General features: G+C 39.9%; 4 protein-coding genes across 10 annotated transcripts; 2 read left to right on the top strand and 2 right to left on the bottom strand.

Annotated features, from left to right (window-relative positions):
• Positions 1–12450: 12450 nt before the first annotated feature.
• Txndc16 (thioredoxin domain containing 16) lies at positions 12451–108143 on the bottom strand. Of its 6 annotated transcripts, none has more exons than XM_041634071.1 (23): positions 108036–108143; positions 106822–106872; positions 104768–104911; positions 102874–102973; positions 101414–101651; positions 100333–100415; positions 96169–96242; positions 95390–95464; positions 77429–77550; positions 62789–62879; positions 59015–59165; positions 54061–54227; positions 53293–53353; positions 49303–49426; positions 38706–38849; positions 38108–38167; positions 29222–29390; positions 28782–28918; positions 27838–27922; positions 25973–26111; positions 23474–23634; positions 22093–22283; positions 12451–14605 (listed from the first exon to the last, which is right to left on the bottom strand). In XM_041634071.1, the coding sequence occupies exons 5-23, from the start codon at positions 101574–101576 to the stop codon at positions 14340–14342; spliced, it is 2463 nt and encodes an 820-aa protein (XP_041490005.1). In that variant the 5' UTR covers positions 101577–101651; positions 102874–102973; positions 104768–104911; positions 106822–106872; positions 108036–108143; the 3' UTR covers positions 12451–14339. The 6 variants fall into 6 exon arrangements, with proteins under 6 accessions (XP_041490005.1, XP_041490002.1, XP_041490006.1 ...); XM_041634068.1 differs by lacking the exon at positions 108036–108143 and adding an exon at positions 107181–107231; XM_041634072.1 differs by lacking the exon at positions 108036–108143 and adding an exon at positions 107038–107169 and having other exon boundaries at positions 102874–102968; positions 104805–104911.
• On the top strand, positions 107611–170350 carry Gpr137c (G protein-coupled receptor 137C). 2 transcript variants are annotated; one of them, XM_041634074.1, is made up of 7 exons: positions 107611–108284; positions 131587–131630; positions 133992–134220; positions 164058–164207; positions 165919–166044; positions 166684–166802; positions 167604–170350. In XM_041634074.1, exons 1-7 carry the CDS (start codon positions 107859–107861, stop codon positions 167779–167781), a joined length of 1272 nt encoding a protein of 423 aa, XP_041490008.1. In that variant the 5' UTR covers positions 107611–107858; the 3' UTR covers positions 167782–170350. The 2 variants fall into 2 exon arrangements, with proteins under 2 accessions (XP_041490008.1, XP_041490009.1); XM_041634075.1 differs by lacking the exons at positions 131587–131630; positions 133992–134220 and having other exon boundaries at positions 107613–108284.
• Positions 170351–173461: 3111 nt separating this feature from the next.
• Positions 173462–223646, bottom strand: Ero1a (endoplasmic reticulum oxidoreductase 1 alpha). The gene is made up of 16 exons (XM_041633938.1): positions 223435–223646; positions 203862–203981; positions 202675–202758; positions 200902–200940; positions 199977–200050; positions 199823–199896; positions 197474–197594; positions 194716–194762; positions 191965–191976; positions 187833–187859; positions 187619–187711; positions 180914–181160; positions 180203–180272; positions 175724–175810; positions 175516–175649; positions 173462–173685 (listed from the first exon to the last, which is right to left on the bottom strand). The coding sequence occupies exons 1-16, from the start codon at positions 223546–223548 to the stop codon at positions 173625–173627; spliced, it is 1404 nt and encodes a 467-aa protein (XP_041489872.1). The 5' UTR covers positions 223549–223646; the 3' UTR covers positions 173462–173624.
• LOC121434948 (60S ribosomal protein L35a) lies at positions 217165–217573 on the top strand. The gene has a single exon (XM_041633939.1). The coding sequence runs from the start codon at positions 217206–217208 to the stop codon at positions 217536–217538; it is 333 nt and encodes a 110-aa protein (XP_041489873.1). The 5' UTR covers positions 217165–217205; the 3' UTR covers positions 217539–217573.
• Positions 223647–235072: the final 11426 nt, after the last annotated feature.

A 235072-nucleotide genomic window follows, 5' to 3' on the forward strand; every position in this document is an offset into this window, starting at 1 on the left:
CAAGGACCTCACATCGCTTCATGAATGTGATAAAGGTTCCTTAAAAGAAAATGAATAAGTCCATTAAAGAAATCTACAAAAATGTAAACAGTGGGAGGAAATGAAGAAAACAGTTCAAGATATGAAAGTGGAAATAGAATCAATAGAGAAATCCGGAACTGAGGAAAGTTTGGGTATGAAAATTTAGGAACTCAAAAAGGAATTTCTGAGGCAAGTCTTACCAATAGAATACAAGAGATGGGAGAGAGAGTCTTGGGCATTAAAGACAAGGTAGAAGAAAGGGATACCTAGGTAAAAGAAAATGTTATTTAAAAAAAAAACCTAGCACAAAACATACAGGAAATCTGGGACATTAGGAAAAAACAGGTCAAAGGCACAGGAAATATTTTCAACAAAATTATACAAGAAAATTCCCCTAGCCTAAAGAAAGGTGCATACCAAGGTACAAGAAACATACAGAGAACCAAATAGATGAAGTCATAAATAAAATCTCCTTCAGCACATAATAACCAAAATACTAAATGTATATAAGAATTAAAAATCTTAAAGGTGCAAGGGAAAAAGAAGTAACATATAAAGGCAGACCTATAAGAATAATAACCTGACTTCCCAATGGAGACTGAAAGACAGAAGGGGCCACAAAGACGTTCTACAAACTTGAAGAGACCACAGATACCAGTCTAGACTACTATACACAGCAAAACATTCAATCACAATAGATGGAGAAAGAAAGACATTCCATAATAAAATCAAATTTAAGTAGTACTTACCTACAAATACAGAAGGCTGAAGAGGTTAACCTCACTAAAGAAAACACAAGGAATAAATAATATCAGACCAGCAAATCAAAGAAGGAGAAAAAACATACAATGAGAACAAATAACAGGGCTGGAGTGATGGCTCAGTGGTTAAAAGTACTGACTGTTCTTCCAAAGGACCTGAGTTCAATTCCCAGCACCTACATGGCAGCTCACAAGTGTCTGTAACTCCAAGATCTGACACCCTCATACAGACATACATGCAGGCAAAACACCAGTGCACAAAAAACAAAATTAATTTTTTAAAAAAGGAACAAAATGACAGAAATCAAGAAACACTGTTCAATGATAACTCTCAACACCAATGGTCTCAACTCCCCAGTGAAAAGATACAGACTAACAGAGCAACTGCAAAAATAGGATCCATCCTTGTGCAGCTTCCAAGGAACACACCTTAACTAACATCAAGGATAAACTTCACGTCAGGGTAAAAGGATGGAAAAAGATAGTTCAAGCAAACATACTCAAGAAACAAGCCAGTGTAGCCATTTAATATCTCAGAAAATCAACTTCAAAGCAAAACTAATCAGCAGAGATAGGGAAGGACACTATACTCATCAAAGAAAAAATCTACCAAGAGGACATTGCAATTCTTAACATCTCTGTACCGAACACAGGGGCACCCAAGTTAATAAAAGAAACACCACTACAGCTTAAATCATATAGTGATATTACATATGGATAATAAGAGAATAATAGTGAGAGATCCCACTCTCCCCAACAGACAAGTCATCCAGACAAAAACCAAACAGAAATATTGGTGCTAATTGATGTCATAAACTGAATGGACCTAACAGATATTTATAGGACATTTCAACCAAACACACATAAATACCTTCTTCTCATTACCTTTGGAACTTTCTCCATAATCGATCTAATGCTTGCACAGAAAGCAAGGCTCAAGAGATACAAGAAAAATGAAATAACACCATGCATCCTGTCTGACCACCACACATTAAAACTGGATATCAACAACAGAAAGCTTACAAGCTTAGGGAAACTGAAAACTCTCTACTGAATGAAAAATGTGACAAGACAGAAATGAGGAAGGAACTTTAAAACTTTGTAGAACTTATTAAAAATGAAAACACAACATACTCAAACTTATGGAACACAATGAGGGAGGTTCTAAGAGGTAAGTTCATGGCACTAAGTACTTACATAAAAAACTGAAGAGATCGCACACTAGTAACTTAACAGCACACCTGAGAGCTCTAAAACAAAGAGAAGAAATCATACCCAAAAGGAGTAGATTGCAAGAAACAACAAAACTCAAGCTTGAAATCAATAAAATAGAAACAAACAAGCAAACAAAAAATACAAAGAATCAATGTAATGAAGAGTTGTTTCTTTGAGAAAATAAGAGTTACAAACCTTCAGCCAAATTAACTAAAAATCAGAGAAGATCAAAATTAACAAAATTGGAAATGAAAAGTGGGATATCACAGGAAACACCAAGGAAATTGAATCTTAAGGATATACTTTATAAACCTGTACTCTACCAAAAAGGAAAACCCTTAAAGAAATGGATAACTCTCTCAATACATACCACCTGCGAGAATTGGATCAAGACCAGATAAGCAATTTAAACAGGCCTATAACCCCTAGTGAAATAGAAGCAGTCATTTAAAGTCCCCCAACAACAACAACAAAAAAGCTCAGGGCCAGTGATTTTAGCTCAGGATTCTACCAAACTTTCAAAGTAGAGTTAATGCCAATATTCAAGTTATTCCACAAAATAGAAGCAGAAGGAACACTGCCCAATTCTTTTGAAGAGGACACAGTCATCCTAATACTTAAACCACATAAATTAACCACCAAAAACAATTATAAACCAATTTCCATTATGAATACAGATGGAAAAATTCTCAATAAAATACTAGCAAACCAAATCAAATCCAAGAATACATCAAAAAGATCATCTGCCATGATCTAGTTGGCTTCATCCAGAGATGTGGGAATGGTTCAATATATGAAAATCAATAGCTGTAGTTATGTATACAATATTCTGTCTGTGTGTATGTCTGCAGGCCAGAAGAGGGTACCAGACCTCATTACAGATGGTTGTGAGCCACCATGTGGTTGCCAGGAATTGAACTCAGGACCTCTGGAAGAGCAGGCAATGCTCTTAACCTCTGAGCCATCTCTCCAGCACCAACATGATCATATTATTAAATGCAGAAAGGGCCTTTGATAAAATCCAACACTCCTTGAGCATAAAATTCTGGAGAGATTAGGGATACAAGTGACATGCCTCAACATAATAAAGGCAATTTATAGCAAATCAACATCAACTTAAATGGCGAGAAACTCAAAGCAATTTCACTAAAATCAGTACCAAGACAAAGCTGTCCAATTTCTCCATACCTGTGTACTAGAAGTCTTAGACAGAGCAATAAGAAGGCAAGGGGGAGATCAAGAAGACACAAACAGAATAGGAAGAAGTCAAAGTATCTTTAATTGAAAATGATATGATAGTTTATATAACTGAGCCTAAAAATTCCACAGGAAGCTCTTTCAGCTGATAAAAACTTTCAGCCAAATTAGTGGAATGCAAAATTAATATACAAAAATTAGTAGCCCTCCTATCTACAAATGACAGTCTCACAAAGAAATCAGGGATTTTTGATACCAGAAATACACACTAGAAAAAAATACAACATCTTCAACAAATGATGTTGGTCAAGTGGTGTTGGTCAAATTGGATGGCTAAATATAGAAGAATGCAAAAAGATCCACATTTATCATGATGCAAAAAATAATTCCAAATGGATCAAAGACCTCAACACAAGACCAGATGAATCTGATGGAAGAATGTGAAACAGCCTTGAACTCACTGACATAGGAAAAGACTTTCTTAACAGAACACCATTAGCACAGGTGCTAAGAGCAACAATTAATAACTGGGACCTTGAGACACTGAAAAGCTTCTGCAGTACAAAGAACACCGCCATTTGGACAAAGTGGCAGCCTATAGAAGGGGAAAATATTTTTTTTTAACCAATTACACCTCTGATAAAGGCCTAATAACCAAACTATACAAAGAACTCAAAACCCTGGCTATCAAGAAAATAAATAACACAATTTAAAAATGGGGTATAGATCTAAACAGAACTCTCAAAAGAGAAAACTAAAATGGCTGAGAAGCACTTAAAGAAATATTCAACGTCAGGAAAATGCAAATCAAAACTATCTGAGATTCCATCTTACACCTGTCAGAATGGTCAAGATCAATAAAACAAATGAAAGCTCAAGCTGACAAGGATATGGAGTAAGAGGAAAACTTATCCATTGTTGGTGGGACCACAGACACTGTGGAAACCAGTGTGGCCTGTTCCTCAGGTAGATGGGAATTGATCTACTTCAAGATCCAGCTGTACCACTCTTGGGCATATACCCAAAGGACTCTACATCCTACTACAGGGGCACTTGCTCAACCATGTTCATTGCTGCTCTATTTTTAATAACCAGAAATCAGAAACAACCTGGATGTCCATCAATGGATGGGTAAACAAAGAAAATGTGGCACATTTACACAATGGAATATTACTCTACTGTTTAAAAAAATAAAATCATGAAATTTGCATGTAAATGGATAGAACTAGATGGGGTCCTAGAACTGAGAGAAGAAGTGAACAAGCCTCTATCCCTATCTCAGAAGCTATCTTCAAATGGTAAGCACTTGCAAATCAAAAATCAGTTTATTCCGAGGGAGTCTCACTGGGGAAATAAACTACTCTTAAGTGTAGGCCACATGCCAATGGTAGTTGACCAGCAGAAAGAAAACTCAGTTGCATCGTTGGAGGTTGTGTTGGGGCTTTAAAATTTTTTTATTTTTACTTTTGTCTATTTATTTACTATATATATTATCTTAGATTTCGAATATATATTATGGTTCCTAGTTCTGGGTTTTCATGGGATTCTTGAGTGTGTGAATGAGTGGGTCTCTGCCTGGGTCTATATCTGTTTCCTGGCCCCTTCCCTTCTGTGTGTTTTGTCCTTCCTACTCTAATGTGTTTTTGTTTCATCTTATTATATTTTATTATTATCACATATGTCTGCTTGTGGATCTAGAAAGGAGAGACTCGGGGGAGGATAAGAAGAAGGGGAAACCGTAATCAAAATATATTGTTTGAAAAAGAACTCTATTTTCAATTTTTTAAAAAAGGAAGAGAAAATGTCCCCAGATGAGCCCACAGGTCAACAGGACGGAGGTAATTCCTCAATTGAGAATCCCTCTTCCTGTGTTTCAAATTAACAAAAACTAACCAATGCAATCACTTGTCAACTTCGGCACACAAACACAGCACTTCATTCTTTTAACAAAATAAAATATAATAAGATAAAACAAAAACCATTACATTCTATTTGGACAAGGAAAGCCAAGAGAAGGAAACAAGCCCCAAGCGAAGTCACAAGAATCAGAGACTCACTCATTCATACATTCAAAAGTCCCACAGTTACTAAATTGGAAACCATAATGTATGCACAGAGGACCTGGTGAAGACCTGTGCAGACCCTGTGCTTGCTGCTTCGGTCTCCGTGAGTTCATATGAGCATTGCTCAGTTGATCTAGAGGGCCATGTTCTTCTGGGGTCCTCCATTCCTCTGGCTCTTACACTCTTTCTGCCTCTTCTTTGGTGGGGTTCCCTGAGCTATGAGAAACATCACTTTAAAATACAACCAACCTTTCCTTCCTTGTTTGCCCCCTAGATCTCATTTTATTATCATCACTTATAAAATACAGTCCAATTTTAAAATTCCCGCAGCCTTTAAAACATTCCAAGGAGTTAAAAGTCCCAGGTCTCTTTAAAAACCTAGTCTCAGGTGGGTGATGGTGGCACATGCCTTTAATCCCAGCACTCAGGAGGGAGAGGCAGGAAGATCTCTGTGAGTTCGAGGCCAGCCTGGTCTACAGGAGCTAGTTCCAGAAGAGGCTCCAAAACTACAGAGAAACTGTGTCTCAAAAAACAAAAGAAAAAACAAAACAGATAAATAAATAAAAACCCAAAGTCTCTTAACTATAACCCCTTTGAAATAAAAAGAAGTTATATACTTTCATAATCCAAGAGGGGAGAATCTGGGCACAGTTACAATCAGGTCAAAGCAGAACTCAGCTAGTTATCTTGATGATTCTTCCATCTGAATTCAAATCTGTTCTCTAACTAGTCTGCTGTGCTGGCTAGATCTCCCAGGTGGCTCTAGACATTCAGGTTTCCCAATTCTGTTTACAAAACATAAAACACTTCCTTTTAAATCACATGTTTATTATATATACATATATAATAAATGTCCAAACAACTCCCTCTCCTAAGAATGTATCTTCAGGAAGAAGAATAACCCTAGCCTCTTATGGAACTGAATGAGGATTTGGTCACGCCTGCTCACCTATGTTCATACCATGGCATGTAGGAGTGGAATGGTTTTAGAGTCCTACGTGGTAGCTTTGGTTATGGGTGTTATGAATTTGCAGTGAGTCCCAAGAGCAGAGGAGGCCGGGCAGCAGGTCCCGAGAGCAGCCAGCCCTGAGCAGGGCCCAGGCGCACTACACAGCAGGTTTTGCTGCGGGTCCCCAGCAGCTTGCTGCAGGGTCCAGGTGGAGGCAGGTCCACAAACCAAGGTGGCTAGTCCCTAGCCATGCAGCAGTGGGCTGGTCCCAGCGAGCCCGGCAAGCAGTGGTGTGATCAGGCGGTGGGTGGGAGGCACATGGACAGGCATATCATACAGAATAGAATTGGATATTTATTAGTTGAGTTATGGAGGTGAAGGAAAAAGGGGAGAAGGGGGTGACAGAGAGAGGGGGAAAGAGAAGGGGACAGAGCAAGAGCCAAGATGGCAAGGGAGGGAGGGAGGGATGGAGGGAGGGGGAGAGGGAGAGAGAGAGAGAGAGAGAGAGAGAGAAGCTGTGGGGGAGTGGGCATGGCTTGTTTCTTGTAAAGAGACAGAACAATCATAACAATAGGTTTAAGCACATCAGTTACTTCAGTACAACAAAGCAGACCTCAGGGAATCCATGGCACCAAGAATAGGGTAGTTTGTTACACTGTATTTCTAAAAATGAATTAAGCTCAAATGTGAGGAAAATTAATTCTCCAAAGGTAGCCTTCATAGCTTTACATGATATCCACAAAGGAAACAGAAAACCCAGGATTTGTGGAGTGCCAGAGGAAATGAGGACTGTATTTGATTAAAAGGCTAACGTGAAGTTTTGCCTATTTGAAATCAAGAGGGTTTTCTGGGATATTTTACTGGATCTGGATTCTGCAATCTCCCTATGTTTTTAATGACTCTTAAAGTCTATGTGAGGACTTGATCGAAGGTTCTTCAAACTAAATCTTGGGCAGGATTTTATTAACATATCTTAATAGTTTTTAAAGGTTTACTTTAACAAAATGTGAGGTGTTAGAACCTAAATCAACTCTAAAATGAGATGATGTATGAACTATCTGCTTAGTCAATAATTTAGTAGCAGGTCATATTAGTATTATTTTCAGGTATCACAGACCAGCATTACTTTTTCTCAAAGAAACATCATGGACAGGAAAGACTTTTCTATATGATCCCACTTTGTAGATATGAGAAGAGTCGAGTTTATTTCTGCTTTAGTTTCCTTTCTGTTGTTGTGATCAAACAAACAAAAACCACTCAGAATAAAAGTAATCTAAGGACAAAGGGATTTGTTTGGCTTACACTCCACTCCGGTGACAGCCCACTGAGAACTCAGGCAGAAGCAGAAAGCACAAAGGAACACTGTTGCTAGCTCACTTGCAAGCTGTTGTTTATCTGCCCTTCTCAGAAAGCCTAGGACCACCTCCCTAGGGAATGGCAGCCCTCCTACCCAACTAACAACAATGACAACTTGTCCCAGGCATCCCCATCCCTCAACTGAGCTTTCCTTCTCAGATAACTCTAGGCTGTGTCGACCTAACAGTTAAAGCCAACTAGGACAACCTACGAGCCTTGGCAGTTAAGAAGCAATGGATGCCCAGATTTCATCCCAATCTTCACCTTACACAGCTAGAGCAACACTGTCCCTTTCAGCATTGCTTTGTATTGTTTCCTTGATCAGTCACATTGTGGTCAGAAAGCATACCATAGACTACATTAATCTTTCAACAAAATTTGAGATTTATTTATAAGTAAGTCTATAAGCCAGTATAGGTCAACTTTTAAAAATGTTCTTAAGGTCTCAAAAGGAGAGTCTATTCTACAGTCCTTAGTAATTTCCTTTGTATTTTTTCCCTATTAGCTGTATTAATTAGGTACCTAAAAATAGAATGATAATGAAATTGTTTAGCTCTACTAAGTTCTACTTCGTATACTTAATATATATTTACAATGTTACTAGGTAATTAAAATTTTACAGCTATCTTGGGCCTGGAGGGATGCCTTTGAGATAGAGAAATTTGTTGTTCTTGCAGCAGACCTGGATTTGTTTCCCAACATCCACATGGCAGAGTACAACCATCTGTAACTCCAGTTCTGAGGGATATGGTGGCCTCTTCTGGCTTGAGGGCACCAGGCATGCATGCAGTGCACAAACATATATGCAAGAAAAACAAACATGCAGATTTAAAAAAGAAGCTTACAACTATCTTAATTTACTAGTGAGCTGACATTATCATTATAAAGTAACTCTGCTTAATATTTCTCATTTAATGTCTATCTAGTATTAAGATTTTTCATATATAGAAATCTTATATTGTATATATTTTCCTATTCTTTTACTTTTTAAATTTTTACATTTATTTTTATGTGTATTGGAGTTTGGCCCACATGTAAATAAATGTATGTACCACATGTGTGGCTGGTGCCTACAGAAGCCAGAAGAGGGTGCTGGCCGGGACTAGAGCTAAAGACAGCTGTAAACTGCTATCAGTTTACAATCAACAGTGTTCTCTAGAAGAGGAGACAATGCTCTTACCTGCTGAGCCATCTCTCCAGCTCCTCCTACCTCTGGGTTTTACTTTTAGCCTTTCTGTATATTTCCAAATATATAATCTGTCCTGGCCATTTATGGTTTTGTGTCAACTTGACACAAGCTACAGTCATTTGGGAAGAGGTACTATCAACTGGGAAAATAAAACAAAACTCCAAAAGATCTATCTGGAGGCGAGTCTGCAGTACATTTTCTTAATTAGTGATTGAGACAGGAGGACCCAACCCATCGTGGGTGAAACCATCCCTGGAGAGGATGTATAAGAAAGCAGTGAGCAAGCTGTGGGGAATGAGCCAATGAGCCTTGTTCCTCATGGTCTTTACTTCAGTTCTGCCTGGAATTCTTGCCCTAACTTCCCTTCATGATGGACGACCACTGTAGACAGAAACAAACTCTTTCCTATCCAAATGGCTTTTAGTCACAGCGCTTTATCACAGCAATAGAAACCTAATTAAGACACCAGTTTATACTAAATGCAGAAAACTCTAAGCATTCATTGTAAAGTCAGGAATACAAGGGTGCTCACTCCCTCTGCTCTTACTCAGCATCATGCTCAATGTCCTAGCTAGACAAGAGAATCAAAACAGGTACAAATAGGAAATGGGTACATTTTTCCTTATTAGTAAACAATATGATCATCTACTAAAACAAACAATAACAACAAAATCCTCAAGACACAACCAGGAAAGGTAGACAACTTTAGCAAAGGAGCAGGATACAAAATCAACACAAAACCCAGCAGACTTTCTATATATCAACCACAGACATGCGAGGGGGAAAGGTCCCATTTACAATAGATTCAAAAAATAAAATAAAATACTAAGGAATAAACCTAACCGAGGAGGTAAAAGGCCTCTGGGATGAAAACTTTAAAACATCAGAGAAAGAAACTGAAGAAACTCCAAGAATAACAGCCTCCCCTGCTCATAGGTTGACAGGTTGATAGACAATATTTATACTGACAATAAACAGTCTATAGATTCAATGTGTTCCACATCAAAATTCCAATGACATTCTTCACAAAACTGAAGGGGGATCTTAAAATTCATATGGCAATACAAAGAACTTCAAATAGCCAAAGCAATCTTGTGCCGAGTAACTTCAGTATCAGTGATTACTGATTTGTTTCTGCTATTAGCTCTTGATTCTTAATTCACAGTAAGCCCGATTCCCCCCACCCCCTTGTGTTACTGCTTAATTCTGCCTATGCACGCTTCATTGCTTTAAAAAGCTGTTTTAGGACTACTTTGAGACCTACTATAAAGGTACCCTTTTCATAAAAACAACGTGCATTTACTTGTGCAAGATACTTGCTTCAGGATCTATTGGAACTACTTTAGACTGAATTTAATCACTGGAGGGTTTGTCTGGATCTTAGGGTATGTCAATTTTGTTTGTAAATCTCAACGGTGGCTATAATGTCAAGTTCTCAGAGATGCCACTGCCGATGCCCAATGCTGCTGACATCCTTGTGTTTTTTTGTTTTGTTTTTGTTGTTGTTTTGGGGTTTTTTGGTTTGGTTTTTTTGTTTGTTTGTTTTTTTTTTTTTTTTTTTTGGTTTTTTTTGAGACAGGGTTTCTCTGTTAAACAGTCCTGGCTGTCCTGGAACTCACTTTGTAGGCCAGGTTGGTCTCTAACTCAAAAAGATCCACCTGCCTCTGCCTCCCGAGTACTGGGATTAAAGGTGTGTGCCACCACCACCTGGTTTTCCCTTCCTTTCTTATTCAACATGCAAAAATCTTCCCACGGAATCACTGAGATTGCAGATGAGGAAAGCAGCCTTTCCTTCTTCTCCCTCTCCCTCATCCCCTCTGCACTGTCCCATTCCTCGTTTCCTCTAGGAATTACAGGGACACCTTGAAGGCTAAGCTCTCCTCTCTTCTAACTTTAATGATACTGTCCCGAGATGTTCCAACTTTCCACTCAGGGTTTCGCCTCCGTGGCTGTAGGAAGGAACACAGAGACTCTGTCTTACATGTACTTCCCAGTCAGATGGAGCCAGTCTCTGCCCAGGGGTCTCAGGACCTCTACTGCAAGGTCCCACAGAGATGGGGACTCTGGAGGCACCAGTGGCTCCGGGACTCCAAACTTCCCCCAGAATAACATTTCTCTTTCCTTATCTTCAGATCATCAGATTCAATGTGGCTAGAGAAAGCTGATGCCATGTTTTCATTTTCATATTTTTTATGGTTTTCACTTTGTAAGTTTGCTCAAATAACCACAAGCTTGACAACTTAAAGGGAAAACTGTCATGGATTTTGTTATTTTTCAGCCAGTTATCCCTACCTAAACTGTCCTCCATGTAACAGCTACAAAGTTTGAAGCTCTTCAGTTTAATGGCACATTCAAGCGTTTTCATGTTAGTTTAGCTTTTGTGTTTTTGTTAAAACAATGAGAACAAGGCCTGGAGAGATGGCCTAGAGGTTAAGAGCACTGACTGCTCTTCTAGAGGTACTGAGTTCAAGTCCCAGCAACCACATGGTGGCTTATAACCATTTGTAATGAGATCTGGCGCCCTCTTCTGTCGTGCAGGCATACATGCAGGCAAAACACTGAACATATAATAAATCAATTTTTTTTTGATGAGAACAAAATGACTCACTGAATATAACAAGTGAAATTTGATCATATAATAAATACTTTCAGGAAAAGGCACTGTCAGAGATATAGTTATTTCTCTGGGTTTTACCTTCACTTAGATTTTGGCCAGAAAATTTTGGTCTCTTATCAGCTGCTCGATTCTTTAAAGAAACTTTTTTTGCTTAAAAAAAAAAATATCTACCATTTAAAATTGTTTTCAGTATCACCAGGACATAGTTGCTGTCCTATTACTGGCAAGCATTTAACTGGGGGTCTGCTTACAGTTTCAAAGGCTTAGTCCATGAGCATCGTGATGGGAAGCAGACAGCCATGGCATTGGAGCAGCAGCTGGGGGCTTTACATCCAGATTCACAGGCAGCATGCAAAAAGACAGAGATAAAGACAGACATAGACAGACACAGACAGAGAAACTGAGAGGCAGACTGGGCATGGTGTGGACTTTTAAAACCTCAAAGCCCACCCCCAGTGATACATTTCCTCCAGCAAGGGCACACCTAATCTTTCCCAAACAATCTAACAACTGATGACTAAGCAGTCAAGAACATAATCCAATCAGGGCCATCCTCATTTAAGGCCTGTCCTCGGCGCTCCTGAGCTTAGGAATGAAAAACCTGTTGAGCTACTAGGATGCATGAGCTCCCCACACACAGTTCCCAGAACTGCACCTGCCTTCTCAAGACCTGTTTTATTTTATATTAGATTCTGTGAGTACCCAGTACTCCTGTTTGCTTACATCAGTCAAAGCTGAGATTCTGATGCTTGGAACCCTAGAAACTAGGCCAATAAAAGATAAGAGGTCCAAGAGAAAAAGGAGAGAACACAGGGAGCACATGAAGACAGTCTGAGATTGCTAAATCACAAAGGGGAGTGTACTGACGGCTGTCAAAGTACAGCTACATGGTGAACGAGCATGTTTTTGTGTGTCCAGTTAACAAGCATCTCAATGATCAGGTTGATATTAAGAGTTCACCCACATACCTCCTTCATCAGAAATAAATCAATGAGAATGAATGGCAGGAGCAGGGCACACCAGGCTCCTGGGAAAGTCAAGCAAAGATGATGAAAGCAGCAAACCAAGTATGTTACAGTCAAACACTGTACAGGTTTATTGAAACTTAACTGTGAAATTCAAGTTATGAAACTCATTTGTACTGTGTAAGTGATACATTTAGAAAATGTAACAAACAAGATAACCCACGAAGAGAAATACAACCGGTCACTGATTCCTGTTTTCAACAAACACCTCAGAGAATGTGCAGTGTAACAGCGAGCCAGATCCACAACAAACACATCAGCCCAATGGTGTGTGGTTTCAGATGAACAATGAACTGTTGTATAATCCTGTACTCTCATCATAAAGGCAAGTCTTATAGCCCAGAGAAGACCAGATGCTCTGTCCCAGGCTAAGAACTAAGAAGGGTAGATTTCAGGCATGACTCAGACAAGGCAGTCTCTTTTCTTGATAGAAGATGGTGGCAGAATATTTAATTTGTTTAATCTGAACCTTAGCAATCTAATTTAGAGAGATAAGAGGTCATTTAAGACTACCTTATAATGCAAGTGTGTGTATATATGTAGATAGATAGATAGATAGATAGATAGATAGATAGATAGATACAGAAATATACAGGAAGTTGCAAGAGATTTAAAGTGCATGCATATGTTCACAAAGAGATGCACACAGAGAATAAAGTGCATTTTTATGGATAAATACAGAGATTCACACACAATTTTACATATATCCTACATCCTTTTGTGGAAACTTTTTTTAAAAATTTTTCTAGACAGGGTTTCTTTGTAGCTTTTGGAGCCTATTCTGGAACTTGCTCTTGTAGACCAGGCTGGCCTAGAACTCACAGAAATCCACCTGCCTCTGCCTCCCGAGTGCTGGGATTAAAGGCGTGCGCCACCACCGCCCAGCTTTTGTGGAATTTTATTGCTTCTAGAAAGTATAAAAATTGGGGCTGGAGAAATGGTTCAGCAGGTAAAAGCACTGGCTGTTCTTGAAGAGGAACTCAGTTTGGTTCCCAGTATCAACATGGCAACTCACAACTATCCATAACTCCAGTCCCCAGGGATCCAATGCCCTCTTCTGACCTCTGTGGGCAACAGGCATGCATGTAGGGCATTTATGTGCATGCAGGCCAACCACTCGTACTCATAAAATACAAATAAATAAACCTTTAAGAAATTAATTTTTAATAATCAGCATTAAGACAGCCACTAATTTTTAATATACCATAGTAACTGGGCAGATTAAGAAGATATTGGGATCCACTGTGCTACATGATACAGGATTATGAAGCCTTGGCACTCCTGGCACTATGGGAAAGACAATTCTTTGATGGGGGAAGCTATCCAGTGCAAAGTGCTGAAGAGCACCCCAACCTCCCTAAGTTATGATACTAAAACTGTCTCTTCACATTGACAAATATCCCTATGAGCAGAACTGAAAAGCAATGGTTTTAGCATGACTACAAGAAAATAAATACAACTGCTAGCTATGATTTCACTGTAGAGTCAATGGTGATTCAGTAGAGCTACATCCCAGTTCTGATTTAAATACACGTCACGGCTAGAACTAGGAGAACGACCCTGGTGTTTGTCTGCTAGGAGTTGCCCAGTACAACAGTCATGTACCAGCTGGGACAAGTAAGCACTCGAAACATAGCTCTCTATAGTGAGCAATGGCATTAAGTACAAAACGCACTGCATCTTGAAGAATTCATGTGAAAAAAGTAAATCTCTCAACATTCTTATATAAAGCTATCTGAGTTTACTTACCGGATGAAATACATTTTAAATCCATTTTACCTGCTCATTTTATGGTTTTAAAGTGTAGCTACTAAGAAACTTTATGTATGTTATTTGTAGCACAACCCACTGAATGGCGCTTGTCTAGACTTGACATGGGTTAGTATTATTCTTAACAGAATGAACCTTGAGTTTCTTGAGCCACAGAGAGGGGTCAGGAGGTCCGATTATAACTCCTTGTGGTGCCGCGAAGACTCCTCTGCTTCCCTCGGCCAGTTACTCTTGTTCCAGTGCTTTATTCTGAGCACTTCAGCTGGTCCTCTTCTGGTTGTCGACGGAGCTCCCTGGGGCTGCTCAGCACTCTCCTGCACCCCCTTTTCTTTCATACACTCCAGAACTTTCTTTGTGGGAGGCTGAGACATAGGAGCATCCATCATACTTAGAAAATCAAAAGCTGGAAGAGGAGGTTTCCATTCCTGAGCAGATAAAGTTGCTGGAAGGAAGAAACAACCAGAGTGTCAACGATTAACAGAGATGAAATCACTGTATAAATATAGCTACAAAGTGCTTTATTTTGAAATGCATATTTGTAGGAAGCCCTCATTAGCATCACTCATCAAATCCACGTGGGAAGTGCAGTGTCAACTCCAGGGATTCGACTAAATAGCTAGCGTTGGACACAATGTCAGCATGCTAGAACATTCCAAAATTCCTGAAACAAAGTCAAATTGTAAAAGTCTGACTGAATTGAATAGACAAGAATGAGGCTCAATATGACGAATTTCAGATGCCATGCAGTTAGTGCATGTCTTACTTTGTTTTGCTGCTGCTGTTGTTTTTTTTTTTTTTTTTGACAGAATAGTTGAGTTTGAATCATTTACAAAAAAAAAGTTTATTTGGGCTCATGGTTCTAGAGTCTGGGAAGTTCCATCAGGGACAGCATCTGGAGAGGACATTATAAAGCTTTAATTTAACTGTGGAAGCAGAAAAGGGAGGGTCCAATTCCTAGAGGAGCTAATCTAATGAAAGGCATTAACTATTCATGAAGGTTCCCCCTTACAATCCAACGCCACTTACTAGGACCCACCTTCCAATATGGCCAAATGTTGACCAAATTTCAATCTATGTGTCAATGTAGACAAAGCACAGCAAGAGAAGTGTACTATGATTAAAACTAGTTATAGTTTAAGAGCCAGGCATGTTAGTGCACACCTTTAACCCCAGCACTCAGGGGGGCAGAGGCAGGCGGATCTCTGGGAGCTGTAGACCAACTTGGTCTACAGAGTGAGTTCCAAGACAGCCAGGGTTTCACAGAGAAACCCTATCTCCAAAAATCACCCCCCCCCCAGAAAAAAGCTTTAAGAAAAAAAACAATTTATAAAATTGAGCAGAAGAAAGCAGTCACTTATAAAGCAGTCACTCAGGAGTGGGGAGATGACTCAATGGTTAAGTTCACTTACTGCTCTTGTAGATGGCCTGGGTTCCAGTTCCCAGTGCCCACACTGGGTGATTCACAGCTGCTAGTAGCTCCAGTTCTGGGGAACCCAACCCCTCTTCTGGTTTCTGAGGACTGTTGCACACACATAGTGCACATACATACTCAGATGTGTACCTGTGTACACACTTACACATAGTTGTAACAGGACCCCAGACTTAGGGCCCCAAGACCTCAGCACAACTGACTCTATGACGGAAATAAGGCTGTAAAACTCAGTATGTAGACAGCACCACCTGCCAAAACTAAAACAAAGGACTAATCCATCCAAGTCCATAGTTCTGGAAAGTCTCTAAATGTAATAACCTTGCTTTTTGACTTCTGTAGTTCCACTTCGGGCTAATTGTTCTTGTTAACTGAAGTATGTCAACCCAGAACATGGTTTGTGTCCTTAAAAGCTCACCCTGAGAAAGGCTCAGTGCTGCACTGGGATCCTACCCAGTGTAGTCACTAGTCAGCTAATAAAGACTTTCTACTAGTTTAAATCCACGTCTGGGCAGTCTTCTCTGGTGAATATTCCACAAGAAAGTAATAAATAAGAAATCATACATACATACAATCCATCATATCCGTTTAGAACACTAACATCTTAAAATTGTAGATTAAACCCTTAAAATTACAAACATCACCCACTCCAGTCTTGTCCTAAAAAGCATCCTGTCTTAATGTTACTTATTTTGTGAGACAGAGATCTCACAGTACAGCTTTGGCTGCCCTGGAACTTGATATGTAGAACACTCTGGCTCACTCTGGTTCCTGCCTCTGCTTCCCAAGTGCTGGGATTAAAGGTGTACACCACCACATCTGACCTTTTAGTCTATTTTTAAACAGTTTACATTCTGGCTAGTTTTATGTCAGGCTGACACAAGCTAAAGTCACCTGAGAGGAGGGAACCTCAATTAAGAGAATGCCTCCATAAGATTGGGCTTTAGGCAAGCCCATGGAGCATATTCTTAATTAGTGGCTAGCCCTCCATGGCCTCAGTGGCAGCCCTACCTCTGGGTTTCTACCCTGCCAACTTCCTTTAATGACAGATTATAATGTGGAAGTGTAATAGAAACCCTTTCTTCCCTAAGCTGTGTTTGGCCATGGTGTTTATCACAGCAAAAGAAACCCTAACAAGATTGCGTGGGGGGGGGGGGGGGGGGGGGGCGTGGAGGCCAGAAGTAAGCCATGGTGTCCACTGTGTCTTCCTCCATCACTCCCATCTTATTTACTGCACCCAGAGCTCACTGACTGAGCAGGTTCCACAGAGCTGATCTGCTCTTTTAGACCAAACTCAGGCTGTTGGCTTCCACAGCAAGCACTTCACCAAGTGAACCATCTCGCTGGCTCTGAAAAGTAACTATTTCTATGACTAATTCCAGAGAAAAAAACCTTCGAATATATTTAACATTGTTGCTCATACTAGTAATGCCTTAATCTTGAAGCATTTTCTGTTTTTAAGTTAACATCCTTTCCATACACTTTATGAAAACAAGTCCATTTTTTTAAAGTTAATTATAGATAGTAATAATTTTAAAGTGCCATGGAGTCAACTGAACTATAAATACACAGCGATTAGTTAATTTCCCTTAGGTGACTGCCATGCAGTGAATCTTCATACTGTTTTCAAATACTGGTCATACTGTGTCGAGAATGACAGACTTTGGAGAACTTAGCCCTAAAAGGGATGTCTTTATCAACTTCCTCCCCTTGATGCTCACTAACCTATGCAGAAGGAGTCAGACTGTAAGAGCCAGAGGGGAGGGATGAATCAAGGAAATAGCATCTTCCAGACACAACAGGCCTGATACACAGGTGAGGTCAGAGACTGGGACAGCACGCAGAGGCCCACGCGAGTCTAAACCAGGCAAAACCCCAGCAGAGAGAGGGGTGTGGACACAAAGGTTCATCCCTAGTCCAGAAGCTATCTGCAATAGAATCCTCCTGGGGGAGCGAAGATCAGAGTTCTACCCACCACGCTCCACAGCAGGCCCAGGCCCAGGAGTAGCTGTCCAAAACAAAGGGGACTCCACGGTCTTCCGTTGTTGTTATTTGTTTAGTGAGTGGTTGTTTTGGTATTTTTTGTTTGACTGGTTATTTTGGTTTTGTTCTTTTTAGTCTGTTTTGATTTTCATTTTGTTGTTATTGTTTTTTGTTGGTTGGATGAATGGGTTTGTCTTTTACTTTTTAGGAGAGAAAATTAATATGAAGTTAGGTGGGTAGGGAGTTAAAAGAATCTGGGAAAAGTTGAAGGAAAAGTATGATCAAAATACATTGTATGAAATATTTTAAATAATAAAATGCTGATCCTTAGACGGGGAAAACTGATTAAAGTTGATAACTTATGAGCTACATTAGCTAACCAAAAAGTTTACTAAAAATTTAGTTGGCCTAATTAAAATATTTTTGAGAAAGAAACTAAGTAAGCACGTGAAGAAAGCTTTTAGAAATAAGTTGTGGTAGGAGAATTTATATGATGTTACATGCAAAAATAATAAATGCTCTAAAAATACAAACTTGCACATCTCCTACAAATCAAGCAATCACCTTCATAAGGTTCAGAGTACAAATGAAGAACAGTTTATTAGAGCTGGAAAACTCAAACAAAAATCTGCACTGCTCATATGCTGTGCGTCTACATCTGCTGACAGACAATTTCTCCTACTCAACTATACCAATCTCGGCACATCACGGGGACATTAAATTATGTTACTTGTGGAATTCAGGCTTCAAACAGGTACTGACAAATTACTAGATTACAAAGTGACCAATGGATGAAATTCTTATCTGGATGAAATGAACAGGCAAGGGTAAGAGTGACTATGTGCAGTGGCAATATCACTTAAATGTTTATTGAAGTGTCTTTGAGGAAAGTCTAGTTTAAGGGGAAGAAACATGCAATTTTTAAAAGCTAACCCCCGGAGCTTGACATTTCAATGCTGCTAATTATTGCTCAGGGAAATATAGAAAGGTCTTAATGTTTTCAATTGAAAACAAATCTGTTCTCTGATCATATGGCTGATACATTATTCATGAAGTTATTAAGGACATAAAGAACAGTAGTAAACACTTCTTGACCCTTTATTATATGCCAGACATTATTTGCTCAATCCTTAAAGTAACAAAAGCATAATAATCTTCCCATACCAGGGCAAAGAAAGACTGAGGGACTGGACAAACTTACATACCAACTCTCAGTAAAAAATGGCCAGTGGCCACAATCTCACCTGTGGTGCAGGTCACTCTGGGAATATTCACTGTATTCCCAGAATGTTACTACAACCAGCCCAGCTTCTGAGCCTCTCTCAAAGCATGGTTAGCAAAGGCCTGTCTAACAAAGAGTGTCCAGTCTGGCTAGCACAGAGGGACACAACACACAGGGGTGTGCCATTACGTCTTATATGCTGCAGGAGTAACTTAACAGAAACACAGAGACACAGAAATGATGGAGACCCTCACTAGGTGAGGTGGTAAAGACATTAAAAACTGTACAGAAAGGATGCCAGACTCTCAGAAAACTCTCAAAAGGACTGATTCTTTCAGAGAAAACTGACAACAGTTGCGGTAAAAGCTCTCAGGATGTCCTTGCCAGGAAGACCTGAACACAGATAATACCTTCAAGTTTATACATTACAAAGTTTCTAAAAATAGCCTTACTTGACTGTTAATTAACTTTGTGATGTATCAGAGTAGGAACTGTGCATCTCTCCAAGTAGCAAAGGAAAAAAACAACAGAAAGCATGGAAACTGGGTCATGAGCTCAAGGCTGTGTTTTGAACATCCATCCTTCCTAAAGCAGAACTATCTGAGATGCACCCATCTCTACTTGAAGAGTCCATAGGGCTTGCACCTGAGAGCAAAGCGGCAGCACTCACGTGACCCTGTAAGGAGGCGATGCAGACAGGACAAGCATCTGCAGAGTGCAGGGGCTACAGATAAAAGGGTGCACCCTCCTATGTAAGAAAGGACCAGGAGCCTCCTTCCACATTATGACTGATGCTAAATAGGCAAATTTCTCTGTTTCTAAGAAAATATTACAGTCAGTGAACTACCTTAGAAATCAAACAAAAGTATCAACAAGTTATCATCCTATAGGGATAGAGGATAGCCAAAACAATTTAGAAAATAAAGAATGAAGTCAGAGGAATTAATGTCTCAAAAAAAAAAAAAAAAAACAAAACCCTACTCCAAATCAACAGTAATGGTGTGGTGTGACCAGACAGGGCCATGTAAATGAACAGTGTGGTAGAATGTAGACAGGGACATGTAAATTATTTCACAGTAGAATTATTCATAAGAGCCAAAAATTGAAGGCGATCTATCACATGATGAACAGTACACACAATGTAGTGTCTTCACATGGTGAAATATTACCTGCCCATAAACAGCAATGACTGCTTATCCATTCTACAGCATGGTTATTCTTTGAAATCTGCACCCCAAGAGATGGTCAGACATAAACACCCACATATGATATTATTCATTAATACTACAGGTTAAATATTAAAGCTAGAATAGTTTGTGGATGCTAAAATGTCGAGATATCTATATTCTTATGTTCACTATAGTATTATTCATTAATTGCCATGATTTGAATATGACCTGTGTCTGTCAAAAAACAAATGAAGAAGAGTGCACAAAATGAAATGCTATTCGTTCTTTAAGTAGAAGGAAATCATGTAACTTGTGACAATGTGGATGACCTTAAGGGCATGACACTCAGCAAATTACTCTGGGTATAGAAAGACAAATACATGACCTCACTTAAAAGAAGAAATGTAAAATAACCAAACTCACAGATGTAAAGAAATCCCAAGTTATGGAGGGAGGGAAACTACAAATGGGGAGATGCTGGCCAAAGAGCACAAAACTTGTTAGACAGAGAAAGCTTTCTGGAACTCTGCTGTAGAGCAGGGACTGCAGTCAACAGTACATTACACAAACATGAAAATTCCTAACAGTAGACTTTTCTCTTTTCTGCATGTATATATGCATGCACTGTGCAAGACTGTGTGTTTACATGTGTGTGTGTCTGTCTGTGTATGCAGGTACATGTGCAAATGTGTGTACACATGGAGACCACAGGTTGACCTGAATCTTTGCCCACCTTAAATTTTGAGGCAGAGTCTCCTGCGTGAGCGCAGAGCTGGCAGTTAGCCTAGTTAGCCAGTTTGCTGTAGGGATCCCCCGCCTCTGCCTCCTGTGTGCAGGTGTTTCAGGCAGGCCCAGCGTTTATGAAAGTGTTGTGGGTCCAGACACCTGTCCTCAAGCCTGTTTTACCTGGTAAGCCATCTCTCCAGTCCAAACAGTAGATTTTAAATGATCTCATCACAAAAAAAATAATAATTGTGTAAGGTAACAAATGTTAATTGGCTTGATTTAATCATTCTCCAGTACATGTATATATTAAAATATCATGCACATCATAAATATAGAGATTTCCATTTGTCAGTTTTTAAAATTGTCCCTGGGGCTGGGTAGAGTGCTCAATGGTCAGAGTCTCTTTGGACTAACATCAAAGTTGGACAGACCTGGTGGATGCCTATAATCCCAACACTTAGAAGGCACAGAAAGGGAATCCTAAGACAAGCTGGCTAGACTAGTCAGAATAGTAAGCTTTGGGATCAGGGAGAGATCCTATCTCAATTAATGAGGTGCAGACAGTTGAGGAAGACATCTAATGTCATCTTACCTTAAATTATCCCATCTATCTTTTGCAAAAGACATCTTTTTATCTTTCTCTATTTCTGTATACCTTACTTTTACTCTTACTGTGGCTGGATGTATAGCTGACCACTAACGCCCTCCTTGATCTCTCTTGCTCCTCTCCTTTTTTTTCCTCCCAGATTTCTACTTCTATTTACCCTCTCTGCCTACCAGCCCCGCCTGTTCTTTCTCCTGCCTCACTAGTGGCCGTTCAGCTCTTTATTAGGCCATCAGGTGTTATAGACAGGCAAAGAATCACAGCTTCACAGAGTTAAATGAAGCATAAACAAAAGCAACACACCTGAAAATAATATTCTACAGCAACTCACTTCCTATAAAACTAGGTATTTTCTTACAGTTATAGAAAAACAACAAATTTCATGCATAAGAAAAGACTGTATGCAGACTGTCCTGTGACACCTGCAATTTAAAGACTATGAAGGTGGCACGATGGATTTGACTTTGGCAGGTCAGCGCTCCCAATGTGACAATTTTTTAAAGTAGATTTATTACGAGATTCACATGTCTGAAGACACTGGCAATGTACACAAGCAACATGGACTTAACAAAGCAGTATCCTAAAGAAAGAGGCCTTAGTAGGTGAGGCAGAGGTCTCCATTCGGGACCCAGGGACTCAGACTGTTCACAGTCTGTTCAGTATGGTGTGCAACCAATACATTAATACTTATACAGCAATATAAACATTACAGCCTTACTCATTCTCATCTTTATTAGCTATGATTAACATTAAAAAAATACAGAATTAAGTGTACTGAAGAAAACAGAAAACTTACTGATAGGATTTTCTAGGCCCGCTCCCAATTTTCTAAGCCACAATCTCAGGTTTTGTTCCGTTATAGACTGAGGTGAAGGAAATGCATACACTTGGCCTCCTGAATGCAGATTCACCAAAAGCAGCTGAGGAAGTGGGGGAAGAGAACCAAAATATGCCTTCAAGATTCCCCCCCCCACTGGAGTATTCTTTCTGCAAGAAGGGAGGATTGAATATGTCAATTACTCCTTCTGTGACAAAGAGATAATAATAATCATTTATAGAACAGTAAACTTCAATTATTAGCCTGTCCGTAAGCTTATGAAAAGACTTCTCCAAGACCAAGAAGTCTACTATTAAATTAGTAATCAAATTCCTTTAAAAATTTTTGTGACATGGAGCAGTCTATCATGGGAGGAAAAAAAGACAGCCAGTGACTTTCCATGAAACTCAAGAACCCAAAGCCTTATCAACACAGGCTTGAGACAATCAATAGGTTCCCCTTAGAAGTTTAGCTAAGTACTTCATTGTGTGTCAGCCCCAAACTAACCTGTTACATAACTATAACAGGATGCTCCCTTTTACAAAGACTTCTTTCCCTTAAAAATGTGCCTTTCCTCGAGAATGGGGGGGGGGAGGTTAATTGCATATTAAAGAGCTAAGAGAATAGCTATGTTCCTATAAGGAACTACACATTAAACATGTCCAGCTTCCTAATGCAGGAGGTTTCACAAGACACAAAACACTTTAGGTATCTACAATGGTAGTTACCTAGGCAAACTTGCCTCAAGAGTGAGATGCTAACAAGACTTCACAACAAAAATGTGCATTGCCACATTTTTGCTGCTTTTCAAGCAAGTTTTTTTTAAAAAAGAAAGCATATCTCAAGGGTTATGTGTGCACATGTGAACTGTATTCACAGACATTTAATAAAACACCAGTCATTCTAGAAAACATGCCAAAAAAATACCACTTAAAGATACACTGAGTGAAACCCTTCTCTAATGCTCTGGGGTGACTTTAAGCAAACTGAAGTTTGTAAATATCACAAAGCTTACTTTCTTATTTGCCATTGTTTTCAATGGACATCAACTACTTTTAAAATCAGAAAATTATTGCCTACAACTATTTTAGAATAACAGTCAAGTCTAAACAAGGTCATCTTGAAACTTACCTGAGAGAGTTAGTTATGAAAATATCGTGATAATAAATTTGGTCCCATGTTAACTACAAAGGTTATGGGATTTCATTTCCTAATGAAAATGTAATAATTGTATTTCCTTTGTGTAGCTCAGAGTGGCCTTGAACTCACGAGTGCTGTGATTACAGGTATGCACCACACCACAGGCTTCCCCCACCCTTTACCTCATAAGTCAAAACAAAAGCATTCAACACATACTTACAAATTTAGCCAGCAAGGGGTAAACGAATCCAACTGCTTCTGTCTCATCAGTGCCAGAACTATGTTCCTATACTGAGGGTTTATGCTGCCATCACTGAACAAGATAAGCAATGGTCTCTGAAGTCTTAAATATGCGGGAAGATTTTCCACAATGATTTCTGGCTGTTAAAGAAGAAGCATCTGAAATACCTCAAACAAAAATCATGGGCATGATACAACAAAAAGTATAAACAATACTCAAATCATTCATGTGATTTCAGCTCATAAAATGTAATTCAAACATCTTCATTCAGAGATTTGACCACAGTAAGTAAATCTTAAGCACTTCAAATTCAACCCTACCTCATGGTAATGAATTATAGTCAAAATAAAATTACTAACAGACCTTAAGAACATATTAGCTTTAAGAACATATTAAGCAGTGGTGCACGCCTTTAATCCCAGCACTCAGGAGGCAGAGGCAGGTGGATCTCTGTGAGTTCAAGGCCAGCCTGCTCTGCAAAGTGAGTTCCAGGACAGCAAGGGCTACACAGAGAAACCCTGTCTAAAGAACCAAAAAGAGGACACATTAGCTGATGACTCTATAATAATTCATGCTGAACTCTGAATCCAGATTAGCTAATACACACTTAATAAGCAAAACTCTTTCATACTCCCCTCTAGTAAAGTTTTCTGGTTAAAATATAAGCTAAAGTGGACTTCTTGATGCCTGTCTATATAAGGATGTAAGGTCTCTCAGTCCCAGCATCAGGTCTGCCTGCATGCCACCATGCTCTCCACCATGATGATAGTGGACCGAAACCCTGAAACTTGATTTGCAGCCTAGATCCTACAATCCCCAGGATGGAACTCATTGCCTCCAATGCAACAGCAGCCAGGTATATGAAGCAAAGGCCACTACCTTGCGTGATCCAGGGGCTTATTAAACACAAAAGTATACTTTGAAGGGCTAAATTATAAAAAATCACTATTATGCCAAAATTAAACAATCAGAATTTACAAAGAAAAAACATAAGCTAAATATTGAAATTATAACCTTTTCCCCACTATCCATGATTAGCTTACTTTTTCCAAACAGGAATATTTTGGAAGATTAAAATAATTAAGGTTGTCCTAAAACAAACCCCAAAGCCAATCTGACCTCTTCTGAGTTTAAAGAGACAGAGAGGAATTTAGTAAGGAGAAAGTAACCTAATCTTCTACCATTTTTAGTACTGTTTTAGGAGAGCATCCTAACGTGAATCCAGCGCAGTAGCACTGAGCCCCCTGGAGGCACCTGTGAGAGAGAAACATCATCTCCCATCAGATGGAAATGTTCCCAGAGGCTCGGTGGGACAGGAAGCTTAACCCCAAAGAGGCATACTGCCTACCAGCTTCCTCCTTCACTGGGTCACCAGAAACTCTCATTAACAACCTGACATTTTAGATGATGCCAATGACCTTTGTCAAACATCAAGCTGACATATGACCTTCCCTATTTAGTTCTCAAATTACCTTCCCTCTGCCAATCATTTCTCTTCCACTCTTTCTCTTCATATTTAAAATCATCATCCTACATTTTCCTATACCACAAGCTAAACACTAGGTCTGTTTTTCAAATCCCCTAGGCCGGTTTTCTGTGCTAACTACTCTCTATCTTTTACACGTGACACATTCCCCTCCTAAACGCTGACAGATCTCACTGAGCCCCAGAAACATGAGATGAGGATGATGACTTCCACTCAACTCATTTACTAAAAACTAAGAATCTTGACACATGATGCTAGGTGCTTCTTAAGGAACTTTCCTGCCGACACAGAGTTTATACATTAGAAGAGAAAGGTATGGAAACTGCTGTGATCCTAGAGTGCTTTTCAGGTTAGACTGTAAGGAAGCCTACCTGTCAAAAAGACACGGTGGGGGAACTGAGAGATAGTAAAGAACAGGCAGAGAGCTGCTAAGGCTACATGCGGGGCATCAGGGAGCTGAAGGACATCAAGTGTAGGGAAGGCAAGCGGCAAGTGTAACCATGGGAGCACACAGGAGCACCTCAGTAGTCTTCTGGCATTTTAAAGCTGTACAGATTGTAACAGTAGCTGATACTTGCTGAACATCTGCCAGACGCCCTCTACAAAGTGGCATTCCTCTGCCATTCAGTGGAACCCTTAGAGAGTCTGCACCTCACACATAAGAAACTGGGAGCAGCAAAAGCACCCCAGAGCCAATAAAACTCAGAGGAATTTGCAACCAGAAAGTATGCATCTCTAGACCATCTGCATTAGGACAAGGTTCACACTACATTGGATACTTCGGCCCCAGAAAGCCATGTAAACTTTTAGCAGCAAACACGAAAAGCTGTGTACATAATCAATGAACAGCAAAATCAAACCAAACAGTATTCACCCACAGAACATGACACCCCAGTGCCTCCAAAAGCTGAAAACGTGTATGCTAATATATTACTATTTATCAATGTGGATTTTACTTCAAAGAACTTTCTTATTCTAAACGATATACTCACAAATGCTTCCAGTGGTGCATTTGCTAGGATCTGAGCCATGTCTTGCATTGAGGTGCTGGCTAATGGGACACTCTCTATTCTGCCTTCTCTGGGTCTGGCCAGCAGCATGGCTGGGAGAGGTGCACCATATTTATTTGACCTATGGAGAAATATACTATGAAAATTCACAACCAAAACATATCAAGTCACCAAAAACATGAAGAACCAGCCCAGCACAGGGAAGCCTCACTGCTAGCTAGTGAGATGGTATAAGCTACAGTGTTCGCTGTGAGAACAGAGGAAAAGGGATCACGAGTTTGAAGCCAGCCCAGACTATACAATGAGACGCTGTCTCAAACAACTAAAGTTTAAAACTTTAAAAAACCCTAGTGCTAAGTAGAATTTAATCTGTTTCCAGACAAATTGATATGTGAGGTTATCTGAGAAAATTCAGGAGTCTTAACAATCTCTTTTAAAAGGAAATGACAATAATCTAAAGCTCTCTTCTCTACAACTCACCCTCAAGAAAATGTGTGAGTAGAACCTGGAACATGGTGCGTGGCTCTCCACCTTCTGGACTGCTCGTCACAGGCCTGAGGAAGCAGGGCACCAATGGCAAGGCTACAGTCTGCCAGGTACTACAGTCAGTGCCTTATCTATCTTCATTTAATAGTCTGAGCATTTCTAGAAGTAGTCTCTGCCACCTGTCTTAGATCTGAATGGGGTTCAGAGAGCAAAGACCAGCAGGCAATGAACTCCTGAGGTGCTCTAGACAGTGTGTGAAGAACCCACTTTTGCTACTAAATCTGGTAAAATCCAAATCCTCTAAATCAAGAGAAAATTGTGTTGTGTGTCATTGCCAGTAAGTGTGTATGAGAACAAAGTATAGACACTACTATACCATAAAGGTTGGCGAAGACCCTACTACAGATCACCCAGAGGGGACACCAAGTTGATGAGCTAGCTGGCTATAAACCACACACTCTGAAAACGGCATTGTCCCAGTTCTTTATATCTTGGATGCAAATTAACAACAGAAAATACTAGGTGGCTATAGTTTATCAGATAGATAGGTCTCCTATTTCCTGGTTCAGTAATACTTTCTATAGAAAATTACTAATTTCACAAAATGATCTAAGGTTTCCTTATTGAGAAGTGTTCAAAATGAAACATTTGCGCTCCAACATCAGAATTAGCAACACTGTAGCCAGAAAAATCAAAAGCACAAACTACTAATGTCTAATAAGTTCACTTGTACCAAAAAATGAATTGTCCACATGAATATGATGTGTGTTAACACAAGTGTCCACATGTGCAATATAGGCCTCCATTCTATAGCAATATACCAATAAAGCATCTTGGTAACCCACAGCAATCCCATCCACTGGTTGAACAACTGAAGTTTTAATATAATTTTATATATTCTTTGGTGGCAAATAAAAACAATCATCAAAAAGTAAAATTCTCAACACTATAAAGATTCCAAAGACAACTTAAAGCACAAATATCAGGACACAAAAGTGAAAACTTTTATAGGAGCAAAAATAAGTATAATCACTTCTGTGGATGCTTCAAAATAAGTATGTGTCCAAGATAACTCTTACAAGCACTTCAAAGGGGTTTTTAGAGAACTTAACAGCATGCACTTCCCAGACACCTTCCTGGAAGAAAATTAAAAATTTAGAATACTGGGGTACAGACAGAAGCAGAGGGGGCATGAAGATGGGAGACCAGGCTAAGTGTAAATGAAATTCCAGACACCTGTCACCTTGCACATTGGCTGAAAATTAACTTAAGAGTCTTCTTAATCCCCATATGAACTGTGAAGTGGCACATTCTATTGCATCATTTCATCTGCCCCAGAAGTAGAAGAGCAATAAACTTACAGTATCCAAACGTCATCCTCAGAATAAACTCCTGTGACGACAGAGCCTCTCAGCTGCTTTCCCACTTCCCTGAAATGTTCTTTTGCTGCACAGACACAGTCAAGATAAGCTCATGAAACTAACATTATGTGTGCTAGGCAGCTAACACAGGCTTTACAGATGGCAGAACTTCATTACCATTAAATTACCAAGATTAATACTGAAGTGCAGATATGTAACAGCTAAAACAAATCTGTTTTGTGACACTGTTACTAAAGAGATATCTATTGATATGATAGAACCATAGTTTTCTAAAAAAAGAAAAAAACTCTCTAAATGTCATTTTTAAGGTTTATAGCACTCAGAGGCTAGAGAAATGGCTCAGCAGTTAAAAGCACTGATTACTCTCCCAAAGAACCTGGTTTCAATTCCCAGCACCCACATGGCTGGCATCTCACACTTGACACAATTCGAATTCCAGGACTTTTTTTTTTTTAAATATTTTTATGCTCTATTTAACTTTATTTTATATGCATTGGTGTGAAGGTGTCAGATCCCCTGCAACTGGATCTTCAGACAGTTTTGGGCTGCCATGTGGGTGCTGGGAATTGAACCTGGGTCCTCTGAAAGAGCAGTCAGTGTTCTTAACCACTGAGCCATCTCTCCAGCTCCCCGAATTCCAGGACTTTTGACACCCTCACACAAACACACACTCAGGCAAAACACCAATGCATATAAAATAAAAATACATTTTAAAAACGTATAGCACTCTAATCATATAGAATGTCCAAGTAAATAGTTGGTATTTTTAATGTACTGCTCAAGCACGGAAAATGGACACAGCTGTCTTTTTACATATAATCTGGAGAGAGAGATGGACCTTAAAATTGCAAACACACACTCACGTACACATGTATTTACCACACGTGAAGCAAACATGAAATAAAATAAAAAAGGGAACTTACCTGATATCATGGCTGGACTAAAGAGCCCCAGTACTGACACACTTGTAAAACTGAACAGGTCTTTATATAACTCCCCATGTAAGTATTTTTCTGCTTCTTGAATGGATGCTATATTCACTGGGCAGGAAATCCTGTTTCTGGATAAATATATAACTATATTCAAAATTAATTTTTAAAGTTTTTTGCAGTTTGTAAAAAACATAGAACATAACAAATAGTACATTACACAGACGACTGGACAAAATTATTCTTTTTTTTTTTTTTTTAAATCTGTCCTTTTAGATGAAAGTGATAGACCATGCAGGCAGTTTCACTGTCAGTATCTACCCGGGGATCTCAGTCTAGTATCCTCCTGAACCTATTAGAAGCGTATCAGCAAAGAGTGGAGTTGAGCTGCAGACCTCAAACCTAGACCTCTTCGAGTGAAGCTGAATACTCACATCTGAATGAACTTCAGGAGATCTTTAGTTCCCAACATGCCCGCATAAGACACTGGGCTCTCGCCTTCTTTATACAACTTTACCGCAGGAAATGCAGTGACATTTTGCTTCGTACATACATCAGACCAATCTGCACAGTTTATCCTAGTGAGAAGGATGGTGGATGTGCCTGGATTAAAGAAAAACGCACATTTTAGAAACACCAATGCAGAATGCTCACCGCTTAGTTTCCCTATCTTCTAATCCCACTCATTTCAAGCACCCAGCATGAAATACTCCAGGACTCTCTTCCCCTGAGCTCTCTAAGACCTTCCCCTGCTGGCTTTTTCCTATCTCTACAGCTCCTCCCCTTTGGACCTGTCAGTAGGCTTCTCTATTCCTGGGGTTGGGACCTTCTTGAGCCTGAGTCTAAACTGCTTTTCCTCTTGATTCTACACTCTCTTTTTCAACAATCCCAGGAATGACCAACAATCCAATACAGCCTACACTTGTACCTCTGGTCTCAACTTCTCCTTGAAGTTTCAAACCCAGCTAACTTTAGTGGTGTCTCTGTCACGCTGTGAATAAACACATCCTGAAACTCTAAAGTAGGAAACTAAGTAGCTTCCATTCTGTGTAGTGATGAAGGGGCCACTTTTGTGCAACCAAGAAAACAAAAACGAAGTAATTTATTTTATACCTCCTTGTTCCTAAGTGTCCCACGCCTACCCAGTCAGTATCTTGTCAATTTTAACTGCTCCAATTTTACATGCTTTTAATTATTTTCTATTTATATTTATTGGCAGCATTATTCTTTTTTTCTGGATAACAATAGGCTTCTAATTAATTCCCCAAATTCAGTATCTCTAAAATATTCCTAGAGATACCATTTTCAAACTCAAATCTATTCTGGGGACCAGCAAACTCCTCCTCACCCATCCCCCATTCCTGTTTTGCTACCAGTCCACCCCCACCAAGCTTTGTAGCGTAGGTATGTGACAACATGCTACTATGTCATGGTCGCCATGCCTGGCGCCTCATTTGCACCAGCCCCCTCTGCTACATGCAATGACATTACTCAACTCCTCATCAAGTTTTGTAGCTCAGTATTTGCATTTCTGATTACTGTCTGTCCCTGTGAATGAAGAGAACTCTTTGGCAGAAGGGACTGTGCCTGTACTCTTTACCGTCAAGGCTTCAGTCTGGGGCTTCAGCTACCAGCCCCATCTAAAGCCTACAGTCTCCTTTCGGCCTAGGAAAATGCATAAGACATAAAGCATAATTCTTACTTGTTCAACAATGAAATATGTACAGTTCTGTGGAATATACAGATCATTGGGTGGAAATAGACTTTAAAAAATCAACTAACAGAAGCAACACATAATTAAGCTAAAAAAAAGAAATAAATTCATTCTAATAAAAAAGAGCCAATAAATTAAATTAAGAAATCTGTATCAATTTAGGGCACCCATGTATAACAAAACTCTATGACTCAAATTATGAAATGTACTGTTTTGTATTTTATAATAAAAGGTTTTAAAATTTTATTTATTTGTGTGTGTGGTGTTTTGCCTGGAATGCCTGTGCACAGTGTGGGTGCCTGGTGCCCATGGAGGCCAAAAAGGGCATCAGATCTCTTGAATTGGAGTTACAGACAGGTGTGAGCTGCCGTGTGGGTGCTGGGAATCAAACCTGTGTCTTCTGGAAGAGCAGACATCACGGCTATAAAAAGTTTTGAATAATGGAGACCACCTTTATGCTTTAAAAGATTCTAGCTCCCAGAAGTAATAACATCGCTACAGATTTTATGTTGCCTCTGCTTAATAAAACGTAAGGCGTAAGATTCACCACTATAGTCCCGGTACTTCGCGAGCACACATCCCATAAAAATGTGGGGATGTAGACTGTTATTCTTTACAGGTATATTAAAAATGGTTAAACCAAAGTACAATACTACTCAAACATTAAATGAATTAATAAACAAAGGTACAAGCTCTTCCTTCTAAAAGCAGACCTGCTAGCCGTTTGTCTGCAGTTCTCTACCCCCGAATCTTGCTGTGCAGTGAAGCCTGCTCATCCACAGTGTCCTAAGTGCCTCCTAAGTGTGGAGCCCAGTGAGTACTACTGCATCCTTCTTTTCCAGGGCGACTGTTCTCAGCATCAGTCTCTCCTAAACTCTTCTCTCAAAACCCAAAGCTGATTTTTCTTTTAAATAAAAAGGAGCACTGATATGTGTTATTTAAAGTTATAGGATTCCTGATACCAAAGGAATTAGTTCAAAGAAAGTGGATATTTCAGTCAACAGTCTAATATGCCTAGGGTACTAGATCCATAAATTTCACTAATACATTAGCTTCAAATAGAATTTCTAATCTGAAAGGGGGATATACATAGTGACTATGTAGGTACAAAAAAATAAAAGAAAAAGAAAATCTGACATTTGCTGCCACCTTGTGGATGAGGAAAAAATACTCATAATCTTGGACTTAAAAAAGGGGCTTTTTCTCAAGAGGCCAACATCAAAGACAAAATATAGAATTAATGTCCAAAGTACTACAACATCTTTATAACTTAAAAATTTACGGTACAAGTTGAGTTATGTTGGTAATGCAGATGCTTGAAATTAGGATGGTCAAATATGTGGTTACATACTGATTCACGGGCTGTAGTCAATGGTCTGCCTGGACGGTTGGGGACTTGGAAGGAGTATGATTGAAAATTGGTAAGAAAGACATTTGGGGAAAAGGTATAAGGATAGAGCTCACCAAATTGGCAAAGGATGCAAAGACAGTTTGGTGCCCCATATAAATGCCCATCAAAAGGTGAGGTGTTCAATAATCAAGTTGACAGGACGACCTATACTCTGGAGAGGCAGCCTCTTTCTCTGGCTATCCCAGTGGACCCATAGTTGTAATCACGAAGCTTATGCATGAGCTCAACAACATGGACTTCTACTCCCCAAAGCTGACCTGGCTACAGCTGCTGCTGAATGCTAGATCTACCAATAGTAAAGAGCACTGAGGCCACATATATATGGCAGCATCCCCCAGGTGACTAGGTAGCAACCTGGTGGCAGAATGACTACACTAGACCATTATGGAAAGAGTAGCATATTACTCTTAACCAAACATATTTTGGCTATAGATTTGCCCTTCCTGTATGTAACACTTCTCACGGATAGAAGGCCTTATTCACCATCATGATATTCCATCCATGGACTGACAGAAGGCCTTATCCACCAGCATGATAGTCCATCTATGGACTGATAGAAAGCCTTATCCACCATTATCATGATAATCCATCAATGCACTGATAGAAGGCTTTATCCATCATCATGCTAGTCCATCCGTGGACTGACAGAAGCCCTTATCCACCATCATGATATTCTATCCATAGACTGACAGAAGCTATTATCCACTATCATAATAGTCTATCCGTGGACTGACAGAAGCCCTTATCCACCATCATGATAGTCCATCCGTGGACTGATAGAAGGCCTTATCCACCATCATGATAGTCCATCTGTGGACTGACAGAAGCTATTATCCACCATCATAATAGTCTATCTGTAGACTGATAGAAGCCCTTATCCACCATCATGATAGTCCACGCAGCACTACTTTGAACCAGGGAACTCACTTTGCAGTAAAAAGAAGTACAGCAGTGAGCTCATACACACACAGAATTCTCTGGTCTCACCATGTCTCCCATCATTCTGAAGTAACTTGACATAATGTGCCTTTTAAAGGCACAGTTATGGTGTCTACTAGGTGGCACTAGCCTGGAGGGCTGCAGCAGAGTTCTCCAGAAAGTTGTAGGTAGCCAATATACTGCACTATTTATCTTACAGCCAGTGTTCAGGTGTCCAGGAATCACAGGGAGGAGTGAGAATGGAGCCACTCACCATCACTTCTAGCAGCCCACTAGAAACGCTTTGCTCCCTGTTCCTGTGACTTTGCTCTCCTGGCCTAGAAGTTCTGGATCCAGATAGAGAGCTGCTTCTGTCAGGAGGCATAACTAACATTCCATAGATACAGAAGTTAAGACTTCCCTGTGGCCCCTCAGGACCCTCATTACCTTGAGTCAGCAGACTAAGAAAGAAATTACTGTATTATGAGAAGTGATTGACCTAGACTATCTCAAGGAAATTAGACTGCTTTTCCACAATGGAGATAAGGAAGAGTATATCTGGAGTACACCAGGTCCTGGGTATCTCTTGGTGTCATCATATCCTGTGATTAAGATCAATGAGAAGCTACAGCCCAATCCAGACAGGATGAGAAATGGCCCAGAGGTTTCAGGAATAAAGGTGTGTTTCACACCTCTAGGTAAAGAACAAAGATCTGAGGCGGTACTTGCTTAGGTGGAGGAAATACAGAATGAATAGGAGAAAGAAGTTACAAACACCCGCTAAGGCCATGTGACCAGTTACAGAAACAAGGACTGTTATGAACGCTGGTCATATTTTGTTAAGAATATGCTTGTGCATATATACACACACATTAAGCAAATATCTGTGCTTTCTTTCCTCTATTTCTGCATCATGCATTATAATGGTGATTAAGGTAGTACCAGTAATTACATGCTACAAATCTACAGTAAGTATCAAAGTTAAGGGACACTAAAAGACTAGGCATTCCTTCAGGGATCTTTTTTTTTTTAACCTACTTTCAGGGGAAACAGTGTATTGGTGGTTGTAAGTGGATAGTCACATTACAACAGACAGAATTATGACTTGTTACTGTTTTCACCTGGAAATTCAACATGATGTATGGAGATATGATTGAGTGTTGGGTTGAAAGGACTTGTGACAGTTATTCTTGGTTGTCAACTGATCTGGAATTAACTGAGAGGTAAGCTACTGGGCACACCTGAAAAGGGTTTCCTTGATCAGGTTACATAAAAACAACCTAAATCTAAGTAACACCTTACTTGGCAGCCAGACAAAGGATGTCCTGAGCAGAAGCCTTTGCTTTTTTGCTTCACTGCCTTCCTCTCTCCCTGGTGAGTAGATCACCCTGTGGGAAGATCACCTACTCAGTTGCTGCTGCCTTTATTGCGGATGTGTTCTTTTGCTGAGGTCAGAGCTATCTTCTCTAAGCTTCCAACAGAGACTGAAGACAGGCGGCTGTGCAGGAATCCTTCAGACTTTCAGCACCACTGGAACTGCAGAGGCCTCCAGCTTTGTGCACTGGGTAGCTACTGGACTCTACTGGTTCTCTTTCTCTAGAGATCCCTGATACAACTTAAAAATCTGAGGTGTAAAATGCTCCAAAGTCTGAAAGTTGTTGGTGTTCACATAACACCACAAGCAGAAAATTCTAGACCATAATCAGAAAAATACTGGCTACAATTACCTTGACACTATGTTTACAGGATGTATAAAAATTTCATGTTTAGATTTTGGCCTCATCCAGAAGATATCTCATTATATAAATTATATAAATAAAATTAAAATAAATTACATTATTAAATTTAATTTACTGCCAAATGAAATTATTAAATTTATTTACAAATTAAATAAATCCAAAATACTTCTGTTCCTCAGTTTTTCAGGTCTGGAATATTTAACCTGTATAGAGGTCAACACAGATGCAAAACGCTATTGTCATTGATACTATTGTGCTGGTTGGCTTGATCTACTAGACACAAAGCTAGGCATATCTAAGCGGTATCATAATTGAGAAAATACCTTCCTAACTGGCCTGTAGGCAAGTCTCTTAATTACTGATTTCTATAGGAGGGCACAGTCCACTGTGGGTTGTATCAACCTGGGCAGATAATGCTGGGTTGTATATAAAAGCAGGCCGAGAAAACCAAGCAGAGCAAGCCAAGAAGCAGCATTTTTCCATAGTCTCTAATCCAGTCCTACCTCCAAGTTCCTACCTGAGTAAGGAGAAATAAACCCTCTTGCCCCTAAGTTGCTTTTGGTCATGATGTTTTATCACAGCAATAGAAAGCAAGAAAACTAATTCCCTGCAACCCACCAACCACAAGGGCCAGGGAATCTTCATCCTATGATCTCTGTTCTAGATCCAATCAATCCCCCTGCCTCATCTCTAGCTCTGTGGCAGATCATCCACTACAGCCTTCACTTCCTTTCTGACCTATCTCTAGAGGAGCACACAGATAGATCTTCTACAGCCATCCTCACTACCCCATCCTTTTTCTCGGCCAACAATACCCCCAGAATTCCTCGGGAACCCCTCTCCCCCATGCTGACTAGGTAAGCAATTTTCAGGTCTTCACTCTCCCTTCTCTCCTCCAAATCTAATCCCCTACTCTGATCCCTAGCTTGTTAGACTACTTGCTGTGGCCTCTCCTCACTCTGCTACCAATTCCAGGACACTAAGCATACACTGGTGGAACACCCTGCGTTCCCACTCTCCACCCTCCCAACCCCACACCCCACCCCGGTCAAGATCATCTCCATGCCTAAGTGTCAGCTCTCAATACCGAAAAACCACATTCTATCTGGAACACCCAGTAGCCACACCTGGCAGGATCTCAGAAGCATATTCTACCAGGCAACTGTAGGCATCCCCTACAGTCATCAACATTCTCCTAAGAACCAGAAAGGGCAACAAAAATCGAGGAACAGAAAATCATCCCAACAAAGATAAGACCTAATATCAGGTCTTATATATATTTTATAGAATTATAAATATTCCAAACCCAGATGCCTTGGCATCAGCAAAAAAACCCACAATAATAGTCAAGACAAATGTCACCAGTAGAGTCCAACAACTCTACCACAGCAGGCCCTGAAAAAGCACTATAGTTGAAACAGAAGACAAGGAACTCAATCTAGCCTTTATGAATATGTTACAAGTCCTTAAAGAGGAAATTAATAAATCCATTGAAGAAATCTATGAAAACACAAATAAACAGTGGAAGGAAACAAAGAACAAGATTTGCAAGTGGAAAATGAATCAATAAAGAAAACACAAACTGAAGAAAAATCCAGAAATAAAGTATAGAAATTTGAAAAGGGGCCTTAGAGGTAAAGCCTCACCAACAGACTACAAGAGAAGGAAGAGAGTCTCAAGCACTGGACACACTAGAGAAGAAAAGACACCTTGGTCAAAGAAAAGAGTAATTTTTAAAAAAAAAAAAAACCCAGCTACAAAACATCCAGGAAATCTGAGACACTATGAAAAGGCCAAATCTATAAATAACAGGAACAGAGGAAGAATAAGCAGCACAGGTGAAAGGAACAGAACAATTGAGAGCTCTAGAACAAAAAGAAGAAATCACACCCAAAAGGAGTAGACAGCAAGAAATAATTAAACTCAGGACTGAAGTCAATAAAATAGAAACAACAACAACAAAATTACAAAGAATCAATAAAGAATTGTTTCTTTGAGAAAATAAAATTGAAAATCCCTTAGTCAAGTTAACTAAAAGGCAGGAAGAGAAGATACAAATTAAGAAAATTAGAGACAAAAAAAAAAAGAGGCCATAACAACAACGAGGAAATCCTGAGAATCAAAAGGACATACTTTAAAAACCTATACTCCATCAAATTTGAAAAATCTAAAAGAAATGGGTAACTTTTTCAATACATAACACTTAACAAAATAAAATCAAGACTAGATAAGGAATTTAAAGAGACCTATACCCCTACTGAAATAGAAGTAGTCATTAAAAGTCTCAACCAAAAAAAAAAAAAAGTAAGTAAGTAAGTGCAGGACCAGGCAATATTAGCACTGAATTCTGTGAGTTTTGAAGGAGAGTTAATGCCAATATTCCTCGAGTTATAACACAAAATAGAAACAGAAGGAACACTCTCCAATTCTTTTGGAGGAGCTACAGTCATTCTAATACCTTACCTACAAAAATTCTCAATAAAGTATTTGCAAACCAAGTCCAAGAACACATCAAAAAGACTATCCACCATGATTAAGTAAGCTTCATCCCAGAGATGAAGGGATGGGTCAGCTATGTAAATTTCTAAATTAAGCCACCATATAAACATCGCATTAGATACAGAAAAGGCCTTTGACAAAATTCAACACCCCTTCATGATAAAAGTCCTGGGGAGATTAGGAACATAGGGATATACCTCAACATAATGAAGGCAACTTACAGCTAGCCTATCAACTTAAATTAAAAAAAAAAAAACCTCAAAGTGTTTCCACTAAAATCAGGAACAAGACAAAGTTGTCCATTTTTTTCATACCTATGCAATGCAATTAAATCTTAGCTAGAGCAGTAAGACAACTAAAGGAGATCAAAGGGATGGATACAAACAGGAAGGGGAAAAGCAAGATAACTTTATTTTAGACAATATCATAGTATATATACGTGATCCTAGAAACTCTACCAGGAAGCTGCTATAGCTGATAAACACGTTCAGCAAAGTAGAAGAAAACAAAATTAACTCACAAAACATCAGTAGGCTTCCTATATACAAATGACAAAGGGACTCAGAAACAAATCAGGAAAACAACATCCTTTACAATAGCCTCAAATAATATAAAATATCTTCAGGGAACTCTAGCCAAGCAAATGAAAGACTTGTGTGATTAAAATCTTTGAAACATTGAAGAAAGAAATCAAAGAAGAAATCAGAGATAGAAAGATCTCCCACGCTCATGGGTTTACAGCTAAAAATGATCACAATACCAGAAGCAATCTACAGATTCCAACACAGTTCTTTACAGACCTTGAAATGACAATTTTCAACTGAACAGTGAAAACAAAAATCCCAGGACAGTTCAGCACCCCTGAATGACGGAAGAATTGGTGGAGGTGCCACCACTGTCCCTCCTGATTCACTCTTCAAGTCAGGGCCACAATCTTAAGTCTTATGTGTGGTTTGCTTGGGTTTGTATCTTTAAGACAGTTTTATAAAAAGTTTCACATTCAGACCAAAAAATAAGCATGCATATCACAGGATAATACCTTTCAATTTAATTGCCACATCAATGTAGGACTGCAGAAATGCCATGGACACTGCATGCCCTACAATAAAATAAGAACATTCAACACACATTAGGACATGCTTATCTAGGGAGCACCCATCCTTACATCACACACATAAACACGTGTAGAGATTTAGGAAAATTATCAAAACTAGCATTTCCAAGTAACAAATAATCATACTACAGAATACTCAATATTATTCAATCTCTTATACAGATTTCAAATGAAACTCATTTTCATGTATACAGTGAAATAGCTAGTTCTTAAAGATAAGACATTTTCTATACTACTAAAAAATGTTGATATTTTAAAATAGTTACATTCAATCATTCTAGCTGTCAAAAGTAACTAGATGAATTTCTAGCTTAATCATTAACCTTCATTTTGTAAATTATATATCTAGAAAAAGAGATCAGTTTTATTCCTCAGAATCAAAAGTAAATGCTTCAATGTGTGCACTCTACCTGAGACATGAAAACTATGCCATTTTACAATGTATAATATATAGAAAGCAAACGTAAAACCCATCTACTAAGGGTCCTCATATGTAATATGCCCTTTCAAAGAGCATACTTACAAGTAGCATAGAAGAGCACTAAGCTGTCCGAAGTCATGACTGTCGAGTTAAATGTTTCCTGTGTTAACTCCACTGTCAGCTCCAAAGGTAACCGTCTCTTCCTATCTCTGTAAACAGTCTCCGCCACTTCATCATCTTGAATAGCTAAAATGATTTAAAGAGAGGTTAATTTACATATATATTACATAATTAAATATTCAAAATGCCAAGAGTTCTTGTGGGAAAAGTGTGCTTTATACAAATTTCTGAATCCATGTTGTCTAAACAGTATAATGATGTTTAGGAAAGTTCTCGGTTGCCTAGTTATAGCTTAATGACTCTGGGATGCTTTGACCCAGGAATCACAAAACTGGTCAATTCCTGGAGCATTCATTTAATTTATTCTACAAACAATGGGAATATGACAATTTTGTTTCTAATCGCTATTAATTTGGAATTCTAAAGGAGTCTACTGCATTTTCCTTTTTACTTATTTGTAGCCTACAGCGTGCCAAGCATGGTGATAAAGTAGGATAAATGGCTCAAAGACCTACCCTGGACCACACGGCACTTCTACCAATGGACGTGCAGAATAATTAACTCATTGATGAATAAAGATATAATCACAAATTCTGACTAGTTTATAGGTAAAAGTCTACCAGATAAGGAATAAGAAGAGTGCTTTACAAGTGAGCAATGACACGAAGGCTGTGAGATACCGAAGTGTGTAGGGATAAGTCCCGCCCCTAAGGGGGCGTGTTTGCCTCGGGCTAATGTTTGCCTATAAATTTGGCGAGTGGGCTCCCAGCTGTCACTTCTGCTTTCCTGGTCTCTGCAGGAACGGTGGTTCTGTAAGTCTATTTCTCCATTAAAGCTGTATATATATTTTTACAATCTGTCTGCATTCGCTTACGTCACATTTTGGCATCCAACGTGGGCTATTTTGCCCCCGACTCAAGCGGGAAGCCCGCTAGCTAACACAGCACCCTCCCGGGTGCTGTTTTTTAGTTCGTGACTCGGGCTCCAGTGCCAAGTCCGAGACACACTCAGCCACACAGGCCCATTCTGCCTGCCTTGGTTAAGTTTGCAGCAGAACCCCACTGCCTGAATTAGCAGAAGCTCAACTACCTGTGGTTTTGCAAAAAAAGCCACCACAGTGGCAGATTTGGTCTGATACAAAGTGACTTGGCCCGGCAGTGGTGGCGCACTCCTTTGATACCAGCACTTGGGAGGCAAAGGCAGGCAGATCTCTGTGAGTTTGAGGCCAGCCAGGCGGTGGTAGCGCATGCCTTTAATCCCAGCACTTAGGAAGCAGAGGCAGGCGGATCTCTGTGAGTTCGAGACCAGCCTGGTCTACAAGAGCTAGTTCCAGGACAGGCTCCAAAAACACAGAGACCACCACTGGCAAGAACAGATCATTGCAGGTAAAAAAATTTTCTTTTATAAATAAAATGTCTGAACACATTAGTATTCAAGAATTTAACAGTTTTTTTTTAATTGTACCATGTGGGAGATTTTACAAGAGGTGTCTATCACCCCACATCTATGGATCCTTCTGGGATTCGTAGTTTTCATTGACACTAAATGGTTTGATAATAGAAATATGATAAAGTCTTTACGAGACGAATCCAGGATTCTTAAGGCAGAGACTGAATGCTTAAAAACAATTGAGAATGACAACAATCTTCTCAAGAATCAGTTTGAAGTTCTCCAGGCTGATGTTATGGAGAAATTCATTACTATGGAAGAGGGAACAGCTGATCTGGATGGTAAGCTTCAGTTCCTTTCTGTAGGAAATGAAACATTAACTGAGAGAATCAAAACTGCTGAATGTGACAATCGGATTTTGTCTAAAGCTTATGACAGATTGACGGAAAGATTGTCAATACAAGAAGGCACGGTTTATGCCATAAAAATTATGTCCAAAGATGAGATGTTATCTCTAATGGACAAACTTCATACTTTAGAATCCTCAGTGAAGGCTTTGGAACATAATTCTGGACAGGAGATTCAGACATTGCAGAAGGCAATGGTGAATAGAATTGAAAAGATTGAGGAAGTTCTAAATTCTGATGAAGAAGAGCAAAGGGTAGAAAGGCAAATTTTAACTACATCTGTGGGTAAATCTCTCCGGGACAATTTCCACAAATCTCTACCTACAGCTCTACCTGCCTTTCCAGTAATAACAACAGAGAAGGTGATTGGTTCCAGAAACCCTAGGGTCATCAAGGAGGATACATGGGAGCCTGTCCGTATGAATGATCTCAAGGAAATAAAACAGGCTGTCATGACTTTTGGGATGCAAGCCTCTTTTGTTAAAGAGATGATAAGATCTTGGGCCATGACAAGCAGAGCAACCCCCTCGGACTGGCTCCAGCTGAGCTCTGCGGTACTTGAGAGTGGACCGCAATTGAAATGGAAATGCTTATTCAGGCAAGAGGCTAGACTCTTAGAACAGCAGGAAAAAGCGAAGGGAATTGACATTTCCCTAGATCAAATTCTAGGTGAAGGGCTCTTTTCCGACCCTCAGGAACAAGCTAATTTGGATGAAAACACACTCTCCATGTGTACTACAGCAGCCTTAAGGGCTTGGGACAGGGTACAAGACCCAGGACAGAGAATGGAATCATTTGTCAGAGTTAAACAGGGTCAGAGAGAACCCTTTAGTGACTTTTTACAAAGATTAACTAAGGCTGTACAAATAGGGATATCTGACCCAGAAGCAAGACGTATAATGATTGAGTCTTTGGCTTATGAAAATTCAAATGTGGAATGCAAAAGGATTTTGGGCCCTTTAAAGCTCAGATCAGCGCCCTTGGAAGAACGGGTCTTGCATACACACAATGTTGATACATTTGATTATGGCACTGAAGCATGGGTAGAAGAAGCAATTTCCAATGGTAAAAGGAGACACCAGAATACCAAATGATTTAATTGTGGCAAAATGGGTCATATGAAAAGGAATTGTAGAAAACGGATTTTCAGAAATAATAATAATAATAATAATGCATCTTTCAGAAATAATAATAATAATGCATCTTCTAGAAATAACAGAAATAGGAGGACTCAGCCTTCAGGTTTATGTAGAAGATGTGGAAAAGGCAGACATTGGACAAATGAATGCAGGTCTACAAGAGATAGACAAGACAACCTGATACAGTCAGTAAACGTGAGAGGGGGGGCCTCACAGGCCGCCATGGCAAACATGGTTCAGTCATTTCCAGTTTCTGCAGAGAATGTGCCTCATCAGGACAATTAGGAAGCCCCATGCCTACTGTTACAAGCAATAATGATCAGAAAGATAAGTTACGTGTGTTTTGGCAAACTTCTATAAATGATCGAAGACCTAAACTGAGAGTGTGTGTAAATGGCATTTTTATTACTGGCCTGCTGGACACAGGTGCTGATGTAAGTATCATTACCCCAGAATCTTGGCATCCTGCTGGCCTCTTCAGAATGTAAATGTTCAGCTCCTGGGAATTGGAACCCTATCTCGAGTAAGGCAGAGCACAAGATGGGTTGAATGTATAGGGCCAGAGGGACAAATAGGAAAATTAAGGCCATATGTAGCCAATATCGCAATGAATTTATGGGGTCGTGACCTATTACAACAATGGAATACCAAAATTAACATTCCTGCTACTTCTAGAGCCTATATTTCTGAGAATAATATTAAAAGATATTACAAATGGAGAAAACCGGCCATTCGGGCTGTACAAGAACAAGCAATTGATGTCCCTTCAGAGATACCAACAGCCTTGCCTCTAAAATCGTTGACTGAGAAGAATCTACCAGCCATTGGAATTCTCCTGTATTTGTGGTTAAGAAAAAATCAGGTAAATGGAGAATGGTGACAGATCTCAGGGCTATCAACAAGGTTATTCAACCTATGGGCCCTCTGCAATCTGGAATTCCTTTGCCTTCTTTATTACCAAAAGGATGGCCTCTCATAGTTATTGATTTAAAGGATTGTTTTTTCACTATACCTTTGCAAAAAGAAGATAGAGAAAAATTTGCCTTCACAGTGCCTACTTATAACAATTCTCAACCTTCGAGGAGGTACCACTGGACCGTTCTCCCTCAAGGTATGTTAAATAGCCCCTCCCTGTGCCAAAATTTTGTGAACCAACTATTGCAAATAATACGCAAGAAATTTCCCAAATCTATAGTATACCATTACATGGACGACATTTTGTTATCCGATTCAAACATGGATACCTTGAACAGACTGTTTGAAGAAATAAAGATACTTTTACCTAAATGGGGATTACAAATCGCTCCTGAAAAGATTCAGAAGGGAGATTCTGTTAATTATTTAGGTTATAAAATAGGTTTGCAAAAAATTAAGACACCAAAAGCACAAATTAGGAGAGATCGCCTACGGACTCTTAATGACTTTCAAAGACTGTTAGGAGACATTTCCAGTCTACGACCAGCTATTGGAATAACACCTGATCTAATAATTCATTTGAACAAAACCTTGGATGGTGATAAAGATTTAAACAGTCCCAGACAATTAACAGCTGAAGCAGAAAAGGAACTGACAATGATTGAGGAAAAATTACAACAGGCACATGTGGACAGAGTGAATCCAGAGCTTGATTGTATTCTCGTCATATTACAGTCAAAAATTTCTCCTACAGGAATTTTAATGCAGAGAGATGATATTATTCTAGAATGGATCTTTTTACCACATAAACCAAGTAAGAAACTGAAACCTTATGTGGAAAAAGTCTCTGAGTTAATTATAAAAGGCAAGCTGAGACTTCGTCAACTAGCAGGCATAAACCCAGCAGAAATTATAGTGCCTTTCACTGCTGATGAACTAAAGAAATTATGGGAAGATAATGAACCATGACAAAGAGCTTGTGCTAATTTTTTGGGAGACATTAATAACAACTATTCAAAAAGTAAGAGGCTTAACTTCATAAAGAGAACTTCTTGGATTCTTCCTTGAATCGTCCATGATGCTCCAATAACTGGAGCCCGTACATTCTATACTGATGCCAATAAATCAGGGAAGGCAGGTTACAAATCAGAAGACTTGGGTAAGGTGGAACAAAGTCCGTATAATTCTGTCCAGAAGGCGGAATTATATGCCATTCTTATGGTGCTAAGGGATTTTAAAGAACCTATTAATATAGTTACAGATTCACAATACACAGAAAGAGTTATTTTACATATTGAAACTGCTGAATTTATACCTGATGATACAGAACTAATCTCATTGTTTATCCAGGTTCAAGATTTGATCAGGAACAGGCTTTGCCCTATGTACATAACACACATCCGATCCCATACGGGTTTGCCAGGTCCTCTAGCACAAGGTAATGCAGAAATTGATCAATTATTGATTGGTAGTGTGCTACAAGCCTCTGAATTTCATAAAAAACATCATGTTAATAGCAAAGGTTTGAAGAAAGAGTTTTCAATTACATGGCAACAAGCTAAGGAGATTGTAAAGAAATGCCCTACTTGCTCTTTCTATAACCAAACACCACTGCCTGCAGGGACTAATCCAAAGGGCACCCAAAGGAATGAAATCTGGCAGATGGATGTGTTCCACTTTGCAGAACTTGGCAAATTAAAATATGTTCATCACACCATTGACACTTATTCAGGCTTTCAGTGGGCAACTGCTTTAAGTTCAGAAAAAGCTGATTCAGTAATCACTCATTTATTAGAAGTCATGGCTATCATGGATATACCTACACAAATAAAGACAGATAATGGTCCCGCTTATGTCTCTAGGAAAATGAAACGGTTTTTTGTTTATTACAATATCAAGCATGTTACAGGTATACCATACAATCCTACAGGTCAAGCAGTCATAGAAAGATCAAATCGAACTATAAAGGATATGTTGAACAAACAGAAAGGGGTGGAAAACACCCCCAGAAATAGGTTACATAATGCTTTGTTAACCTTGAATTTTCTCAACGCTAATGAGAAGGGAACAACGGCTGCAGAAAGACATTGGATAATGGAAAAGTCTACTGAACTAAATCAACCAGTTTATTTCAAGGATGTGCTGACCTCACAATGGAAGCCAGGAGATGTGCTACGTTGGGGAAGGGGTTTTGCTCTTATCTCCACAGGTGAGGAAAAATTGTGGATACCATCAAAATTAATAAAGGTTCGGTTTGAAGAAGAGAAGTCACTTAAAAAAGATAAATAACAATTCTTTCATAAGGATGGCGAGCATACTGATGGTAAGAAATACAGATAGGTTGGAGGCAGGGTTCTTTTCTTATCTCCACAGGAAAATACTCATCTTCAAAGAAATTGAGGGACCCTGAATATTTAATTACTGATGGATGGACACATTTTGTAAGTATTAATTTATATATATATATATATATGTGTCTCTTATTAAACATTTCTTTATAAATATATAGAGCTGGTTTTGAAATTGGACTCTGGCTCAGTCCCTCTCCAATTCCAAGCCTGTTAGTAAGAAAAAAACCCAGAGTTTCTGGAGTTTCTGTTTCATGTCAAGAGCCATGATATGGGACAGAAAGAAATATGAGTTTAGAAAACATCTTTGCTTTTTTTCATATCTATCATACTTTTCATTGAATATATCTATCATGCCTTTCATTGAATATATATATATATGTATGTCTATATATGTCTATATGACTAATGTTTAAGTTTTTCACAATGAACAATGAGTTTTTCCTGAAGTGACATTTGAAGTTTCCAGGAAGAACATGGGGCCCCAGAACAACAACTCTACCTGGTTGATAGTCATATCATGATACTGATAGCGCTACTACAAGACCTGTTTTGGATACCAGCTGCACAAGACGATCCCAACTTGGTTAGCTGAAATGGTGCACATCTTGTACAACATTCTGGCCAGACCTCCACAAAATACTCAGAGACTATTTGCAATTTTAAAAGACATTGATCTTGAAATTTAACCATCATTTTACTTTCACAGGATCCCCCAGAGAGAACGTCGCCCCCATGACAGCTGGAAGTAATTCTAGAGGACGACGTCCCCTCTCCCAGTAAAATTTACCCCTGGGTTTAGGGACATCATTTAGGGGTTGGGAGGTTGGGGGAGGAATTTTATAAGCTCAGGGTTCATTTTGAAAAAAAACAAAAGAGGGAATGATGGGATAGATTTATAATTGTGAGTTACTGCTTTTAGACAAATATATTGGTATCGATTCTGGTATATTGATACAAAGTTAAATTATATTGACTATTGTATGCATGCATGTTTCTATCTCTGTTTAAAACATTTTTTATGTATTGACATATATTGTATTGATAAATATATATTGTATATATTTGCCATATTGCAGTGTACATTTCTACCTCTGATTAAGATACTTATATAATGTTTGTGTATTGATATATATTTACCATATTGCAATGTATATTTGTACAGTGTTTATATTTGGAGGTCATTATCCTCATTTGTTACACAGTTGTTTATTGTCTTAGTCTTTAAGTTAGATAGATATTGAGAATTACATAGATAAATAGTCATCTAAGTTTGTCATTTATAATCAGACTAATCAGGTTCTCTAGATATATAGAGATTATACTCAGTTTAGATAGATAATCTTCAAACTCTTCAAAGAGCTGTAGAAAATGGCCTTTAATCTAACTCAGAGTTTCGTGATAGTGAGACACAATTGCTCCTGGCAACACTGCTCTATTCCCGAGAGAATGTTGAGCACCAAAGACACTCCACCTGGAGCCTTTCTTTTTGGCAGTACTGGCCTTTGGGCAAAGAAATGCCCATACCTCAACCACTGACAGAGATACAGAGCGTGCATCAATGGATAAAACAGGACTGTCATATCCTGCCAAGACAGGGTAAGATAGTTTTGAAAAGTTCCTTGCCTTTAATAATGGCATGTCAGTTATGTTAGGCCTTAGCCAAAGTTGGTTGACTCAACATTGCAAACGAGACTTTGGGTGATTGCCCAGGTAGTCAGTTGTCTCTGTCAATTGTTGCACATTTTGGATATATCTCGTTTGTTAAGAAATATTTATTCCTCACGCCTTTAATCCTGGCACTCGGGAGGCAGAGGCAGGCGGATCTCTGTGAGTTTGAGACCAGCCTGGTCTACAAGAGCTAGTTCCACGACAGGCTCCAAAGCCACAGAGAAACCCTGTCTCGAAAAACTAAAAAAAAAAAAAAAAAAAAAAGAAATATTTATTCCCTTCTCAGATCTTTGATGGAGTTGAAGATTATATAATTGTAGTTACTCTCTACATTATTTAGACTCCTTGAGATAGAATGTTTAGCAAAACTTTTGTTCTCAATATTGTTTGTTATATTTATTATTTGTTATTATTGTATATAGTTGTATTTGGTTTAGTTCTGTCTTATTTAGACAAAAAGGGGAGATGTAGGGATAAGTCCCGTCCCTAAGGGAGCGTGTTTGCCTCGGGCTAATGTTTGCCTATAAATTTGGCAAGCGTGCTCCCAGCCTTCGCTTCTGCTTTCCTGGTCTCCGCGGGAACGGTGGTTCTGTAAGTCTATTTCTCCATTAAAGCTGTATATATATTTTTACAATCTGTCTGCATTTGCTTACGTCGTTACAGAAGTGCTTGTCACACTCGGGCACCAAGAGGAGAGGACTAGCGCAATGGAACTGTGAAGGCTGCCCGACAAAATAGACTCCAGACCAAACGGTTTGAACTGTAGGCAGAAAAGTGAGCCAAGAATTTTGTGTTGTAAAACCCTAAAAGCCTAAATGTACACTGATTTCCTTTAAGAGCTGCCTTCCTCCCATGTCACCAAAAAGTTACACTCTCAATAACAAAACTATTAAGAGTTCTTGTGTACCATATGCTACTTATACTTTTTTTTTCCTTTTCTGTGTGCTGTCCATTTTAATTCACACTTTGGCCACTTCGTTTGGGAGGTACTTGTCTCTTAAACTGCACTATGACTATTTCTTTCCTAAAACCCTTTTCTACTTCACTGTCAATGGGATGATTCAAACTAGAGAGGACACTATGTGTGTAGGCACGACGCTATGCAATACCAAAGGCCAATGTAGATTACATACAGTAGGAGGGTAAAATGGAAAAAAGTTCACCTGCCTCTCCCACACCCAAAACAACAACAACAACCTCTAGGGGCAAGACAGCAGATCCTAAGGAAAGCAGCTCCATAGGAGGCAATCTGGAGCAGACAGAAGGAGGCAAGAGGGCACATGACTTCCACAAAGAACTCTTAAAAGAAGCAATTGCCACTGAGGAGAGGAATCCCACTAAACCTAGACAAAAGCAGGTGCCCTAACCCTGACAAGTGGAATAGAGCAGGAAGCAAGAGGTGTTGACTGAGGTTTCTGTCCTGCCCTGTTTCCATAGTCGTTAAGTTCCAAAGAAATCACAAAGAGGTCTACATTAGTTATAAACTGATTGGCCCATCAGCTAAGGCTTCTTATTAACTCTTATAACATATATTAGCCCATTATTCTTATCTGTGTTAGCCACGTGGCTCAGTACCTTATTTGGTGGGATAGTCACATCTTGCTTCTTCTGTGGCTGGGCCAGGACTGTGGGCCAAGCTTTCCTCTTCCCAGAATTCTCCTGTTCTCATTGACCCACCTCTACTTTCTGTCTGGTTGTCCCGCCTATACTTCCTGCCTGGCTACTGACCAATCAGCATTTATTTAAAATATAATTGACAGAATACAGACAATTGTCCCATACCAAAGAGAGCAGAGATCAGGACAAATGATTTAAAGTTAGAAGAAATCTGGGGAGAAAACAGACATTCTACACACCAGAAGAGAACCAGGGCTTAGCTCAATCCAGCAAGCAAGTGATGCCGATCAGAATAGAAACACCTCAAGGGAAGCACCGTGGAGATTCTGTGATGATTAGATATACACAGAGCATTCAAATACTCCATTAGTGGGACACAGAAACAAGACGTGAGCCCTGATTCAGCAGTCTGTAGTTCAGCACAGAAAAATGTAAATAAGCAATTACAGACTAAGATTAAAGTCACAAAAAATAATAGGAATGATAATGATAGCAATAAGTCTTGTGTCAGATGCTTAAGTTCTGGGCCACTGTGACGCTGGCAAGTCACATAATTGTGGAAACAGATTCTTTATAAATCAAAGGTGAGGTTAGTTCTCTCAAAGGACTTGATTGTTAATCAAAGAAAGGCAAGTCAGCCATGAGAAAAAAAGTCAAAAGAGACTGATAAATAAATAGCAAAATATTACTGAAATCTATTACTAATACCGCTGACAACCAGACTTATTTACAACTACAAACACAATGTTAATTACAATCTCATTTCCTAGGACGAACAATAAAAGTGAAGCACACCATGGCTTTGTGTGGAACTGTTAGATGCAGCCAGCCCAGTGGGTGAGAACTGACTGTGGGAAACAAGGGCAAAGATGTGGGAAGCTGGAAGCCTGGTGTAAGCAGTGTAGGTGTGGACTAACATGCAAAAGAACGCCCCTTTCATCTGCTCACTGGTCACCAGTGACTCCAAGTCTCCCTCCCCAGATTCCCTCACAGATCCTGAAGGAGATCACACAGTAAAGCTGCTCATCTACCTGGCATTCCACTGCTGCACTAGGGGAGGGGAGAGCAGGAAGGATGGTCTTGCAGATCTTACCCAGATCTGGGCCCTCCTCATCTCCGTCTTCATCTTCCTGGATTTCTTCAATGTGCATATTATTTTTCACATGAGAAACTATTAAATCAGCATCACTTAACGACAGAAATTCCACAGGCACTTCCTAAAAAATGTTATTTAATTTTTCAAGTTAGCATACAAAGTGGCAGGTGCCATTATGACATTTTCAAATGTGTCAATATATTCTGTGCTTGTCTCTTGCCCCTACTGACCTCTCCAATCTTCCTGCACCCTCTTTGCTGGTCTACTGACTCCTGCTAAACAGTACCCCTGCTGCTTTTGTCATGTGTGGTCGTTCCCTTTTCCCTCCTCCTCTCTCATGGTCTCCTTTCCAGTTTCCTGAATCTTCTCACACACACACACACACACACACACACACACACTCACCTAGGTTCTGCACATGCATATAAACATGCAGTATTTATCCTTCCAAGTCTGTTTTATTTCACTTAACACAATGATTTCTAGTATTCCTATCACTTTCCTGAAACTATCATGATTTCATTCTTTCACTGCTGCAAAAATTCTATTGTGGGGCTGGAGAGATGGCTCAGTGGTTAAGAGCATTGCCTGCTCTTCCAAAGGTCCTGAGTTCAATTCCCAGCAACCCCATGGTGGCTCACAACCATCTGTAATGAGGTCTGGTGCCGTCTTCTGGCCTGCAGGCATACACACAGACAGAATATTGTATACATAATAAATAAATAAATATTTTAAAAAATTCTATTGTGCAGATGGACTATACTGTTTATCTATTCATCTGCTGATGGACATTAGGCTGATCCCATTTTCCATTTATGGTGAATAGTGAGTGAAGGAATAAGAACAATATCCCTGTGGTCTGTTGACCTAAGAATCCTTCAGTTAGATGCCCAAGAGTGATATAGCTGGATCATACGGTAGTTTTATTTTAGATAGTTTTAAAGATTTATCCTTAAATTGTGTGTGTGTGCGCGCACGCGCAGGTATGTGCCACATGAGTGCAGGTGCCATAGTGGCTGAACCAAAGCATCAGAGTCCCTGAAGTTGGAATACAAGTGGCTGTGGGTGCTGAGAACGGAACTTCAGTCCTGTGCAAAAGCAGCAAGCCCTCTTCACGAATGGGCTCTCTTGCCCCTCTATTTCTTCTGTGTAGGACGTATTTACACATGTGTGTGTATGAAGGGTGTGTACACATGCACATGCTCATCTGTGTGAATGACGTTAGTGCTGGGTAGTTTTACGCTAACTTCACATAAACTACAGTGTCATCTAAGAGCAGGGAACTTCAATTGAGAAAATGCCTCCAGAAGATCAAACTTTAAGCAGGCAAGGCTATAGGGCATTTTCCTAATTAGTGATTGATGGAGGAGGACCCAGTGCACTGTGGGTGGTGGCACCCCAAGGCTGATGGTCCTGGGTTCTATAAGAAAGCAGGCTGAGCCTAGCAGTGGTGGTGCACGCCTTTAATCCCAGTACTCCCAAGGCAGAGACCAGAGGATCTCTGTGAGTTTGAGGCCAGCCTGGTCTACAGAGTGAATTTCAGGACAGTTAAGGCAGTTATACAGAGAAATGCTGCCTCAGAAAAACAAAACAACAAAACTACGTGTGTGTGTGTGTGCGCGAGCGTGCGTGTGTATATATATATATATATATATATATATATATATATATATATATATATGAGAATATATATATATATGAGAAAGAGAGAGCGAGCAGGATGAGCAAGCCATGAGGAACAAGCACCCCTCAAGCTTCTGTATCATCTCCTGTTTCCCAGTTCCTAACCTGTTTTGAGTTCCTGTCCTGACTTCCTTCAATGATGAACTGATGTGGAAGTGTAAGCCAAATAAACTCTTTCCTCCCCAAGCTGTTTTTGGTCACAGTGTTTCATAACAGTATTAGCAACGCTAACTGAGACAAGGCCCATGCCTGTGAATGAGGCTGTGGGGTGGCATATCACAGGCATGGAGGTCAGAAGACAACCTTTTGTGTCCTCCCTTTCCACCCTTGTTGGACACTGGGTCTCTGTTGTCCAATCACACTAGCTGTCCTTCAAACTTCTAGGGGTTCTCCTGCCTCCACCTCCCTTCTCATCAGAGGGCCTTTACATCAGTGTCTGTGGTTAGACATTCACTAGTGAGGGAAGCTTTCCATGGGTTCTGAAAATCCATATTCAGGCTATCACATTTGTCCAGCCAGCATTACAGCTGCTGATCCCTTCCCCTGGCCTCTATTAGGCTATTTCTTGAGTTTCTTGAGGACCTTGCCCACTGATTTACACAACAGCTGTGCCAGTGCACACTCCTGCCATCAGTGTGTAGGGCTTCTCTCTCCCAACACCCTTCTAGTGTTTGTTGTCATACATTACCTTACACACTGATTTACACAACAGCTGTGCCAGTGCACACTCCTGCCATCAGTGTGTAGGGCTTCTCTCTCCCAACACCCTTCTAGTGTTTATTGTCATACATTACCTTACACACTCATTTATACAATGGCTAGTCAGTGCACACTCCTGCCGTCAGCGTATGGGCTTCTCTCTCCCAACACCCTTCTAGTGTTTATTGTCATACATTACCTTGATCTCTATATATAAAAAAGCATTTTCATCTTAAATATTTTACTTCCCTGGAACTAAAATAAAACCAAAACTCTAAACTTCAGTTTTAAAATTAAATGAACAAAAAAAAGGAAATAAATGTCACAATTATTACAAAGAGAAAAGCATCCAATGTGTGCTTCAGCTAAAGACAGATGCCCTCCTAAAAAAGGGCAAAAAGAGGAAATGAAATTCTCACTTGCTTTAAATCATGACTAGTGTCTGTGAAAATTCTTATAAAAGAATTACAGGTTCTATATCTCAAGATAAAAGAGGAGGAATATGAATATACAATACTTTTCTTGCAAATAAAACCAATCAAAATTGGTTAATTTTACATTCTACCAAATAATAGAATTAATACTTCTTTTAAGAGACTTCCTCCATAAATTCAACTTTCTATCTAACCATAAACATAAAATTATTCTTTACTCCCAGGTATTTAAGAAAGGCACTTGCTACCAAGCCGGAAGACCTGAGTTCAATTCTGGGAGCCCACACAGTACAAGGAGGACACCAAGTTGTCCTCTGACCTCGGCAGGTGTCACAGCCCCTGAGTGACACACACACGGGTTTGTGGTATAATGTACACTGATGGAGGTGGGTCCTGTATCTATTTGTTGCTTTTATTGGTTAATTAATAAAGAAACTGCTTGGCCTTTGATAGGACAGAAAATTAGGTAGACAGAGTAGACAGAACAGAATGCTGGGAGAAAGAAGCAGATTCAGGCAGTCGCCATAGCTCTCCTCTCCAAGACGGATGCAGGTTAAGATCTTTCCTGGTAAGCAACACCTTGTGGTGCTACACAGATTATTAAATATGGGTTAAAACAAGATGTGAGAATTAGCCAATAAGAGGCTGGAACTAATGGGCCAAACAGTGTTTCAAAAAATACAGTTTCTGTGTAATTATTTTGGGTAAAGCTAGCCATGCAGGAGCCGAGCTGCGGGAAGCGGCCCACAGCTCCACACTAAAGTACACCAGTAACTCTAGCATGCACAGCACACAGAAGGATGAGACAGAGACTCCAAGTTAAGGGTCAGTCTGAATCTCATTTCCTTTGGCAAATTTTGCAATTTTGCTTCCATAAATTTCGCTAGAAGAAGGAATCAGTGATAGTCAAAACAATTTAAAATATTACATAAGATAAAATAACTAAATATAATTTTAGGTAAAGGTCAGATACACTTTTAGAAAAAGTTATATGTGTGTGTGTGAACATGAGAAAAGAGACTGACACATTGGAAAATAAAAACAGCAATTATTCATTTAAAGAATGATAATTTAAATATCTTTTTAATAATAAACATGTATTACTTTAGTCCACATGGATTACTTTAGTTAAAAGAGGTAGCATTATAGACCAGTGTATAAAGTGACTAACCTTCTCTGCTCTTCTGAAGGCCACATTAGCATACTGAGGAATGTTCATGTCCATGGAATCTCTTTTAAAAATCAAAATAAATTTCTTATTAACTAATCTGAAGAAACACCTAAACAGAAGTCCCATAGTCATTCAGTCCCAAAGAAATACACAGAGGCTTATATTAATTATAAACTGTTTGAGCTATTAGCTCAAGCTTATTATTAACTAGCTCTTACAACTTAAATTAACCCATAATTCTTATCTATTTTTAGCCACATGGTTTGGTACCTTTCATCAGTGAGGCATTCTCACCTTGCTTCCTCTGCATCTGGCTGCATCTTACTGACCCTCTTCCTTTCCTCTTCCCAGAATTCTTCTAGTCTGGTCTCCTCACCTATACTTCTTGTCTGGCTACTGGCCAATCAGCATTTTATTAAACTAATATGAGTGACAAATCTTTACAGTATACAAGAGCATAACCCACAGCAGAAACCACCGAGGATGTCAATCTAAAACAGAACTGTATGTTCTGATTCTAAAAACGATTGTGAATAGATGATTACATTTTAGTGAGACTGAGAAATTTCATGTATAAATACCAGCTGGGTTTTCTAGTCTTCTTTTTAATTCTAATCAAGCTAGTAATTAGTGTATAGTCTTCAGCTCAGGAGTAGTCCTGACTATAACAGAATCTGCTAGGTTTAAAGGGATTTTTGTGATTAGTTTGCAGTATTAAAAATAAGGAAAACTACATTGAAGGCATCATTAACACTCAATGTACGATACCTTGACAAGAGCAAAACTCCGGCTTTCCCCAGAAGACGCCACGCCACCCACTCTGCAGTTCTTCGATCAGCTTCGTATGTAGCTTGTCGGCTGATAATAAAAACCAGCGGCAATCCTAGTTGTAGATGAATGGTTGAAACTTGCTGAGGATCTTCAGCTACTTCCATCTCCATTTTAAAAAAAAAGGCAAAACATCCTCACTATATGGCATTAATTCAATATGGTGACAGAACTGACTTTCACAAACTATCCTCTTTCACATGCAACCAAGGCACACTAGTGTGCATGCATACCCCTCCAACATACACACATACACACACACACACACAAAAAAAAAACCACAAAAATGTATTTAAAGATACATTTTAAAAAATTTAAAAATGTAAATGAAACTGTCTACTACCAAATTAGTCCCTAGGAAATGAAGTAAACAAAAGTTTAATTTACCTGTCTTAGATCTCAATATATAAACAGAAATTAAAATAAAATACTATTCAGGAAAAATAACACTATAAGCATATATATCTACTTTTACCATTTTTACCAAATTATTTTACTTTTCCAAAATGTCGTTGGAGTCCAACAGTGGTAGCACATGCCTTTAATCCCAAACTCTAGAGGCAGAGGCAGAGGCAGGTGAATCTCTGTGAGTTCAAAGCCAGCCTGGTCTATAGAGTGAGTTCCAGAGCAGCCAGGGCTACAGAGACTTTGTCTCCAAAACAAACAAACAAACAAAAAGCAAAACGAAATAGGTCTGAGGTAACTTTGTATCTGGTAAAATCTCAATCCATTTGAGATTGAAAACATATGCACATTTACAGTCAATATTTGCAGTTTAAGTTGATTAAAGAACAAAAATCTAGATACAGTGATGGCCAGGTGTGATGGAACATGCCTATAATCATGGAACTTGGGAGTTAAAGGACTGCCCAACACTTAAGAACATCCTGGGCTACTGGGCAAGTCCTATCTCAACCTGATCCACATAGCCAGGTTCCATCTAAAACATACATACACACACCCAATTGTTAGACTGTATGTCTAATTTACGTATCCAAGTTCCATCTACCTTTAAAAAGAGAGAGAAATGAACATATACAAAAAGCACCAACCTGAATCAATTTTCATAGGGTTGGAAGTGAAATACTATCACATTGCAGTGATTAGACATATGCTGTGGTGGGTTTTTTTTTGTTTTTCGAGACAGGGTTTCTCTGTGGTTTTTGGAGCCTGTCCTGGAGCTAGCTCTTGTAGACCAGGCTGGTCTAGAACTCACAGAGATCCGCCTGCCTCTGCCTCCCGAGTGCTGGGATTAAAGGCATGCGCCACCACCGCCCGGCTGCTGTGGTGGTTTGAAAGAAAATGGCCTCCAAAAGGAGTAGCACTATTAGGAGGTGTGGCTTTTCTAGAGTACATGTGGCCTTGTTAAAGGAAGTGTGTCACTATGGAGACAGGCTTTGAGGTCTCCAATACTCAAACTACACACAGTAACTCAGTTCACTTGCTGTTGGCTGCAGATCAAGATGTAAAACTCTGAGCTCCTTCTCCAGCACCATGTCTGTCTGCACACTACCATGTGCTGCTACGACAATAATGAACTAAACCTCTGAAACTGTAAGTTAGCCCCAATTAAGTGTTTTCCTTTTTAAGAGTAGCCATGGTCATGGTGTCTCTTCACAGCAATAGAAACCCCAACTATGACATATACTATCCACACAAAAGTTTGAGTCTTTCTACTTTTGCTTGCTCAAAATATAATGCAAACACACCAAGTTATTCAGCTCTCAAACACCTGAGGCCAGGCTACTATGCAAAACCCAATGTACCATACCTCAAAGGCATGTAGTATGACTGATGTGTAACTAATACAGAAGAACACTGTAGAACAGTGGTTCTCAACCTTCCTAATTCTGTGTTAACAGTTTCTCATGTTGTGGGGATCCCCCATCATTAAGGTTTTTTTTGTTGCTACTTCATAACTATAATTCAGCTACTACTATGAATCACAATGTAAATATCTGATATTTCCTATGGTCATAGACAAACCTTGTGAAAAGATTATTACCTCCAACGGGGTCACAACCCACAAGTTGAAAACCATTGGTATACAGTGACTGTGGAGGCTGGGTGTGCTGGTAGTACACCTCTTTAATCCCAATACTCCAGAAACAGAGACAGGCAGATTTCTGTGTGTTTCAGGCCATCCTGATCTACAGAGTAAGTTCTAGGTAGTCATACTATAGGGCTACATACTGTAAGACCTTATCTCAATTAATTAATTTCTAAAAAATGACCATAGCTGGGGCTACAGAATAAGAACAAACTACAAATGAGTCCTTCAGATCAACTAATTTTGTGTCTCACGGGTTATAGAATCTTTAGTAACCCCAGTGGCTCCCTATCTCTTGCCATGCCACCAAAAAGCATATTCCTGTCACACTCAATTTTGGCCTACAGGCTGTTTCCTATAAAAAGGCTTTGATTTTGTTTTGTTTTATAGCCTCAAGGATATTCATTAAAAACAAAAAACAACCTTGAATACTAATAAGGCCAAATCCTAAATTAGAGGTGACCAAATCAGATCAGATCTCTAACATCTCCTTATCCCAAAAGGTTAAGACATCAGCCCTCGCCCATCCAGGAATCCCCTGAACTCCCTGCTCTTAGCTTGTCCTCCTCCACAGGAAGGCTGCCAGCCTGGTCTTCTTGGCTTTTGAGAACACTTCCAGAAACACTGGGCCAAGCCTGGTTTCCTATTCTAGCTCTAATCCCCACTCCCTTCAGTTCTGCACTCAGCCCTCTCCTGGCTTCACGCTGCCAGGCATTGGGCCTCTAGTCCCTAACCAAGATTCAGAAGCCACACAGTTCCTTAGCAGTCCAGGGGGAGCAAAAGGATTTAAACTAAAAAATGAGATGCCTATGCATCATGTTGTGAGAGTTTTGAAAGAAACACCCCACCACCCCCCCAGCCCAGTGATTTACTATTCCTTTTGCCGAGCAGAGCCAGCTGTACTCCACGGTTCCAGAGAGAATACAACACTACCCTTGACTTTATGTGTGTCATGCTTTCAGGTGCAGCCACACTGAATCTATTCCCAACTCACTATGCAGTCTTCAAAATTGGGGTTTTTTTCCATTTCAAATTTAGTATTGTATAATTCCTGTCATAAAATGAAATAAAATCAGAATCTCCTCCCTGAGTGTCTACCTAAATATAGTTTTTAAAAACAGCAAAAAAATTCATGGAGTAGAAACTAGAAAAAGGGTACAACTCCAAGATAGACAATCAAGAAAAAAAGCAACACTTTTATTGTTTAGCGTTATTCTGCCCCCTATTGGTAGGTAAGCAAAAACCCGGAGTTCTCACTTATTTGCACTTTTACTTTGTGCATGTGTACGGGGTCCCGGGGTTGAACTAAGTCATGAGGCTTGGTGCCTGACACCATCTTGCTGGCCCAAAATTCAGAGAATTCTTAGTACCTGACTGAAGATAAGAAAACATGGCTGGAGAGAAATGGTGAAGAACTCTGGGGGGTTCTTCACCTGTTCCTCAAATGGGACACCAAAACAAATCCTATGGATGCAAGATATATCTGCCATTCTTTGTCAAAGAAAGAGATCTATTACTTACTTTCTTTTAATTTTTTTTTCTTATACCGTACATGTGAAAAGTGAGGTACGATGATCATGAGTTGGATGCCAGCTTGGGCTACACAGCAAGTTTCAAATCTAGCTACACAATGAGACCTGGTCTCAGCAACAACAAAAAAACAAACCAGAAACGTCTTCACAACAAAGATCCAACTGAAGGAAGTTATTTAAATAAAGAGTTTAAGGATTAAGCCAGGGAAAGTGTAGTTGGCTAGCTCTAGTCCATTAAATGTGAAGCCTGGCTTCTGAAAAGGTTGGAATTTTGACTACAGAGTAGACTAGAAATATATATATGTTTGAATGGTGAGAAAAGAAAAATATTAACAAAAATTCGAAAGGCCCAGGAACATACTTGAAAATAAATATATGAAGTTAATTTTCCCATCTTTCAAAGAAAAGGCAAATACCTCCTTCTACCTAAAATGAAAATATCAGCATTTTAAAAACTTACTCTTTATTAGTTTTTATAACTCTACACTTGAGACAGTATTTCCTAAAGAGCACTTTATAACGGTGAAACATTCCTAAGAAGAACAATCCCTTTAGATGCTTCTCAGCTTGTTCTTGTGTTAAATCCACGTAAGATTTAAAGACAGCCCTTCTGACTACACGATGACACTTGTTTGCCCACTGAGCCACCCACACTCCATCTGCATAAGGGGCAGCGATAATAAAAGTGTTATCACTGGATATTCACTGTCTGAGGGACAACATGGGGCAACCTGCATTTCTTAATTTACACTTTGTGTTGCTATCCAGATTATTTGTAAAACATTTTTTAAGATGTATCATGTGAGAACATATACTGAAGGTTTTTCTATATACTCAATACAGGCCTTTAATGTTTCAGAGAAAATGCTGATCACCATCATTAAATGTGGCTGTAGAATTCTTGAAGGCTACTGCTAAGCAAAGCGCGACACAATAGGCCCATGGCTGCAATAGCGACCAACTTTTTAAAGAATGACTAAGCCATTCACAAAGGAGGGCTCGTCTCAAGCGTGACTGCTCTGTTCTCTGGACGCTCACCACGCATCTGCACTCCTTACAACCACCACACAGCATGACCACTGCTATGTTATCTGTAGGGATTTTGATGCAACTAATCGAGACATAAAAATACTATTTTAAAAACAGTTTATAATCTACATTTAGCAAGAAATTACTCTTAAAAGCTGGGAAGTGAAAATGCTGTCTCCAAAGAAAAGAGATCAAAATATATAGCCATGAATATAAACACCTGTGGATCAAAACTTACTAAATTTCATGTGATAAAATATGAATAGTAAAATGAAACACGTACCAACAGAGGTGCTTTCATTGTCTTAACAAATATGTGAATATTCAGTGTGGTCAACGGCTGTTCCATTAGTGTTCTTCTACAGCGCTCAGTCAAGTCCAAGGCCAGCTCACAATGGCAAAAGTAAAGATGTGCACGCCCTATATCCTCAGAGCTGCAATTGAACACCACCAAGAGACACTTAAGGAAATTCAATGCGTGATCCTCTTACAATCCAAAAGGACCTACTAACAAATTTCTTTCCTTAATTCTCATGCATTCAATTACTGTCTTAATAAAAACCTAAGAATTAACTTTAAAAATAAAATCAACTTGGACAAAACAAGAGAGAAAATATTTCAGAAAATTAACCTTAATTAACTGAACTTTTATACATTAACATCTAGATTAGGTTAGAGGTTTCAATGAAAGACTCACAGATGAGATTATCTTTAAATACAGCTGCCTTCCTAGAGCTATGCTAAATGAAGCTTTGTAATATAAATTTTCTAAGTTTAATTTAAAACCAAAACTGTTTTAAATAAACTTTAGCTAAACTATGCCTTAAGATAGAAACCATGTGATAGCTGTGGGAGTCTGTGAATTTGTAGTTCAAAAGTACAAAACTAGCAAATACAATTCATAATTTTAGTTCTGGCATTATTTCAATATGAGGACTTAAACTTACAGTGAAGATTAAGTTTTGCCAAAATTAAAACAGCATTTTTTTTATAACACTGTTTGGCCAACAGCTCAGGCATATTTCTAGCTACCTCTTATATTTTAAATTAACCCATTTCTATTCATCTATGTATTGCATGAGACTTCCTGGTAATGTAAAACAGCATTTTAAAAATCTCCATATATTACTAATGGAGTTCTGTAAAATATTACAATACTTTATTTTTATATGTCAACTGAGTAGTCAACTGATTTTTAATTTAATTACCATGTGACTCCTAATAGAGCCAGTGATAAGTGAAACAACCATAAATAGTTACTTAATAACTCTTGTTAAAGCTCTATGCTACTTCAGAAACAGTGCCTAGAGACTGAAATGAACCTGAACAGCCCCTCTTTGAGGACTAGCTATCACGGTACCAGGAGGCTTTCAAAGGAAGGAGACAACCAACAATCCTACCCAGCTACGATGCCCATGAATTACATCAATAACCCAAAGGGTGACACACATACCTCAGTAATAACCAAGAGCTCTCTAATTGGGCTTAAGACCCACTCAACAAGAAGGACCCCACACCTGGTTCTGGAAACCAAGCTACCTACTCAGTGCTAGAAAAGTCATGGTTATTGGAGGAAAATCTACAACTATTAATTTCCTAAAATAGCATAATCCCTAACAACAATCTATAAACATTTACCTTATAGCCACAGATAAGTGTAGTCTTCATCCTCTATCAAGGAAATTACTCTTTGCAACAGAGAGACCATAACAGAAAACCATAACCAGTACAAATGCAGAATTGTGGGGCTCAGTCCCAATCTACAAAACCTCCTGCACCTAAGGTTCAAGGACCATTGTGGAAGAGGGGGCAGAAAGACTGTAAGAGCCAGGGGGAGCCGAGAGTTTGCTGTGAGACTGTCTCCTGGTAACAGCAGAAGCTGCACACATTAAGTCTCACAACGTGACTGCCCAAAGGAGAGTTGAATAAGGGTGGCATCAATGAGTATGCCAAACTAGATGAAGAAAAGCCCATGAGACCTCGACCCTACACAGAGTATAGCCAACTGAAGAAAGCTGGAGCAGGAGAGGTGGCCCTCCCCAGGGAAGAGCACACCCAATGGGTTGTCCAGTGCCAATGGTTACTCTTGAAAACACACAAACAAGTAACCTTATATGGACTCAACAGATTATATTTAGGAATATATATATATATATATATACACACACACACACACACACACACACACACACACACACACGTACATATATGCACTAACAGTGAAAAAAGAGACCATAAATTTGAAGGAGATGGGAAGAGGTATATGACAGGGTTTAGAGGGAGGACAGGGAAGGGAGAAATGTTGTAATTAAATTAACCTAAAAATTGAACAAAAAAAACCCTCTATGTTCAACAGTAAAGACTAATAAGATTACCTGAAGTCTTTAAGGGCTTAAGCAAAAAGAGATGCATTAGGAGAACAACTAAAACTAACTTTATCAACTATAAGATTGTACAAAGAACAAAGAAATATTTCATTCTGCCTCAAGTTGGGAAGGAGAAGGAAGGGAAAGAGAGGGAAGATCACAGAGCTCACACAGGAGAGAAGGCACGTGAAGGTAGGATAAGAGTACATGTCAAAGGGGAGCAAGCACTGTGTCGCTAAGGCTCTAAGAAAGTGCACAGCTTCCTGAGGGCTAACTCTGGACCTGAAGCACAGTGTTGAGCACGTCGTGCTTAGGGCTGCGCTTTTATCAAGAGCTCCAAAGTAGAAAAAAGCTGAAGAGCTGCTTTAATCAGGGATCCTTAGTTTACTACTCACAGAAAACAGAAAATAAGGAGTTTATTGGAAGTTTAGAAGAGCATGCCACAGAAAACAAGAGAAGTTCAGTAGCAGACTGAAAACACATCGAGAATCCACCACGGAGAACTGACCAGCGGAAACACAAAGACTTTGGCACCAACTCCAACTCTATGAGGACCTGTCTGCTTTTCCTGTAGTCAACCTGACATCTGCGGAAGCAGAAGAGCAAAGACCTATGAGGTCCTGAGAGGCCCACAGGAGGGCACATGAGAAACCCTGGCACGACCACAAGAGGTCATTGGTGCGGGAGAATTGTCTTCTGTCAATCATGTTATAAATAAACGCTGATTGGCCAGGCAGGAAATATAGGCGGGAAAACCAGACAGGAAGTAGAAATGATGTAATGAGAACAGAAGAATTCTGGGAAGGAGGAAGTTGATTCCTTCCACTCCTGCCCAGATCACTGAAGCACTAGGATGTGAGCTGCCAGCTGAAAAAGATACTGAGCCACATGGCTAACATAGATCAGAAAAATGGGTTAATCAAGATGTGAGAGTTAGCCAGTGAGAGGCGAGAGCTAATGGGCCAATCAGCTTTATAACTTATAAAGATCTATGTGTGATTTTCTTTGGGGCTAAACAGCTGGGGGTACTGGGCAGGACAGAAAACACAAACAAGCAAGCCTGGCCCCCCTCCATGTTACAGGTCATAGCATTTTGCCTTGCTTTGGATCAATTTTCTTGGAGAGAATTTTGAAGCTACACTTGGTTGTTAAATTTCATTGGCTACCTCTTGTGATTTTAAGTACTAAAAGGAGAAACTTTACCTGAGATTGGCACTCCCCTATAAAAAGCACTGAAAAGTGAGCTTCTATCTAGAACTATAAGTTATGAATTAGACAAAAAATTAAAACATCCTGTTCAAAAGCTGCCTTAAGTACATTAGGATTATTATGATGAAGTGACTTAGAGAACCGTCAAAAGACTCTGGAGCCTAAATCTGAGCCTGTTATTTACCATCGTGTGACCATTACATATCTATTCCTAAAATACTTCCCGTTGCCACTGTGACACTCTAGTACATAGTTACCCATTGTCTTTACTCACCCCAAATTACCACTGTCTCTACGTAATGTCACAGAGTGGGTTGCAGCAGGGTAATGAAGGCAGCCCAGGCTTCCCTATATGTTTACAAATGTGTGTCATTCCTTCAGAGAACCCCAAGCCACATCAGTGATAGAAATGCTGACTAAGCAACATGAAATGTGTCAACAGCAGAAAATCAAACCTTTGACCTTGGCTTCTCATTACATACCCAATATCTTCTAAAAGAGCAACTTCTGTGGTTAAGGCAAACTGATACGAGGTCCCATACACAAAAGCGGCTTCCATGACGGCTCTGTGCTCTGAAGAGGAGATAGGGAGATGTCAGTTTCTGACACCAAGTAAACTTTTATTTTGAACATTAGCCTAACCTTTTATTACCTATTAAATTTAAGGGAAAATACAGAGGAAAGATGGTTCAGTAGATAAGAAAGCTTGCTGCTCTGCCAGAGGACCTGAGTCCATACCCCAGTATACCCACGTGGGGTCGCTTTTAACTGCAGCTCTGAGGGAAACACTTTCTTCTAGCCTTCTCAGGCACCCATGTATGTGGCATACCCTCAAGACATAAACACATAAATAAAAATAAATCTTAAAGAAATTTAAAGTATATTTTATTCTAGTTTATAAAGGTACTGAGACCACAGAAAATGAATTATCCTTGAATATCTTTGTAACATACAAATGTGTGACTGTTTCTTTTTATTAGTGGAAAGTATGCATGAATTCACAAGTTTCATGTTATATTTTATATGTTTATAGATACATTATTATTTATTAAGAGACAATTCAGGAAGGCATATTAAGAAAAGAAAAACCATTCCCCTATTTTCTATCCCATCTCCAATACTCAAGGTAGGATACTTCTAATTCATTTTTTCTTTTGGTGTTTATCTAGAAGTCTGTAAATGTCCTTCTTATTTCCTGATACTTGCTATCAACTTGTACATGCAGACATACAAGTGTCGATGGCAGATAAAGTTACTATTACAAATGGTCTATTTGTGAATGCCCCACTGTGGAAGATAAAAACTACATCTCATTTCTGAAATCCAGCTCTAGAAATGTCTATTCTTCACACTCCCTTTGCCCTTCTGGTATAGATTTCATTTTTATTACATCTTATTCAGTGTTCCCCTTAGCTACAGATGAGCCATAGAGAGCAGAAGGACACACTGATTCTCCTTTGCATGGACACATTGTTTCTACTGCAGCTGTAACTATTCCTTCATGTTTGCTTTAGATGTCTCTGTTTTTAAACCCTTCCACAACAGTTCTTCCCTGTCAAGTCTTCCAATGTATCGGTAAGTTATCTAGCCCATCATCTAGGGCATGCTGCCCATTCTAACATAATCTGGTACACAGCTGCCATTCTGAGGCCCCTATTTTTTGTCTTGTATTGGGTACTTTGTCCTGTTAATCCTGCGTTCTTGTTTATTATTACTACCTCTCTCCCTTCTCTAGCACCATCCTACAAGATACATGAAATACACAATTGCCATAACCCTGTACCTCTTTTTTTTTATGTGCACTCTTTTGCCTGCATGTATGTCTGTGTAAGGGTGTTAGATCCCCTCAGTAGGACGGTACAGACAGTTGTGAGCTGTCATGTGGGTGCTGGGAATTGAACCAGGGTCCTCTGGAAGAACAGCCAGTGCTCTCAACCGCTGAGCCATCTCTCCCACCCCTACCCTGTACTTCTCAAAGTATCTTAATTCTTTTACACTTAACACAATATACAACTGGTTGGTTAGAGACTAGATCCCAGCCATCTCTCTTAAGAGTGGCAATTAAGAAGTTTGATGTTATTCTCATTCTTGGTCCTTGTGCTAACAACTGTTAGCTGGGACCAAGCACCTGACCAAAAGCAGCATAAGAAAGAAGGGTCTGTTTTGGCTCGTGATCAAAGAGGATATAGTCATGGTGGGAAGGGTATAGCAACAGGAGCATGATGTAGCTGACCACACTGCACCTGGAATTGTGTTCAGCTTGCTTTCTCCTTTTCCCTTCAGCCCAGGACCCTGGCCCATGGGATGGAGGTCCCCATGTTTACAGTTGGTCTTTCCTCTCAGTTAGATCTTTCCAGAGAGACCCTCACAGATGCATCCAAAGGTTTGTCTTCCAGGGAATTCTCAATCCACTCACACTGATCATGAAAATTAATCATCATAGTCCTTACATTGCACACACACCCCAGAAAATTTCAGATGATTTTCCACTGCTAATATCCTGGGCATGGCTCTGTAATGACTGCAATCTAGAAGCTCGAGGCCTTTAGCTCAGCAAATGTCTTGAAAGGCATCTTTGATGACTCCCCTTTGTCATTACTGTGTTCTCTTTTGGCATCTTTGCTATTTCCAGACAGTTATCTGCGCCTCCCTACTTAGTCCCTTACCACTCAAACTTGACTTCAGATTACTTCACACACCACCACCACCACCCTTGTTACACCCGCCACTGCAGCCAGAATCAGCCTCCTCATCTCACTCTATCACTCCCATCAGCACAACTGTCTTAATCCTTGGTGATGTTACTGTGCATATGAATGATTCCTTCAAAACCCTCGTCCTCAGCTCTTGGCCTTCTCTACGCCAACACTGCCTTTACTACTCACTTCTATGACACAATCCACAATACAACTTTCTGCAGCTGTTTACTGCATTCTCATCTTTGCTTCACTCCTAATCAAGTTTGGGTTACATGGTCAATATTTACAACTGCTGCCATTCCTAATGAGCTAGTACATAGTTCAAGTTAAGTTCAATATTCTTCCTATTCTGTACCTACACCCATGAAAGTAAACTCTGCAAGGCGAAAAATAAACAAAACCTGTTAGCCAAGAGTCTCGCTTTCAATTAAATATTATTTCTGTCTAGCAATCATCCTGTTTTAAATTTTATTACTTGTTTATTTTGAATGTCTGAGACACAGTTTTGCTACAGAGCCCACTCTGGCCTTATGTGGCAGCCCAGTGCTCTGAGGACAGAGGGTGAGCAGCCATGCTTATGTAAAAACCATTCTTTATTTCCAGACCCCCTAAATGACTACTTCATCTTTATTTTCCTTCTCTCAAACTGAGGTTTCATTTCTACTTCAGTGCACTATTTTATTTCTATTTCGTTGGTAAAACAGACCCAATATTTTAAAGGAGTGGGATTGGAAGAGATGTCTCAGTTGGTAAAGTGCCTGCCATACAAGCATGAGAATCAAAATTTGATCCTTCAAAGCACACTTATCAAACAAGAACAAAATCTAAGCATTGCAGTGAGTGCCTATAATTTCAGCACTGGGAAGGTAGAGAGAGGAGCGCCGCCTTCAGCAGCTCAGGGATCGAGGAGAGACACGGAGTTGGTGGTGGACTAATCACTCAATTAATTTTTCTACCTGAGGGAGTAAAACTTAACTCTTCGGGGCCAGCAGAAAAGGGGAAACACACACACACACACACACACACACACACACCTTTAGCACCAGTCTTCTTTCTATCATCTCTCTCATCTATTTCCTTTTTTACATCTATCAAGATGTATCCCTCTGTCTATTCTTATTTTTTTCCTTTTAGCTTATATACTCCAGCAAAATCTTTCAAACAACATAAAAATTACAATGTGATTACATTCTATTTTTAAGTGAATGAGTATATGAATGGAAGTAAAAAAAACAACATGTTTTACATATCCCTTACATGATTAAACCTTTTATGTATTACAGGTGAAAAACAAATTATACTCAACGGCACACGTACATTCATGTTCAAGCAACTTGTTATAGAGTAACGGCGTGTAAGCAAGGTATTTTTCTCAGCCAGTTTTTTTACTGGCAGGCTATATTGTGTGGTTACAAGGAAAGAATCAATTAGTTTATTATATTATTTTTCTTAAATGGTAATCTTATAAAAAATCTTAAAAGAATCACAAATCTAAACTTTTATATATGAAAAAGAATCAGTCTGTTCTACTGCAAATCCTCAGGGTGCATACCTGCTCATCAATAATTTTTTATACCAGGAAGCTGAGGATAGAAATGGGTACAAGGAATTACTCACCTTTGACCACCAACCAATCCTAGCAGGAAAGGCACATCAGCTAATAACAACAGGACTTTGTTTGTTCTTGTTTCTTGACCTCAACAAATCCCTCACTCAACTATGTGCCTTTCTAAAATTTAAATTGTTCCCCAAGATTTTCTACCTCAAAGCCATTTAAAAAAAACAACAACAACAACAACAAAAAAAAACCCTTAACCTAACCTGAAGTCATTATCTAAAGCTTTGTTTTAGCTGTGATGCACACTGAAAACCATGAACACGTCTCCCAACATTAAGATTAAGAGAACTTGCCGGGCGGTGGTGGCGCACGCCTTTAATCCCAGCACTCGGGAGGCAGAGGCAGGCGGATCTCTGTGAGTTCGAGACCAGCCTGGTCTACAAGAGCTAGTTCCAGGACAGGCTCCAAAACCACAGAGAAACCCTGTCTCGAAAAACCAAAAAAAAAAAAAAAAAAAGATTAAGAGAACTTGCTGGAGAGATGGGTTAAAGGTTAAGAACACTGGCTACTCTTTCAGAGGTACTGAGTTTAATTCCCAGCAACCACATGGTGGCTCACAGTACTCTATAATGAGATCTAGTGCCCTCTTGAGGCATGCAGGCAGAACACTGTATACATAATAAATCTTAAAAAAAAAAAGATTGCATAAGATTAAGAAAACTCGAGCTAGCCTCGCTTCTGAGACACAATTGTTTTTCTTAATCATTAATACTCATAAGTACCAGCCGCATGGCACTTCCTTATTCTCTGTAGCCCTTGGTTTATCAGGGCAAGGGCAACCCCATATCCTGCCATTACCTATATCAATTTCCCACTAAACTGACCTCTCTCACAATCCTTTACTGTATTTATTAAAAATCCTCAATCATCAAAATTCTATTTAAACTGTTATTGTATAAAACCCTTGCTTCAATTAAACAGTACAGCTTAAGAGGAGATCATCTTCATAATAATCCACAGGTAGAAATAGAAATGCCCAGTAGAACAGAATATTTCCGTGAGATAATCACACTACATTAAAGGCAGTGGGGATCCCCCACACCCATGCATGCCATGCCAGATTCCAGAGAAAAATGGCAGTGGCAAACATGTAAATACACAGCAGTAGCAAGAGGCATTCTGGAGCTGAAGCCCTCGGGGCCTTGACTATCCAAGAATCACCCACTAGTGCCTTGCATTTTGGTGAGCCAAACACCTGAAATCAATTGCCAGCTGCTGCTCTTCTGACATGGCCACTGGGAAAAAGAAGATCCCCTGGGCTTCTAACCAGCCCCATCTAGCTCAATCAGTGAACTCCAGATTCAGCTAGAGCAGTGGTTCTCAACCTTCCTAATGCTGTGACCCTTTAATACAGTTCCTCATGTTGTGGTAACCCCACCAGCCATAAAATTGTTTTCATTGCTAATTCATAACAGTAATTTTGCTACAGTAATATTTGATATTTCCAATGGTCTTGGGCAACCAAAACAGATCACAACCCACAGGTTGAGAACCCTGAGCCAGAGGCTTTGTCTCAAACTATAAAGAAGAGAAAAGCAAAGGCACACATCACCCTCTGGCCTCCACGGACAAGCATTCACAAAGGGTGGGGGCAAGGAAGTCCATATGCTCCCCAAACTCTATCTATGAACTTCCCTAGTCTCTTCCTGCTGTCACAGAGGAACTCTCCGTGCTCCCATGACAGAACCATGTCTCCCTTCCACTAGATTCTACCCATCTCTTGCACGCTTAGAGCTCTTGCTGCAGCCCTTCCCTGCAGGATGCAGTCCCTCTTCACAATCAGCACTTTCTTGTTTCTTTCAAGCTTTTTCTCTGCTTCACATATTCTTCCACACAACGCCCAGCTTTCCCCATTCCCTTAGCAAAACTCCTCTACAGCATCTCCAGATCCACTTGTTCTCCTGTGCTCTCACGCTCTACTGCTCTGAGTCTGCAGAAACTGCACTGGTCAAGGTCATCAGAAACCAACGTGTTGTGAGGCATTACAGTCAACTAGCAGTTCTTAATTCACTATATTTAACACAACTATTCCTCTGTTCCTTAAAATCTCATCTCCAGCAGTGCCCCATTCCCCACTACTCATCCCAGTGGTGAAGACTGAGCCCATGCTAGCAAACCTTCTTTCACTGACTCTAGCCCCAACCCCCATCTCCAGAGTATAAGCAGAAATGGTCCCCTTAGAGGAGGGAAGTGGCTACAGCTTGAATGTTTGGAGGTTCCTGGTTTCTGCCAATTATTGGACCCTCAGAAGACATCCCCTGAAGGAATTCAGAAACATGAAAATATCTCTGTACTGTAGAATGGCTCACAGAAAATAATTTTTGGCATTACAGGCACCTGTCCTCTGATGTCACTAAGACAGAAGGATGAGGCATGCATGCCCAGCAGACAGAAACCTTTTACTTCTTTAGTAGCTGGTTCCTCTATTTCAGACGTTAGAACATTAGTAGCTAGCATACCCACTGAGCTGGAAAGGCTTGCTTTGTTCTGATCCAAGATCTAAGAGCTCCTTTTCCATATGTGGGGTGTGTGGCTGATGCAAACATTCCCAGTGCCCAGAGGAGAATCTTGAGAAGCAGTATGCTGTGATGTCTCCCAAGTGTGCCTGGCAAGAATCACCTGATGTTTATTTTCAAAGTCAAGATTCATGGGCGTCCTTCCACACCTGCTGCTTCAGCTTCCAGAAATGGAGACAGAGGTCAGCGGTCTTTCATTCTGTGAACAGAGCCCTCCTTTCAGTTAAATATGGAGGCTGTTCCATGCTATTTACAGCCCTGACTCTTCTCCACCAATGTTATATTCATCACGTTTGTACCAAGAACATGGCTGACAGAAAGCAAGCATCCCCTTCTTGTCAGATTGTCTGTTATCTATGTATGGCTTCTTTGATGACCACTCTGGTGGTAGACAGGATCCCATGCCTACTTAGCTCTTTCCAACACTTTTTGTCCAGGGATGGTGGTGCATGCCCTTAATTCTAGTCTCAGGAGGTAGGAACTGCTGGATCTCTCCGAGTTTGAGGCCAGCAAGGACTACATAGTAAGACTATCTCAAAAACAAAAACAAAGAACAAACAAATGAAAACCCCACAAACCCTTTCTTCCCTCACAGAAATGTGTGATAATGGTGGAAGAGGTGCAGAAGAGATTGTCCAACAGAAGTTTTGGAAGGGAGGTGGGGTCAGTAAAGTATTCGTCATTGCAGATCTAGCTCTCTCTGCACAGCTCACTTATGACCACTTGTCCTGAAAACAGTGCAGACAGATGTTACCCCCTTACACTGCCTACTGTGACTAACGCTGCAAGGGACACGAGAACAGATGCGGCCCCTTTAGACACACACCCAGAATTAAGACTGCTGGATCAAGAAGTGGTCTCCTGTGCCCATGTGTTGTAGAGTACTTCCCACTTTCTCTTCTATCAAGTTCAGTGTGTTCGGACTGATATTGAGGTCTTTAATCCATTTGGAATTGAGTTTTGTGCATGGTGATAGATATGGATCTATTTTCATTCTTCTACAGGTTGACATCCAGTTTTGCCAGCACAATTTGTTGAAGATGCTCTCTTTTTTCCATTGTATACTTTTAGCTCCTTTATCGAAAATCAGGTGTTCATATATTTGTGGGTTAATGTCAGAGTCTTCTATTCGATTCCATTGGTCGACTTCTCTGTTTTTATGCCAATACCAAGCTGTTTTCAATACTGTAGCTCTGTAATAGAGTTTGAAGTCAGGGATGGTAATGCCTCCAGACGCTCTTTTGTTGTATAAGATTGTTTTGGCTATCCTGGGTTTTTTGTTTTTCCATATAAAGTTGATTATTGTCTTCTCCAGATCTGTGAAGAATTTTGATGGGATCTTGATGGGGATTGCATTGAATCTATAGATTGCTTTTGGTAGAATTGCCATTTTTACTATGTTGATCCTCCCAATCCAGGAGCAAGGAAGATCTTTCCATTTTCTGGTGTCCTCTTCAATTTCCTTCTTCAAAGACTTAAAGTTCTTGTCAAATAGATCTTTCACATCCTTGGTCAGAGTTACCCCAAGATATTTTATGCTATTTGTGGCTATCGTGAAAGGTGATACCCCAGCAGCACAGACATTAAGGACCTCATTGAATAAATGGGACCTCCTGAGACTGAGAAGCTTCTGTAAAGCAAAGGACACTGTCGCTAAGACACAAAGGCAACCCACTAACTGGGAGAAGATCTTCACCAACCCCGCAACTGACAAAGGTCTGATCTCCAAAATATATAAAGAACTCAAGAAACTAGACTGTAAAAGGCTAACCAACCCAATTATAAAATGGGGCATTGAGCTGAACAGAGAATTCTCAACAGAAGAACTTCAAATGGCCAAAAGACACTTAAGGTCATGCTCAACTTCCTTAGCGATCAGGGAAATGCAAATCAAGACAACTTTAAGATACCATCTTACACCTGTCAGAATGGCGAAAATCAAAAACACCAATGATAGCCTTTGTTGGAGAGGTTGTGGAGAAAGGGGTACACTCATCCATTGCTGGTGGGAATGCAAACTTGTGCAACCACTTTGGAAAGCAGTGTGGCGGTTTCTCAGGAAATTTGGGATCAACTTACCCCTGGACCCCGCAATACCATTCTTGGGAATATACCCAAGAGAGGCCTTATCGTACAACAAAAGTATATGCTCTACTATGTTCATAGCAGCATTGTTTGTCATAGCCAGAACCTGGAAACAACCTAGATGCCCTTCAATGGAAGAATGGATGAAGAAAGTATGGAATATATACATATTAGAGTATTATTCAGCAGTAAGAAACAAGGACTTCTTGAATTTTGCATACAAATGGATGGAAATAGAAAACACTATCCTGAGTGAGGTAAGCCAGACACAAAAAGAGGAACATGGGATGTACTCACTCATATTTGGTTTCTAGCCATAAACCAAGGACATTGAGCCTATAATTAGTGATCCTAGAGAAGCTAAATAAGGAGAACCCAAAGAAAAACATATAGGCATCCTCCTGAATATTAACCTTCAGCAAGCGATGAAAGGAGACAGAGACAGAGACCCACATTGGAGCACAGGACTGAATTCTCAAGGTCCAAATCAGGAGCAGAAGGAGAGAGAGCACGAGCAAGGAACTCAGGACCATGAGGGGTGCACCCACACACTGAGACAATGGGGATGTTCTACTGGGAACTCACCAAGGCCAGCTGGCCTGGGTCTGGAAAAGCCTGGGATAAAACCGGACTCTCTGAACATAACGGACAATGAGGACTACTGAGAACTCAAGAACAATGGCACTGGGTTTCTGATCCTACTGCACGTACTGGCTTTGTGGGAGCCTAGGCAGTTTGGATGCTCAACTTACTAGACCTGGATGGAGGTGGGGGGTTCCTTGGACTTCCCACAGGACAGGGAACCTGATTGCTTTTTGGGCTGGGGGGGGGACTTAATTAGGGGAGGGGGAGGGAAATGGGAGGCGGTGGCTGGGAAGAGACAGAAATCTTTAATAAATAAATAAATTAAAAAAAAATAAATAAATACTGACAGTATAACTAAAAAAAAAAAAAAGACTGCTGGATCAAATGACAGGGGCGAACTCATTGGAACCAGAGTAGACGCAGCTTACACCATCAGAAGGTGGCCACAGCGCTAGAGAGAGGACCCCTAGATCTTAAAAAGTAAGACTTTCCCATCTGGATGAGCCCCAGGATAGCATCACCACTGGTCAAGGAGTGTGTAGCAAAACAGGTGACGTCCCTAGTCCTTTACCCTAGACTCAGCCAGACACATTCCACATGGCATGGCTAAAGGGTTACCAGATACTCTATGAAAGGAAGCTCCAGGCTAACTTCATACAAGGCAGAGTAGAGGGGGAGTCTTCGGCAAAACACCTCTATTACTGTGTTAATGAAAGTAGTTTCTACTAATGGGCAAACGAAAGTACCAATGTGAGGAAAAAATCTAATAAGATGTCAACTCTCATAATCAGAGTGAAAAGTAAACCATTGGTTTAGATGTGGGCCTCCAATGACCGTTTTCTTCAAAGGTCTTAGAAACAAACCTCTCTATATAAGTTGTTAATATCACATTATACTACCTGCGAAAATATGCTGGTTTACCCAATTACTGCTGAAAATACATAGCAAATCTTTAGAGAGGTGGGGTTTGAGAAAAGTTACGTCTGAGTGACATTCCATCCTCCCTGAATTAAGAAAACCAGCACAACTCGACACTTTCAGCTCAGATGTAAGCATGAAGTCACTGACACGCTTCTCAGTCACCTGAAGGGAAGAAGAAGTGAAGTTAAATTCTTCCTCTGCGCTCTAGAATGAGAGGTCAGATGATGCTGTATCCTGGCGAGGCTCACAGTAGTGGGACTAGAGACCCCCAGAGAAGACTGGGTTTGCCGTGTAACATAGCCACCGCATTTCATAGTGTTGATGACCCTCACCTGGGGTATCTGTGAGGGCAAACAATGGCAAGTCTAGTCCACCTTCAGCCTTAGGGAATAAACTAAACTTAGGAGTCTTCTTGTTCATTCACGGCATCCTATACCTTGAGCTAAGGAGAAAAGTTTGGAGAAAATTAGCTGGCATATCTTTGTTCAAAGAGGAAAACACTTATCTTCACCTTGCTTTTCAGCAAATGTGCACACAGACCACACCTTCTGTCCCTTTCACTGGTCCCTCCTGACTGAGTGTAAATGCTCAAGTGCTCCCGGGCATCACAGCTCTACTCCTCAAACCCATGCTCCGAGTCTGCATCCCAACATAAGCTACTGTAGTGTATTTCACAAGTATAATATCAAAAAGGGCACTTCAGTGCTCCTATTCCAAACTTTCAAGTCTCATAGACCACCTCACAGGCACCTTTGTCTGGAACATAACAGAAAACATACTTACACCTCCAAAACAGTAACCCATGTTCACACTTGCTCCTACATCACTGCTGCCACCCTGTCTAGGTCACCCCATCATCCACGCCACCCTGTCTAGGTCACCCCATCATCCACGCCACCCTGTCTAGGTCACCCCATCATCCATGTCACCCTGTCTAGGTCACCCCATCATCACCTGCACCACCCTGTCTAGGTCACCCCATCATCACCTGCGCCACCCTGTCTAGGTCACCCCATCATCACCTGCACCACCCTGTCTAGGTCACCCCATCATCCATGTCACCCTGTCTAGGTCACCCCATCATCACCTGCACCACCCTGTCTAGGTCACCCCATCATCATCCTCACCACCCTGTCTAGGTCACCCCATCATCATCCTCACCACCCTGTCTAGGTCACCCCATCATCACCTGCACCACCCTGTCTAGGCCACCCCATCATCACCTGCACCACCCTGTCTAGGTCACCCCATCATCACCTGCACCACCCTGTCTAGGTCACCCCATCATCCACGCCACCCTGTCTAGGTCACCCCATCATCCATGTCACCCTGTCTAGGTCACCCCATCATCACCTGCGCCACCCTGTCTAGGTCACCCCATCATCACCTGCACCACCCTGTCTAGGTCACCCCATCATCACCTGCACCACCCTGTCTAGGTCACCCCATCATCCACGCCACCCTGTCTAGGTCACCCCATCATCCATGTCACCCTGTCTAGGTCACCCCATCATCACCTGCGCCACCCTGTCTAGGTCACCCCATCATCCATGTCACCCTGTCTAGGTCACCCCATCATCACCTGCACCACCCTGTCTAGGTCACCCCATCATCATCCTCACCACCCTGTCTAGGTCACCCCATCATCATCCTCACCACCCTGTCTAGGTCACCCCATCATCCATGTCACCCTGTCTAGGTCACCCCATCATCACCTGCGCCACCCTGTCTAGGTCACCCCATCATCACCTGCACCACCCTGTCTAGGTCACCCCATCATCCATGTCACCCTGTCTAGGTCACCCCATCATCACCTGCACCACCCTGTCTAGGTCACCCCATCATCCTCACCACCCTGTCTAGGTCACCCCATCATCATCCTCACCACCCTGTCTAGGTCACCCCATCATCACCTGCGCCACCCTGTCTAGGTCACCCCATCATCACCTGCACCACCCTGTCTAGGTCACCCCATCATCCATGTCACCCTGTCTAGGTCACCCCATCATCACCTGCGCCACCCTGTCTAGGTCACCCCATCATCCATGTCACCCTGTCTAGGTCACCCCATCATCACCTGCACCACCCTGTCTAGGTCACCCCATCATCCATGTCACCCTGTCTAGGTCACCCCATCATCACCTGCACCACCCTGTCTAGGTCACCCCATCATCACCTGCACCACCCTGTCTAGGTCACCCCATCATCATCCTCACCACCCTGTCTAGGTCACCCCATCATCATCCTCACCACCCTGTCTAGGTCACCCCATCATCACCTGCACCACCCTGTCTAGGCCACCCCATCATCACCTGCACCACCCTGTCTAGGCCACCCCATCATCACCTGCACCACCCTGTCTAGGCCACCCCATCATCACCTGCACCACCCTGTCTAGGTCACCCCATCATCACCTGCGCCACCCTGTCTAGGTCACCCCATCATCCAAGCCACCCTGTCTAGGTTACCCCATCATCCACGCCACCCTGTCTAGGTCACCCCATCATCCACGCCACCCTGTCTAGGTCACCCCCATTGTCCACGCCACCCTGTCTAGGTCACCCCATCATCCGCTACCCACACTACTATAGGAATTTCCTATTTTCTCCCTCATTCTACCACCCTTACTTCTTCCAATCTAGTTCAAACGTATTGCCAGGTTGAAGTGATTAAGTATAAATCAAGGAATTAATCCTTGTGTAGCTACAGCTGAAGGAGCCCCATAAGTTATGTTTTGTACTAATTACTAATTAATTAGAAACTGGGGACAGCAAAATAGGCAAATTGTTAGTACTGTTTTAAATTTTAATTTTTTTTTTATTTTGGGGGAACTGTTCACATGATAGTCAAGAGACAATTTCTGGGACTTGGGGCTCTCCTTCCACAAAGAAAGGGAATCCTAAGATTGGAAGAGTGGCCCAGTATCTTTACCCAGTGAGACATCTTGCCAGCCCTGAAGTACTATTTTATAAGCGTAATATATTTTACGACATGCCATGAAGCTATATATTTACAAAAACTAAAATTTCAACATATAGCTTATTTCATAAAAGCATAGAGTTGGGTAGAGAGATGACCCTTTGGAGCCGAGTGTGAGAACCTGAGTTTGGATTCCTCAGAACACACATAAAAGACAGGCAGAACTCAGTGCTCAGGAGGCAGAGACAGGGGATCCTCCAGGGCAAGCTGGCTAGCTAAACTAGCAAAACTGGCAAGCTCTAGGTTCAGCAAGAGACCTTCTCTCAGGAAATAAATTGGAGCGACTGAAGAGAATATTGATATCACCCTTTGGATTCTGTACATGCACCAACATACAAATACAGAAACATACACAATGAACCAATGAAAAAAGTACTTAACATTTGTGGGAGGCACAGCCGTCCTTGTGCTCACAGATAAGCACTAGGGGAACCAGGAATGCCAAACACACAGGGCTGTCTCTTCAAAGGGAGAGATGTAGAACATGTTTCCCACTCACGAGACTGGAAGCAGATATGGTGAATAGCAGCGTGACCTTTATACTGTCTGCATGGCTGAGACCACACCGGATCCTCGCCCAGACCCTTATTGTGAATTTGTCAATCTATAGAACCCATCATTATGGAAGATGTCTCATGTACTTTACAAAGAGTTTCTATGTAGTCAAGTCTTAGGTTTTATTGTATAATGGGCTGAATTAATTATCACCAGGATAATTTCACCAGACTGTGCTGTGCTTAAATATGTCTAAAATAAACTACTTTGGGTCAGATTCTTGCAGTTTGAACCAAGCTTTCTTGTTGCCTCACGTGGATGTTACTCTGCTATACATGGTGGTCAGAGAGACCCCTGCAAACATTACCACGGAGAAGTTACTACTGTTAACATCTAAGAGTTCTGAAAATAAAACTGTAATCTGTTTATAAAGTGCTTATAAAATTCTTTACCAGATAATTTGGTAATAGTGTTTATGTGGTTCTGTCAAAAATGTATTTTTATATTAAGGAAAACTACAAAATATTTTTAAAAAGAAAAGAAAGGCAGAGCCAATAGTATTTATCAAATATTAGAAACTATAATAAGTACCATAAGGACTATAAAGGAAACAAAACTGGCAATAATTAACAGTCTTATAATACTTCCAAATACCCAAATACTCCAGAAAGCATTTATTTATTCAGATTCACTTAATCCTATTCTGCGTTCAGTCCTGTGCACTGAAAAAAAAAATCATTTGAGTCTCACAAATGACACTGAAATAACACTAAAAGGTAGGGACAATTATTTTCTGCCATGTTCTGCATGACTTGATCCTAGAAACCTGACCAATGCAATAAAGGAATAAAGAAAGGACGGATGGACGGACGGACAGAAGGACGGAAGGACAGACAGACACACTCAGGAAGGCTGGGATCAGGTGGGTTGTGTTCACTTTGATGGAGTGCATCTGCTACCAAAGCAACAAGGAGTGGGGGTGGTGGTTTCAGCCTGGCTCAGGAGGGGAGCAGCCTCCGGCTGCAGCAGTCGCAGTCGTAGAAGAGGAAGTTACTGGTGCTGGTGTCCCCTGGGGGAAGGCTTCCTCACTCAGCAGGCATTCACCCCAGGCTTCCTCTGCTCTGAGACTGGAAAACAGAGGTTAAATAACTTGTCCCAGTCCCACTCTCAGCACCTGGTGAGCTGGGAAGCCAGCCTGGACCACTGGGCTCCAAAGCACAGTACCTGGTGTTCCGATGGCTTCCACATATGAGAATATCATATTGGCTTTTCCTTTCAGAGAGTTTTCTATGTTGTGAAGGTCTTCCAGGATGGTAACATATTTTACTTCATTAAAAAGCAGAGCACTGAAAAAAACACAGACACAACTAGTAAAAAAAAAAATTGTCTTGGGCTTAGCTACACATGTACAAACTCTGATTAAAGAACCTAACTTTTTTCTGAGATAGGATCTTTCTTGTAGCTTTGGTGCCTGTCCAGGAACTCACTCTATAGACCAGGCTGGCCTCAAACTCACAGAGATCTGCCTGCTACTGACTCCTGAGTGCTGGGATTAAAAGCATGTGCCACCACCAATCGGCAAGAACCTAACTTTTTAAAGTGTAACTCCTTTGAACGAACTGTGGGTAAGGAGACACTGTCTTCCTACTGGCACTGGAGTAAAACTGGTCTCTGGGCCATTCTCTCCTTGAACATGAACAAGGGCAGCTGTGAGAAAGGGTGTTCATTCCCCATCACGGCCACCTCCGCAGACCTCTAATCTCACAGGTCTCTCAGGCTTGGACACAGATGAACCATCCGTATGTCACAGCCATGGGTTTCTTCCCAGAGTCCCTAAGCCTTTCATGACCCAGCCATTCCCTACCTTTCCGATGTTACCGTGTCCCTGTGCAGGCACACCTCAGAGCCTCCAACTGACTACACATCTCAGAGACGACTTCCCGCTGTAGCTGCGTCAATGAGCCTGCAGCTCTTCCTTCTTACTCTGCTACCCCTTCGTGGCCCCTGCTAGAATTTGCAATTACCTACAACTACACTTTGTTTATTCCATTTTCTTTTAATTCCTCACTCCCACTAACATTATCTCCATAGGCAAGGGCCTTGATACGTATCAGTTTATCTGTAATAAGTATAAAATAGAGTATAGTACAGAGTAGGTGATCAGACATTTATTGAAATAACCAAAGAAAACAGCAGGACATGCTTCATTTTGAGAAACGGAAATTCAAATCACTAGAGAAAGTCAGGCACGACACACATATCTGTAACCCCAGTTGTGGCAAGAGGATCGTGAATGCAAGGTCAGTCTGGGCCACAGAGAAACAGAGAGAAAAAGCAATACTGTAATGTTTACTCAGAAATACATTTCTGAATTAAGGTTCTAGGGACAGGACACAAAGCAGATACTGTCATGTCTAGAACAGTGACCTCCCTACATCACCATAATTGAGTGTGTTTCTTCATTTGTTTTATGAAGACAGGGTCTCACTCTGTAGCTCAGGCTGGTCCAGACCTACTTTAATATGAAGCCCAAGTGGGATTTGAGTTTACAGCAATCCTTCTGCTTCTGCCTCCCAAATACTGGGGTTTAAGCATGAGCCAACATGTCCAGCTTACTAACAAATCCTATATCTTCATCCAAAAGATTCCTTTATTTATGTCTATTTCCATATAAGATGTGCCACGAAGTTTTTCTTTTCATTTAATCTCTACATGCATACCATATTTTTTATTAAGCTAATTAAAGACTTTGGAAAGATTTTCCAGGCCCACTACTTAAGTAAAGGTCCATTTAAATACTTACATTAAGTTATTCAAATATAGCTTTCTCTCACAGAAAAGCATTTTCCCTTAAACAGAAATTCTCCAAACTTTTGGACTTAAATCCCTTTTATAAGCCTATGTTTATATATGTTTGTTTATGTATGTTATCCTATTAATAGTTGCCAAATGGAAAAGCAAAATTTAAAAATATTTAATTTTAGAAAATAAATAAAATTTAATTTTAGAAAATAAATAAATATGCATATTAACATAACTTTTTATTTTAAAAAAATTTACAGAACAAAAGAAAAACTCATAAAACAGTGTCAGAGTTTTACATTTTTGCAAGTCCCTTTAATATGGAACCAAATCTGCCTCTATGTCCAATGTGTTATGGTATTGTATGTCATATGGCCTCTGGGAACTTGCTCATGAGAAAATTCTGCTGAAAAAGGCAAATAATGCCTTATGTCACAAGAATATTTTGACTTCGTAGTCACTCTGAGAATGCTATTCCAAATTATAGTAGCTTAAATACTTAACTATTTACTAAAGATTTATGAGACATAAAAACTTGAGCTATACTCCCAAGTAGGCTCTTGCTGTGTTTTCTGAGCAGTCCTCACTGTGCTCGGTGTTCTGTATGGTTCACTTCTGTCCCCGACTACAGTACTGAGGCGCTGCTGCTCAGACAGGAAGTGGACTGGCTTCAAACGTTTTCCCTGTTCTGCTAGAGCTAGATTCAGACCCAGGTCTTGTGACCATAACGGGTGGACATTCTGATGGTATCACACACCCTTTTGGGAACTGGGGAGGAAGGTCCTGCTAGTTAGTGCAGGCTGAACTCAAACCTGCAGGAACCTGTCTCATCCCAAGTTCTTAGATTACAAGCATGTATCACCACACTCAGCCATCACTGACGACTCTTACAGTTAATGATGAGGCAACCCAAACCGACAACTTTACACTAACACTCCCAAAATGCCCTTGAGATACTTCAAAACCAGCTGAGCATCATCCAGTGTGCTTAAAAGGATCTCATGGGAATCCTTAACTTGGAAATTATATTCAGTGTAAACACAGCCCAAGTTTCTGCGAAAATGCCAATAATATCACAAACTTGCTTTTCCAACCTCCCTGCTACAATGCTTGGCTAAATGACCTGGAATCAGCTACTGGAGGTTCTGGTCCAAGGGCAAGTGATACAAAGAAGCAGAGACAGCACAAAATGACCTTGCCAGGTGGTGGCAGTGATGGTTCAAAGGCAACGATGTTAACAGTGTTGCCCAGCACCCCAGTGCAAATAGATCATCCAGTACAGCAGAGTCCTCCCTGCATTAGTGCCATGATTCTAACTGCAACTCTGGGCTGCACAGCCTTTCAGTCTGCTTCTCCAGCTCTTCAAGTGAAGCTGAGATTTTCTGTATCTACTCCAAACCCTCTGCGCCAGTCAGTCACTCAGACCCTGATTTCAGGGTCTCAACTAAGAACCCTATGCAATGCTCTCACTCTGTCTGGTTTAATTTTCACGGCAAACATCTGAGATGAGAACTATCATTAACCCCATTTTAAAGATAAGGCTATGGGGTTTAGAGAGGTTACTTTGCCTAATGTCTCAAAGCTCATTAAGCAGTCATTATACAGGAGATAATAATAACCAAAACTAATGACATTCATAATCTAATGATCTGTGATGTTTCCCAGTGGCTTCCTGGCTTTATTGTATTCCTTAATAGGCTGATTTCCAGAATATGAGCCATGTCTAGGGAGCTCAAAGATCCATCCCAAAAGCCTGTGTACTCCTTCACTTTGGTTCCAACGAGAAAAACTGCTGACAGAAGTGGGTTAAGGAAAAAGTCTCTTGGGATTTTCCTACTCTGATAACAGGGTGAGACTCTGTCTCCCTTCCCTTGGCACCACTCTTCTTGAGACGTTTCTATCAGAACCACGATGTAGATAAGACAGACGTCCAGCAACTGAGCCGGTGTCAGTAAAACAAAGGAACCAAGAACCTGCTTTTCCTTCTTGTTATAATGTACATCAATGAGTCCTTTTTCAGAAATCAACTTCTGTCAGAATTCAAATTCTGTTTTAAAAAAGTCAGTACAACAGTGTATGCTAACTTAGCATCCAAAACCTCCCACAAGAGAAAGGCGTAGAAGAGGTATGATTAATTTTATGTGTGTGGAGTTTCTTTATTCATGCTTCATTTTGTTTTGATTTTGAGATATGATTTAATAGGTAGCCCAAGATAGCCTGGCCTTTACTACATGTGTAGTCCAGGCTGGCTCAAACTAATTCTTTTTTAGTTTTCCATGTGATGGTGTAGAGACAGCACAGCACAACACTCCCAAGAAATCACTAGTACCTAAACCACGAGGCTGTGACCACCAGACTCACGCAAAGAGACAGATTGAAAGCAGGAAGCTACCTGAGAAACACAAACTAAAGTAGACATGTGCCCAGTCATTCTCGAGTACTGTACAGCCTCCTACCAGCTTACCCCTTAGAAAACAATTACAGGCACATAAAGGAAGATTTCTGTTCCTTCTATAGTCAGAAAGAGTGTGAGCTTTCCAAATTCATCAACCACCAACCCACTATGTACTGACCACCTAACAGAGTTCAGGTCACAGTCTGAAGATCTGACATCAATACCTATTAACAGTGCAGTGACAAATTCATGTCCAAGACAAGCAACCATTTATTCTAAATATCCAATAAAAATTCCAGTGTCAACTTGGTACATTTTAAAGTAATTTTTAATGACATTTTAAATATCATTTAAAAAGTCTACATAATTGGCTATAGTACCCCATAAGTATCTAATTTATAAATAATTAATATGAACTTTACCCTAAACTTATTTTATTCTCAGATTTTATAACTTCATTCTTTCCTAACTGCATTTTTTCTATTTTTTTAAAAAAATAAGTCGTTTATCAACACTTTTGATAGTCTACTGACAAAAGGAGCAGAGTTAAAGAAAAACTGTGGATCACTGTTCTCAATCAAAAACATTCTACATAGCAAATTCAAAAGCTTTGAGAAAAAAAGTAACAGCATGGCTTACACATTTTTCAAGCAAGTAAACACAAATATTTCCCAAAGCAAGCTCATGAACAAATGTTTTGAAAACAACCTAAGTATTATCTACAATTATTTGCCATATTTAGTTACAAATATAAGTAGAACATCTTGACCAAAAATAACTAACAAGTTGGCTGAAATTAATGTAATTTAGCTTTGCACACTACCAGAGGAGAAAGGTAAACACCAACCCAGCTATAAACCTCCTACCTACATTGGTGGCCTGTACTACGTGTACGCTAGAACAGCAGTGGCTCAGAAGGTGGAGTAACCATCACTATCTGGTTGGATTTAAGATCCACTCCGACAGATGAAACCCATGCCTGACACTGGTCAGGTGGTACCTGACAGGTGTGAACCTAGAGGGAAACCATGTATTTTTCTTCTAAAATAACTCCAAACTACATCCTGCTATACCCACACATCAGTATCTTGTCCAGCTATCATCAGAGAAGCGTCCATCTGCAGTAGATGGGGACAAATACAGGGACCCACAACTGTACAATGCACAGAGATTAAGACCTTGGAACACCCAGTCCTAAATAGGAAGTCTTGAAGCAAATCCCTCCCCTCAGGGCTGAGGGAACTCTGGGGAAGAGAAGGTGGAAAAAGCCAGTGGGGATGGAGGACACCCAGGGAACACAATAGGACTGACACATATAAGAACTCACAGAGACAGTGGCCGGATGAAGAGGATCTGCACAGGTTCAAGTCAAATGGGGTCTCTCTACTGAGAGAAGTGGACACAAGCTACCATGCCTAACCAGGACACTATCTCCAACTGACAACTGCTTACAATGGAAAAACTAAGTTTCCTCCAACAATCTCTCACTGGGTTACAAACCACACTTAAAGGCAGGCCCATGTCCAGCAGATGGCGGCCAACTCAAAAAGAACTCAATGGTATTCCGGGAGATATTTTGTCTCACAACGCTTTGTCTGGGCACTTTTATTTTTAACCTTACTGGTTGCCTTAGTGTTCTACTGCTGTAAAGAGACACCATGATCAAAGCAACTCTTATGGCTAAGTATTATTTAATTGGGTCTTGCTTACAGTTTCAGAGGGCTAGTCCATTATCATCACGGTGGGGAGCATGGTGGCCTGCAGGCAGGTGCCCTAGTAATAACTGAGAGCTGTGTCCTGATCCACAGGCAGAGAAAAAGACTGGCCTGGTGTGGGCTTTTGAAAGTGACACACTCCCTCCAACAAGGCCACACCTTCTAATCCCTGGTGACTAAGTATGGAGGCCATTCTTATTCAAACTACCATACTGATCCTTTGTGTATTATGGCTTTGATTTTGTGTTTTTAAGGGTTTTCTGTGTGTGCTTGTGCCTCTCAAGCTTTTTCTTTGTTTTGTCTTGGTTTTTTTCCCCCTTCTTGTGTGTTTGTTTTGTTCTATTCTTATTTGGTCTTTACTTGTTTGTATTCCAAAGAAAGAGAGAAAGAAGTCTGTAGTTGATATGGAAGGAGATGAGGGAGGAGAAACTGATCAGAATAAATTGCATGGAAAAAACCTATTTTTAACTTAAAAAAATTTTGTAAACTTAAAAATGTCAGTAAATTTTGGGTTGCCTATTTTCTGCTTAATAAAATGCTAGAAGAATAATATGACCATACATATATTTCATATACATGACTGTACATATATCTCTTATGAATATATCAGATCCTAATAAGATGCTAGAATAATATGATTATACACATATTTTATACATATATACTTATACATCTTATGAATAAATATATCAAACAGCAAACAAAAGCATTCTTAAAAAAAAACAAGATATAGGCCAGTGGAGGGGAAACTGTCCAACTATGGGCAATGGAATTATGAAGACCATTTGTGTGTTGATATCGTTATGTAACACTCATGAAACAGTAAGAATATCACCGTTCAATCTAACTATAGTTTATTGCTGGCACTAATACATTATACTACTTTATTAACAGGTATAATCTAAATTTTCAAAATAAAAATTAAATATGAGCCGGGCGGTGGTGGCGCACGCCTTTAATCACAGCACTTGGGAGGCAGAGGCAGGTGGATCTCTGTGAGTTCGAGACCAGCCTGGTCTACAAGAGCTAGTTCCAGGACAGGCTCCAAAACCACAGAGAAACCCTGTCTCGAAAAACCAAAAAAAAAAAATAATAATAAAAATAAATATGAATAAAAATAAATTCTTTAGGGTCAAAGCAAAACTATGAAGACACAAAGATCAGTGATCTCTTGGGGTGGGGCACAAATGTATTAGGACAGTGAAAAAGCTGTATGATACTATAATGATTTGATTCAGTTCTTTACATATATGTCCAAACCCACAGAATACATAACATGGAGAAATTCATCACTACAGACTGACATACCGTTAGCAAATGACGTGCTGCTCTGGTAGGGGCAGGGGGCAAGTGAGAGAGATCTCTGTACTTTACTCATCTTTTTGCTATGAAACTAAAACTGATCTTCCAAAGGAAAAATGTCTTTCAAAACAAGCAAAACTACTAGAAAATACTTTGACAAACGGAAGCCATCATATTCTAGGATGGGAGGATTCATTCCTAAGATGTCAACTGTCCTGAAGATAACATAAATTTAACTTCAACAGAACTTAGAGTTAGGAAAGAGGAGAAACTGCACAAGATAATTTCGAATGGCACATAAAAACAAAATAAGCATGCAATCCTGAAAACAAAATCTACAAAGACCTAAGCCTTTCATATATATTACAAACTCTACAAATTAAACCAGTGATACTGACATACAGACAAACCAATGAGACACGGCTCAGAAATAGAGTTCAATACATATAAGAGTTTTGTGTAAACCACAGCACCTCAAATACTGAACAAAAATCCTTATTTCAGTTGTGTGGGGCATCTAGGTAGCCACCTGCATCATACACTCCTCATCCCACTCACCATGGCAGATCAAAGCAGATTTTAATCTTAAACATAAAATATTTAAGATTATATATTTACATGTCTTCATAATATATATAATTTGTAAATATGCTTATAACATATAATTTTAAAATATATCTATTCTTAAATATAAAATAGAAACAACACAAGAAGAAACTCTCCCACATAAACACAATCTACGGCTCTCTAACAAAGGAACAAAGACAATTCAATAAAGTGCAATCTTTTAACAAAAGGTACTAAAAAAAAATGGCCATCTACATACCAAGGTGTGAACCAAAATACACACTAACTCTACACCTTATACATTCTGTATGTAGTGGTACTGCCTGTAGTCCCAGGATAAGCTGACAAAGAGGTAGAGGCAAGAGAATTAGAAGTTCCAGATCATCCTTGGCTACAGAGTCATTTTGAGACCAGCCTGGGCTGCATAACACCCTGTCCCCAAAAAGAAACCAAAAGTTGGTGACCTGCGATTGTTAACTCATTTTAAAATACAATATCAAAAGTATAATCCATTAAAAGTACTGCTAGGTTCAACTTCACTATTAAAAAATTTCTGTGCTCTGAAAATAAAAATATTAAGAAAACAGAGGAAAAGCCACAAACTGAAAGACAGTATCTAACAAAGCATGTATCTAATAAAATGCCTCAATCTAAACATATAGCAACCCAATTTAAAAAGTAGGTAAAATAATATCTGGACAGCACACCAAATAACAGGTAACCAGTCAGCATCTGAAAAGATGTTCACAATGAGATGTTACTACACACAATAAGAACACAGAGAAACTAGAACTCTTTCATTGCAACATTCAGGAAGGCAGTTTGGCTGTTTCTTACAAATTTAACATTACAAACTACAAATCTTCTTACTCTTATGTATTTATAAACAAAGGGAGGAATATATATCTACACCAAAAATTATACATCAGTGTTTATAGCACTTATTCATAATTACCAAAACTTGGAAGGAACTAATAAGCTTAGCAGGTAAATGTGTAAACAGGTGAACACGCACACCAAAGAACACTATTCCATGATAAAAATGAATGTAGTATCAAACCATGAAGTCATGTAATCATTTATATAATGCTTAAGTAAAAGAAGCCAGTATATAAAAGCTACACGCTGTGTGGTTTGCACGTGACATTGTGCAAAGGGAACAGTTACAGGAACAATAAAAGCATCAGCCATGAAGGGGGATAGAATTTTGGAGCAAGGAAACTCTTGTGCACAACACTGCAATGGTGTAAACACGCACAGCATGAGTGCTTGCTGAACACTGGGTAGTCCATGAAAACAGAATGACAAACTGAAAAAGTATATTCTTTTTCATGGCAATTTACAAGGTACAGCCATGATATTTGGTGGAGTTATTCAATATTTAAATATCATTATTGGAAAATGCTACACAATACTGCATTCCACAAGTCTCTATTATGTTCAAAGTGAGAATGAAGGAATTGTCTCTCTGATTTCTACTTCTTGATTTTATTTCTTCTTCCCCTAAATAGCCCCTAGATGACCTGTGTCCATAATGCCCAGCTGTCCTGTCACAGCTGCAATTCTTGCAGCTGCCTGAAACTCTTAAAGGAGAAGCCCATCACTGTAAATGGCTCTTCTTGAGGTGAGCAGGATGAAAAAGAAATCAAACATTAAACTAAGTTTGTAGTTCTGCTGACTGTTACTGAATTAACTGTCTGTCGCTAAGCCCCGTTTTTTTCACATTGTAAGCATTAAGAAGAAAACCACCTTTTTGCTCTACTTCCCTAGATTACACAATGCCACACAGCAGTTTCTACATGTGCTAAAACTGATCAGATTTTGTGTTGAGTCATCAGGACAATAAGCCCAACTCCAAAGTCATGATGGAAATTTAATTAGGGCTGGATACTCCTGGGTTCAATCTCTATACACTAGGAAGGGGACAAGAGAAAAAGGGGAAAGATTTTTATTCACCCACTGTGACATAAAGAAAACTGCCCACTCCACAATGGTCTTGATTCTTTGTAACAATCAACAGTCAGGTGCAATGGTGTAGACACAAGCAATTATTGTGTCCACCAAAATTCTCCCAAGGGGCTCTTCACTGCCTCTTTGATGGCCCAGGGAGGCAGGATAACAGAAAAATGTTAGGAGTGACTCAAAATATCTAAAACTATCAGGGAAACACAGCTTGCTACAATACTGAGGGGACTGAGGGTGAGGGACTAGCCATGCAGCAGGACACATCACTTTCTAGGACCTCCATAGTTGGACAAAACCCCGGGCCCCTCCTGCAACCGCCTTGGCTTCTCTACCCCCAAACGTGCCTATCCTCCTACAACCTAGGTGAAACTCTAAAACACAGCTTGCTACAACACTGAGGGGACCAAGAAGTAAACCAGGAGAGAGACCAAGAGAGCAGGCTTAGAGAGACCTCAGTGGTTCCGTGAGGCTCAGACATTGACAGTACAGAGCAGACTAAGAACAATTCCCAAAGACTCAGACAGCCACTTTAAGTATTGGACCAAGACACTGCTGGCCTCATTTGAAAGAAGAGATGGGCACGCACCAATACAAGAATTCATCCAACAACCTAAAAAGCAACATATTAACACCAGAACGCAGTGGTCACACAACAGGAAAACCTGATCATCCTAACCCCAGAAGCAGCAGAAGAAAATGACTTTAAATGTAACTTTATGAAGATGATGGAGACCTTTAAAGAGGAAATAAAAAACTCCCTTAAAGAAATGGAGGAAAAGACAAACAAAAAAATTGAAAGAAATTAATAAATCCCTGAAACAAACCCAATAAAAAAAAAAAAACAGGTGAAGCAAACAGTTCAAGACGTGAAGACTGAAATAGAGGCAATTAACCGCAAACCGAGGGAATTCTGAATATGGAAAATCTGGGTAAACGAACAGGAACTACAGAGGCAAGGATAACCAAAAGAATACAAAAGATTGAAGAAAGAATCTCAGGTGTTGAAGATACTAGAGAAGAAATAGATTCATTGGTCAAAGAAAACATTAAATCCAACAAATTCTTAACACAAAACATCCAGGAGCCGGGCGGTGGTGGCGCACGCCTTTAATCCCAGCACTCGGGAGGCAGGCAGATCTCTGGGAGTTCGAGGCCAGCCTGGTCTACAAGAGCTAGTTCCAGGACAGGCACCAAAGCTACAGAGAAACCCTGTCTCGAAAAACCAAAAAAAAAAAAAAAAAAAATCCAGGAAATCTGGGCCACCACAAAATGACCAAATAGGGGTAGACTAAGGAGAACTCCAGCTCAAAGGCACAGAAAATATATTCAACAGAATCACAGAAGAAAACTTTCCCAACCTAAAGAAGGTACAAGAAGCTTACAGAACACCAAATAGACTGGATCTAAATAAATAAATAAATAAATAAATAAATAAATAGGTCCCTCGCCATATAATAATCAAAATGCAAAACCAAAACATACAGAATAAAGAAAGAACATTAAGAGCTGCAAAGGAAAACGGTCAAATAACATATAAAGGTAGACCTATCAGAATTATACCCAACTTCTCCATGGAAACCATGAAAGCCAGAAGGTCCTAACAAATGTGCTGCAGACACTAAGAGACCACGGATGTAAGCCCAGACAACTATACCCAGCAAAGCTTCCAATCACCATTGATGGAGAAAACAAGATAGTCCATGACAAAACCGGATGTAAACAATGTGGATCCACAATGCTAACTCTATAGAAAGTACTAAAAGATTTCCTTCCCCAACCCAAGGAAACTAACTGCATCCACAAAAACACAGGCAACAGATAACCCCCACCAGCAAAATCCAAAAAAGGGAAACACACAAACACTACTACCAAAAAATAGCAGAAATTAACAACCACTGGTCATTAATATCTCTAAATATCAATGGACTCAATTCACCTATAAAAAGACACAGGCTGGGGCTGGAGAGATGGCTCAGAGGTTAAGAGCACTGACTGCTCTTCCAGAGGTCCTGAGTTCAATTCCCAGCAACCACATGGTGGCTCACAGCCATCTGTAATGAGATCAGGTGCCCTCTTCTGGTCAGCAAGCATACAGACAGACAGAACACTTTATACATAATTAATAAATAAATCTTAAAAAAAAGACACAGGCTAAGAGAATGGATACGAAAACAGGATCCAGCTTTCTGCTGTATACAACACACCTCAACCTCAAAGACAGACATTACCTCAGAGAAAAGGGTTGGGAAAAGGTTTTCCAATAACATGGACCTAAGAAACAAGCAGGTGTAGCTATCCTAATATCTAACAAAATAGATTTCAAACTAAAATCAATAAAGAAGAGATGGAGAAGGACACTTTATATTCATAACAGGAACAATCCATCAAATGAAGTCTCAATCCTGAGCATCTATGCCCCTAATAAAAGAGCACACACATATGTAAAAGAAACATTACTAAAACTTAAATCACACAGCACACCCCACACACTAATAGCAGGAGACTTCAACACTCCACTCTCACCAATGGACAGGTCAACCAGACAGAAATTTTACAAGAGAAATAGGAGAACTAACAGATGTTATGAATCAAATGGACTTAACAGACATCTATAGAACATTCCACCCAAACACAAAAGAATATACCTTCTTCTCAGTACCTCATGGAACCTTCAGTCAAACTGACCACATACTCGGGAACAAAGCAAACCCCCACAGATATAAAAAAAAAAAAATGGAGCCGGGCGGTAGTGGCGCACGCCTTTAATCCCAGCACTTGGGAGGCAGAGGCAGGCGGATCTCTGGGAGTTCGAGGCTAACCTGGTCTACAAGAGATAGTTCCAGGACAGGAACCAAAAACTATGGAGAAACCCTGTCTCGAAAAATCCAAAAAAAAAAAAAAAAAAGAATGGAGTAACCCCCTGTGTCTTAACAGATCACCATGGTTTAAAGTTATAATTTAACAACACTAATTGCAGAAAGCCTACAAACTCATGGAAATTGAACAATGAACTATTGAGCCATCCCTGGGACAAGGAAGAAATAAAGAAATTAAAGACTTCCTAGAATTCAATGAAAATGAAGGCACAATGTACCCAAACCTGTGGGACACTAGAAAAGCAGTACTAGGAGGAAAGTTCGTAGCACTAAGTGCCCACAAAAAGAAAATGGAGAAAGCTCACATCAGTGATTTAACAGCACACCTGAAAGCTTTAGAACAAAAAGAAGCAGACTCACCCAGGAGGAAATAATTAGAGTGAGGGATGAAATCAACAAAATAGAAACAATACAAAGAACCAATGAGACAAAGAGCTGGTTCTCTGAGAAAATCAACAAGATAGACAAACTAATCAAAAGGCAGAGAGAGAACATCCAAACTAACAAAAATTAGAAATGAAAAGGGGGACATAACAATAGACACTGAGGAAATTCAGAGAATCATTAGGTCATACTACAAAAACCTGTACTCCACAAAATTGGAAAACATAAAAGAAATGGACAATTTTCTATACACATACCATATACCAAAATTAAATCAAGACCAGGTGAACAATTTAAATAAACCTATAAACTGCAAGAATATAGAAGCTGTCATCAAAAACCTCCCAACCAAAAAAATCTCAGATTCTACCAGTGAGGCAGAAGCCATAGCTCTCCTCTCCAGGACAGATGTGATGAAGCTCCAGCCTAAGATGGACGTAGGCTAGAATCTTTCCTGGTAAGCCACCATCTAGTGGTGCTATACAGATTATTGGAAATGGGTTAATCAAGATGTGAGAATTAGCGGATAAGAGGCTAGAACTAACGGGCCAGGCAGTGTTTAAAAGAATACTATTTGTGTGTTGTTATTTCGGGTGTAAAGCTAGCCGTGTGGGAGCCAGGTGGGATGAAAAGCAGGCCTGCTCACCTCATCTCACTACATACCAGAAAGTCCAAGAAGAGCTAATACCTATACTCCTCAAAGTGTTCCACATAAGAGAAACAGAAGGAACATTGCTAAACACTTTTTATGAGGTTGCAGTTACCCTGATACCAAAACCACACAAAAACTTAACCAAGAAAGAGAATTACAGACCAATCTCACTCATGAACATGGATACAAAAATACTCAACAACATGCTGGCAAACCGAATCCAAGAACACATCAAAAAAATCATCCACCATGATGAAGCCAGCTTCATCCTAGAGATTCAGTGTTAGTTCAACATATGAAAATCTACCAATGTAATTCATCATATAAATAAACTGAAAGAAAAAAACATATGTTCATCTCATTAGATGCTAAAAGAGCATTTGACAAAATCCAGCACCCCCCTATGAAAAAGGTCTTGGATAGATCAGGGATACAAGGAACATATCTAAATATAAGAAAGAAATAAACAGCAAGCCAACAGCCAACATCAAATTAAATGGAGAGAAACTCAAAGTGATTCCACTAAAATCAGGAACAATACAAGGCTGTCCACTCTCTCCATATCTTCAACATACTTCTTGAAGTTCTGGCTATAGTAATAAGACAACAAAGGAAATCAAGGGGATTCAAATTGAAAAGGAAGAAGTCAAACTTTTGTTATTTGCAGATGATATAATAGTATATAAAAGTGACCCCAAAAACTCTACCAGGGAACTCCTACAGCTGATAAATACCTTCAGAAATGTGGCAGGATACAAAATAAACTCAAAAAAAATCAGTAGCCTTCCTATATACAAATAATAAAGAAGCTGAGAAAAAAATCAGAGAAACATCACCTTTCACAATAGCCACAAATACATAAAATATCTTGGGGTAACACTAACCAAAGAAGTGAAAGACCTATTCGACAAGAACTTTAAGTCTTTGAAGAAAGAAACTGAAGAAGATACCAGAAAATAGAAAGATCTCCCATGCTCTTGCATAGGTAGAACCAACATAGTAAAAAAAAAAAAAATGGCAATTCTACCAAAAGCAAGCTATAGATTCAATGAAATCCCCACCAAAATTCCAACACAATTCTTCACAGACCTTGTGCTATGGGACAATGGTCTTTATCCTGTTACTTGTAAGTATAGGTGGGGTAACCAGGCAGAAAGTAGAGGTGAGACAACAAGAACAGGAGAATTCTAGGAAGAGGAAAGGCTAAGTTTGCAGCCGCTACCCAGACTCAGAGGAAGCAAAATGAGAAAGCCTCATTGATAAAAGGGACCAAGCCATGTGACTAACACAGACAAAAATTATGGGCTAATGTAAGTTATAAGAGTTAATAAAAAGCCTGAGCCAATAGGCCAACCAGTTTATAATTAATGTAGACCTCTTTGAGTTTCTTTGGGACTGAACGGCTGCAGGACTGGGCAGAATAAAAACCTCTGTCAACAGACCTTGAAAGAACAATAATCAACTTCATATGGAAAAACAAAAAACCCAGGATAGCCAAAATAATACTGAACAATAAAGGAACTTATGAAGGTATCACCATCTCTGAAATCAAACTCTATTACAGAGCTACAGTAATGAAAACAGCTTCGTACTGGCAAAAAAAACAGAGAGATTGACCAATAGAATCAAATCAAAGACCCAGATACTAATCCACAAACCTATGAACATCTGATTTTTGACAAAGAAGCTAAATTTATACAATGGAAAAAGGAAAGTATCTTTAACAAATGTTGCTGGCTTAACTGGATGTCAACATGTAGAAGAATGAAAATAGATCCGTATCTATTGCCATGCACAAAACTCAAGTCCAAGTGGATTAAATACCTTTGTATAAATCCGATCACACTGAACCTGATAGAAGAGAAAGTGGGAAGTAGTCTTCAATGAATGGGTAAAGGAGACTGCTTCCTAAATATAACTCCAGTAGCACAGACCCTGAGAGCAACAATAAATAAATGGGACCTCCTGAAATTGAGAAGCTTCTATAAAGCAAAGAACACAGTCAATAAGACAAAAAGGCAGCCTACTGAATGGGAAAAGATCTTCACCAACCCCACATCAGAAAAAAGACTGATCTCAAAATATATAAAGAACTCAAGAAATTAAACATCAAAATTCTAAATAACCCAATTAAAAATGGGGTACAGAACTAAACAGAGAATTCTCAACAGAAGAATCTCAAATGGCCGAAAGACACGTAAGGAAATGTTCAACATCCTTAGCCATCAGGGAAATGCAAATCAAAACAACTCTGAGAAAGAGATATCTTGATTGGGGAGCCATTATGAAGTTAGCAAGAAACCTGATTCTAGAGTAATCCCAGGAATCCACAAGGATGACCCCAGCTAAGACCCTAAGCAACAGAGGAGAGGGGGCCTGAACTTTGCCTTGCCTTATAGCCAGACTGATGAATATCTTAAATATCACCATAGAACCTTCATCCAGCAATTGATGTAAAGAGAGGCAGAGACTCACATTGGAGCACTGGACTGAGCTCCCAATGTCCAGCTAAAGAGTGGGAGGAGTGAGAATGTGAGCAAAGAGGTCAAGACCATGATGGGTATATCCATGGAAACAGTCTACCTTAGCTAATGGGAACTCACCAACACCAACCGGACTGGGAAGGAACAAGCATAGGCTCAAACTAGTTCCTCTCAATGTGGTTGACAGTTGCATGGCTGGGGCAGACTGAAGGGCCACTGGCAGTGGCACCAGGATCTATCCCTACTGCTTGTACTGGCTTTTTGAGAAACTATTTTCTTTGGATGGATACCTTGCTCATCCTAGACATAATAGGGAAGGCCTTGGGTCTTCCCCAAAGCAATGTGCCTTACTTACCCTCTCTGAGGAGCGGATGGGGTTGGGATGGGAGAGGGTAAGTGGAAACAATGGAAGAAGAGGAGGAAGTGGGAACTTGGATTGGTATATATAATGAAAAAAGATAGTTTGTTTTCGTTTTAAAAAAAATTTAAAGTTTGTTATCAGATAGTTATTGGGCGTGGATCACAGAAACAAGGTACTTTTAAAACCCTAAGGGGCCGGGCGGTAGTGGCGCATGCCTTTAATCCCAGCACTCGGGAGGTAGAGGCAGGCAGATCTCAGGGAGTTCGAGGCCAGCCTGGTCTACAAGAGCTAGTTCCAGGACAGGCACCAAAGCTACAGAGAAACCCTGTCTCAAAAAACCAAAAAAAAAAAAAAAAAAAAAAAAAAGAAACCCTAAGGGAAGCAGCAAAGCTGAGCATCTATCTGCAGCTACCAACCACCTGTGTGTGTGTCCCTTGAGATGCATACACTGACACCTGTGTGTGTCCTGAGGTGCATACACTAACACCTGATTAAAGGTGTGTACTACCACACCCAACAACTCTCTTCCTTTTTTTTTTAACTTTAAGAACTTCAACTTTTAGCCTGCATATATTTTTAACACACTGTAAATCATTTAAAAATTTTCTTTGTCTTTGACGCTCTCTTTACTGTATCTCTCTCTGTTTTTCTGACCACATGAGTCTTTAATTTACCAAGCAATCTCAGTAGGACTAAAGCTGTGGCTTTGTGTTTGTGTGTCCCCTGAGATTCAAACACTGACACCTGTGTGTGTGTCCTGAGATGCATACACTGACACCTGTGTGTGTGTGTCCTGAGGTGCATACACTGACTCCCGTGTGTTTGTGTCCCCTGAGATGCATACACTGACACCCAGGTGTATGTGTGGTTGTGTGTGTATGCATGTGTGTGTCCTGAGATGCATACACTGACACCCAGGTATGTGTGTAGGTATGTGTGTGTGTGTGTGTCCTGAGATGCATACACTGACACCCAGGTTTGTGTGTGTGTGTGTGTGTGTGTGTGTCCTGAGATGCATACACTGACACCCAGGTGTGTGTGTATGTGTGTGTGTGTCCTGAGATGCATACACTAACACCCGGGTGTCCAGGTTTAGGTGTGTGTGTGTGTGTGTGTGTGTGTGTGTCCTGAGATGCATACACTGACACCTACCCCCAATATGTGGGGATTCAGAGGCGGAACTCTGAGGAAAAATTAGATCATGAAAGCAGATCCATTATGGATGATATTAGTAGCCTCGTAAAAGAAACTTGAGATATCCAGGTTCCTCTGCTCTGAGAGGACAAAGGGAGAACACAGACCCTCATCTGACACCAAATCAGCCAGTAATCTGACACTGGACTTGCAGCCTCCAAAACTGTGAAAAATAAAATTCTGTTTTCTATGCCACTTGGTCCACGCATTTTGTTACAGCAGCCCAGACAGACTAAGGCATCTAGTAAATACTCACTGTACTAGCAAACCAAAAGCAACTGTATGACCATCAGGTCCAGTTAAGAAAACCTTTCAAAAAAATCCTGTTTTCTGTCACTGAAGAAACTTTAGATCCTTGAGATAATAAACCAGCGATCTGTTATGCCTATAAAGATGTTAAACTCTAAACTAGCTCCCAGAACTGTGATTCTTGAAAGTGAAATGACCAATAAGGAAGCAGAGGAGTATCCCCCCCCCCCCAGTACTTACAAGAGAACGTGTGCAACAATGGCGTCCACGTCAAATAAGGTGTCAGTGGGGAATTCTCTGAGCAGTATGCTGCCCCTAGGGAAAGTTTGAAGAACATGTTACTGAAGCACCTCCTTACACTCCAATTTGCTTAACTAGCTAACATTAAGTTCTTTGATATCAGAGCCTGTGTCTTGTCTGTGTAGCCCAAACACCTATCAGACTGCTGGTACACAATATTCTCAAATATCTACTGAGGATACACTCAAATAAGCATGTTCATCTTGCAAAGTTTAGGACCTACACTTGGAAAAAAACTGGTAAAGGAACCAATCCAAATCCAAAAGCGACTTCTATTAACATCTCCATCACATGCAGGTTTCCAGATTGGCTTGGGAAGGAAGCAAGCAGTGAGAGAGAGAAAAGTTTGTCTCACATCTCTAGGAGAAGACGACAGAGTCAACAGTAGAAGAACCGATACCTAGACAATTGTAGACGGATCCCTCAGGAGGAAAGGGTTCCCTATATGGAGCTGGCAGAGCCACACAGAACACTCAGCCTGCTCTGTGCTTCTTGCCCGATATTCTGAGTAAAAATTCACATAAGGTTCTGCAGCTTTTGTAGAGAAAGAAATTAAAGCTTGGAAAGGCTAGCGGTAACTCTACTCCTTGGACTTTCTACCGAACTTCCTAAGCCGTCTCTGAAGACCACGTTATTCTAGCCTAGCGATGTGCTATGTGCTCTTAAGTAGTCTAAAACTACTGCTTTGCATGAGTAGGCCACACTCAAAGAGAATTTACCTGAATAAATACGCTTTCATCAATCCCTCTTCTTTCCCACAATACCTTGATGCTTCTTCTTCGACACAGTTAACCTGTAAGAGATTATATTCAAGGTTTAAGGTATGCATCACAGGGTCAGGGTTCATGGTAAAGAAAACAAGGAAAATGAAACATTACCACCTGTCTCCAGCTAACGTCTGCCCCTCACTTTTCCTGACTCAATGCTTTCACTGCTCACTCAAGCGCTCGAGGAAACCACAGAAAGGAACTCAAAGTGATATTTAATTTTCCACAAGTTTACATTTAACTCAATTTTGCAAAGCAATCAAGAGGTAAGGAGGTAAAACAGGAAAAAATGCTTACAATAAGATAAACAACCACACAAGAAAACCAAAAAGCAGAGGCTGAGGGTAGAGTTCGGAGGCAGAGTGAGTACTTAGCAAGAGAACTTAAGCTGGGTCTATGACAGCAACTCTGCACCTGTGCACAGGAGTGTCCAATAAGTTCTGATGGTTTTCTCATCCAAGTCCATCAACCCCTTTACTTTTATTAATAGAACCACACTCTTAAGAAAAAAATAAAGTCTCGTATTAGAATTTTCTTTAGTCTCCACAGCGGGTCAGGATGGTCACAGGGTAAACATGGCATTAGGAGATGTCACTGTGTGAGAATTCATTGACAGTCCTCAAAAGGAGACTGCAAGCTTCTCTCTCAATAAGAAGTCTAGCATACCAGTGGCAATTGCAAGCACGGGTACCTTTACACCATCCACTAAAATTGTGCAACAGAAAGATAAACCAAGTGTCCAGTGTTAAAGGAGCCACACCAAGGCAGACAGCACAAAACCCAGATTTATGTGAGGAAATGTCAGACCAGTCATGAACGTAAGATGGAAGGTGAGAGGGCACAAAATAAGGAGGCAGGAACTTAGGTACAAGCCAAGGACTAGGACAGGGAGGAAAGTCATGAAGACCTAAGAGAAAGGAAAACTAGGAACAGTGACTGTGTGCACGCATCACCACACAGAAGCAAGCCATGAGGAGAGCGCACACATTTCCAGCTAGAGAGATAAACGGCCACTGATGTAACTAACTTAAACAAAGGCTGGAGAGGCAGTTATTTTATTTGAATTTGGTTAAGGATTTTGTTTGATTTGATGGAATGGGGTTTTTGTTCTTGCTAGTTTAATTTATTTATGCAGAATATAAGGAAACCAAAAGAAATGTTTCTCAAAAAAAATTATAAAAGGGGAACTGACAGGAAAGACATAAGAAACAGAAAATGAGAATTAAGTCAGCTATAACCAAAAGAACTTTGGTGGACGTCTCCTTAACTTTGAAGTCCAAAGAATAGGAATGCCTGATGTTATGACAAGAGGTCATGTACTCACTCACTAGTGTGTGAGGGTCTACCATTATGTTAGCCACTGGGGATACAGCAAAGTCCCAAATAAAAAACTTTGTTTTGAACTTACATTTTAAAGTAATAAACACTAAATAATCAATGTATAAAGTTAAGTACCATACACAAAAACAGTAAAGGGACAGAATATACCAGACCATTTGAGATAATCAGGGAAAGCTTCCCTGTAATATAAATAATAAAACCCAGAGACAGATACTGGGGTTCAAGTCAAAGATCAGAAAAGCAAAACAGCCAAGTCAGTAGAAAAGACTTACTTCTACCAAGGCTGGGTGACTGCAGACTGAGCTCTGAACCTCTGTCTCCTCCCATCTATTAAAGGCATGTGACTCCCTAGTACTGGGATTACAGGGATGAGCTACCACTACCTGGATCTCTTTTTGCATTGATCTTGTGTAGCCCAGGGTGGCTTTGAACTCACGAAGATCCTTCTGCCTCTGTCTCCCAAATCCCAGGATTAAAAGTTATGACACCTCTACCTGGCCTCTAGTGGCTTAGATTTACCCTCTGATCTTCAGGCAAGCTTTATTTATTAAAACATAAATAAAATCCCTCTATTTCCCCTTTTTTATCTAAAATAAAAAAGACTATAACTAATATATAAAAACTATACACAATAAGTATAATAACTATATACAATATATACAGGCTAAGTACATCAACAATGTCTAGTCCATTTGCATTTGACAAATTCAGAGAAAATACTCCCCATCCATCCTATTGTGTGAGTCCAAAGTTTTATACCTAATTTACTTTCTATCATAATTTGCTTTCTGTATCTGGTAAACAAGGAAAACTAAAACTATCTACTCTTCAACTCCCTCTAAGATCCAAGAAGGAAATGACATTAACTGAGAAAGCAGGAAGTACGAGCAAGTGACTTACAAAAATTGTGAGAAAAGACAGAGACAGCTAGCTGCAGTTCCTCTGCAGTGTTGGTGCATCCATTTCAGCCTACAGGCCTGGAATCTCTGACAGACTTTTCTATGAAGCAGAATTTTTGAAGTTGACCCACCTCATCTGGGCAAAGGTTTGGCAGTCACTCTCTTTTGTGTCCTGCTTGTCCAATTAGGACATCATACTGTCAGCAGTTGAGACAAGAGCACTTTCTTACCCAGTGGCTTATTTTTGCCACAAAGAAAGCAAACTCCATGTGGAGTTTCTTCGATGCCCATCATCTTTTCTGAAGTAGATTGGTGTTGCCAGAAGCAGACAAGTCTCAATGTCATAAAAAGAAGAACCTATGTTATTAAAACATCTTAAATGTCATACTCGGTATATCTCTGAAGTATTTGAAGATGACCTGTGCATCTAAAATATATCTGTTTGACCTCGAAAACATACCTAATATGACTACAAGTTCTGTTGTAATAGGTGACTAATTACTAACCTGCATTTCCTTATTATCCTAAACAGTTGGTAGTAATAATTTCCAACAACTAAAAATTTTTGTTACATTGTTAAATGAGCTGTATAGGTACAATACCTTGAAAAAGATTAGGCTTAGAATTCTCTTATTTAAACAAAAAGGGGAGGTTCTGTGGGAACTCCTTCAGCCAATAGCCTTTAAGATATCAGCCCACTTGAGTGTGGTCTCTTATATTATAAATGCAGCTATAAAGCTTGCATGCTCTCTCCTGACTGTTTCCCGTTCATGCAGAAGACTGTGAGTCTACCCCTAAATAAATAACCCTTTATTATACTCAAGTCTGAGCTAGTGTGGGATTGCTTTATAGTGTCCCTCTTCAGCTGAAATCTACATTTCTAACTTAGTAGGCTTGCCTTTGAGTATCATGCAATTACTATTTCATTTCTAAAGTTTATTTTTATTTTATGTCCATGAGTGTCTGCATACATGTATGTGTACCACATGTGTGCCTGGAGGGGAATGGTGCTGGCGGAGCCAGAAGAGGGCATCAGATCTCCTGGAACTGGAGCTACAGATGGTTGTGAGATGCCATGAAGGTGTTAGGACCTGAACTGGTTCCAACACAAGAGCAGCTAGTGCTCCTAACCACTAAGCATATCTATCCCACCCCTTCTGAATTTTTGCTTAAATTTTTACCCAGCGTTCATTATAAATCAATGTTGGTAACATCCTAGAATAGACTCAGTAAGTAAACGAAGCTAGCTGACAGAAAGAACTGACACACCTAAAAGACGGAGTCTGTGGTGTGACTGGGTTTTTTAAGGTACACAGACTGACCTAACTTCCTGTAGGACGTCCACTGTAGACACTAAGAGGGACAACAGTGACCTCTGGGAGACAGGCAGTAGATGAACTGAGAAGGAACAGGTAGTAGACACTAACCTGAAAGAGTGACAGTCACTGGGAGACGTCTCTGTAAAGTCTCAGGTAATGAATGAAAGCTAGATGTTACCCAATCCAATACATGTGGAAATTGTCCATAAAACTCCATAGTAAATTTGAATTTTTTTGAAAAAAAATTATATTTTCAAATTCACTTGTTATAATTTACAAAACCTTACCATGGGCTTGAAAATACCCAGACAGAACAGGTTATGAAACACAGTCAAGTTCTCACAGCTAGGGATTAAGCCAGCTTTTTTTCTCTCCATGTACTATTACTCAGTCATCTGAAACTGTGCTTAGGTAAGAAGCAAGAAAAAACAAACTTTTTTTCTCTCAGTTTGGGAAAAGGTAAGAAGCTAATGTGTTTTTAGATATACAGTTATAGGCCATACTGCTGTAAATGTCTGTCACTAATATTCTATTGATATAAATAAATATCTGTCTACCTTTGAGACAGAAATTCCATGATCCTGGAGAGGTCTAACAGCTTCTTTAAGTTCTTCAAGAAACACAGAGTTACTTGGCAAACCTAAAAAAGAAATGTTGAATAAATATTTGTGAATCTCCTCTTTTAAAAGAAATAGTTAAAATTAAAGGTAAAATCTGAACACACAAAAATATTATGTGACTAGACTTCAAAATGACAAGTGAACACATCCAGTCACATATTTCCTACTGTTTCTTCATTCTTCTCATCACAATAAAATTTTGTAAATTACCTTAAAAATTTCTTATTAAAGCATATGATAAAAAATAAATTCAAGCTGGGTGGTGACACCTTTAATCCCAGCACTTGGGAGGCAGAGGCAGGTGGATCTCTGAGAGTTCCAGGACAGCCAGAGCTACACAAAGAAACCTTGTCATGAAAAAAAAAAAGTTTAAGTCTAATGTGGTATTATTCCTCCAAGAATAACACCATATACACAGTTCTTATATACAGATACATATCTCCAAAATGACTTTAACATCCCAAATCACAATTATAATTAAAGAATGCATAGAGACATGAATTCGTTTTGGTAATTCCAATACAGCTGTACTGTCATTAGCATAAAGACCTAAATAAAACCATCACAATTACATACAATAGTCATGCTAATTAACTCAGTATAATTAATGACACAGCCAAAGCAAAATATAGAATATTAAGCTAAAGCATTATTAAAACTACATATCCAAGTTTTATAAAACTGCAAAAATAGCTACATGTAAAGAAAAGAATAAGAAAGCATTCTTCCAGAAATGACTGCATGAAATCCAGACGGCTGGACTGTGTTTGCCATGAAGTAAGCACATGTGTAAGCCATCTCTTCCTCATCCTCATCCTCCACTTAGAAGGCAATCGCTGCTGCATCGTAGCCGGTGAGGAAAGAAACGGCTCGGGTGCTTGGGTTCTTCCAAGCAGGCAGATGACAGGACAGCTTTACAGCACACACTATTACACCTGACAGAAGTCCTCACTGACTGCGGTGACGAGAGTGAAATGCATATCACAAGAGCCCTGAAGGACGTTTAAAAGATACGTACCAACTTGACAAAAATAAGCTAAGGAGGCTTTTCCTGGCTGCAGTGTGCTGAAATACTGCTCAGGACTCAGTTCTGGGAGGGCATCTTCGGCTGACGTGGAAAAACCACACATCACAACCAATGCGACCCCAGCCCTAAATACACCGATCCCAGACGACATCATGAGCAGGAGCTGGATATGTGTGCCAGGAGACGAGCCTGTCTTCTTCAGGGCTCCGCTCTACTGCCTGAAGCGTACCTGGCACAGAGGAGGAGACCCACAAAGTTCTGTTAGATGAATTTGTTAAATGAAGTTAAAGACACCAGATGAAGAGTTAAATCACTACATGACTTGATGTTGCTAGAACTTTATTTCCTTCTAATAAGAAAAAAAACCTGAAGGGGAATGATATATGAGGAGGACACTGTGATAATGCTTCCATTTCATTTTATATTCTCACAGTGCTGGGGATTGTAGAGTTAAAGGAAGTACTGTGCCACTAATCTAGCTCCATTCCCAAGCTTTGAAGCAGGTGTGTGCGTGTGTGTGCGTGTGTGTGTGTGTGTGCATGTGTGTGTGTGTGCGTGTGTGTGTGCGTGTGGGCATGTGTGTGTGTGCATGTGTGTGTGTGTGCATGTGTGTGTGCGTGTGTGTGTGTGTGCGTGTGTGTGCGTGTGTGTGTGTATTGTTGTTGTTGATTTTTGAGTTTGGTTTTTCTGAGACAAGGTTCTAGTTTGTAGCCTGGCTCACCTCAAACTCACAGCACCCCTTGTTGCCTTTCGAGAGTTTGGATTACAGTCATTCAATATCATACTCAGCTTGATTCTTGATAATGGCAAAAGAAATCTAGGATATCTACAAAATGCTTAAGTTGCACAGGTATCTACTGCAGTGTTAAGCTGACAATTTTTAACATTCTTAAATTAATTAAAAATATTACCTAGTTCTGTGTTTTTTTTAATTTTCTGTGTTAGACAATGAACTCAAAGCCTTGAACAAGCTAGGGTAAGCACTCTACCACTGATCTTTAGCCCCAGCCTGAAGTCAGGGTGTCACTTACTGTCCAAGCTGGCCTTGAATTTATAATCTTTCTGCCCCAGCCTCCTAAGTAGCTGGGAGTACAGGCCTATACCACCAAGCCTGACTAGACTCATTTTTAAAATTAAACATTTTGTTTGACCCATTTATAGCTAATGTATAACAAATACTCCAGCAACTGCTAAACACCATTTGGCTGGGAAAAAGACACTCAAACTCTGTTATGGGTTCACTACCTTTTAAATCTCCTGCAAGCGATCTACTCACATTATGCTGGAACATTCTTTTTAAACATACGCCTACCTTAATGCTTAAGACATACTATTTGACTTATTTTACACTGCTTATACACAGAGTTCTTTCTCAACTGACTAGTCCAGCCCTACCTTTTGAACCCAATTTGGTCTACCCATCCTCCCGTCACCTTTCTTGGTATACTTACCACTTTCCTCTCTGGCCTATTGTCAGTTTGGTCTGCTATTCTGAAGTTTTACTTGTTTTTTCTTGAACAACTCCGGGAGTTTTTCTATTGATGATCTATACTGTCAAAATTTGAAAGATAGTTTAGTCAAGCAATTTACTACAGAGCTACATTCCCAGCCTCTAGGAAAATTAAAATAATCTTAAAAACTAACATATTTACAAAGAACAGAAGCACACTCACAGGTATAGGTGAGAATTTTCATCTTTTAATCTGAAATAGGACCTCTGTATTTCAAACACAAGATCATTATTTTAAAATAGGCAATGAAAGCAGCAAAAATTATTTCTATATACTCCTAAGAGTAAGGGCAGAATTTTTCAGCAAAGAATGACTTTATAAGGAAATCATGAAAGCCCTGGCTACATGCTCATTCATTCGAGAGTATCAACAAGACAGCTCCCCCGAGAGAGCAGGTGTTCCTTTAAAAAAAAATGAAGCTAATGATTCATGAATTACTTAATATTTCTGAAATTCATTAGACCCTGTTACTATCACTGTGCAGATTTGCCTTTCAGGTTTTAATTCTGAGTTAAGTGTTTAAAAGCTTAAAGCAAAATGAGAAGTGACAGCTATAAATAAAAATGTCACCTTAATGATACCTAATTAAAAGGTATCGTTGACATTAAAATTGCTTATACATTCTAGCCACTGTAAGCAACCTATTCCAGGGCTACTTTATATTAATGGGAACATTTTAAAAATAGATCACCCGCTATTTTCTTTTTATTCTGGAGGAAACTGCATGTATTTCTGTGGCTAAGGGAATAACTATAGAGCATTCATTCCTATATGAAATAACAATAACCTAATTAAACCACAAAGTATTAGGTTAAATTACAACTGAAAGATCAAGCGTCAATTATTTCCTTGTCTTGAGGCTACAATTCAATTCCTTTAGCATAAATTGGACAGTCGAGTTGGCACGCTGTTTCTCTCTGTGCAATACGGTATGCAGCTCCGAAGGTTTGCAAACTTCAGATGCCTTTTACCTAACTGGACAGATGAGAGTGCATGTGTGACAGTGCTGTGCAATTGATCCGTTAGCGACTAGAGACAGGAACGTATCAGTCATCTCTCAATCTTTCCGCCTTCAATAATATTTGACTATTTAAAAATTACATAAAGCACAAAGTATGTGGGGCCCACTAGGTGCCTGGTCAGGAGCCACGACAGAAGTACAAAGGGTGAAAGGGACAGAAGGCTTACGTACTATATTTCACAGCACCAAAAGCCACAGTGCTGAAAATAGGTGTCGGTGTCAAAACACATAATTATTGATTGATAGCAATTATCTCTAAAGAAAAAAACTGAGGCAGAGATAAATATCAAGGCAACTTTTGAAGTTCACAGAACATTTCTATTTTTTTTTTTTATTTCCTCAGCTTTTTCAGATATGATCTTACTATGTAGCCTAGCCTGGCTTCATTGTGATCCTCTAGCCTCAGGCTCCAGAGTTCCAGAGTGCTGGGATTATAGGCATGAAATGTAATCATACCTGGCTCGCATCACTTCCTTAAGTAAAATCACCTCATTTTTATTTTGATATTCTCCTCTTTCTTCAGATCTTACACTCTTTCACCTTTCTTTTTTCCATGTAAATAAACTTCCATAGCTTCTATTATTAATCTAATCTATCAAACCCAGCTACAAAACAAGGGACAAACCCATCCTTGGAAAATAAAAAGCATTTGTTCAGTCTTGCCCTCCTTACACAAGGATCTTTAAACTAAAGGATAGAGAATGTGGGTGGGAAAGACTATAAGCAATCAAAGAGTAAAAACAAAGATCGGGAAGACGTTTAGTCTCTCTCTCTCTCACACACACATCCCTAGTAACTAGAAAATCTACACACCTCCACAAACTGATGAGAACCATGGGAGAAATGTGACCTGGCTCCTCCGGTGTGGTGGATCCTGAGTTCCTGGGGTAAAGAAGGCTTCACTGAGCTTCCGCATTCCTCCTCTGCTGAGATTGTTTATGACACCATATGATTTCACTGTGGGAGGGGAGGAAAAGAGGAATATCAGGCGACAAAAGTCACCAGAAATGCTCAAAATGATAGCTATCTTGTCCACATGAACACAACACCAAGAACCCCTAGCTAATGTGTCGTGAGCTTCAGGAAGAAATCCTATGACATTTTAAGCCATTAAGATTTAAGGAACTGGGCTGGAGAGATGGCTCAGTGGTTAAGAGCACTGCCTGCTCTTCCAAAGGTCCTGAGTTCAATTCCCAGCAACCACATGGTGGCTCACAACCATCTGTAATGAGGTCTGGTGTCCTCTTCTGGCCTGCAGACATACACACATAATAAATAAATAAATATTAAAAAAAAAAAGATTTAAGGAACTACTTGTTTAGCGTAAACTAGTCTCTGTCCACTGACACACATGCTATAAATTAGCAGTTGCCTTAACATGAACTCTCAAACACTGGCTAGGAGATCAAGCAGAGCTCAAAACTGGTCTGGGCCTCACAAGAGGTTTATCACACACTGCCAATCAAAAACTGAGCCACATCAAGCTGATAAAGCTGTGGCTACAGTAATCTGGAGACGACAGTAACTAATGGATCTACAATGAGTGTGTACCAAGATTCTTGCAGCTAATCAGCTTATCTCAAGCACCGAGAGAAGGGGCTTGAAAACAGGATATGCACACTGAATTGGAGTTCTTGGTTGTATCTGACAAGGTATGCAAGCACCAACAAAAGCAGGCAATCTACAAACATAAACCCTAAGTTAGACCCACGTTGTTCTGTGCTCAAAGAAGCATGCTGATCAAACCACTCAGCCTCAAAAAGAAGTCACATGCTCCAAAGCCAGTTTAGATGTGGCTCAGATAATGATAAGACTCTCACAGTTTTTATCTGTCTCACAGGACGAAGCCAGAGGCAGTGGAGAACTGCACTCTAGGGCACACAGAATGAGAACTGTTTGCTGCTGCTCTGTACTGAATAAGTGCTGCGTGGTCAAGTTCTCTGAAGAAACTGCATCTCTGTAAAGCCCCTGCGGCATGCTTTCGTAGAACACCAGGAAAGACGGAGTATCATAAAACAAGACCCAAAATCGTCTTGCACTACCTCTTGCCCCTTGCAATCACCGCATACTATCCCCCTTTGTGTCTGGCTTAACATCTTTAAGGTCTGGAATATAGACAGCCTCCACCAACCCTAAAACTAATGAGATAAAAAAAAAAGCATCTAAATGCTACAGATTCCCCTGCCTCGTTATAGTTTACCTGATGAGCCACTGAATAAACCCTCTGACTTTTATGGCTTTCTTTTCATTTTATCATTATAGTGCATGCATGTGCATGGTTATATGCAGATGGGTGGTGACGCCATCGGCTGCATGGTAAACTACTGGCCCAGAATGAGGACAATACAGACCTTAAACCACCCAGCAACATGCACTTGGTGCATGGAGGATGGGGAAGCAACACTCTTCTTAAGCAGAGCATGGGAAAGGGGTTATTTAGGAGAGGCTGGGTTTTGGATGCTCCAGTAAATATTCTGCCTGCAAGAACACTCCACTCAATCTGTGATGAGATACTCATTCTGAGAACTGCATCATTCTGACTGATTTGCTACCAAGTAACAACAAAAAAGGTAACAAATTTCATGTAGTGACCTACTATACAGTCGTTTCTCACTTTTTTAAGGTTTATTTTTGTGCCTCTTAGTCTCAAACGAAGATAGCACTATGCGCTCCTACACACAATTCCACCTGGACAATCACCAAACTGTTACTGCTCTCCCCCTTCCCGCCCTAAATTTTATGCCAAGGACATCTTTCCAAACTGCAAGTTTCAAAGAATCGCCTTTCCCTTGCAAAAGGCCTTAACATTATTCACCTCTTCCCAGTACTACCCGTGCTTAAGGATCTTTTCCCAAGAGAATACTTACAGTTTCGGCTCGCACTTTACTTCATTCGATGTCCTCGACTCATGTTCCTTCCTACTCGAGCAGAAAAAGGAAATAAAAATAATGATAATAGATAAAGCAAAACCAGAATCCTTCGGCGCCCCATAAATAGGTGTGCTAGCTCGGAAGTCGGAGCTCCGCAAGCAGCCTGCTGCGGACGTGCATGCAGGCAGACTCTCGAGGCCCGCTGCCACCCACCTGCCGGAGACCAGCGCGCAGCACCTCACGGCAAAGAGCTGAACCGTCTCGGAGGACAGCACTTCCCGCCACCCGGGAGGAGGCGGAGCCACAGGCGGGGCAGCGGCTGGTTCCCAAAGCAGCCCGCAAACGACAACGCCTACCTGAGGGAGCTCGCCGCCCACGGCCGCCTCCGCAAAATCGGTTTTAGGGGCAAAAAAAAAAAAAAAAGAAAAGAAAAAGAAAAGAAAAAAAAGGAACCCGAGGCTCCGCCTTCTCCTCGTGCTCCTTACGTAAGATATCCTCCAACCAATGGAAGGCCGGCGGGGCGGGGCGAGAGCACGCCTAGGTGACAGAATCTGGTATCCTCCCGCGGGCGCGAGCAGGTCTTACATTTGCTGGGCCAATCAGCAGCGTGCTTGGGGAGCGGGGCGGGGAAAAAGAGGGGGAGGACAGCAGAAGCCCAATCAGATGGCGGCATCCTGGAGTGACGGGCTCCGAGGCCCGTGGTCCTCCGAGCGCGGCACCCAGAGGGCGTGTCCACCCGGGCCAATCGCCTGCAGCCCACAGTGCGGAGCGAGCGCCTCAAATGCTCGGCTCGCTCAGCTGATTGTCTCCAGCCGAGAGTTGTTTTCTGCTGCTGCGGAGTCGAGCGGCGGCAGGAGGAGCCGAGCCCCCCGGGGGAAGGGGGAGGCGAACCCGAGGGCAGCGGCGGCCACCGCGCGGGGCTGCGAGTCTTGTCACGGTGCTGCCCGGGGGCCGCAGGCTGGGGCGGGCGGGAGGTCCGGGGGAGTTTGGGCCGCTTCCTTCCCGCGCTCCCTTGCCGCTGCTCGCGTCCCCTCATGAGGGTGTCAGTGTCGGGGCCGGCGCCAGCCGCGGTCCCCACGGCTGGCCGCGAACCCTCGACGCCCGGCGGAGGCGCCGTCGCGGCCTCGGGTGCCGCGGTGCCAGGCTCGGTGCAGCTGGCGCTGAGCGTGCTGCACGCGCTGCTTTATGCAGCGCTCTTCGCCTTTGCCTACCTGCAGCTGTGGCGGCTGCTCCTGTACCGCGAGCGGCGGCTCAGTTACCAGAGCCTCTGCCTCTTCCTCTGTCTCGCGTGGGCAGCGCTCAGGACCACGCTCTTCTCGGCCGCCTTCTCCCTCAGCGGCTCGCTGCCCGTGCTGCGGCCGCCCTCTCGCCTACACTTCTTCCCGCACTGGCTGCTCTACTGCTTCCCCTCCTGCCTCCAGTTCTCCACGCTCTGTCTCCTCAACCTCTACCTGGCAGAGGTAAGGCGGGAGGACCGGCGTGCGGGGGAGCGGGGCCGCCGGGATCCTCTCCCGCCGAGACCGTCGGGGGGGGGGGGGCGGGGGAGGGGCTGGAGGGAGGTGGCCGGAGAGCAGCCTGGGGACACTGAGGCACTCCGGTCTTTTCCCTCTCCCTCAACTTAAGCCGCTGATGGACTCGGTGCCTGAGAGGGTTGGAGAAGTGTGAGAGAGAGTATTGCGTGCCCCGACAACTTAAGACTGTGGGACACCCTTTGTTCAGTGTTCCAGACCTCCACGGTAAGGCGTCGGTAGCGACCACAGAGCGGCATCGTAAGAAGTCACAGCTCCGGTGGCTCTGCTGGGGCTGGACCGGGTTGAGGGAGGTTGGATGCTGAGGTAGCGGCAGCTCTGCCGAAGCTGGACCACTGCCAGCCATTACGTCACCAGGCAGAGCTGTTCCTCCGCTATTGTTGCTGCGTTCCTTTTATTAGAGGCTTATACCCCACCACACACACACACATATCCTTAACTATGACTCTATGCACCTTACACAAATTCTGATCGATTGCTACCCCGGCGGGGTGAACGATCAATAACCAATGCTGCGGGACAGTCGAAGGACCTCCGTAAAGCCCTTAATGTCTGTCCCAGTTGCTGCTTGCTTTGGCGATTCTGCCGGTCTCTTACAGCATAGCCCTTTGGTGGGGAGCGAATTAGAAGAAACAAGCGTAACCTAATGCCTGTTGCAGAAACAAACCACGGAACTGGTTTTTGTTTTGTTTTTGTTTTTCAACAACTTGCTTAATAGCTGGAGTCTAATCACACCCCCTTTCTCTTTTTATGGGGACTTGCTGTTGGATTGCATTGTTCTGCAGCGCTTAAGTATTTGACCCATTTCAAGACAGGTTTGGGGTGTGAGCTTGTCTATCATGTATATCAATGGTATTTAAGCCTTAGTATTTTCAGGCTTAACCCCCAAAATTCTTCCTTTCTCTCAAAATAAAAGCTTAGGAGGGGAGGGAAAAGGTGACATCATACGCTTAATACTGACTAATATAGAACAGTATTGGTCTATGCAGCTAATCCTCTCAAAGGCTTTTGGAGGTGATAACAGTTCCAAGGAAAAGTTTTTTTCAAAGGCACTTTTGAATCAGATTAAGTATTTATATTTTCAACACAAACCAATTCTTTTTCTCCCTTAATAGGGAAACAATGCACCATTTTAAAATCACAATTATAATTTCAGCTATTCACACTGAAAACAATTGTTAAGTAAAAAAACAAACTTTATTTTTATTCTCCATCCTTTGGAAGGCCACACGATACTGCAAGAACCCAAACCTTAAGAAGCAAAAGTAAAATGCATATGCAATTATAAATCAAATAAACATGCTATAAGGTGTCATTATATGATGTTCTTATCCACTTACTCAAACTGTCATAACATTTATAGATGAACTGCTACTGAGTTCTTGACACCACTTCTAATAGAACACTAATAATTTCCCATCACCGAAGCTTTACTTTAGCTACAGACACAGTTCATCTACCTGAAAATGATTAGAAGTTCCTTTGCTGGGAGCATCAGATACCTTGTATGTCTGCCTCCCCCTCCACATACTAGTGACTTAAATTACATATGTGATTCATTGGGCCTTTCCAAGTGGCAGACTACCCTTTCACTTGAGTTGTAACACATGACCATAAAGTACACAAGCTTACACATGCAGCTAGATGAGATTTTAAATATGTATACATCCAAGTTACCAACAGCCTGAGTAAGATACCGTGGATGCCTTAAGGCAATTTCTCAGTCTGTGGGTTGAGACCACATTGGGGTTCAAGCAACCCATCACAGGGGTCACCTAAGACCACCAGAAATCATAGATAAATGCATTATGACTCATAAAAGTAGCAAAATTACAGTTATTAAGTAGCAGTGACAATAAATTTTATGACTGGGGGTCACCACCACATAAGGAATTGTACTAAAGGGTCACAGCATAAGGAAGGTCGAGAACCACTCCTTAAGGGTTCACTTGTATCTTCTACCAGTACCTCTTGCTCAAAGGCAAATAAACTGGCCAAAACATTGCAACAGGAAAAATATCAACTATATTTAAGCATAAAATTCTAAAAAGTATACTTCTAGAACTAAAAAATACAGAATATCTAGGTAGAATTTTCACATTTTTTAATCCCTAATATCACAAGTAATGAAATATTAAAATCTGAAAGTCTTATTAAATGAGTTACTTGTAACCAGGCATGGTGGCTCATATCTTTAATCCCAGCACTCAGGAGGCAGAGACAGGTGGATCTCTGTGAGTTCCAGGCCAACTTGGTCTAAAAGCAAGTTCCCAGACAGCCAGGCAGTTAGACCAAAGAAACCCTATTCAGAAAAACAACAAAGTATCACTTCTTTGTGTGATACACTTTTTGAAGAAAAAAAATTCTTACCCTAGAAAATACAATTTTCAAAATATTGTACTAAAGCTTTTTGTGATATTTGTCTTTTATAATAATACTAACAATTTTAGAACACTCAATACTTGAATAAATTTCATCTTTTTTTGAAAACCTTTAGAATATACATTTTAATCAGAATTTATTCCCCAATTCATTACCAAAAAACCCACCTCATAGGTATTTATACTTAAAAGATTATTTGAAATCAGGTATGGTGGTACATGCCTATAATCCTAGCACTCAGGAGACTGAGGCAAGAAAAATGTCATGACTTTGAGGCCAGCCTATACTGCACAGTTCTAAGACAATAAGGCCTGCGTAGCTGAAGTACTTAAAAGGTGAGTATGTTAGCACACATTTGTAATCCTTGCACCTAGATGGCAGAGGCAAGAGGAGCAGGATCTCTAGTTGCATATTGCAAGACCCTGCCTCAAAAAAAAAAAAGAAAAGAAAAGAAAAGAAAGTAAGAGTGAATTTGTTTTTCTTGTGCTTCTTGAGGTAGGCTATTTATGTACTCCAGGCTGTCCCTGAACTCTCCATTCTCCTGCTTCAGCCTTCCTGATGCTAGGAATTTTAGATATGTATCACCATGTCCAGCTCTAAATCACAATTTTTAAGTAATAACTCTTAAGTAACTGGAAGTATGATTTCCATTGATCCTTCCGAATTAGCAACGTTTCTCTCAGTGCAGAGTTGTTTATTTCAGTGTTTTGTTTTATTTTTCAGATAGGCTTGCTAATTAGCTCAGGCTGGCCTGGAATCTGCTGTGTATCAAGATGGTATCAAACTTAAAATTCTTATGCCTCAGCTTCCGAAGTGATGGAATTATGGGCATGTGCCACCCAACCTTTGAATTCTTCATACTATAGCAAAGTCATAGGGAAAGTTAGTTGCTAAAAGCAAAACTATGATTTGATTTTTATCCCAAAGTATTATATTTACTGTCTCTCATGTTAATTTAAAACATTTGATGTGTCCATTTCTGATTAATTAAAAACATTCCAACTTTTTATTGGAAAGAATCCATAGATCAGGCATGAAGATATGGCCCTTCAGGTAAGAGCACTTGCTGCTCATGCATAATTCTGCTCAGTTTCCTGCACCTACGTGGTAGCTCACAACTATGTAACTTAAGTTCCAGGAGTTCCAACATGCCTACACTCACATGCACAGCCCCACACACAGTTACATAGTTTTAAAATAAAACCACACATCACTATACATACAGAAAAATAATTGCTACTATGAACACATTTTATGGTGAGTCTTCCAAAACACATGTTTTTAAAAGTTAAGAACTGCTTAAACCACTCTTTCATCTGGTCTACACCTGAATGGAATTGAGCTAAAAGTAGTCCTTTCTGAAAAAAATTGGACTTTTAATCTTCTCTTAGATATCCTCCCATAAATAGATTTTTAGAAGGAGAAAACTACAATACCTAAAAGCAGATATTGAACTTTTTCTGGCAAGATCAGCGGAGCGTGACATTTACCAGACTAAATTTTGTACTCCTGTGTTTTCACTAGTGAAGATTTAAGTCTTTAACTAGATTATCTTATGATCCTATCCTCCTTTAGGATATATAAAAAGACAACATAATAACTAACACTATGGCACAGTCAAATAAGTTCATCTGTGAGGCCCATGTTGACATTTTCCCTTCCAGTTTTTGTAATATAAACACTAGTTGCTTAGTATAAAGTGCAACGAATTCTAATGCCAAAAGAGCTAAAGTATTGAATTTTCGATTTTAACTTTTACATTCATGAATGTTATTTATTGCCTCTTCAAGGTAAATGTACTATTCTAAATAGCAATGGCACTTTAAATAAAATGTAACTCAACTTCCGTGTATCCTGCTTTGTTGTATTATTTCCCACAAATGTATTTTATCACCTAAAATGAAAACTCCTAAGGACAAGTTATTTTTATTATATTTTTGTCTCACAGCAACTAGAGCACCTGTGACTATATTACTGAATAATGATATAAAGCCCTATTTTGTTGAATATTTGAGGTAAATTATATATGGGTTGTCTGTAGTCTTAATTTTGTGTTTAAAAATTACACATGTTATGAAAGCATAGATTATCTGGCTTTAATAAAGAAAAGGTTAGTTATGTTTACTACTGGAAAAATATTACTAACAAACCTACTTTAAGATATATTAACTGAAAAGTCTACAGAATAAATGTCTCACATCACAAGTTACTATTCAGTGGAAATGCTTTAGTTCAGTGTTTGAGTTCTATCTGCAAGAAATATAAACTGCTTTTGTCTGAACCTACTCAACTGTCTTTAACCCACTAACTTGATCCTACTTTTTCTATAACTACAAACATATATTCTAGATACATGGTATATCACAGAAGGCAGGATCTGAGTGATTTACATTTACTGGAAGTAATAGTTCCAAAACATTTTACAACAACATTACAGTAAGAACCTAATGATCACCAAAGCAGATTATGTAGGTGCAAGTGCCCATGTAAGCCAGAAGAAAGTATTGTCTCCCCTGAACTCGAGTTTGAGGCCATTGTTAGCTACCTAATGCAGATGCTGAGACCCAACCTGGGTCCTCTGAAAGAGCAACAAGTGCTTAACTGTTGAGCCATCTCCCCAGTCCTATAAAATAAAATCTTTTTAAAAAAAAAAAACTATACTGAGGTCTTAGCAATTACAGTATAGCAAGAAGGAAAACCAAGTTTAGAGAAAAAAAAAGTAAAATTGTTGCGGTCAAACATCCTAATGATGGGCACAGTCACCGCTGAGGTCAGAAATGTGCTCCATGGACTGGATGAAACTCCAACTATGGTTGGTATGTGCTAGGGTGGTGGTGATGGGACACTGGAGGAGAACCATAGCTTGGGATTGAAAGTTGAATAGAATCAAGGGAGAAGGAAATAAGTGTAGGCCACACTAGAAGCTTTTTCTGGGGGCGAAATGTTGTTTTAATAAAGTGTGTGCATGTGTGTGCGTGCACGCGTGAGTGTGTGTGTGTGTGCACTTGTGAACATTGATTCTAACCTTATATATGTGTGCGCGCACACTGCATAATTAAGCATCCTAGCAAGTGCCATGCTTCTTCATAGGTGTAAAGCTCATCTACATTTGAGATAGTTATCTCAGTCCTTTTGTTGAAAATTTACCAACTAGTCTCTCTTTGTTAATTATGGCATAGATTAAATAATTTGGAGTAAGTTTATATGAAAGAACTTAGATGTGACAGTGGTGTGTTTATAAATATTATTTTTATTTGCTGAGGACACAGGTTAAAATCCTCAAATAGTTTTTGAGTTTTCAAAAACTATTAGAAGTATCTGGGCAGTAGTGTCGTACACCTTTAATCCCAACACTTGGGAGGCAGAAGTTTTAAAAGGTGGTTTAAGAAACCATCTACAGATACTGAATGTTCCCGAACTGCTCAAGCAGACTCTTTGTTGTATGTTATGCATGTTCCCGTCTTTATACCCCTTTTAAAACTCAGAATTTGCCCATAGTGGTGACACACACTTTTAATCCCAGCACTCAGGAGGCAAAGGCAGGCAGCTCTCTGGAGTTCAAGACCAACCTGATCTACAGAGTGAGTTCCAGGACAGCCCAGGCTACACAGAGAAACCCTGTCTCTGGAGAAAAAAAAAACAACTAAGAATTCTATTCAGTGATGATGTATGTTATTTTACATTAATAATGCCTCATATGGATTGTTCACTTCCTCAATGAACAGGATTCTGTTTACTCCAAGGATAAAAACTAAAGTGGTAAGTGGGAAACATAACTCCACATTTATTAAAGTTACTTAGGTAAATTATTCAGTTACTCTGTGCCTTCCACCTTGCTTATAAAAATTAGAGCAATAGTAATACCTGCTTATAGGATTATTGTGAGAAGTAGATTAAATATGGATATTTAGAATGGTACATGGCATATAATGTTTGTCATTAGCTATTACTAAATTTTGAAGAATCTGTATTCTCTCACCACAAAGACATTACAGTAGAATTCTGTCACAAAAGTGTTTCTTTGTAAGGGCTGAGAGTGTGACTCTAGTATAGCATTTGCCCTAGCATGTGTGGGGCCCTAGATTAAATGTCCAGCATGGAAAAAAAAAAACAAAACATAGAAAATTAAGTTGTTGTGTAAAACTAGGTTTGAATCTTTATATTAGGCCAGAAAAAGAAAAATCTAAAGTTTAACAAAATTAACATTCACTTTTAAAAGAGCATGATAAATTCAAAGAAAGGAAACAGAAGGAAGTAAATATAAAAAATAATGAAACAAAAAAACAATAAAGAGGTTTAACAAACGTAAAAGCATCTCTGCACTTTTATCCTTTTGGGTTTGTTTTGATATGCATTTGATCATTTTGTTTTGTTTTGGAGACAAGACCTTTCCACATAGTACAGGTTGTCTAAATACTTGAGCCTTTTTCCCCTCTTTCCCAAGTGATAGTATTTACATTCATGGCATAATGTCACAGAAAAAAGAAGATTTATAACTACTTCTGATTCATCTAAACTGCACCTCTGAGCCCTGACTTTCTAAATTTTACACATATTTGACATATTCATCATACCTAAATGTTGACCAAGGTTTCTGTCCCACCCGGTCCCACAGCCTTTCAGTCCCAAAGAAAAACACAGAGGTCTACATTAATCATAAACTGGTTGGCCTATTAGCTCAGGCTTTTTATTAACTCTTATATCCTACATTAACCCATAGTTCTTGTCTGTGTCAGCCACATGGCTTGGTACCTTTTATCAACGAAGCATTCTCACCTTGCTTCCTCTGTGTCTGGATGACGACTGCAGACTGACTCTTTCCTCTTCCCAGAATTTTCCTGTTCTTATCGTTCTGACTCTATTTCCTGCCTAATCACTCCACCTCTACTTCCTGCCTGGCTACTGGCCAATCAGCGTTTTATTAAAACAATACAATAAGTGACAGGGTAAAAGGCCATTGTCCCACAGCACCTAAAGTATCCAGATTCAACACATCTTTGCTTCTCTGTTCCCACCCTACACCTATGTCCTCCAAAACCTATTTCTCCACTTTCATTCTACATTTAATTGGCTCCCACTGCTCTTCAGTTGTGATTGAAAAACTGTAAGTGAACTGCGAGAAGGCTCAGAGGTGAAGAGCACTGACTGCACTTCCAGAGGTTCTGAGTTCAATTCCCAGCACCCACATGGCAGCTGACAGCTGGAACTCCAGTTCCATGGAATCCAACACCCTCATACAGACATAAATGCAGGCAAAACACCAATGCACATAAATAAAAATAAATCATAGTGGGGAATGAGGTGAAGCACTTTTAAAAAAACTATAATACTCGCTACTACCTTTTCATGCATACTTAGCATTCACTCTGTCACCAAACTCTAACCTCTTCAGTCCATCCCCCATCACAATACCTGGTTTAAGCCACTACCACCTGCTGTATAATCCATTCAGCCACTGAACTACTTGGTTTGTATCCTCTGATACACCTACACCCACTTGCAGGTTCAGTCTCTGCACTGCTGGTAGTGTTATCCTTCTCCAACAGAAATCTAATTTTCCAAGTTTTCCCTTTAGAATCTTTTATTGGCTCTAGTCACTCTTTAGGACAAAGACAAATTTATACACACTATAAAGCATTTCATCTTATGGAATATTCCTTGTCCCTCATCACTCCAGCCACGACATAGCCTTTCTTTTAGTCCTTTGTACTTGCTGATTCCCTCTTCTAATAGAGTTTCCCCATGGTTTCTGATAGCTAGGGTCTTCTTCCTTCTTTCAGTCACCCTTCTCACTTCCTGTGTAACACTTCAGAGAAGTTTGCACACTGCTACGCCAGTAGATTCCCCATGTATATGTACATGTATAATTTTATAGTAGATGATGTCAGTCCCTCCCCCTCCCTCTCCTTTTCTTCCCACTGTATTTAGGAAACTCAAATGTTAAGAAAGGCTTCAGTGGTGACGGTGAATCGAAGACTTCAGGTCTTAAGAAGATAGCCACATTAACAGTTCCCATTGTGAGACAATATTAGAAAATAATGTGACTTTAAGGGAAAAGAGAAATTTGTATTTCTTTTTACATGTATTCATTGTGTATGTGTGTACTCAAATGCATACATGCGTGAGCATGCTGCGAAACTTGTAGAAGTCAGAGAACATCTTTCAGTAGTGAGTTCTCTCCTCCACCTCGTTGGTTCCAGGGATAGAATTCAGGTTAACAGGACCATTCTCCAAACCCAGAAATGTGTATTTCTTAAAATAGGAAATATGATAACCCCAGGACTTGGGAAGTGGGTGCACCCAGCAGATCAGGAGTTCAGGGTAAGCCTCAGCTTACTAGTGAGTTTCAGGATAGTTTGGACTACACGACACTGTCTCAAAAATTAAACCTATAAATAGGAAATATACTTGTAATGATGAAGAGAATCAGATATATGAAGAAACTGTCAATAATACTAGATAAGGCAAGCAAAACATTTGTGTGGGTCATTCCCAACACATGTAACTGCTAAATGTTACTCCTTTTTTTTCTTCTGTTTCTGTGTTGCCTTTCTTAAAGTACTAAAACAACCAAATAAAGTCTTTATAATTTTCATGTAACAAACTGTGTTAGTTTTGTTTCCATTACTGTGATAAAATTAAAAATCTGGGACGTAGTGGCACACACCTTTAATCCCAGCACTCAGGAGGCAGAGGCAGGTGAATCTCTTGGAGTTTGAGGCCAGCCTGGTCTACAGAGTGAGTTCCAGGACAGCCAAGGCTACAGAGAAACCTTGTTTTCAGGGTGGGGAGGTAGATTCTGACAAAGACAATTATTAGGTTGAGGAATGGTTTAGTTTAGTTCCCAGTTCCAGGCCATTCCGTCACAGCAAGAAGTCACAACAGTGGGAGTTTGAGGGAGTTGGTTAAATCTTACCAGGAACAGAGAGTAATGAATGTGTGCATGCTTCTAGTGCTCAGCCCACTCTCTTTGTTCAGTTCAAGGCCTAACTGATTCAAGGGTGCCATCCACCTTCAGGGTGGGTCTTTCCATCTCCATCAACCCAGTTAAGATCATGGACCAACCTAATCTAGACAGTTCTTCACTGAGACTTTCTTCCCAGGTGATCCCAGATTGTGCCAAGCTGGCAATGAAAACCAACCATAACACAAAACTTTAATTACATCAAATACTCATCAGTATTTCAGGTGGAACCTGAGCAATACATTCATTTCACCTCAAGTCTGAAGAGTAAAGGAAGTTATCATAGAACACAGGACATACCCTAAACATCTGCCTCCTACTGTACTGTGGGTTATCCACTGTCAGATACTAGTTTAAGAAAATGTACATCTTTGGTCTGCTTTCTTGAATAAGATGTGGTTGACTATTTTAACTCTGTATGTCCTTTTGTTGGTCTTTTATTTGGTTGTTTTAATTTTATTTTTAATTGGTTTGGTTTTCTTATTTGTTTGTTTTGAGATAGGGTCTCTTTGTGAAGCCCTAAGTGTTCTGGAATTCATGTAGACCAGATTAGCCTCAAACTCAACAGAGATCTCCCTACCTCTGCCTTCCAAGTGCTGGGATGAAAGGGATACACCACTGCACCCAGCGATGTTCCTACAATTCAACTGAATTATTGCTGACACTTTGTCAGTATATTAACCGCACTGTACGATGTGTTTTTCCAGACGTCAGTCCCTCAGAGGTAAAAATACTTAAGTAATACTGTCTTTAAGTTTTGCGCTATTTTTTCTGCTACTATGTAGGACTTCCCGATTGCTGATTCAGTCATTTGGACTGCTTTGAGATGATGTAATGTGTTTAACAGAATATGAATTTTTCTCCTTTGCAGCTTCATATTAAATCTTTTTGGTTGGTCAGGTGCTCCCTCACTTTCTTTCATTTTGTGAAGCCTCTTACAGAACAGAAAGTTCAAGACGTATCTAACTGATATTTTTGACAAGTCTGTTCTGAAAGGACATTTAATAGCAGAACTGTTAGAATAACTTAAGCCTGAGTAGATACATATACTTAGCAGCAGCAAGAAGGAAAGGAGAGGTTTTGTGACAACCTACTGGGGGCATTGCAAGTACTCCCTTTGGATGAGAAACAGTCTAGAATCAATTGTGACTAGGGAACCTACTGTGAATGTTGTGGGTTTTTCAGGGTTATAAACTAGAAGTTGTTAGAATCTAGTTGGAACATCAAATATGGAAGGGCAGTGTAGTTAAGGATTGGAGCTCTGCCATGTGTGGGGTGGTGCATGCCTTTAATTCCAGCACTCAGGAGGCAGAAGCAGGAGGATCACTGTGAGTGGCCATCCTATTCTACATAGAAAGACCCTGTCTCAAAACCAAACCAAAAAAACAAATTTTAACAGTATATCCTAATCCTGAGACTCTTGCTAACTGACCTTGAGAAGTTTACCTAACTTCCACGCCTCAGTATTTCCTCCATGTTTAAAATGGAGCTACTTGTGTCTATCTCAGAGCTATAAAGATTAAAGAAAATACTATATTAAAATACTGAAAGCAGTAAAGACCAGAACACAGTGAAGTACAAATGTTACCTATTGGTATTTTAGATAGGGGAAAGAGGGACTGAGGAAGAGAGCACCCCTAAGATTAGAATTTCCTTCAATGAACTTTGGACAGCATCATATTTCCTAATCTATGATAATGTGTGTTGTACCATTGTTTCCTTTCTGTATGATGAATATGGGTTTGTAGATATTGACCCCAATTTTAGATGATGAACTGAGGTAATAGGTTTACAGTGAACCACAGTAGAAAGGAAAAGAGTTGGAAGTCGGGTCTTGTGGCTACACTAATGATTTTTCTATGGTATTAGCAGGTTTTAACTACTGTTAGTGAGTATTGATATTACATCCAACTGTATTGCCTTTAAGAAACCAAAAGGATTAAAAGCTGTTCGAGACCAGCCTGGTCTACAAGAGCTAGTTCCAGGACAGGCTCCAAAACCACAGAGAAACCCTGACTCGAAAAACCAAAAAAAAAAAAAAAAGAAAAAAAAAGAAAGAAAAGAAAAGAAACCAAAAGGAGAGCCAGAAAGATAGCTCACCAGGTAAAGGCACCTGCTACTAAGCCTGGTGACCTGAGTTCAATCCCCAGAGATTACATGATAAAAGGAGACAACTGATTTCCACAAGTTGTCCTCTGATGTCCGCAGCATGTTGAAATGTGTGTCTGTGTGTGTGTGTGTGTCTGTGTGTGTGTATGGCTGTCTGCCTGCCTGCCTATCTGACTATCTCTCTGTACATACACACAAATGCAAAATGTAACAAAAAAAAGTCAAGAAGAAAGATAAGTGAACAGCATTCCCCTTATTCCTCTTTCCAGAAGTCCCTCTTTCTCTGGTGTACGCTGTCCCTTTTCCCTGACCATTTCACTGAAACTGATATTCTTCCGTGTATTTTTCTTGTATTTGCAGTCTACCATCTTCTTGACTTAAAGGCATGAAGGATATTATGAAAAAGTACTACAGTACACTGTGGGAGTTTTTGATACTGGAAAGTTTATTAAAGGACAAAAGAGTTTCAGATTCTATTGAAATCCATCTTCTAAAAAGGCATAAATCTTCACTCTTTGTTCAGAAATAAACTCTGCATATTCCTTAAATATAAGACATTGACATCTTCAGCAAACTTTCCATGGCAACAGTCTGTGGTGACCAATTAAATTGGGTTTTGTTTGTTTTTGGAGAGCTCACAAATTTTCTTCTTGTCCATAAACTTATACTTTATTTCTGAAAATTTTAGCCGTTGCTCTTCGAGGGCATAAAGAGTGTGTGAAGCAGTGTTTACAGATCATTGTACTTTATTAAACAGATTTCTGACTACTTGGGCATATTAGTTCTATAAATCTTTAACAGCTGTTAACCAATTACTTTCACTGTTAACATTAATGAAGCAGTATTTGTCACCCTGAAAACTTGTTAACTGGGGAGTCAACTTTGCTTTTTTCTCCCCTTCTTTCCCTCTGTTCTGTTTTTCTGGAATCTTGGATTTAAATCTTTTACATCCGCCAGTCAGTGGTAGCACATGCCTTTAATCCCAGCACTCAGGAGGCAGAGGCAGGTGAATCTCAGTGGTCTACAGAGTGAGTTCCAGGTCAGGTTCCAAAGCTACAGAGAAACCCTGTCTCAAAAAACTGAGCATAAATCAATGAACAAACAAATATTTTACAGCCTATATTGAGCTATTTCTTATATCTCCTTGTCTATTTTTCCAAATGCTTTCAACACACACACTTTTGGGGAAAGATTTTTCTCCACTTCCAGCCCTTCCCTTGACTTTGTCATTCTTCCAGGGTAACTTAATTTCCATGAGTTCATTTTTTTTGAAGTTCTTTATTAGTAGCATTTTGTGTTTTGTAAATGCATTCTTTTTTATTTACTTTTATGTTTAAAAGAACAAATATTTTGCCTGCAGGTATGTCTGTGTGAGAGTGTCAGATGTTGGAATTGCAGATAGTCATGTGAGTGCTGGGAATTGAACCCCGATCCTCTAGAAGAGCAAGTCAGTTCTCCCAACCACTGAGCCATCTCTACAGCCCCATAAGAGCATTCTAATCTATGTGAATATAATGATCATTTTTGTTTACTTGATTTCTACTTTATTTTCTTTTTCTCTTTGTTTTGATCTCACTCTTTTATTAGAGACTCTGAGGCTCTTGTTACTTTTGGCTTGCTTTTCATAATAAGAAATAGCTGAGCATGCAGGTGAGGCATGTATACTTTGAGCTATGTTTAAGGGAGATCTGGGTGAGCCACTTCTTAGGGGTTTCTGATATAGAGGCATAGAACCTTTCCTCTTGGGTTGATCAGATTCCTCATGGGAGATAATATTGTAATAATTCAGAGTATCAGAAGTTCACTCCAGCATTTTGAGAACACACTAAGGCAAGAAATGTAGAGTAGGGGAGAATACTTAAGTCTTGTGTACACCCTCCCTCACTCTCCCTGGTTTTAGTGTGGTCCCAAACTGTCTTTTGCCAACTTCTTCATAGAACAAATGTATGGGTATCTAAGAAGGGATGTTTCCCCAAGGAACAAGAAGTGAGGGATTTATTAATTCAACTCTCAAACCAGTATTATTTACTATTTAGTATTATTTATTATTTTATTGTAACACTTTAGTTTGATTATATAAAATCATTTTAAACAACTTTAAAGTAAACCAATGTAGAGAAAAGAAACTTTAAGAACACAGTTATTAGGATACTCAATTCCTAAGAGAGATGCATGAAGATATTATTCCCTAGAATCAAGAACATAAGCTACAAAGAAAAATACTTAGAAGACAGAAGTGCTTTAAAAATTAAGTATATGGCCAGGCGGTAGTGGCGCACGCCTTTAATCCCAGCACTCGGGAGGCAGAGGCAGGCGGATCTCTGTGAGTTCGAGGCCAGCCTGGTCTACAAGAGCTAGTTCCAGGACAGGAACCAAAAAAGTTACGGAGAAACCCTGTCTCGAGAATCAAAAAAAAAAAAATTAAGTATATGATTGACATTGAAAAGGAGGAAGTGTTCAATTTGCAGCTGAAGTATCTGAAACCTCATAATCCCTATGTAGTCAACAGCATTGGTAAGTTTGGGAATAATGTACCATTCTGCACAGGAGCATGAGCAGCTGAGATGGAAACTGTAGATAACTGCATCTGTGAGAGTAATCTGCATAGATATGTATGCCTAGCTAGTCACCATGGAGAAGAGATTATATTTATCTTGATTCATTTCAGTATGAATTCTAAATTTTATACAGTTATGTTCTGTGGTAAAGTTTTTATTTCAATTCAAAAAAGAAAATTCTACAGAAAAGTGCTTGTTCTGTAAATATTTATTTCATCACTTATCCACTTCAAAGCAACAAATCCTACATGCCATGTAAATAAATAGTATATGCCTCCAAGGTAAACCTTAGGCCATTCAGTTTGAGGAAACAGACTACCATGAACTAGTTTAAACAAGTTTTTGAATATCCAAAAATTACCCTACCATTCTACAGACTGAAAGGTCCATGGTTCTGGCAGATTCACTGTCTAGTGAGGGCCCACTTTGTAGCATAGATAGTGGTTTCCCACAAAAAAGTGCCTTCACTCTCTGAAGCTTCTTTTATAAGAATACTGTGGCAATTTGAATGTAGTTGCCCCCCATAAGCACACAGAGAATGGCACTATGGGGAAGTGCTGGAGTAGGCTTGGCCTTGTTAGAGGAAGAGTGGCCTATGGAGGCTGGCTTTGAGGTCTTACATATACTCAAGCCACACCAAATTTCTCAGACAACTTCCTTTTCCCTGCAAGTCAACATGTAGAACTCTCAGCTACTTCTCCAGCACTACGTCTGCCTGTGCACCATGTCATACCATGATGATGAACTAAACCTCTGAAAATGTTAGCCAGCTCAATTAAATGTTTTCCTTTATAAGTTTCTACAGTGGTGATGTCTCTTCACAGCAATAGAAACCCTAAGGCAAATACTAAGTACTCACTTATGAGGACTCCATTGGTTCCAAGATCTAAGCATACCCTAAATGGCCTCCTAATAATACCTTCACACTGATGGTTAGTATTGTAACGTAAACATGGGAAGACCAGAGCACCATCTTCAAATTTTGGGTAGTAACAGGAGACTTACATAGGATAAAATTCACATGTAAAATATATTTCTACACTCACCTCGCCTTTGAGAAACAAAATTAGAATTCATAATCTACATTTTAAGATAGAAAAATATTTCAGATTGCTTATTTGTGATTTTTATAAGATTAAAATTAAACACATCATGACATTACTTTAAATCTTCATTAATCCATATCCTACATCAGCGCTTTCTCTCATTGCTACTGAGTACATAAGAACTTCACAGACGCATACGATGTGCTTTGGGCACACCCCTTATGCCTGCTTACCTTTCACTTTCTCCCCATTCCTTTTGTGGGTCTCTCTTCACCAGAAGTCCTCTTCTGCTTTCCTGTCACGCACACACACACACACACACACACACATGCTAAGTAATACTTTCTCAATTAGAGATGGTAATGTGGATGTTGTCAAAGTGGGCTATATGATGAAAACCACTTAACATTCATCAACCTTCATGAATAAACCCTTATATAAATGGCCTATTTTATTTTTCTAATATTTGGCAAGAAATGATCCATCTGACATGAACTAAACTAACATTATTTACTATTCTAATCTTCAAATAATCTGCAAAAACGTGTTTATTATGTTTTATGAGTTAACTATCTTAACAAATTGTATATCATTGGTAAGCTTGTTTCTTGAAAATAACTAACTTTATTGTCACTCAGGATTATATCCTGTTAGATGTAGTTGTAAAGTACTTGGAGTCTATTGATATTAATACCACATTGTCGTTTTTAATATTCCTACAGTAAAGGTATGATTTAAATGCCTGATTAAATAATACATCGAAATACATTCTGAAAGTTCAGGTTGTAACTAACCTTTTAATTCTGCTTTTATCTAGCTCAGATCCATCTTACACCCATTATTCCATGACCTGTAATATGAATCACCCTTCTAAACCAGTTCCCATTTTCCTCTTGATAAGATCTTTTTAATAGCCTGTTCTGAAATGTGGCTATTCCCAGATGCACTTTATGGCATGGCTTTTGTAGAAGGAAGGCAGAAGTCTCCCAACACTCTTTCCTGCACTTATGCCATCATCTCTGAAATCTATGCCATCGGATTAGATCATAATTGGGTATAATGATAGCCTGTACCTCCTTGGGTGAGTCAGCGCTTTTGTCTTGCTTGTCTCCTTTGATAGAGGAGCATTTTCAAAGCCCATGTTGTTAGCCCACCAAAAGCTTCAGTCCCAGAATTTTTCTCTTACCATTTAAGCTATCCATTAACATGACCATACCTTGAGACAGTTCTTTACAACAGAGCTGTTCTTTCTGACTAGTGTTGTTTTTTTTTCTCCAAGACTTTTTCAGTTCATTTATCTGTTTTCCACCCTCACCCTTTTGATCCTTTTACACCTTCTTTCTCATTCCATTTTATTCTTCATCTCTTGATATTTTGGTCTGCCAGACTAGTGCAGACATCAGAAGGAGCTCTTGCTCTAGAACAGTTCCCACAGCTTACAATTCTAAATCAATACATGAGAATGCAGTCTAGTTAAACTTGAACATTCTATAATAACATTCTTTTTTTTCCTGCTAGACTATTTCAATTTCAAAGTCAACAAATCATGCTTGGCTATTCCTGCTGTCAAGTGAATTTCTGCATGTTAATATTTTTTAAACATTTCTATTGATCGTCTCTGTGTTTCAAGTACTTAAATCTAACATTTTCCCCAGAATACACTTTTATATTGAAAATATATATGCTTTTATAGAAAGATAAAATAGAATCCATTTGCCAGTTTTCCTCATCCTTCTTTGTATCAAAATGTCTCAATCTGTAGCATCATTTTTTAATTACATTTACTCATTTGTATGTAGACATATATCTGTGTATGGGTAAGCATGTAACAACACATACGTGGAGGTCAGAGGACAATCTTCAGGAACCTGTTCTCTCCTTTAACTATGCAGGAGAGAACATGCAGGTCCCATGACAAGTAACTTTAACCAGTGCACCATCTCTCCAGCCCCAAATGTTTTTAATAAAGACATGGTTTATAAATTATTTCAGTGTTGCGTAGACTTCTAAGTTTTTCTTCCTTCTTGAATCAGAATTGTTTTTCTTTCTTCAGCTGAAATGCTCTACTACAGTCTTCTTGAGCAAGCTCAAGCTGCTTTCCTCATCCTCATCCACCTCTGCCTCACCCTTTCTATTCAGTTCATTTCTACAAAAGGATTTTAGATCAGAACATGAAGGGTCTTTTTACCCTGCTTAAAATATAAGAGTACCTGTCACTGTTTGTATACTATGGCAAAAGAAACATTAGACTCATAGGTTAGAGAAAAGGGTTATTTATTACTCCAGGCTTTTAAAAAACAGCTACCCGAGCAGGACTTTATATCAGATTTCTAGGCTCCAGTTCATAGGGCTACACTGTGAGGAGCTAAAATTATCTGCACATGCAGCAAGGTGTGCTACAGTGGAATCTGAAGGGAAGAAATAGATAAAGCAACAGGAGAAAATGAATATAAGCAGACTGCCACCAGAAAAAGGCTTTACTCTCCAGAAATGTCCTCAGGCAAAGAAACATCCTCCCTTATCCTACTAGTTAAGAAATGTGTCTTTAAGTTTTAAACTATCTCTACCTTTCAAAGATGTTTACTATACGTATTACTTACTGCTCAGAAGGTCTAAACCATGCACAAAGAGATATTCATAGAAAATTGTCTCCCAACACATTATCTAATTTGTATTAAATTCAGTTATCCATCTATGCTCACTACCTCTGTGATTGTATTTTGTAAACTTCTTGAACTGCTCTGTCATTACCCTGAAAACTCTTCTTTGGAAGATTTTAGTAAAGACATACAAGTCACCCAAGCAAATGCTATTTTCTTAAGTATTTTTCACTTTTCATGGAATTACCAGGGCTATACTTCCCTTTAACTTTAAACTATCCTGCTGTTTTCTATACGTGCTTTGTTTCTCTTCTTGGCTGAGTTCTCTAGTTCTACATTGTGCTTTTTAAATCCTGACTGTTAAATACAAGATACCACAGGTTTACTTCTCATCTTTGTTCTTCGAATATCTATTGCTAGAGCTTCAGTTGTCACTTCTGCAGGTGTCTGTACTTTACATCACATATTCCAAAACTCACTGACTTTGTATCTGTATAAACGTAATAAACTTTAAAAATAAAAGTGGAGCCCATAATCTAATCAATTTCTTTTATTAGTCAGTCTCTCATTCTAATATTTCTTTTCCTGGTAACAGCAGTGGCAAATGGCTCAGCAGGTAAAGGTACCAAGACTGACCACCTGAGTTCAATTCCCAGAACCCGCTTGGTGGAAGGAAACAACTCTACAACTCCTCCAACCTCCACACACATGTCATGGCACATGCATGCCCACACACTCATATACACAAATAAATGAATTAGATTTTAAAAGTTGAATTTTTGTCAGGCAGTGATGGTGCACACCTTAAATCCCAACACTCAAAAGGCAGAGGCAGGCTGATCTCTGTGAGTTTGAGGCCAGCTTGGCCTACAGAGTCAGTTCCAGGGAAGCCAGAACTGTTAGAAAACCTTTTTAACCTGAGAACATCGTTTAGTAGATTCAGTCTTATCAATGGTTTTTAATGAAAAAAATGTATAGCCCATTTCACTCCATTTTCTGTGGTTATGGAAGAATCACCCAAACAAAAATCATATTACAGTTTGTAATGGGTTAAAACCTACTCCCCTAGCATTTTATATAAGGATTCTGATTAGATGACCGCTGTCTTCCAGCTTCAATATCTCCAGTCATTGCATGCTCTTCCATACTCCCCATAATACCAAAGTATAAGCTTTAACCTGAATTTATTAATCATTTTAAAACATATTTTCTGAAAATCTCTGAACTTTTTGCTAGAAAGTGAGGCTACAAATGTAAGTAAATTATGACTTTTCTCAAGCATGTAAATATGACAAATTCCATGGATTTTTGGTTAGTAATGCAATGACATAAAGCAGATCTCTTTCCCTGAGGCACTTAATCAGACATTTTAGAGTGTGGTATGTTGGTAGTCCTTAGAATGAGGTGATATTTGTTACATCATCATGAAAGCATGTTCCAGATAAGGTAAAAATATATACAAAGGCATAAAGATGTATAAAATTGATGCTTTTATTCAGAAGTTGTAAACTTTTCAGAATGATGGATCATAAGATTGAAGGCAGGAAGCTAAAAGAATATTAGATGGGACACAATTTCACGTATTAAATGTAAAAGACCTTTCATATATTAAAATGGGTGCATTTTTTTCCTGGAATGAGATTTACAAAGACAGTGCTCTACTTTAATTCACTCAGACAAGAATCATTTGTAGATACTAAAGCTAGTGAATAAGCTTTGAAGAATAAATAATTGCATAGTTTTTTAATACTTCTCCATATAATACTTATTAGTTACAATGTAGAAAGTAGTTAACAACAGTGGGAAAACCATACAGATATTACCTCAGCTAGTTAATCAAAATTAGCAACATAGGAATTGAACAAAACACCATCATGAGTCACTGATAAAAGGGTACTTACTTCATTATCACTTCAGTGACATTCCAGCTGAAAAGCATAAATCAAGTTGTAAGTAAACAGCAGATAAATCCAAAGTGGAGAAGCATTCAACAAGTGGATATGCTAACGAGGTAGGCAGAAGAGCCACTGGAATGCTAAGTGAAATTATAAAAGACAAAGGTATAATAGATTAAAGGAGATTAAACAAAGCCAGATGGCTAGGAGGTAAAGATGTGTGCCACCAAACCAAGCGACGTGAATTGAGTCCCCAGAATCCACATGGAAGGAGAAAACAGACTCCAGTAGGATATCCCTTGATCATATGTGTATCATAGAACCCACATGGAAGGAGAAAACAGACTCCAGTAGGATATCCCTTGATCATATGTGTATCATAGAACCCACATGCCCACATGTACACGAGATAAATTTAAATAAAAGTGAAAGACTAAACATGAAATGTATTTAATGCATATTTTCTGATTTTTTACCATAAAGACATTATTCAGAAACTAAAAAATATTAATAAGGTCTGAACATTGCATAATAGTGTTATATCTACCTTTAATCCTAGTACTTAGAATGCAGAAGCAGATGGATTTCTGTGTTTCCAGTGAGCCTAGTCTGTATAGAGAGTTCTGGCCAGTCAGGGATACATAGTGACACGTTATCTCAAAAAGTACTGGCTGGAGAGATGGCTTCGTAGGTAAGAGCACTTGTTGCTCTGACAGAGGACCCAGGGGCTGTGCCAACCACCCATATAGAAGCTCACAACCATCTAGAACTCCAGTTCCAAGGGTTTCAGTGCCCACTTCTGATCTCTATAAGCACCAGGCATATACATGGCTCACAGACATACATACAGGAAAAACATGCATACAAAAAAATGAAAAACTAAAAACTACTTAAAATACTATTATTTCAACATTGAATTTTTGACTAATGGAGCTGGAGAGGTAGCTCACCAGTTAACAGCACTTGCTGCTCCTACAGAGGACCCAGGACCATGTGGTGGCTCACAACTGTAACAACTCTGGTTCCAGGGGCTCCAATGCCCTCTTCTAGCCTCTATAGCCCTGCACAGACAGGCATGAAAACAAACACATAAAATAAATCTTTAAACTTAAAATATTTCAATTGTGTGCGGTTATATGTGAATTTAATTTTCAAAGGATATGTTAAATGAGGTAGTTAGCAGTAAACACGCAGCTTACTACTAAATGATATCTTAAAATTTTACATAAAACATAGGTATTCACAGCAGCATTATTCACAAAAGACAAAAATGTAATGACTTGGTCCCGCCCCAACTTAATGTGCCAGACTTTGTTGATTCCCCATGGGAGCCCATACCCATTGGAGGAGTGGATGGAGGGTGGGCTGGGAATGAGGCAGAAGGGAGGTGAGAGGACAGGTAGAAAAAAAATGAAAAAAAAAATGTCGATGCCACCTACCTCTCCAATGAGTAAATGCATATATGTGTATGTGTGTATACACATCTACATAATCTTTTATTATTATTTTTTTTATTTTTTTGGTTTTTCAAGACAGGGTTTCTCTGTGGTTTTGGAGCCTGTCCTGGAACTAGCTCTTGTAGACCAGGCTGGTCTCGAACTCACAGAGATCCGCCTGTCTCTGCCTCCCGAGTGCTGGGATTAAAGGCGTGCGCCACCACTGCCCGGCTACATCTACATAATCTTAAGAAGGAAATTGACACATGAATCTTAAAATCACTTCTGCTAAGTGGAATAAGTCAGGCACAGAGGGTTAATACTGGATGAGTCTAGTTTTATAAACAGAGCTACATTTATAGTTGTGAGAGACTGGAAGAGAAAGAATGGGAAGTTTTTCTAACAGACTGGAAAAATGGAAAGGTTGTGGAGGCTAATGGTGATGGTTGCGTAGCTGTGTGAGTTTACTTAATGCCACTAGAGCAGATATTTTTAATGGTGACATTGTAATTTTCATTTTCTCTATATATTTTTTACCACAATTTCAAAATTAAATTACTTGGACCCAGAACAGGAAAGGTGATGAAAGGGAGGGATTGTCTCCTACTAAAGAAGTGGATGGAGTTAGCTATGGTCTTAGAGAAATCAATTCAAAGGCTCGTGAAATAGCCCACTGTGGTAAGGAGAACAGAAAATGGACAGTCTGAGAAGGATAGAAGTTGTCCAATCTGGTGACTAATGGGGTAGGATTTCAGACTATGCCATACACTGAGCTTTTGGTACACGGTGGCATGTTAGGCAAATGCAGTAGCTATGGCTAGACCTCAACATTCATCTGCTTAGTGCCCACTTATTTACCTTTCATTACGTGGTTCCTTTGAGAAGCCCTGCCTTGCTCTTTATAGTTTTTCCTCATCTCTTTCTCTGTCCTGGGTCATTACTCTCTCTCTAAGTTTTATAACAGCACCTTCACCTTTGTACCATAATATGTCAAAGTAGATATAGATCTCTCATGCAATGAGGTCCTTCAAAATGCAAGCAGTAATTATATTTATGAGTCTATGGCACCTAACATAGGTATCTGAGTTTCCCCATTGTTTTGTGTTCCTTTGTCTTTGTTTTGAGACAATCTAATCATGTAACCCAGGCTAACCTAAAATCCTGCACCATTCTGCCTTTGCCTCTGCCTCCTAAGTGCTGGGGTTACGGGGACATGACACCATATCAACGGAAATGGAGTAGTAATAAGTGCCCAAGAAATATTTGAATGAAATCAGTAACTTCCTGAGTATTTCAAATATTTTTGGCTATAACATTTTGTATTTTGTTTTCCTCTCCAAACCACCAAAATTCGTACCGTATTTCAGTGATCTTGTAACTGGTTCTGTTTTGTGTTCCCTCTGTGCAGACCTACATGTTAATACCGGATTAGTGAAATCCCATGCTTTGGAATATCTTGATAAAAACCTTCAATCCTAGCCAGGTTTAATGGCTGGGATTAATCCCAACACTCAGGAAGCAGAGGCAGGTAGATCTCCATGAGTTCAAGGCCAGCTTTGTCTCTGTAGTGTTCCAGGACAGCCAAAGCTGTCTCAAAAAAAAAAAAATTTAGTTCCTCCCCATTATCTAAAAAATAAGGTTTAAATTCACTGGTAAGGAAATGATCTTTGGATAATAAATGACCATAACCATATTGATACTAAGTAACAAACTCTATTTTAGAACAAAACAAGACTAATAAAAAGTTTAAGGTAGGGGCTAGAGAGATGGCTCAGTTAAGAGCACTGCCTGCTCTTCCAGAGGTCCTGGGTTCAGTTCCAGCACACATACCTCCCATTAACTCACAAAACTCTGTAACTCCAGTTCATAGGTCTAATGTCTTCTGGTCTTTAAAGTTGCCAGGAGCACACATGGCACACAGACACACATGCAGGCAAAACACCCATGCACATAAAATTAAAAATTAAACTACACTTTTTAAGAAAGCGTTTAGGATACATGGCAAACCATATAGCATATAATCTGCTTCATAACAAAAGTTCAATACATATTTAAACTAAAATAACTTTGTTGGATGTTTAAGGTAGAAACTTAAGTATTTGGATGCCTGGTTTTGTTTCACAATAATACAACTGAAAGCATTGAACTTTACAGCTACATTAACTTGAAGCACAAAGTCAAAATAAACTGAATAATTCTGTGTTACATATATTCTCAAAACTCTTTTTATACTCTCTTTATAGGTTATATGTAAAGTCAGATGTGCCACTGAACTTGACAAGCACAAGTAAGTTTCATGAGTATCAAGTTTACTGCCTAAAAGATCTAAAGGATTAATTCATTAATATTAATGCTTCGTACCTAAAAGATATAAGTAGTTATTCTAATTTACTTATTTACTATATATATATATACATACATACATACATACATAATATGGTGTTTTGTCTGTATAGCTGTATATATCGCATGTATGAGTTACAGCTATGAGCTGTCATGTGGGTGCTGGAAATCAAACGCAGATCCTTGCTCACCAACGACAGCTGGACAGGGAAGGAACAAGCATAGGACCAAACTAGACCCTCTCAATATGGGTGACAGTTGTATGGCTGGGGCCACTGACAGTAGCACCAGGATTTATCCCTACTGCACATACTGGCTTTTTTGGAACCCATTCTCTTTGAATAGATACCTTGCTCAGCCTAGATTATAGGTGGGAGGGCCTTGGACCTTCCCCAAAGCAATGTGCCTTACCCTCTCTGAGGAGTGGATAGGTTGTAGGGTGGGGGAAAGGTAGAGAGAATGGGAGGGGGGAGTGGGAACAGGAACTGGTATGTAAAATGAAAGAAGATAGTTTGTTTTCTTTTAAAAAATAAAATAAAATAACCAGATCCTCTGGAAGAGCAGCCAGTGCTCTTAGCTGCTAAACCATCTCTCCAGGCCCCCTAAGTAAATATTTTTGACAAGTGGTTGATAAAGGTAAAAGGAAGGAATTGCTGAGGGCGCCTAGGCAGTCTTATAGGAAATTAAGTCATTAGATTGGTTCAAAGGAGTAAGTCCAGCAGTTCATTTTCTCCCTTCTGCTGTGAGAGCCATGATGCCCATACCTATTCCCTCCTTCCCTCTTCCTCCCCTTCATCCCCTCTCCCTTTACTATCCTGTCTTCTCTCTCCCCCTTTCTGACTCTACATAAAAAAAGCTAGTGTATACAGAGTGTCCTGAGCTCAACAGTTTCTGCACTGATTAATCTCAACAGAGCAAACAGTAAATGAGTCAAGAGACATGAGTTTCAGACCCAGTTCTAGCTCACTTAATTCTTCTATGCTTTGGCTTCCTAAACTATTCTAATTTTAAGGTCACTTTTGGATTTAAAACTGTGTAATTATTCTATTATTTGGTTTAACACTTCACTAAGTGTGATAGCACACGCTATAGTCCCAACAATGGGGAACTGAAAGAGGAAGACAATTTGGGCTGCATAGCAAAAGCCTCTCAAAAAATGTTTTTTAATGTAACTAAAATTTTTTAAACTAAATTTTTTGCTTGTATATTCAACAGTCTTTTTCTTACCAATAACAGATTAATTTAATTAAATTCTATAAATTATCTCTAAGGGCAGACAGTTTATGATGTTCGTTGCTGAAAGCAATCCAAAATAGAAGATGCTAGAATGCTAAGTGAATTGCTACACCATACATACTTAATTTGGGGGTACAAATGTCTTTGACCTGGGATTATTTCCACAAGAGAGCAGGTAACTGTTAATTGGTACAGATGGTCACACCATACAAGAATTTTGTGTAAGTGCTTGGAAACTATGTGTTCTGTTCCTATCTTCTTTTTTGGTTAAGTTTGAAAACTATGTTTACTATAGATAATCAGGTCATAGGTTCAAACATTATTCAAAACACATTTCCCATAGCTCTTAAAATACTGTGGCTGGCCGGGCGGTGGTGGCGCACGCCTTTAATCCCAGCACTCGGGAGGCAGAGGCAGGCGGATCTCTGTGAGTTCGAGACCAGCCTGGTCTACAAGAGCTAGTTCCAGGACAGGCTCCAAAGCCACAGAGAAACCCTGTCTCGAAAAACCAAAAAAAAAAAAAAAAAAAAAAAATACTGTGGCTGGCCTTTAATCCCAGCACTCCAGAGGCAGAGGCAGGCAGATCTCTGAGTTCAAGGCCAGTTTTATCTACAGAGTGAGTTCCAGACAGCCAGTGCCACACAGAAAAACCTTGTCCTGAAATAACAAAACAAGAAAAAAAATAATACTGTGGTGAAATTAATTAGACACAGCATTTTAATTTGCTAGACAGATTTTTAAAAACTGATAATTATTAGAATGCAAAGGTCAATGCAAATGCGCTCAGTAGTTATAAAAATGAAATGGTGTTAAAATGATTCAATATTTTCTTCAATTCCACGGGTCAGTCTTTACATGAGATTATTTCTAAAGTAATGCTTTAGAAACTGTGCCATTTTGAAATAGTTCATTTATGCAGTTCATAATGGTAGACATAAAGTAACTCTGAGAGGTTATTAAATTCATGTTTAATGAAATTATAAGTAATTTAGGCTGAAAGAATTCTTGCATCTGAAAAAACACTGAATTCTCAATGGTTTTATAAACACCACACTTTGCTTTCTTTCAGAATTCTACTGCACTTGGGCTTTATACTGGCAAGCTTCCTCTTCTTAGCAGTGAACTTGACCTGTGCAATGCTAGTCCATGGAGATGTCCCAGAAAATCAGTTGAAATGGACTGTGTTTGTTCGAGCATTAATTAATGATAGCTTGTTTATTCTTTGTGCCATCTCTTTAGTTAGTTACATATGCAAAATTACAAAAATGTCATCAGCAAATGTCTACCTCGAATCAAAGGTAAGTCTAATTTCAAATTTTAATCCTATACATCATATTTTAATGAGAAATTTGTGCTGCTTCTTTGAAAAAGTACTCTGAGGGCAGTCACATTTTTAGCATGAAAAAATCGTTGTAACAATTAAAAGGTATTCGAGTTTTGGTTGTGATCCTTAGCCCTCAACAGGTAAGCCATCTCTCCAGACCAAACTTAGGCTCTTACCAAACAATAATTTGAGTATTTTTTGTGACCCTGCATTAGAGGCTGATGAGAGGAACTAAACTAAAACAAATATGAATGAATGAATCAAAAAGCATCTTATACTCTCTGGGGTCAATTCTCAGAAATACTCAGGATGGTCCAGCATTTGACATGCGTCATAGGCTTTCCTACAATATAGCCTCCAGCAAAACTAGAGGATCATTTACCTTTATAACAAGGTTGAGAAAGCCCCAAAATCCACACGTGATGTGTGCCCTCAAGGGTTTGGTGCTGGTAAGACCTAAAGCCCTCATGAACTTGTATAAAACATAGAAACACCTCACCGGGGCTTCTGCTGGCTCCAGTAGACCAAGTGTGTCTGAGAAAGGTTCAAGCATGCCTCTGTATTAAGGAACAGAAATTAATGAACATGTTGAAGGCACAAACACAGAATCAGAAAATAAATGAATATGAAGCTTTTTAAGTAATAAAAATCAAGGCATGTTCTAAAAAATATAAAGCATCTTATAAAGCTGTAGAGAGAACTTAAGACTTTGTCTAGTAAAAGCAGTAGTTTGCCATGAAACAAACCTAGCAGATAATGTGGACATACACTTGAGTTATCAGTGTGGATATGCCATGGAGGGTTTGGAAGTGTTACTTCACTCTATACTAAGTCCATGCCTTATCTATATGATACTTGAAACAGTCATGCCTTGTTTCTTATTTTTCTTGTTTTGAAAAATACATAAATGTTAATTCACTAATAAAGAGTCATGGAAGTTTCTACTATTGAAGATAACTGACAGTGTCATTGGATAGTGAGTGTTTACCACAATATGTGTGTGACATTGAGTGTAGGTTTGTAGATGTGTGGATATTGAGGTGTGGGATGTATATATTCCGGGGAACTTTGACAATTTGTCTTCTCAGACTAACAACTACATTCAGAACATTATGTAAAACCAAACTAAAATTGCTAGATACCTAGAGAAATGTGTGTGTGTGTGTCCAGACTTTAGAATCACAGTCCCAGAAGAATCTCTGCTTCATTCAGGCAACACATCATCTTGGTTTTACTTGCTCCTTGTAAAAACACTAGGCTTATTTGTAGGAGTTTTTGTTCTCCTGTAGCAAAATTCAGCAATGGTCTTTTCAGACAATCAATGTTTATCAAGCCATTACCTCTTCAGCTGTTTTGCTCTCCCTGATAATGTTTTCTAAAACTCAGACTTGGTCTTTTGCTTTCTTCTTTCTATTCTTCTTCCTTTGCACAATTTGTAATAATGATCTCTCAGCCAGATCTCAAGTGCTTTGTTTTCAAATGGCACATGGTATGCCACTTGCCTGACCCAGAAAGAAGGCCTTTTCGTTTCCTAGTGCTCTCTGTATTTCTCTCTTCCCCGGCCTCAAAGACCTAATTAAATTCAGCCATTTCTCTCCATCTCCAGAATCAAGTCCAAAAAGACTGACTATCAGACTGAAGTTCTGGGTTCCCTAGGAATTATTCTCATTTTCTATGAGCTACCATTTTGTGTGTGTGTGTGTGTGTGTGTGTGTGTGTGTGTGTGTGTTTGTGTGTAGGTTTTCAGTAAAACAAAGCCGCTTCCCTCCCCCCCCCTTTTTTTTTTGTTTTTTAAGACAGGGTTTCTCTGTAGCTTTGGAGCCTGTCCTAGAACTAGCTCTTGTAGACCAGCCTGGCCTCGAACTCACAGAGATCCATCTACCTCTGCTACCCGAGTGCTGGAATTAAAGGCATGCCCCACCACTGCCCGGCCGCTTTCCCTTTTGTATCTTTGTCATGTTTTCGAATGTACACATCTGTCTCATGAACTAACATGGGTAAGACAATTAGAGCAGGAGTAACTGAAGCTCTAGGATCATGCTACCTGGGTTTTACTAACTCAGGGTTGTTAACTCTCTGTAACTCTCTTCCATAGCAGTGCTATAATGATAAGACAGTAATGTGTGGGAAATCACAGCATCTGAACCAGCACTATTAGCTATTATTATCTTTTTTTTATTTTTGAGACAGGGTTTCTCTGTGTGGCCCTGGCTGTCCTGGAACTCACTCTGTAGACCAGGCTGGCTTTGAACTCACAAAGATCCCCCTGCCTCTGCCTCCTGAATGTGTCACCACTGCCCAGCAGCTGTTATTATATTTATCATCATGTTTAGCATAGTCTATAGATGACTTATTAGAGGATTGGAAGAAATTTTCAGATAGCACTTTGGGTAAAAGTTGTTTTTTTTTTGGTATTTTTGTTTGTTTTGTTTTAGCTTCGTCTAATATTGTTCACTAGCTGGTTTTATTTCCACCAGACCAGCAGTCCTCTCTCCACGCTGAGTGTTAAAACTTGCGAATATGAAAGCATATAATTTTACAACTTTAAAGGAAGTAGCAGTGGACTGCATGTAGCTCAGTATACTTGGCCTTGGTTCCATCCCCAGCAGTGAAACAAACATGCAGCAATAATGTTACCATGATACTTATATTTAGAACTCAGAGTAAATATAACTTTATGCCTTCCTTCCTCCACCATGAAGTAGCAAAGAATTTTCTCACGTTATTAAAAATTTATGCTCCCACCCTGCCATGGGACCAGGTTGCACTGGGACACAGTGTAGCCATGGTGAAAACAGAAGCCTCCAGAAACTATTCAATCACCAGAACCCCAGCCTCAGCCCCATTGGCATCTGGAGGAGTGACCACCTGAGCCTTGAGCCCATCTATACCTGGGGGCTCAGCCCTGCCTGGACCTGAAGGAGCATTCAACAGAGTCACAGCCCCCAGCCACACCAATAAGAAGAAGGACCCCCTGAAGCACAGGGTTCACCCATACAAATTGGAGGAAGAGGTGGGTAGACAAGAAGGTAAGATTATACTAAACAACACAAAGAGCAATACAGCAACACCAGAAACTAGTGGTTCTACAGCAAGAAGACATGAATGTCCCAACACAGATGAAGCAGAAGAAAACAACACTAAAAATGACTTTATGAAGATAATTGAGGCCCTTAAGGAAGAAATGAAAAATTCTCTTAAAGAAATGGAAGAAAAGACAAAAAAAATGGAAGAGATCAACAAACCCTTAAAGAAAACCAAGAAAAAGCAATCAAACAGGTGAAGGAAACAGCTCAAGACTTAAAAACTGACATAGAGGCAATAAAGAAAACACAAACCAAGGGAATCTTCTCTAAAATCGACCACATACTCGGTAACAAGGCAAACCCCAAAAGATACAAAAACTTGAAATAACCCCCTGTATCTTATCGTATCACCATTGTTTAAAGTTAGAATTCAACAACCCTAATTGCAGAAAGCCCATAAACTGATGGAAATTTGACAATGCTCAACTGAATCACCACTGGGTCAAGGAAGAAATAAAGAAGTTAATGACTTCCTAGAATTCAATGAAAATGATGGCATAACATATCCAAACATATGGGACTCAAGGAAAGCAATGATAAGAGGAAAGTTCATACCACTAAATGCATACGTGAAAAAACTAGAGAAATCCCACACTAGTGAATTAACAGAACAATTGAAAGCTCTAAAACAAAAAGAAGTAAACTCACCCAGGAGGAGTAAGTAGATGACTGGAAATAATCAAATTGAGGGTTGAAATCAGTAAAACAGAAACAAAACGATGCAAAGAATCAATGAGACAAAGAGTTGGTTCTTCAAGAAAATGAACAAAACCTTTATCCAAACTAACCAAAAGACAGAGAATATCCAAATTAACAAAATCAGAAATGAAAAGGGGGATATAACAGCAGACAATGAGAAAATACTTTAAAAACCTGTACTCCACAAAATTGGAAAATTTAAAGGAAATGAACAATTTTCTGTATAAGTACCATATCCCAAAATTAAAACAAGACCAGGTAAACAAATTAGATTGCCTATAACCCCTATGGAAATAAAAAGTCATCAAAAGTCTCCCAACCACAAAAAGCCCAGGACCAAATGGTTTCAGTGCAGAATTCTACCAGAACTTCAAAGAAGAGCTAATACCAATACTCCTCAAATTATTCCACACAATAGAAACAAAAGAAACATTGCCAAACTCTTTTTCTGAGGTGATAGTTACTTTGATACCCAAACCACACAAAGACACAATTAAGATAATTACAGATCAATCTCACTTATGAACATGGATTCAAAAATACTCAATAAAATACTGGCAAACCAAATCCAAGAACACATCAGAAAAATCATCCACCATGACCAAATTGGCTTCATCCCAGAGATGCAGGGATGGTTCAACATATGAAAATCTGTCTGTGTGATCCACCAAATAAACAAACTGAAAGAAAAAACACAAGATCATCTCATTAGATAGTGAAAAAGCCTTTGACAAAATACAACATCCCTTCATGATAAAGGTCTTGGAGAGAGCAGGGATACAAGGAACATACCTAAGCATAATAAAGGCAATATACAGCAAGCAACAGCCAACATCAAACTAAATCAAGAGAAAGTCAAAGTGATCACACTGAAATCAGGAACAAGACAAGGCTGTTCACTCTCTCCATATCTATTCAAGATAGTACTTGATGTTCTAGCTAGAGCAATAAGATAACAAAAGGAGATCAAATTTAACTCTTGTTGGATAGCCCTTGAAGTCATTTCTAAAATTTCAACCTCTAAATTGTTACTTTTCATCACAGCATTGCAGCAGGATTGTTAAGTGCATCTACAACTCCATTTACAGAGCATATAAAAGTCTTTTATGTTCTATTTTTTTATTACTTAATTTGTATGTTGAGCAGCTACAACAGTGCTGTTGTTTGATTCTCTTTTGCAAAGAGAACTTTTACTTGCTTTTAAAACAGTAGTTATGGGGAGCCAGGGATGGTAGCACATGCCTTTAATCCCAGCATTTGGGAGACAGGTTTAAGTTGGTCTGTTAGTTTGAGGCCAACCTGGGCTGTGTTCTGCTAGTTAAAAAAAAAAAAAAAAAGTTACCTATAGTTCGATAATTTATTTCTGTGCCTTCACTGTTTTTTTTCTCTTCCTCATATATTTAAGGCTGCCACCTTGTTCTTTATCTATATGTGTATTTAAACTGTAAACACTTCATTCTTTTACAAACTAATACAGGTAGAACAATATGTTTCCAAAAACTATTTTGGCAGTTTTCTATAACCTTATAATATTGTAGCAACACCCCTTATTTAACAAAAACAGGGAGAGGCTGTGGCACAGTGGCTCAGAATACATGCTGCTCCTGCAGAGGACCAGAGTTCAATTCCCAGCACCCTTGTCAGGCAGCTCACAAATAAAGCCCCAGGAGGATCCAGTGCCTCTGTTCTCAACAGACACTTGCACAAAGAGCACACACACACAAAATACACATACACTTATCTTAAAAAGTAAATACTTAAAAACAAGGAAAATTTAGGTTTAGATTACAGCCATGTCTTATGTATGGTATACTTACACATCAGTGATAATTAGATATTATCTCTGTCAGCTTAACTCAGAAGAAATCTGAAAATCAGATGTTTGTCATTTTTAGTTCTGTTAACTTCCATAACAAGTTACCAATTTTTCTCTCTGTGCTTTTCCACCAAGATGACTCTGACCTGAAGTTCCTGTACTCTAGGTACCTGTCAGAATAAATCTCACCTATTTTATTCACAAGCTGGTAGGTCAGAAATACGACCTAAAAGTTATATAATCTGTTCCACCTTCTAATATGTATTTATGTTCAACTTGATCCAGATCACTGTAGCTTTGCGATGGATTAGTTGTCTCTTCTATCCTAGACTGTGACAAACATCATGCTTTGGCCTACATCAAGAGATTTAAAAGAATTTTCTTATAAGAAAAGTTGGTTCCATGGACTGGAGAGATGGCTCAGCGGTAAAGAACACTTGTTGCTCTTTCTGAGAACCTGAGTTTTATTCTCAGTTCCACGTCACTGCTCAGAACCAGCTCCAGGAGACTGATGCCCTTTTCTGTCCTCTGCATGTAGCTGTGCGTATGTGGTGTACATTCACACACAACTACTGTCATATAAATAAAAATAAAGAAGACTTGTCCTGGAAAGTGCTAGATGCCAAGCCTGACAACCTGAATTTGATCCCCATATCTCCATGGTGGGAAGAGAGAATTAACTCCCACAATTTGTCCTCTTATTTTCATGCATGTGCCTTGGTATTTGTGCTTGAGCACACATTCATTAATAAGTAAATAAATATTTGAAAACTTTTTTTCTAGTTTAATTTTTTATTTTATTTTTTATTTTTTTTAATCTTTTTTTTGCCTTATTGTTTTTTTTTAATTTATTTATTTATTAAGGATTTCTGCCTCCTCCCCACCACTGCCTCCCATTTCCCTCCCCCTCCCCCGATCAAGTCCCCCTTCCTCATCTGCTCGAAGAGCAATCAGGGTTCCCTGATCTGTGGGAAGTCCAAGGACCGCCCACCTCTATCCAGGTCTTGTAAGGTGAGCATCCAAACTGCCTAGGCTCCCATAAAGCCAGTACGTGCAGTAGGATCAAAAACCCAGTGCCATTGTTCTTGAGTTCTCAGTATTCCTCATTGTCCGCTATGTTCAGCTAGTCCGGTTTTATCCCATGCTTTTTCAGACCCAGGCCAGCTGGCCTTGGTGAGTTCCCGATAGAACATCCCCATTGTCTCAGTGTGTGGGTGCACCCCTCGCGGTCCTGAGTTCCTTGCTCGTGCTCCCTCTCTTTCTGCTCCTGATTTGGACCTTGAGATTTCTGTCCGGTGCTCCAATGTGGGTCTCTGTCTTTGTCTCCTTTCATCGCCTGATGAAGGTTAATATTCAGGAGGATGCCTATGTGTTTGTCTTTGGATTCACCTTCTTATTTAGCTTCTCTAGGAACATGAATTATAAGCTCAATGTCCTTTATTTATGGCTAGAAACCAAATATGAGTGAGTATATCCCATGTTCATCTTTTTGGGTCTGGCTTACCTCACTCAGGATAGTGTTTTCTATTTCCATCCATTTGTATGCAAAATTCAAGAAGTCTTTGTTTTTTACTCTAATATGTATATATTCCATACTTTCTTCATCCATTCTTCCGTTGAAGGGCATCTAGGTTGTTTCCAGGTTCTGGCTATTACAAACAATGCTGCTATGAACATAGTTGAGCATATACTTTTGTTGTATGATAGGGCCTCTCTTGGGTATATTCCCAAGAGTGGTATTGCTGGGTCCAGGGGTAGGTTGATCCCGAATTTCCTGAGAAACTGCCACACTGCTTTCCAAAGTGGTTGCACAAGTTTGCATTCCCACCAGCAATGGATGAGGGTACCCCTTCCTCCACAACCTCTCCAGCAAAGGCTATCATTGGTGTTTTTGATTTTAATCATGCTTGAGCACACATACATTAATAAGTAAATAAATATTTGAAAACTTTTTTCTAGTTTAATTTTTTATTTTATTTTTTATTTTTTATACATTTTTTTTATTGATATTTATTGAGCTCTACATTTTTCTCTGCTTCCCTCCCTACCTCTCCCCGTCCCCCTACAGTTCTCTACCAAGGTCCCCATGCTCCAGATTTACTCAGGAGATCTTGTCGTTTTCTACTTTCTACTTCCCATGTAGATTAGATCAATGTCAGTCTCTCTTAGTGTCCTCATTGTTGTCTAAGTAGTCTGGGATTGTGGTTTGTAGGCTGGCTTTCTTTGCTTTATGTTTAAAAACCACCTATGAGGGAGTACATGTGATAATTGTCTTTCTGTGTCTAGGTTACCTCACTCAAAATAATGTTTTCTAGCTCCATCCATTTGCCTGCAAAACTTAAGATGTCGCTATTTTTTTCTGCTGTGTAGTACTCCATTGTGTAAATATACCACATTTTTCCTATCCATTCTTCGATTGAGGGGCATTTAGGTTGTTTCCAAGTTCTGGCTATGACAAACAAAGCTGCTATGAACATAGTTGAGCACATGTCCTTGTGGCACGATTGAGCATCCTTTGGATATATACCCAAAAGTGGTATTACTGGGTTTTAAAGAAAGCTTTTTCCTAATTTTCTGAGAAATTGCCACACTGACATCTAAAGGGGTTGTACCAGCTTGCATTCCTATCAGCAATGCAGAAGTGTTCCCTTTTCCCCACAACCTCTCCAGCATAAGTTGTCATCAGTGTTTTTGATCTTGGTCTGTTGAAATACGGAGCAGCGGGCTGTGTCCCGCCACCCAGCTAGCTTTACCCGAAATAATTACACGGAAACTGTATTCTTTTAAACACTGCCTGACCCATTAGTTTTAGTTTCTTATTGGCTAGCTTTTACATATTGATCTAACCCATTTCTATTAATCTGTGTAGCCCACGAGCTGGCTTACCAGGAATGATCTTAACCTGCGTCTGTCTGGAGTGGGAGAATCATGGCGACTCCCTGACTCAGCTTCTTTCTCCCAGCATTCCGTTCTGTTTACTCCGCCTACCTAAGGGTTGGCCTATCAAATGGGTCTGGGCAGTTTCTTTATTAATAAGAAATCACTCCCACATCATTGGTCACTCTTACACGTGTAAGATGGAATCTCAGAGTTGTTTTGATTTGCATTTCTCTGATGACTAAGGATGTTGAACATTTCCTTAAGTGTCTTTCAGTCATTTTAGATTCCTCTGTTGAGAGTTCTCTGTTTAGGTCTGTACTCCATTTTTTTAAATTGGATTATGTGATCTTTTGGTGTCCAATTTCTTGAGTTCTTTATATATTTTGGAGATCAAACCTTTGTCTGATGTGAGGTTAGTGAAGATCTTTTCCCATTCTGTAGGCTGTCGTTTTGTCTTGTTGACTGTGTCCTTTGCTTTACAGAAGCTTTTCAGTTTCAGGAGGTTCCATTTATTAATTGTTTCTCTCAGTGTCTGTGCTGCTGGGGTTCTATTTAGGAAGTGGTTCCCTGTGCCAATGCGTTCAAGTGTACTTCCCACTTTCTCTTCTATAAGGTTCAGTGTGGCTGGCTTTATGTTGAAGTCTTTGATCGATTTGGACTTGAGTTTTGTGCATGGTGATAGATATGGGTCTATTTTCATTCTTCTACATGTTGATACCCAGTTATGCCAGCACCACTTGTTAAATATGCTTTCTTTTTTCCATTTGGTATTTTTTGCTTCTTTATCAAAGATCGGGTGTTATAAGATGTATGGATTGATATCTGGGTCTTCTATTCAGTTCCACTGGTCCTCCTGTCTGTTCTTATGCCAGTACCAGGCTGTTTTCAGTACTGTAGCTCTGTAATAGAGTTTCAAGTCAGGGATTGTGATGCCTCCAGAAGTTCTTTTATTGTACAGGATTGTTTTGGCTATCCTGGGGTTTTTTGCTTTCCCATATGAAGTTAAGTCTTTGAAGAATTTTGCTGGGATTTTGATGGGCGTTGCATTGAAATATTGAAAACTTTTAAAGAAATCTTTATATGAAAATCATCAATAGATATTGTATATTGCTTTTGAAGTATTAGCTACATAGAGTTCCCAAGAAAAGATTTTTTTTTCATTTTCAGCACCAAAAAAAAAAAAAGTCTCTGATTAACATTCTTTTCTCAAGCTAGTATGTCTCAGGTTCGAAAGCAAGTTAAGTAGCTAGCCCTGCTCAATTGTTACAGAGCTTACTGTATCAATTGTTACAGAGCTTACTGTATCAATTGTTACAGAGCTTACTGTATCAATTTTTGCTCCGGTTCTGCCTTTCTTTTTTTATCTCATTCTTCCCTACCCACAACTTATTTGTATGTGTTTTTATAACCTGTGTGCACCTCTGTAGCATCTGATTATTTGCAACAAATTATTTAAATTTGTAAATTAATAATAAGTTTAGTTATGCCTTTGGATATGTTTATATTTTTTCTTTGGATGAGTTTTTTTTTTTTAATTACCACAGAATGACCTTAGAGACATTGTGTTTTAAATGGAACTACAACGTGGAAACGAGATTGAGAGAGACGTAAGGAAAACCCACGCAGCTGTTTTCGCCTAAGTGTGACTTTAGGCAGTTAATAGCATCTCTGAGCTCAAATGTCTTCATCTTACCTGTAAACCCCTTCACAGCATACACGAATCAGTAGCACCTATGTTCATCAACAACAGACTTGATGAATCAGCAAAAACATGCCTTTACAATAGCCTCAAAGAAAAAATATCTAAAAATAAACCTAATGAAAGAAGTGAAAGATCTCTACTGTAAAGCTTTAAGACACTGACAAAAGAAAGTAAAGGCAATACCTGACAGATGGTGGGAGGGGTGTGTTATGCTCCTGGATTAGCAGAAGTTATGGTGTAAAAACAACTACACTACCAAAAGCAATCTACTGATTCAGTGGAATCTTCATCAAAATTTCAATGACATTCTTCACGGAAACAGAAAACAATCCTAAAATTCATATGTAAACACAAAAGATCAAGCAGACAAAACTAAGCAGAAAGAACACAGCCAGAGGCATCGCATTTCCTCATCACAAATTATACTACAGAGCCATAGTGATAATGACACTCCTCTACTCAAATAAAAACAAACACATAGACCAGTTGAATATAATAGAAGACCCAAAGATAAACCAACATAGCTGTGGACATCTAATTTTTTTTTTTTTTTTTTTTTTTTTGGTTTTTCGAGACAGGGTTTCTCTGTGGCTTTGGAGCCTGTCCTGGAACTAGCTCTGTAGACCAGGCTGGTCTCGAACTCACAGAGATCCGCCTGCCTCTGCCTCCCAAGTGCTGGGATTAAAGGCGTGCGCCACCACCGCCCGGCTGGACATCTAATTTTTGACAGTTATTTTTTTCAATGCACTAAAAGAGACTTCCGGCAAAACTGTATATCCACATATAGAACAATGAAGTTATACCCATCTTTTTTACCCTGGACAAAAATCAGTTCAAATTGGATCAGAGATCTTAATTTAAAGCTAAAAACATGGAAATTGCTATAGGAAAACATAAGTGAAACACTTCAGGATATAGGTACAGGCAACAAATTTCTGAGTAGAACCCCCCTTAAACAGGAAGTAGCACTAAGAACTGACAAATGGGAACCATGTGAGATTAAAAAGCTTCTACACAGAAAAAGAAATTCAGCAGAAAAAAACAAGCAGCCTACAGGACAGGAGAAAATCTTTGCCAGTTATACCTGAGACATGTATTTAATATCTAAAGTATATAAAAATTGCAAGAATTAAATACCAGAGAAACAAAACTGATGGGTGATAAGTGGACCAATGACCTGATCAGAAATTTCAAAAGAAAAAAATAAAAACGGTCAATAATGTTTTTTGAGTGTTTAACATCTCTAGCCATTGGAGAAATGTAAACTAAAACTACTTTGAGATTTCATCTCTCCTCGGTAAGAATGGTAATCATCAAGAAAACAAAGGACAAGTAAATACTGAAGAGGATGTAGGGAAAGAGAAACACTTATACACTGACAGCCATATGCTAATCAGTGTAGAGTCCTCTCAAAAGAATACATCTATCATATGATCCAGCAACATCACTTCTCGACTTACACCCAAAAGATGCCACATCCTACTGCAGAGACACTTGTCCATTCATGTTTTAAGGCTGCTTTTTTTTTTTACAATAGCAAGGAAATACAATTAACCTAGATATCCATCAACAGGTAAATAAATAATGAAAAATACATATATACAAATGTGATTTTATTAAGTTGTAAAGAAAAATGAAGTTTGCAGTAAGATGGATGGAATTTGGAAAACATTTTAAGGCTGGTAACCAAACCTAAAAAAGAAAAATACAGTATGTTCTCTTTCATATGGGTATCCTAGCCTTTAACTGTTAAATATGCAAATCCAGATGGTAAAAAATGTGGATAAAGGCCTAGAAGCTAGAAAGAGGTCTGTGAGACTGGAAAAAGGTTGTGAGGGAGGGATGAGAGGAGACAAAAGAAAAAAATGGAAGTGGGAAAGTAAAGGAACAAAGGGTCCAACAGAAATAATGACAGGAAGATGGGAGAAGCAGGGGAGGAGGGACCAACCAAAAAAAAAGATATATGTGAAAAACTCATACAGAAACAACTGTTACTTATAAGTTAATTTTTAAAAAAGTCTGATCTGTGAGGTGGAAATGAGATACTGCTGATCTCCTGGGTTCCTGTGAGGTTGAGTAGTAACTACCAGGCTGGAGAGATGGCTTAGCAGTTCAGAGCACTGACAGCTCTTCCGGAGGACCTGTGTTCAATTCCCAACACCCACGTGGCAGCTCACAACTGTCTATAATTCCCATTCCAGGTGATCTGGTACCCTCACACAGACATACGTGCTCATAAAATAGAAAATAAAAGAGTTGTAACCACCTTACAAGTTTGCTGTCAGGATGCAGTGAAAATGCACATAAATACTACTACAGTGTGCTGCACTTAGAAAGCACTTAAAACGTTGGCTTGTGTTTGTGCGAGATAGTAACCTAGCTTGAAGGAGTGTTTTGTTATTGTTTAGATTTATTTCTTGTTGGTTTGTGTGCATGGCATTTTATCTGCATCTTTGTGTACCATGTGTGTGCCTGGTTCCCACAGAGTCCAAAGAGAGAACTGGATCCCCTATAACCAGATATGTCTCATGTGGGTGCTGGGAATCAAATGTGTGTCTTCTGGAAGAGCAGTCAGTGCTCTTACCTGTGAGTCATCTCTCCAGCCTCTGAAGGGGGTTTTAAATATCTGAAAATGATGGCAAAATTTATGTGTGAAAAGATCCTTATATATTTAATCAAACTCAAAAGGAAGAACTACTCATAAAAGGGAATAAAAATCTCTACAGAACTAGAATTCTCTTTTGAGTAGCTTAGCTTTACAATATGTGCCATTTTACTTTTATGTACTCTTCCTCTGATTTTTATGAGTTAATGTGTATGAAAGATTACATGTGTCTAATATTTAGTTTCCTTAGTACTTCTTGCTGACATTCATAAGTGTCCCCTTCTTTTTTTAGACCTTGTGCTCTAACCCTCTACAAAATAGAGAGCTCAGAAGAGTAGGGAGCAAATTTTGCTCTAAGATCTAAAAGTTCAGACTGCCTTACAGATTTGTCAACCCTAGCTTCACACACATAAAGTATAACTGATAATTTTTGTGATTTCTGTAGATATACAAACTGATAACAACAGTCTGCAGTTGGAGTTTAGGCCATTTCAATAGTGGAATGAGTCAGGCTAAAGCCCAGGTGATGGTCTAGCATTTGCCCATTGATCCCTTCGTGCACACACTGGATAATCAGATGACAGGTCGATAGGAGCTATCATCTTTGCAATGTTAGCTGTCCTCTTCTTTATGGGATCCAGGTAAATGTGGAGGCCAACAGCACAGAAACATCTTAGAATGCTGGAAGGCAAACTTGTCAGCTCTGAGTCCTGCGACTACTATAAATATTTTTTAATTGTTGGTGTTGTTTTGTTTGAGACAGGGTCTCTCTGTGTAGTCCTAGCTGTCCTAGAACTTGCTTAGTAGATCACGCTGGCCTTGAACTCAGAGATCCTCCTGCCTTTGCCTCCCAGGTGCTGGGATTAAAGGTGTATGCCACTACCACCTATCTTGAAATATTCTTTTTTTTTTAAAGCTTCTCTGCCATCCAGCCGATGTCCCTTTTTATTTATTTATTTATTTATTTATTTATTTATTTATTTATTATGTATACAATATTCTGTCTGTATGCCTGAAGGCCAGAAGAGGGCGCCAGACCTCTTTACAGATGGTTGTGAGCCACCATGTGGTTGCTGGGAATTGAACTCAGGACCTTTGGAAGAGCAGGCAATGCTCTTAACCACTGAGCCATCTCTCCAGCCCCATTGAAATATTCTTGAAGAGCAACAAAGGAATAAATTTATCTGGATAAAAGAAAACCAGTAAGCATGCCTAGATTACATGAAATCCTGAGAACATTTTACAGTGTGTAGAAAAACAAACTAGCTTGAATTCAGTTCTTCAGAAATGAATGAAGAACACCATAGGTAATATATGGATAAACATAATTTCTGCATTTTTAAAAATACATAATGTGAGGTTTACATATGTGGATATAATAGATAATTCTCCATAAGTTGTATCTAACAACTATATAATGAAGGATAGGAGAAGATTATAAAAAGTTAAGGGTGTGCATTGTAATATTTAGAGCAGGGTTTTCAAATTTCGATCTTGAGACCGAGTCCTATATCAATGGAGAGCTCAAGGAGCTTTGTAATGTGTACCTATTACTAAATAACATATTAAGAGTTAAAAGATTAACCTGTTAATTCATTTAAAAATAAACCCACTACATGTAAAATAAATAACTTCTATGAGTTATCAAATTTTCTTATAAAAAAATTAGATTGACATGCTACATTATTCAAGTGTCCTTAACGTCTGACTTGGTAGCAGACATCTGGGTTTCCCTGTCCATATTTGCATTCACTGTGTTGGGGTATGTTGTTCAGGTTGAAATAAACTTTAGAAAGTCTGTCTTCCCACATGCATGCAGCTGGGAAATGGAAAACTTTAATACATTTTCCAGATAATAGGGGATATCTTCTATAGTGCTAACACAAAAACACAGAAGTGAAACTTCCTTAAAGATTAGTTACCATGAAGACCCAAAAGCAGTGAGTGACTTTCTATTAGTCTATAGTAGACTTGGAAAATTTTGTAAGATCATGCTTTGATCATTTAGAAAAGAGTGGTAACAGATCTTCAGTATGCTTTATTTTCATTAAGTTGTGTCCCAAATTGTATCTGTTAGTATCACACCATCTCGTTGGGAAATTCTAGTTGGTAGAAAACGTTAATCATGGATGCAAGTGCATATAATTTCCCAGGATCTAATTTTCACTTGAAAGTTTAGTAATTACCAACTGTTTCTTTAAATTTATAGGTTTATTTTGTATACATAAAAAATGCACCTGTATACCAAGTCTGAATAACCATTGCTTGTCTTCTATAGTTGTCTACCAAGTAAAACATGGTGTTCTATGAAAAAAATTTTAAAAGTGACTGTTTCCACTTCCAGATCAATTAATTGTGTAAGTGGTTTTCTCCAGAACAGCCACAGTGCTTCTGAGGCACAGATCATCATTCCATACATGTAGTAATACATGTAGTAATAAATAGACAAGTACTCTAGAATCAGTCTAATAAATATTTTTACTGTTTCCTAAAGGTTATTATTAGGAGGGTGCACACCTGAAATCCTAGCACTTGAGAAACTAAGGCAAAAGTTCAGGGCCAGCCTCAGCTTCAGAGAGCCTTTGGGGCCAACCTGGGCTATGTAAGACACTGTCACAAAAAAAAAAGCAAATAAATAAAGAATTCTTAAGCTTTCATTTTTAACCAGGAGTGCATGATAGTGAAGAGTATAATCACCATAAAACAATTTATATTTGTGCCCTAAATATTATTCATTGGATCTTCATTTATAATGTGAAAAGTTAATGAAAACAATTATTTGCTATTTAAAGTATGCATCACATCTGCATTTAAATTTTCAATTCCTTTTGCTTTAAGCTCTGAATGATTGGTCTCAAAAAGATGCTGCAGCTTAACTTGGACCATAGTACTATTCAAAAAAATGTTCTGTTGCAGAAGACATAAAAGGTAAACTCTTAAATTTTATAAAAACCTATTGAAAGATAGTTATTCTATTTTTGTTTCTTACTAATGGTTTTATGTAGTCCCTTTTCGGCAGATTGAAGGAATCTCATTGAGTCAGACAACTCTCTGACACTTCCCTTTCTTAGCATTTTAAAGAAGACATTTTTATTTATGCTAATATATATATATAATGTATGTGTGTGTGGATTCCTGTGTGTGAGTGCAGGCACATGTGAGCCATGGCATACACATAGAATCAGGAGAGCTATTTTTTGTGTTAGCCCTTGACATCCTCTGGCTCAGACAGACTCTTCATTGTCTACCTCTGTATAGTGCAAATAATAAAAACCCAGAAACAGATATTGGAGTTAAGCCTGAAGATCAGAATAGCAAAGCAGTCAGCCACTGGCTCTTATCTCTACCTTAGACCAAAAAAATGGGCAAGATTTTGTCTCCACAAAGCCTGAAGACTCCACACCCAACACTCCACTGTCTCTTACTCCTTATATTCCTCTCTTCACCCAGCCATATCATTCCTGTTTTCCACCTCCCTAGTGCTGGGATTAAAGGTGTGTGATCCTAAATGCAGGGATCACCTTTGTGTAAGCTCTGTTTCTTTTTTAGATGGATTCAGTCTTGTGTAGCCCAGGGTGGCCTTGAACTAACAGAGATCTGTCTGCCTCTGTCTCCTGAGCCTTGGTGTTAAAGGTGTGTGCCTCCACTCCTTGGCCTGTATGGCTGGCTAGTGTGGCTGCTTTGCCCTCTGATCTTCAGGCAAACTTTATTTATTAAAATACCAATAATATACCACTATACCTCTGCATACACCAAGCTAGCTAGTCGCGTACGTCCTGGAATCCTCCATCCTCTACCTGCCATCTCAATGTAGGACCACTGGGATTCACATGCACAATACCATGCCCAACCTTACATGAGCTCTGGGGATTTGAACTTAGATTGGCAGGCTTATGCAGCAAATACTACTCAAGCCAAATCATATCATCTTAACCATTCTCAATACATAGTCATTGTCGTTAGGTGTAGTCACAGTGTTACACAGTTATCCCTACTATCCATTCTCAGAACATTTGTCTCATCTCATATCAAAACTCTGTACCTATAAATTTTTAGAGTAAAAATACTGTTTGTTTTGAGACAAGGTCTTTCTATATAGTCGTGGCTATCCTAGACCTCCATGTATAGATTGATCTGGCCTGAAACTGACAAAGATCCACCTGCATCTGTCTCCCAACTGCTGGGATTGATGGTGTGTGCCATCACACCTGACAAAATCCTAAATTCAAACATGAGTTTTAAATCGATTTAATTTTTTAACTTTGAGGAAAATTATAAATTTTGTAAGGCAAAAACCATGTGGTATGCATATTATTGGCTGCCCGTGTAGGTGCAAAACAATTACAGCGTGTCAAAATAAAATGTATCGCCTGATAAGGAGTTCAGCAGGTGTGGCAGATACAACTGAGGAACCTACTAATCATAAAAACACAGAGAACAAAATGAACTCTTGTGCGAAAAATGCACATACTTATAACCTACCTGTGCTGTATCAGACCTTTTAGAAAACACAGCACACAACTGTGAAATGGCCATAGCATCATCACCTCTTTGTAGCTAACATTGGCAGTATGCTCAACAGACTGGAAGCAACAGCCGCCTCCCAAAAATGGGCAGAGAGAATTGTATTGTTTTAAGAATACTTTTGATTTGGATCTTTCAGGACCTTGGACCCTAAAGACTTTCAGAACTGTTCCCTGCTAGCATCACCAACAAACACAGAGAGACAACAGAAGCCAAATAGAAGCTATATACCCAACATATCAATACTTACATGATAATATTTAGAAATCAGAGCACCATAGGGCTGGAGCGATGGTTCAGCAGTTAAGAGCACTGACTGCTCTTCCAGAAGACTCAGGTTCAATTCCCAGCACCCATATGGCAGCTCACAAACATCTGTAACTCTAGGATCCAAGTCCCTCATACAGATATATGTACAGGCAAAATACCAATGAACATAAAATAAAAATAAATTATTAAAAAAAGAAAGTGGAGCATCAGAATGAAATTTTTTAAGTCATTTATGTACTGGTTTCTAGAATCTAGAAGCATCAATGACAGTAAAAACTAATACGTTCTGCATTCAGTAAGCATATAAGTCTAAATTATTATCAGATAAAACAGACTTCAAGACAAAGAATACTATCATAAATAAAACTACATATTTTATCAGGAAGTAAAGAATATTAGAAAATACAAGGGGTAGATGTATGATTACATCAAGAAGATGTAATCATAAGTGTGGGTATGAGGCTAAAAATCAGAAACAGTGGGGAAAGCAGGCAAATAAGCAGTCATAGTCAAAGGTACCGCATGATCCCCAGTGATGCTTGATGATCACTAAACATAAACTGTGACCATTGTCAGTGCCCTTCAGCTAATTGATGCCAAATAACCAGAATGGGAATTTCTTCGATTAAATATGAAATTGTCATGAAAGTAAATCTCACATGACTAGCTGCTGTATTTGTTAAGGTTTCTGTTGCTGTCCTAAAACACCACAACCAAAACAAACCTGGGGCTAAGAGGGTTTGCTTCAGTTTATAGATCTTGGGTCACACTCCATTTAAAAGAAGAAAGGAACTGATGCAGATGCCATTGAGGAGTGAGGATTACTGCCTTATTCTTCATGGCTTGTTCTTATAGATACTCCTAGGACCACCTACCCTGGTGTGGCGTCATCCACAATGGGCTGCCCCTTCCCACATCAGTCAGGAAAATGTACCACAGATTGAGTTGGAGGTAGCATTTTCTCAATTGATGTTCTCTCCTCTCAAGTGATTCTAGACTATGTCAAGCTGGCATGAAAAATAGCCAGCACACTCATTAAACAAGTCACAACATATCCAGAAGGGTTGGACTTAGAATATTCTCTGGATATACTGTGATTCGATATTAAGAACTAGATAGATAACCCATGGGTAAAGGAATTAACAGAAATTTAAAATTATGTCAGACAGAAAGTTAATGAAATATATTGTAGGATAAAACTAAATATTTTAAACGCTTAAGGGTAAAGATGCCTTTAAATGCTAATATACTTACATAGTATGTTAGAAAAGACTGGAATCAGTGATATGTTGTCTCTGTCAACTATAGAGGGGAGAAAGGGAAATAGTAACAGAAATAAGCACAAAGTATAGAGGAGGACTAAAATAATAAAGATGATAGAAATCTATAAAACAGGAAGTACAATAAATAGAAGCCAAACACTGAGTTTTTTTTTTAAGTTAAACCTGCTTACTATAGAACCCAGCATATGTATTTATGAGAAAGAGAGAAGTAAACAGAATACTTGTACATGTAATTCATGAAAGTATAATGCTTTTCATTTTAATATTTATTTATTATGCATACAATATTCTATCTGTGTGTCTGCCTGCAGCCCAGAAGAGGGCACCAGACCTCATTACAGATGGCTGTGAGCCACCATGTGGTTGCCGGGAATTGAACTCAGGACCTTTGGAAGAGCAAGCAATGCTCTTAACCTCTGAGCCATCTTTCCAGCCCCACAAAGAGTCTTTGAATAGATAAAAATTACAGGTTGATTAACCCTTAACTCAGGCAAAACTCTAATCAACATAAAAAAAGGATAATCAAAGGGGGATTTAACTGGAAATGGAACATTATTGTAATATTTGAATATCAGCCAGTGCAGCTCACTACATTAAGATATCAGAAGGGCAAGGGAGACAGATCCACAGGTCAAAGCACTTGCATACAAGGAAGAAGATATCCTGAGTTCAAATCCCCAGAACCCTTCTAAAATTGGATGTGATAGGGTATCTGTAGTCCCAGTTTTCTTACTGGCAAGATGGGAGGCAGAGGCAGGACAGTCTGTAGAAGCTAGACAGACTAGCCTGGGAAAGCAGTGGCAAAATAACAAAAGAGAGATCTCTGCTCAGACAAGGTAGAAGGAAGGCAATGACTGACACTTAAAGCTTTCTCCAACCTCCGTACAGTCTGCACCATGGTACTCACATACCCACATTCATTATCACAAACATTGTACACACATGCATGCATCATGCACATACCAGAGAGCAATAGAGAAAGACCACGTAATTTCAGTAGACACAGAAAAGCAGTTATTTTACAAAATTCAGCCCCCTTCGTGATTAAAAAAGATTTAACATGAGGTGGGGAACACTAGGAGGAGGGAATATATTGTATGAAAGAAGAATAAATAATAAAGATATAACAACATTCAGTTAATAGGAAATAGAGGAAATTGCTTCTATTTGGTTAAAGAGATGTCTGTTCTAAAACACACAATATCATTCTTAAATCTTATAGTCAACTTAAATATTAGATTTCCCTGTACCTAAGACCAGAAATAAAGAAATATATTGGTAGATTTTTGAGGATATAATTCTGTTCAGTATACCAAGAAAAAAAGATATAAAATTGGGAATTATGTAGAAATATCCAGGTGTGATGGCACAAACTTGTAATCCCAATATTTGGATGACTGAGGTAGGAATATTTAGACCAGCCTGGGCTAAATAATGAGACCCTGTCTTAAAAAGTAAGGGAGGGAGGAGAGGCTTAGGAGTCATAAATTCCTTAGTCCATTTTTATCATGGAAGTACTTTTCCTTCCCTTATGACAGATAGTTCAGCTGGATTATAGTATTCTGAGTTGGCAGTTATCTTTCACAACTTGAAATATATCATAGCAAGCCCTTCTGGTTACACCATTGAATAATCTGATGTTATTCCAATGGGTCTGCCTTTACATGTGACTTGCTGTTTCTCCCAGGCCATATTCAGTATACCTTTTTTGTTTTTCTGCATGTATTTAGTGTTTTAATTATAATTAGTGTTTTAATTATAATGTGGGAGGGTCTTTTTCTCATCTTGTCTGCTTGTTATCCTTAACACCTCTTCAATGTGGGTTGGCATCTCTTTTCCTGACTATGGGAAATCTGTTCTGACTCTTTTGAAGATGTTTTCTATGACTTTAGAAAGAGATTCTATAACCCATAAATTTGGTCTCTTCCAGGTCCTCTAGCTTGGAATTCCCACTAGTACCTTGTTATCTGTGTCCTTGCTGGACTGTCTCAGTACTTCCAATTGTCTCCAAGCTCAGATTCTGTCCTCTCTGTGCTCCATCTACTGCTGAGGCTTTCTGCAGAGTTTTTTTTTGTTTGTTTGTTTTTAAATATTTATTTATTTATTATGTATACAATTTCTACATGTATGCCTGCAGGCCAGAAGCAGGCACCAGACCTCATTACAGATGGTTGTGAGCCACCATGTGGTTGCTGGGAATTGAACTCAGGACCTTTGGAAGAGCAGGCAATGCTCTTAACCACTGAGCCATCTCTCCAGCCCCTGCAGAGTTTTTTATTTGACTATATTTTTTTATTTTCAGACTTAAGACTGGTTTTTCTTCAATATTTTATTCAGCCATTTTGCTGAATTGCTCTTTCATTTCATCCATAGCCTTCCTTGTTAAGCAAGCTGTCTGTATCTTTAAATATGCTTATTATCATTTTCTTAAGTTCTTTCTGATTTCATCTAATTCTAACTAGATGTCATTGTTATAGGGATAAGTAATCTTTGGAGGAGTTATGTTGTCTTGATTTCTTGTGTTACTTGCATTGGGATTTATGCTTCTGTGTTATTTCTTTGCTTGTTTTATTTTTATCAGCTATATTCTTTCATTTGAACTGTTTGTGGCGTTCAGTGAGACTTCAGTGTCATGGTGTTGAATTGTAGCTCACTAAGTAACTCCTCAGGCCAGGTCCAGGTACCTGGTGTGTCCTCTGTATTGCTTCTTTAGTAGGTTATGAACTGAGAGCGTGACCACAGCCTTTTGATAGCACCACTAGGCATTGTCATAATAGCCAGTTAACAACAGTGGCTACTTTGACTTCCATAACTGTTGGAGGATGTACAACTAAGGAAAATATGGTGCATGCTCAGATTTTAGTTAATCTCTACCTTAATTTTTGAGACAGGGTCCTTGCTGATCCTGGAACTCACCCATCTGGGAAGAGTAACTGGCCATCAGGTCCCAGGAATTCTGCCTCCACCTTTGCAGCCCCAGGATTACAGGCAGAGTGCAGCCATGCCCATCTTCTCATGTGGGTGCTGGGGAATGGACTCATTCATGTTCTCATGCTTACACAGCAAACAACCAACTGAACCATCTAGCCATAAATTCCCTTAAAAACTAAAATTGAACAAGCTGGTCAGTGTATTAAGTTGTATTCCTTAATGTGCATGGATTTTTGCATGTCATATCTTGTAATTTTTTATTGTTGATCTCAAAATTTGTGTGAAAAAGCAAAAGTAAAATACTGAAAACAGTGGGATTTTTTCTATAATTTTTCTGTGGCAATGAAAGTTTTCTATAGCTGTAATGTTGATTCTGGTTCATGAGCATAGATGATTGCTGAGCACTCAATGATGACAGGGCCATTTCACTTAAATATAAGCACTCATATGGAGCTGATGGATATGTTAATGGTGTGGGTGAAAACAGTGAAAAGAAGAGATTTAGGATTTATCACTGTGCAACTTAGTCACAAAGCTACAGGAACTTAGACTGTGCTACTGGCTTAAGACGGGCAAGTAGACCAATGGAGCAGAGTTTAGGACCTGGAAATAGAACAGAGCTATGGCTTCTAATTTTTGACAAAAGAAGCAATAGCATGTCGTGGAAAGAAGGATAACCCATTCAATAAACGGTGCTGGCAAAGCTGGGTGTCTACCTGCCGAAGAGTGAAATAGACACTATCTTGTCACCTTGTATAAAAGTCACTTCAAAGTGGACCAAAGAACATAATTTAGCTGCTAGAGGAAAACAGTGGATACTGTTCAGAAGACACTGGGGCAGGGAAGGACTTTCTGAAAAGAACTTCAGGAGCACAGGAAGTAGCCCCAGTCTCTACAAATGAAACTAAGAAGCTTCTGTATTTCAAATAGGGAGTAATATACAGAATTTATAACAAAATGCAAAAGTCAAATACCCAGCAAATAAAACTGTCAGTCAATAAATGGGCTAATGAAACAGATAGTTTTTAAAAAAAAGCCCCAGGCCGGGCGGTGGTGGTGCATGCCTTTAATCCCAGCACTCGGGAGGCAGAGGCAGGCGGATCTCTGGGAGTTCGAGGCCAGCCTGGTCTACAAGAGCTAGTTCCGGGACAAGCACCAAAACTACAGAGAAACCCTGTCTCGGAAAAAAAAAAAAGCCCCAAACTATTTTTAAATACACAACATCCCTAGACATCAGGAAAATACAAAATAACCCCACTTTGATATAACACCTCACCACAGTCAGAATGGCTCATCAGAAATTTGCCACCAAATATTGGCGAGAATGTGGGGAAAGAGGAACCTTATTCACTGCTGGTAGAGGTGCAAATTAATACAGCGATTATGGATTAATTAAAATATTAAAATAGAACTACCATATGACCCAACTTATTCCACTCCTCGGCATATACCCAGAGAGCTCCCTTTCCTTTTTTTTTTAATATTTATTCTTATTATGTATACAATGTTCTGTGTGTATGCCTGCAGGCCAGAAGAGGGCACCAGACCTCATTACAGGTGGTTGTGAGCCACCATGTGGTTGCTGGGAATTGAACTCAGGACCTTTGGAAGAGCAGGCAATGCTCTTAACCACTGAGCCATCTCTCCAGCCCCCTCCCTTTCCTATCATAGAGATATTTCCACACACATGTTTATTGCTACTGGAATAAACCTATTTTAGAGAGGAAATGGAGCCAATCTAGATGTTTATCAGCAGATGAAATGTGATCATAAGAATGTGGTTCATACACAAAATGGAACATTGTTGGGTTGCAAAGAAAATGAAATTTATAGGAAAATGGATGGACTTAGACTGTATAATATTGATAAATAAGTAAGGTCACTCAGACTCAAAAACAAATGCATGTTCTCCCTCATGTACAGATCCAGCCTATAATGTATGTGTATTTGTATGCAAATAGCTCTAAGTGTGGGTATAGTATGACATTTAGAAAAGAGACCAAGAAAGGGTAAGAGTAGGCAATGAAGAAGGACAGCATGAGGATGATGCACACAGTATGTAAGGCACTGAAAATTAATGCCCTACATGAAGGCTCTGCAGCTTCAGAGCAGCAGTTCTAGCGGTATAGAAGTTCACTGAGATGCATGGCACTTAGGACAGGGAGGTGCTCATTTGAGCAGCTACTTAATCAAATGTGTGATGCTTTTATCTGTGAGTTTGTTATAATAAAGGGATTTTAAGAATGAAAATAGGCAAACATATCAGTACAACAGAATAAGACCTTTATGTCAATTCACACGTATGTTGTGTTCTCATATCTGATAAAGATGCTAAAAGCAATCCAAATGGAAAAGGAATGTTGTTGTTGTTGTTGTTGTTGTTGTTGTTGTTTTGAGACTGGGTTTCTCTGTGTCACAGCCCTGACTGTTCTGGAACTAGCTCTTGTAGACCAGGCTGTCCTCAAACTCACAGAAATCTGCCTGCCTCTGCCTCCCAAGTGCTGGGATTAAAGGCATATGCCACCACTGCCTGGTGAAAAGGAATTATTTTAAACTAATAGAGACAGAGCAATTAGATAACTTATCCAGTAGAATCTCCTAGATCCATTTTTCACATATCTATATGTCTGTGTATTCATATATACATATATATGCACATACACACACACAAAGTTCAGAGTGGAAAAAAGTCAAAAAAAATCTAAAAAAAAGAAAAACAAGACCTGTACAAGTTGGATACAGGCAAAGATTACTTAGATCAGAAAGCATGCATAATAACCAAGAAGAACGAAGTTAATAAATTAGACTTAGTTGAATTTTAAAACATCATCAAAAGGCAGAAGTAAAAAAAATACAAAGGCAAACCACAGCCTTCAAAAATATTTACAATGCACATATCTAATGAGAATCTACTGCCCAGCATTTATAAAAATCTTCTACAATGCAGATATTTTTAAAAGACATGCTAAGTTAGAAGGTGTGAAAAGATTTGAATAGATTGTTCACAAATGCACAAAAAGCCAAAAATATAGTATCATTAGTAATCACGGAGAGGCAGAGACACATCCAGCGGCAAACCTACAATAGAAAGCTTGCCGACCCCAACAGGGTCTAGGACAGGACAACTGCATGAAGCTGCTGGAACTCAGACCTGTTGAAATTATAAAGTTACACATTCATGTTGGAGGAAGATGTGATTCTTGCAAGAAGAAGCTGAACCACAACATGCTGTATAAGTCGGAAATTCTGCTCTTGGCTATCTGTCCAAAAGAAATGAAAGCATATATACTCAAAAAAGATTAGGGATGTACCCAGAAGCTGCCCACTAACAGAAACACATGTGACCAATGTCACATGTTGTGTGAACAAATTGATGTAATTATACAGTGGAATTAATATAATTAACTGCCCCAGTTTTCCTAGAGTTTTCTAGAAATTGGATCTTTCAAGTGCTAAACCAGGAAAAGCCATGACAAAACATGAGAACTTGGTCATCCTCAGCAATGACAAGAGGTAACCTCTGGTGACACTGAGACATGTAAAATGAAATCTGAAAACAAGTCTGTAGTCTTTGATTCACTTATATGAAGCTCTAAAAGAAGAACTAGGTTGAAAAACAGAAATATGAGTGTTTTTGTCTAGGGATTGGCTGTTGATGAGCGGCTGTGGGAGCCCTGTGTACTGATGATGGTGGCCTATTCTTGGTAGAACTTTAGCCTATCAGTGGTTGCACCCTTTTTTATTTTTCAATTCTGAGCTTTGCGGGATAACTCCCATTTATTTTCTGAAGCCCTGGTTTTCTTTCATTGTTTTATATAAGTTTATATATATATGTTTATATATAGTTTGTCTATGAGTTGTTTTATGAATTATGTCATAGTTTTTGATTCATTGCCCTTTCCCCACTGAAAATGCCCTACACTGTTTATAGGTTTAAGCAGTTAATCTATTTTATTCAGGCAGTTATTTTATTTCACAAAGTGAAAAATTTCATACTTTCTCTCTCTCTGTCTGTCTCTCTCTCTGTGTCTCTGTCTCTCTGGTGTGTGTGTGCATATGTGACCTTGCACTTTGGTGGCTAACTTAGGTAATTCTTACAACATTCTATTTTGTTCTTCTTAACATACTTTTCTTCGATAATATGTTCCTTTAAAATCTAACCCAAGCAGGGTGCAATGGTATATAATAGTTCCAGATATTCAGGAAGCTTAAGAAGGAATTTTACTAGAGCTCAAAGAGATCAAGAACATCCAGTGAGCATAGTGATATATTTTTCATAATTTTTTTAAACTCTGGATTGATTCTAGTTTGATGTTTTATTAACTTGAAGGGAAGGCATAAAATTCAAATGTATATTTACTAAAGATTTTTATCTGTACTTTTTTTTTTTTTGGTTTTTCGAGACAGGGTTTCTCTGTGGCTTTGGAGCCTGTCCTGGAACTTGCTCTTGTAGACCAGGCTGGCCTCGAACTCACAGAGATCCGCCTACCTCTGCCTCCTGAGTGCTGGGATTAAAGGCGTGCGCCACCATCGCCCGGTTATCTGTACGTTTTTTTAAACTTAATCTTTTTATGCATTATCAAACAAAGGTTTGATATAATGTACGGAATTAAATCAAGGACTAAACTCTACTGTCAACATCTTTCCAAGTATCTTTTCTTGCTCTTTAGTTCTTTCAGCTGCCTCTCATATGTGCTGTTCTTATGAGGAAGTCGGTTATGATAGTGATTCTCAGCTCTGCCAGGACCAATCTACCCTTTGATGAACAAACTGTTAAATTTCTTGTATTTACTTATTTTGTGTGTGTGTGTGTGTGTGCGTGTGTACACACCTGTGGAGTTCAAAGGACAAGTGTGAGAGTCTGTTCTTTCCTTCCATCATGTGGGTTCTGGGGATCAAACTCAGGACTTCAGAATTGGTAACAGGCACATTTATCTGGTGAGCCATCTCACTGGCCCTAGTAATAAATATTTTAATAACTATCTTCTGTCCTGAAATAAATATATTTTAACTACTATACAAATAAAATATAATGTACGGCCAGGCGGTGGTGGTGCACACCTTTAATACCAGCACTCAGGGAGGCAGAGGCAGGCAGATCTCTGTGAGTTCAAGGCCAGCCTGGTCTACAAGAGTTCCAGGACAGGTTCCTGAAGCTACAGAGAAACCCTGTCTTGAAAAACAAAAATAAAAAAAATTAATGTAGTAAACACATAATTAAAGTATAAAGAGCAAATAAAAGAAGTTAACAATTATCAATCTGTAAATTTGGGAGCATGACATAATCAGAAATTTATCTCCAGACATAAGAATCATGAATGGGGCCAGGCTGTGGTGGCGCACGCTTTTAATCCCAGCACTCCGGAGGCAGAGGCAGGCGGATCTCTGTGAGTTCGAGGCCAGACTGGTCTACAGAGCAAATTCCAGGACAGGAACCAAAGCTATGGAGAAACAAACAAACAAACAAACAAAAAAGAATCATGTATGGGGGTGGTGGCAGAGGCAGAGGTGGGTGTTTTCCATTATCATATATGTCAAGCAATATTTTTTTAAATATTTATTTATTTATTATGTATACAATATTCTGTCTGTGTGTATGTCTGGAGGCCAGAAGAGGGCACCAGACACCATTACAGATGGTTGTGAGCCACCATGTGGTTGCTGGGAATTGAACTCAGGACCTTTGGAAGAGCAGGCAATGCTCTTAACCTCTGAGCCATCTCTCCAGCCCCCAACATCAAGCAATATTGATAGTGCTATAGGTTTATGAAATAATTGAACTCTTGATAAAATTTTGAAAAAATCCAAATGCAAGTTTGATGTAATTTCCATAATTATAATAGGAATTTCACACATTATATGTGCTTCTGGAAAATTTGGCATGTATTTAAATTATACAAACTATTTTTAGTTACTACAAGTTTTTATTTTAAAAAATAGTTTTCATTACAATTTAAAAAGTTTGAGAACCCTCCTTTTTTAAAGCATACTCAATGAGTTAATAAACATGTATAAAAAGTAACTCATTTTAAGAACATAAAAAGGGCTGGGCATGGTGGTGCACACCTTTAATCCCAGCACTCGGAGGCAGAGGCAGGTAGATCTCTTTGAGTTTCAGGCCAGCCTGGTCTACAGAGTGAGTTCCAGGACAGCCAGGGTTACATAGAGAAGCCCTGTCTTGAAACAAAAAACAAACAACAACAACAAAAAAAAGCAAAAACAAAAAAAACATAAAAAAATAAAAGATAACCTCCATAGGTCTTCATCCAACTTTAAAGCAGTACACCCTCTGGTCATTGTTATCAAGGTCATGAAGGCTGTCTTAATAACCCAGATGTGGAGCTTCATTCTTTCACTAAGGTCTCATTGAAGAAAAGTTAGATAATCCAACAAACAAACAAATATTAGCTTCTGACATCCTAGTTGGGTCCCTAAATTCTGCACTTGAGATACAGTGGGGATTTTATTCCCAGTGACCACTGGGTCATTTCCCACATGAACTGAAATCATCTTCTCTGCTTTTTTTGAAAACGTGAATTTAAACGTTCACTAAAGACATAAGCTCTAGTATTTAAAATCGCTGGCTCATATGGGATTGAAGATTTAATGAAAAGTGCCCACATAAGAAAGAGTGTCTTGTGCCGTGAGAATTAGTTAGGAAGTCAAGTGAACTCAACTCAGGATTCTGCCCACAGAGCAGTCAGTGAAAGAGACTCCAAAGAGCTGCACTTACAGCTTATTTGTGTGAGCTACTCTTTCAGTTCTGACATGGAGTCAGAATTCAGAGCAATCCGCAAACAATCCTATACCAGGTTGATTTTTGTCCCAGTCTGCAAAACAGTACCATATCACTAGGGCCATATGTCTTTGTTTAAACATTGACTAGGGGCCCTGCTTAGCTATATGTCCTTATTCTAGGAAGATGTTCATCAATACCTATGATCATGAACCGGCAGAAAAGCACAAGGAGCCCTCCCAGCAGGGCGGGAAGCTTCATAGCTTCAGATCACAGTGAAAACAGAAAACAGACTACCAAACATGTTAACGTGTAAAATGGAGTTCAGTTCTGGCCAGATAATATTAAACTGGTTTTTCTTCTTGGATATCATAAAGATCAGAGGAGAGCTCTCCTGTAGGAGTACTCCTCTGTGACCTATGGGTCATTTAGTAACCCTGGACCTTGAGTGCTAAATGTTGTAATTGTTCCTTAAGCTTGTGACAATTGAACACAAACCTTCCAAATTACCATGTTGAGTGTTTACTTGAAATGGATCAGTCTCTTTGGCAACGCTCTTACCTCTTAGAATAATGTTTTTAACTCGAAGGTAAAATATGAAGGATTACAAAGAAAACTAACTGTATTAAAATAAAGACCCCAGGTTGAGAGTCCCTGCAAACAATACCATCACAGTCCTCTTCCATGTGCTCAATACAGTTGAAAACCACAAAGTAACAAGAATTTCTATCTCTAGGGAAATGGTAAAAGCCATAGTATAGACTGTTACACATTGGAAAGCATAGCTGAGGACCTGGATTATTGTCAGCAATATATTGTCACTGAAAGGACTATCATCTATTTCCTAATAAATGGAGCAAATATGCAAAGAGCTGAATTTCTATTCTTGCTTTGTATCAGAAAAAAAGTGTATCAAGTGGACTAGTGATTCCATTTCCCCCATCCCACTTTGATTAGACTACATTGATTAGAATCAATTATGGCTCAGGTCTTTGGCCAGTTTGTCTATTCATGTATTACTACAGGAATAAGGCAACTTTGGCAAAACAAAATCTTCCTTCAGCTGCCATTTGGCAAGTGGCCGAAGCACTCACATATATTAAACATGATGCAATTCAGGAACAGGAATGACAGGCAGAATAATCAAGAGTTGACCTGAGCAGGTGTCCACTCAGCTTTCTAGGGGGGACTCTGCAAGCGGTGACTGCTGTATGCAGGTGAAGGGCTCCCTCACCATAGAAACACTCTGAAACCTTGCCTGTGCTTCTCATTTCCACAGGGCATGTCTCTGTGCCAGACTGTCTTCGTTGGCTCTGTCGTCGTTCTTCTCTACTCCTCCAGAGCTTGCTACAACCTGGTAGTGATCGCATTATCACAGGATACGTTAGAGAGTCCGTTTAATTATGGCTGGGATAATCTTTCAGATAAGGTGAGTATCTGTCACACATTACCAGTCTCCAGCGGATACACCTGATAATTAAGTTAGTCTTAGCAAGAACATTTGGTGTTTGACTCAGACATGGTTTTATGCAGTCTCTACTCTCTGTAAAACTGTTTAAATTTTCCCATTTGCATGTGAACCTTGGGATCATTCTTCAAAAAGTCTTATCTGAGATAATAAATTATTTGTAAATAATAGTAGCGCTAGAAACCTGTTAGTCATATGCCTATTTGCATGCAAAATTCGAGAAGTCATTGTTTTTTACCACTGAGTAGTACTCTAATGTGTAGATATTCCACACTTTCTTCATCCATTCTTCCATTGAAGGACATTTAGGTTGTTTCCAGGTTCTGGCTATTACAAATAATGCTGCTATGAACATAGTTGAACAAATACTTTTGTCATATGATAGGGCATCTCTTGGGTATATTCCCAAGAGTGGCATTGCTGGGTCCAGGGGTAGGTTGATCCCAAATTTCCTGAGAAACCGCCACACTGCTTTCCAAAGTGGTTGCACAAGTTTGCATTCCCACCAGCAATGGATAAGGGTACCCCTTCCTCCACAACCTCTCCAGCAAAGGCTATCATTGGTGTTTTTGATTTTAGCCATTCTGACAGGTGTAAGATGATATCTCAAATAAAGGATGATATTTTTAATATCTCTAGGTAATTGTCTGTCATAAGCCAGTGAATACAGCTAATGTCCTATATGGATGAAAGAACTGCGTGAATCTTAATACTTGGTTCAGATTTATATATATGTATAAATAATTACTTTTTTTTGTTTTTTTGAGACAGGGTTTCTATGTAGCTTTGGAGCTTGTCCTGGAACTAGCTCTTGTAGACCAAGCTGGCCTCGAACTCACAAAGATCCGCCTGCCTCTGCCTCCCAAGTGCTGGGATTAAAGGCATGCGCCACCACTGCCTGGCAATAATTACTTTCTTTAAATCTGTTTTTATCAGCCTTGCAAAGTGAAGAGCATTGGTAGATCTTTGTGTGTCCGGATATTTACTGTAATTTTCAGCATTGTAGCTATACGTCTTTAACTTCTCAGCACATCATCTCCTTCCTAAAAGTACAGTTGCACAGTTAGATGGATATCTCAGTTTCACTTTGCCCTGTCTGGAAGACTATGTCACTCGCTAGCTAAGGAGATGGACTTCTCGCATGTGATTCTGTGTGGCAGATTCTCTTCACTTCTTTTCCTGCTTCCCCTCTCCCGGCGTCTGGTGGAACAGAAACAAATTCAATATGTAGAGTAGCCCCAAAGTGTATTTTAAAAATCAGTCGTGCTGATTTACTTAGCACGTCTCGTTTTTCCGCAGGCCTAACTCACAGTGCTATTGTGCCAGTGGGGCAGCTGGAATAGTGAACCCTTATAACTAACCCTCTTCAGACTATGGTGCCTCAAATGACATCATTCTGCATTATCCAAAAACTAAAATTATTTTTCTAAGCTAATGCATTGAAAAAATTTTAATTGTCTTGTTGTAATTTTTTTAAAAAAGTACTGTTATGTTCCTTGAAGGAAAAAATACCATTACATGAGAAGTCACAAAATAACAAAATACAGGAAAGTTCAGCACTTTCGTGATTATACTTAATATATGTTAACTTAACCAGCCTGAAGCACTTGTGGCAAGTGATTGCTTAAATATAAAACCAGTGTGAAAATGCTCTGCCATGCTCTGTGGACAGGCTCATGGAGAAGATGGAAATGGAGGAGACTACATCGTCTTCGGAATGGTCCTCTTTCTGTGGGAACATGTACCAGCGTGGTCAGTGGTACTGTTTTTCCGGGCACAGAGATTAAACCAGAACCTGGTAAGATATCATAATATCCCCCATGCTCAATCTCATTTTTTTTTCAATTTTGAATATCCATTTTATTTTTTTTTTTGAGAAAAGGAAGAAAAAAAAACAAGTTTCCACCTCCTCGCAGCCTCCCATCCTTCTCCCCCTCCTCCCATCCTTCTCCCCCTCCTCCCACCCTTCTCCCCCTCCTCCCACCCTTCTCCCCCTCCTCCCACCCCTCTCCCCCTCCCTCTCCAGTCCAAAGAGCAGTCAAGGTTCCCTGCCCTGTGGTAAGTCCAAGGTCCTCCCCCCTCTGTCCATATCTAGGAAGGTGAACATCCAAACTGGCTAGGCTCCCACAAAGCCAGCACATTGCGTAGGATCAAAACCCCGTGCCATTGTCCTTGGCTTCTCATCAGCCCTCATTGTTCGCCATGTTCAGAGAGTCCGATTTTATCCCATGCTTTTTCAGACACAGTCCAGCTGGCCTTGGTGAGCTCCCAGTAGATCAGCTCCACTGTCTCAATGGGTGGGTGCACCCCTCGTGGTCCCGACTTCTTTGCTCATGTTCTCTATTTATCCTGAGTTTCTGCTTTTAGTAAGTCTGAGACTGAAACTCCCAGATTCTCGTCTCTGGCCTTTACCCAGTCTCTAATGCTGCGTCCACAGGCACCGGCTGGCATGGTGAGCAGCCACAGCTACAGCTCCAGAGCTTTCTTTTTCGACAATCCAAGACGGTATGACAGTGATGACGACTTGCCAAGACTGGGGAGCTCACGAGAAGGAAGGTAGATGTAACTAGTCCCTTAGGCTGGGTTAGCATTGAAATAGTCTGCAAAAACAACTCTGAGCTTTAACCCACCCATTAAACAGGTGATTTGGCAGAGCATGTCGATAAATATGATCGTGAACTGCTTAACCTATTGGGGCTTAACCATGTGGTACAACGTGCTCTGTAAACAACTGTCAGCTGACCTGAAGCCAGTATATCACCCTTTCTGAAAAAATGTTCAAGTGGGATCATATCATCTCAGGGCCCCGTCTCAGTCAAAGTGAAAGCATGCAGTCCCAGGCAGGGAAGGGTTGCTGGACACTGTATATTTGCTTCCTTGTTCCCGGTGCAGTTCCAGGTCAGAAAAGAAAAGGCTTCCTGCGCCCCCATAGTTCAGAACCATCAGAAAGAAAGCCTTTTCATACACCAACAGGACTCTTCCAGCCTGATCCCTTCTTAGTAACTCTAACTTCACCTGGACAAGTCCTGTGAAGTCATCTGTGGAGTAGGATGGTAACACAGTCTGGTTCATGGGCTTGAGATGAGGAGTAAAGGGATATATACATACATACAGATGTGTGGAGCAAAGCATAGCACATAGAGCATATTATTATTGTCAGGTGCATTCTATCTCTTCTGTGATATGTTACAAGGCAGAGATATCAGATAGAAGCCATTAAATTGTGTAGAAAGCCTGTGTTTTGCACATTTAAATATATTTCTGTTGTGAAATTCTTTGGAAATGTTCAAAGTGCCAGCATGGCTTCTTCTAACCACAGCCCTCTGGCTTCTTTGCCTTACTTTTTTGCTATTGCAGTTTATCAAACTCACAAAATTTGGGCTGGTATGGCACCATGACTGGGTGTGGCAGCAGCACGTACACAGTGACCCCGCCGCTGAATGGCCCTGTGACAGACACTGCTCCCTTGCTCTTCACATGCAGTAACCTGGATCTGAGGAGTCACCATCGATTCTACGTGACTCCGCAGAACTGAGGGCTTTCCCGCAGTAGGCATCTCGAACTGTTTTCATGGATGTGTACGTGTACTCGGCATCTTTAAAAGCATCTACATCAACATTGCGTCATCTACCGCAACTAGCAAAATCTGGAAATCCAGCCGTGTTTCGTGGAGAGCCTCAAAACACAGCTGTTTGTTTTGACCTCGGCATAGTGAAATTCGAAGTTCGGAGGAGAGAGAGAGATTAGATGCTAAGGTACTTGATGACCTCAGAACCTCCTAACTTTGAGTGTACAACGCACATTTGCATATTTGCACTTTTACCTGTGTTCAGAAAGAATACTTTGCAGTCCCCAAAGCCACGCTCAAGTATTGAGTATTCACACCTGAATATTATTGTACACCAGTTCAGAAGGCAGTTTTTCCTCAAAAAATCAAAACCTAGAAATTCAGAGGTGTACTCTCCATGGAATCTTTACCCAACTTCAGCTTTAGAGTGTGATCAGTGCACAGAGTTAAGGCTTAAAAATGTATCATTCCTTTTAAAAACATGTAACATTGAAGACAGTTTTTAAAGCATGTTTTGAAAACAATTTTGATTAAATTACTCCATTATTTTAAACAAGTGATAGTAGAAACCCTTCAATGGTGCTGCTGGCTGGTAGTGTTCTTAACAGTGAGCCAGTGGAGACTGTGTGGCTTTGAGCAGGACTGGTCAAGTGGCTATTCTGTATGACTAAGGTAAGTAGCAGTTTAAGCATGATTCTTCCAGAAGCAATAGTGACTTTTGCATAGGGGGTTTCAGTAGAACTTCTTGGGACTAACAAACAAGCTTACAGATGCACTTAGGGATTGTTCATTTTAAAAAGTGCTAAGTTAAAAACAGTATGTTTTCAAAACGTGTTCAATTTATCTGAAAGGAGATGGAGCAAATCCCACCTACTGGGTCATGATTGTCCTCAGGTAAATTAAATCATGAGACATTTTGCAGTGAGCTAAAGTGCAATACTTTATAAAATGTGTAATCCTGCCTTTATTTTTCACATTTTATACCTTGTATATGGGCTAAGCCAAATTAAATTAATTCCAATCAATTCCAGTACTGGATTAATAAGCAAACAAGAGAAGTGTAGAGGTTAACAACATTGGGATAGTTTAGGATTTCATTTAAACTGTTTTAAATATGCTACTGTAAGCAGTGTGCTTGAGTGCACTCAAGCACACACACACAACAGTAGGCAAAGACAACACAATTTTAAAATGCACTTTCTACCTGTGTTTCTATGGAAAGCAGATGCTGAATACCTCAGATTCCAAGGGGACAGGCAGCATAGGTTTCACGCAGGTCAAGATGACCCCTCATAGCATCTACCAGCTGCTCTGGAACTGGGCGAACACAGCTGCCCTCTTCTGTCTACTGACTAGAAACTGTCTTATTTGTACTCATACCTAAAATCTTTCAGCTTTTTAACAACTAATGCAGCAACTTCACAAAAATATATATGAATCTTTAAAAACATTGTTAATCCTTTCTATCTTTTGAGAGGATGGTATAAAGCCAAATACTTTTCTTCTTTTTATGAACAACTGATTTTAAATTCAATCTGAAGCATACTTATACACAGCGTTTGTTTGTAAGTTCTTACTGTAACAAATGATTTCAACTTTTATAGTGTAGAAGTTAGCCTTGGTACTATGACAACAACCTAACAATAGTCTAGAACTGTGGATTTCTTTTCAGTTTTTCGATTTTTCAGAATACCAGTTTATTTTGATGATAATCTAACTCTATTGTTTTTGTTTGATAATTTTTTTCTAGTCAAGCTTCTCTACACAAACATCCTGGTTGACTAAGTAAACAAGATTACATAAACTTTTCAGATAAAGAATCTCAATTCTTTTTGCTGCACTGGTTGACTATGCTGAATTTGAGATTTATTAGTTATATTTATCACTGACTCAAGTACCTAAATTCTCTTTTTTTGGTTTTTGGAGACAGGGTTTCTCTGTGGCTTTGGAGCCTGTCCTGGGACTAGCTCTTGTAGACCAGGCTGGCCCTGCCTCAACCTTCTAAGTGCTGGGATTAAAGATTTGCGCCACCACATCTGGCCTATAAAGTACCTAAATTCTTAACGTTTGTCTCCTATACATCTCACAGTACAGCACCAAAGAAGAAATCTGCCCATCTGCTTAAAAATTCAAAAGCACTAGCAGCACTTTAAGTCTGTTCTCAGAGGGGGCTGTTCATTAAAGGCTACAGTTCCTTCCACCTGCCCTGAAGCACATGACAACCCCAGCCCTTCCTCACAATCATTGATTAGAAAGTCGAAATTCATTGCTTAAGTGTATAATTCTACAGTGATTAGAAATATTTGTCCTTATGGTTTATTTCATTTGGGTTGCTAATAATTTTGAAACTCTTAACCACCTATTGTAGCTGACTGTAGTTTTATGGACAATGTAATTTATAGCTGAAGTGGCTTTTTTATGCGTAATAGCCTTTTTATTGTTTAATGGTGTTTCTCAGCTATACAGTCAGTGTCAAACTGGTTGCAAAGGTATAGCTGTGGCCAATGAATGTATTTGTTGTTTCACTAAATTATAATAAAACACTACTGTTAATGAATGTGCTTTTATTTGGAGGCGTGCTTTCTTAATATCCCTTAATGGAATTCATTCAATTTTTTTCAAAAATCTCACTACAAATGGAATTTGCTTTTAGTGAATAATGAATACATCTGGATCACAACACATATTTCAGCCTGTTTGAAATAAAGTACCATGTTCTTAAATGGTAGTGTCATTAGGTAGACATTTATTCAAATGCTAAGCTAAGAAAAATCCTCACAAAAGTGACATTTCCCTCCTGAGAATCTTACAGTTCGTCTAGTCTACAATCCAAGCTAGTCTTCCATCAAAAAGCTCCTATGATATCGCTTCCTCCCTCAAACTTGTCCCAAAGTAGACACCATTCATGAATGACCAAAGACCACACCAGAGGTTAAATTATTTTCATCTTTATTGCCACCCTGAAGTCTACTGATCCTTGCTGTAAGCAAAGACAGTGAGGTACAGCTGTCACTGTGAAGCAGTTAATTCAATAAACATTTACTAAATGCTCATATGCCAAACATTATGCTATAGAGATGCCAAAATTAATAGTTTCTTTTCCTGCCCCTAAAGAGCTCACATTCTAGTAAAGGACACTTTAAAAAAAATAAAATAAAATAAAACATACAGTACAATAAGTGATTCAGTAGAGGTAGGTTGCAAGTACAGTGGTGACCACAGGGAGGAGACAGGTGTAGTTTCAAAGAGAATTTCAAGAATGCATGGAATTTCCCAGATTGGAAAGCCTGGGTTTCTCAATGCAAATATGGTGTCTACCAAGGTCTGGAGCAAGATCCAACTCTGGACTTTTGAAAACCTTTAACACTTTTATCAGAACAGAGTGGCAAAGACAAGAAGAAGAGCTTGGACACCAAGTAAAGGCTCTCACCACAAAGCTCATAAAATTGCCAGTGGGTATTAGGCTGAATGCTTCTAGCGGGATCTGGTAATATGGACCAACAACAGAGAGGAGGAAACAGACTTTGTTAGTTCTTTGGATAACAGTAACAAATATGACAGAGAATGGAAGGTGGGAAGAAATTCAGCAGAACTCAAGACACCAACAGGAGGAAGAGGAATGAGCTGGAAGCCTTGTACGGAACAATGGTTCTAAGTTAACCAAATAAGGAGCAGACACACAGTAGGTTTGTGTGTTTCAGAAGAGATGGTGGGATAACCAAGTGAGTCCAGCAGGAAAAGGGACTGAGAAGTCTGAGCTAAAATCTGTTGGGCATCACTGGATGGAAAGAATCCCAAGAGTGAAGCACAGTGACTGAGAACAAGAAGTCTGAGGAGTGACATGTAGGTTAAATGAGGGGACCAGAGGAAAGACATTCAGGAAAGAACCATTTACAAGGATACGTAGTTACTGGGACTTTAAGGAAGGGATTGTCAAGAGGGTCAAGTGCAGGAAGTTCAAATCAAGAAATGGCTTGTTAACAGTTGCTAGACATCATTTGTAAGGACGGAGTTCACAGGGCAAATCGAGTGGGAGGCAGTAAGTGGAAGCAGCAAGAACAAGAGTGGGTAATGAAACACCCTTGTATATGCTGATCACTTAGTTACAAGTCCCCAAGAAAATGGACTTTCATTTGCTTCCCTATTCAAAAGAAGGGGGGGAATGAGAAAGGAAAATAGGACACATTGCTAAACATAGTTATATGACCATTCATTTAAAGTATACTAAATACATACTTACACATTGAGTCAACGAACACTACACACCAATTATATACCTGGCAATGAACCAAGTCTTAGAGACAGAGAAGATACAAGCAGTGTAAAGTGACATTTCTAACCATACATATATAAATCTTGCTTCTCTTATGTGACATCTCAACCTATCCTAACTGCTCAGACATTATATATGATATAAAAGGGACATAACTTTGAGGTATACAGCATTTATAATTTATAATTGCTATGTGATGTAAATTCTTAAGCCACTTCAAATATTGTTCTTAGTGAAAAGCTTCCACTAATGAAAACCTATCAAAATTATAGTTCCATTTTATGGAGGCAAAAGAAATCAGTTTCATGAATAAAAAAACATGAATTATATACCCTATGATTACATGGGTCAAAAAAAAGGCAACAACACTCAAACTTTAGGTGATTAGGACATGATATGTTTCTTTATTTTAAGGCTTCTACTAGTTTAGCGAAGATTTATAAGGTTTGGTTTTCCCTAAAAAAAACAAAAAAAAATCATTTTTAGGAAATAACTGCACATCACACGGAAGTATTTTGGATTAACACACGATGTCCATGACTAGTTCTCAAACAATAAATAAAAAACAGGATATCGATGTCTACACAGCAGGGCCTGAGGACACAGCTGGGGTGGGGAGGGCTAGCCTAGCATGCCTGAGGTCCTGGATCAGTCCCCAGTGTGGGACTGGATGAGCAGTCACAACACATGTCAACTATCAATCAATTTGAGTAAAATGGATTTTTTTGTACTGTTTTTGAAACTTTTCTGTAAATCTGAAATTATATAAAAATAAAGTTTTCCCCAAAATTTACTATTAGGGGAAGTATTATGAGAATAAATATAATCTATTCATCTTTCTACAATGTTCAGAAATCTCCTGTGCCTTGGAGTTGTTCTACTTCCCTACGGACAATCAACATAGCTATATAACTCTAAAAGGAATGTTTCATACCAGTGTGTTTTAGGGTTGCCAGGAAAACACAGGCCTCCCAGATAAACCTGAACTTTAAACAAATTAATCACCTTTAGTATAAATACGGCCCTAATACTGCATACACTTAAGAGAAAACTAGTTGCTTATCTAAAATTCAAATCTAACTGGAAATTCAGTATTTTCTTTGCAAACGAGGCAAATGAAAATCCATCGTGTTTTAGGCTGATGACCATAGGTTATTGGTGAGCCTCTTAGAATTTCACAAACACTTGTCACAGCGACCTTAGCTTTATTTTTATCACATCTTCTTAAATACAGCTCTAGCTCGAGAGGCTAAAGACATCATTCACCTACCTTTATCTTATGGGAATTTGGTGATCTTACCTTTGTCTAGTACTAAAACTTGTACATTATCAAAATACTACTTTTATTCACAATAATATTAAACATGAACACAATTTTTAAAAATGTCATTTACTTAAAACAATGTATTTCTCCTTTTACAAAAGCAGCTTTATAGAAACATTTGGCTTGAGAGGGCCACTGCAGTCAGGCTGCTCAGAGAGATTCAGCTCTTTGGCCTCCCATGTCCAGAAACAGGCGCGTTCCAACCTGTCCTCCTCAGTGGACATTCTGCAACAGGTGCCTGAAGTTCTCTAATTCTCTCACGCTTGTAGAAATCCTGTAACCAAGAAACACTTCACTTAAGAACACTTTCAAAAATTTTCTGTGATTTTTCATTTTTAGAGTATACAAAAAGTTTAAAATAGTTAATTCAATCATTTGAAAGGTACATAAATCTACTTAAATCCTAAGCAAACCTAAGATAATATTATCAAAATACAAGCTAACTTTTAATACTGGAGTATTAAAATATATACATATGAAATTACACAGATGTATATTTTAAATATCCAGAGCTACATTAAAGTATTTAAAGCACATCAGTATTTAGTATGTAATACTTAAGTATATAAGTACAAAATACTTAGATATTTTAGTTATTCATTAATGTATTTGTATACATTATAATGTTATTTGTATCACATACATAATATAAATATGGAAACGTAGAAACATTAAAATAAGTATTTAAATATCCAGAAGTATAAGAATACAATAATATACCTTTATTTACTACTAAATGTACAAAAAATCAAAGCTATTGATCTTTATAATAAAGACTGAGAAAAACCAATTTTGACCCAAATGTTTTCACCAATTTTCATATAAAGTAAAATCTGTTCTGTATTATATTTCTGCATGTTCCCTTTCACATGCACTTCAGCTCTGCTCTCCACTACGATAAAAGTAAAACACACGATTGCATTGTACACTCAAGATCCTAAGTGCTAGAGAATTTTTAAAGCCAATTATTTCAATCCTAAAACATTTGATTATTTTATTTTATTTGTGGGTTTTTAAGACAGGGTTTCTCTGTAGCTTTGTAGCCTGTCCTGGAACTAGCTTTTGTAGACCAAGATGGCCTTGAACTCAAAGAGATTTCACCTGCCTGCCTCTGCTGGGATTAAAGGTGTGTACGTACCACCACCGCCTGGCTGATATTATTTAAGTGAAAAAAAAATGCAGTCCTTAAAAATGTTAATTGAAGCTGGGCACTTGGGAGGCAGAGGCAGGCAATCTCTGTGAGTTCAAGGCCAGCTTGGTCTATAAGAGTTAGTTCCAGGACAGGCTCCAAAACTACAGAAAAACCCTGTTTCAAAAAAAACAAACGAAGAAGGAAGAAGAAGGAAGAAGGAAAAAGAAGAACAAGAACAAGAAGAAGAACAAGAAGAACAAGAAAATGTTAATTGAGGGGATGAGAGAATGCTGCCTAGCATGCTACGGGTAAATCCCCAGCACTGAAGAAAGAAGAGAGGTTTGTCAATCCGAGAATCAACATGAGCCAGCAGGAAACACCATCCACATTTCAAACTGTTGATGTATCTTCCATTTCTCATGCTGTTTCTCAAAACATCTGACAGGAAATAATTATTTCTGACGAATTACTAATCTTTCTGTATGATGATAAGTTCATAGAAATATTTGTGACTTCTCATACCCTTCAAAAATAATACCAATAAAATGCTTTTAAATAATTACAATAAGCTGGGTCTGATGGCACATGTCTGTAATCCCAGGAAGAAGGTAGAGGCCGGCAGATCTGTGTTCAAGCCCAACCTGGTCTACAAAGTGAGATCTTGCCTCAAAACAGAAAAAAAAAAAAATACCGTGTACGTATGTACAAATGTACAAAATAATTACAATAAAATGTACAAATTTAACAGTACCCAAATGTCAGTAAGTTAAATAGGAATATAAACAACAATAGATAGAAATAATCAAGTAGTAATTGTATGTGTTTATATTCTTAAGGTATTTCATCAGATCATATGATTGTATAACAAGATAATTTTACTGAAAATAACATCCCTAGTTTTATCTGAAAATGTACCTATTAACATCAGACTTAGATGGCTAGCAGAAACAATTTCAGTACATTAAAACTAACCTTCCAAATGCATTAAACAATGAGACTATTTCCTGTCGGGTTAGCTGGAATTCATAACTTGGTCCACTTTCTGGCATATTTGCTATCAGTTTCTCGGAAAACAAGATCTTCAGAGCAGTGCCCAAACCCTGAGTCTAAAACAGAAAGAAGAAAACAAATAAGAAAACGTCTCAACAAAGAGTGAAGAAGAAGACTGAGCAAGACCCACCTGGAGCTTTCCCCACAGTCGACACTTGAAACAACCAACACAATCCATGATTCTCGAAATATTTCTAAAATGTTGTCGGAAGTCCTCCTAAAAACAATGTAACATAATGTTATGTAAGTTGTATACTTATGCAATCAACTCAGAATTGTTTTCTGTGTGCTTTCCACGTGTCTAACCATGGACGGTGAACCAAAAAGCACCAAACAGAGCAGCACACACAGAGCCTTACTATACACCAGAGTCCTTCTTAGCATCGAATCTTCCCACAAATCCAAAACTACTCTGATCTACTCCTCATGCATTTCTTGAAAAGACTCAGACTGTTAGACAGCAGGCTTAAATTCATTCCCCTAGCAACCTGTATATTTTGAAACCAGACCTATCTCACTCCAAACCCAAGCTACCCAAAAAGAAACCTAAGTATTTAGTTTTATATGTCAATATTGGAAGTTGTGGGATTAGACGGTATCTAACAAGGGAAAGGAAGGGAGGAAGGAGGATGGTGACCTCTGATAATGTTAAATTATAGCTGTCCTTTCCTGGAATTAGGGGGAAACACTCAGATTTTTTTTACTACTGAGAGTACTGATAAACAAAATGTAATAGCCACATATGCACCAGCAAATTCTAAAAATCATTACTAATATAATTGAAACTGCAAACAAATCACCCCACATCTGTACAAATCCTCTACTACTGTGCTGGATTGGGATGTTCTTCCATTTCTGTTTGTAACATCAGGGTGTTACACTGTAATAGAGCAGCAAGCATCTAATCATCTAAACACAGTTTATGTCCTTAAGGGATGGCGAAAAGGAAACCAAGGGCATCTTCTTTTACTTGAGTCAAAATTAATAACAGAGCCTCCAAGTGACTTTGTCCTGGTTTTAAGATTGAAATTCTGCTGGGCAGTGGTGGCGCACGCCTTTAATGCCAGCACACGGGAGGCAGAAACAGCAAGATATCTGTGTTCGAGGCCAGCCTGGTCTACAAGAGCTAGTTCCAGGACAGTCAGGGCTGTGACACAGAGAAACCCTGTCTTGAAAAACAAAAACAAAAATAAACAAGAGTGGAACCCTAAGCTATCAGTAGGTTTTAATTTTTTTTTTCCAAAACTAAATTTTATTTGCTTCCTCCACACACTGTGTGTGTGTGCATGTATTCATGTATGTATATACATGTGAAAGTCAGATGACAGCTTGCAGGAGTTGCTGTTATGGGTCCTGGGGATTGAACTCAGGTCATCAGGCTTGGTTACAGCTGCCTTTCACCACTGAGCATTCTCACCAGCCCTGAACTGACAATTAGTATCTGTTCTAAAGGTTTACAGAATCCAACTGCAGACAAGTTATCTGGAGAGAAAATGAGTAGTCACATGCTCCTAAACATCCAAATGGATGTATATGTGATGGGCCAGTATCACACAATTTACTTAAAGAATGTTACTAAAAGCAAAGTGGGTTTTTATCAATTACATTTTCACAACCAAAAGAAATAAAAAACAGACTTGTGTAGACATGGCTTGAAAGCTTTTGACATACAAAGCCACAGCCTCTATTGTAAAAGATTATGCCTGCTTTCTCTAAGTTCACTGTTCAAATATTTGAACACAGCGTTTCTTGAGTAAATCTTTGCATGATAGGTACAGAGAACATGTATAACGGTTGCTTAGCATACCTAAGTAACATAAAATTGAAGTCAACCACATAAAATAGCATATCTCCTACCTACGTGAACTCAAGATGCTAGAAATTAACTAGATTAGGAGGAAATCCTTGCAATTTCCAGAAACAACACAATGTCTAATAATTGGGATATATTCCAAAATTATCTCAGATCAGGAGAGGACCCAGGCTCAATTTCCAGCAGCAACATGGTGGCTCACAACCATTTGTAATGAGATCTGGTGCCCTCTTTTGGCATGCAGGCATACATGCAGACAGAACACTGTATGCATAACAAAAATGATCTCAGATCAGAAAAATATGCATTCCTTAAAATAATCAGAAATTAAATTATTAAGACAGATCCTCGCCATCCTGTTGCTCGGGCAGGCATTGGATTTCTGGACTCCAACTGTCCCTTGCTCACCTCCCAGCCAGTCAGAACTACAGATGCACACCGACACACCCAGTGTATCATGGTCATTTGGCAGAATGATCAAAGTCAACTGACCGGTTCTTGCCAAAATTCTCAAACTTTCAGTCCCTATTCTGCTCCAAATACTAATAATTACTGAATTATTACTGTGGAATAATCCTTCTGTATGTATGAATATATGTTGCTGGTTAATAAGGAAGCTGCGCTGGCCTACTACAGCAAGGCAGAATAAAGACAGGTGGGAGAGCAAAATGGAGACACAGGGAGAAAGAAGGGCAGAATCGGGAGAGACATCAGCCAGCCAGCAGGGCAGCAATATGTGCTAGAGAACAGGTAAAACCAAGAAACCACAAGGCAAAATGTCGACTAATAGAAATGGAGATAGAGACAGAGACCCACACTGGAGCACTGGACTGAGCTCCCAAGGTCCCAATGAGGAGCAGAAGGAGGGAGAACATGAGCAAAGAAGTCGGGACCACGAGGGGTGCACCCACCCACTGAGACAGTGGAGCTGATCTACTGGGAGCTCACCAAGGCCAGCTGGACTGTGACTGAAAAAGCATGGGATAAAACTGGACTCTCTGAACATGGTGAACAATGAGGGCTGATGAGATGCCAAGGACAATGGCACGGGGTTTTGATCCTACTTAATGTGCTTGCTTTGTGGGAGCCTAGCCAGTTTGGATGTTCACCTTTCTAGATATGGACGGAGTGGGGAGGACCTTGGACTTACCACAGGGCAGGGAACCCTGACTGTTCTTTGGACTGGAGAGGGAGGGGGAGAGGAGTAGGGGGAGAGGGAGAAGGGTGGGAGGAGGGGGAGGGAAATGGGAGGCTGGGAGGAGGCGGAAACTTGTTTTTTTTTTCCTTTTCTCAATAAAAAAATATCAAAAAAAAGATATGAATAGCTGATTCATGTGAACAGAAAAAAAAGGTAGTATGAAATTCAGATCCTACTTGTGAAGTTTTTTTGTTCGAAAGTATTTCAAGGAATAACATCAAAAATGGAAGAGTTTTGTAAATCATTTCCCAGTGAAAACACTTAGTGTGGAAAAGATTAAATAAATGTAAACGCCAAAAAAATAAAAAAATAAAAAATAAATATAAGCTAGTTAGTAATAAGCCTGAGCTATAGGCCAAGCATTCTGTAATTAATATAAGCTTTTGTGTGATTAATTGGAACTGGATAGTTGGGACAAAAGAAAAGCTCCACCCCCATTTCTACCCATACACAGGTACTGCAAAGAAGTCATAATGAAAACCTTAATTTGTTTTCTCAAGAGAGGGCTTCTCTGTATAGCTCTGGCTGTCCTAAAACTTACCCTGTAAACCAGGCTGCTCTCAAACTCAGAGATCCACCTGCCTCTTCCTCCCAAGTGCTGGAATTAAAGGCGTGTACCACTACTGCCCAGCAAAATGAATTTATGAACAATGTTCACATCTGTGTTTAGCAGAAAGCTTTTAAAAGTAAATCAGCAACAATTTTTTTTTAATTTCTCTATATTTTTTTTTCCTATAGAAACTATACCTAAACTTGAAAGCACATAAAAGCCAAATGTTTTGGAATTTGGATCAAATTGAAATACTGTGAGAAATATTTCTAATTTGTACAGTCTAAAAAAAAAGCTGATGTCAAAATACACTCCAAAGAACTAGCAAGTGAACTAAAAATAAGTAGCATATTAAAAACAGCAGCAAATTCTGTGTTTTGGTTTGGTTGGTTTTTTTTTTTGTTTTTTTTGAGACAGGGTTTCTCTGTGTAACAGTCTGGCTGTCCTAGGACTTGCTTTGTAGACCAGGCTGGAAAAGTCTTCCTTCCCCCTCACTCTGCAGTCCCTGGAAGTAAGTGTGTGTGTGTGTGTGTGTGTGTGTGTGTGTGTGTGTGTGTGTCTAACCACTGAGGTACAAGCTGAAGAGGAAAGAGGTGGCAATCAGGAACAGCTCATCTCAACAGTATGTACAAAAGGAACTTTCTTTGCAAGGTAATTAAATTAGCTTCTTTCATCGAGATGAGAAACAGAGAAGAGTGCTACAGACATACTAAACCTGCTGAGCTAGAAGTCAAGATTTGTTATTAAGTATAAATACCTATTTATATTTTAAATTTATTTTTTAATTGACATTCAGATTGTTTGTGGGGTGCTATGATACCTTGATATTTATTATTTCATAAGGAACAATAAGAAACACCGAGGTGAAACTCTAGCTCTACTCGTAATAGTTCTGAACACATAGTGCACACCGATTTATTAGGCACCCTCGTGAGCAAAAGGCCACTAAAGCTTCCCCAATGGACAGCCAGTGCTCTGACCAAGCTCCCGTCCCAATCCATCTCTCCTCCGCTCACACCGCATACTCAACAGGCTGGAGTAGAATTACCTTTAGTTTCTGTGCTTCATTCTTATCCCCAGCAAAAAAAGAGTTCTCATCAAAATGCAAAGGAAATGACCTGTGTTTTAAACAGAGAAGGGTCATGTTCGTGTATTATAAGTATCGAAAGTCATGCTAATATATTTTACTGGTCAGTGATAAATAATTAAAATAGAACAAAAATCAGTAACACCAAAAATGCAAACAAATACTTATCCTCAAATTTAAATGCTAAGTGCATTAGAAGTCTGGCCCCAAACTTAGACTGCGCAAATAAAAATAATGCTGGTATTAAGAACTTAAAAAAAAAAAAATACCCAGGTGGTGGTGCCTTTAATCCCAGCCCTCAGGAGGCAGAGGCAGGTGGAGCAGTTGAGTTCAAGGCCAGACTTGAAACTATAAAGCAAGTTCCAGGACAGTCAGAATTATGGAGAAACTCATTCCAAAAAAAAAAGTTGTTACACAGGTCAAAGTAAAACCAAGAAACTCTAGATATGGGAAGGCCAGGTATGGTGATAAACACCTATTTCCCAGCTCCTAGGAGGCTGAGCAGGAGAATCTAACCATCTCAAAGAAACAAAAAGTTCTCAAGTCCAATGAACAGAACTATAGTTATATTATTTTAAAGATGGTTTCCTGCTCTAACTAAATAATGCAGTTACTTTGGACACCACCCCTTGTCTCTATGCTAATGTATACGTTGTAGAACACAGAACCTACTTGATTTCATGAAGAATCTCCAGAAGTAACGCTTTGTTTTCTGCATCCTGAACTTTATCTCCCGTGAAGAGCTGAAAATCTGGGCGCTCAAAAAATGGGAGCACTTTCGAAAGAGCCCTTAACTCTATCAAGTACAGGAAGTACAAGTTCTTCAGTCGCCTTGGGCCTTCGCCTTCAGTCAAAACCCCATCGAAGCGCTGCTGGAACTCCGTCACGTTGTGGCCCCACTTCTTCTCCAGCCAAGTATCTAAGAAGAATGTTAAGTGATTCAAGTGTACAGATGAGTAATTTCCATTTTAATTATAAGGGGCTATTCATATTTATAAAAGGTAATTTCATTTTGTAGTTTAAAATACATTAATTCAACCAAGAATTTTTTTTTTTAGTCTTTAAAAATTCTGTTATAAACCAGACGTGGCAGTGCACACCTTTAATTCCAGGCAGAAGCAGGTGACTCTTTATGAGTTCAAGGCCAGCTTGTTCTACAGACAGTGCCAGGACAGATAAAGCTAAGACCATGCATCAAAAATTTAAAAAGAAAAAATGGCTGGGCAGTGGTGGTGCATGCCTTTAATCTCAGCAGCACTCAAGAGGCAGAGAAAGGCATATCTCATTGACTTCAAGGACAACCTGCTCTACAGAATGAGTTCCAGGATACATAGAAACTCTGCTTGAAGAACTAAAAAGTGATAGATAGATAGATAGATAGATAGATGAAGATAGATAAGACAGACAGATAGATGATAGATGGGTAGATAGATGGATGAATGAATAAATAAATAAAAATTTAGAAATTCTATAGTAAGAATTTTGTCTTCTGGAACCCATTCTTATTTTTAATTTATTTATTTTTATTTTATGCACATTGGTGGTTTACCATGGGTGTTGGGTCCTCTGGACCTGGAATGACAGATAGTTGTAAGCTGCCATGTGGGTGCTGGGAATCAAACCTGAGTCCTCTGGAAGAACAGTCAGTCCTCCCAACTACCAAGCCATCTCTCCAGCCCCAGGGAACACTTTTTTTTTTTTAAGGAGAAAACAGTTTATTTGGCTTATAAGTCTATATTGCAATCAACTGCTGAATGAAGTCAGGACAGGAACAGGAAAAGTAACTGGGGGCAGGAGCTGATGCAAAAGTCACTGATGTATGCTACTTGTTATCTTGCTTCTGGGGCTTGATTTGCCAGTTTTCTAATAGATCCGATGAGCACCAGCTCAGGAATGACACGACCTGCAATGAGCTGGGCCCAGTCCCATTAATTACTAAGAAAAAGTATCCTACAGGCTTCCCTACAATCTGACCTTATGGAGGAATATCTTAATTTATGCTTCTCTCTCTCAGACAACATTAGCTTGTGTCAAGGGGACATAAAACTATCCAACACAGTATATATTTAACAAGCTTCTCATAGTTTAGATTTGCTTCTGACCCTTCAAATTGCTCTTAATTTTAGCTGTCCCTCCTTGTATATGCACAACTTTATTTCACTTTTCCCTATTCTTTCCCATTAAGACTTATTTTTCTATTTCAAAATAAGTATCTGCTTATAAAAATATTTTTATAAATATTACATCCACTCTGAAATCATACCTGCTATTAATCCACTAGCATAAGCATAATTTTGTCTTCTATAATTAAAACATTAGCCTGGATCATCACGTCTTCATCTGTTGTGTAAATGATATTAGATACAAAATATATTGTGCTACAGTGGATGTATTTACTGAATATGGATGATAAATTCACGTTCATGTACTGACTTGATTGACCAGTGATCATCCCAGATGAAAGTTAAATAATATTGGCTTCTCTCCCTGATATTAAGCATAAATGCTTCTAGGAAAATAAATGATTATGTATTGTATAATATTTTTCTGATATCATTTGATTCATGGCACAACAATATGCAACTATAATTTATTGTCACCATTTAAATTTCAGACTTTAGATAAGTTTTGTAAATTCTGTGTGCATTGGTTTCCTTGAGAATTCTCTTTTTATTTGATTGTCACATAAGTACTCCCTACTGAAGATCTGTCTGCCTTTGAAACTTTAAAAAATAGAAGAAAGTGCTTCATTGCTGTTTCTCTTGACAGTTCAGGGTCTCCTCAGATGATCACTAATCTGTCTTGTAGAGCATGTAAAACACCAAACACTTATGATTTAATGTACAACATAATAACACGCTACTTCTTCATCTTTATAGTGCAATAATGTAGCAATTCACTAATTTGAATGTCACCTTTTAATCTGCCATGCAATGTCATGAGCATACATGACTCTGAGCATGGCTTCAACTTTCTTCTATTTATTTCTGTTTTTTTTTCTATAAATGAGGGAACCCATTCTTAAAAGCAAAATAAATCAAATATTTACAGAGAAAATAGGTTTTGCTAAAAATCAAGTTTCTGAATATCAACAATCATAAAATCAAAATATATAATTAAAAATGAGTTGCTAAGTTGGAGAGGTGGCTGAGCAGTTAAGAGCACGATAACTTCCAGAGGACCTAACTTCAGGTCCCTGAATCCATGGTAGCTCACAGTTGCCTATAACTCCTACTCCATGCGGACCTGACACCTCTAGCTCCTAAGGCACCCGTATTCACATGCACATACCTCACATATGTATGTATAATTAGTAATAAAAGGAGATTGTTTGAGTGACTATCTGAAATTACTAATGAATTTAAAGCACTATTTCAAATACCATTTTGTTTCTAAAAGGTAAAATATTTCCCAAGTCCAGAAGAAATAAGTTACTGAGGAAAATCAACCATGGTTTGACTTTCTACAAGAATCCTAAACCATGAAGAACAGCAGACAATGCTGTAGCCATTAAAGTCTGCACATAAATAAAGGCTCTCATATGGTAACAAACGATGCTGCTCTTGGGTGTATTTTAATTTCCATGGCCAACAAAGAATATTTCCAATGTGATGTGTATGATTTTGAGAGAGTTAGTAATACATGGTGATGTGGGAGTGTCATATCATATCAATCTGTTGCTTTCATTGGTTAATTAATAAAGAAACTGCTTGGCCTGATAGGTTAGAACATAGGTGGGTGGAGTAAACAGAACAGAATGCTGGGAGGAAGAGGAAGCGAGCTCAGACTCCATAGCTCTCATCTCTGAGGAAGAGGCGATGAAGCTCCAACCCAAGATGGATGTAGGCTAGAATCTCCCTGGTAAGTCACCACCTAGTGCTGCTACACACATTAATAGAAATGGGCCAAGCAGTGTTTATATGAAAACAGTTTGTGTGTTGTTATTTTGGGGCATAACCTAGCCAGGCAGCCGGGAGCTGGGTGGCAGGAACGCAGGCCGCAGCTCCTTCAACAACATGGACCATTCAACTGCACATAATTTCTACCTTCCTAATCACTGCCATTTACAAGTGGATTCTGACTGCCCAACAGTCAAACAATTCCGTTTTTACATCCATGAAAACACCAAGAAAATGTTAATACCTAAAAAACACAGATTCAACACAATGCCCATCAAAATCCCAACAAAATTCTTCAAAGACCTCGAAAGAAAGGTATTCAACTTCATATGGAAAAGCAAAAAACCCAGGATAGCCAAAACAATCCTGTACAATAAAAGAACTTCTGGAGGTATCACAATCCCTGACTTCAAACTCTACTACAGAGCTATAGTACTAAAAACAGCCTGGTATTGGCATAAGAACAGACAGGAAGACCAATGGAACCAAAAGGAAGACCCAGATATTAATCCACACACCTTTGAACACCTGATTTGACAAAGAAGCAAAAAATATCAAATGAAATAAAGAAAGCATATTTAATAAGTGGTGCTGGCATAATTGGGTATCAACATGTAGAAGAATGAAAATAGACCCATATCTATCACCATGCACAAAACTCAAGTCCAAATCGATCAAAGACCTCAACATAAAGCCAGCCACACTGAACCTCATAGAAAAGAAAGTGGGAAGTACACTTGAATGCATTGGCACAGAGAACCACATCCTAAATATAACCCCAGCAGCACAGATACTGAGAGAAACAATTAATAAATGGGACCTCCGGAAACTGAAAAGCTTCTGTAAAGCAAAGGACATGGTCAAAAAGACAAAACGACAGCCTGCAGAATGCTAAAAGATCTTCACTAACCCCTAACTAACAGAGGTCTGATCTCCAAAATATACAAAGAACTCAAGAAATTGGACACCAAAAGATCACATACCACAATAAAAAAAATGCAGTGCAGACCTAAACAGAGAACTCTCAACAGAAGAATCTAAAATGGCTGAAAGACACTTAAGGAAATGTTCAACATCCTTAGTCATCAGAGAAATGCAAATAAAAACAACTCTGAGATTCCATCTTACACCTGTAAGAAAGGCCAAGATCAAAAACACTGATGACAACTTATGCTGGAGAGGTTGTGGGGAAAAGGGAACACTTCTGCATTGCTGGTGGGAATGTAAGCTGGTACAACGGATATCAGTGGGCTATTTCTCAGAAAATTAGGAAACAGCCTTCCTCAAGACCCAGTAATACCACTTTTGGGTATATATCCAAAGGATGCTCAATCGTGCCACAAGGACATGTGTTCAACTATGTTCATAGCAGCTTTGTTTGTCATAGCCAGAACTTGGAAACAACCTAAATGCCCCTCAGTCGAAGAATGGATAAGGAAAATGTGGTACATTTACACAATGGAGTGCTACACAGCAGAAAAAAATAACGACATCTTGAATTTTGCAGGAAAATGGATGGAACTAGAAAACATTATTTTGAGTGCGGTAACCCAGACCCAGAAAGACAATTATCACATATACTCCCTCATAGGTGGTTTTTAAATATAAAGCAAAGAAAGCCAGCCTACAAACTGGTGTAGGAGGGCCATCTATCTATCTATCTATCTATCTATCTATCTATCTATCTATCTGTTGTTTCACTGGTTGATTAATAAAGAAAACTGCTTGGCCTGATAAGTCAGAACATAGGTAGGTGGGGAAGACAGAACAGAATGCTGGGAGGAAGAAGGCAGTGAGGAAGACGCCATGATTCTCTGACCTGAGACGGATGTATTCTAGAATCTTTCCTGGTAAGCCACCACCTCGTGGTGCTACAGATTATTAGAAATGGGTTAATCAAGATGTGAGAGTTAGCCAGTAAGAGGCTAGAGCTAATGGGCCAAGCAGTGCTTAAAAGAATACAATTTGTGTGTTGTTATTTCGGGTGTAAAGCTAGCCGTGAGGGATGAAAAGCGGGCCTGCTCGCCTCATCACTACAACAAACCACAATCCCAGAGAACTCAGACAACAATGAGGACCCTAAGAGAGACTGACATAGATCTAATCTACATGGAAGTAGAAAGTAGAAAAAGACAAGATCTCCTGAGTAAATTGGGAGCATAGGGACCTTGGGGGAGGGCTGAAGGGAATAGGGGAAAGGCAGGGAGGGGATCAGAGAAAAAATGTAGAGCTCAATAAATATCAATAAAAAAAAAAGAAGAATACCTCTTCTTGAATTTTGCATACAAATGGACAGAAATAGAAAACACTATCCTGAGTGAGGTAAGCCAGACCCAAAAAGAGGAATATGGGATGTACTCACTCATAGTTTGTTGTAATAAGAGCAGCGGGGCAGCGTCCCCAGCACCCCGGCTGCCTGCTAGCTTATGCCCGAAATAACAACACACAAATTGTATTCATTTAAACACTGCTTGGTCCTTTAGCTCTAGCCCTTACTGGCTAATTCTGATATCCCGATCAACCCATCTCTAATAATCTGTGTAGCTCTAGTCTTACCGGGAAAGATTCAGCATGTCTGACCTGGCGGCTTGCTCCATCGTGTCTGCTTCAGAGAGCAGAGCTATAGCATCTACCCAGGAAAGGGGAGCATGGAGTCTCTGCTCTTGAGAGCAGAGCTGTCAAGTCTGAGCTCACTTCCTCTTCCTCCCAGCATTCTGTTCTGTTTACTCCTCCCACCTATGTTTTAACCTATGAGGGCCAAGCAGTTTCTTTATTGCTTAACCAATGAAATCAACAGATTGATATATGACACTCCCACATCAATAGTTGGTTTCTAGCCATAAATAATGGACATTGAGCCTATAATTCGTGATCCTAGAGAAACTAAAGAAGGTGAATCCAAAGAAAAACATTTAGGCATCCTCCTGACTATTAACCTTCATCAGGCGGTAAAAGGAGACTGAGACAGAGACCCACATTGGAGCACCGGACAGAAATCTCAAGGTCCAAATCAGGAGCAGATGGAGAGAGAGCACGAGCAAGGAACTCAGGACTGCGAGGGGTGCACCCACACACTGAGACAATGGGGATGTTCTATCGGGAACTCACCAAGGCCAGCTAGCCTGGTCTGGAAAAGCATGGGATAAAACCGGACTAGCTGAACATAGCGGACAATGAGGAATACTGAGAACTCAAGAACAATGGCACTGGGTTTTTGATCCTACTGCACGTACTGGCTTTATGGGAGCCTAGGCAGTTTGGATGCTCACCTTACTAGACCTGGATGGAGGTGGGTAGTCCTTGGACTTCCCACAGGGCAGGGAACCCTGATTGCTCTTTGGGCTGACGAGGGAGGGGGACTTGATGGGGGAGGGGGAGGGAAATGGGAGGCGGTGGCAGGGAGGAGGCAGAAATCTTAAATAAATAAATAAATAAAATACCTAGAAACCAGTGCATTTAAGATTTTAAAAGTACGTACCTTGTAAAAGATACCTGGCACTCAAATGCACATTAATGCTTGCATGAAGACCAGATATAAGCCTGTAGAATGCTCTCTTTTCTACACAGAGGCCTAAAAGAAATCAATGATTCAGAAATAAAATTTTTTATGTGAATCTTGGTGATTTAAGATTTCATGACTTTAAAAATGAAAAACTTTACCATTTAAATTTGTTTAAAAGTTTCTGATTTACCTTCTAGCCAGCTGTAAAAAGTGTTCTCTGAAATGAAAAGAAAAATTGTCATAGCTTTTTCATTACACCAAAATATAAATTTTCAAGTGTTTTAAAGATTGTTCCAGCTAATCAAGCAGTAGTGATGGCACACACCTTTAATCCCAACACTCGGGAGGCAGACCCTGTCTCTAACATTTTATCTGATATCAAATGGTAGAATTAGGGGTCTGGAGGAATGTCACTCTGGTACATCACTTGACTATATGTTTATGACCCCTAGGTTCAACCCCTGAGACCTCTTTCCCACAAGTAACACACACACTAAATCTAGCAAGACTGCTTAACTAGATAAATTTTCATAGCAATCTATGCTTTAAAAAGTAAGTGTTTTCACATATTTAAGCTAAGAAGAAGCAAACACTATAAGATGACTGCAGATGTAACAGAACCTCATGTAGCTCACCACCTCCACAGAGCCGCGGGGCAGGGGAGAAAACAGCAACACTGCCAACATAGTGAAGCTTACTGATTCTGGTTTCAGAATTATGCTCCAAAGAAATAAGATGGAGAGAGGACGAGGAATTTCAAATAGAATAGCTGACATAAACTGTTCAGTCATGCCAACAACTAAAAGATAAAAATTAAAAGAATATTTTTAACAATCAAAACAGAAAAAAAAAGCATGGGTTGGAGAGATGGCCCATGGTTAAGAGCACGCACTGCTCTACAGAGGACCTGAGCTCGTTTCCCAACACCCATGTGAGGCGGATCACGGCTGCATGGAACTCCAGATCCAGACAGTCTGACACCCTCTTCTGCCTCCAGAATCAACATTCATGTGCACATAGCACACAAAGACACACATATAAATATAATTAAAAATAAAACAAATCTTTAAAAATACAATAATACTGTCACAGTTAGTTTCAGCTGTCGACACCCCTGGGAAGAAGGAATCTCAGCTGAGGATTCCCTCCACCAGTCTGTCCTGGGGAGTGTCTGTGGGCACGATTACGAGTAGACGTAAGCGGGCCCAGTCCAGGGCCCAGTCCACTGAGCGCAGTTACATCCCTAGGCAGCTGAGCCTGAGACATATGAAGAAAGGAGCTGAGCAAACAGAGGAAGCAAGCCAGCAGGTAGCATTCCTCCATACATTTCTGCTTCATGTCCCTGGCCTTGACTTCCCTCAAGGATGGACTGTAATTTGTAAACTAAAAACTCTTTTTCTCTCTCATTTGTTTTCGGGTCATGATGTTTAACAGTAACAAAAAAGAAAACTAGAATATAGCTAATGATCACAAGGACCAGATAAGAACATATGCTTGTTTATATAAGAACACATGTTTGTATGTATATAATACATATTGTATATTATCACATGATTATTTACATATCTATGTAATATATTCTAATAATTATATATACAAACATATGTTCTTGTATATAATTATAAGTTCATAATGAATATGAATTTATCAAAAGTGTCACGATGTCCCACAGCGCAGCAGTATGAAATCATAACCAGGAGTGTGGTGTCTAAGTCTTAACCTTGCTACTTATAACTCACAGATTTTAGTCACACTGCTCCTAACCCTCGCTGGAACTTATAAAATGAAGACAAAAATTATTCTTCCCAAAATATTTAGGAAGATTAAGAAAAAAATATATTTTTAAATTGTTTACAATAATCCCACACACATTGTTTTTTAGGGATTGTGATACTACAAGCAGTTGTTTCTTCATGAGAAGCCCCCTCTGCTCCGGTTGTCAGACCAGAGTTAGGGAACTACGAGGCAATATTGCTTGGGACCTAACCCTCCGATGACATTCTCAGTTAAGTTTCCCCTGGAATAGTTGTTCTCAACTTGACGTGAGGATGGAGAAGGCAGCCAGGACAGAGCACTAATCTAGCAAGTGCAAGGTCTGAGCTCCAATCAGAATTCCTTTTAAAAGGGGGGCCGTGGATAGAAAGATAGTGCTGTAGTTAAGAGTACCTGTTGCCCTTCTAGAGAACCTGGGTTTGATTCCCAGCAACCACATGGTGACTAACACGATCTGTAACTTCTAAGAACTAGTGTGGTGTACATTCACTCACAAAGAATAAATTCTATTCTTTTATTCCTTTTTTGGTTTGTTTGTTTGTTTGTGTTGGTTTTATTTTTTCAAGACAGGGTTTTTCTGTGTTGCCCGAGCTGTCCTGGAACTTGGTCTGTAGACCAGGTTGGCCTCAAATTCAGAAATCCACCTGTCTCTGCCTCCTAGGTGCTGGGATTACAGGTGTGCACAACCATGCCTAGCTAAGAATAAGTGTGTGTGTGTGTGTGTGTGTGTGTGTGTGTGTGTGAAGCATTTGGGGTGGGAAGCAAGCATTTGTGCTCAGGTCCGAAAAAATACATTTTAATTAAAAAGTTTTGAAAGCCCCTCAACCTGACCTGACCATAATGCAGTTAAATAATCATTTAATGCATAGGAGTAGCCATTGGCCCTGTGACCAAAATCAATGCAATACCTATGGATGAATCAGTTCTCTAAGGATCGAGATCTCTATGGATAAACGGTCCTTTCGCTCATAAAAAGACCCCTCTAGCGTGTCTAGAATGTAGCGCAGAACTAGGCTACTGCCTGAGGAGAGTATTTATTCAGACCAAAGCTACAGGGTCGCTTCTGCAGCGCAAACAGAGCATCTCCCTCCAGCTATTCCCATCTGTCTCAGTTCACTGGGCTGCCACAGCACAACTGCGCTTTTCATCATAGTAACTGAAGCAGCTACATAAGACAAGATAATCAATTATCAAAATGATAACAAAACAGTAATGCTATCAGAATATCACATTGTCTTTTGAACATGATGCACAAATAGTTCATAAAAATATGGGCTTCCAGGTGGCTCAGGAGGGAAAGCATATGGCTGCATGCTCCCACATACATACACTAAGTAAATAAATACATGTAATCAAAATTAGACATAAGAATAATGTCTCAAAAACAAGAGATTTTGAGGAAGAGAGAAGATACGTCATGTTCAACATTTTCGTCTAAATGGACTAAGGCCAAGCAAGCACAGACTCAGTACAGTGGGTCCATCTGTTTGTCTGTATGTATGTATGTTGGTGCAGAGAACTTAAATAAGGACTTTTCACTCTTTCCCTCATTTTTCTCACTTTTCATTTCGAGATAGGGCCTCACTGATTAATTCATCCAGACTGGCCTGGAACTTGTGATCCTCCTGCCTCAGCCTCTCAAGAAGCTAGGATTACTAACCTGCACCTTAAGGCTCAGCTAACTACATATATAGTGTTTAGATAGCAAAAACTGTTTCAAGGGGCTGGAGAGATGGCTCAGTGGTTAAGAGCATTGCCTGCTCTTCCAAAGGTCCTGAGTTCAATTCCCAGCAACCACATGGTGGCTCACAACCATCTGTAATGGGGTCTGGTGCCCTCTGCTGGCCTGCAGGCATACACACAGACAGAATATCGTATACATAATAAATAAATAAATAAATATTTAAAAAAAAAAAACTGTTTCAATCTCACCACGACAGCAAAAAAGTTCTTTGAAAGGCAAAGTAACTCTGAAATATATTTGAAAGTTTAACGTTCCTATTAGTGTAAACTTGGTCATGATAATTAAACCCAAGATTCAGCATGTACCTTAAAAACCAGCTCTGGTTAAGTCCCAGCACAGCCCACGCCTCAACTAGTTAAGAAGATGCCTTCTATGGCTTCCACAGCTTGTGGGTAAAGCACACACCTGGACTGCCGAGGCTGAGGCGGGCTGTACCTAGTGTGTGACTCTACACACAGGCCTTTCTCTCTCACCTATTCTTTCACCTCAGCACTTTAGAAAAAAAAGTAAAAACTAAGAGCTAGTGTGTGTGTGTCTTGAGACACACAAGAGGGCTGTCAGAATTCAAGAATATGCTAAGCTGTATAAGGAAGGAGCTCCAGGCCAGCCTGGGTTATGGATATCTCTAGAGCAACAGGAGGAGGAGATATTCTGAGTGTCAGAGGAAGTGGGAAGAAATGCAGTATGCCACAACACCAGAACACGCACCTCGACAGCCAAACAGACCCGATGTATAAAACACCAGAACACGCACCTCGACAGCCAAGCAGACCCGATGTATAAAACACATGATAAAGGTACATACCTTTACTTTTTCCTGAAAAACAAAACAAAACATTAATTATTATAAACTACTTCTGCCTTTCCCTTAGGAAATGCTACACTTACATGAAAATAATAAGTTAACAATGATCTGTTTTAGTCTGTCAGTGTATCCACACAGGCGCAGTCAATAGAAGGAGCACCAGACGCACCACGCTGTCCAGCCATAGGCTAGGCTCACGGAACTCACGTACGCTCATGGGAGGGGAAGCACAGCACCGGGAGCAGCTGCAGCTCCCGTGTCCACCTAGCCAGCAGTGTTCTTCTACGTTTATGACCCTAACCTACAACACAGTTCTAGCTAAAGACCGCATTATTGCTGCTTTGAACCCCGAGTGGGACAGAAGATTTAACCTTGGGAACGTCTTCAAAGACTATAAAATTCAAATGCTTCATAGTGCAGCAGCTTGTATGCAGCTGCTTACTTACTACTGAAATATTATCTTCATTGTTTTCCCTATTTTTCTTTTTTAGGTTATATTTTTTATTAAAAATAATTTTCATGCAGTATTTTCTGATCATGTTTTCCCCTCTCCCAACTCCTCCCAGAACCTCCACACCGCCTCACTTATCCAAATCCACACTCTTGTTCTTTCATATTAGAAAACAAAAAGGCACATAAAAAATAATAAGATAGGATAAAATAAAAAGAAATAAACCTGAATAGGACAAAACAAGCAGGGGGGAAAGAGTTGTCCCCCTAAAAAAGAGAACAAGAAACACTTATAGACAGAGACACAAACATTCATCCACATACATAGAATTCTCAGAAAGAGCCAGGCGGTGGTGGCATACACCTATGACCCCAGCATTCAAGACACAAAAGCAGATAGATGTTTGTGAGTTTGAGGCCAGCCTGGTCTACAGAGTTCCCGGACAACCAGACCTACGAAGAGAAACCCTGCCTCAAAACTTGCCCCCACAAAAAAAAAAATACCCCTGCAAAAAGGATTCCCATAAAGAAACAAAATCAAAAGCCATAATACGTAAGCAAAAGTCCGATAGGGCTTAAAAAAAATTCCAGACAAAGCGTCATCGAGACATTAAAACTTCCACTGATAGCATCAAGTTCACTCTGTGTTTTTCTTTAGCTTCACTGTTGTTTGTAAAACATATACTCATCACAGATGTCTTTTTTTTGGTTTTTCGAGACAGGGTTTCTCTGTAGCTTTGGCTATTCTGGAACTCACACTCTGTAGACCAGGCTGGCCTAGAACTCACAAAGATCCTCCCTCCTGCCTCTGCCTTCCGTATGCTGGGATTTCACTGCCACCACTCGGCTCAAAGACTGTATGTATCAGTACATTATAACTGATGGTTTGAATAAGAACGGTCCCTACATGCTCCTGTGTTTCAAAGTTTGGTCTCCAAACTGTTTGGGAAAGAGTAGGAGGTATGGCTTTGTTCAAGGGAGTTTGTCACTGGGCTTGGGTTTTAGGGTTTGAAAAGCCCAGGACATTCAGCTTGGCTCTCTCTCTGCCTTGTACTTGTGGATCAAGTGTGAGCTCTCAGTTACTCTCCAGCAGCAACCCTTGCCTGCTGCATTCTGGCTACCATGGTGGTCATGGACTTTACGACCCTCTAAAAACATAAGCCGTCAACTAAATGCTTTGCCTTGGTCATAGTGACTCTTCACAGCAGAAGAGGAGTAACTAAGGCAATAAGGACATGTTATTTCTTTTAAAAATAAATGAAATCATATGCAGAAATGGTTGATTCTATAATCAACCATTTCTTGTACTTACTGACAAGGCAGTAAGTACCCTTGGCATCTACGTAACGCCTTGCACATGGTAAAGAACCATTTGCAGCAAGGGTAACTGATTCTTTTTACGGCTCTCAACAATATCCAAAGTCAAACTGTTTTATTGGAATTATAATTATAAAATGCTTCAATTTCTCTAATTCTTGTAAAGAAAGTATTCATTGGGGAAAACAATCCCAATAATCATTTACCTAGCAACTTACTCCATAATTACCAGGTTCTATACTGAAATAATAGCTGCCCATATCCCAAAGCATTAAGGGATTATGGATACATACATACATACACACATTATGTATACATGTGTGTATACATATACAAACACACACACACATAACAGAATGATGCTCCCAGGAAGCAGGTATATGAAGGAGGGAAACATAGCATAGACTGCTTCAGAAAGAGCCAAAAAAGGAAGATGTGTTGGGAAAGGTAGCAGGTAGACCAGATGTTGAGTGTATATAGACAGGGAAAACCGTCAGTGAGATATAAAAACATGTAGATTTACAATCAGACCATATATGGAATATGAATAGAATTTAAAGTCTTTTACTTAAGGGTTTTTTGTTTTGTTTTGTTTCTTGTTTGGCTGGGAGTCAAGCCCAGGACCTGAGACATGCTGACCAAGCACGGTACCATTAAACTTCCCAGTTCAAGTTTTTTGAAAAATTAGGTAAATGTTTTGGATATTCATTTATTTGGAGGCTAAATAAAACTGAAGTAATCAAACAACTACATAGTGTGTTGCAAAATCAGACAATAAATACATAACCTAATCTTCATATTACAATGGCCTAAAACCATGACTATCATTAAGAAAAACAGCTGTGCCTTCACAAGCGTGAGCTATAACTTCTCTAGAAACAGGACCAGTGGACTACATGTCCTCAACCTCCCTTGCCACTCAACCCTGCCTTCCTCTACTCTAACCCAAGTTCACTAGCCAATAAACAATAGCAAGTAACTCACCTTGACCAGAAGCCAAAGGATTTAAAGGCCTTTGAATTGTCTGCGGTCTACAAACCAAAGAATTGTACTGTATGAACATCAGCATTACCAACAATGTTATAATTATATTTGATTTAGAAAGTGAAACGTTTTATCATGCAGAGGTTTTATCCCTGAGAGAATCACACATGTGCAAGCACACAGAAATGCACGCACTTAAACACTCAAATGCACACACAGGTTTTCCCCCGAAGTTAGCTAGAGCCTTCAAGTTTCCAAGTGAAGAACCTTAAGCATTTCTCAGTCACCCAGCGATCAATGTCCATTGCACTGGTTAAGAGAACAAACGGAATGCTTTCCCTAAGCAATGAACACATACCTAACTTGTCTGACTCTCCATCTGTAAGCATATGACTATAATAAATTATTACCATAAGAACTAGAGGAGCAATGTCCATGGTATGTTTAACACAGTGCACAGTGATTACACAAAACACCACCTCGGAGCTGTTTGCTGAACTCAGTCTAACTTCTTTAGGATATCAAATTATAGACTCACTGACCTTTATTTATGGCTAGAAACCAATTATGAGTGAGTACATCCCATGTTCATCTTTTTGGGTCTGGGTTACCTCACTCAGGATAGTGTTTTCTATTTCCATCCATTTGCATACAAAATTCGAGAACTCATTGTTTTTTACCGCTGAGTAGTACTCTAATGAGTAGATATTCCACACTTTCTTCATCCATTCTTCCACTGAAGGACATCTAGGTTGTTTCCAGGTTCTGGCTATTACAAATAATGCTGCTATGAACATAGTTGAACAAATGCCCTTGTCATATGATCGGGCATCTCTTGGGTATATTCCCAAGAGTGGCATTGCTGGGTCCAGGGGTAGGTTGATCCCAAATTTCCTGAGAAACCGCCACACTGCTTTCCAGAGTGGTGGCACAAGTTTGCATTCCCACCAGCAATGGATGAGGGTACCCCTTCCTCCACAACCTCTCCAGCAAAGGCTATCATTGGTGTTTTTGATTTTAGCCATTCTGACAGGTGTTAAGATGATATCTCAAAGTTGTTTTGATTTGCATTTCCCTGATCGCTAAGGAGGTTGAGCATGACCTTAAGTGTCTTTTGGCCATTTGAACTTCTTCTGTTGAGAATTCTCTGTTCAGATCAGTGCCCCATTTTTTAATTGGGTTAATTATCATTTTAGTCTAGTTTCTTGAGTTCTTCATATATTTTGGAGATCAGACCTTTGTCTGTTGCGGGGTTGGTGAAGATCTTCTCCCAGTCAGTGGGTTGCCTTTTTGAATTTGATATCCTAAAGAAGCTAAATAAGAAGGTAAACCCAAAGAAAAACATATATAGCTATCCTCCTGGTTATGGGAAGTAGACAAGATTGCCAGGAAAAAAATTGGGATCTTGGGGGTGGGGTGGGAAGGGGGTAAGGGGAGATGGGGAGAGAAAAGTGAGAAGGGGAGGATGGGGGGAACTTGGGGAAACGGGATGATTGGGATAAAGGAAGGTTGGATAGGGGAGCAGGGAAGCACATATCTTTTTTTTAAGTATTTATTTATTTATTATGTATACAATATTCTGTCTGTGTGTATTCCAGAAGAGGGCACCAAATCTAATTACAGATGGTTGTGAGACACCATGTGGTTGCCGGGAATTGAACTCAGGACCTTTGGAAGGGCAGGCAATGCCCTTAACCGCTGAGCCATCTCTCCAGCCTGGGAAGCACATATCTTAATTAAGGGAGCCATCTTAGGGTTGGCAAGAGACATGGACCTAGAGGGGCTCCCAGGTGCCCAGGGCGATATCCCCAGTTAGTTCCTGGGGAACCTGAAATGACCCTATCCTATAGCCATACTGATGAATATCTTACATATCACCATAGAACCTTCATCTGGGCGATGGATGGAGATAGAGACAGAGACCCACACTGGAGCACTGGACTGAGCTCCCAATGTCCCAATGAGGAGCAGAAGGAGGGAGAACATGAGCAAAGAAGTCAGGACCACAAGGGGTGCACCCACCCACGAAGACAGTGGGGCTGATCTATTGGGAGCTCACCAAGGCCAGCTGGACTGTGACTGAAAAAGCACGGGATAAAACCGGACTCTCTGAATATGGCGGACAATGAGGGCTGCTGAGAAGCCAAGGACAATGGCACTAGGTTTTGATCCTACTTCATGTTCTGGCTTTGTGGGAGCCTAGCCAGTTTGGATGTTCACCTTCCTAGACCAGGATGGAGGGGGGAGGACTTTGGATTTTCCACAGGGCAGGGAACCCTGACTGCTCTTCAGACTGGAGAGGGAGGGGGAGAGGAGTGGGAGGAGGGGGAGAGGAGTGGGAAGAGGGGGAGGGAAATGGGAGGCTGGGAGGAGGCGGAAATTTTTTTTTTTCAATAAAAAAAAAAATAACTGCAGCTATAGAAAGGTGAGAGGAGAGTAAGGAAAATCCCTTAAACTGCGATTCTAATCTATACCCCACCACTGACTATGGTGATCTTGGCAAGTGAATCAATGCTCTGGTTCTGAATTACTTAATCTATATAAGGAGATCCTACAGTCCACTCTAATCCACTCAGGAGTGTTTGCTCAGTGGTTCCAATACTAAATAGATCTACTATTATTTAAGTCTTTAAAGACGTATTTGTTGCAGCCAGTGCCCCAGGGGGAACCGGATTAATGACATTTTAATTTCTATGTCCAAATCAATCTTTTAAGGATATAAACCTGATCTGCACAAGTCTAGGAAAATAGTACATACTTAAAACAGTTTTCTTCATAGATGACACTCCATATCCTCCAAGCATCTGGCCCCTTGTAGCCTGTGTAGCGCTCAGGGTTAAGGAGTAAATCCACATACTCAGCATCAGGGGACTGTATGTCTGCAAAATAAAATGTATCACTAAATCTTAGCTATTTCAGAAGAACATTTTAGGATAAAGGAAAATAGGAAGAAACAAACAGCCACATTCACTGTTCGCAATAGTTGCAAAAAATCCTGATCTTATAAGTGGTAAGAACAGGAATACATGAGTTTTAGAGTTTAAGAAAGCATGTGAGTCGGTGCTCACAACTACACAATGAGTCTGCTTCCATCCACGCTAGCAAGGCAGCTCATCACTGACCAGCGGGAATGAAGAGTTTGCTTACAAGGAGAGCAACTGCTAGCACAGAAAAAGTCAGGGTTTCTCTGTGCAGCTCTGGCTATCCTGGAACTTGCATTGTAAACCAAGCTGGCCTTGAACTCAGAGATCTGACTACCTCGGCCTCCCGAGTGCTGGGATTAAAGGTCTGCACTACCACTACCCTGGGTTCGATCCCTAGCAGGAGAAAAAGAAAAAATGGCTTGGCAGTGGTGGTGCAAGTCTTTAAGCCTTGTGGATCTCTGTGAGTTCAAGACCAGCCTGGTCTATAGAGTGAGTTTCAGGACAGCCAAGGCTATACAGAGAAACCCTATCTCGAAAAAAATAAAAATAAAATGAAAGAAAAAAGTAAGACCAGAGATACATATGTCAAAACATGACACATATTCCACTACATAAAAAAAATTTTTTTTTTGAAAAAATTTAAAGTCCTTTTCCTTTTTAGCGGGGGTGAGTTTCAAGACAAGGTCTCATTACAAAGCCCTAGTGGTTCTGTGACTCAAAAGATGGCACCTACTTCTACTCTGCCTCTGTCATGCTGAAATTAAAGGCATCCACCATCAATGCCCAGCTCTTTTTTTTAATATTTATTTATTATTTATACAGTGTTCTGCCTCCATGCGTTCCTGACCTCATTACAGATGGTTGTGAGCCACCATGTGGTTTCTGGGAATTGAACTCAGGACCTTTGGAAGAGCAGGCAGTGCTCTTAACCACTGAGCCATCTCTCAGCCCAATGCCCAGCTCTTTTCACTAACTTTTTAAAAGTTCAATAGTTCACTACTTAAGAGTCAGAAAAATTTCAAAATTCAGATTTAATTTTGCTTAGCCAATTCAGAGGTCAACAATTCAAATAGAAAGAAAAAGATACTAGAAAAAGAAGAATTAGATATCTTGATCAAACTCCTAATGTGTTCTAAGGTTGCCAGTTTCAGCACCAGCTTCAGACATGATGTCATGGTTCAATATTCTCTGCACCAAAAGCCACAAAGAACATCGCCACAGAAAAGGCTAATGACCCAGCAGCCTTTACAGAAGATGTTTTCCTTATTCCTACACTTTAGTTTCTTTTGCAAAATGCAAAAGAGAGAGAACTATAAATTATTTGATGCATAAAACTGCAAAACATTAAAAGGTAAATTTTTTTACAGAAAATTTTAATTTTTTTTTTACTGTGGTAAAAATACCTATTATGAAATTAGACATTTCCACCATATTCAGTGAACTGTGGGTACATTCACACTGCTGTATAATCATTGCCACTTTGTTTCCAAAACCTTTTCACAGCCCTAAACAGAAACTGTGACCATTTAACAATTAACTCTCCATATGCTATCCCAGACCGTCTATTAACCACTAATCCATTTTCTGTTGCTATGACTCTGCCTTTTCCAGACAGTTCACAAGTGAGCCGTACCACACTTGTCTTTGTGTCTGGCTTCTTGCCACACAGAACCATTTGCTGGAAGCTCACCCCTTCTTATGGCTCTGGTATGTATGTGTATCTGTATGAGATACACATAACACACTTCAACTATGTTTGCATCTGGTGATAGACACATAGACTATTTTAACCTGTATCTTTTCTGAATGAACATTGGTCTACCTTTGCCTGAGTCTTTCTCGGTTCTTCTGAGTTACACACCAGGAATGCCACTGCTAAGCATACGAGTCGATGTTAAGCTTTCTGAAGACGCTTCACACTGTCAGGACTGAGATTTTAAAATTAACTGAAAAGAACTGAGGGGCGGGCGGCATCTGGAGCTGCTTTCGTGAATGACTTGCCTAGCAAATCCAAAGCCTGAGTTCAATGCTTAATACAACTAAAGGAAGGGAAGGAGAGGGCAAGGGAGGGGAGGAAAGGGGAGGGAGAGGGGAAGAGGGGAGGGGGAGAAGAAAGGGGAGGGGAGAGGAAGGTGGGGAAGGCTGGTTTTCTCTTAAGGCAGCACTGGGAACAAACATCATACCGTCAACTTCACAGAAGCTGTCTGAAGAATCATCATGCTTGGTCCACTGAAGAACAGCCTTCTGGGTCTCCTCACTTCAAATAAGGAAAATTGCATTATTCCTTTTCCAGTCAGCTGTGATGAAGAAAAACAAAATACCTGAAGATCAAATCACCTCAGAGATTCGTCCACCGCGCCAAGCCGCTCAGCTTGCTCACATTCTTCAATGAGGTTCGCTTCTTCAGAGTACTGAACAGGGCAAAGACAAACAGATTGGCCACATTTTAAAACTGCTGCTTTGCTTTTGTTTTTGAGACAGGGTCACTTGCTTTTAAATTTCCCTGCTTTCTTTAACCTCTCGAATGCTGGACTACAGACATGAGCCACACGACCTTAAATATTGTTCAGGCATTAGTCAGTCAAGGCTCATGTTACATACCACTATCAACCCAGCTTCAAAGCCTGTAAAATGAGCCCTGTCTGTGTAGCCCTGGCTGTCCTGAAACTCGCTCTGTAGATCAGGTTGCCTTCAAACTCAGAGACCCACCTGCTTCTGCCTCCACCTAGAATAAAATGAGCTGTTAGATCCAAAAAGTGGGGGAAAGGCTTCTTGCCTTTAGTTTTTTTGTCAGAAGCACAATTTACTATTATGTTCAAAAAATAACCTCAGCTGACTACTCTGTAGACACTTTCTAACTCTGAAAATACTCATTATATATAAATATGTGTGATGTCTTAACCCAAATGTTTCGTTAAATTCTAGTCTTTGGCCGGGCGGTGGTGGCACACGCCTTTAATCCCAGCACTTGGGAGGCAGAGGCAGGCGGATCTCTGTGAGTTCGAGACCAGCCTGTTCTAGTCTTTGAGAAAATTCTGAATGGCATTTAACTTAATTCCAAAATGCTCTAGTTTTGCATCACTCTTAAAAATGATTTATCTGAGTTTGGCCTTAAACTGACTGGAAGGATGGAGTAAGAAATACACAAGAAGCGGAACTGGCCATCACTAATGACTGTTCAAGCTATCTTACTGCAGAGAGCAGGGGATGGATTTCAAGACCGCGGTAGACAACAGTCGCATCAGTGAGTGTATGTGCATACCTTATAGCTCGCAGACTTAATCCCATCAGGAACTTCATCCTGAAAAAGAAACACGCTTATTCTACCTTCTGGAAAAATATTTTAAATTCTTATGACTTATGAGAAAAACTCACAAATTACTGGAGACTATTATTAAGTGAAAAGAGTTAGGAAATTTTAAATAATTTCTTTAAAGTAAATAAAAATTAACAGGTGTAGTAGCACACAGCTTTAATCCTCCCAGCCTGGTCTATGTAGCAAGAGCGATGAAATAAAATCTTCTCTCAAAAAATGAGCAAATAAAATTCAAGGACCATATATTGCTGATCGTGTGCTGTCATGGAAATATAAAAATGGTCACAAACATTCTATCACTGTTGTGGTGCACAGGACAAATGCAGGTACATGGGCTGAGAAAGCTGTGGCGAACACCCCAAATCTGTGCATGCTCCTCAGTCCCTCCGTGGGATAGTTCGCCCTGTTAGGAAGTATCAGGGTGAAGCACAGGCCTTGTCTGTGGGGAGCGCAAGTATTCCATTCCCTCACTGTCACCTGAGTGGTCTGGGCCCAGCTGTCTCTGCTCTTAGCAGTATAGTTCAGAGACTTTGCAATTGGGCTGTGGAATGTGTGTTGAAACAGTCGATTAATGTTTCTCCTCTCTACTAAACCACAAACTTAAGTGCAAGACCTGGAACCCTGCTCACCCACATAGAATATTCATTATTCAAATCACATGCTATTGGTATCTTTACCAGTCCTTTCATCTCATTTTCCTTTCTCATGCCTCACAAAACTGTACTATCTTTCTGAATTATGGTATTTCTCTGAAAATCTTATATACATATATATATATATATATATATATATATATATATAAAACGAGTATATTTTGAGATGGATGTGTTAGGCTTTTCTTTTTTAGCTTTTATTATTAATTTATTTACAAAAATTTCATACACATATAACGTGCATTCTAATATCACTTCTGTGTCTTCTTCCCCTCCTCCTGCAGAGCCCCTTCCCACATTCATGACTTTGTTGTTTTTTTCTTTTTTTCAGACACACTGAGTTTAACCAGGTCATCTGGAGACCATGGGTCAGGACTCTGAGCTGGGGCCTAATGAGCTCTTCAGTGGGTAAAAGTGAAGGCAATGGTTGTCCCTCCTCGAGAATCCAGCAGCCACTAGTTCAGTCTTTTATTAGAGACATTGCTCTCCTGGCTTGACAGTTGTTTTCCTCTTGAAGTTTGAAGTATTCTACTGTGAAAGCAGACATTTGCTTTTTTGCACTTTGAAATGCTACAGGTTTTTACAAGTATAATAATAATAATAATTACACATAATTATTTTATTATATATAATAATTATCATCATCATCATTATTGTTATTTTATTACCATGAAGACATTGTAATTCAAAATAGATTTTCTGGGGCTGGGAGGTGGATGGCTCAGTTAGTAATGCCTCCCACACAAAATGAGAACCTGAGTTTAGATCCTCAGCATCCGAGGAAGAAGCCAGGCTAGAGGCAACCCTGCAAACCCAGAGCTGGAGAGGCAGCGGACGCCCTGCCTCCTCAGTGAACTACAGTGCAAAGGGACAGAAACCACTTGCTGTGAGCCTCTAGACTCCATGACACAGTGCTGCACACGCACAAATAAACAACATTTATAAGTTAGGTTTATGATATGCAGCTATTGAATACTATATTTAAACAGGATCAAACTATAGTCTGATCGCTAGTGGCCCTTCTGGAAAAGGTATGAACAACGGAAACAACCGGGACAGTCCTTACAGAATGGCAGGGTTTGACAGCACAGTCTCTTCTTCCACACTGGCTGATGTCATTCCAGAAAGGACACGGCTTCTTCAAGTTTACCTGTCAAATAGAAAGTTATAAAACTATAAAGCCCTAAGAGTATAATCAACTGCTAGGATCCCAATCCCAGGCTGGGGCGAGGACTTATCTGAGATCACACCGTCTCTCCAGTCAAGTTTCACTGACTATAAATGTGTAACTGGTGTTGAGCTGCTAAGCTGGTTAGAGAGACACAGACCACTGTGTGGATGGCAGCCGGGAGTCAGGGCTCAATAGCCTGCCCCACTTACCCCCACCTCCACCCTCACCCCCGATCAGCTCCCATTTAAGCTAGTGACAAAAGGCAGAGAACAGGAATGAACTATGGACCAGGTTTTACAAAGTTTTTCAGTAGTGTTCTCATGGTCAGATACTGTCACTATTTAGTATGTTCAAAACTGCCTCCTCTCAAAAAAAAAAAAAAAAAGAGCTTATCTTGATTGGAGCCCATCTGATGACTGAAAAAACAGAATGTTTTGAGAATAACATACAAATTTCTATTTTAACTTCAATTTAACCAGTTCGTTTCTAACTCTGAAATTATAGAAGTTAAAAGTATTAGGGCCGGGCTGGAGAGATGGCTCCATGGTTAAGAGCATTAGCTGCTCTTCCAGAGGTCCTGAGTTCAATTTCTAGCAACCACATGGTGGCTCACTACCATCTAAAATTAAATCTGGGGGCTGGAGAGATGGCTCAGTGGTTAAGAGCATTGCCTGTTCTTCCAAAGGTCCTGAGTTCAATTCCTGGCAACCACATGGTGGCTCACAATCATCTGTAAAGAGGTCTGGTGCCCTCTTCTGGCCTGCAGACATGCACACAGACAGAATATTGTATACATAATAAATAAATATTAAAAAAATAAATAAATAAAATTAAATCTGAAGCTGGGTGGTGGTGGCACATGCCTTTAATCCCAGCACTCGGGAGGCAGAGGCAGGCGGATCTCTGTGAGCTCGAGACCAGCCTGGTCTACAGAGCTAGTTCAGGACAGGCTCCAAAGCCACAGAGAAATCCTGTCTTGAAAAACAAAACAAAAAAAAAAATTAAATCTGGTGCTTCCTCTGGCATGTAGGCAAAACACTGTATAAATAATAAATAAATCTTGAAGAAAAAATTGAAAATACCTTGTAATATCTAAAGTAGTCACTTTCAAGAAGTCTCTGTAGTCTTGGGAAAAGTTTGTAGTTATTAAATTTATCGATGGTCTCAACATCACAGGTACAATCATCCAGGTAACCACTAACCTGTTACAAAGAAAATGAAATATTAGATTTAAATGTACCAGATATCACATGGTCTTTTCCTCACATAGTTATTAGAAAAAAGAAAGAAAGGAAAGCCTGCTATTTAGCAACCTTATCTTGCCACCCTCTCTTGATTCCTAAGATAGAGAATAACAATAATACAGCAAGCCTGTTGTTGTGTCTCTAGAGTAACACAGTGGCACTTCTATAGGGTCAGCTGAGCTCAGAACACAGAACTGGACCCCTAGCAGCTACCTTGTGGCTCTCCCCTCCGGATCCAGCTTACCTGGCCAAAGGTTGGCACTAAGATTAATAGGGAAGGGTGTGTCTCCCTGTGCTAGATTAACAAACAAGGAAACGCCAGTCATATTTCATATTCCATCATGTGAACTAAGGAACACACGCACACAGGCAAACCTATTAAAAGTAATGTAACATTAAGTAATAAGTATGTAATGATTAAAAAAATAGAAAAAAGAAAATGCACACACTATAGAGAAGAGACCTTGCACAACTTTGGTGTGGTATGTCTGCACTGTAAACTACACTGAAGATGACAAAGTAAACATTAAGTAATAAGTATGTAATGATTAAAAAAATAGAAAAAAGAAAATGCACACACTATAGAGAAGAGACCTTGCACAACTTTGGTGTGGTATGTCTGCACTGTAAACTACACTGAAGATGACAAAGTGCACTGGCCCCTCACTGAAGAGCTCCTGACAGCTGCTACAGGAGAGTCTGGTTTAGGAGTGTGGTCCCTGGTAGGCTGACCATGCTTGGTGGGCAGCCCCACACCCATACAACAGCACAAATTTATCTCAGTCAGTAGTTTTTTAAAATGAACAGCCAAGTCCAGGTGGTGGCAGCACACGCCTTTAATCCTAGCACTTAGGAAGTGGATGCGACCAGCCTAGTCCACAGGGTGAGTTTCAGGATGACGCTTACACAGAGAAATCCTGTCTCAAAAAAACAAACAAAAAAGCCAACAAAAAGAAGTGTGCTTCTTTTCCAGGACGTGTTTGGCTCCCAACACCTATCAAGTGGCTGACACGGCCTGGAACTCCAGCTCCAGTGCATCCAGCGCCATCTTCTGACCTTCCTATGCAGGGCACTCACATGACATACCCCACAGATACATACATACACATAATTAGAAACAAAAAAATTACTAAGAGCCAGGCATGGTGGCTTATGCAGAGGCAGGAGAATCTCTGTGAGTTCAGAGCCAGCCTGATCTCCAAAGTGAGTTCCAGGACAGCCAGGACCATTAGAGAGAGAAACCCTGTCTCTGTGTAACCAAATACACATATTTCATTTTTCATATACATATATGTATTATATATAAGAAAGCAAGTTATAAAACCTTATTAAAACATTCCATGCATGTTTTCCTGTACTATGTAAAATCCTGTGCTATCTTATTAAAATACTGAATGAATATGTTTGTTGACCAAGGTTTTCTGTTCTACCCGGTCCTTACAGTTTCTGTTGTCTGAGGTTTTCTGTCCACCTGGTTCCCGCCGTCGATAAGTTCCCTCCCCCCCAAAATAAATCACACAGAGATCTACATTAGTTATAAACTGATTGGCTCATTAGCTCAGGCTTCTTATTAAGCGAGGCAGTCACATCTTACTTCTTCTGTGGCTGGGTCAGTACTGCAGAATAGGACTTCCTTCTTCCCAGAATTCTCCTGTTCTCATTGACCCACCTCTACTTCCTGTCTGGTTATCCCGCCTATATTTCCTGCCTGGCTATTGGCCAAGCAACGTTTTATTAAAATACAATTGACAGGGTACAAACCATTGTCCCACAGCATGTTTACCTTGTACTATGTGAAATCCTGTACTATCTTATTAAAATACTGAATAAATATGTTTACCTTGTGCTATGTGAAATCTTGTACTATCTTAAGAACAGTGAAACTCAGTACAGAAACTTTTCACCTAAAAATAAGAATATAGTAATAGCAATGCCCCAAAACTAACACTTTTTACTGATTTTTCTGGTCTTACTTATTTTCTAGAAGTCTGTTCCACATAGTCTATCATATCTATTTTAGTTCCTTTTGAATGTATAAGGATAGAAACCACCTACTACTTCTCGCCTTTCATTCAAATCGTTTAAAAGAATGACACAGAAATAGCACAAAGATCAAAAAAAGACCGGCAAACCAGAGAGAGCCAGTCACAACGGAAAAACAGAAAAACCTGAGCTTGAAGCTAAACACCCCAGGAGCTCAGTGCCAAGGTGAAAAGAAACCTGCAGGACACAGCTAAGCACTGTTGCTTTGGGGATGCTTTCACTTCGTCTTCTACCGTCTCTCCCGGGTGCTTCCAGAACATTCCACATGATAACGCAATATGAGAACCCCTCACTTTCCTGTCTGTCTCTATCTCGTCAACTAGATATAAAATCCTTGAGGTAAAAAGGTGTTTGTTCACCTGTGACCCCAGCCTGCAGTCCTATGCTTCGGCAAATGACACAGAAGACCTCAATGACCATTCACGGAGTGGGGTAGGGGGTGTGAATGAATGACGGCTGCCCGTTGTTCAAGCGCACATCTGGCAGTGGCACACTCACAACCAAGGAATACAGGCAATGAGGACAACCTTCTGTGCCCCACCTTCTGACTACCCACATGGCATTCTAAAGTGCACCAGAGGAAGCGCCAAGCCAGGAAAGAACGCAAGATCCCCAGAGCTGAGGTGGCACACAGCCAGGAGACTACAGAGGGTCAGGAGACGCACACATGGGAGACTTCTAAGCCTTCTGCCTTTTACCCTTCATGTGAAATTGGCCATATTCTCCACACAACCACAGGGAGCAGGGTGACTAAGGACACAAAATAAAAATGATAGGGTTTCAACAGATTCAAGAGCTCAGTGAATTCAGAGGCACTTGGAAATCAGCCAGGGGACAGACAGCAGAGCTGCACCGGCCGGGAGCTGCGTAGAACGCCATTCTTGGAAGAAGTCTCACAAAAGTGTGATGCCAGCCTAGTTCTAGAAACTAGAGAACAATAGGCATGTTGCCAAATCAGTCACAAGAAAGGGTTATGGCAGAAATAATACCAACAGAACCCACAGATTCTTAGAAACAAATGAAAATCCTAGAACAAGAGACTGGTGCTAGATGCAACAAGCTCGGCCTGATGCTATGCTTCAGACATCTGCTGCTCAGGGTAACCATGACACTATTCCCACTGCAAAACACAACTCCGCGTGTCCCGGGAATCTAAATTTGAAAATAAAAATGCACCCTGCTCCCCTCCCTAAGTGGTTAACATCTACCAAAGTTTAAAGTGCATTGCCCTAGACTTCAAGTGATAGCCAGCTTTGGGAAGGAGCCAAACTAATAACAGAAGGTAAAAAGGTCCGCACTGGCGTACAGTAGGTGTTACAAGATGTTTGATTTCACTGTGTAATAAGTAATAAATAAGCTGACCGGCCAACAGCTAGGCAGGATTACCAGGCACAAAGAGGACGCTGGGAAGAAAGGAAGAAGTATGGACAGTCTGTAGATAAGGTAAAAAGCCTCGGAGCAGCATGTCGATGAACAGAATGGGTTAATTTATAAGAGCTAACGAAAAACAAGCCTAAGCTATCAGCCAAGCTTTCATAATTAATAATAAGTCTCCTTGTCATGATTTAGGAGCTGGCTGGCGGGACAGAGAAAGACTTGCTCCAAGTAGACAGACAGAAGGACCTAGCACACAGTCTAGTCTGTGAGCGCTGCAAAGCCTCTCTTGCCTGTGACAAGCTCCCAAAAGGGCAGCCCCCCCATAGCCACCAAGCTCTGCGGTTAGATCTATGTAGGTTTAAGCTCATCCCTGTCACTGTGTTTTCCATAAAATAATAATTTCCATCTTACCAATTTGGTATCAGAATAATAAAATAAACGCTAGGAAATGTTAAATACCACAGAATTGGTATAAAGAAAATAAACGCAGGGCTAGAGAGATGGCTCAGAGATTAAGAGCACTAGCTGCTCTTCCAGAAGTCTTGAGTTCAATCCCCAACAACCACTTGGTGGCTCACAACTATTTATAGTGGGATCTGATGCACTCTTCTGGCATAAAAAGGTGTACATGCAGACAGAGCACTCATACACATTAAATAAATAAATAAGCAAATAAATAAACAGAAAATAAATGCTTGAAAAATGTTAAATACCGCTATTAACTCAGCTCTACTTAAATGTTCTATTCCTCTCCAAAGAAGCCCACATTTCTTCAATGAGGAAGAAAATATAGGCCTAATTCACAGTTTCTAACACTGGACTATTCCAATCGTCCCACTGGAAATATGGGACCAGATCATGGAAAACTAGCATGGGGTACGGGGTGGAGCACTCAGTTACTCTCTCCACTGACTATAGCTGATTAAGTCAAATGCACTAGCCAAGGAAATATATGCATTTGCAATCACAAATATATATGAACAGAACCTGTGAGTCCACCCTTGTGAGTGGTATGTAAATGGTTCCAAGGCTGACCACTTTGTGTTGGGCAACAGTAAGGGGCTTATTCTTACAGGGAAAGGTACTTTTTAATTCATAATGAAATACAAAACAAAACAAAACAAAAAACTTCCTAGTTGTCTTGTGCACAATACTAAGAAAGTCTAGCCCAATCATAGTTCATTTTGTTCTGACTCAAAGTACTGTAAGAATGTATTTTATTTTTATTTAGTTTAGTGTTTTTTGTTTTTAATTTATTTATTTTTATTTTATGTGCATTGGTGTTTTAGCAGCGTACGTGTCTATGTGAAGGTGTCAGATCTTGGAGTTACAGACAAGTGTGAGCTGCCATGTGGGGGCTGGGAATTGAACTCCAGTCCTCTGGAAGAGCAGTCAGTGTTCTTAACCACTGAGCCATCTCTCCAGTCCCCTTGTTTGTTTTTCTTTAGTTTTCCAAGACAGGGTTTCTCTGTAGCTTTGGAGCCTGTCCTGGAACTAGCTCTTGTAGACCAGGCTGGCCTCAAACTCACAGACATCCGCCTGCCTCTACCTTCCAAATTGCTGGGATTAAAGGCATGCACCACTGCCAACAGGCTAAGACTGTATTTCTTGTACCTGATTTTTATGAAAAGCTTTTCGCAAGTGTGTCAATTAAGGAAAAGGAAGGAAGGAAGGAAGGAAGGAATTCAAATTAAAAGGGGAAAACTAAAATTATCGGCATTTTCAGATCTTATTCAGTGTATGTATATGTATGCAACATATACAGATACGCAGTATATACCACACAAAAAAGTTAAAATTATTCAATAAGAGGCGGCCAGAACACCGGGCAACGGAAGGCAGCCGGAGGACGCCCAGCGCAGCTGGCGGGGACCAACTGGGACAGGCTGGAACCGGCTGGGACCGGAGTGGCAAGAGAGGACACAGGCTGCTGGCGGCGGGAACCATCCCAGCAGCAGAAGCAGGCAGCAGGGACCGCGCGCAACACCGAGAACAGATCGCCCCACTACAATTAAACCAAAGAGGTAGGCCTTCGGTTGGGGAGGTCCCTGGCAAAGGAGGAGCCGGGTCCTATTCCTGAAGACCCTTCTGAGGGGTGAGAGGTATCTTGGCCCCCGGCAGGAACCAGGAAACAGAGCAAGGGCATTTTGTAAGAGGAGCCCCTAGCCAGCAGGGAAACCTGAACCAGTTTTAACAGACCCCTTAGATAGCAGATAGGAGGAGATGGGCAGGCGCCAAGGAACGAATTCACCCAATAATCTGAAAAACAACATGAAAACGCCAGAACCCAATGATCTTACAACAGAAGGTCTCCAACACCCTAACACAGAAGAAGTGGAAAAAATTGACTTTATGAAAGCAATAGAATCCCTTAAACAACATGTGAAAAATGCCCTTATAGAAATGGATGAGAAGTATAACCAAAAATTTGAAGAAATGAGTAAATACGTACATAATACCCTGGGAAACCAAGAAAGAACAGGTAATGGAAACAGTTCAAGAATTGAAAACTGAAATGGAAGCAAGGAAGAAAACACAAACTGAGGACCAGCTGGATATGGAAAATCTAGGTCAACGAGCAGAGCCTACAGAAACAAGCATAATCAATAGAATACAAGAAATAGAAGAAAGAATCTCAGATTCTGAGGACACCATAGAGAAAATAAACGCTCTGATCAAAGAAAACTGCAAAGCCAACAAATTCTCATCACAAAACATTCAGGAATTATGGGACACAATAAAAAGACCAAATCTAAGAATAATAGGAATAGAAGAAGGAGAAGAGTCACAGCTCAAAGGCCCAGAAAATATTTTGAACAAAATTATGGAAGAAAACTTTCCCAACATAAAGAAAGATATTCCTTTGAATATTCAAGAAGCATACAGAACACCAAACAGACTGGAAAACATCCCCTCGCCATATAATAATCAAAACACAAAATATACAGGTTAAAGAAAGAATACTAAGAGCTGCAAAGGAAAAAGGCCAAGTAACTTATAAAGGTAAACCTATCAGACTTACACCTGATTTCTCTATGGAAACAATGAAAGCCAGAAGGTCCTGGATAGAAGTACTGCAGAAGCTAAGAGACCATGGATGCAAGCCCAGACTACTACACCCAGCCAAGCTTTCGTTCACTATAAATGGAGAAATCAAGACATTCCAGGATAAGAACAAATTTAAACAATACGTAGCCACGAACCCAGCCCTACAGAAAGTAATAGAAGGAAAACCGCAACCCAAGGAATCCAACATTGCCAACACTGCCTACAATAACTCGGGCATCTAGCGACCCTTCACTAGCACAACTCAAAGAAGGGAGACAGACAAATTCTACTTCCAAAAACAATAAGAATATCCGGCATAAACAACCACTGGTCATTAATATCACTTAATATTAATGGTCTCAATTCACCTATAAAAAGGCACAGGCTAAGAGATTGGATACGAAAACAGGATCCAACATTCTGCTGTTTGCAAGAAACACATCTCAACCACAAAGACAGGCATCTACTCAGAGTAAAGGGTTGGGAAAAGGTCTTTCAAGCAAATGGTCCTAAGAAAAAAGCAGGTGTGGCCATATTAATTTCTAACTAAACTGACTTCAAACTAAAATCAATCAGAAGAGATCGAAATGGACACTTTATACTCATAACAGGAACAATTTGTCAGGATGACGTCTCAATCCTGAATATTTAAGCCCCACGTATGTAAAAGAAATATTACTAAAACTCAAGGCAGACATCAAACCACACACACTAGTAGTAGGAGACTTCAATACACCTCTCTCAGCAATGGACAGGTCAATCAGACAGAAACCTAATAGAGAAGTAAGAGAACTACTGGAGGTAATGAAGCAAATGGACTTAACAGACATCTATAGAACATTCCACCCAAATAGGAAAGAATATACCTTCTTCTCTGCAGCCCATGGAACCTTCTCGAAAATTGACCACATACTCGGAAACAAAGGAAACCTCCACAGATACAAAAAAATATCAGTGTCCACCTGTGTCTTATCAGATCACCACGGATTAAAGTTAGAATTCAACAACAATCATACCTCCAGAAAGCCGACAAACTCATGGAAACTGAACAGTCAACTACTGAACCACACCTGGGTCAAGGAAGAAATCAAGAAAGAAATTAAAGTCTTCCTTGAATTTAATGAAAATAAAGGGACAACATACTCAAACCTATGGGACACTATGAAAGCAGTGCTAAGAGGAAAGTTCATAGCACTAAGTGCCCACTTAAAGAAAACACAGCAAGCATACATCGGAGACTTAACAGCACACCTGAAAGCTTTAGAAAAAAAAAGAAGCAGACACGCCCAGGAGGAGTAGAAGACTGGAAATAATCAAACTGAGGGCGGAAATCAACAAAATAGAAACGCAGAAAACAGTCCAAAGAATCAATGAAACAAAAAGTTGGTTCTTGGAGAAAATCAACAAGATCGACAAACCCCTATCCAAACTAATTAAACGACAGAGAGAACACGCAAATAAATAAGATCAGATATGAAAAGGGGGACATAACCACAGACACAGAGGAAATTCAGAGACTCATTAGATCTTACCACAAAAGCCTGTATGCCACAAAACTAGAAAATGCAAAAGAAATGGACATTTTTTTAGATAAGTGCCACATACCAAAGCTAAACCAAAACCAGGTGAACGATCTAAATAGACCTGTTAGTCGCGAAGAACTAGAAACCATTATCAAAAATCTACCTTCCAAAAAAAGCCCAGGACCGGATGGTTTCAATGCAGAATTCTATCAGAACTTCCAAGAAGAGCTAATACCTATACTCCTTAATGTATTTCACAATATAGAAACAGAAGAGTCATTGCCAAATTCCTTTTATGAAGCTACAGCTACCCTGATACCAAAACCACACAAAGACCCAAACAAGAAAGAAAATTACAGGCCTATCTCACTCATGAATATCAACGCAAAAATTCTCAATAAAATACTGGCAAACCGAATCCAAGAACACATTAGAAAAATTATCCATTATGATCAAGTAGGCTTCATCCCAGAGATACAGGGCTGGTTCAACATACGCAAATCTATCAATGTAATCCAGCATATAAATAAACTGAAAGAAAAAAACCATATGATCATTTCATTAGATGCTGAAAAAGCATTTGACAAAATTCAACACCCCTTTATGATAAAAGTCTTGGAGAGATTAGGGATACAAGGGTCATACCTAAATATAATAAAAGCTATTTACAGCAAGCCATCGGCTAACATTAAATTAAATGGAGAGAAATTCAAAGCCATCCCACTAAAATCAGGAACACGACAAGGATGTCCACTCTCTCCATACCTCTTCAATATAGTGCTTGAAGTTCTAGCAATAGCAATAAGACAACATAAAGGGATCAAGGGGATTCGTATAGGAAAAGAAGAAGTTAAACTCTCGTTATTTGCGGATGATATGATAGTATACATAAGCAACCCCAAAAACTCTACCAAAGTACTCCTACAGCTGATAAACACCTTTAGTAATGTGGCAGGATACAAGATCAACTCCAAAAAATCAGTGGCCTTCCTATACACTAAGGATAAGGAAACAGAGAGGGAAATTAGAGAAGCATCACCTTTCACGATAGCCACAAATAGCATAAAATATCTTGGGGTAACTCTGACCAAGGATGTGAAAGATCTATTTGACAAGAACTTTAAGTCTTTGAAGAAGGAAATTGAAGAGGATACCAGAAAATGGAAAGATCTTCCTTGCTCCTGGATTGGGAGGATCAACATAGTAAAAATGGCAATTCTACCAAAAGCAATCTATAGATTCAATGCAATCCCCATCAAAATCCCATCAAAATTCTTCACAGATCTGGAGAAGACAATAATCAACTTTATATGGAAAAACAAAAAACCCAGGATAGCCAAAACAATCTTATACAACAAAGGAGCGTCTGGAGGCATTACCATCCCTGACTTCAAACTCTACTACAGAGCTATAGTATTGAAAACAGCTTGGTATTGGCATAAAAACAGAGAAGTCGACCAATGGAATCGAATAGAAGACCCTGACATTAACCAACAAACCTATGAACACCTGATCTTTGATAAAGGAGCTAAAAGTATACAATGGAAAAAAGAGAGCATCTTCAACAAATTGAGCTGGCAAAACTGGATGTCAACCTGTAGAAGAATGAAAATAGATCCATATCTATCACCATGCACAAAACTCAAGTCCAAATGGATTAAAGACCTCAATATCAGTCTGAACACACTGAACCTGATAGAAGAGAAAGTGGGAAGTACTCTATAACACATGGGCAGAGGAGACCACTTCTTACGTATAACCCCAGCAGCACAGACATTAAGGACCTCATTGAATAAATGGGACCTCCTGAGACTGAGAAGCTTCTGTAAAGCAAAGGACACTGTCGCTAAGACACAAAGGCAACCCACTAACTGGGAGAAGATCTTCACCAACCCCGCAACTGACAAAGGTCTGATCTCCAAAATATATAAAGATCTCAAGAAACTAGACCGTAAAAGGCTAACCAACCCAATTATAAAATGGGGCTTTGAGCTGAACAGAGAATTCTCAACAGAAGAAGTTCAAATGGCCAACAGACAATTAAGGTCATGCTCAACTTCCTTAGCGATCAGGGAAATGCAAATCAAGACAACTTTAAGATACCATCTTACACCTGTCAGAATGGCTAAAATCAAAAACACCAATGATAGCCTGTGTTGGAGAGGTTGTGGAGAAAGGGGTACACTCATCCATTGCTGGTGGGAATGCAAACTTGTGCAACTACTTTGGAAAGCAGTATGGTGGTTTCTCAGGAAATTCGGGATCAACTTACCCCTGAACCCAGCAATACCACTCTTGGGAATATACCCAAGAGAGGCCTTATCATACAACAAAAGTATATGCTCTACGATGTTCATAGCAGCATTGTTTGTGATAGCCAGAACCTGGAAACAACCTAGACGCCCTTCAATGGAAGAATGGATGAAGAAAGTATGGAATATATACATATTAGAGTACTACTCAGCAATAAAAAACAAGGACTTCTTGAATTTTGCATGCAAATGGATGGAAATAGAAAACACTATCCTGAGTGAGGTAAGCCAGACCCAAAAAGAGGAACATGGGATGTACTCACTCATATTTGGTTTCTAGCCATAAACCAAGGACATTGAGCCTATAATTAGTGATCCTAGAGAAGCTAAATAAGGAGAACCCAAAGAAAAACATATAGGCATCCTCCTGAATATTAACCTTCAGTAAGCGATGAAAGGAGACAGAGACAGAGACCCACACTGGAGCACAGGACTGAAATCTCAAGGTCCAAATCAGGAGCAGAAGGAGAGAGAGCACGAGCAAGGAACTCAGGACCGCGAGGGGTGCACCCACACACTGAGACAATGGGGATGTTCTACTGGGAACTCACCAAGGCCAGCTGGCCTGGGTCTGGAAAAGCCTGGGATAAAACCGGACTCTCTGAACATAACGGACAATGAGGACTACTGATAACTCAAGAACAATGGCAATGGGTTTCTGATCCTACTGCACGCACTGGCTTTGTGGGAGCCTAGGCAGTTTGGATGCTCAACTTACTAGACCTGGATGGAGGTGGGGGTTCCTTGGACTTCCCACAGGACAGGGAACCCTGATTGCTTTTCGGGCTGGGGGGGGGGACTTAATTGGGGGAGGGGGAGGGAAATGGGAGGCGGTGGCGGGGAAGAGACAGAAATCTTTAATAAATAAATAAATAAATTTAAAAAAAAATATTAAATAAAGTCCAGGATACAAAAATTAAATCAATTCCATTTACAATAGCATCAACAAATAAAATACTTCCGAAGACATGCCTCCTGGTGAGCATGTACTAAAACAGGAAAGCTGTTTACACACCACTGCTGGGCATGTGAACCTCCAGACACGATGGAAACCAATGTGGATGCTCCCCAAGAAACTAAAAACAGCTATCACTGATCTAGCAATCTGACTTCTGGACACACACAAAAAAGAAATAAAACCACTGGCTCAACGAGACATCTCCACACCTGTGCTCCCTGCATCACACAGTATTCAAGACACAAAAGCATCTAAGTGTCTGACAAGGTAAGAGTAGATAATTTAGCCGGATGGTGGTGGCTCATGCCTTTAATCCCAGCACTTGGGAGGCAGAGGCAGGCATATTTTCATGAGTTTGAGGCCAGCCTGGTCTACAGAGTGAGTGCCAGGACAGCCAGGGCCACACAGAGTAGATAACATGACACAAACACTACACAATGACTACTACTCTGTCCTTTGTGGCAACCTGGATGAATCTTGAAGATACTGTACTAAGCAAAATAAACTAGATATAAAAACATACTTCATGACCTCCCTCACTGGTGAGATCTAAGCTGGTCAGAAATCTTGCCAGCAAGCCACAACAATGTAGCGATACACAGATTACTAGAAATGGGTTAAATTAAGAAGTAAGAGTTAGCCAATAAGAGATTAGAGCTAATGGGCCAAGCAGTAATTTTTTTTTTTTTTTTGGTTTTTCGAGACAGGGTTTCTCTGTGGTTTTGGAGCCTGTCCTGGAACTAGCTCTTGTAGACCAGGCTGGTCTCGAACTCACAGAGATCCGCCTGCCTCTGCCTCCCGAGTGCTGGGATTAAAGGCGTGCGCCACCACCGCCTGGCTGCCAAGCAGTAATTTAATACAGTTTCTGTATGATTATTTCGGGTCTGTGCAGCCGGGAAAAACAGTGGCCTCTTACAACAGCCAAGGGTACAAAGGCTAGAAATGGAAGATAGGAGAAAATACAAGATAAGTAAGCCCTGGAGTCTGAATGAACACCATAGTGACCATAGGTAATAATAGTGCATATTTGCTAAGAGAATAGATCTTAAGTATTCTCGCCATACATGCAGCTAGCTGTGTGAGGATAGATACGATCATTAGCTTGAAGATACTATCTCAGTGTATAGGTGTAATAAGACAGCTCCTGGAATATGCCCTATTATCTATCAATAAATAAATGTGTGCATTCAAAATAGACTTATTTGTCAAAGAACTAGGAATACTTAATTTTATTGTGTTTTGTGACAGAAGAAGAAGAAGAACATGAGGGGCTGGAAAGAGATGGCTCGACCATTAAAAGTACTGCTGCTCTATCATAAGAACCAGAGTTCAGATCCTAGTACCTGTTGGTTTGTGAGGCAGCCCACAAACACCCGCACCTCCGGCTCCAAGGAATCTAATGCCCTCCTCTGGTGTTCAAGGGCACAGCATACACTCATACACACACACACAAACACACACACACACACACACCACACTCATACACAGAGAGAGAGAGAGAAAGAAGAAAAGAGATTTTTAAAAGGGTACAAACTTTTAAAATAAATCTTATTGGAAAATTGAAAAATAAATCTTATTTAAAATAAATCTTATTGGGGCTGGAGAGATGGCTCAGTGGTTAAGAGCATTGCCTGCTCTTCCAAAGGTCCTGAGTTCAATTGTCGGTAACCACATGGTGGCTCACAACCATCTGTAATGAGGTCTGGTGCCCTCTTCTGGCCTGCAGACATACACAGAGACAGAATATTGTATGCATAATAAATAAATATTTAAAAAAAATAAAAAATAAATCTTATTGCATATCTTAAAATATTTAGCATGATGTTGTTATATATAGTAAAATGGTTGCTATAACAGGGCAAATTAACATATCCATCTGGCCTGTGGAGGCCTGCTGGGAACAGGACTTCTAAAGGACAGTATGTCTGGAAGGCTGTGGTGCAAGGCCACTTTTGCTGGCTATAAGCGAGGTCTCCGGAACCAGAGAGAGCACACGGCTCTCCTTAAAATTGAAGGCGTTTATGCCCGAGATGAAACTGAATTCTACTTGGGCAAGAGATGCGCTTATGTGTATAAAGCAAAGAACAAAACAGTGACACCTGGAGGCAAACCAAACAAAACCAGAGTGATCTGGGGGAAAGTAACTCGGGCCCATGGAAACAGTGGCATGGTCCGGGCCAAATTCCGAAGCAACCTTCCTGCAAAAGCCATTGGACACAGAATCCGTGTGATGCTGTACCCATCTCGGATTTAAACCAATGAAAAGTAAATAAATAAAAGTGGATTTGTGCTCTTGTAAAAAAAAAAAAAAAATATCCATCTTTTCACGTAATTACCCACCTGTCCCATGACAGGTATAGCTGTAACAAAACTCCTGAATGCACTACTAACCATACGTCTCGTGTTGTATGTTGTATCTCTCAATTCCCAACCAAGATAAACAGAGAGCAAATGATGCCACGTACGCACTCAGCTTTAAAAGGAAATCCTGCCATTTAACCTGGGCAGCCCTGGAAGATGTGTGCATGTGTGCAGTGAAGTAAAGGAAAGGCTTGCACAGTCTCGCCTGTGGAATATATGAAAGGAGAGAGAAAGGGGCTCGACTAGAAATAGAAAGACTGTGACGGGAGGTGAAGGACTGGGGTGATGGAAATCAAAAGATCCGACATACTAGAAAACTGATGTCAGATAGCAAGGGACAGGGTATCGAGAGCGATCTCTGCCTACGTCTCAGTCTTATTAAAGTTTACAGTGAAAAACCCGGGCGGTGGTGGCGCACGCCTTTAATCCCAGCACTCGGGAGGCAGAGGCAGGCGGATCTCTGTGAGTTCGAGGCCAGCCTGGTCTACAAAGGGAGTTCCAGGAGGCTCCAAAGCTACAGAGAAACCCTGTCTCGAAAAAAACCAAAAAAAAAAAATAAAAATAAAAAATAAAGTTCACAGTATGGGGCTGGGGAAATGACTCAGCAGTTAAAAGCTCTTGTTGTTCTTGTAGAGTTCCAGGGTTCAATTCCCAGAGTCCACATGGTGGCTCAAGACCATATGATCTATCGGGAACTCAACAAGGCCAGCTGGACTGGGTCTGAAAAAGCATGGGATAAAACCAGACTCGCTGAACATAGCGGACAATGAGGACTGCTGAGAAGTCAAGAACAAGGACACTGGGTTTTGATCCTACTGCACGTACTGGCTTTGTAGGAACCTAGGCAGTTTGGATGCTCACCTTACTAGACCTGGAAGGCAGGGAACCCGGACTGCTCTTCTTGCTGATGAGGGAGGGGGAATTGATTGGGGGAGGGGAAGGGATGTGGGAGGCGGTAGAGGGGAGGAGGCAGAAATCTTAAATAAATAAATAAATAAATAAATAAATAAATAAAAAGACCGTAACTCCAATTCCAGGGGATCCAATGCCCTTGTCTGACCTCCACAGGCATGTATATGGTTCACAGACATACTGCATGCAAATCTTTTTTTTAATTAAAAAAAAAAAAGAAAAGCCATCACATTATGAAGTGACTCAAAGGATAGCAATCATCCTACAAATATTTCTTCCATATACTTTATTCAGAAAAGCCACGGGTGCAGCAGGCACTTAGAGGTAACGGCCACCTCTTTAGTATAACCTATAAGACCATCTGATGAGTATTTAATACTGGGTTTCTGTCCACCCATCAAGGCACTTCTCCATGGAGCAGCAACTTGGCCTAATGAACAAGGCTCTTTTGTTTTGTTTTGTTGGTTTTTCAAGACAGGGTTTCTCTGTAGTTTGGAGTCTGTCCGAAACTGGCTCTGTAGACCAAGCTGGCCTTGAACTCACAGAGACCCACCTGCCTCTGCCTCCTAAGTGCTGGGCTTAAAAGCATGCACCACCACTGCCTGGCTTTTAAAGCTATTTTTAAAACCGATATACAGGACACTTGACAGGTTAAATCTACAGGTGCACATGTTTGGAGAGTTTATCTACAATGTACTCCAAATGAAAAAAAAAAAATGTTTGTGGAGCTGTCATTTGTGTCTAAGTGCCCTTCCTGCAGCAGCCTGAGGCAGAGCTACCTCGCTCAGGGGGCTGAGTGTCCCTCTTGAGGGAGCCCAAGATAGGCCAACCACACACAGGCAGCTGAGCCTCACTACTGCTCATCAGATTCAACAACAATAAAACAGCTTCAGTGGAAAGGAATGCACACTAATTTTCAACTAAGTGCAACAAAATAAGGTCATACTTTCTCCATAACTGCCTTTAGTATTTCTTCTGATATTACATCTTTAAGATAGACTCCACAAATTGTGCCTAAAGTTTTGTTACATTCACTTATTCTGTCAAAAAATAAAAATAACAAACTGGAAGGGTTTCCTTTCATCTAAGTCTATGTCTATGATAACAAATACTATTTGGTTCAAAGAAGGACTATTTACTCAAATGGTGATAAGAGCAAACTTACTACATAAATTGGTATTACTAATTACTATTTTAATGGGATAATGAAAAAGCAAGTGGTTGTATATAAGAAAGATTTACAAGTCTCAAATAATCATTTTGAATAATGAACAGTAAACAATAAAACACTATTCTGAAAAGAGTTTACAAGGGTTGGGGAAATGTCTCAGTAGCTGCTCTTGCAGAGGACCTGTGTTCAGTTCCCAGCAACCACATGGGTCACCTAATTCCAGTTCCAGGGCATCCAACACCCTCTTCTGACCGCCAGCGGCTCCTGGCACTCACATGCTGCACATACATGCAAGCAAAACACTCAAATAGTTAAAATAAAATAAAGCTAAAATTTTAAAGAACTTACAAAATGCTGGGTGGTGGCGGCCTTTAATTCCAGCACACTGGAGGCAGAGGCAGGCAGATCTGTGAGTTTGAGGCCAGACTGGTTCACAGAATGAGTTCTCGTACTGCCAGGATTACACAGTGAAACTCCATCCAAAGAAGAGAGAGAGAGAGAGAGAACTTACAAAATACAGTGAAAGGCATTTTAAAAGGACTTCTAATCAACAGATGTATGTAGTAACTGACCAAGCCCAAAGACACATCTCTGCAAACAACAACAAAAAAAAATAGCTGGCTGAACTAAACGATACTTTTACATCTTATGCTGTGGTAGTCTGAATGAACTGGCCCCTATAAACTCATAAAGAGTGGCCCCTATAAGTTCATATTAGCAAGTATGGCTTTGTTGGAGTAGGCGTGGCCTTGTTGAAGAAAGTGTGTCACTGTGGAGGTGGGCTTTGAGGTCTCACATGATCAAGCCATGCTCAGTGTCCAAGTTCACATCCTGTTGCCTGTGGATCAAGATGTAGGATGTGCTCCCTGAGTAGCTACATCCTACATCCCGCAGGCTACCATTTCCCACCATGAGGATAAAGGACTGAACCTGTGAAACTGTAAGGCACTCAAATGTTTTCCTTCATAAGAGTTACTGTGGTCATGGTGTCTCTTCACTGCAATACAAACCCTAAGACACGCTGAAATCTCCCTAACATTTGCTGAAGCACCAATCAAATACCAGGTTTGAAAACCATTTTTAACTCAGTACTTACTGACCTGTGTCCTGTTGAATGCTTATCAAAGTTAATCTTATTGCTTGCAGACCTTCAGTAACTCCCCTCCCCCCCCAGGCAATGACTGTCTAAGGTCAAACAGCTACATACTGCTGACTCATCAGAGAGAGCCTGTGAGCCCAACCCCAACTACAATCCAGATACTCGTGCAAACAAGGGTGGTGATGTGGTAACCTGAGGCAGAAGTGGTAAGAGAGACTGACAGCAGGAAGGGAAAAAAAACACCTAAAACCATTCTGACTATTTCTGCCATTAGCTAGGCCATATTTTGGAGGTAGCTCAGCCTGCCCCAGGCTGAGGGCAGATATTACACGCAAGCACCAAGGAACCAGGCTAGTTTCCTATTATTCAGCTGACTCTTCCTTTAAAGAAACTGACTTAACAGATTTCTTTTTGGTATTAGGGAGTATTTTAATCTGAAATTATTGGGGGCTGAAGAGATAGCTAGCTCAGTGATTAAGAGCAAGGACTGCTCTTCCATAGGATCTGAGTAGGTCCCAGAACCTACATGGTGGTTCACAGTCTAGTTCCATGGGATCCAACAGCCTCTTCCAGTCTCCTCAGGCACCACATGTGCATGGTGCACAAACAGGTAAACACACAAATATGGTAAATAAAAATAAATAAGAGCCAGGTATTGTGACCCTCACCTTTAATCCCAGCACTTGGGAGGCAGAGGCGGTCATCTAGGAGTTCGAGGTCAGCCTGGTCTACATAATGATTTCCAGAACAAGAGACCCCGGATCAAAATAAACAAATGAATAAATAAAAAACAAACCTGACGATAATGAAACAACAACCAAAAAAATTTAACTATTCAAGAAAAATGCAAAAATAATTTAAAATTTCTTAATTTTAAGGAGATCTCTAAAAAGGTTGAGTGTGGAACAAAAGTTGTAGAGCCAAATGGTATTTTTATACCATTATCCAAACACGGAGAACACACTTGAGTTTAACACCTAGTATCTTTCCTCAACACTGATAGTTACAAGTTGCTTGTTCCTGTCTCGTGTTTAGAAGTTGAAACTTTGTATACACGAAATTTGTGATCCAAGGAACTTCCCCCAACAACTCACCTCGGCTCCCAAATTACTTAAAACAACCAAATCCAAAACTTAAAGTGGGGAGCCAGTGGGTGGTGGCGCACTCCTTTAATCCCAGCACTCGGGAGGCAGAAGCAGGCAGATCTCTGTGAGTCCGAGACCAGCCTGGTCTACAAGAGCTAGTTCCAGGACAGGCTCCAAAACCACAGAGAAACCCTGTCTCGAAAAACCAAAAAAAAAAAGAAAAGAAAGAAAAGAAAAGAAAAAACTTAAAGTGGGGAAAGAGATGACCCCGCCCTCTCCCTCTGAACGTCAACTGTGATTCCAACATTATAGTATCACATCCAGCATGCACGTTATTTCTGGTCATAAATAGTAAGACCCAAGAATGCTTTGCCTGTTTATCCCTCCATGTTTTACAAATGTAATTTCCAAGTCCACCAAAAGGTGACTTTAAAGAGTAATGGATCAACGGGTTAAAATCATTTGTTACCAATCCTGAGGGCTGAGGTAGATCCCACGTGGTGGATGGAGAGCTCCTTGCTATGCAAACACCCACCCGTACAATACACTCAAATTAAGCAAGCCAATATTTTAAACATTGTAAAGAGCAGTAACAAACAAGAGGAGTAAGAAAGCGAACAGGCCAGCACGAGATGTGGTTTTGAAAACCTGGATAGCAATACAATTTACCTATCAAGAAACTCAATAATAGAATGACAGATATAGTTTTAAATAGAAGAAAGGCGGGGGACCACTAATACTCAAGAGTTCTTCCAGACTTTACAAGAACGCACTTAGAGACTAACACACCACTTAGAGACTAACACACCGATTGATTCCAGGTTCTTCTTATGTTTCCAAGCTACCTGCTGGCGTTTTCTGAAGACAGCAAAACGACATTCAGGGTCAGTCCAATACGTCTTACCTAAATGGCCTCATACAAAATTAACAGGCTACACTACAAAAAAGAAAAAATTATTTTAATGTTTTGCTCACATCTCCCATAGAAATAAATAATCACCGCTCATAATTAAACTGAAGATGGGGCCTGCCTAGGATTCAAACCGCTAAGGGAGTGTCAGGATGCCAGAACAAGCTTCAGGAAGAAGAAAGTGCACCAAACACAGGCCGAGGAGTCAAAGGACAACAACGGCCGCAAAGACACAAGGCAGTTGGACCAGGGCACCTAAAGGGCCACACAAGGTCATTCAACCTCTTGACAACGACAGCAAGACTAGGAGAACAGCTGGTCCCCCACCCCCGAGTCGGTCCCGAGCGGGAAGGAAGGGGATGCCCAGGACACAACGAGCACGAGGTGTCCAGGTACCGGGTGCACTCAGAACCCCAGATCTTGTGAACTCGACTCCGCCCCGCGGAGAGGCCACAGCAGGACACTGGGACACTGCGTGACAAGCTGGCCAGGAGCCCACGCCCATCGCAGGGTACCGCAGCCCGGGCGACCGCGAACGCAGTCCGGGCCGCGCACCGGGATCGCCCGCGCCCGGGGATGCGCAAGCCCGTGGGCAGGCCGCGCGCGCCTCACCTGGCAGAAGCAGCGCTGCGCCGCCGTCTCCGGTCGCCGCTCCTCGCCGTGGCCCGAACGCAGCAACCACAAAGCACCCAAGAGGCCGACGAGTAAGCCCCAGCCGCGGCCCATCGCCGCCCTCAGCCTGCGCCTACGTCCCCGGCTCCGGGGCGCAGGCCGCGCGCCCGCAGAAGAAGCCCGCGCCCGGCCCCGCCCCGCCCCGTCCCTCGCTCCGCCCTCCGCGCTCCCGCCTCCCCTGCGGACGTGCGGCGGCGCGCGCCTCTGCCCACGCGAGCCTCGGGCGCCTGCCTTCCTGCTCGCCCCGCTCACGCACTCGCCTACGGGACACCTGGCCTGCAAGCTCCACCCGCGCGGAGATGCTGTCCTTCCGGGTTCGGGGCCTCCCCAGAGCCACTGCTCCCCGTCGTCGCTGTCCTGCCCGACACAGCCCCTTGTCACTACGAGGAAATCGAGCCTGGGTTTACGTGTCCACCGTGCTCCGGCTGCCTAAAGCCAAAAGGATGTTGGAGTTCAGCTTGGAGGGCACAGCTGCACAAACGATTTAGAACTTTCTAGTGGCTGTGCCAAATAGGGAACAGGTGAAATTGGTTTCAGAATGACCGTCGTGGTTTTACACCTATAATCCCAGCACTCCAGAAGCTGCAGCAGGAGGAATGCTCAATTTCGAAGACAACTTGAGCTACATACTAAGGAAACTGCCAGGGCTATAGAGTTAGACCTTATTATAAATAAATAAATAAATAAATAAATAAATAAATAGATGGTAAATATTTTTATTAAGACAGTAGAGGGACGATGTTAGCCCAACGTGTACTCAACTTCAGATTTATTCATAAAATAGTGTGTTTTCTGTGAACTATGCACATTCACAACCACAGCAAGGTACAGACCACCCTTTCTTTTCCTAGTGGAAATGGGAACAGCCAGTGTTAGCAAGGACAGGAGCCAGGCAGTGGAAACCCTGCACCTATAGCATGTCTTGTACACATACTAAGATAGAATGGCCTCCTTGCTTATCTGGAATTATATGTATAATACAACTCATACTTACCTTTTCTAGAGTCAGAGCACATTCCCCCCCCCCTTTGGTCTTTGTTTGTTTGCTTTGTTGTTTTTCTTGAAGTCTGTCCTGCAATTCACTCTAAACACCAGGCTGACCTTGAACTCAGGCTGCTTCGAGCTCTGAGTGCACCACCACCCCGGACGCATTCTCCGTTTTTAAGGCGGTTTACCTGGTGTCCTTTTCACACAGTTTCAGATTCCAAGTAAGTTTCAATTCAATATAATTTGCAGAGCTAAGCTTGACTTTGGAGGTAAAAGATGCATAAGGCCCAGCCCCTGTGTATGGAGGACACCCATGGAAATGACAAGGTCATCTTTTCATTCTTTGTTACTTTGTTTGCTTGGGGGGGGGGTGCTTTTTATTTTGATAAAGAGTCTCACTGTGTAGTCCTGACTGAACTGAAACTTGCTGTATAGACCAGTCTGGCCTCAATCACACAGAGATCAACCTATTTCTGCTTCCCTAGTGCAGAGATTAAAGGCTGGTGCCATTACAAGCAACTTTTCAATTTTATTTTTAATTCATTAATAAACATGTATATTAATGGGGTACAATATGATGTTTTCGATCTATATGCACCTTGTAGGAAGAATCAGTCAAATGAATATATCCATCACCTCGACAGATTTTCTTATGAGAATGTTTGAAAAAAAATCTGTTCGTACCCTCAAAATACATGGTATATAAACTGCAGTCTCCACATAATGCTTCCAAATTCTAGCTGTAACTTTGTACCTTTAGACCAACTCTCCTTTCCCCAGCCTTCCTCGATCCCCACCAGCCTCTGGGTACCACTTTCCTACAAATGCCATGAGATCAGATTTTAAAATTTCACACAGTGAGACCACACAGTTCTTCTCCATCTGCACTTGCCTCATTCCACTTAGCATGGTGATCTCTGGCTACAGCTGTGTTGCAGCTGTGTCCCAGTATCCCCTTCTTTATACGCCTGCACAGCCTCTGTGGGGACATACACACGTGTGAACTACATGTGTGTTCATCCACTAATGGACACTATACTGCTCCTAGCTACTATGTGTAATGCTTAAATAAGTATGGGAATATAAAGGACTCAACTCCATAACAAGTACAATAATATGGGAAAGGAGCTGAGCAGGCCTTTTCCCAAAGGCTGGGTCCTGTAGAAAAGAAGTCTGTGTGAAGGTCTTCAACACCACTAACCATCAGGGAAGTGTAAATTAGAGCCGCAATGAGGTGCCTACTCATACCTCTTGGAATATTATCAAAAAGATGAGTGGCCCAAAATATAGTCCCAACACAAGTTTAGGGTCAGCCTAATCTATGTTAAGAATCCCAGGCTCAGCCATACCTTTAATCCAAGGCTAGCCTGGTCTACAGAGTGAGTTCCAGAACAGCTAGGGCTGTTACACACAGAAACCCTGACTAGAACCACCCCACTCCCACCCCCGAGTCCAGCCCACCCCATCCCACCCCGCCAACACCAGAAAACACACACAATTTAAAAAAGTCCCAAGCAAGCAACAAAAAATGGCTAATAAAGTCAGCCATACTGGTATTTAATTCTTTTAATTCCAGTAGAGGTAGGTGGATCTCTGAGTTCAGGACCAGACCGGGCTACATAGTTCCAGAAAAGCCAGAGCTACACAGCGAGACCCCTCTCTAAAAAAAGAAAAGAAAAGAGAAGGGAAAGGAAAAAAGGAAGGAGGAAAAAGAGAAGAAAGACCGAAGCAGGAGGATCATTGTGAGTTTGGATCCAGCTGGGCTATGTAAGACTAAACATGGAATTCCGAATGTGATCATTTGTGTAAATATCCTACTTCTGTGTATACATCCGAGCGTTGAAAGTTCTATACTGAAGAGATACCTGCACTCTTCATGGTTGACTTTTGTGTGACATCTTGGATAACATTTTCTTTTTCATATTTCTACCATGGAATTGCAGACACTTGAACCCCTTAAGCATGTCCTCTGTCTCAAACATACCAGAGACTCCGAGTCTTTTCTGTTTTGAATGAATAGCTTTCTTATGACCAAGTATCAGCCATCAAAAATGAGAGACAAGGTAAGAAAGGAGGAGTACTGAGTAAGGAGAGGGCAAGGTTTTGGAAGCAAGCATGATACAGCCTAAGACCTTACACTGATGCAAGAGCCTGTGAGCCGGGTGTGAGTTAATAGTGTCAGCTTCCTCTTGTGTGCCGTTGAATATCACTGAAGCTACCCAAGAACCTTCCAATTAGTCTTTTGAGTGTGTTTGCTTCTTCAGTGCCTTCCTGGGCACTCATGTCGAGTGTGTGAGAACCCATGAAATAACTAGCTAGTCTTCCAGTAAAAATTCCCAAGTGCCACAGAATGCAAAGTTCAGTCTTTGATTCTGGAACCTCAGCTCCCCCCATCTGTTACAACTTTGTTCAACAACATTATGTTTTGGGGAGGGGAAACAAGATCACATCTTTGTTATTCTACCACTAGAACAACAGCATGACAGACTTAATACACACAGTATTTCTTGTTTTGTTGCTTTGTTTTTTTAATGCACACAGCATTTCTTGATGGAATCCTGATTGCTATGTAAATAACAGCTATTATTTTTTTTAATGAGCAAAGCAAGAAGTGGCTTGAGCCAGTCTTTCAAAAGGGAATAGGAAGGCATCTACAGGAAATTCAGTGCCTAAATCATTTCCAGCATTAAACACACAAGAAGAAAGAAATGAAAGTAAATGATATAGTCAAGGAAGAATGACTAAGCAAAACCTTAAAGACTTGGTACCACATGACAAGACTCTTTTATCTAATCTTTCCTGAAGTCAAATGTCATATTGTCAGGCCTTCCTTGCCATATGATTAGAACTCTCCGAGTGGGAAGGCACAGGCAGTTAAGCTGTCTTTACGTAAAGTTCCTGAACAAGCAAGCTGTGGATTATGGTCTGACTTCACTTCTTAATTTCCCATTCCTGTCTCCACCCCCACTGTGGTTTCCAGGTTACCAGTCCTGCTATGCCTCATTAAGTGACATTATCACTGAACCCAGTGACAGTTTTCCAGGAAATATACGCTGCATTTTACAGTCCTGATTCCTCTCTCTTCAAATTCAAGGGATCATGTTTTTTTGCTTTTGGTTTGGCTTTGGGTTTTTGTTGTTGTTGTTGTTGTTGTTGCTGTTGTTTTTTCCAGTCAGGGTTTCTCTGTGTAGCCCTGGCTGTCCTGGAATTCACTCTGTAGACCAGGCTGGCCTTGAACTCAAAGAGATCCACCTGCCTCTGCCTCCCCAGTGCTGGAATTAATGGCACGTGCCACCACCGCCTGGCTCAATGTACATTGTAGGAAATGCTTTTCTTCATGACTTCCTCTCCTTTGTCTGTCCCACCACACAGCTCAGGCTAGACTCTACCATCCTTCTTCCCCAGCCTGCCAAGTGCTAGGGTAACAGGCCATCGCACTCTGCTCTCCCCGTACCTTCCTGATACTGTCTAATTATAACTTCATGATCATTCCCACAGTCCACCTTTAAGATGGGACCACTCCTTAGGATCCCATCTATCTTTTAGTATCAGTGCACTCTCTTCAATGAAATTGCTTAGTCCCATAGTTCTAAATGCTCTCTCTACACTGCAGACTCCCAAGCATATATTTCTAGCTCAGATCTCACCCTTTAGCTTTACAATTCAGTGGTCTATTGGACGAGAACGTTTGTGGCCAGTCATCTGGAAAGCAGAAAGATGCTTTGGGCTTCTCTCTGTTTATCTTTCACATCCTTTTGATATGCCGTGTCTGTTCTCTTCATGCATCTTCAAATTTCCTTCTCTACTTTCATGAGGAAGAACTGAGCTCTGGTCCTTACTGTTTTTTTCCTTTTCTTTCTTTTTTAAAAGCAGTCTTTTTTTTTTTTCTTTTCCTTCTATTTATTTATTTATTTTTCCTGAAACAGGGTTTCTCTGTAGCTTTGGATCCTGTCCTGGAACTAGCTCTTGTAGACCAGACTGGCCCTGAACTCACAAGTGCTGGGATTAAAGACGTGCAGCACCACCCCTGGCCTGTCCTTATTCTTTCTTACCTACTTTATTTCCTCACACATACAAAAAAAATTTCTTCACCCAAGGCTAGTTTGTCAAATTACAATTGTAAGTTTTCCAATGCACCATTTGGAAAGTTAAGCTCGAGCCTCTTAACCTGACATTCAAGGTCCCTTATGATCTCCAGCTTTGTTTCCTGCATTTCTCTTTAAAATGATGTATTGTTAACAGTCCCCCCCATGCCTTGTCTCAAGTTTTACATCTTTTCTCACTTGAAATGAGTTTCCAGACTTGTCATTTTTCTTCTGTCCTATGCTCCCATAATTGTCCTTACTATATGGGATGAAATACACCTGTTGATGTATAGGTTTTCTGCATTCATCAAAAGGTAGAGATCTTGGGGGCTGGAGAGATGGTTCAGTGGTTAAGAGCATTGCCTGCTCTTCCAAAGGTCCTGAGTTCAATTCCCAGCAACCACATGGTGGCTCACAACCATCTGTAATGAGGTCTGGTGCCCTCTTCTGGCCTGCAGGCATATACACAAACAGAATATTGTATACATAATAAGTAAATAAATAAATTTTCAAAAAAAAAAGGTAGAGATCTTGACTGGCTATTTTTAGCTTCCTCAGCCCTTCTTGCTCAGGAGAGTGTGTGTTTCACAAGGTGACTCCAGGGTGGATTGCTGACTGTACAAGTAAACTGACCAAATAACAAATCTAAAAGGGTAATGACAGCTTAAGCTATCACAGGACAATGTGTTGTTTAAAAAAACAGATTAGAAATTCCACAGGAGTGGCTCTGAATGAGCTACCTAGGAGAGAGAGGGCCTGAGGAAACAAGCTCCACCTGAAGCAGAAGCCTGGAGGAAATCCAGTCCCGGAAGCCAACTCAGTCCCCAGGACACTGGCTGACCAGGATTTAGCCAGTGACCTGACTCAGAGTCAGCTATCTCCACTGGAACTGGAGTGGAAGAGAACCAGCTACCTAGGACAGAGAGCAAACAAGCTCCACTGGGAAGCCAGGAGCAAATGCAGTCCCTGGGAGCCATGCTCTTGGGTATGCAGAATTAATATAGTAAAAATGGCAATCTTACCAAAAGCAATCTACAGATTCAAAGCAATAATCATCAAAATCCCAGAAAAATTCTTCAAAGACCTTGAAAGAATGGTATTCAACTTCATAAGGAAAAGCAAAAAAAAACCCAGGATAGCCAAAACAATCCTATGCAATAAAAGAACTTCTACGCTGGGCGATGGTGGCTTTAATCCCAGCACTCGGGAGGCAGAGGCAGGCGGATCTCTGTGAGTTCGAGACCAGCCTGGTCTACAGAGCTAGTTCCAGGACAGGCTCCAAAGACACACAGAAACCCTGTCTCGAAAAACCAAAAAAAAAAAAAAAAAAAGAACTTCTAGAGGCATCACAATCCCTGACTTCAAACTCTACTACAAAGCTACCGTACTGAAAACAGCCTGGTACTGGCATAAGAACAGACAGGAGGACAAATGGAACCAAATAGAAGACCCGATATCAATCCACACATCTTTGAACACATGATCTTTGATAAAGAAGCAAAAAATATCAAATGGAAAAAAGAAATCATACTTAACATATGGCATAACTGGATATCAACATGTAGACGGATGAAAATAGACCCATATCTATCACCATGCACAAAACTCAAGTCCAAATCGATCAAAGACCTCAATATAAAGCCAGCCACACTAAACCTTATAGAAGAGAAAGTAGGAAGTACACTTGAACACATTGGCACAGGGAACCACTTCCTAAATAGAACCCCAGCAGCACAGACACTAACAGAAATAATTAATAAATGGGACCTCCGGAAACTGAAAGCTTCTGTAAAGCAAAGGACACAGTCAACAAGACAAAATGATAACATATAGAATGGGAGAAGATCTTCACTAACCCCACATCAGACAGAGGGCTGATCTCCAAAATATACAAAGAACTCAAGACATTGGTCAACAAAAGAACAAATAATCTAATAAAAAATGGAGTACAGACCTAAACAGAGAACTCTCAACAGAGGAATCTAAAATGACATCCTTAGTCATCAGAGAAATGCAAATCAAAACAACTCTGAGATTCCATCTTACACCTGTAAGAATGGCCAAGATCAAAAACACTGATGACAACTTATGCTGGAGAGGTTGTGGGGAAAAGGGAATACTTCTGCATTGCTGGTGGGAATGCAAGCTGGTACAACCTCTTTAGATGTCAGTGTGGCAATTTCTCAGAAAGTTAGGAAACAACCTTCCTCAAGACCCAGTAATACCACTTTTGAATATATATCCAAAGGATGCTCAATTGTGCCACAATGATATGTGCTCATCTATGTTCATAGCAGCTTTGTTTGTCATAGCCAGAACTTGGAAACAACCTAAATGCCCCTCAATCGAAGAATGGATAAGGAAAATGTGGTACATTTACACAATGGAGTGCTACACAGCAGAAAAAAATAACGACATCTTGAATCTTGCAGGAAAATGGATGGAACTAGAAAACATTATTTTGAGTGAGGTAACCCAGACAAAGAAAGACAATTATCACATATACTCACTCATAAGTGATTTTTAAACATAAAGCAAAGAAAGCCAGCCTACAAACCACAATCCCAGACTACTTAGACAACAATGAGAACACTAAGAGAGACTTACATAAATCTAATCTACATGGGAAGTAGAAAAAGACAAGATCTCCTGAGTAAATTGGGAGCAAGGGGACCTTGTGGGAGGGTTGATGGAGGGAGGGGAGAAGCAGGGAGGGGATCAGAGAAAAATGTAGAGCTCAAAAAAATATTAAAAAAAACTTGCTATTTTATTCATTCATAATTATAACATCTAAAAAAACCCCAAAAACAAATTTGAGGAAATGTTGTAAGCTGAGAAGACAAGAAGCCAATTGCAGGCCATTAGAGGACAACAATAATTTTTCATGAGGGTGAGAACACAAATACGATTAAAATTAACAGGGAAAAATTTACAAAGAGGTATGGATGTAGGGAAAATGATGGCAAACTTGGGCTCCAACAACCAGCTTCTTCAGTATGTAGAGCCATTCAGGTTCATTCAGAGAACATCTCAAAGCCAGACTGTGCAGTCAGGAGTGGCTACAGACTCAAAGACTACTGATTCGGAATGGTCCAGGGAAAAGATGAAAAATTCTGAACCAAACAAAAATGGATTTGTGGAGACACTGTTAAGCTCCACCCAGAACACCTGCAGGGTTCAGCTTAAGAGAGCACTTACTCTTTTCCCACTCCCCTCATCCTACTCAACCCTTTATCCATCTCTGGAGCTAGCCCTGCCTCCAGACAAAACAAACAGAAGAAGCTAAGCATGTAACAGACATAAAAATCCCCAAACTTGGAACCAAAGAGATGGTTTCACAGTTATGCGTGCATATTGCTCTTGCAGAGGACCCCATTTGGTTCCATACATCCACATCGATTGGCTCACATTACCTGTAACTCCATTGCGAAAGGTAAATCGGATCACACAATTACTTTAAAACTAGCAATGCTCTCAGCATGACAAAGGTCCCCAAGATCTGACACCACCTACTTCCAGCTTCATTTCTAATACCTCTCTCTTTTAAAACGAAAGATTTCTAATAATTATACCATTTAAAAAGGTGAAGAGGGGCTTCACACATTAAGAAAAAAAATATATTAGAAGTGATATAAAAAGGCAGAGGGAGAGTAAAAAAAATGGGAGGGCCAGGGAGATGGCTCAGTGGGTAAAAGGCTCCTTCCACCAAACTTGAAGGCCTGAGTTGAGTGCCCAGGACCCGTATGACAAATGAACTAAGGCACCACACGCATACACACACAATAAAGAAAATATAATTTTAAAAAAGAGAAATGAAGTCAGGCGGGAGTTGTGCATGCCTTTAATTCCAGCAGAAACAGGCAAATCTCTGAGTTTGAGGCCAGCCTGGTCTACAGCGCAAGTTCTAGGACAGCCAGGGCTACACAGAGAAACCTTGTCTGAAAAAAAAAAAAAAACGACAGAGAGAGGGGTGGGAGGAAGTGGGGAGATGAAATGAAAAACTTAAAAGAACAGAATCTAACCACCAAGTGAAAATATGAAGACAGTGAGAATGATCCAGAACTAAGCAACAAGAAAGACAAACTGGAAGGATGATGACTCCCTAGACTCACGGTCCACTGGGTACCAAGCATACAGACCGGAAAATGTCTCTATCAGAACCAGCGCTTAGAGTGAAAGGCCAGAAGCCTGTTTCCTTATCAGAACATTCTAGAAGCCATAGGACAATGAACAAGAACCTTCAAAATCTTGACAGAATTATAAACCCAGACAGACTGTTAATCATATCTGAAGGCAGACTTAAGATGTAACTATTTTTAAGTCAGGCATAGTAGACAGGTGTGCAATTGTGGTTCTCTGGGAAGCTGAGATAGAAAGTTTGAGGCTTGGTGTCATGGTGGATGCCAGGAACACCACAGTGTAGGAGACTGAAGCTCAGGGATTTCAGAAAGTTCCAGGCCAACCCACACCGTGTATCAAGGCCTGTCCAGCTCTTTTCCACTTGAATCTTTGTAGCATTTTAAAAGATTCTCTGCATATGATACTTTGATGAAAACAAGAGCTATGGCCACACTATTGCTCTTCATAAGATTCATCTTGCTGATTCAAATAAGGATATTTCTCAGAAGCCTAGGAACTTAGTTTACATTCCCACCTAAGCATCTTATTGCTTAGCAAACAGACACATCTGATTAAGGGCATTTTGGTAGATATTTGGAATGCGTGTATGGGATGAATAACTTCTAAACACTTGAGAGTGTAGTGGCCACCCATGGCACATCCCAGTCGTCCAGGCTATTACCAAATAACTTAGGAGGCTGACGTATGAGGAATTATGAGTCCATGAATTTCATAAAAACATGAAGCAAAACCTTGGGGGTCACATGTGATATGTGAGCCTAAGTATTTGCTGCCTATCTATCTTCTGATTTCTCTCTTTAAAAAAAAAAGCAGTTTCTATTGTACCTATCACTGTGTAACAATTTACTCCCAGATTTAGTGACTTCAAACCACAAACATTTCACCTCACAGCTCTGCTGGGCCAACAGCTAGGAGCTGATGACTGAGCTGAGCTCGGTGACTCAGTCTCGTGCTGTTGCAATCAAGAGTAAGGCTGCATTCTTCTGAAGTCATCCCAGGGCTGGACACCTTCAGACAACAACTCACTTGTATGACTGTTGGCAGGAGGCTTTGCTTCCCTGTTGACTTTTCTTCCCATGTGGGATTTTCTGCTGATGTAGCCTCGTGGTTGGCAGCTGGCTTCCCCCTGAGGGAGTGACCCACGGGAGAGTAGAAGGGAAGCCTCGGTTTTTTATAATGACCCAGGCTCAGCAGGTGTATGCTGGCTGCTACATCCACTTTAATCATCAGGAGGAAGTCACTGGTCTGGGGAAGAGAAATTAGGCTCCATTTCCTAAAGTGGTAAGGGTCATGGCTGTGCACACATTCTAAAATCATCAGACCCATCAGTAGTAAATTATAGGGTGCAGATTGGAAGACTATGTGTGATTTATGAGGTCTTAAGTCTGAACTTAATTTAAACATTTTTATTTTTATTTTATTTTTTTGTTTTTGTTTTTCAAGACAGGGTTTCTCTGTGTCTTTGGAGCCTGTCCTGGAACTAGCTCTGTAGACCAGGCTGGTCTCGAACTCACAGAGATCCGCCTGCCTCTGCCTCCCGAGTGCTGGGTTTAAAGGCGTGCGCCACCATCCCCCGGCTAAACATTTTTTTAAATATTTATTTATTATGTATACATTATTCTGTCTGTGTGAATGTCTGCAAGCCAGAAGAAGGCACCAGACCTCATTACAGATGGTTGTGAGCCACCATGTGGTTGCTGGGAGTTGAACTCAGAACCTTTGGAAGAGCAGGCAATGCTCTTAACCACTGAGCCATCTCTCCAGCCCCCCGGCTAAACATTTTTATTTAGTATTTTTTGCATATGGGTGTTTTGCCTGCATGTATATCTGTGAACTATGTGCATGTGCGCAGTACTCTTAGAGACAAGAAGAGAGTATTGGACGCCCTGGGGCTGGACCATATATGGTTGTAAGCTGCTATGTAACTGTTGAGAATTGAATTCCGCTCCTCTGCAAGAGCAGTCAGTACTCTTAACCACTGAGCCATTTCTTTAGTCCTCTGTTATATTACTATGAATGACTCTCAAATAAACTAAGACTATCCTATATTTTCATATCCCTTCTATTTTACTCTGATATTTAAACTTCTTTGAGTATTGGTGACATTTCTTAGACTATTTTTGAGATTTATTCTAATTGTGGTGTGCATGCGTGTGTGAGTGTGCGTGTGTACTCACATGCATGAATGCAGTTGTCTGTGGACACTAGAGGAGGACAGCAGATGTTGTGGAGCTGGAGTTACAGGATGTTGAGTCACTGGTGTGGATACTGGGAAGCAAACTTGGAACTCACTCTGTAGACCAGGCTGGCCTCGAACTCAGAGCTCTGCCTGCCTCTGCCTCCTGTGATTAAAAGCTTGCGCCACC

This window comes from Microtus oregoni, unplaced genomic scaffold (genome assembly GCF_018167655.1).
Source record: "Microtus oregoni isolate MIOR12 unplaced genomic scaffold, Mior012 000045F_ref0000178, whole genome shotgun sequence".
Lineage (NCBI taxonomy): Eukaryota > Metazoa > Chordata > Mammalia > Rodentia > Cricetidae > Microtus > Microtus oregoni.

Coding starts and splice junctions, on each gene's coding strand:
- Txndc16 (XM_041634071.1), bottom strand. CDS start 101,576: ATGATGTCGTCTGGGATCGGTGTATTTAGGGCTGGGGTCGCATTGGTT. Junction 53,354..54,060: donor GGAGTTTTGCTCTTGTCAAG/GTATCGTACATT, acceptor GATTTTTAAAAG/AGATTCCATGGACATGAACA. Junction 38,850..49,302: donor TGAGGAGGGCCCAGATCTGG/GTAAGATCTGCA, acceptor AAATCATTTTAG/CTATTCAAGATGATGAAGTG.
- Gpr137c (XM_041634074.1), top strand. CDS start 107,859: ATGAGGGTGTCAGTGTCGGGGCCGGCGCCAGCCGCGGTCCCCACGGCT. Junction 131,631..133,991: donor ACTGAACTTGACAAGCACAA/GTAAGTTTCATG, acceptor GCTTTCTTTCAG/AATTCTACTGCACTTGGGCT. Junction 164,208..165,918: donor GGGATAATCTTTCAGATAAG/GTGAGTATCTGT, acceptor CTCTGTGGACAG/GCTCATGGAGAAGATGGAAA.
- LOC121434948 (XM_041633939.1), top strand. CDS start 217,206: ATGTCTGGAAGGCTGTGGTGCAAGGCCACTTTTGCTGGCTATAAGCGA.
- Ero1a (XM_041633938.1), bottom strand. CDS start 223,548: ATGGGCCGCGGCTGGGGCTTACTCGTCGGCCTCTTGGGTGCTTTGTGG. Junction 197,595..199,822: donor CAGCTTCTGTGAAGTTGACG/GTATGATGTTTG, acceptor TTTATTTTGCAG/ACATACAGTCCCCTGATGCT. Junction 181,161..187,618: donor TGCCAGGTATCTTTTACAAG/GTACGTACTTTT, acceptor CATTCTTCTTAG/ATACTTGGCTGGAGAAGAAG.